Raw genomic sequence first — 288,358 nt, 5'->3', positions numbered from 1 at the left:
AGGACGTACTAGAGGACAGGACTCACGCTGAGGGTCACAATGCGTGTTTATGCCCTCGTCGCACTCAAGAATAGGCGGGGCCTCAGGGTGAATGCTGGTTTCTCCTACACTGAACGTTGGACAACATGCCAACCACAAGGTTTCTTGCCATGGGTAAGGAAGAGTTCTGATTTCTGCATCACAGTCACCCCTGGGCAGTGATTGGAGATAAGGTCTAGGTTCTGAAGCCTGAAAACTGAGGTAGGGAGGAGATGATGACCTAAGGCCATGGCGGGTCTGATGTGCTCAGGATGTGGTCAGCTGTCTGGGTGTTGGTCACGAGGTTCGGCCTCAGGTTGTCAGACAGTGCATTGGTGCCCATGTTAGACTATTTATTTTGGGTGCATTCGGGTGCTGTGTAGGTTCTTATTTGAAGAACTCTTCAGGATATGAGAATGAGCGAGTCTGAGGCGCGTGCTCAGGCTTTTGTCTCTGGATTTTGTATCAGCGATGGCCGTGGAATGTTGGGGAGGCCTCATGGGCCATGGATGAATCTTGCTCTCTGTGGACTTGGCCCGATCCCAATTGTTTTTCGTCAATCTGTGGGATGGGAGGACTCCGTTTAGGTTTGTTACCTCAGGTGTCCCACCAAAAGAGGAATTGCAAAGCAGAGCCCTGGGGAAGAGTGAAGGGACAACCCGAACTATGGTTAAAAATTGGGGCCCAGGGGTTTGGCAAGCCCAATATGCTGTCTCTCTATCCAGCCACTGAGAGGCCTTACCTGAGGACTGGGCTCAGGCTGAGGTTCACAATGTGTGTTTGTGACCGATGTGGCCCGCAAGCATGGGCGGGGCCTCATAGGCCACACTGGTTTCATGTACACTGAACTTTGGACAGCATGCCAACCACAAGGTTTCTTGCCATGGGGAAAGAGTTCTGATTTCTGCATCATTTTCAAACCCGGGCCGTGATTGGAGATAAGGTCTAGGTTCTGAAGCCTGAAAACCGAGGTTGAGAAGTGATGAGGACCTAAGACCATGTCGGGTCCGATGTGCTCAGTGTGCGGCCAGCTGTCTGGGTGGGGCCAGGAGGTCCAGGCTCAGGCTGTGTCAGAAAGGGCATTAGTGCCCAGGTCAGTCAATATATTTGGGGTGCAGCCAAATGGCGTGCAGGTTGATCCTCATTTGTGGTTTCTGTGTAGACCCAAGGGCAATGTTTTTCTTCTGGGGGGCAGGCAGAGTGCTGCATTGTAGTTCTGGATTGCCAAACTGGAGGTCTTGTGGGCCAGTAGTCTGAGGACGGAAGTCTGAGAACCCAGCTTTGCCTAGGTTTCTGGGTGAGGATATGGCAGGCACAATCTACAGACCTGAATCGAGATCTCGAGCATCTGAAGTCAGGGCGAGGATCAGACAATCGCTCAGGTTGGACATTTTGATGGCCCCTTCTTGAAGGGGGGGTGGATCACGAGGCCAAGGGGGTTTTCCCACGATGGGAGTTGTGAGAAGCTCCCAACTGCAAAGATTCTTCTGCAGGACAATTGAGAACTGTTGGTTGGTTCCAGGACAACGATTCCGAGCAGGGTTCTAAGGATGGATGGCTGGGTAGGCCACCTCGCATTCCAATTGTCTCCAAGCATCAAGACAGATTAGATCTGCTGGATCTGGGGGAGCAACCGAGGAGGCTGAGTTGAAATGGACTCTCCCGTGGATGTGTCCTAATATGATTTTGTGTCTATGGAGACCTTGGAATGAAGCGGTGGCACTGGGGCCCTGAAGGGTTCTGCTAAAGAGAGGCTTTCACACAGCTCCATCATGCAAGTTTCCCATGTGTACATGACATTTGTTCGGATGGGTGAGTCAAGAAACAGCCATATGCTGTTATTGAAATCCAGGCCTCTGAGGAGAGATTCCTGGAAGCCAAACCAATGGATCCGATAGGTGCCTAAGGGCCTGTTCATTCCTTTTTACCTCTGGGGACATCAGTCTACGGGTCTGAGTGCCGGTAGGTGCTCAGATGGGCCCAGATTACCCCTGTTTGTCCTGGGAAGCCACAAATATTGGGATGGCTTCAGGGAATTTGGAGGTTTATCCTATTAGTAGGGTTGTGGCCATTGGAATGGGCACACACAATTCCCTTGGAGAGGGCAAGCACAGTCGTCAGGTTTGTATCCAGGGGCCTGAGCCTGTAGGGTGTGTAGGCCAGGACTCTTTGGACAGTTGTCTGAAAACACAAAATCGGCTTATGTTTCGGCTCATAGTTATGGCATGACTGATCTACAGACCATGAGGAGAACACTTCGGGATATGAAAAAATGGCGAGCGTGAGGCTCTTGCTCAAGTTTTTCTCTCTGGATATCATGTCACTCATGATCGTGAAATTTCCGGGTGACTTCATGGGAAATGGACGAATCTTACTCTCTGAGGGTTTGGCCCTGTCCAAAGAGTTTGGGTTCATTCTGTGGGATGGAAGAAGTCCGTTGTTCTGTTGTTGTTGATTTGTTTGGTTTTGTTTTTCAACCTCAGGTGTACCTCCAAATTTGGGATTCCAGACTAGAGCCCTGTGGAGGGGCGACGGGACAACTAGAAATCTGGTAAAAAATTGGGGACTAGGGACATGTCAAGCCCATAATGACATCTAATGGTCCAGCCACTGAGAAGACGTACTAGAGGACAGGACTCACGCTGAGGGTCACAATGCGTGTTTATGCTCTCGTCGCATCAAGAATGGGCGGGGCCTCACGGTGAATGCTGGTTTCTCCTACACTGAACGTTGGACAAATGCCAACCACAAGGTTTCTTGCCCTAGGTAAGGAAGAGTTCTGATTTCTGCATCACATTCACCCCTGGGCAGTGATTGGAGATAAGGTCTAGGTTCTGAAGCCTGAAAAACGAGGTTGAGAAGAGATGACGACCTAAGGCCCTGGCGGGTCCGATGTGCTCAGGGTCCGGCCAGCTGTCTGGGTGGGGCCAGGAGGTCCAGGCTCTGGCTGTGTCAGTAAGGGCATTAGTGCCCAGCTCAGCCTATATATTTGGGGTACAGCCGAATGGCGTGCTGGTTGATCCTCATTTGGAGTGTCTGGGTAGCCCCAGAGGGCAATGTTTTTCTTCTGGAGGGCAGGCAGAGTGCTGCATTGTAGTTCTGGATTGCCAAACTGGAGGGCTTGTGGGCCAGTAGTCTGAGGACGGAAGTCTAAGAACCCAAGCTAGGCCTAGGTTTCTCGGTGAGAATATGGCAGGCACAATCTACAGACCTGAATCGAGATCTCGTGCATCTGAAGTCAGGGCGAGGATCAGACGATCGCTCAGTTTGGACATTCTGACCCTGATGGCCCCTTCTTGAAGGGGGGGGTGGATCACGAGGCCATGGGGGTTTTCCCACGATGGGAGTTGTAGAAGCTCCCAACTGCAAAGATTCTTCTGCAGGACAATTGAGACCTGTTGGTTGGCTCCAGGACAACGATTCCGAGCAGGGTTCTAAGGAAGGATGGCTGGGTAGCCCACCTCGCATTCCAATTGTCTCCAAGCAACAAGACAGGTTAGATCTGCTGGATCTGGGGGAGCAACCGAGGAGGCTGAGTTGAAATGGACTCTCCCGTGGATGTGTCCTAATATGATTTTTTGTCTATGGATACCTTGGAATGAAGCGGTGGTACTGGGGCCCTGAAGGGTTCTGCTAAAGAGAGGCTTTCACACAGCTCCATCGTGCAAGTTTCCCATGTATAGATGAGATTTGTTCTGATGGGTGAGTCAAGAAACATCCATATGCTGTTATTGAAATCCAAGCCTCTGAGGAGAGATGCTTGGAACCAAAGCAATGGATCCGATAGGTGCCTAGGGGCCTGTTCGTTCCTTTTTACGTCTGGGGACATCAGTCTACGGGTCTGAGTGCCGGTAGGTGCTCAGATGGGCCCAGATTGCCCCTGTTTCTCCTGGGAAGCCACAAATATTGGGATGGCCTCAGGGACTTTGGAGGTTTATCCTATTAATAGGGTTGTGGCCATTGGAATGGGCACACACAATTCCCTTCGAGAAGGCAAGGACAGTCGTCAGGTTTGGCTCCCGGGCCCTGAGCCTGCAGGGTGTGTAGGACAGGGCTGTTTCGACAGTTGTCTGAAAACACAAACTCGGCTTATGTTTCGGGTCATAGGTATGGCAGGACTGATCTACAGACCATGAGGAGAACTCTTCGGGATATGAAAAAAGGGCGAGTGTGAGGCTCTTGCTCAAGTCTTTGTCTGTGAATATCGTGTCACACATGGTCCTGAAATTTTCGGGTGACTTCATGGGAAATGGACGAGTCTTACTCTCTGGGGGTTTGGCCCCGTCCAAAGCGTTTGGGGTCATTCTGTGGGATGGAAGAAGTCTGTTGTTCTGTTGTTGTTGATTTGTTTTGTTTTGTTGTTCAACCTCAGGTGTCCCACCAAATGAGGGATTCCAGAGTAGAGCCCTGGGGACGGGCGACTGGACAACCAGAAATCTGGTTAAAAATTGGGGACTAGGGTCATGTCAAGCCCATTATGACATCTAATGGTCCAGCCACTGAGAGGACGTACTAGAGGACAGGACTCACGCTGAGGGTCACAATGCGTGTTTATGCCCTCGTCGCACTCAAGAATAGGCGGGGCCTCAGGGTGAATGCTGGTTTCTCCTACACTGAACGTTGGACAACATGCCAACCACAAGGTTTCTTGCCATGGGTAAGGAAGAGTTCTGATTTCTGCATCACAGTCACCCCTGGGCAGTGATTGGAGATAAGGTCTAGGTTCTGAAGCCTGAAAACTGAGGTAGGGAGGAGATGATGACCTAAGGCCATGGCGGGTCTGATGTGCTCAGGATGTGGTCAGCTGTCTGGGTGTTGGTCACGAGGTTCGGCCTCAGGTTGTCAGACAGTGCATTGGTGCCCAGGTTAGACTATTTATTTTGGGTGCATTCGGGTGCTGTGTAGGTTCTTATTTGAAGAACTCTTCAGGATATGAGAATGAGCGAGTCTGAGGCGCGTGCTCAGGCTTTTGTCTCTGGATTTTGTATCACCGATGGCCGTGCAATGTTGGGGAGGCCTCATGGGCCATGGATGAATCTTGCTCTCTGTGGACTTGGCCCGATCCCAATTGTTTTTCGTCAATCTGTGGGATGGGAGGACTCCGTTTAGGTTTGTTACCTCAGGTGTCCCACCAAAAGAGGAATTGCAAAGCAGAGCCCTGGGGAAGAGCGAAGGGACAACCCGAACTATGGTTAAAAATTGGGGCCCAGGGGTTTGGCAAGCCCAATATGCTGTCTCTCTATCCAGCCACTGAGAGGCCTTACCTGAGGACTGGGCTCAGGCTGAGGTTCACAATGTGTGTTTGTGACCGATGTGGCCCGCAAGCATGGGCGGGGCCTCATGGGCCACACTGGTTTCATGTACACTGAACTTTGGACAGCATGCCAACCACAAGGTTTCTTGCCATGGGGAAAGAGTTCTGATTTCTGCATCATTTTCAAACCCGGGCCGTGATTGGAGATAAGGTCTAGGTTCTGAAGCCTGAAAACCGAGGTTGAGAAGTGATGAGGACCTAAGACCATGTCGGGTCCGATGTGCTCAGTGTGCGGCCAGCTGTCTGGGTGGGGCCAGGAGGTCCAGGCTCAGGCTGTGTCAGAAAGGGCATTAGTGCCCAGGTCTGTCAATATATTTGGGGTGCAGCCAAATGGCGTGCAGGTTGATCCTCATTTGGGGTTTCTGTGTAGACCCAAGGGCAATGTTTTTCTTCTGGAGGGCAGGCAGAGTGCTGCATTGTAGTTCTGGATTGCCAAACTGGAGGGATTGTGGGCCAGTAGTCTGAGGACGGAAGTCTGAGAACCCAGCTTTGCCTAGGTTTCTGGGTGAGGATATGGCAGGCACAATCTACAGACCTGAATCGAGATCTCGAGCATCTGAAGTCAGGGCGAGGATCAGACAATCGCTCAGGTTGGACATTCTGATGGCCCCTTCTTGAAGGGGGGGTGGATCACGAGGCCAAGGGGGTTTTCCCACGATGGAGTTGTGAGAAGCTCCCAACTGCAAAGATTCTTCTGCAGGACAATTGAGAACTGTTGGTTGGTTCCAGGACAACGATTCCGAGCAGGGTTCTAAGGATGGATGGCTGGGTAGGCCACCTCGCATTCCAATTGTCTCCAAGCATCAAGACAGATTAGATCTGCTGTATCTGGGGGAGCAACCGAGGAGGCTGAGTTGAAATGGACTCTCCCGTGGATGTGTCCTAATATGATTTTGTGTCTATGGAGACCTTGGAATGAAGCGGTGGCACTGGGGCCCTGAAGGGTTCTCCTAAAGAGAGGCTTTCACACAGCTCCATCGTGCAAGTTTCCCATGTGTACATGACATTTGTTCGGATGGGTGAGTCAAGAAACAGCCATATGCTGTTATTGAAATACAGGCCTCTGAGGAGAGATGCCTGGAATCCAAAGCAATGGATCCGTTAGGTGCCTAAGGGCGTGTTCATTCCTTTTTACCTCTGGGGACATCAGTCTACGGGTCTGAGTGCCGGTACGTGCTCAGATGGGCCCAGATTGCCCCTATTTGTCCTGGGAAGACACAAATATTGGGATGGCCTCGGGGACTTTGGAGGTTTCTCTTATTAATAGGATTGTGGCCATTGGAATGGGCACACACAATTCCCTTGGAGAGGGCAAGCACAGTCGTCAGGTTTGGCCACAGGGGCCTGAGACTGTAGGGTGGGTAGGCCAGGGCTGTTTGAACAGTTGTCTGAAAACACAAACTCGGCTTCTGTTTCAGGTCATAGGTATGGCAGGAGTGATCTACAGACCATGAGGAAAATACTTCGCGATATGAAAAAAGAGCGAGTGTGAGGCTCGTGCTCAAGTTTTTGTCTCTGGATATCGTGTCACTCATGGTCGTGAAATTTCTGGGGGCCTCATGGGAAATGGACGAGTCTTACACTCTGGGGTTTTGGCCCCGACCAAAGAGTTTGGGGTCATTCTGCGGGATGGAAGAAGTCTGTTGTACTGTTGCTGTTGATTTGTTTTGTTTTGTTTTTCAACCTCAGGTGTCCCATCAAATGAGGGATTCCAGAGTAGAGCCCTGGGAGGGGCGACTGGACAACCAGATATCTGGTTAAAAATTGGGGCCTAGAGACATGTCAAGCCCATTATGACATCTAATGGTCCAGCCACTGAGAGGACGTACTAGAGGATAGGACTCATGCTGAGGGGCACAATGCGTGTTTATGCCCTCGTCGCACTCAAGAATGGGCGGGGCCTCAGGGTGAATGCTGGTTTCTCCTACACTGAACGTTGGACAACATGCCAACCAGAAGGTTTCTTGCCATGGGTAAGGAAGAGTTCTGATTTCTGCATCAAGGTCACCGCTGGGCAGTGATTGGAGATAAGGTCTAGGTTCTGAAGCCTGAAATCTGAGGTAGGGAAGAGATGATGACCTAAGGCCATGGCGGGTCTGATGTGCTCAGTGTGCGGTCAGCTGTCTGGGTGTTGGTCACGAGGTCCGGGCTCAGGTTGTCAGACAGTGCATTAGTGCCCAGGTTAGACTATATATTTTGGGTGCATTCGAGTGCCGTGTAGGTTCATATCTGAAGAACTCTTCATGATATGAAGAATGAAAGAGTCTGAGGCGCGTGCTCAGGCTTTTGTCTCTGGATTTTGTATCAGCGATGGCCGTGCAATGTTGGGGATGCCTCATGGGCCATGGACGAATCTTGCTCTCTGTGGACTTGGCCCGATCCCAATTGTTTTTCGTCAATGTGTAGGATGGGAGGACTCCTTTCAGGTTTGTTACCTTAGGAGTCCCACCAAAAGAGGAATTCCAAAACAGAGCCCTTGGGAAGAGTGAAGGGACAACCCGAACTATGGTTAAAAATTGGGGCCTAGGGTCATGGCAAGCCCAATATGCTATCTCTCCATCCAGACACTGAGAGGCCTTACCTGAGGACTGGGCTCAAGCTGAGGGTCACAATGTGTGTTTGTGACCAATGTGGCCCGCAAGAATGGGCGGGGCCTCATGGGTCACACTGGTTTCAAGTACACCTAACCTTGTACAACATGCCAACCACAAGGTTTCTTGCCATGGGGAAAGAGTGCTGATTTCTGCATCTTTTTCAAACCCGGGCCATGATTGGAGATAAGGTCTAGGTTCTGAAGCCTGAAAACCGAGGTTGAGAAGAGATGACGACCTAAGGCCATGGCTTGTCCCATGTGCTCAGTGTGCGGCCAGCTGTCTGGGTGGGGCCAGGAGGTCCAGGCTCAGGCTGTGTCAGAAAGGGCATTAGTAACCCAGGCCTGCCTATATATTTGGGGTACAGCCGAATGGCGTGCAGGTTGATCCTCATTTGGGGTTTCTGGCTAGCTCCAGGGGCAATGTTTTTCTTCTGGACGGCAGGCAGAGTGCTGCATTGTATTTCTGGATTGCCAAACTGGAGGGCTTGTGGGCCAGTAGTCTGAGGACGGACGTCTGAGAACCCAAGGTAGGCCTACCTTTCTGGGTGATATATGGCAGGCACAATTTAAAGACCTGAATCGAGATCTCGTGTATTTGAAGTCAGGGCGAGAATCACGATCGCTCAGGTTTGACAAACTGTCCCTGATGGACTCTTCTAAGGGGGGGTTGATCACGAGGCCATGGGTGTTTTCTCACAATGGGAGTTGTGAGAAGCTACCAACTGCAAAGATTCTTCTGCAGGACAATTGAGACCTGTTGGTTGGCTCCAGGACAACGATTCCGAGCAGGGTTCTAAGGTTGGATGGCTGGGTAGCCGACCTCGAATTCCAATTGTCTCCAAGCAACAAGACAGGTTAGATCTGCTGGATCTGGGGGAGCAACCGAGGAGGCTGAGTTGAAATGGACTCTCCCGTGGATGTGTCCTAATATGATTTTGTGTCTATGGAGACCTTGGAATGAAGCGGTGGCACTGGGGCCCTGAAGGGTTCTGCTAAAGAGAGGCTTTCACACAGCTCCATCGTGCAAGTTTCCCATGTGTACATGACATTTGTTCGGATGGGTGAGTCAAGAAACAGCCATATGCTGTTATTGAAATACAGGCCTCTGAGGAGAGATGCCTGGAACCAAAGCAATGGATCCGGTAGGTGTCTAGGGGCCTGTTCGTTCCTTTTTACCTCTGGGGACATCAGTCTACGGGTCTGAGTGCCGGTAGGTGCTCAGATGGGCCCAGATTGCCCCTGTTTGTCCTGGGAAGCCACAAATATTGGGATGGCCTCAGGGACTTTGGTGGTTGATCCTATTAATAGAGTTGTGGCCATTGGAATGGGCACACTCAAATCCCTTGGAGAGGGCAAGCATAGTCGTCAGGTTTGGCTCCAGGGGCCTGAGCCTGTAGGGTGGGTAGGACAGGGCTGTTTGGACAGTTGTCTGAAAACACAAACTCGGCTTATGTTTCAGGTCATAGGTATGGCAGGACTGATCTACAGACCACGAGGAGAACAGTTCGGGATTTGAAAAAAGGGCGCGTGTGAGGCTCTTGCTCAAGTTTTTGTCTCTGGATATCGTGTCACTCATGGTCGTGAAATTTCCGGGTAACTTCATGGGAAATGGACGAGTCTTACTCTCTAAGGTTTAGCCCCGTCCAAAGAGTTTGGGGTCATTCTGTGGTATGGAAGAAGTCCGTTGTACTGTTGCTGTTGATTTGTTTTGTTTTGTTTTTCAACCTCAGGTGTCCCACCAAATGAGGGATTCCAGAGTAGAGCCCTGGGGAGGGGCGACTGGACAACCAGAAATCTGGTTAAAAATTGGGGCCTAGCGACATGTCAAGCCCATTATGACATCTAATGGTCCAGCCACTGAGAGGACGTACTAGTGGACAGGACTCACGCTGAGGGTCACAATGCGTGTTTATGCCATAATCGCTCTCAAGAATTGGCGGGGCCTCAGGGTGAATGCTGGTTTCTCCTACACTGAACGTTGGACAATATGCCACCCACAAGGTTTCTTGCCATGGGTAAGGAAGAGTTCTGATTTCTGCATCACAGTCACCGCTGGGCAGTGATTGGAGATAAGGTCTAGGTTCTGAAGCCTGAAAAGTGAGGTAGGGAGGAGATGATGACCTAAGGTCATGGCGGGTCTGATGTGCTCAGTGTGCGGTCAGCTGTCTGTGTGTTGGTCACGAGGTCTGGGCTCAGTTGTCAGACAGTGCATTAGTGCCCAGATTAGACTATATATTTTGGGTGCATTTGAGTGCCTTGCAGGTTCTGATCTGAAGAACTCTTCAGGATCTGAAGAATGAGCGAGTCTGAGGCACGTGCTCAGGCTTTTGTCTCTGGATTTTTATCAGCGATGGCTTTGGAATGTTGGGGTGGCCTATGGGCCATGGACGAATCTTGCTCTCTGTGGATTTGGCCCGATCCCAATTGTTTTCGTCAATCTGTGGAATGGGAGGACTCCTTTCAGGTTTGTTACCTCAGGTTTCCCACCAAAAGTGGAATTCCAAAGCAGAGCCCTGGGGAAGAGTGAAGGGACAACCCGAACTATGGTTAAAAATTGGGGCCTAGGGGCATGGCAAGCCGAATATGCTGTCTCTCCATCCAGCCACTGAGAGGCCTTACCTGAGGACTGGGCTCAGGCTGAGGGTTACAATGTGTGTTGGTGATCAATGTGGCCCACAAGCATGGGCGGGGCCCCACGGACCAAACTGGTTTAAACTACACCGACCTACGTGGACAAAATGCCGACCACTGGGTTTCTTGCCATGGGGAAATAGTACTGATTTCTGCATCATTTTCAAACCCGGGCCGTGATTGGAGATAAGGTCTAGGTTCTGAAGCCTGAAAACCGAGGTTGAGAAGAGATGATGACCCTAAGGCCATGGCGGGTCCCGATGTGCTCAGGGTCCGGCCAGCTGTCTGGGTGGGGCCAGGAGGTCCAGGCTCTGGCTGTGTCAGTAAGGGCATTAGTGCCCAGGTCAGCCTATATATTTGGGGGTACAGCCGAATGGCGTGCTGGTTGATCCTCATTTGGAGTGTCTGGGTAGCCCCAGAGGGCAATGTTTTTCTTCTGGAGGGCAGGCAGAGTGCTGCATTGTAGTTCTGGATTGCCAAACTGGAGGGCTTGTGGGCCAGTAGTCTGAGGACGGAAGTCTAAGAACCCAAGCTAGGCCTAGGTTTCTCGGTGAGAATATGGCAGGCACAATCTACAGACCTGAATCGAGATCTCGTGCATCTGAAGTCAGGGCGAGGATCAGACGTTCGTTCAGTTTGGACATTCTGACCCTGATGGCCCCTTCTTGAAGGGGGGGGTGGATCACGAGGCCATGGGGGTTTTCCCACGATGGGAGTTGTAGAAGCTCCCAACTGCAAAGATTCTTCTGCAGGACAATTGAGACCTGTTGGTTGGCTCCAGGACAACGATTCCGAGCAGGGTTCTAAGGAAGGATGGCTGGGTAGCCCACCTCGCATTCCAATTGTCTCCAAGCAACAAGACAGGTTAGATCTGCTGGATCTGGGGGAGCAACCGAGGAGGCTGAGTTGAAATGGACTCTCCCGTGGATGTGTCCTAATATGATTTTGTGTCTATGGATACCTTGGAATGAAGCGGTGGTACTGGGGCCCTGAAGGGTTCTCCTAAAGAGAGGCTTTCACACAGCTCCATCGTGCAAGTTTCCCATGTATAGATGAGATTTGTTCTGATGGGTGAGTCAAGAAACATCCATATGCTGTTATTGAAATCCAAGCCTCTGAGGAGAGATGCTTGGAACCAAAGCAATGGATCCGATAGGTGCCTAGGGGCCTGTTCGTTCCTTTTTACGTCTGGGGACATCAGTCTACGGGTCTGAGTGCCAGTAGGTGCTCAGATGGGCCCAGATTGCCCCTGTTTGTCCTGGGAAGCCACAAATATTGGGATGGCCTCAGGGACTTTGGAGGTTTTATCCTTTTAATAGGGTTGTGGCCATTGGAATGGGCACACACAATTCCCTTCGAGAGGGCAAGCACAGTCGTCAGGTTTGGCTCCAGGGGCCTGAGCCTGTAGGGTGTGTAGGACAGGGCTGTTTCGACAGTTGTCTGAAAACACAAACTCGGCTTATGTTTCGGGTCATAGGTATGGCAGGACTGATCTACAGACCATGAGGACAAACTTCGGGATATGAAAAAATGGCCAGTGTGAGGCTCTTGCACAAGTTTTTGTCTCTGGATATCGAGTCACTTATGGTTGTGAAATTTCCGGGTGACTTCATGGGAAATGGACGAGTCTTACTCTCTGGGGGTTTGGCCCCGTCCAAAGAGTTTGGGGTCATTCTGTGGGATGGAAGAAGTCCATTGTTCTGTTGTTGTTGATTTGTTTTGTTTTGTTTTTCAACCACAGGTGTCCCACCAAATGAGGGATTCCAGAGTAGAGCCCTGCGGAGGGGCGACTGGACAACCAGAAATCTGGTTAAAAATTGGGGCCTAGGGACATGTCAATCCCATTATGACATCTAATGGTCGAGCCACTGAGAGGACGTACTAGAGGATATGACTCACGCTGAGGGTCACAAATCGTGTTTATGCCCTCGTCGCACTCAAGAATGGGCGGGGCCTCACGGTGAATGCTGGTTTCTCCTACACTGAACGTTGGACTACATGCCAATCACAAGGTTTCTTGCCAAGGGTAAGGAAGAGATCTGATTTCTGCATCACAGTCACCGCTGGGCAGTGATTGGAGAAAAGGTCTAGGTTCTGAAGCCTGAAAACTGAGGTAGGGAAGAGATGATGACCTAAGGCCATGGCGGGTCTGATATGCTCAGTGTGCGGTCTGCTGTCTTGGTGTTGGTCACGAGGTAAGGGCTCAGGTTGTCAGACAGTGCATTAGTGCCCAGGTTAGAGACTATATATTTTGGGTTCCTTCGAGTGCCGTGTAGGTTCTTATCTGAAGAACTCTTCAGGATATGAAGAATGAGCGAGTCTGAGGTGCGTGCTCAGGCTTTTGTCTCTGGATTTTGTATCAGCGATGGCCGTGGAATGTTGGGGAGGCCTCATGGTCCATGGACGAATCTTGCTCTCTGTGTACTTGGCCCGATCCCAATTGTTTTTCGTCAATCTGTGGGATGGGAGGACTCCTTTCAGGTTTGTTACCTCAGGTGTCCCACCAAAAGAGGAATTGAAAAGCAGAGCCCAGGGGAAGAGTGAAGGGACAACCCGAACTATGGTTAAAAATTGGGGCCTAGGGGCATGGCAAGCCCAATATATGCTGTCTCTCCATTCAGCCCATGAGAGGCCTTACCTGAGGACTGGGCTCAGGCTGAAGGTCACTGTCGCTCTCGACCCGACCCGCAAGAAAGACCCGCAGACGAGGTGAGTGGCACGCTTCTTTTATTAGTAATACTAATGGCGGCCGCGCCGCACCAATCACTTACAGCACTATATATGCACGCGCGCGTAAAACCCCTTTCACCCAATCAGAATGCCACGCACGCAGCGTCCTCGTGCACTCTTATGTAACCATAGAGGACTCTATTGTTCTCTAGCGGTGATCATGCGTTTTTCTCTTGGCTCCTGGTGCTGCTTATGCGTCAGCCAGGAGCGCTCCCACATCCTCCTAAACCAATCATTCTCATTTCCTCAATCTACAGGCACTTCTGTCTGTGTGACTCCTTGCATCTGCTGAATGGCTCTCCACATCTCCCCCTTTTTTATTATATATATGGCAGGGATCGTGCCTGTCTTAGGTTGCCAATCGTCAGCACACATGCTTACCCGTCATCGGGTACTCCCCCTAGCCGAGGAGCCCCTGTCTTAGGTTGCTATGGTGAGGGATCAGTTTTACCCGTCTTTGACTACCGATCCAGCATACTAAGCCATAATTTGAGGGGGAGGTGTTAGCCTCCAGAGCCATCATGGCTTAGACCCAAGCTCGCTGCTGTAGCCTTTGTTGCCATACAATTCTGCAGATGCATTTTAGAAGGAGTATTTGAGCCGGAATCATCAAGGCTCTTATGCCTGCCCAGTTTTTGAGGAATGAGACTAATTGTCATAACGTACTAATCCAATCGCTGACGGAGCCAAGAGATACTCGAGTGGCGTTTAAGGCCGCTCTCTGAGCTTACCGTGGTTGATTAGCTGATGGTTACGTATGATGGCTCTTAACTTATAAACTTCTGCGAGTATAATTTTAACCGCACAAGGCAAAAGGCACATGAAAAGAACAATTACCACTAGCACTCCTATAATTGTTCCTACAACATACCATGCATGCGTCAGGGAAGGGAAGTGAGAAAACAAGGAGCTTACAAAGTTTTCAGCAAGCTGAGCAACAGTTAACTTGGCATGAGGAGCTTCTTCGATATCTAATATTTCTTGATGTAATTGCAACAGATCAAGGGATAGATTAGAGTTAGACCATACCCCCTCGAGATGGCGTTGTACTCGGTCCCACGAAGTCTCAGAGGCATTATATTTTTTAGAGGTTACGCAAATCCAGTGATAATCGCTATGACTCCGGATCCTGGTGTGCAATTTTAAGCTCTGAATTTCCTCCCCTAGAAATCTAACAGTATCATATAGTGCATTTAACCGGGTTTCAATCCTTTTATCTATATCTTTCTGAATTCCCAGCATGGCAGAAGTGTTATGTGCGAGCTGGTCCACAGTATCAGCAGTATGCACAGCCTGAGCAAGGGACACAGACGCTGTGGTAGCTGTTGCAATTAGGGTGATTAAGGAGACTATCCCGAGTAACAACAATCCTAGCTCTCGTCGGGGTCGGCTTAGGGCAGCCTGCACACGCTCCCACAACTCTAAGCCGGGGTTAGAATACCATGGTTTGGAGATATTAACTGGGATCATAATAAATGGGGGCTGTTTTACCACTAATAATCCATCGCCTGGCAGCACTCCTCGAATACAATTGGTTAGGGTACAGTTATAACAAGAGAAATGATAAGTGGCTTTTTTCCTTCTTTACTGTAAGGTTTCCTACAACTAGCATGAATGGATGGGGCACGCAGGCTTGGGGGTATCTGAGTATTTGTCCAATATTCTCATATCCAAATATGGTCTTAGTGTTACTGGTTTGCGAGACAAGGAGGGTGGCGCCTCCAAAGGCGGCAATAAGTTTTCCCAAATCTCAGTCTGCACCGGATAGCCACGTTGAGGAGTGAGAATTGGGGGTATTTTCGGATGGCATTCAGGACATCCGGAAAAGATATTATAGGCCCCCAATCCCAAAGCTCAAATCTATCCTCTAGTGAGTACTTAGTAGCCTTTTGTCCTAGGCAGAGCCTCCAGGGTACTCCAATCCCCTTAGCTATACTTAAGTTAGCTGCACAAAGTGGAATATCCCGTGGGGCTATACCAGAAGTCACTATGGTGCTATAGGTAGGTGTCAAGGCCAGCTATACTCACATCACTATAACCAGATCGCGGGGAAAACACTTAAAAAGCAGCGTGGTATTGTGCGCTTCATCGCAAAGCATATGGGATATACATCAGAATAGCCCTTGTAAGATATGGCAGCCTGCTGTGGCCGGAGATGAACAGAAGAGGTAGGGCCTAGCAAGACAGTATCATTAACATATACAGGAATAGAAAACTCACATCCCAAACCCACGGCTGTAACAGGGGTGGATCGGGGACATATGCCCAATATAATGAGCCCTGGGCTGCCAACAACTTCCCCGGTTGCATAAAAAAATAAGCGTGTCAGTAGCAACACATGGTTCGGGTGTGAGAAGGTCTATGCTGAGCCATTTGAAGAAGGGCCTGAAGCTGGGCAGTCTCTTACATCTCGGCCACAGTTGGACTGGCTCCGCCTTCATGGGAAAGGGCTGAAGGAACAGGGCGTCGTCGCTATCATCATCCTCACCAGCAACCAGACCTCCACAGGTTCCACGGCCACCAGCCAGGTGAGGCGTTCCGGCACCCAGGGGAGCAGGCGCATCCAGTGGGGTAAACAAAAGGGGAACCTCGGTGCCACCAAGCACCGGTCCAGGTCCCTTCCATAAGCATTGCATCAAATCATTTCAATACCACTGCTGCATTCTGTTGGGCCCCAATGAAAGAGAGCCGAAGTGCCCCCTCCTTTCCTTACGTGCCCCCCACAATAGAAGGTGACCTAGGGGTGAGGTCAAGTCCATGTTGTACAATAATAGGCATGGGAACTTTGGGGGCGCTTGGTCGCAAGGGTAAAATCGCCAGTTCTGCGTTCCACAACAAGCCGATTCCCATGTTTGAGGATTATATGGGTATGCCTGGGACGGGGCCCGAGGACCCCCTCATTGAGCAGGCAGAAGTCCCAGAAGGGCATTGTCTGCTTAAATGCCTGTGTGTTTTTTTGTGTAGTAGGCAGGGGATGCGCTAGTTTCCTAGCTTCAGCAGGAATTACTACTCGATCATCATTACTTGGCTCACCTGTATTGGGGAAAAAAACACAAGTGTGGAATTCCCAGGGGCGCACTAGTTTCACCTTATGTGTGTAAGCTGTTTTTGTTATGCGAAGATCTTCACTCACCATAAACCCATGGGGGCAGGTGACAGCATATCCGCGTGTATTTTGTGCCTGTTTGTCAAGGCAAAGCATGGTCGTTATAAAATAGCCCTTGGTTCAGATGCGGCCCAAATGATGGGTTGCACCGATATGAACCAAGCCGGAGGGGATCCCTAGCAAGACAGTTCATTTAACAAACATGAATAGCTCAGCATCCCAACCCCAAGGCAACTGTTGCACTAGGGGGTTATCAGACATCATTTTGAATATAATGAGCCCTGGGCTGCCTCCAACCCGGCAATTCAAAAAAAGCCCTATAACAGCAAACATGAGTTCCTGGCCTTTGAGACAATTGGCTCTTGCTGAGCCAATTTGAAGAAGGGCCTGAAGGGTGGGAAAAGTCCTTGTGCTCGCCACACGTTGGACTGGGCTCCGCCTTCATGGGAACAGGTGCAGGACAGTCGCTTCGCGTTATCAATCATCACACCCCAATTTCTCCCAGGTTCAAAGGGCCACCAGCCTGGTGTCCGGCCTTCCCCACTGCATCCCTCATGGAGCAGGCCAGGTCGCATGCATCCTGTGGGAAAAAATAACAGGGAACCTCGGTGCCACCGAAGCACCGGGTCAGGTCCCTTCCATAAGCCAGTAAGAAAGGACCATTTTCCATGTTTTTTTTGACTGCTGCATTTTCTGTTGTTGGCCCCAATGACGTTCCGCGGTTTTTGGCCGAAGTGCCGTCCTTGTCAACCGTGAGAAAATTTTAAAATAAAGGTGACCAGATTGGTGAGGTCATTGGGTGTACGATATACTCTCTCTCCAATTCCCCCCATTTTTAGTATTTTTTGCAAGGTAGTTTTATTAAAGGTCAGGTGCGCGCGTTCCACAATGCCCTGGCCTCGAGGATTATATGGTATGCCTGTAACATGCTGGATATTGTTAGCAGGCCATGAAGCTGCGAAAGCCTGCAGAAAGTGTAAGCAGGGGCATTGTCTGTTTTTTTCAAGTGCTTTGGCACTCCCCAGCAGGCAAAGCTGCACCGGCAATGGGACATCACATTTTTTTGACATTTTCCCCTCGCAAGGGGGTCGCGCTAAACAATCCCCGAGCAAGTGTCTACACTTAAATGGACGTATCTTTGTTGTCCGAAGGAAGGAACATGTGTTACATCCATTTGCCATAGGTGGTTAGGTAAGAGCCCTTTGGGATTTACCCCCTAGGGAGGGCATAGGCAAATGTGTTACACAATTACCACAAGACTTCACGATGTCTCGTGCATCAGCTCTTGAGATGTTAAAAACGCATATATTTAAAGTTTGGGCATTGACATGCCACCTTTTATGATAGGTTCTCGCCGTTCTCTCTCGCGTCTTCCAAGGCGCTACAGACATGAAAGCGTGCGGCCGTGTCAGCTATTCGGTTTCCCTTAGCCATAGGCCCTGGGAGGTCCCGAGTGTGCTCTGAGATGTCCGATATAAAAAGGGGGCACCATGAGAGAGAATGAGGTCTTGCAATTCAATCAGCAGGGAGGAAAAAATTTCTGATTGACTGGCTGAGATAATGGCAGTCTCAACAGATCTGGTAGCTACAACTGCATATTTACTGTCTGAAATAATATTGATAGGCTGATTTTGAAACCTTTGTAAAACACACATAATTACCAACAATTCAGTTCTTTGAGCTGAGGTTGATGGCACAACAACCGGAACTACCTCTCCTTCCACCACGTAGGCACCAGTTCCAGATTTGCTACCATCTGTAAACACCGTGAGGGCATCAAACAATGGCTCTAATCGGCAGGATTTAGGCCATATGAGGGGTGTATTTTTGTAAAATCCAATTAGGGGGTGTGAGGGATAATGATTATCAAATGTGACAGGATAAGCGATCGTCAAAATGGCCCAATCATCATTTTCATGTGTTAGAATGTTCGCTTGGGTTTTGTCATAAGGGACTATACACGCATCGGGCAGTCTCCCGAGGACCTGTATGCTAGCTTTGAATATTTTGCTTGCTATCATAGCTACAGCTGTAGCATACGGGGTGATGACACGGCTAAGATTATGGGGCAGGTAAATCCATAACAGGGGTCCTCCCTGCCGTAGTGCTCCTGTGGGTGATCCAGGGGATGGGATAACTACGGCATTTATAGGCTTTTCCAGGTCACATCTATCTGCTGCAGTTAAGGCTAGTCTGCTTTCAACCAACTGTAATGATCTAATGGCAGCTGGGGTAAGAGTTCTTGGGGAGTCTAATTTAGAATCTCCAGGCAGGATATCAAATAAGGGTTTCAATTCTGCTGTAGTGATTTTTATATATGGTCGGATCCAATTAATGTCTCCTAGAAGTTTCTGGAAGTCATTCAATGTGTGCAGGTGATCCCTACGGATCTGGACCAATTGAGGTTTTACTGTTGCGTTAGAGAGCTGCATACCAAGGTATTTCTGTAGGTTACCTGCGTGGATCTTTTCAGGGGATATAGTTAGTCCCCACTCTGCCAATTGCTTCTGTAGGAAGGTTAGAGCCGAGGGCAGAGACCTCTCATCTGGCCCACAGATCAGGATGTCATCCATATAGTGATAACAAAGTAGGGTTGGAAATGCTTTTCGAAAAGGTTCCAATGCTCGACTCACATACAACTGACATAAGGTGGGGCTATTAGCCATCCCTTGAGGGAGTACTCTCCATTCATATCTTAGATCTGGCTCAGCATGATTAATGGATGGCAGAGTAAAGGCAAAGCGCTCCATATCCACAGGGTGTAAAGGAATGGAGAAGAAACAGTCTTTGATATCTATTATGATAGAGGGCCAATTTTTGGGTAACGCTGTCATGACTGGGAGCCCCAACTGAAGGGGTCCCATGACCTGCATTTGACCATTAATTTGTCGCAGGTCATGTAACAATCGCCATTTGCCTGATTTCTTTTTTATCACAAATATGGGAGTATTCCACGGGGACGTGGATTCTTGAATGTGTCCTGCTTTGAGTTGCTCTTGGACTAATTCTCTTGCCGCTCGTACCTTGTCTTTTGTTAAAGGCCACTGAGGCACCCAGCGCGGCTCCTGTTGTTTCCAAGTTATTCGAATTGCCTCAGTGGCCGCTAGGAAAAACCCTGACCTCCCATGGAAGGGGGATCGGGATCTCCCTGGCCCTTGGCTCCAAGGCCCTGGCCAGGCTTATATCCCATGTTCCTCATTATGGTTTGGGAGGCCCCACTATACAGTTTTTCAGTAGTAAGTCTAATATCCATCTGCTCCAGCACATCGCATCGCCACAGAGAAACGGGGGTGGCACAAACATACGGTTGGAAAATGCCTTTATGACCCTCCTCATCTTCCCAATCTAAGGATGCGGCACTAATATCTGGGCTGGTAGCTACCCCCCTAATCCTCGGAGGGTTTGATTAGCCTTAATCAGGGCCCAGGCCTTTGGCCAATCTAGATGATTTATAATACTTTTGTCTGCTCCTGTATCTAGGAGCCCCCAGAATGGTCTTCCTCTGATCCTTAATTTAAGCATGGGCCTCTCTTTCATGCCCATGGTAAGGCACGCGAGGGAAGATCCTGTGGATCCTAGGCCACCTTTCCTCGCGGGCCTGTGGATGGATATTTTTCGTGATGGCGGGGCAAAATTAAGAGCTGTGCGACCCTATCCCCTGGATTTATAATGTTAATACTCCTCGGAGATGAAATCAGAATTTTAACCTCCCCTTCAAAATCGGGATCAATGACTCCCAGGTGGACCTGAAGTACCCGCATAGTGGAGGAGCTCCTACCAAGGAGGAGCCCCACCGTTCCTTTTGGAGGCCCTCCATGCAGGTCAGATGGCACGGCCTGCACTCCCATTTCAGGTGTTAGGACCATTCGGGTGGTGGCACAGACGTCAAGTCCGGCGGAACCTGTTGTGGCTCTCCTGGGCCCTGCGTGGATTGACTCCCCTGATCGGAGGGTGGGAAAACCCATCGCGGCTTGGTAGGTAGGGACATTGCCACCCCGTACATTTGATTCGGGCCCCGGGGGGTGGGGCCCCTGCCTCCCGTTTTTTGAATTCCCCCAGTTGTTAGGAGGCAACGGGTTCCCCTCAGTGTCCTCCATGGAGCGACATTCATGTGCCCAGTGATTTCCCTTCCTACATCGCGGGCAACGCCGAGGCCTTAAGCCTTCTGGCGGTACTTTTGGGTGCGCTCTTCCTGCCTGGGTTCCACGCTGCAGGCAATTCCTCTTAACGTGTCCTTCCTGGCCACATTGAAAGCATCCTTTGGGGCGGACTACTTCCTGGCCGTACATGGCTTGTGTGAATGCCGCTGCCATAACCTGTCCCTGAATTATAGGCCCCGTTATATCTCTACAGACTTTGATGTAGGCTGATAAGTCCTTTGATCTCCAGGGTCTGATAGCCTCTCTACACCATTTATTGGCATTCTCATAGGCTAACTGCTTGATAAGTGGCATTGCTGTATCAACATCCCCGAACATTCTACCTGTGGTCTGTATCAACCTGTCCACAAAATCAGCATAGGGCTCGTTAGGCCCTTGCAATACTTTGGATAATTGGCCTTGCAAGTCTCCTGCCCCTCTCAAAGTCTTCCAAGCCTTGAGGGCTGCCGTAGCTACCTGTTGATACACCGCAGGGGGGTATGTACTGTGCACATGGGCCCCAAGGTATGGCCCCGTGCCCGTCAGCATTTCCAAACTCCATTGTGGGTTACCTGCAGCCGCATTTCTCCGAGCTGTGTCCTGACAATTGTCCTGATTTTGGATTTTTCATTCTAGATATTGTCCTCCACTTAATACCGCTCTGGTCAAGTTAGCCCAATCCTCAGGAGCGAGGTAAAGTGTTCCCAGCGACTCCACAAGGGAGACAGTGAAAGCTGCCTTGGGTCCATAGGCGCTGACTGCCTCCTTAAGCTGCTTTACCAACTTGAAAGCTAGTGGCTGGTGGTACCTCTGCTGATTCTGATCTTCTAACACTGGAAAAAAAGCCTTTTCCTGGGCCAAGGACCTCTCTCCAATTTTCCGCGGTACAGCCCGAACAATAGCACGTCTTGGCGCAGCTGGGCCTATAAGGCGGGGGCCACTCAAGGGGTGGCGCCATGGGCCTAGAATGCGGAAGCGGTGTAACTTCCGTTTTTAATTTGGACTGCGCCACAACTGCGGGCTTCCGCCCCTGTTTTCAGCTGCGCCATTACTTCTCCCTGCACTCTTAATTCTCCTAATGCCTTTTGCAATTCCGCCTTCTTTTCCTCAAGTTGCTGCCTCACGGTCTCCAAGTCTGTCTGGAGACCGGGAGATTCCCTTTTCTTGTTATTTGCCTCTATTTTTCCTAGCTCCTGTAACTCGCGTTCGGACATCCCTTCTGAGCTTTCGCTTTCGGATTCAGAATCTCGGGAGGAGCCCTTACGGGACTCTTCCTTCATTTGCTCAAAGACTTTGCCCCCCTGTCGTACAGCTCGCTGCAAGGGCCCTCGGGGGGATTGCAAACATACCTTCACCAAGGACCACACAGCTAGAGTCCCCGGGGATGTAGAGGGGCAGCGTTTTAAGTCCTCACCCAGGTTTTCCCACTGTGGCACATTTAGGAGCCCTTCTTCAATAAACCAGGGGGCAATCTCTTCTACTTCTTTCAAAAAGGCCCTCGCTGTTTTGGCCTTTAAGAGGGTACCGTTCGTCTTGAGGACATCTTTAAAGGAGTCCTCCAAGCGAGAAAGATCGTTCCCCATTCCGAGGAAACTTTACCTTATCGTCCCCGTAGAACTTCACAAACACCCTAAAGTCTTATCGTCTATGGGGAACTTCTTATCGTCCCTGAAGAACTTCATAAACAGCCTTACGTCCGATCGTCTTCAGGGAACTTCCCTGTCAATAGACAGAAATAGGTGCACTCTTTACCTTATCGTTGCTCTTATCTCGATCCTCGTTCTGTGTCTGGAGATAGGGATGCCGGGTTTCGGCACCAGTTATCGCTCTCGGCCCGCAAAAATGACCCGCAGACGAGGTGAGTGGCAAGCTTATTTTATGAGTAATGGCGGCCGCGCCGCACCAAGCACTTACAGCAGTATTTATTCACGAAGTTCACCCGTTCTCGCCTCCCTATTTGGCCAATCATAACGCCGTGCACGCAGTGTCCTTGTGGACCCTTATGTAACCATACAGGACTCTATTGTTCTCTAGCGGTGATCATGCGTTTATCTCTTGGCTCCTGGTGCTGTGTGCGTCAGCCACGAGCGCACCCACATCCTCCTAAACCAATCATTCTCAGTTCCTCAATCGTCAGGCACTCCCGTCTACGTGACTCCTTGCATCTGCTGGATGGCTCTCCACAGGACCCGACATGGCCTTAGGTCGTCATCTCTTTTCAACCTCGGTTTTCAGGCTTCAGAACCTAGACCTTATCTCCAATTAAGGCCCGGGTTTGAAAATGATGCAGAAATCAGAACTCTTTCCCCATGGCAAGAAACCTTGTGGTTGGCATGGTTTCCAAGGTTCAGTGTAGTTGAAACAAGTGTGGGCCCATGAGGACCCGCCCAAGCTTGCGGGCAACATTGGTCACAGACACACATTGTGACCCTCAGCCTGAGCCCAGTCCTCAGGTAAGGCCTCTCAGTGGCTGGATGGAGAGACAGCATATTGGGCTTGCCATGCCCCCAGTCCCCAATTTTTAACCATAGTTCGTTTTGTCCCTTCACTCTTACCCAGGGCTCTGCTTTGGAATTCCTCTTTTACTGGGACACCTGAGGTAATAAACCTGAAAGGAGTCGTCGCATCCCAAGATTGACGAAAAACAATTGGGATCGGGCCAAGTCCACAGAGACCAAGATTCGTCCATGGCCCATCAGGCTTTCAGGCTTCCCCAACATTCCACGGCCATCGCTGTTACAAAAACCAGAGACAAAAGCCTGAGCACACGCCTCATACTCGCTCATTCTTCATATCCTGAAGAGTTCTTCAGATAAGAACCTACACGGCACTCCAATGCACCCAAAATATATAGTCTAACCTGGGCACTAATGCAATATCTGACAACCTGAGCCCAGACCTCGTGACCAACACCCAGACAGCTGACCGCACACTGAGCACAACAGACCCGACAAGGCCTTAGGTCATCATCTCTTCCCTACCTCAGTTTTCAGGCTTCAGAACCTAGACCTTATCTCCAATCACTGCCCAGGGGTGACTGTGATGCAGAAATCAGAACTCTTCCTTACCCATGGCAAGAAACCTTGTGGTTGGCATGTTATCCAACGTTCAGTGTAGGAGAAACCAGCATTCACCCTGAGGCCCCGCCCATTCTTGAGTGCGACGAGGGCATAAACACGCATTGTGACCCTCAGCGTGACTCCTGTCCTCTAGTACGTCCTCTCAGTGACTGGACCATTAGATTTCATAATGGGCTTGACATGTCCCTAGGCCCCAATTTTTAACCAGATTTCTGGTTGTCCAGTCGCCCCTACCCAGGGCTCTACTCCGGAATCCCTCATTTGGTGGGACACCTGAGGTTGAAAAACAAAACAAAACAAATCAACAACAACAGAACAACGGACTTCTTCCATCCCACAGAATGACCCCAAACTCTTTGGACGGGGCCAAAACCCCAGAGAGTAAGACTCGTCCATTTCCCATTAAGTCACCCGGAAATTTCACGATCATGAGTGACACGATATCTAGAGACAAAAACTTGATCAAGAGCCTCACACTCGCCCTTTTTTCAAATCCCTAAGTGTTCTCCTCATGTCTGTAGATCAGTCCTGCCATACATATGACTCGAAACATAAGCCGAGTTTGTGTTTTTCAGACAACTGTCCAAACAGCCCTGGCCTACAACCCTACAGGCTCAGGCCCCTGGAGCCAAACCTAACGACTGTGCTTGCCCTCTCCAAGGGAATTGTGTGAGCCCATTCCAATGGCCACAACCCTATTATTAGGATAAACCTCCAAAGTCCCTGAGGCCATCCCAATATTTGTGGCTTCCCAGTACAAACAGGGGCAATCTGGGCCCATCTGAGCACCTACCGGCACTCAGACCCTTAGACTGATGTCCCCAGAGTTAAAAAGGAAAGAATAGGCCCCTAGGCATCTATCAGATCCATTGCTTTGGTTTCCAGGCATCTCTCCTCAGAGGCCTGGATTTCAATAACAGCATATGGCTGTTTCTTGACTCACCCATCAGAACAAATCTCATCTACACATGGGAAACTTGCACGATGGAGCTGTGTGAAAGCCCCTCTTTAGTAGAACCCGTCAGGGCCCCAGTGCCACCGCTTCATTCCAAGGTATCCATAGACACAAAATCATATTAGAACACATCCACGGGAGAGTCCATTTCAACTCATCCTCCTCGGTTGCTTCCCCAGATCCAGCAGATCTAACCTGTAATGTTGCTTGGAGACAATTGGAATGCGAGGTGGGCTACCCAGCCATCCATCCTTAGAACCCTGCTCGGAATCGATGTCCTGGAGCCAACCAACAGGTCTCAATTGTCCTGCAGAAGAATCTTTGCAGTTGGGAGCTTCTCACAACTCCCATTGGGAGAAGCCCCATGGCCTCGTGTTCCCCCCCCCCCCCCATTCAGGAACATTCCACGGCCAACGCTGATTCAAAATCCAGAGACAAAAGCCTGAGCACACGCCTCAGACTCGCTCATTCTTCATATCCTGAGGAGTTCTTAAGATAAGAACCTACACGGCACTCGAATGCACCCAAAATATACACTATAACCTGGGCACTAATGCACTGTCTGACAACCTGAGCCCGGACCTGGAGACCAACACCCAGACAGCTGACCGCACACTGAGCACATCAGACCAGCCATGGCCTTAGGTCATCATCTCTTCCCTACCTCAGTTTTCAGGCTTCAGAACCTAGACCTTATCTCCAATCACTGCCCAGTGGTGACTGTGTTGTAGAAATCAGAACTCCCATGATGGCCCCTTTTTGAAGGGGGGGTGGATCACGAGGCCATGGGTGTTTTCCCACGATGGGAGTTGTGAGAAGCTCCCAACTGCAAAGATTCTTCTGCAGGACAATTGAGACCCTTTGGTTGCTCCAGGACAACGATTCTGAGCAGGGTTCTCAGGATGGATGGCTGGGTAGCCCACCTCGCATTCCAATTGTCTCCAAGAAACAAGACAGGTTAGATCTGCTGGATCTGGGGGAGCAATCGAGGAGGCTGAATTGAAATGGACTCTCCCGTGGATGTGTCCTAATATGATTTTGTGTCTATGGAGACCTTGGAATGAAGCAGTGGCACTGGGGCCCTGAAGGGTTCTCCTAAAGAGAGGCTTACACACAGCTCCATCGTGCAAGTTTCCCATGTGTAGATGAGATTTGTTCTGATGGGTGAGTGAAGAACAGCCATATGCTGTTATTGAAATCCAGGCCTCTGAGGACAGATGCCTCGAAATCAAAGCAATGGATCCGATAGGTGCCTAGGGGCCTGTTCGTTCCTTTTTAGCTCTGGGGACATCAGTCTACGGGTCTGAGTGCCGGTATGTGCTCACATGGGCCAAAATTGCCCCTGTTTGTCCTGGGAAGCCACAAATATTGGGATGGCTTCAGGGAATTTGGAGGTTTATCCTATTAATAGGGTTGTGGCCATTGGAATGGGCACACACAATTCCCTTGGAGAGGGCAAGCACAGTCGTCAGGTTTGGCTCCAGGGGCCTGAGCCTGTGGGGTGTGTAGGCCAGGGCTGTTTGGACAGTTGTCTGAAAACACAACCTCGGCTTATGTTTGGGGTCATAGGTATGGCAGGACTGATCTACAGACCATGAGGAGAACTCTTCGGGATATGAAAAAAGGGCGAGTGTGAGGCTCTTGCTCAACTTTCTGTCTCTGGATATCGTGTCACTCATGGTCGTGAAATTTCCGGGTGACTTCATGGGAAATGGACGAGTCTTACTCTCTAGGAGTTTGGCCCCGTCCAAAGAGTTTGGGGTCGTTCTGTGGGATGGAAGAAGTCCGTTGTTCTGTTGTTGTTGATTTGTTTTGTTTTGTTTTTTTTCACCCTCAGGTTTCCCACCAAATGAGTGATTCCTGAGTAGAGCCCTGGGTAGGGGGACTGAACAACCAGAAATCTGGATATAAAATTGGGGCCTAGGGACATGTCAAGCCCATTATGACATCTAATGGTCGAGCCACTTAGAGGACGTACTAGAGGACAGGACTCACGCTCCGGGTCAAAATGCGTGTTTATGCCCTAGTCGCACTCAAGAATGGGCAGGGCCTCAGGGTGAATGCTGGTTTCTCCTACACTGAACGTTGGACAACATGCCGACCACAAGGTTTCTTGCCTTGAGTAAGGAAGAGTTCTGATTTCTGTATCACAGTCACCCCTGGGCAGTGATTGGAGATAAGGTCTAGGTTCTGAAGCCTGAAAACTGAGGTAGGGAAGAGATGATGATATTACGCCATGGCGGGTCTGATGTGCTCAGTGTGCGGTCAGCTGTCTGGGTGTTGGTCACGAGGTCCGGGCTCAGGTTGTCAGACAGTGCATTAGTGCCCAGGTTAGACTATATATTTCGGGTGCATTCGAGTGCCGTGTAGGTTCTTATCTGAAGAACTCCTCAGGATATTAAAAATGAGCCCAGTCTGAGGCGCGTGCTCAGCCTTTTGTCCTTGGATTTCGTATCAGCGATGGCCGTGGAATGTTGGGAAGGCCTCATGGGCCGTGGACGAATCTTGCTCTCTGTGGACTTGGCCCGATCCCAATTGTTTTTCGTCAATCTGTGGGATGGGAGGACTCCTTTCAGGTTTGTTACCTCAGGTGTCCCACCAAAAGAGGAATTCCAAAGCAGAGCCCTGGGGAAGAGTGAAGGGACAACCCGAACTATGGTTAAAAATGGGGGCCTAGGGGCATGGAAAGCCCAATATGCTGTCTCTCCATCCAGCCAATGAGATGCCTTACCTGAGGACTGGGCTCAGGCTGAGGGTCACAATGTGTGTTTGTGAACAATGTGGGCCGCAAGCATGTGTGGGGCCTCTTGGGCCACACTGGTTTCAACGACACTGAACCTTGGACAACATGCCAACCACAAGGTTTCTTGCCATGGGGAAAGAGTTCTGATTTCTGCACATTTTCAAACCCGGGCCGTGATTGGAGATAAGGTCTAAGTTCTGAAGCCTGAAAATCGAGGTTGAGAAGAGATGACCACCTAAGGCCATGGTGGGTCCGATGTGCTCATTGTGCGGTCAGCTGCCTGGGTGGGGCCAGGAAGTACAGGCTCAGGCCGTGTCAGAAAGAGCATTAGGTCCCAGGTCAGCCTATATATTTGGGGTACAGCCGAATGCCGTGCAGGTTCATCCTCATTTGTGGTTTCTGGGTAGCCCAGAGGGCAATGTTTTTTTCTGGAAGGCAGGCAGAGTGCTGCATTGTAGTTCTGGATTGCCAAACTGGAGGGCTTGTGGGCCAGAAGTCTGAGGACGGAAATCCGAGGACCCAAGCTAGGCCTAGGTTTCTGGGTGAGGATATGGCAGGCACAGTCTACAGACCTGATCGAGATATCGTGCATCTGCAGTCAGGGCGAGGAACAGACGATCGCTCAGGTTTGAAATTCTGTCGCTGATGGCCCCTACTTGAAGGGGGGGGGGGGTGGATCACGAGGCCATGAGTGTTTTCCCACGATGGAGGTTGTGAGAAGCTTCCAACTGCAAAGATGGTTCTTCAGAACAATTGAGACCTGTTGGTTGGCTCCATGACAACGAATCCGAGCAGGGTTTAAGGATGGATTGCTGGGTAGCCCCACCTCGCATTCCAATTGTCTCCAAGCAACAAGTCAGGTTAGATCTGCTGGATCTGAGGGAGCAACCGAGGAGGCTGAGTTGAAATGGACACTCTGATGGGTGAGACAAGAAACAGCCATAAGCTGTTATTGAAATCTAGGGCTCTGAGGAGAGATGCCTGGAAACCAAAGCAATGGAACCGATAGGTGCCTAGGGGCCTGTTCGTTCCTTTTTACCTCTGGGGACATCAGTCTACGGGTCTCAGTGCCGGTATGTGCTCAGATGAGCCCAGATTACCCCATTTGTCCTGGGAAGCCACAAATATTGGGATGGCCTCAGGGACTTTGGAGGTTTATACTCTTAGGTGGGTTGTGGCCATTGGAATGGGCAGATACAATTCCCTTTGAGAGGGCAATCACATTCGTCAGGTTTGGCTCTAGGGGCCTGAGACTGTAGGGTGTGTAGGCCAGGGCTGTTTGGACAGTTGCCTGAAAACACAAACTCGGCTTATGTTTCGGGTCATAGGTATGGCAGGACTGATCTACAGACCATGAGGAGAACTCTTCGGGATATGAAAAAAGGGTGAGTGTGAGGCACTGCTCAACTTTTGTCTCTGGATATCGTGTCAATCATGGTCGTGAAATTTCCGGGTGACTTCAGGGGAAATGGGTGAGTCTTACTCTCTGGGGGTTTGGCCCCGTCCAAAGAGTTTGGAGTCATTCTGTGGGATGGAAGAAGTCCGTTGCTCTGTTGTTGATTTGTTTTGTTTTGTTTTTCAAACTCAGGTGTCCCACAAAATGAGGGATTCCAGAGTAGAGCCCTGGGGAGGGGCGACTGGACAACCAGTAATCTGGTTAAAAATTGGGGCCTAGGGACATGTGAAGCCCATTATGACATCTAATGGTCCAGCCACTGAGAGGACGTACTAGAGGACAGGACTCACGCTGAGGGACACAATGCGTGTTTATGCCCTCGTCGCACTAAAAATGGGCGGGGCCTAAGGGTGAATGCTGGTTTCTCCTACACTGAACGTTGGACAGCATGCCAACCACAAGGTTTCTTGCCATGGGTAAGGAAGAGTTCTGATTTCTGCATCACAGTCACCGCTGGGCAGTGATTGGAGATAGGGTCTAGGTTCTGAAGCCTGAAAACTGAGGTAGGGAAGAGATGATGACCTAAGGCCATGGCGGGTCTGATGTGCTCAGTGTGCGGTCAGCTGTCTGGGTGTTGGTCACGAGGTCCGGGCTCAGGTTGTCAGACAGTGCATTAGTGCCCAGGTTAGACTATATATATTGGGTGCATTCGAGTGCCGTGTAGGTTCTTATCTGAAGAACTCTTCAGGATATGAAGAATGAGCGAGTCTGAGTCGCGTGATCAGGCTTTTGTCTCTGGATTTTGTATCAGCGATGGCCGTGGAATGTTGGAGAGGCCTCTAGGGCCATGGACGAATCTTGCTCTCTGTGGACTTGGCCCGATCCCAATTGTTTTTCGTCAATCTGTGGGATGGGAGGATTCCTTTCAGGTTTGTTTCCTCAGGTGTCTCACCAAAGAGGAATTCCAAAGCAGAGCTTTGGGGAAGAGTGAAGGGACAACCCGAACTATGGTTAAAAATTGGGCCCTAGGGGCATGGCAAGCCCAATATGCTGTCTCTCCATCCAGCCGCTGAGAGGCCTTACCTGAGGACTGGGCTCAGGCTGACGGTCACAATGTGTTTTTGTGACCAATGTGTGCCGCAAGCATGGGCGGGTCCTCAGGGGGGCACACTGGTTTCAAGTACACTGACCCTTGGACAACATGCCAACCACAAGATTTCTTGCCATGGGGAAAGAGTTCTGATGTCTGCATCATTTTCAAACCCGGGGGCCGTGATTGGGGATAAGGTCTAGGTTCTGAAGCCTGTAAACCGAGGTTGAGAAGAGATGACGACCTAAGGCCATGGCGGGTCCGATGTGCTCAGTGTGCGGCCAGCTGTCTGGTTGGGGCCAGGATGTCCAGGCTCAGGCTGTGTCAGAAAGGGCATTAGTGCCCAGGGCAGCCTATATATTTGGGGTAGAGCCGAATTGCGTGCAGGTTGATCTTCATTTGGGGATTCTGGGTAGCCCCAGAGGGCAATGTTTTTCTTCTGGAGGGCAGGCAGAATGCTGCATTGTAGTTCTGGATTGCCAAACTGGAGGGCTTGTGGGCCAGTAGTCTGATGACGGTAGTATGAGAACCCAAGCTAGGCCTAGGTTTCTGGGTGAGGATTTGGCAGGCACAATCTACAGACCTGAATCGAGGTCTCGTGCATCTGAAGTCAGGGCGAGGATCAGATGATCGCTCAGGTTGGACATTCTGTCCCTGATGGCCCCTTCTTGAAGGGGCGGTGGATCATGTGGCCATGGGGGTTTTCCCACGATGGGACTTGTGAGAAGCTGCCAACTGCAAAGATTCTTCTGCACGACAATTGAGACCTGTTAATTGGCTCCAGGCCAACGATTCCGAGCAGGCTTCTAAGGCTGGATGGCTGGGTAGCCCACTTCGCATTCCAATTGTCTCCAAGCAACAAGAGAGGTTAGACCTGCTGGATCTGGGGGAGCAAAAGTGGAGGCTTAGTTTTAATGGACTCTCCCGTGGTTGTGTCCTAATATGATTTTGTGTCTATGGAGACCTTGGAATGAAGCGGTGGCACTGTGGCCCTGAAGGGTTCTCCTAAACAGAGGCTTTCACACAGCTCCAACGTGCAAGTTTCCCATGTGTACATGAGATTTTTTCTGATGGGTGAGTCAAGAAACAGCCATATGCTGGTTTTGAAATCCAAACCTCTGAGGAGAGATGCCTGCAAACCAAAGCAATGGATCCGAAAGCTGCCTAGGTGCCTGTTCACTCCTTATTACCTCTGGGGACATCAGTCTACGGGACTGAGTGCAGGTAGGTGCTCAGATGGCTTCAGATTGCCCTGTTTGTCCTGGGAAGCCACAACTATTGGGATGGCCTCAGGAATTTTGGAGGTTTATCTTATTAGTAGGGTTGTGGCCATTGGAATGACATATACAAATCCCATGGAGAGGGCAAGCACAGTCGTCAGGTTTGGCCTCAGGGGCCTGAGCCTGTAGGGCGTGTAGGCCAGTGCTGTTGGGACAGTTGTCTGAAAACACAAACTCGGCTTATGTTTCGGGTCATAGGTATGGCAGGACTGATCTAAAGACCATTAGGAGAACTCTTTGGGATATGAAAAATGGGCGAGTGTGTGGCTCTTGCTCAAGTTTTTGTCTCTAAATATCATGTCACTCATGGTCCTGAAATTTCCGGGTGACTTCATGGGAAATGGACGAGTCTACTCTCTAGGGGTTTGGCCCCGTCCAAGGATTTTGGCCTCACTCTCTGTGGGATGGAAGAAGTCCGTTTTTTTGTTGTTGTTGATTTGTTTTGTTTTGGTTTTCAACCTCAGATGTCCCACTAAATGAGGGATTCCAGAGTAGAGCCCTGGGTAGGGGCGACGGACAACCAGAAATCTGGATAAATTTGGGGCCTAGGGACATGTCAAGCCCATTATGACATCTAGTGGTCCAGCCACTGAGAGGACGTACTAGAGGACAGGAATCATGCTGAGGTTCACAATGCGTTTTTATGCCCTCGTCGCACACAAGAATGGGCGGGGCCTCAGTGTGAATACTGGTTTCTCCTACACTGAATGTAGGACAACATGGCAACCAAAAGGTTTCTTGCCATGGGTAAGCTGGAGTCTGATTTCTGCATCACAGTCACCCCTGGGCAGTGATTGGAGATATGGTCTAGGTTCTGAAGCCTGAAAACTGAGGTAGGGCAGAGATGATGACCTTAGGCCATGGCGGGTCTGATGTGCTCAGTGTGCGGTCAGCTGTTGGGTGTTTATCAGGAGGTTCTGGCTCACGTTGTGTCAGACAGTGCATTACTGCCCAGTTTAGACTCTATAATTTGGGTACATACGAGTGCCTTGTAGGTTTATTCTCATTTCAGCTGCCTGGGCAGCTCATTAGGCAATATATTTTTTCTAGAGGGCAGGCAGAGTGCTGGATGCCTGGGAAGCCCGCCTCGCATTCCAATTGTCTCCTAGCGACTAGACAGTTTAGATCTGATGGCTCTGCGGGAGCAACCAGGGAGGCTGAGTTGAAATGGACTTTCCTGAGGATGGGTCTAATGTGTGTTTGTGTCCATGAGGGCCTTGGAATGTTGCGGTGGCACCCGGGACCCTGAAGTATTCTCCTCAGCTTTTGACATAGCTCCCATGCACAAGTTTCCTTGAGGAGACGAGTTTGGTTCTGATGGGTGCCTCAGGAAAACCCCAATGCTTGTATTGGAACCCAGGGTTTTGAGGAGGACATGCCTGTAAACCAAAGCAATGGATCCGATTTTGGCCTAGGGTCCTGTCTGGTTCCATCTTCTTCTCTGGGGACATCCATCTAGGGTATAAGTGGAGGTAGATGCTCAGCTGGTGTCAGACTGACCTTTTTTGTCCCTGGCGACCTAAACTATTGGGATGGCCTCAGGGACTTTGGAGGGTTCTCCTAATTTGTACGATTTTGGACAATGGAATGGGCAGAATTCCCATGGATTGGGTAGGCACAGTCCTAATGTGTGGCTCCAGGGTCCCCAGCCTGGATGGTGTGTGGCCCAGGACTTTGAGGACAGAAGTCTGAAAACACAAACTCAGCTTATGTTTGGGGACGTAGGTATGGCAGGCCCGATCTACAAACCATGAGAAGACATCTTCAGGATATGAAGATAGTGCGAGTCTGAGGTGCTTGCTCAGGCTTTTGTCTCTGGATTTTGTTTCCGCGATGGCCGAGGAATATCGAGGGGGCCTCATGGGCCATGGACGAATCTTCCTCTCTGTGGATTTGGCCCAATCCCAATTGTTTTTCGTCAATCTGTTGGATGGAGTACTCCTTTCAGGGTTGTTACATCAGGTGTCCCACCAAAAGCGGAATTCCAAAGCAGAACCCTGCGGAAGAGTGTAGGGACAACCCGAACTATGGTTAAAAATTGGGGGCCTAAAATAATTCTAAAATTTATATGAACCAGAAAAGACCTCGAATAGCCAAAGGGATATTGAAAAAGAAAGCCAACGTTGGTGGCATCACAATTCCGGACTTCAAGCTCTACTACAAAGCTGTCATCATCAAGACAGCATGGTACTGGCACAAAAAACAGACACATAGATCAATGGAACAGAATAGAGAGCCCAGAAATAGACCCTCAAATCTATGGTCAACTAATCTTCGACAAAGCAGGAAAGAATGTCCAATGGAAAAAAAGACAGCCTTTTCAATAAATGGTGCTGGGAAAATTGGACAGCCACATGCAGAAAAATGAAATTGGACCATTCCCTTACACCACACACAAAAATAGACTCAAAATGGATGGATGAAGGACCTCAATGTACGAAAGGAATCCATCAAAATCCTTGAGGAGAACACGGGCAGCAACCTCTTCGACCTCTGCCGCAGCAACATCTTCCTAGGAACAACACAAAAAGGCAAGGGAAGCAAGGGAAAAAAATGAACTACTGGGATTTCATCAAGATCAAAAGCTTTTGCACAGCAAAGGAAAGAGTTTAACAAAATCAAAAGACAACTGACAGAATGGGAGAAGATATTTGCAAACGACATATCAGATAAAGGACTAGTGTCCAGAATCTATAAAGAACTTAGCAAACTCAACACCCAAAGAACAAATAATCCAATCAAGAAATGGGCAGAAGACATGAACAGACATTTCTGCAAAGAAGACATCCAGATGGCGAACAGACACATGAAAAAGTGCTCCATATCACTCGGCATCAGGGAAATACAAATCAAAACCACAATGAGATATCACCTCACACCAGTCAGAATGGCTAAAATCAACAAGTCAGGAAATGACAGATGCTGGCGAGGATGCGGAGAAAGGGGGAACCCTCCTACACTGTTGGTGGGAATGCAAGCTGGTGCAGCCACTCTGGAAAACAGCATGGAGGTTCCTCAAAATGTTGAAAATAGAACTGCCCTATGACCCAGCAATTGCACTATTGGGTATTTTTACCCTAAAGATACAAATGTAGTGATCCAAAGGGACACATGCACCCGAATAATAATAGCAGCAATGTCCACAATAGCCAAACTATGGAAAGAACCTAGATGTCCATCAACAGATGAATGGATCAAGAAGATGTGGTATATATACACAATGGAATACTATGCAGCCATCAAAAGAAATGAAATCTTGCCATTTGCAACAACATGGATGGAACTAGAGCGTATCATGCTTAGCGAAATAAGTCAAGCAGAGAAAGACAACTATCATATGATCTCCCTGATATGAGGAAGTGGTGATGCAACATGGAGGCTTAAGTGGGTAGAAGAAGAATAATGAAACAAGATGGGATTGGGAGGGAGACAAACCATAATTGACTCTTAATCTCACAAAACAAACTGAGGGTTGCCGGGGGGGGGGGGTTTGGGAGAAGGGGGTGGGATTATGGACATTGGGGAGGGTATGTGCTTTGGTGAGTGCTGTGAAGTGTGTAAACCTGGTGATTCACAGACCTGTACCCCTGGGGATAAAAATATATGTTTATAAAAAATAAAAAATTAAAAAAAAAAAAATTGGGGCCTATGGGCATGGCAAGCCCAATATGCTGTCTCTTCATCCAGCCACTGAGAGGCCTTACCTGAGGACTGGGCTAAGGCTGAGGGTCACAATGTGAGTTTGCCACCTATGTGGCCCGCGAGCAATGGCGAGGCTTCATCGGACAAACAGGTCTCCACTACACTGAACGTTGGACAACAAGCCAACCACAAGGTTCTTGCATTTGGGCAGGAGTTCTGATTGCTGCATCATTTTTCAAAACTGGGCAGTGATTGGAGTGATGGAGATAAGGTCTAGGATCTGAATCCTGAATACCTAGGTTAGGAAGAGATAACGACCTAAGGCAATGGCTGGTCCGATGTACTCAGTGAGCGGCAAGCTGTCTGGCTGGGGCCAGGAGGTCCAGGCTCAGGCTCTGTCAGAAAGGGCATTATTGCCCAGGTCAGCCTATATATTTTGGGTACAGCCAAGTGGCGTGCAGGTTGATCTTCATTTGGGGTTTCTGGGTAGCGCCAGAGGGCAATGTTTTTCTTTTGGAGCGCAAGCAGTGTGCTGCATTGTAATTCTAGATTGCCAAACTGGAGGGCTTGTGGGCCATTAGTCTGAGGACGGAAGTCTGAGGATACAAGCTAGGCTTAGGTTTCTGGGTGAGGACATGGCAGGCACAATATACAGACCTGAACCGAGATCTCGTGCATCTGAAGTCAGGGTGAGGATCAGACGATCGCTCAGGTTGGACCTTATGTCCCTGAAGGCCACTTCATGAAGGGGGGGGGGGGATCACGAGGCCATGCCATGGGTGTTTTTTCTCACGATGGGAGTTGTGAGAAGCTCCCAACTTCAAAGATTCTTCTGCAGGACAATTGAGACCTGTTGGTAAGCTCCAGGCTAACGATTCCGAGCAGGGTTCTAAGGATCGATGGCTGGGTAGCCCACCTCGCATTCCAATTGTCTCCTAGCAACAAGACAAGTTAGATCTGCTGGATCTCGCGGAGCAACCGAATACGCTCAGTTGAAATGGACTCTCCTGTAGATGGGTCCTAATGTGTTTTTGTGTCTATGGATACCTTGGAATGACGCGGTGGCACTGGGGCCATTAAGGGTTCTCCTAAACAGAGGCTTTGACATCACTCCCACGTGCAAGTTTCCCATGTGTAGATGAGATTTGTTCTGGTGGGTGAGTCAAGAAACAGCCATATGCTGGTACTGAAATCCAGGCCTCTGAATAGAGATGCCTGGAAACTAAAGCAATGGATCCGATTAGTGCCTAGGGGCCTGTTCGTTCCTTTTTACCTCTGGGGATATCAGTCTACAAGTCTGAGTGCAGGTACGTTCTCAGATGGGCTCAGATTGCTCCTGTTTGTCCTGGGAAGCCACCACTATTGGGATGGCCTCAGGGACTTTGGAGGTTTATCCTATTAGTAGCATTGTGGCCATTGGATTGGGCACACAGAATTCCCTTGGAGAGGGCAAGTACAGTCCTCAGCTTGGCTCCAGGGGCCTAAGCCTGTAGGCTGTGTAGGCCAGGGCTGTTTGGACAGTTGTCTGAAAACACAAAAACTCGGATTTTGTTTCGGGTCATAGGTATGGCAGGTCTGATCTACAGACCATGAGGAGAACTCTTTGGGATATGAAAAAAGGGTGAGTGTGAGGCTCTTGCTCAAGTATTAATCTCTGGATATCATGCCATTCATGGTCATGAAATTTCCGGGTGACTTCATGGGAAATGGACGAGACTTACTCCCTGGGGGTTTGGCCCAATCCAAAGAGTTTGGGGTCATTCTGTGGGACGGAAGAAGTCCGTTTTTTTTTTGTTGTTGTTGTTTTGTTTTGTTTTGTTTTTTTTCAAACTCAGGGGTCCCACCAAATGAGGGAATCCAGAGTAGAGCCCTGGGGAGGGGCGATTGGACAACCAGAAATCTGGTTAAAATTGGGGTCCTAGGGACAGCTAGACTTCAGTTTCAGGGCGAGGGCACGGCATGTACCCCCTGAAGATCTGAAGCAATATCTCATGCATCTGAAGTCAGAGCGAGTATCAGACGTTGGCTCAGCTTGGATTTTCTGTTCATGACGGCCCCTTCATAAAGGGAGCCGAATCTCGAGGCCGTGTAGGTTTTTCCCACTTTGGGAGTAGTGGGATGACCCCTCCAAGGATTCCTTCTGCGGGAGAATTGAGACCTGTTGGACAGCTCCAGGACATCCCATATGGATGAGTCCAGACCAAAGTTCGAGGATGGATGCCTAGGAAGCCCGCCTCGCATTCCAATTGTCTCGTAGCGACAAGACAGTTTAGATCTGATGGCTCTGCGGAAGGAACCGAGGTGGCTGAGTTGAAATGGACTTTCCTGAGGATGGGTCTAATGAGTGTTTGTGTCCATGAGGGCCTTGGAATGGGGCTTTGGCACCGGGACCCTGAAGTATTCTCCTAAGCTTTTGACATAGCTCACATGCACAAGTTTCCTTGTGGAGACGAGGTTTGTTCTGATGGGTGCCTCAGGAAAACCCCAATGCTGGTATTGAAATTCAGGGTTTTGAGGAGACATGCCTGTAAACCAAAGCAATGGATCCGATTTTGGCCTAGGTCCTGTCTGGTTCCATCTTCTTCTCTGGGGACATCCATCTAGGGTATGAGTGGAAGTAGATGCTCAGCTGGTGTCAGACGGACCTTTTTTGTCCCGGGCGACCTATACTATTGGGATTGCCTCAGGGACTTTGGAGGGTTCTCCTAATTTGTACGATTTTGGACAATGGAATGGGCAGAATTCCCATGGATTGGGTAGGCACAGTCCTAATGTGTGGCTCCAGGGTCCCCAGCCAGGAGGGTATGTGGCCCAGGACTTTGAGGACAGAAGTCTGAAAACACAAACTCAGCTTATGTTTGGGGACATAGGTATGTCAGGCCCGATCTACAAACCATGAGAAGACATCTTCAGGATATGAAGATAGTGCGAGTCTGAGGCGCTTGCTTAGGCTTTTGTCTCTGGATTTGTATCAGCGATGGCCGTGGAATGTCGAGGAGGCCTCATGGGCCATGGACGAATCTTGCTCTCTGTGGATTTGGCCCCGATCCCAATTGTTTTTCGTCAATCTGTTGGATGGAGTACTCCTTTCAGGGTTGTTACATCAGGTGTCCCACCAAAAGAGGAATTCCAAAGCAGAGCCCTGGGGAAGAGTGAAGGGACAACACGAACTATGGTTAAAAATTGGGGCCTAGGGGCATGGCAAGCCCAATATGCTGTCTCTTCATCCAGCCACTGAGAGGCCTTACCTGAGGACTGGGCTAAGGCTGAGGGTCACAATGTGTGTTTGCTACCTATCTGGACCGCGAGCAATGGCGGGGCCTCACGGGACACACTGGTTTCCACTACACTGAACGTTGGACAACATGCCAACCACAAGTTTTCCTGCCATCGGGAAGGAGTTCTGATTTCTGCATCATTTGCAAACCTGGGCAGTGATTGGAGATAAGGTCTAGGTTCTGAAGCCTGAAAACTGAGGTTGGGAAGGGATAACGACCTAAGGCCATGGGAGGTCTGAAGTTCTCAGTTTGTAGCCAGCTGTCTGGGTGGGCCTAGGAGGTCCAGGCTCAGGCTGTGTCAGAAAGGGCATTATTGCCCAGGTCATCCTATATATTTTGGGTATAGCGAAGTGTCGTGCAGGTTGATCTTCATTTGGGGTTTCTAGGTAGCCCCAGAGGGCAATGTATTTCTTCTGCAGGGCAGGTAGAGTGCTGAATTGTAGTTCTGGATTGCCAAACTGGAGGGCTTGTGAGCCAGTAGTCTGTGGACAGAAGTCTGAGGACACAAGCAAGCCTTAGGTTTCTGGGTGAGGACATGGCAGGCACAATATACAGACCTGAACCGAGATCTCGTGCATCTTAAGTCAGGGTGAGGATCAGACGATCGCTCAGGTTGGACATTATGTCCCTGATGGCCCCTTTATGAAGAGGGGGGATCATGTGGCCATGGGGGTTCTCACACGATGGGAGTTCTGAGAAGATCCCAACTGCAAAGATTCTTCTGCAGGACAATTGAGACCTGTTGGTTGGCTCCAGGCCAACGATTCCGAGCAGGGTTTTAAGGATGGAAGGCGGGGTAGGCCACCTCACATGCCAATTGTCTCCTAGCAACAAGACAAGTTAGATCTTCTGGATCTCGCGGAGCAACCGAATACGCTCAGTTGAAATGGACTCTCCTGTGGATGGGTCCTAATGTGTTTTTGTGTCTATGGAGACCTTGTAATGGGGCAGTGGCACACAGGCCCTGAAGAATTCTCCTAACTGGAGGTTTTGAGACATCTTCAAAGGATAATTTTCCCATGTGGAGTAGAGATTTGTTCTGATTGCTGCCTCATGAAATCCCCATATGCTAATATTGGAAACCAGGCCTCTGAGGAGAGATACCTGTAACCGAAAGCAGTGAATCTGATTCAGGCCTAGGGGCCTGTCTGATTCAATCTTCTTCTCTGGGGACATCCATCTACGCTGAGTAGAGGTAGATGCTCAGCTGGTTTCAGATGACCCTTGTTTGTCCTGGGCGGCCTACATTATTGGGATGTCCTTGGGGACACTGGAGGTTTTTCCTAATTTGTACGGTTGTGGACAATGGAATGGGCAAAATTCCTGTGGTATGGACAGGCACAGTCCTGATGTGTGGCTCCAGGGACCCCAGCCTGAAGGGTCTGTGGGCCAGGAATGTGGGGACAGAAGTCTGAAAACACAAACTCGGCTTAGGTTTGGGATGTAGGTATGGCAGGCCCGATCTACAGACCGTGAGGAGAACTCTTCGGGATACGACAAAAGAGCGAGTGTGAGGCGCTTGCTCAGACTTTTGTCTCTGGATTTGTTGTCAACGATGGCTGTGGAATCTCAGGGAGGCCTCATGGGCCATGGACGAGACTTCCTCTCTGTGAATTTGGTCCAATACCAATTGTTTTGGGTCAATCTGAAGGATGGGAGGAGTCCTTTTAGTTTTGTTACCTCAGGTGTCCCACCAAAAGAGGGATTCCAAAGCAGAGCTCTGGGGAGGGATGAATGGACAACCCGAACAATCCAATTGGGGTGAGGTCGAGAACTGAGCAGGTTGATCCTCATTTGGGGTTTATGGAGATCCCCATAGAGCAACGTTTTTTCTTCTGGAGGGCCAGCATAGGGCTGCATTTTGGTTCCAGAATTCCAAGTCTTGAGGACATGTTTGCCAGGAGTGTGAGGAAGGAAGTATGAAAACACAAGGTAGCACGAGGTTTGGGCACACTGTGCAGAGGCTGAATCGAGATCTCCTGCATCTGAGGTCAGGGCGAGTATCAGATGTTGTCTCAAGCTGGAGTTTGTGTCCATGACGGCCCCTTCCTGAAGGGGGTGGGGGCGTCATGAGGCCAGGGAGGTTTCCCTACGCTGGGAGTTGTGAGCTGCTCCAAACTTGAAAGTTTCCTTCTTCAGGACAGTCGAGTACTATTGGATGGTTCCAGGATGCCCCATACAGAAAGACTCGAGAGCAGGGGCCTAAGCATGGATGCCGAGAAACGCCAACTCACCTTCCCATTGCCTGGTTGAGACAAGGCATGCTCAATCTGTGGGCTCTTGGGTGAGCTACCCAGAAGGCTGAGTTTAAATGGACTTTCAGGAGGATGAGTCATAATGTGGGTTGGTGGCCATGGAGACCTTGGAATATGGCAGTAGCTAAGGGACATTGTAGGATTCTTCAACCCGAAGGGTTTGACACAACTCCAACAAGGAAGCTTTCCATGTGGAGATGAGAGGTGTTCTGTCTGGTGCCTCAGGATAGCCCCATATGCAGGTCTTCGAACCCAGGCCTCTGAGGAGTGATACCTGGACACCAAAGCAAGAGTTCATAATAGGGCCTAGGGGCCTGCCTGGTTCAATCTTCTGTCTCTGCGGATATCAGTCTGTGTGTCTGCATGGAGGTAGTAGTTGCTCAGCTGGTGTCATAATGCCCCTGTTTTTCCAGTGCGGCTTGCGGTCGTGGGATGTCCTTGGGGACCTTGAGGTTTCTACTATTTTGTAGAGTTGTGGCCAATGGAACGGGCAGTTTCTTAGGAGAGAGCAGGCACAGTTCTGTGGTGTGACAACAGAGACCCCAGCCTGGAGGCGGTGTGGGCCACGGCTGTGCAGACAGACATCCAAAAACCCAAACTCAGCTCAGGTTTGGGGCCGAGGTTATGGCAGGCCTGATCTACAGTCCGTGAGGGGAGCTCCTCTGGATATGAAAGAAGGGTGAGAGGGAGGCAGTCGCTCAGTCTTTTGTCTCTGGATATTTTGTCCACAATGGCCGTTTAATGTAGGAGTTGCCTCATGGGTCGTAGTAGTCTCCCTCTCTGGTAGTTTGTCCAGCCCCCAAGAGTTTGGGGTCATTCTGTGGGAAGGGAAGAGTCCTGTTTTCTGCTTCATGTGTCCCCCCAGTAGAGGAATTCTGGAGCATAGCAGTGGGTACTGACAACTGGAATACTCGCTCTATTGGTAAGCCTGGGGGCCTATGGATATGACAAGCCCCATATGCAGGATCTTGGTCCAGCCATTGAGAGGCATTACTTTAATACGGGACTCACGCTACAGGTCACAATGCATGTCTGTGCCCTAGGCGGCCCTCAAGCACTGGCAGGGCCTTTCCGACAATGCAGGTTTTCCCACATTGAACGTTGGACAACATGCCAACCACAAGGTTTCTGGCCATGGGGAAGGAGGAATTCTAATTTCTGCATCACGTTCACACGTGGGCAGTGATTGGAGATAAGGTCTCGGTTCTGAAGCCTGAAAACCGAGGTTGGGAAGAGATGACGAACTACAGCCATAGCGGGTCCCTTGTGTCCAGGTTGGAGCCAGCTGTCTAGGTGTCGTTTGGGATGTCTTGTCTCAGGCTGTGCCAGACAGGGCATTAGAATTCAGGGTAGGCTGTATATTGCTTTACAGTCGAGTGGCATGCATTAGATAATCATTTGGGGTTTCTTATTAGCAGCATAGGGCAAAGTTTTTCTTCTGTAGGGCAGGCAGAGTGCTGCATTGTGGCTTTGGAATTCCCAAACTGGAGGGCTTGTGGGCCAGGAGAGTGAGGACGGAAGTCTGAGAACACAAGCTAGGCTTAGTTTTCGGGGAATGGATATGGCAGGCACACTCTGGAGAGCTGAATTGAGATCTCATGAGTCTGAAGTCAGGTCGAGGATCAGACTTTGGCTCAGGTTGGAGTTTCTGTCCATGTTGGCCCCTTCATGAAGGGGGGGGGGCATTATGAGGCCATGGGGGTTTTCCCACTATTAGAGTTGTGAGATGCTCCAAACCGCAAGGATTCCTTCTGTGGGACAATTAAGATTTGTTGGATGGCTCCAGGACGTCTCCTAAGGTATTTTTCCAGAACAGGGTTCTAAGTATGGATGCCTGGGCAGACAGCCTCAATTCCAATTGTCTCCTAGCAACAAGAAACGTTTGATCTGCTGGCTTGGGGTAGCTTCAGAGGGGTCTGAGTGGGAATGGACTTTCGTGAGGATGGTCTTAAATGAGTTGAAATGGACTTTCCTGAGGATGGTCTTAATGTTGGTTTGAGTCCATTGAGACCTTGGTATGGGGCAGTGGCACCAGGGCCCTGAAGGATTCTCCTAACCAGAGGTGATAACAAAGCTCCAATGAGCAAGTTTTCCATGGGGAGACGAGATTTGTTCTTATTGGTGCCTCAGGAAACCACCATTTGCTGGTATTGGAAATGAGGCCTCTGAGGAGAGATGCCTGGAAACCAAAGCAATGGATCTGATTAGGGCCTAGGGGCCTGTCCGGTTCAATTTTCTTCTCTGGGGGGACATCTTTTGTCTGAGTGGAGGTAGTTGCTCAGCTGGTTTGAGATCACACCTGTTTGTCCTGGGCGGCCTACACTATTGGGATGGCCTCGGTAACTTTGGAGGTTTTTCCTAATTTGCAAGGTTGTGGCCAATGGAATGGGAAGAATTCTCTTGAAAGGGAAGCACAGTCCTGAGGTGTGGCTCCAGGGACCCAAGTGTGGAGCGTGTGTGGTCCAGGGCTATTTGGACAAAAGTCTGAAAACACAAACTCCACTTAGGTTTGGGTCTGTAGGTATGGTCGGCCCGATATATAGACCGTGAGGAGAACTCTTTGGGATATGAACAAAGGGCGAAAGTGAGGTGCTTGCTCATGCTTATTTTTTCTGGGTATGTGTCACCGATTGCCATGGAATGTCCGGGTGTCCTCATGGGCCATCGATGAGGCTCCCTTTCAGGGGATTTGACCCAATCCCAAGAGTTTGGGGTCATTCTGTGGGAAGGGAGGAGGCCTTTCTGTTTTTTTTTTTTTTTTTTTTTTTTTTTTTTTTTTTTTTTTTTTAACCAGTTGGACCACCAAAAGAGGGATTCCACAGCAGAGTCCTGGGGAGGGGCGACTGGACAACCAGAACTCTGGTTAACATTGGGACCTAAGAACATGGCAAGCCCCATATGTGGGCTCTTGGTCCAGACACTGAGAGGCCTTCCTTGAGCATAGGGCTCACATTGAGTTTCACAATGTGTTTTTGTGCCCCAAGGAGCCCCTCAAGTCAGGACGTGGCCTAATGTACCATGCTGGTTTCTCCTACACTGAACGTTGCACAATATGGCAACCACAAGTTTTCTGGCCATGGGGAAGAAGGAGTTCTAATTTCTGCAACACTTTCACTCCTGGACTGTGACTGGATTTAAGGTCTAGGTTCTGAAGCCTGAAAACTGATGTTGGGAAGAGAAGAAGACCTAAGGCCATGGTGTGACTGATGTGCTCAGTGTTCGGCCAGCTGTTGAGTGTGGGTTGGGAGGTGCAGGCTCAGGCTGTGGCACACAGGGAATTAGTTCCCAGGCTAGACTGTATCATTGGCGTGCAGTCGAGTTTCGTGCAGGTTGGTACTCATTTGTGGTTACTGGGTAGCCCCAGAGGGCAACGTTTTTCTTCTGGAAGGAAGACACAGTGCCACATAGTGGCTCCAGAATTCCCAAACTGGAAGGCTTGTGGGCCAGGAGTGTGAGGAAAAAATTCTGAGAACACAAGCCAGACTTAGATTTCGGGGTGAGGGGACGGCAGGAATCCTCTGCAGAGATGATTCGAGATCCCGTGTACCTGAAGACAGAGCTAGGATCAGACGTTGGCTCAGGTCTGAGTTTCTGTCCATGACGGCCCCTTCATGAAGGGGAGGGTGTCACGAGACCATGGAGGTTTTCCCACGATGGGAATTGTGAGATGCTCCAAACCGCAATGATTCCTTCCGTGGTACAGTCGAGACTTGCTGGATGGGCTCCAGGACATCCCATAAGGAAGCTATCCAGAGCAGGGTTCTAAGGATGGATGCCTGGGCAGCCTGCCTCCCATTCCAGGTGTCTCATAGCGCCAAGGCAAGTTCGATCTGCTGGATCTAGGGGAGTAACCGAGGCGGGTGTGTGTTGAAATGGGTGAGTTGAGGATGGGTCATAATGTGCATTTGTGTCCATGGAGACCTTGGAATGGGGTGCTTGATTGATCCGGGGCCTTGAGGGATGATCACAACCGGAGGTTTTGATGGAACTCTAAAGAGTACGTTTCCTATGTAGAAATGAGAATTGTTTTGATGAGTGCCTAAGGAATCTCCCATATGCTGGTATTGGAAACCAGGCCTCTGAGGAGAGATGCCTGGACACAAAAGCAATGGATATGATTAGGGCCTAGGTGACTGTCCGGTTCAATCTCTTTCCTGGGGATACGTGTCTATGGATCTGAGGGGAGGTAGTTGCTCGGCTTGTGTCAGATCGCCCCTGTTTGTCCTGGGCAGCCTATAACATTGGAAATGGCCTCGGGATTTTGGAGTTTCTCCTAATCTATAGGGTTGTGGCCAATGGAATGGGCAGAAATCCCCTGGAGAGGGCAGGCACAGTTCTGAGTTTGGCTCTAGGGGCCCAGCCTTGAGGGTGTGTGGGCCAGGCCTGTGGGGACAGAAGTCTGAAAACACAAAAACCAATTAGGATTGGGGACATAGGTATGGCACGCCCAATCTACAGACCGTGATAACACTTCGGGATATGAAAAAGGGTGAGTTTGAGGTGCTTGCTCAGGTTTTGTCTCTGGATTTGTGTCAACAATGTGGGTCGAATGCTGGCGTGGCCTCATGGGTTGTGGACGGCTTTCCTTCTCTGAGGATTGGACCCAATCCCAAGAGTTTGGGTACATTCTGTGGGATGGGAGGTGTCCTTTCTGTTTTTTTTATTTTATTTTATGTACCTCATGTGTGCCAATAAAAGAGGGATTCCCGAGCAGAGTCCTTGGTAGGGACAAACTGGATAACCCCACCTCTGTTTAAGTTTGGGGGGCCTAGGGGCATGGCAAGTCCAATATGTGGGCTCTTGATTCAGACACTGAGAGGTCTTCCTTGAGGACAGGGCTCATGCTGAGGGTCACAATGCCTATTTGTGCCCAACAAGGCCCTCAAGCACGGGAAGGGCCTCATGGGCCACGCTGGATTCTCCTACACTGAATGTTGGAGAATATGCCAACCACAAGGTTTCCGGCCATGGCGAAGGAAGAGTTGTGATTTCTGCATCACGTTCACCCCTGGACAGTGATTGGAGTTTAGGTCTAGGTTCTGAAACCCGAAAACCGAGGTTGGGAAGAGATGAAGACCTAAGGACCTGATGGGTACAATGAGCTCAGTGTGTGGCTAGCTGTTGAGCGTAGGTCTGGAGGTGTGGGCTCATGCTGTGTCAGACAGGGCATTAGACAGGGTAGACTGTATATTTGGGGTGCAGTCGAGTGGCGTTCAGTTGATCCTCATTCGGGTTTCTAGGTAGCTCCATAAGGCAACGTTTTTCTTCTGGAGGGCAGGCAGAGTGCTGCATTGTGGCGCCAGTATTGCCAAATTGTAGGGCTTTTGGGCCAGGGGTGTGAGGACGGTAGTCTGAGAACACAAGCTAGGCTTAGTTTTTGGGGGTGAGGGCACAGAAGGCACACTCTGTAGAGCTGCATCAAGATCTCATGCACCTGAAGCCAGGGCGAATATCAGACGTTTGCTCAGGTTGGAGTTTCTGTCCATGATGGCCCCTTTATAAAGTGGAGCGTCTCAAGAGGCCATGAAGATTTTCCCACAATGGGAGTTGTGAGATGCACCAGACTGCAAAGATCCTCCTTCTGTGGGACACTTGAGACCTGTTGGATGGCTCTAGGATGTCCCATATGGAACGACTCCAGAGTAGGGATCTAAGGATGGATGCCTGGGCAGCCCGCCTCCCATTCTAGTTGTCTCCTAGCAACAAGGCAGGTTTGATCTGCAGGCCCTGGGGGAGAAACCAAGGGGGATGAGTTTGACATGGACTCTACCGAGGATAGGTCATAATGTGGGTTTAAGTCCATGGAGACCTTGGAATGGGGCGCTTGATCCGGGGCCCTGAAAGATTCTCCTAAACAGAGGTTTTTATAGAGCTCCAAAGAGTACATTTCCTATGTGGAGACGAGATTTTTCTATGAGTGCCTCAGTAATCCCCCATATGCTGGTATTGGTAACCAGGCCTCTGAGGAGAGATGCCTGGAAACAAAAGCAATGGATCTGATTAGGGCCTAAGTGCCTGTCCAGTTCAATCTTATTCTATGGGGATATCTGTCTCTGGGTCTGAGTGGAGGTAGTTTCCTAACTTGTGAAAGATCATCCATGTTTGTCCTGGCCAGCCAACACTATTGGGATGGCCTCGGGGAGTTTGGAGGTTTCTCCTAATCTATAGGGTTGTGGCCAATGGAAATGGCAGAATTCCCCTGGAGAGGGAAGCCACAGTCCTCAGGTGTGGCTCCAGGTGCCCCAGCTTGGATGGTGTGTGGGCCAGGACTGTGGGGACAGAAGTCTGAAAACACAAACTCAGCTTAGGTTTCGGATGTATGTATGAAGGCTCGATCTACAGACCGTGAGAATTTTCCGGGCTATGAACAAAGAGCGAGTATGTGGCATTTGCTCAGGCTTTTGTCTCTGGATTTTGTGCCTACGGTGGCCGTGGAATGTCGGGGTGTCCTCAAGGGCCATGGACAAGTCTTTCCCTGGTGATTTGGCCTGATCCCAAGTGGTTGGGTTCATTCTGTGGATGGGAAGAGTCCTTTCTGTATTTTTTTTTTTTTTTTTTTTTTACCTCAGGTGTCCCACCAAAGAGGGATTCCAGAGCAGTGCCCTGAGTAGGGGTGACTAGATATCTCTAACTCTGGTTGAGATTGGGGGACTAGGGGCTTGGCAAGCCCCATATGTGGGCTGTTGTTCCAGTCACTAAGAGGCTTTACATGAGGATAGGGCTCACGCTGAGGGTAACAATGTGTGTTTTTGTGCAAATTCTAGCCCTCAGGGATAGGTGGGGCCTCATAGTCCATGCTGCTTTCTCCTACAATGAACGTTGGACAACATGCAAACCACAAGGTTTCTTGCCATGGCGAAGGAGAAGTTCTGATTCTTGTATCACGTTCACTCCTGAGCAGTGAGAGGAGATAACGTCTAGGTTCTGAAGGTGTAAACTGAGGTTGGGTAGAGATGATGGCCGAAAGCCATTGTGGGTTTGATATGCTCAGTGTACGGCCAGCTGTCTGGGTGTTGGACTGGAGGTCTGCCTTCAGGCTGTGTCAGACAGGGCTTTAGTGCACAGGCTAGATTGTATAATTGGGGTATGGTCGAGTGGCATGCTGTTTGTTACTCATTTGGCGTTTCTGGTTAGCCCTATAGGGCAACATTTTTCTTCTGGAGGGCAGGCAGAGTGCTGCATTGTGTCTCCAGAATTGCCAAACTGGAGGGGTGAGGCCAGGATTGTGAAGACGGAAGTCTGAGAACACAAGTTAGGCTTAGGTTTCGGGGCGAGGGCACAGCAGGCACACTCTCAAGTGCTGAATCGAGATCTCGTGCTTCTGAATTCAGGGCGCGGATCAGACTTTGGCTTAGGATGGAGTTTCTGTCCATGATGGCCCATTTACGAAGGTGTGGGGCATCATGAGGAAATGGAGGTTTTCTCACAGTGGGATTGTGTGATGCTTCAAAGCACAAGGATTCATTCTGCGAGACAGTCAAGACAGGTTGGTTGGATTCAAGACGTCCCATAAAGAAATTCTCCAGAGCAGGGTTCTAAGGATGGATGCCTGGGCAGCCCACCTCGCATTCCAACTGTCTCCTAGTGACAAGGCAGGTTTGATCTGCTGGCTCTGGGTGAGCAGCCGAGGGGGCTGATTTGAAATGGACTCTCCTGAGGATGGATCATAATGTAAGTTTGTGTCCTTGGAGACCTTGGAATTGGGCCATGGTGCCAGCGCCCTGAAGGATCCTCCTAACCTGACGTATTGACACAGCTCCAATGAGCAAGTTTCTCATGTGGAGATGAGATCTGTTCTGATTGTTTCCTTAGGAAACCCCCATATTCTGATATTGGAAACCAGGCCTCTGAGGAGAGATACATAGAAACCAAAGCAATGGATCAGAAGTTGGCTCAGGTTGGAGTTTCTGTCCATGATGTCCCCTTTATAAAGGGGAGCATCTCATGAGGCCATGTAGGTTTTCCCACTATAGGAGTTGTGAGATGCTCCAATCTGCAAGGATTCCTTCTGCAGGACAGTCAAGACCTGTTGGAGGGTCCCAGGACATCCCATATGGAACGGCGCCAGAGCAGGATTCCAACGATGGATGCCTAGAGAGTCTGCTTTGCATTCCAGTTGTCTCCTAGCGACAAGGCAGGTGTGATATTCTGGCTCTGGGGGAGTAATCAACGGGGCTGAGTTGAAATGTACTCTCCTGCCGAAATATCATAATGCGGGTTTGTGTCCACGGAGACCTTGGAATAGGGCGGTGGCTCTGGTTACCTGAAGGTTTCTCCTAACTGGAGGCTTTTACAGAGCTCCAAAGGATAAGTTTCCCATGTGGAGATAAGATTTGTTCTGATTGGTATCTCTGGAATCCCCCATATGCTGGTATTGGAAAACAGGCCTCTGAGGAGAGATGCTTAGAAACAAAAGCAATGGAACCAATTACGTTCTAGGGGCCTGTCCAGTTTAATACCGTTCTCTTGGGATATCTGTCTACGGGTGAGTTGAGGTCGTTGCTCAGCTTGTGACAGATCACCCCTCTTTGTACTGGGCGGCCTACACTATTGGAATGGCCTCTGGGACTTTGGAGGTTTCTCCTAATCTGTAGGGTTGTGGCCAATGGAATGGGAAGAATTTCCTTGGAGAGGGCAGGCACAGTCCTGAGGTGTGGCTCCAGGGGCCTCAGCCTGGAGGGTGTGTGGGACAGGGATGGCCTGATCCCAAGTGATTGGGGTCATTCTGTGGGTGGGAGGAATCCTTTCTGTGTTTACTTACCTCAAATGTCCCACCAAAGAGGGATTCCAGAGCAGAGCCCTGAGTAGGGGTGACTAGATGTCTCTACCTCTGGTTAAGATTGGGTGACTTGGGGCATGGCAGGCCCCATATGCGGGATCATGGTCCAGCCACTGAGAGGCTTTACATGAGGACAGGGCTCAAACTGAGGGTCCCAATGTGTGTTTGTGCCCACCGCAGCTCCTAATCATGGGCAGGGCCTCAGGGACCCTACACTACCCTCAGGGGCCCTACTACTACTCCTGCAGGCCCTACAGGGGTCCTACACTGAACTTTGGATAAGATGCCAAACACAAGATTCTGGCGAGAGGGAAGGAGGAGTTATGGTTTCTGCATCACGTTCACCCATGGGAAATGAGTAGAGATAAGGTCTAGGTTTCTGTAGCCTGAAAACCAGGTTGGAAAGAGATGGCAACCTAAGGCCATGGCGGTTCAGATGTTCTCAGTGTACGGCAAGCTGTCTGGGTGTCGGTTGGGAATTCAGGCCTCAGGTTGTGTCAGACAGGGCATTAGTGCACAGGCTAGACTATATAATTGGTGTACAGTTGAGTGGCATGCAGGTTTATCCTCATTTGAGGTTTCTGGGTAGACCCATAGGGAAACGTTTTTCTTCTAGAGGGCAGGCAGAGTGCAGCACTGTGACATCGGAAATCCCAAAATGGAGGGCGTGTGGTCCAGGAGAGTGAGGACGGAAGTCTGAGAACACTAGCTATGCTTAGGTTTTGGGGTGAGGGCACAGCAGGTACACTCTGAAGAGCTTAATCAAGATTCGTGCATCTGAAGTCAAGGTGAAGAACAGCCGTTGGGTCAGGTTGCAGTTTCTTTCCATGATCCGCCTTCATGAAGATTGGGGGCATCATGTGACCTTGGAAGCTTTCCATGATATGAGTTGTGAGGTGGTCCATGCACAAGGACTCCTGTGAGACAGTCGAGACCTGTTGGATGGCTCAAGGATGTCCCATAAGGAACGATGCAAGAGCAGGATTCTAAGAGTTCTAAGGATCTCTAAGGAGAGATGCCTGGAAACCAAAGCAATGGATCCGAAAGGTGCCTATGGGCCTGTTCGTTCCTTTTTACCTCTGTGGACATCACTCTATGGGTCTGAGTGCCGGTAGGTGCTCAGATGGGCCCAGATTGCCCCTGTTTGTCCTGGGAAGCCCCAAATATACGGATGGCCTCAGGGACTTTGGAGGTTTATCCTATTAGTAGGGTTGTGGCCATTGGAATGGGCACATACAATTCCCTTGGAGAGGGCAAGCACAGACTTCACGAGGTCCGGTCTCAGGTTGTCAGACAGTGCATTAGTGCCGAGGTTAGACTATATATTTTGGGTGCCTGCGAGTGACGTGTAGGTTCTTATCTGAAGAACTCTTCAGGATATGAAGAATGAGCGAGTCTGAGGCGCGTGCTCAGGCTTTTGTCTCTGGATTTTGTATCAGCGATGGCCGTGGAATGTTGGGGAGGCCTCATGGGCCATGGACAAATCTTGCTCTCTGTGGACTTGGCCCGATCCCAATTGTTTTTCGTCAATCTGTGGGATGGGAGGACTCCTTTTAGGTTTGTTACCTCAGGTGTCCGACCAAAAGAGGAATTCCAAATGAGAGCCCTGGGGAAGAGTGAAGGGACAACCCGAACTATAGTTAAAAATTGGGGCCTAGGGGGATGGCAAGCCCAATATGCTGTCTCTCCATCCAGCCACTGAGAGGCCTTACCTGAGGACTGGGCTCAGGCTGAGGGTCACAATGTGTGTTTGTGACCAATGTGGCTCGCAAGCATGGGCGGGGCCTCATGGGCCACACTTGTTTCAAGTACACTGAAACTTGGACAACATGCCTACCACAAGGTTTCTTGCCCTGGGGAAAGAGTTCTGATGTCTGCATCATTTTCAAACCCGGGCCGTGATTGGAGATAATGTCTAGGTTCTGAAGCCTGAAACCCGAGATTGAGAAGAGATGAAGTCCTAAGGCCATGGCAGGTCATATGAGCTCAGTGTGCGGCCAGCTGTCTGGGTGGGGCCAGGAGGTCCAGACTCAGGCTGTCTCAGAAAGGGCATTAGTGCCCAGGTCAGCCTTTATATTTGGGGTACAGCCGAATGGCGTGCAGGTTGAATCTCATTTGGGGTTTCTGGGTAGCCCCAGACGGCAATGTTTTTCTTCTGGAGGGCAGGCAGAGTGCTGCACTGTAGTTCTGGATTGCCAAACTGGAGGGCTTGTGGGCCAGTAGTCTGAGGACGGAAGTCTGAGAACCCAAGCTAGGCCTAGGTTTCTGGGTGAGACCTGAATCTAGATACCGTGCATCTGAAGTCAGGGCGAGGATCAGACGATCGCTCAGGTTGGACATTCTGTCCCTGATGGCCCCTTCTTGAAGGGGGGCGTGGATCACGAGGCCATGCGGGTTTTCCCACGATGGGAGTTGTGAGAAGCTCCCAACTGCAAAGATTCTTCTGCAGGACAATTGAGACCTGTTGGTTGGGTCCAGGACAACGATTCCGAGCAGGCTTCTAAGGATGGATGGCTGGGTAGCCCACCTCGCATTCCAATTGTCTGCAAGCAACAAGACAGGTTAGATCTGCTGGATCTGGGGGAGCAACCGAGGAGGATGAGTTGAAATGGACTCTCCCGTGGATGTGTCCTAATATGATTTTGTGTCTATGGAGACCTTGTAATGAAGCGGTGGCACTGGGGCCCTGAAGGGTTCTCCTAAAGAGAGGCTTTCACACAGCTCCATCGTGCAAGTTTCCCATGTTAGATGAGATTTGTTCTGATGGGTGAGTCAAGAAACAGCCATATGCTGTTATTGAAATCCATTCCTCTGAGGAGAGATGCCTGGAAACCAAAGCAATGGATCGGATATGTGCCTAGGGCCCTGTTCGTTCCTTTTTACCTATGGGGACATCAGTCCAAGGGTTTGAGTGCAGGTAGGTGCTCAGATGGGCCCAGATTGCCCCTGTTTGTCCTGGGAAGCCACAAATATTGGGATGGCCTCAGGGACTTTGGAGGTTTATCCTCTTAGTTGGGTTGTGGCCATTGGAATGGGCACACACAATTCCCTTGGAGAGGGCAAGCACAGTCGTCAGGTATGGCTCCAGGGGCATGAGCCTGTAGGGTGTGTAGGCCAGGGCTGTTTAGACAGTTGTTTGAAAACACAAACTCGGCTTATGTTTCGGGTCATAGGTATGGCAGGACTGATCTACAGACCATGAGGAGAACTCTTCGGGATATGAAAATAGGGCGAGTGTGAGGCTCTTGCTCAAGTTTTTATCTCTGGTTATCGTGTCACTCATGGTCGTGAAATTTCCGGGTGACTTCATGGGAAATGGACGAGTCTTACTCTCTGGGGGTTTGGCCCCGTCCAAAGAGTTTGGGGTCATTCTGTGGGATGGAAAAAGTCCGTTGTTCTGTTGTTATTGATTCGTTTTGTTTTGTTTTTCAACCTCAAGTGTCCCAGTTAATGAGGGATTCCAGAGTAGAGCCCTGGGAGGGACGACTGGACAACCAGAAATCTGGTTAAAAATTGGGGCCTAGGGACATGTCAAGCCCATTATGACATCTAATGGTCCAGCCACTGAGAGGACGTACTAGAGGACAGGACTCACACTGAGGGACACAATGCGTGTTTATGCCCTCTTCGCAATCAAGAATGGGCGGGGCGTCAGGGTGAAAGCTGGTTTCTTTCCTACACTGAACGTTGGACAACATGCCAACCACATGGTTTCTTGCCTTGGGTAAGGAAGAGTTCTGATTTCTACATCATAGTCACCCCTGGGCAGTGATTGGAGATAAGGTCTAGGTTTTAAAGACTGAAAACTGAGGTAGGTAAGAGATGATGACCTAAGACATGGCGGGTCTGATGTGCTCAGTGTGCGGTCAGCTGTCTGGGTGTTGGTCACGAGGTCCAGGCTCAGGTTGTCAGACAGTGCATTAGTGCCCAGGTTAGACTATATATTTTGGGTGCCTTCGAGTGACGTGTAGGTTCTTATCTGAAGAACTCTTCAGGATATGAAGAATGAGCGAGTCTGAGGCGCGTGCTCAGGCTTTGGTCTCTGGATTTTGTATCAGCGATGGCCGTGGAATGTTGGGGAGGCCTCATGGGCCATGGATGAATCTTGCTCTCTGTGGACTTGGCCCGATCCCAATCGTTTTTCGTTAATCTGTGGGATGGGAGGACTCCTTTTAGGTTTGTTACCTCAGGTGTCCGACCAAAAGAGGAATTCCAAATCAGAGCCCTGGGGAAGAGTGAAGGGACAACCCGAACTATGGTTAAAAATTGGGGCCTAGGGGCATGGCAAGCCCAATATGCTGTCTCTCCATCCAGCCACTGAGAGGCCTTACCTGAGGACTGGGCTCAGGCTGAGGGTCACAATGTGTGTTTGTGACCAATGTGGCCCGCAAGCATGGGCGGGGCCTCATGGGCCACACTTTTCTCAAGTACACTGAACCTTGGACAACATGCCAACCACAAGGTTTCTTGCCATGGGGAAAGAGTTCTGATGTCTGCATCATTTTCAAACCCGGGCCGTGATTGGAGATAATGTCTAGGTTCTGAAGCCTGAAACCCGAGATTGAGAAGAGATGAAGTCCTAAGGCCATGGCAGGTCATATGAGCTCAGTGTTTGGCCAGCTGTCTGGGTGGAGCCAGGAGGTCCAGACTCAGGCTGTCTCAGAAAGGGCATTAGTGCCCAGGTCAGCCTATATATTTGGGGTACAGCCGAATGGCGTGCAGGTTGAATCTCATTTGGGGTTTCTGGGTAGCCCCAGACGGCAATGTTTTTCTTCTGGAGGGCAGGCAGAGTGCTGCACTGTAGTTCTGGATTGCCAAACTGGAGGGCTTGTGGGCCAGTAGTCTGAGGACGGAAGTCTGAGAACCCAAGCTAGGCCTAGGTTTCTGGGTGAGACCTGAATCTAGATACCATGCATCTGAAGTCAGGGCGAGGATCAGACGATCGCTCAGGTTGGACATTCTGTCCCTGATGGCCCCTTCTTGAAGGGGGCGTGGATCACGAGGCCATGCGGGTTTTCCCACGATGGGAGTTGTGAGAAGCTCCCAACTGCAAAGATTCTTCTGCAGGAGAATTGAGACCTGTTGGTTGGGTCCAGGACAACGATTCCGAGCAGGCTTCTAAGGATGGATGGCTGGGTAGCCCACCTCGCATTCCAATTGTCTGCAAGCAACAAGACAGGTTAGATCTGCTGGATCTGGTGGAGCAACCGAGGAGGATGAGTTGAAATGGACTCTCCCGTGGATGTGTCCTAATATGATTTTGTGTCTATGGAGTCCTTGTAATGAAGCGGTGGCACTGGGGCCCTGAAGGGTTCTCCTAAAGAGAGGCTTTCACACAGCTCCATCGTGCAAGTTTCCCATGTGTAGATGAGATTTGTTCTGATGGGTGAGTCAAGAAACAGCCATATGCTGTTATTGAAATCCATTCCTCTGAGGAGAGATGCCTGGAAACCAAAGCATTGGAAGCCTTAGCTGAGGACTGGGTACTGGCTGAGGGTCACAATGTGTGTTTGTGACCAATGTGTCCCGCAAGCATGGGCGGGGCCTCTTGGGCCACACTGGTTTCAACTGCACTGATTCTTGGACAACATCCCAACCACAATGTTTCTTGCCATGGGGAAAGAGTTCTGATCTGTATTATTTTCAAACCCGGGCCGTGATTGGAGATAAGGTCTAGGTTCTGAAGCCTGAAAACCGAGGTTGTGAAGAGATGACGACCCTAAGGCCATGGCGGGTCCGATGTGCTCAGTGTGCGGCCAGCTGTCTGGGTGGGGCCAGGAGGTCCAGGCTCAGGCTGCGTCAGAAAGGGCATTAGTGCCCAGGTCAGCCTATATATTTGGGGTACAGCCGAATGGCGTGCAGGTTGATCCTCATTTGGGGTTTCTGGGTAGCCCCAGAGGGCAATGTTTTTCTTCTGGAGGGCAGGTTGAGTGCTGCATTGTAGTTCTAAATTGCCAAATTGGAGGGCGTGTTGGCCAGTAGTCTGAGTACGGATGTCTGAGACCCAAGCTAGGCCTAGTTATCTGGGTGAGGATTTGGCAGGCACAATCTACAGTCCTGAATCTAGATCTCGTGCATCTGAAGTCAGGGCGAGGATCAGACGATCGCTCAGGTTGGACATTCTGTCCCTGAGGGCCCCTTCTTGAGGGGGGGGATCACGAGGCCATGGGGATTTTCCAACGATGGGAGTTGTGAGAAGGTCCCAATTGCAAAGATTCTTCTGCAGGACAATTGAGACCTGTTGGTTGGCTCCAGGACAACGATTCCGAGCAGGGTTCTAAGGATGGAGGGCTGGGTATCGCACCTCGCATTCCAATGTCTCCAAGCAACAAGACAGTTCAGATCTGCTGGATCTGGGGGAGCAACCAAGGAGGCTGAGTTGAAATGGACTCTCCCTTGCATGTGACCTAATATGATTTTGTGTCTATGGAGACCTTGGAATGAAGCAGTGGCACTGGGGCCCTGAAGGGTTCTCCTAAATAGAGGCTTTCACACAGCTCAATCGTGCAAGTTTCCCATGTGTAGATGAGATTTGTTCTGATGTGTGAGTCAAGAAGCAGCCATATGCTGTAATTGAAATCCAGGCATCTGAGGAGAGATGCTTTGCAACCAAAGCAATGGAATCGATAGGTGCCTAGGGCCCTGTTCGTTCCTTATTACCTCTGGGGATATCAGTCCAAGGGTTTGAGTGCAGGTAGGTGCTCAGATAGGCTCAAATATTGCGATGGCCTCAGGAATTTTGGAGGTTTAGCCTCTTAGTAGGTTTGTGGCCATTGGAATGGGCACATACAATTCCCTTGGAGAGGGCAAACACAGTCTTCAGGTTTGGCCTCAGGGGACTGAGCCTGTAGGATGTGTAGGCCAGAGCTGTTGGGACTGTTGTCTGAAAACACAAACTCGGCTTATGTTTCAGGTCATAGGTATGGCAGGACTGATCTAAAGACCATGAGGAGAACACTTTGGGATATGAAAAATGGGCGAGTGTGAGGCTCTTGCTCACGTTTTTGTCTCTAGATATTGTGTCACTCATGGTCGTGAAATTTCCGGATAACTTCATGGGAAATGGACGAGTCTTACTCTCTGGGGGTGTGGCCTCGTCCAAGGATTTTGGGGGGGTCACACTGTGGGATGGAAGAAGTCCGTTTTTTTTTTTGTTGTTGTTGATTTGTTTTGTTTTGTTTTTCAACCTCAGGTGTCCCACCAAATGAGGGTTTCCAGAGTAGAGCCCGGGGGAGCTGTGACTGGACAACCAGAAACCTGTTTAAAAATTGGGGCCTAGGGACATGTCAAGCCCATTATGACATCTAATGGTCCAGCCACTGAGAGGATTTACTAGAGGTCAGGAATCACGCTGAGGGTCACAATGCGTGTTTATGCCCTTGTCGCACTCAAGAATGCGCGTGACCTCAGGGTGAATGCTGGTTTCTCCTACACTGAACGTAGGACAACATGGCAACCACAAGGTTTCTTGCCTTGGGTAAGCAGGAGTTCTGATTTCTGCATCACAGTCACCCCTTGGCAGTGATTGGACATAAGGTCTAGGTTCTGAAGCCTGAAAACTGACGTAGGGCAGAGATGATGACCTAAGGCCATGGCGGGTCTGGTGTGCTCAGAGTGCGGTCAGCTGTCTGGGTGTTGCTCAGGAGGTCCCCCGGCACAGTTTGTGTCAGACAGTGCATTAGTGCCCAGGTTAGACTATATAATTTGGGTACATTCGAGTGCCGTGTAGGTTTATTCTCATTTAATGTGCCTGGGCAGCTCATTAGGCAATATATTTTTACTAGAGGGCAGGCAGAGTGCTGCAATGATGGTCTGGAATTGCCACTCTTGTAGGCTTCGGGGCCAGGAGTGTGAGGATGGAAGTCTGAGAACACAAGCTACACTTGGGTTTCAGGGCAAGCGCACAGCATGTACCTCCTGAAGATCTGAAGCAATATCTCATGCATCTGAAGTCAGAGCGAGGATCAGACGTTGGCTCAGCTTGGATTTTCTGTTCATGACGGCCCCTTCATGAAGGGAGCGGATTCTCGAGAGCGTGGAGGTTTTCCCACGTTGGGAGTGGTGGGATGCCCCCTCCAAGGATTCCTTCTGCGGGACAATTGAGTTCTGTTGGACGTTGCCAGGACAATCCATATGGATGAGTCCAGACCAACGTTCGAGGATGGATGCCTGGAAAGCCCGCCTCGCATTCCAATTGTCTCCTAGTGACAAGACAGTTTAGATCTGCTGGCTCTGCGGGAGCAACCAGGGTGGCTGAGTTGAAATGGACTTTCCTGAGGATGGGTCTAATGTGTGTTTGTGTCCATGAGGGCCTTGGAATGTTGCGGTGGCACCGGGACCCTGAAGTATTCTCCTCAGCTTTTGACATAGCTCCCATGCACAAGTTTCCTTGTGGAGACGTGTTTGGTTCTGATGGGTGCCTCAGGAAAACCCCAATGCTGGTATTGGAATCCAGGGTTTTGAGGAGACATGCCTGTAAACCAAATCAATGGATTCGATTTTGGCCTAGGGTCCTGTCTGGTTCAATCTTCTTCTCTGGGGACATCCATCTAGGGTATGAGTGGAGGTAGATGCTCAGCTGGTGTCAGACTGCCCTTTTTTGTCCCGGGCGACCTATACTATTGGGATGGCCTCAGGGACTTTGGAGGGTTCTCCTAATTTGTACGAATTTGGACAATGGAATGGGCAGAATTCCCATGGATTAGGTAGGCACAGTCCTAATGTGTGGCTCCAGGGTCCCCAGCCTGGAGGGTATGTGGCCCAGGACTTTGAGGACAGAAGTCTGAAAACACAAACTCAGCTTATGTTTGGGGACGTAGGTATGGCAGGCCCGATCTACAAACCATGAGAAGACATCTTCAGGATATGAAGAAAGTGCGAGTCTGAGGCACTTGCTCAGACTTTTGTCTCTGGATTTTGTATCAGCGATGGCCGTGGAATGTTGGGGAGGCCTCATGGGCCATGGACGATTCTTGCTCTCCGTGGATTTGGCCCGATCCCAATTGTTTTTCGTCAATCTGTGGGATTCGAGGACTCCTTTCAGGTTTGTTACCTCAGGTGTCCCACCAAAAGAGGAATTCCAAAGCAGAGCCCTGGGGAAGAGTGAAGGGACAACACGAACTATGGTTAATAATTGGGGCCTAGGGGCATGGCAAGCCCAATATGCTGTCTCTCAATCCAGCCACTCAGAGGCCTTACCTGAGGACTGGGCTAGGGTGAGGGTCACAATGTGTGTTTGTGACGAATGTGGCCCGCAAGCATGGGTGGGGCCTCATGGGCCACACTGGTTTCAACGACACTGAACCTTGGACAACATGTCAACCACAAGGTTTCTTGCCATGGGGAAAGAGTTCTGATTTCTGCATCATTTTCAAACCCGGGCTTTGATTGGAGATAATGTCTAGGTTCTGAAGCCTGAGAACCGAGGTTGAGAAGAGATGACGACGTAAGGCCATGGCGGGTTCGATGTGCTCAGTGTGCGGCCAGCTGTCTGGGTGGGGCCCGGAGGTCCAGGATCAGGCTGTGTCAGAAAGGGCATTAGTGCCCAGGTCAGCCTATATATTTGGGGTACAGCCGAATGGCGTGCAGGTTGATCCTCATTGGGGGTTTCTGGGTAGCCGCAGAGGGCAATGTTTTTCTTCTGCAAGTCAGGCAGAGTGCTGCAATGTAGTTCTGGATTGCTAAACCGGAGGGCTTGTGGGCCAGTAGTCTGAGGACGAAAGTCTGAGAACCCATTCTAGGCCTAGGTTTATGGTTGAGGATATGGCAGGCACAATCTACAGACCTGAATCGAGATCTCGTGCATCTGAAGTCACAGCGAGGATCAGAGTTCACTCAGGTTGGACATTCTGTCCCTGATGGCCCCTTCTTGAAGGGGGGGGTGGATCACGAGGCCAAGGGGGTTTTCCCACGATGGGAGTTGTGAGAAGCTGCCAACTGCAAGATTCTTCTACAGGACAATTGAGACCTGTTGGTTGGCTCCAGGACAACGATTCTGAGCAGGGTTCTAAGGATGGATGGCTGGGTAGCCAACCTCGCATTCCAATTGTCTCCAAGCAAGAAAACATGTTAGATCTGCTGGTTCTGGGGGAGCAACCGAGGAGGCTGAGTTGAAATGGACTCTCCCGTGTATGTGTCCTAATATGATTTTGTGTGTGGAGACATTGAAATGAAGCGGTGGCACTGGGGCCCTGAAGGGTTCTCCTAAAGAGAGGCTTTCACAGAGCTCCATCGTGCAATTTTCCCCATGTGTAGATGAGAATTGTTCTGATGGGTGAGTCAAGAAACAGCCATATGCTGTTATTGATAGCCAGGCCTCTGAGGAGAGATGCCTGGAAACCAAAGCAATGGATGCGATCGATGCCTAGGGGCCTGTTCGTTCCTTTTTACCTCTGGGCACATCAGTCTAAGGGTCTGAGGGCAAGTAGGTGCTCAGATGGGCCCATATTGCCCCATTTGTCCTGGGAAGCCGCAATATTGGGATGGCCTCAAGGACTTTGGAGGTTTATACTCTTAGGAGGGTTGTGGCCATTGGAATGGGCACATACAATTCCCTTGGAGAGGGCAATCACAGTCGTCAGGTTTGGCTCCAGGGGCATGAGCCTGTAGGGTGTGTAGGCCAGGGCTGTTTGGACAGTTGTCTGAAAAAAAAAACTCGCTTATGTTTCGGGTCATAGGTATGGCAGGACTGATCTACAGACCATGAGGAGAACACTTCGGGATATGAAAAAAGGGCGAGTGTAGGGGAGGAGTCAAGATGGTGGAGAAGTAGCAAGCTGAGACTGCTTCAGCCAGCTGGAGATCAGATAGATACCTTATCTAAAGATTGCAAACACCTGAAAATCCATCGGCAGTTCGAAGAGAAGAAAACAGCAATTCTGGAAACAGAAAAACAACCACTTTCTGAAAGGTAGGACTGGTGGAGAAGTGAATCCAAAGCGACGGGAAGATAGATAGACCCCCGGGGGGAGGGGCGGCTCCCGGCAAGCGGCGGAGCAACCGTGCACAAAATCAGGACTTTTAAAAGTCTGTTCCGCTGAGGGACATCGCTCCAGAGGCTAAACCGGGGCAAAGCCCACGCGCGGGTCAGCGTGGCCTCAGGTCCCGCAGGGTCACAGAAGGATCGGGGGTGTCTGAGTGTCGCAGAGCTTGCGGGTATTGGAACGGGAAAGCCGGCTACAGAGACAGAGCCGACAGTAAGCTCACAGCTCCGTGTTACCTTGAACCGGTCGTAGGCTCGGTGAGCTCGGAGCGCGGCCGGAGGTCAGGCAGACGGGAGTAACTGGGCGCGGTTCTCTGAGCGCGCACTGAGGAGTGCGGCCCTGGGCTCTCGGCTCCTCCGGGCCGGAGACCAGGAGGCCGCCATTTGTATTCCCGTCCTCTGGAACTCTATGGAAAGCGCTTAGGGAACAAAAGCTCCTGAAAGCAAACCCGAGCGGATTACTCACCCCGGCCCCGGGTAAGGGCGGTGTAATTCTGCCTGGGGCAAAGACACTTGAGAATCACTACAACAGGCCCCTCCCCCAGAAGATCAACAAGAAATCCAGCCAAGACCAAGTTCACCTATCAGGATTGCGGTTTCAATACCAAGGAGAGCAGCAGAATTCCAGAGGAGGAGAAAGCCAAGCACGGAACTCATGGCTTTTTTCCTGTGATTTTTTTTAGTCTTGCAGTTAATTTAATTTTTTCTTTTTCATTTTTTTTTTCTTTCTCGCCTTGGGTAAAATTTTTTTTTAACTGTTACCTTTTTCTTTTTTAACGATTTTATACTAGTTTATCTAATATATATATTTTTTCTTTTTTACATTTTTCTTAGGTGTATTCTTTTTTTAAAAAATTCTTTTCTTTTCTTTTCTTTTTTTTTCTTTTCTTTTTGTTTTTTTTTTTTCTTTCTTCCTTTATGAACCTCTTTTTATCCCCTTTCTCCCCACTCACGATTTTGGATCTCTTCTAATTTGGTTAAAGCATATTTTCCTGGGGTTGTTGCCACCCTTTTAGTATTTTACTTGCCCCTTCACTTACTCTTATCTGGACAAAATGACAAGACGTAAAAATTCAACACAAAAAAAAAGAACAAGAGGCAGTACCGAAGGCTAGGGACCTAATCAATACAGACATCGGTAATATGTCAGATCTAGAGTTCAGAATGACAATTCTCAAGGTTCTAGCCGGGCTCGAAAAAGGCATGGAAGATATTAGAGAAACCCTCTCGAGAGATATAAAAGCCCTTTCTGGAGAAATAAAAGAACTAAAATCTAACCAAGGTGAAATCAAAAAAGCTATTAATGAGGTGCAATCAAAAATGGAGGCTCTAACTGCTAGGATAAATGAGGCAGAAGAAAGAATTAGTGATATAGAAGACCAAATGACAGAGAATAAAGAAGCTGAGCAAAAGAGGGACAAACAGCTACTGGACCACGAGGGGAGAATTCGAGAGATAAGTGACACCATAAGACGAAACAACATTAGAATAATTGGGATTCCAGAAGAAGAAGAAAGTGAGAGGGGAGCAGAAGGTATCCTGGAGAGAATTATTGGGGAGAATTTCCCCAATATGGCAAAGGGAACGAGCATCAAAATTCAGGAGGTTCAGAGAATGCCCCTCAAAATCAATAAGAATAGGCCCACACCCCCCGTCACCTAATAGTAAAATTTACAAGTCTCAATGACAAAGAGAAAATCCTGAAAGCAGCCCGGGAAAAGAAGTCTGTAACATACAATGGTAAAAATATTAGATTGGCAGCTGACTTATCCACAGAGACCTGGCAGGCCAGAAAGAGCTGGCATGATATTTTCAGAGCCCTAAACGAGAAAAACATGCAGCCAAGAATACTATATCCAGCTAGGCTATCATTGAAAATAGAAGGAGAGATTAAAAGCTTCCAGGACAAACAACAACTGAAAGAATTTGCAAATACCAAACCAGCTCTACAGGAAATATTGAAAGGGGTCCTCTAAGCAAAGAGAGAGCCTACAAGTGGTAGATCAGAAAGGAACAGAGACCATATACAGTAACAGTCACCTTACAGGCAATACAATGGCACTAAATTCATATCTCTCAATAGTTACCCTGAATGTGAATGGGCTAAATGCCCCTGTCAAAAGACACAGGGTATCAGAATGGATAAAAAAACAAAACCCATCTATATGTTGCCTCCAAGAAACACATTTTAAGCCCGAAGACACCTCCAGATTTAAAGTGAGGGGGTGGAAAAGAATTTACCATGCTAATGGACATCAGAAGAAAGCAGGAGTGGCAATCCTTATATCAGATCAATTAGATTTTAAGCCAAAGACTATAATAAGAGATGAGGAAGGACACTATATCATACTCAAAGGGTCTGTCCAACAAGAAGAATTAACAATTTTAAATATCTATGCCCCCAATGTGGGAGCAGCCAACTATATAAACCAATTAATAACAAAATCAAAGAAACACATCAACAATAATACAATAATAGTAGGGGACTTTAACACTCCCCTCACTGAAATGGACAGGTCATCCAAGCAAAAGATCAGCAAGGAAATAAAGGCCTTAAACGACACACTGGACCAGATGGACATCACTGATATATTCAGAATATTTCACCCCAAAGCAACAGAATACACATTCTTCTCGAGTGCACATGGAACATTCTCCAGAATAGATCACATCCTCGGTCCTAAATCAGGACTCAACCGGTATCAAAAGATTGGGATCATTCCCTGCATATTTTCAGACCACAATGCTCTAAAGCTAGAACTCAACCACAAAAGGAAGTTTGGAAAGAACCCAAATACATGGAGCCTAAACAGTATCCTTCTAAAGAATGAATGGGTCAACCGGGAAATTAAAGAAGAATTGAAAAAAATCATGGAAACAAATGATAATGAAAATACAACGGTTCAAAATCTGTGGGACACAACAAAGGCAGTCCTGAGAGGAAAATATATAGCGCTACAAGCCTTTCTCAAGAAACAAGAAAGGTCTCAGGTACACAACCTAACCCTACACCTAAAGGAGCTGGAGAAAGAACAAGAAAGAAACCCTAAGCCCAGCAGGAGAAGAGAAATCATAAAGATCAGAGCAGAAATCAATGAAATAGAAACCAAAAAAACCAATAGAACAAATCAACGAAACTAGGAGCTGGTTCTTTGAAAGAATTAATAAAATTGATAAACCCCTGGCCCGACTTATCAAAAAGAAAAGAGAAAGGACCCAAATAAATAAAATCATGAATGAAAGAGGAGAGATCACAACTAACACCAAAGAAATACAAACTATTATAAGAACATACTATGAGCAACTCTACGGCAATAAATTTGACAATCTGGAAGAAATGGATGCATTCCTAGAAACATATAAACTACCACAACTGAGCCAGGAAGAAATAGAAAGCCTGAACAGACCCATAACCAGTAAGGAGATTGAAACAGTCATTAAAAATCTCCAAACAAACAAAAGCCCAGGGCCAGACGGCTTCCCTGGGGAATTCTACCAAACATTTTAAAGAAGAACTAATTCCTATTCTCCTGAAACTGTTCCAAAAAATAGAAATGGAAGGAAAACTACCAAACTCATTTTATGAGGCCAGCATCACCTTGATCCCAAAACCAGACAAGGATCCCACCAAAAAAGAGAGCTATAGACCGATATCCTTGATGAACACAGATGCGAAAATACTCAACAAAATACTAGCCAATAGGATTCAACAGTACATTAAAAGGATTATTCACCACGACCAAGTGGGATTTATTCCAGGGCTGCAAGGTTGGTTCAACATCCGCAAATCAGTCAATGTGATACAACACATCAATAAAAGAAAGAACAAGAACCATATGATACTCTCAATAGATGCTGAAAAAGCATTTGACAAAGTACAACATCCCTTCCTGATCAAAACTCTTCAAAGTGTAGGGATAGAGGGCACATACCTCAATATCATCAAAGCCATCTATGAAAAACCCACCACAAATATCATTCTCAATGGAGAAAAACTGAAAGCTTTTCCGCTAAGGTCAGGAACACGGCAGGGATGTCCATTATCACCACTGCTATTCAACATCGTACTAGAGGTCCTAGCCTCAGCAATCAGACAACAAAAGGAAATTAAAGGCATCCAAATCGGCAAAGAAGAAGTCGAATTATCACTCTTCGCAGATGATATGATACTATATGTGGAAAACCCAAAAGACTCCACTCCAAAACTGCTAGAACTTATACAGGAATTCAGTAAAGTGTCAGGATATAAAATCAATGCACAGAAATCAGTTGCATTTCTCTACACCAACAGCAAGACAGAAGAAAGAGATATTAAGGAGTCAATCCCATTTACAATTGCATCCAAAACCATAAGATACCTAGGAATAAACCTAACCAAAGAGACACAGAATCTATACTCAGAAAACTATAAAGTACTCATGAAAGAAATTGAGGAAGACACAAAGAAATGGAAAAATGTTCCATGCTCCTGGATTGGAAGAATAAATATTGTGAAAATGTCTATGCTACCTAAAGCAATCTACACATTTAATGCAATTCCTATCAAAGTACCATCCATCTTTTTCAAAGAAATGGAACAAATAATGCTAAAATTTATATGGAACCAGAAAAGACCTCGAATAGCCAAAGGGATATTGAAAAAGAAAGCCAACGTTGGTGGCATCACAATTCCGGACTTCAGGCTCTATTACAAAGCTGTCATCATCAAGACAGCATGGTACTGGCACAAAAACAGACACATAGATCAATGGAACAGAATAGAGAGCCCAGAAATAGACCCTCAAATCTATGGTCAACTAATCTTCGACAAAGCAGGAAAGAATGTCCAATGGAAAAAAGACAGCCTTTTCAATAAATGGTGCTGGGAAAATTGGACAGCCACATGCAGAAAAATGAAATTGGACCATTCCCTTACACCACACACAAAAATAGACTCAAAATGGATGAAGGACCTCAATGTACGAAAGGAATCCATCAAAATCCTTGAGCAGAACACGGGCAGCAACCTCTTCGACCTCTGCCGCAGCAACATCTTCCTAGGAACAACGCAAAAGGCAAGGGAAGCAAGGGAAAAAATGAACTACTGGGATTTCATCAAGATCAAAAGCTTTTGCACAGCAAAGGAAAGAGTTAACAAAATCAAAAGACAACTGACAGAATGGGAGAAGATATTTGCAAACGACATATCAGATAAAGTACTAGTGTCCAGAATCTATAAAGAACTTAGCAAACTCAACACCCAAAGAACAAATAATCCAATCAAGAAATGGGCAGAGGACATGAACAGACATTTCTGCAAAGAAGACATCCAGATGGCGAACAGACACATGAAAAAGTGCTCCATATCACTCGGCATCAGGGAAATACAAATCAAAACCACAATGAGATATCACCTCACACCAGTCAGAATGGCTAAAATCAACAAGTCAGGAAATGACAGATGCTGGCGAGGATGCGGAGAAAGGGGAACCCTCCTACACTGTTGGTGGGGAATGCAAGCTGGTGCAGCCACTCTGGAAAACAGCATGGAGGTTCCTCAAAATGTTGAAAATAGAACTGCCCTATGACCCAGCAATTGCACTATTGGGTATTTACCCTAAAGATACAAATGTAGTGATCCAAAGGGGCACATGCACCCGAATGTTTATAGCAGCAATGTCCACAATAGCCAAACTATGGAAAGAACCTAGATGTCCATCAACAGATGAATGGATCAAGAAGATGTGGTATATATACACAATGGAATACTATGCAGCCATCAAAAGAAATGAAATCTTGCCATTTGCAACAACGTGGATGGAACTAGAGCGTATCATGCTTAGCGAAATAAGACAAGCAGAGAAAGTCAACTATCATATGATCTCCCTGATATGAGGAAGTGGTGATACAACATGGAGGCTTAAGTGGGTAGAAGAAGAATAAATGAAACAAGATGGGATTGGGAGGGAGAAAAAACCATAAGTGACTCTTAATCTCACAAAACAAAAACTGAGGGTTGCTGGGGGGAGGGGATTTGGGAGAAGGGGGTGGGATTATGGACATTGGGGAGGGTATGTGATTTGGTGAGTGCTGTGAAGTGTGTAAACCTGGTGATTCACAGACCTGTACCCCTGGGGATAAAAATATATGTTTATCAAAATAAAAAATTAAAAAAAAAAAAGAATGCTGCATTGTAGTTCTGCATTGCCAAAAACTGGAGGGCTTGTGGGCCAGTAGTCTGAGGACGGAAGTCTGAGAACCCAAGCTAGGCTGAGTTTTCTGGGTGAGGATATGGCAGGCACAATCTACAGACCTGAATCGAGATCTCGTGCATGTGAAGTCAGGGCGAGGAACATTCGATCGCTCAGGTTGGACATTCGGTCCCTGATGGCCCCTTCTTGAAGGGGGGGTGGATCTCGAGGCATTGGGGGTTTTTCCCACGATGGGAGTTGTGAGAAGCTCCCAACTGCAAAGATTCTTCTACAGGACAATTGAGACCTGTTGGTTGGCTCCAGGACAACGATTCCGAGCAGGGTTCTAAGGATGGATGGCTGGGTAGTCCACCTCACATTCCAATTGTCTCCAAGCAACAAGACATGTTAGATCTGCTGGATCTGGGGGAGCAACCGTGGAGGCTGAGTTGAAATGGACTATACCGTGGATGTGCCTGATATGATTTTGTGTCTATGGAGACCTTGGAATGAAGCGGTGGCACTGGGGCCCTGAAGGTTTCTCCTAAAGAGAGGCTTTCACACAGCTCCATCGTACAAGTTTCCCATGTGTAGATGAGATTTGTTCTGATGGGTGAGTCAAGAAACAGCCATATGCTGTTATTGAAAGCCAGGCCTCTGAGGAGAGATGCCTGGAAACCAAAGCAATGGATCTGATAGGTGCCTAGGGGCCTGTACGTACCTTTTTACCTCTGGGGTCATCAGTCTACGGGTCTGAGTGCCCGAAGGTGCTCAGATGTGGCCAGATTGCCCCTGTTTGTCCAGGGAAGCCACAAGTATTGGGATGGCCTCAGGGACTTTGGAGGTTTATCCCCTAGTACGGTTGTGGCCATTGGAATGGGCACATACAATTCCCTTTGAGAGGGCAAGCACAGTCGTCAGGTTTGGCTCCAGGGGCCTGAGCATGTAGGGTGTGTAGGGCAGGGCTGTTTGGACAGTTGTCTGAAAACACAAACTCGTCTTATGTTTTGGGTCATAGGTATGGCAGCACTGATCTACAGACCATGAGGAGAACTCTTCGGGATATGAAAAAAGGGCGAATGTGAGGCTCTTGCTCAAGTTTTTGTCTCTGGATATCGTGTCACTCATGATCGTGAAATATTCGAGTGACTTCATGGGAAATGGACGAATCTTACTCTCTGTGGGTTTGGCCCCGTCCAAAGAGTTTGGGGTCATTCTGTGGGATAGAAGAAGTCCGTTGGTCTGTTGTTGTTGATTTGTTTGTTTTGTTTTTCAACCTCAGGTGTCCCACCAAATGAGGGATTCCAGAGTCGAGCCCTGGGGAGGGGCGACTGGACAACTAGAAATCTGGTTAAAAATTGGGGCCTAGGGACATGTCAAGCCCATTATGACATTTAATGGTCCAGCCACTGAGAGGACGTACTAGAGGACAGGACTCACACTGAGGGTCACAATGCGTGCTTATGCCCTCGTTGCGCTCAAGAATGGGCGGGGCCTCAGGGTGAATGCTGGTTTTTCCTACACTGAACATTGGACAACATGCCAACCACAAGGTTTCTTGCCATGGGTAAGGAAGAGTTCTGAGTTCTGCATCACAGTCACCCCTGCACAGTGATTGGAGATAATGTCTAGGTTCTGAAGCCTGAAAACGTAGTTAGGGAAGAAATGATGACCTAAGACCATCGCGGGTCTGATGAGCTCAATGTGCAGTCAGCTGTCTGGGTGTTGGTCACGAGGTCCGGGCTCAGGTTTTCAGACAGTGCATTAGTGCCAAGGTTAGACTATATATTTTGGGTGCATTCGAGTGCCGTGTAAGTTCTTATCTGAAGAACTCTTCAGGATATGAAGAATGCGCGAGTCTGAGGCGCGTGCTGAGGCTTTTGTCTCTGGATTTTGTATCAGCGATGGCCGTGAAATGTTGGGGAGGCCTCATGGGCCATGGACTAATCTTGCTCTCGGTGGACTTGGCCCGATCCCAAATGTTTTCCGTCAACCTGTGAGATTGGAGGACTCCTTTCAGGTTTGTTACATCAGGTGTCCCACCAAAAGAGGAATTCCAAGGCAGAGCCCTGGGGAAGAGTGAACGGACAACCCGAACTATGGTTAAAAATTGGGGCCTAGGGGCATGACAAGCCCAATATGCTGTCTCTCCATCCAGCCATTGAGAGGCCTTACTTGAGGACTGGGCTCAGGCTGATTGTCACAATGTGAGTTTGTGACCAATGTGGCCCGCAAGCATGGGCGGGGCCTCATGGGCCACACTGGTTTCAACTACACTGAACCTTGGAGAACATGCCACCACAAGGTTTCTTGCCATGGGGAAAGAGTTCTGATTTCTGCATCATTTTCAAATCAGGGCCGTGATTAGAGATAAGTTCTAGGTTCAGAAGCCTGAAAACCGAGGTTGAGAAGAGATGACGACCTCAGGCCATGGCGAGTCCGATGTGCTCAGTGTGTGGCCAGCAGTCTGGGTGGGGCCAGGAAGTCCAGGTTCAGGCTGTCTCAGAAAGGGCATTAGTGCCCAGGTCAGCCTATATATTTGGGGTACAGCCGAATGGCGTGCAGGTTTATACTCATTTTGGCGTTCTGGGTAGCCCCAGAGGGCAATGTTTTTCTTCTGGAGGGCAAGCTGAGTGCTGCATTGTAGTTCTGGATTGCCAAAAAGGAGGGCTTGTGGGCCAGTAGTCGGAGGACGGAAGTCTGAGAACCCAAGCTAGGCCTAGGTTTCTGGGTGAGGATATGGCAGGCACAATCTACAGACCTGATGATCGAGATATCGTGCATCTAATGTCAGGCCGAGGATCCGACGATCGCTCTCGTGGGGCATTCTGTCCCTGATGGCCCCTTCTTGAAGGGGGGGTGGATCTCGAGGCCTTGGGGGTTTTCCCACGATGGGAGTTGTGAGAAGCTCCCAACTGCAAAGATTCTTCTGCAGGACAATTGAGACCTTTTGGTTGGCTCCAGGATAACGATTCCGAGCAGGGTTCTAAGGATGATGGCTGGGTAGCCCACCTCGCAGTCCAATTGTTTCCAAGCAACAAGACAGGTTAGATCTGCTGGATCTGGGGGAGCAACCGAGGAGCCTGAGTTGAAATGGACTCTCCCGTGGATGTGTCCTAATATGATTTTGTGTCTATGGAGACCTTGGATGAAGCGGTGGCACTGGGGCCCTGAAGGGTTCTCCGAAAGAGCGGCTTTCACACAGCTCCATCGTGCAAGTTTCCCATGTGTAGATGAGATTTGTTCTTATGGGTGAGTCAAGAAACAGCCATATGCTTTTATTGAAATCCAGGCCTCTGAGGAGAGATGCCTGGAAACCAAAGCAATGGATCCGTTAGGTGCCTAGTCCTGTACGTTCCTTTTTACCTCTGGGGACGTCAGTCTACTGGTCTGAGAGCCGATAGGTCCTCAGATGGGCCCAGATTGCCCCTGTTTGTCCTGGGAAGCCACAAATATTGGGATGGCCGCAGGGACTTTGGAGGTTTATCCTATTAGTTGGGTTGTGGCCATTGGAAAGGGCACATACAATTCCCTTGGAGAGGGCAAGCACAGTCGTCAGGTTTGGCTCCAGGGGCATGAGCCTGTAGGGTGTGTAGGCCAGGGCTGTTTGGACAGTTGTCTGAAAATAATACTCGGCTTATGTTTCGGGTCATAGGTGTGGCACACTGATCAACAGACCATGAGGAGAACTCTTCGGGATAAGAAAAAAGGGCGAGTGTGAGGCGTTGCTCAAGTTTTTGTCTCTGGATATCGTATCACTCATGGTCGTGAAATTTCCGGGTGAATTCATGGGAAATGGTGAGTCTTACTCTCACGGGGTTTGACCCGTCCAAGAGTTTGGGGTCATTCTGTGGGATGGAAGAAGTCCATTGTTCGGTTGTTGTTGATTTCTTTTGTTTTGTTTTTCAACCTCAGGGGTCCCACCAAATGAGGGATTCCAGAGTAGAGCCCTGGGGAGGGGCGACTGGACAACCAGAATTCTGGTTAAAAATTGGGGCCTATGGACATGTCCAGCCCATTATGATATCTAATGGTCCAGCCACTGAGAGGACGTACTAGAGGACAGGACTCTCGCTGAGGGTCACAATGCGTGTTTATGCCCTCGTCGCACTCAAGAATGGGCGGGGCTTCAGGGTGAAATCTGGTTTCTCCTTCACTAAACGTTGGACAACATGCCAACCACAAGGTTTCTTGCCATGGGTAAGGAAGAGTTCTGATTTCTGCATCACAGTGACTCTTGGGCAGTGATTGGAGATAAGGTCTGAGTTCTGAAGCCTGAAAACTGAGGTAGGGACGAGATATGACAAAATGCCATGGCGGGTCTGATGTGCTCAGTGTGCGGTCAGCTGTCTGGGTGTTGGTCACGAGGTCCGGGCTCAGGTTGTCAGAGAGTGCATCAGTGCCCAGGTTAGACTATATATTTTGGGTGCCTTCGAGTTCCGTGTAGGTTCTTATATGAAGAACTCTTCAGGATATGAAGAATGAGCGAGTCTGAGGCGCGTGCTCAGGCTTTTGTCTCTGGATTTTGTATCAGCGATGGCCGTGGAATGTTGGGGAGGCCTCATGGGCCATGGACGAATCTTGCTCTCTGTGGTTTGGCCCGATCCCATTTGTTTTTCATCAATCTGCGGGATGGGAGGACTCCTTTCAGGTTTGTTACCTCAGGTGTCCCACCAAAAGAGGAATTCCAAAGCAGAGCCCTGGTGAAGAGTGTAGGGACAACACGAACTATGGTTAAAAATTTGGGGCCTAGGGGCATGGCAAGCCCAATATGCTGTCTCTCCATTCAGCCAATCAGAGGCCTTACCTGAGGACTGCGCTCAGGCTGAGGGTCACAATGTGTGTTTTTGTGACGAATGTGGCTCGCAAGCATGGGCGGACCCTCATGGGCCACACTGGTTTCAACGACACTGAACCTTGGACAACATGCCAACCACAAGGTTTCTTGCCATGGGGAAAGAGTTCTGATTTCTGCATCATTTTCAAACCCGGGCTTTGATTGGAGATAAGGTCTAGGTTCTGAAGCCTGAAAACCGAGGTTGAGAAGAGATGACGACCTAAGGCCATGGCGGGTCCGATGTGCTCAGTGTGCGGCCAGCTGTCTGGGTGGGGCCCGGAGGTCCAGGATCAGGCTGTGTTAGAAAGGGCATTAGTGCCCAGGTCAGCCTATATATTTGGGGTACAGCCGAATGGCGTGCAGGTTGATACTCATTTTGGCGTTCTGGGTAGCCCCAGAGGGCAATGTTTTTCTTCTGGAGGGCAGGCTGAGTGCTGCATTGTAGTTCTGGATTGCCAAACTGGAGGGCTTGTGGGCCAGTAGTCTGAGGACGGAAGTCTGAGAACCCAAGCCAGGCCTAGGATTCTGGGTGAGGATATGGCAGGCACAATCTACAGACCTGAATCGAGATATCATGCATCTCATGTCAGGCCGAGGATCAGACGATCGCTCTCGTGGGGTATTCTGTCCCTGATGGCCCCTTCTTGAAGGGGGGGGTGGATCACGAGGCCAAGGCGGTTTTCCCACGATGGGAGTTGTGAGAAGCTGCCAACTGCAAGATTCTTCTACAGGACAATTGAGACCTCTTGGTTGGCTCCAGGACAATGATTCAGAGCAGGGTTCTAAGGATGGATGGCTGGGAAGCCTACCTCCCATTCCAATTGTCTCCAAGCAAGAAAACAGGTTAGATCTGCTGGATCTGGGGGAGCAACCGAGGAGGCTGAGTTGAAATGGACTCTCCCGTGTATGTGTCCTAATATGATTTTGTGTGTGGAGACCTTGGAATGAAGCAGTGGCACTGGGGCCCTGAAGGGTTCTCCTAAAGAGAGGCTTTCACAGAGCTCCATCGTGCAATTTTCCCATGTGTAAATGAGATTTGTTCTGATGGGTGAGTCAAGAAACAGACATTTGCTGTTATTGAAAGCCAGGCCTCTGAGGAGAGATGCCTGGAAACCAAAGCAATGGATGCGATAGGTGCCTAGGGGCCTGTTCATTCCTTTTTACCTCTGGGCACATCAGTCTAAGGGTCTGAGGGCAAGTAGGTGCTCAGATGGGCCCAGAATGCCCCATTTGTCCTGGGAAGCCGCAATATTGGGATGGCCTCAAGGACTTTGGAGGTTTATACTCTTAGGAGGGTTGTGGCCATTGGAATGGGCACATACAATTCCCTTGGAGAGGGCAATCACAGTCGTCAGGTTTGGCTCCAGGGGCATGAGCCTGTAGGGTGTGTAGGCCAGGGCTGTTTGGAAAGTTGTCTGAAAACACAAACTCGTCTTAAGTTTTGGGTCATAGGTATGGCAGGACTGATCTACAGACCATGAGGAGAACACTTTGGGATATGAAAAAAGGGCGAGTGTGAGGCTCTTGCTCACGTCTTTGTCTGTGAATATCGTGTCACACATGGTCGTGAAATTTCCGGGTAACTTCATGTTAAATGGACGAGTCTTACTCTCTGGGGGGATGGCCCCATCCAAAGAGTTTGGGGTCATTCTGTGGGATGGAAAATGTCCGTGTTCTGTTGTTGTTGATTTTTTTTGTTCTGTTTTTCAACCTCAGGTGTCCCACCAAATGAGGGATTCCAGAGTAGGGCCCTTGGGAGGGGCGAATGGACAACCAGAAATCTGGTTAAATATTGGGGCATAGGGACATGTCAAGTCCATTATGACATCTAATGATCCAGCCACTGAGAGGACGTTCTAGAGGACAGGACTCACGCTGAGGGTCACAATGCATGTTTATGCCCTCGTTGCACTCTACCATGGGCGGGGCTTCAGGGTGAATGCTGGTTTCTCCTACACTGAACGTTGGACAACATACCAACCACAAGGTTTCTTGCCATGGGTAAGGAAGAGTTCTGATTTCTGCATCACAGTCACCCCTGGGCAGTGATTGGAGATAAGGTCTAGGTTCTGAAGCCTGAAAACTGAGGTAGGGAAGAGATGATGTCCTAAGGCTATGGCGGGTCTGATGAGCTCAGTGTGCGGTCAGCTGTCTGGGTGTTGGTCACGATGTCCGGGCTCAGGTTGTCAGACAGTGCATTAGTGCCCAGTTAGACTATATATTTTGGGTGCATTCGAGTGCCGTGTAAGTTCTTATCTGAAGAACTCTTCAGGATATGAAGAATGCGCGAGTCTGAAGCACGGGCTCAGGCTTTTGTCTCTGGATTTTGTATCAGAGATGGCCGTGGAATGTTGTGGAGGCCTCACGGGCCATGGACGAATCTTGCTCTCTGTGGACTTGGCCCGATCCCAATTGTTTTTTTCGTCATTCTGTGGGATGGGAGGACTCCTTTCAGGTTTGTTACCTCAGGTGTCCCACCAAAAGAGGAATTCCAAAGCAGAGCCCTGTGGAAGAATGAAGGGACAAACCGAACTATGTTTAAAACTTGCGGCCTAGGGGCATGGCAAGCCCAACATGCTTTCTCTCCATCCAGCCACTGAGAGGCCTTACATGAGTACTGGGCTCAGTCTGAGGATCACAATGTATGTTTGTGACCAATGTGGCCCGCAAGCATGGGCGGGGCCTCATGGGCCACACTGCTTTCAACTACACTGAACTTTGGACAACATGCCAACCACAAGATTTCTTGTCATGGGGAAAGAGTTCTGATTCCTGCATCATTTTCAAACCCGGGGCGGTGATTGGAGATAAGGTCTAGGTTCTGAAGCCTGAAACCGAGGTTTGGAAGAGATGACGAACTAAGGCCATGACGGGTCCGATGTGCTCCGTGTGCGGCCAGCTGTCTGGGTGGGGCCTGGAGTTCCAGTCTCAGGCTGTATCAGAAAGGGCATTAGTGCCCAGGTCAGCCTGTATATTTGAGGTACAGGCAAAAGGCATGCAGGTTGATCCTCATTTGTGGTTTCTGGGTAGCCCCAGAGTGCTATGTTTTTTTTCTTCTGGAGGTCACGCAGAATGCTGCATTGTAGTTCTGGATTGCCAAACTGGAGGGCTTGTGGGCCAGTAGTCTGAGGACGGAAGTCTGAGAACCCATGCTAGGCCTAGGTTTCTGGGTGAGGATATGGCAGGCACAATCTACAGACCTGATTCGAGATCTCGTGCATCTAATGTCAGGCCGAGGATCAGACGATCGCTCTCATGGGGCATTCGGTCCCTGATATCCCCTTCTTGAAGGGGGGGGGGATCACGAGGCCTTGGGGGTTTTCCCACGATGGGAGTTGTGAGAAGCTCCCAACTGCAAAGTTTCTTCTGCAGGAAAATTAGGACCTGTTGGTTGGCTTCAGGAAACGATTCCGAGCAGGGTTCTAAGGATGGATGGCTTCGTAGTCCACCTCGCATTCCAATTGTCTCCAGGCAACAAGAGAGGTTTGATCTGCTGGATCTCGTGGAACAACTGAAGAGGCTGAGTTGAAATGGACTCTCCCGTGGATGTGTCCTAATATGATTTTGTGTCTATGGAGACCTTGGAATGAAGCAGTGGCACAGGGGCTCTGAATTGTTCTCCTAAAGAGAGGCTTTCACACAGCTCCATCGTGCAAGTTTCCCATGTGTAGATGAGATTAGTTCTGATGGATAAGACAATAAACAGCCATATGCTGTTATTGAAATCCAGGCCTCTGAGGAGAGATGCCTGGAAACCAAAGCAATGGATCGGATAGGTGCCGAGGGGCCTGTTCGTTCCTTTTTACCTCTGGGGACATCAGTCTACAGGTCTGAGTGCCGGTAGGTGCTCAGATGGGCCCAGATTGCCCCTGTTTGTCCTGGGAAGCCACAAATATATTGGGATGGCCTCAGGGATTTGGAGGTTTATCCTCTTCGTAGGGTTGTGGCCATTGTAATGGGCACATACAATTCCCTTGGAGAGGGCAAGCACAGTCGTCAGGTTTGGCTCCTGGAGCCTGAGCCTGTAGGGTGGGTAGGCCAGGGCAGTTTGGACAGTTGTCTGAAAACACAAACTCGGCTTATGTTTCGCGTCATAATTATGGCAGGACTGATCTACAGACCATGAGGAGAACTCTTCGGGATATGAAAAAAGGGCGAGTGTGAGGCTCTTGCTCAAGTTTTTGTCTCTGGATATCGTGTCACTCATGGTCGTGAAATTTCCCGGTGACTTCATGGGAAATGGACGAGTCTTACTCTCAGGGGGTTTGACCCCTTCCAAAGAGTTTTGGGTCATTATGTGGGAAGGAAGAAATCCCTTGTTCTGTTGTTGTTGATTTGTTTTGGGTTTTTTTTGAACCTCAGGTGTCCCACAAAATGAGGGATTCCAAAGTAGAGCCCTGGGGAGGGGCGACTGGACAACCAGAAATCTGGTTAAAAATTGGGGCCTAGGAACATCTCCAGCCCATTATGACATCTAATGGGCCAGCCCCTGAGTGGACATACTAGTGGACAGGACTCATGCTGAGGGTCACAATGCGTGTTTATGTCCTCGTCGCAATCAAAAATGGGCGGGGCCTCAGGGTGAAGGCTGGTTTCTCTTACACTGAACGTTGGACAACATGCCAACCACAAGGTTTCTTGACATGGATAAGGAAGAGTTCTGATTTCTGCATCACATTCACCCCTGGGCAGTGATTGGAGATAAGGTCTAGGTTCTGAAGCCTGAAAACTGAGGTAGGGAAGAGATGATGACCTAAGGCTATGGCAGTTCTGATGTGTTCAGTGTGCGGTCAGCTGTCTGGGTGTTGGTCATGAGGTCTGGCCTCAGGTTGTCAGACAGAGCATTAGTGCCCAGGTTAGACTATATATTTTGGGTGCTTTCGAGTGCCGTGTAGGTTCTCATCTGAAGAACTCTTCAGGATATGAAGAATAATCGAGTCTGAGGCGAGTGCTTAGGCTTTTATCTCTGGATTTTGATTCAGCGATGGCCGTGGAATGTTGGGGAGGCCTCATGGGCCATGGACGAATCTTGCTCTCTGTGGATTTGGCCCGATCCCAATTGTTTTCCAGCAATCTGTGGGATGGGAGGACGCCTTTCATGTTTGTTACCCCAGGTGTCCCACCAAAAGAGGAATTCCAAAGCAGAGACCTGGGGAAGAGTGAAGGGAAAACCCGAACTATGGTTAAAAATTGGGGCCTAGGGGCATGGCGAGCCCAAAATGCTGTCTCTCCATCCAGCCACTGAGAGGCCTTACCTGAGGACTGGGCTCAGGCTGGGGGTCACAATGTGTGTTTGTGACCAATGTGGCCCGCAAGAATGGGCGGGGCCTCATCTGCCACACTGGTTTCATCTACACTGAAACTTGGACAACATGCCAACCACAAGGTTACTTGCCATGGGGAAAGAGTTCGGATTTCTGCATCATTTTCCTCACCCAGAAACCTAGGCCTAGCTTGGGTTCTCAGACTTCCGTCCTCAGACTACTGGCCCAGAAGCCCTTCAGTTTGGCAATATAGAAATGCAATGCAGCACTCTGCCTACCGTCCAGAAGAAAAACATTGCCCTCTGGGGCTACCCAGAAACCCCCAATGAGGATCAACCTGCTGCACCCCAAATATATAGGCTGACTTGGGCACTAATGCCCATTCTGACAAGGCTGAGCCTGGACTTCCTGGTCCCACCCAGACAGCTGGCCGCACACTGAGCACATCGGATCCGCCATGGCCTTAGGTCGTCATCTCTTCTCAACTTCGGTTTTCAGGCTTCAGAAACTAGACCTTATCTCCAATCACTGCCCAGGGGTGACTGTGATGAAGAAATCAGAACTCTTCCTTACCCATGGCAAGAAACCTTGTGGTTGGCATGTTGTCCAACGTTCAGTGTAGGAGAAACCAGCATTCACCCTGAGGCCCCGCCCATTCTTGTGTGCGACGAGGGCATAAACACGCATTGTGACCCTCAGCGTGAGTCCTGACATTCTAGTACGTCCTCTCAGTGGCTGGACCATTTGATGTCATAATGGGCTTGACATGTCCCTAGGCCCCAATTTTTAACCAGATTTCTGGTTGTCCAGTCGCCCCTCCCCAGGGCTCTACTCTGGAATCCCTCATCGGTGGGACACCTGAGGTTGAAAAAAAAAAAAAAACAAAACAGAACAACGGATTTCTTCAATCCCATAGAATGACCCCAAACTCTTTGGACGAAGCCAAACCCCCAGAGAGTAAGACTCGTCCTTTTCCCATGAAGTCTCCCGGAAATTTCAAGACCATGAGTGACACGATGTCCAGAGAGAAAAAACATGAGCAAGAGCCTCACACTCGCCCTTTTTTATATCCCGAGGAGTTCCTCTCATCGTCTGTAGATCCGTCCTGCCATACCTATGACCGGAAACATAAGCCTAGTTTGTGTTTCCAGACAACTGTCCAAACAGCCGTGGCCTAAACACCCCCTACAGGCTCAGGGCCCTGGAGCCAAACCTGACGACTGTGCTTGCCCTCTCCAAGGGAATTGTATGTGCCCATTCCAATGGCCACAACCCTACGAAGAGGATAAACCTCCAAAGTCCCTGAGGCCATCCCAATATTTGTGGCTTCCCAGGACAAACAGGGGCAATCTGGGCCCATCTGAGCACCTACCTGCACTCAGACCCGTAGACTGATGTCCCCAGACGTAAAAAGGAAGGAACAGGCTCCTCTCTGTAATGGGGTGCCTGGATACGTGGATTCTAATTCCGTTGGGCCCTGTCGTCAGGGAAGTGAGGTCACCATTGAATGGGGGCTCCTTACCAAACTTTCTGCTCCCACCAGAGCACCCTGAGCGTGCCCATCCCCTAGCTGCTCAAGGCTCACCCACCACTCCATGCCCTGTTCATCCAGTGACCCCCACACAGCCAATCCCAGCCCCTGGGAGTCCTGGATGCAACTATTGTCCCCGCTTCTGGGAACAGAGATGGGTTCAGACCGAGTTAAGGTTAGGGTTAGGGTTAGGGTTAGGGTTAGTGTTAGCGAGAGACTTAGGGTTAGGGTTAGGGTGAGACATCGTTGGGGTCAGGGTTAGTGTTAGGGTTAGGGTAGGGGTCAGGGTTAGGGTTAGGTTCATGGTTAGGTTAAGGGTCAGGCTCACAATAGGGTCAGGGTTACCATTACTGTCAGAGTCAGGGTCAGGGTCAGTGTCAGGTTTACGGTCAGGATCAGGTATTGGTTTTAAGTCCACATTCGGGTCAGGGACAGGGTTATGTAGTGGTCATTGTTAGGGTCATGGTTAGGTTTAGGGTCAGGGCCAGGGTCAGGTTTAGGATCAGGGTCCCTAATCGCAATTTTCAGGGTTAGGTTTAGGGTCAGTGTCTGGTATAGGCAAAGTTCAGGGTTAGGGTTAGGATCATAGTCAGCTATAGGGTCAGGGTTATTGTTAAAGTTCAGCGTTAGTGTTAGGGTTAGCGTTTAGCGTTAGGTTGATGGTTAGGGTTAGAACTTGTTAGGGTCAGGGTCCGTGGTAGGTTAGGGGTTAGTGTTAGGGTTAGTTTCAGCAATAGGATTCGGGGTAGGGCCCGCGTTAGTGTCAGGGTCAGGGTTACATTTACGGTTAGAGTAGGGTAGGCTAACAGCCAGGCTCAGGTTTAGTGTTCAGGTCAGGGTCGGGATCACTATTAGGCTCAGGGTTAGGTTTATGATCATGGCCTGGGTCAGGGTCAGGGTGAAGTTTTAGTTTAGAGCCAGTGTCAGGTTTAGGGTCAGGATCAGGTATTGGTTCAAAGTCCACATTTGGGTTAGGGACAAGTTTATGTAGTGGTCAGTGTTAGTGTCATGGTTAGGTTTAGGGTCAGGGCCAGGGTCAGGTTTAGGGTCAGAGTCTGGTAGAGGCAAAGTTCAGGGTTAGGGTTATGATCATAGTCAGTTATAAGGTAAGGGTTATTGTTAAAGTTTAGGTTTAGTGTTAGGGTTAGAGTTAGTTTTGAGCGTTAGGGTTAGATTGGTTAGGGTCAGGATCCGCGGTAGGGTTAGAGTATAGTGTCAGGGTTAGGTTCAGCGATAGGATCGGCGGAGGACCCGTGGTACTGTCAGGGTTAGGGTTACGTTTAGGGGTAGAGTTAGGGTCAGGCTCACATTCAGTCTCAGGGTTAGTGTTAGGTTTGGATCAGGGTCACTGTTAGGGTCAGGGTTAGGTTGATGGTCATGGCCTGGGTCAGGGTCAGGGTGAAGTTTGGGCCAGTGTCAGGTTTAGCGTCAGGATCAGGTATTGGTTAAAGTCCACATTTGGGTCAGGGACAGGGTTATGTAGTGGTCAGTGTTAAGGTCATGGTTAGGATTAGGGTCAGGGTCAGGGTCAGGTGAAGGTCAGGGCCAGGGTCAGGTTTAGGTTCAGTCTTTGCTTTATGTTCGGTTCAGGTTCACAGTTAGATTTAGGGGAAAAGTTTGGGATGGGGTTAGGGTTAGAGTTAGAAGTAGTGTTATCGTGTGGGTTAGGGTTAGACAGGGTAAGGTCAGGGTGAGGGTTTGGTTTAGGGTAGGGGTTAGTGGTTAGGGTCAGGGTCAGTGTTCGGTTTGGGTACAGGGTCCATATTAGGGTCAGTGTTAGGGTTACCTTTAGGTTTAGGTTTAGGGTCAGGCACACAGTCAGGGTCAGGGTTAGGGTTAGGGTCAGGGTTAGGTCAGCGTCAGGATTAGGATTAGGGTCAGGTCAGGGTCCTGTTTAGGGATGAGTCATAGTTAGGTTATCTCAGACTTAGGTTTAGGTTCAGGGTCCGGATCAGGGTCAGCATCAGGCTTAGGTTTAGGTTTAGGGTTCAGGTCAGGATCACGGTCAGGGTTAGGGTCAGGGTCAGGGTCAGGGCTCGGGTTAGGGTTTGGGGCAGGCTCACAGTGTCAGGGTCACGGTCAGTGGTTACTGTTAGGGTTCTCCCCGCTCCTGGTTCATTGTCCCCTCCCTTTAGGTTCTCAGGAAAAACCCTGGGCAGAAGGCTGTAGACCCCACACCCGATCCCACTTAGCCAGCATTACACTGGGATGTAAACATGACCTGCCCACCAGGCATCTAACCCCTCATCATCCTGCTCCTGCTTGGGACATCTTCACCCACGATGGCATGGCCAGGTCCTCTTTACACACAGAGCCACAGACACCCAGAGGCACACACACACACACACACACACACACACAAAAACACACACACACACACACACACATGGGGAGGAGACTTAGAGCTATACCGCTCAATTAAAAGGTGTGGGACTCTCTGACTCTGAGCTCCCTGGTGTCACCTTTTGATTTTATTTGCCAAAGGGCCTGAGGCGTTGGGGAAGCCTGATATGACCTGCCAGTGAGGGGACGTGTATGGTGGGTGAGCTCTCTTCTCCCTGCATCCTCAGGGCTTCAGTACAACAGAAGAACATGTCACTTCCTTTAGGATGTGCCTAGAAATGAGCTGGGCAGGGGGGTTTTCTCTGTAATGGGGTGCCTGGATACGTGGATTCTAATTCCGTTGGGCCCTGTCGTCAGGGAAGTGAGGTCACCATTGAATGGGGGCTCCTTACCAAACTTTCTGCTCCCACCAGAGCACCCTGAGCGTGCCCATCCCCTAGCTGCTCAAGGCTCACCCACCACTCCATGCCCTGTTCATCCAGTGACCCCCACACAGCCAATCCCAGCCCCTGGGAGTCCTGGATGCAACTATTGTCCCCGCTTCTGGGAACAGAGATGGGTTCAGACCGAGTTAAGGTTAGGGTTAGGGTTAGGGTTAGGGTTAGTGTTAGCGAGAGACTTAGGGTTAGGGTTAGGGTGAGACATCGTTGGGGTCAGGGTTAGTGTTAGGGTTAGGGTAGGGGTCAGGGTTAGGGTTAGGTTCATGGTTAGGTTAAGGGTCAGGCTCACAATAGGGTCAGGGTTACCATTACTGTCAGAGTCAGGGTCAGGGTCAGTGTCAGGTTTACGGTCAGGATCAGGTATTGGTTTTAAGTCCACATTCGGGTCAGGGACAGGGTTATGTAGTGGTCATTGTTAGGGTCATGGTTAGGTTTAGGGTCAGGGCCAGGGTCAGGTTTAGGATCAGGGTCCCTAATCGCAATTTTCAGGGTTAGGTTTAGGGTCAGTGTCTGGTATAGGCAAAGTTCAGGGTTAGGGTTAGGATCATAGTCAGCTATAGGGTCAGGGTTATTGTTAAAGTTCAGCGTTAGTGTTAGGGTTAGCGTTAGGTTGATGGTTAGGGTTAGAACTTGTTAGGGTCAGGGTCCGTGGTAGGTTAGGGGTTAGTGTTAGGGTTAGTTTCAGCAATAGGATTCGGGGTAGGGCCCGCGTTAGTGTCAGGGTCAGGGTTACATTTACGGTTAGAGTAGGGTAGGCTAACAGCCAGGCTCAGGTTTAGTGTTCAGGTCAGGGTCGGGATCACTATTAGGCTCAGGGTTAGGTTTATGATCATGGCCTGGGTCAGGGTCAGGGTGAAGTTTAGAGCCAGTGTCAGGTTTAGGGTCAGGATCAGGTATTGGTTCAAAGTCCACATTTGGGTTAGGGACAAGTTTATGTAGTGGTCAGTGTTAGTGTCATGGTTAGGTTTAGGGTCAGGGCCAGGGTCAGGTTTAGGGTCAGGGTCTGGTAGAGGCAAAGTTCAGGGTTAGGGTTATGATCATAGTCAGTTATAAGGTAAGGGTTATTGTTAAAGTTTAGGTTTAGTGTTAGGGTTAGAGTTAGTTTGAGCGTTAGGGTTAGATTGGTTAGGGTCAGGATCCGCGGTAGGTTTAGAGTATAGTGTCAGGGTTAGGTTCAGCGATAGGATCGGCGGAGGACCCGTGGTACTGTCAGGGTTAGGGTTACGTTTAGGGGTAGAGTTAGGGTCAGGCTCACATTCAGTCTCAGGGTTAGTGTTAGGTTTGGATCAGGGTCACTGTTAGGGTCAGGGTTAGGTTGATGGTCATGGCCTGGGTCAGGGTCAGGGTGAAGTTTGGGCCAGTGTCAGGTTTAGCGTCAGGATCAGGTATTGGTTAAAGTCCACATTTGGGTCAGGGACAGGGTTTATGTAGTGGTCAGTGTTAAGGTCATGGTTAGGATTAGGGTCAGGGTCAGGGTCAGGTGAAGGTCAGGGCCAGGGTCAGGTTTAGGTTCAGTCTTTGCTTTATGTTCGGTTCAGGTTCACAGTTAGATTTAGGGGAAAAGTTTGGGATGGGGTTAGGGTTAGAGTTAGAAGTAGTGTTATCGTGTGGGTTAGGGTTAGACAGGGTAAGGTCAGGGTGAGGGTTTGGTTTTAGGGTAGGGGTTAGTGTTAGGGTCAGGGTCAGTGTTCGGTTTGGGTACAGGGTCCATATTAGGGTCAGTGTTAGGGTTACCTTTAGGTTTAGGTTTAGGGTCAGGCACACAGTCAGGGTCAGGGTTAGGGTTAGGGTCAGGGTTAGGTCAGCGTCAGGATTAGGATTAGGGTCAGGTCAGGGTCCTGTTTAGGGATGAGTCATAGTTAGGTTATCTCAGACTTAGGTTTAGGTTCAGGGTCCGGATCAGGGTCAGCATCAGGCTTAGGTTTAGGTTTAGGGTTCAGGTCAGGATCACGGTCAGGGTTAGGGTCAGGGTCAGGGTCAGGGTCAGGGCTCGGGTTAGGGTTTGGGGCAGGCTCACAGTGTCAGGGTCACGGTCAGTGGTTACTGTTAGGGTTCTCCCCGCTCCTGGTTCATTGTCCCCTCCCTTTAGGTTCTCAGGAAAAACCCTGGGCAGAAGGCTGTAGACCCCACACCCGATCCCACTTAGCCAGCATTACACTGGGATGTAAACATGACCTGCCCACCAGGCATCTAACCCCTCATCATCCTGCTCCTGCTTGGGACATCTTCACCCACGATGGCATGGCCAGGTCCTCTTTACACACAGAGCCACAGACACCCAGAGGCACACACACACACACACACACACACACACACACACACACACACACACACACACACACATGGGGAGGAGACTTAGAGCTATACCGCTCAATTAAAAGGTGTGGGACTCTCTGACTCTGAGCTCCCTGGTGTCACCTTTTGATTTTATTTGCCAAAGGGCCTGAGGCGTTGGGGAAGCCTGATATGACCTGCCAGTGAGGGGACGTGTATGGTGGGTGAGCTCTCTTCTCCCTGCATCCTCAGGGCTTCAGTACAACAGAAGAACATGTCACTTCCTTTAGGATGTGCCTAGAAATGAGCTGGGCAGGGGGGTTTTCTCTGTAATGGGGTGCCTGGATACGTGGATTCTAATTCCGTTGGGCCCTGTCGTCAGGGAAGTGAGGTCACCATTGAATGGGGGCTCCTTACCAAACTTTCTGCTCCTCCCACCAGAGCACCCTGAGCGTGCCCATCCCCTAGCTGCTCAAGGCTCACCCCCACCACTCCATGCCCTGTTCATCCAGTGACCCCCACACAGCCAATCCCAGCCCCTGGGAGTCCTGGATGCAACTATTGTCCCCGCTTCTGGGGGAACAGAGATGGGTTCAGACCGAGTTAAGGTTAGGGTTAGGGTTAGGGGGTTAGGGTTAGTGTTAGCGAGAGACTTAGGGTTAGGGTTAGGGTGAGACATCGTTGGGGTCAGGGTTAGTGTTAGGGTTAGGGTAGGGGTCAGGGTTAGGGTTAGGTTCATGGTTAGGTTAAGGGTCAGGCTCACAATAGGGTCAGGGTTACCATTACTGTCAGAGTCAGGGTCAGGGTCAGTGTCAGGTTTACGGTCAGGATCAGGTATTGGTTTTAAGTCCACATTCGGGTCAGGGACAGGGTTATGTAGTGGTCATTGTTAGGGTCATGGTTAGGTTTAGGGTCAGGGCCAGGGTCAGGTTTAGGATCAGGGTCCCTAATCGCAATTTTCAGGGTTAGGTTTAGGGTCAGTGTCTGGTATAGGCAAAGTTCAGGGTTAGGGTTAGGATCATAGTCAGCTATAGGGTCAGGGTTATTGTTAAAGTTCAGCGTTAGTGTTAGGGTTAGCGTTAGGTTGATGGTTAGGGTTAGAACTTGTTAGGGTCAGGGTCCGTGGTAGGTTAGGGGTTAGTGTTAGGGTTAGTTTCAGCAATAGGATTCGGGGTAGGGCCCGCGTTAGTGTCAGGGTCAGGGTTACATTTACGGTTAGAGTAGGGTAGGCTAACAGCCAGGCTCAGGTTTAGTGTTCAGGTCAGGGTCGGGATCACTATTAGGCTCAGGGTTAGGTTTATGATCATGGCCTGGGGGTCAGGGTCAAGGGTGAAGTTTAGAGCCAGTGTCAGGTTTAGGGTCAGGATCAGGTATTGGTTCAAAGTCCACATTTGGGTTAGGGACAAGTTTATGTAGTGGTCAGTGTTAGTGTCATGGTTAGGTTTAGGGTCAGGGCCAGGGTCAGGTTTAGGGTCAGGGTCTGGTAGAGGCAAAGTTCAGGGTTAGGGTTATGATCATAGTCAGTTATAAGGTAAGGGTTATTGTTAAAGTTTAGGTTTAGTGTTAGGGTTAGAGTTAGTTTGAGCGTTAGGGTTAGATTGGTTAGGGTCAGGATCCGCGGTAGGGTTAGAGTATAGTGTCAGGGTTAGGTTCAGCGATAGGATCGGCGGAGGACCCGTGGTACTGTCAGGGTTAGGGTTACGTTTAGGGGTAGAGTTAGGGTCAGGCTCACATTCAGTCTCAGGGTTAGTGTTAGGTTTGGATCAGGGTCACTGTTAGGGTCAGGGTTAGGTTGATGGTCATGGCCTGGGTCAGGGTCAGGGTGAAGTTTGGGCCAGTGTCAGGTTTAGCGTCAGGATCAGGTATTGGTTAAAGTCCACATTTGGGTCAGGGACAGGGTTATGTAGTGGTCAGTGTTAAGGTCATGGTTAGGATTAGGGTCAGGGTCAGGGTCAGGTGAAGGTCAGGGCCAGGGTCAGGTTTAGGTTCAGTCTTTGCTTTATGTTCGGTTCAGGTTCACAGTTAGATTTAGGGGAAAAGTTTGGGATGGGGTTAGGGTTAGAGTTAGAAGTAGTGTTATCGTGTGGGTTAGGGTTAGACAGGGTAAGGTCAGGGTGAGGGTTTGGTTTAGGGTAGGGGTTAGTGTTAGGGTCAGGGTCAGTGTTCGGTTTGGGTACAGGGTCCATATTAGGGTCAGTGTTAGGGTTACCTTTAGGTTTAGGTTTAGGGTCAGGCACACAGTCAGGGTCAGGGTTAGGGTTAGGGTCAGGGTTAGGTCAGCGTCAGGATTAGGATTAGGGTCAGGTCAGGGTCCTGTTTAGGGATGAGTCATAGTTAGGTTATCTCAGACTTAGGTTTAGGTTCAGGGTCCGGATCAGGGTCAGCATCAGGCTTAGGTTTAGGTTTAGGGTTCAGGTCAGGATCACGGTCAGGGTTAGGGTCAGGGTCAGGGTCAGGGCTCGGGTTAGGGTTTGGGGCAGGCTCACAGTGTCAGGGTCACGGTCAGTGGTTACTGTTAGGGTTCTCCCCGCTCCTGGTTCATTGTCCCCTCCCTTTAGGTTCTCAGGAAAAACCCTGGGCAGAAGGCTGTAGACCCCACACCCGATCCCACTTAGCCAGCATTACACTGGGATGTAAACATGACCTGCCCACCAGGCATCTAACCCCTCATCATCCTGCTCCTGCTTGGGACATCTTCACCCACGATGGCATGGCCAGGTCCTCTTTACACACAGAGCCACAGACACCCAGAGGCACACACACACACACACACACACACACACACACACACACACACACACACACACATGGGGAGGAGACTTAGAGCTATACCGCTCAATTAAAAGGTGTGGGACTCTCTGACTCTGAGCTCCCTGGTGTCACCTTTTGATTTTATTTGCCAAAGGGCCTGAGGCGTTGGGGAAGCCTGATATGACCTGCCAGTGAGGGGACGTGTATGGTGGGTGAGCTCTCTTCTCCCTGCATCCTCAGGGCTTCAGTACAACAGAAGAACATGTCACTTCCTTTAGGATGTGCCTAGAAATGAGCTGGGCAGGGGGGTTTTCTCTGTAATGGGGTGCCTGGATACGTGGATTCTAATTCCGTTGGGCCCTGTCGTCAGGGAAGTGAGGTCACCATTGAATGGGGGCTCCTTACCAAACTTTCTGCTCCCACCAGAGCACCCTGAGCGTGCCCATCCCCTAGCTGCTCAAGGCTCACCCACCACTCCATGCCCTGTTCATCCAGTGACCCCCCCACACAGCCAATCCCAGCCCCTGGGAGTCCTGGATGCAACTATTGTCCCCGCTTCTGGGAACAGAGATGGGTTCAGACCGAGTTAAGGTTAGGGTTAGGGTTAGGGTTAGGGTTAGTGTTAGCGAGAGACTTAGGGTTAGGGTTAGGGTGAGACATCGTTGGGGTCAGGGTTAGTGTTAGGGTTAGGGTAGGGGTCAGGGTTAGGGTTAGGTTCATGGTTAGGTTAAGGGTCAGGCTCACAATAGGGTCAGGGTTACCATTACTGTCAGAGTCAGGGTCAGGGTCAGTGTCAGGTTTACGGTCAGGATCAGGTATTGGTTTTAAGTCCACATTCGGGTCAGGGACAGGGTTATGTAGTGGTCATTGTTAGGGTCATGGTTAGGTTTAGGGTCAGGGCCAGGGTCAGGTTTAGGATCAGGGTCCCTAATCGCAATTTTCAGGGTTAGGTTTAGGGTCAGTGTCTGGTATAGGCAAAGTTCAGGGTTAGGGTTAGGATCATAGTCAGCTATAGGGTCAGGGTTATTGTTAAAGTTCAGCGTTAGTGTTAGGGTTAGCGTTAGGTTGATGGTTAGGGTTAGAACTTGTTAGGGTCAGGGTCCGTGGTAGGTTAGGGGTTAGTGTTAGGGTTAGTTTCAGCAATAGGATTCGGGGTAGGGCCCGCGTTAGTGTCAGGGTCAGGGTTACATTTACGGTTAGAGTAGGGTAGGCTAACAGCCAGGCTCAGGTTTAGTGTTCAGGTCAGGGTCGGGATCACTATTAGGCTCAGGGTTAGGTTTATGATCATGGCCTGGGTCAGGGTCAGGGTGAAGTTTAGAGCCAGTGTCAGGTTTAGGGTCAGGATCAGGTATTGGTTCAAAGTCCACATTTGGGTTAGGGACAAGTTTATGTAGTGGTCAGTGTTAGTGTCATGGTTAGGTTTAGGGTCAGGGCCAGGGTCAGGTTTAGGGTCAGGGTCTGGTAGAGGCAAAGTTCAGGGTTAGGGTTATGATCATAGTCAGTTATAAGGTAAGGGTTATTGTTAAAGTTTAGGTTTAGTGTTAGGGTTAGAGTTAGTTTGAGCGTTAGGGTTAGATTGGTTAGGGTCAGGATCCGCGGTAGGGTTAGAGTATAGTGTCAGGGTTAGGTTCAGCGATAGGATCGGCGGAGGACCCGTGGTACTGTCAGGGTTAGGGTTACGTTTAGGGGTAGAGTTAGGGTCAGGCTCACATTCAGTCTCAGGGTTAGTGTTAGGTTTGGATCAGGGTCACTGTTAGGGTCAGGGTTAGGTTGATGGTCATGGCCTGGGTCAGGGTCAGGGTGAAGTTTGGGCCAGTGTCAGGTTTAGCGTCAGGATCAGGTATTGGTTAAAGTCCACATTTGGGTCAGGGACAGGGTTATGTAGTGGTCAGTGTTAAGGTCATGGTTAGGATTAGGGTCAGGGTCAGGGTCAGGTGAAGGTCAGGGCCAGGGTCAGGTTTAGGTTCAGTCTTTGCTTTATGTTCGGTTCAGGTTCACAGTTAGATTTAGGGGAAAAGTTTGGGATGGGGTTAGGGTTAGAGTTAGAAGTAGTGTTATCGTGTGGGTTAGGGTTAGACAGGGTAAGGTCAGGGTGAGGGTTTGGTTTAGGGTAGGGGTTAGTGTTAGGGTCAGGGTCAGTGTTCGGTTTGGGTACAGGGTCCATATTAGGGTCAGTGTTAGGGTTACCTTTAGGTTTAGGTTTAGGGTCAGGCACACAGTCAGGGTCAGGGTTAGGGTTAGGGTCAGGGTTAGGTCAGCGTCAGGATTAGGATTAGGGTCAGGTCAGGGTCCTGTTTAGGGATGAGTCATAGTTAGGTTATCTCAGACTTAGGTTTAGGTTCAGGGTCCGGATCAGGGTCAGCAGCATCAGGCTTAGGTTTAGGTTTAGGGTTCAGGTCAGGATCACGGTCAGGGTTAGGGTCAGGGTCAGGGTCAGGGCTCGGGTTAGGGTTTGGGGCAGGCTCACAGTGTCAGGGTCACGGTCAGTGGTTACTGTTAGGGTTCTCCCCGCTCCTGGTTCATTGTCCCCTCCCTTTAGGTTCTCAGGAAAAACCCTGGGCAGAAGGCTGTAGACCCCACACCCGATCCCACTTAGCCAGCATTACACTGGGATGTAAACATGACCTGCCCACCAGGCATCTAACCCCTCATCATCCTGCTCCTGCTTGGGACATCTTCACCCACGATGGCATGGCCAGGTCCTCTTTACACACAGAGCCACAGACACCCAGAGGCACACACACACACACACACACACACACACACACACACACACACACACACACACACATGGGGAGGAGACTTAGAGCTATACCGCTCAATTAAAAGGTGTGGGACTCTCTGACTCTGAGCTCCCTGGTGTCACCTTTTGATTTTATTTGCCAAAGGGCCTGAGGCGTTGGGGAAGCCTGATATGACCTGCCAGTGAGGGGACGTGTATGGTGGGTGAGCTCTCTTCTCCCTGCATCCTCAGGGCTTCAGTACAACAGAAGAACATGTCACTTCCTTTAGGATGTGCCTAGAAATGAGCTGGGCAGGGGGGTTTTCTCTGTAATGGGGTGCCTGGATACGTGGATTCTAATTCCGTTGGGCCCTGTCGTCAGGGAAGTGAGGTCACCATTGAATGGGGGCTCCTTACCAAACTTTCTGCTCCCACCAGAGCACCCTGAGCGTGCCCATCCCCTAGCTGCTCAAGGCTCACCCACCACTCCATGCCCTGTTCATCCAGTGACCCCCACACAGCCAATCCCAGCCCCTGGGAGTCCTGGATGCAACTATTGTCCCCGCTTCTGGGAACAGAGATGGGTTCAGACCGAGTTAAGGTTAGGGTTAGGGTTAGGGTTAGGGTTAGGGTGTTAGCGAGAGACTTAGGGTTAGGGTTAGGGTGAGACATCGTTGGGGTCAGGGTTAGTGTTAGGGTTAGGGTAGGGGTCAGGGTTAGGGTTAGGTTCATGGTTAGGTTAAGGGTCAGGCTCACAATAGGGTCAGGGTTACCATTACTGTCAGAGTCAGGGTCAGGGTCAGTGTCAGGTTTACGGTCAGGATCAGGTATTGGTTTTAAGTCCACATTCGGGTCAGGGACAGGGTTATGTAGTGGTCATTGTTAGGGTCATGGTTAGGTTTAGGGTCAGGGCCAGGGTCAGGTTTAGGATCAGGGTCCCTAATCGCAATTTTCAGGGTTAGGTTTAGGGTCAGTGTCTGGTATAGGCAAAGTTCAGGGTTAGGGTTAGGATCATAGTCAGCTATAGGGTCAGGGTTATTGTTAAAGTTCAGCGTTAGTGTTAGGGTTAGCGTTAGGTTGATGGTTAGGGTTAGAACTTGTTAGGGTCAGGGTCCGTGGTAGGTTAGGGGTTAGTGTTAGGGTTAGGGTTAGTTTCAGCAATAGGATTCGGGGTAGGGCCCGCGTTAGTGTCAGGGTCAGGGTTACATTTACGGTTAGAGTAGGGTAGGCTAACAGCCAGGCTCAGGTTTAGTGTTCAGGTCAGGGTCGGGATCACTATTAGGCTCAGGGTTAGGTTTATGATCATGGCCTGGGTCAGGGTCAGGGTGAAGTTTAGAGCCAGTGTCAGGTTTAGGGTCAGGATCAGGTATTGGTTCAAAGTCCACATTTGGGTTAGGGACAAGTTTATGTAGTGGTCAGTGTTAGTGTCATGGTTAGGTTTAGGGTCAGGGCCAGGGTCAGGTTTAGGGTCAGGGTCTGGTAGAGGCAAAGTTCAGGGTTAGGGTTATGATCATAGTCAGTTATAAGGTAAGGGTTATTGTTAAAGTTTAGGTTTAGTGTTAGGGTTAGAGTTAGTTTGAGCGTTAGGGTTAGATTGGTTAGGGTCAGGATCCGCGGTAGGGTTAGAGTATAGTGTCAGGGTTAGGTTCAGCGATAGGATCGGCGGAGGACCCGTGGTACTGTCAGGGTTAGGGTTACGTTTAGGGGTAGAGTTAGGGTCAGGCTCACATTCAGTCTCAGGGTTAGTGTTAGGTTTGGATCAGGGTCACTGTTAGGGTCAGGGTTAGGTTGATGGTCATGGCCTGGGTCAGGGTCAGGGTGAAGTTTGGGCCAGTGTCAGGTTTAGCGTCAGGATCAGGTATTGGTTAAAGTCCACATTTGGGTCAGGGACAGGGTTATGTAGTGGTCAGTGTTAAGGTCATGGTTAGGATTAGGGTCAGGGTCAGGGTCAGGTGAAGGTCAGGGCCAGGGTCAGGTTTAGGTTCAGTCTTTGCTTTATGTTCGGTTCAGGTTCACAGTTAGATTTAGGGGAAAAGTTTGGGATGGGGTTAGGGTTAGAGTTAGAAGTAGTGTTATCGTGTGGGTTAGGGTTAGACAGGGTAAGGTCAGGGTGAGGGTTTGGTTTAGGGTAGGGGTTAGTGTTAGGGTCAGGGTCAGTGTTCGGTTTGGGTACAGGGTCCATATTAGGGTCAGTGTTAGGGTTACCTTTAGGTTTAGGTTTAGGGTCAGGCACACAGTCAGGGTCAGGGTTAGGGTTAGGGTCAGGGTTAGGTCAGCGTCAGGATTAGGATTAGGGTCAGGTCAGGGTCCTGTTTAGGGATGAGTCATAGTTAGGTTATCTCAGACTTAGGTTTAGGTTCAGGGTCCGGATCAGGGTCAGCATCAGGCTTAGGTTTAGGTTTAGGGTTCAGGTCAGGATCACGGTCAGGGTTAGGGTCAGGGTCAGGGTCAGGGCTCGGGTTAGGGTTTGGGGCAGGCTCACAGTGTCAGGGTCACGGTCAGTGGTTACTGTTAGGGTTCTCCCCGCTCCTGGTTCATTGTCCCCTCCCTTTAGGTTCTCAGGAAAAACCCTGGGCAGAAGGCTGTAGACCCCACACCCGATCCCACTTAGCCAGCATTACACTGGGATGTAAACATGACCTGCCCACCAGGCATCTAACCCCTCATCATCCTGCTCCTGCTTGGGACATCTTCACCCACGATGGCATGGCCAGGTCCTCTTTACACACAGAGCCACAGACACCCACAGACACACACACACACACACACACACACACACACACACACACACACACACACACACATGGGGAGGAGACTTAGAGCTATACCGCTCAATTAAAAGGTGTGGGACTCTCTGACTCTGAGCTCCCTGGTGTCACCTTTTGATTTTATTTGCCAAAGGGCCTGAGGCGTTGGGGAAGCCTGATATGACCTGCCAGTGAGGGGACGTGTATGGTGGGTGAGCTCTCTTCTCCCTGCATCCTCAGGGCTTCAGTACAACAGAAGAACATGTCACTTCCTTTAGGATGTGCCTAGAAATGAGCTGGGCAGGGGGGTTTTCTCTGTAATGGGGTGCCTGGATACGTGGATTCTAATTCCGTTGGGCCCTGTCGTCAGGGAAGTGAGGTCACCATTGAATGGGGGCTCCTTACCAAACTTTCTGCTCCCACCAGAGCACCCTGAGCGTGCCCATCCCCTAGCTGCTCAAGGCTCACCCACCACTCCATGCCCTGTTCATCCAGTGACCCCCACACAGCCAATCCCAGCCCCTGGGAGTCCTGGATGCAACTATTGTCCCCGCTTCTGGGAACAGAGATGGGTTCAGACCGAGTTAAGGTTAGGGTTAGGGTTAGGGGGTTAGGGTTAGTGTTAGCGAGAGACTTAGGGTTAGGGTTAGGGTGAGACATCGTTGGGGTCAGGGTTAGTGTTAGGGTTAGGGTAGGGGTCAGGGTTAGGGTTAGGTTCATGGTTAGGTTAAGGGTCAGGCTCACAATAGGGTCAGGGTTACCATTACTGTCAGAGTCAGGGTCAGGGTCAGTGTCAGGTTTACGGTCAGGATCAGGTATTGGTTTTAAGTCCACATTCGGGTCAGGGACAGGGTTATGTAGTGGTCATTGTTAGGGTCATGGTTAGGTTTAGGGTCAGGGCCAGGGTCAGGTTTAGGATCAGGGTCCCTAATCGCAATTTTCAGGGTTAGGTTTAGGGTCAGTGTCTGGTATAGGCAAAGTTCAGGGTTAGGGTTAGGATCATAGTCAGCTATAGGGTCAGGGTTATTGTTAAAGTTCAGCGTTAGTGTTAGGGTTAGCGTTAGGTTGATGGTTAGGGTTAGAACTTGTTAGGGTCAGGGTCCGTGGTAGGTTAGGGGTTAGTGTTAGGGTTAGTTTCAGCAATAGGATTCGGGGTAGGGCCCGCGTTAGTGTCAGGGTCAGGGTTACATTTACGGTTAGAGTAGGGTAGGCTAACAGCCAGGCTCAGGTTTAGTGTTCAGGTCAGGGTCGGGATCACTATTAGGCTCAGGGTTAGGTTTATGATCATGGCCTGGGTCAGGGTCAGGGTGAAGTTTAGAGCCAGTGTCAGGTTTAGGGTCAGGATCAGGTATTGGTTCAAAGTCCACATTTGGGTTAGGGACAAGTTTATGTAGTGGTCAGTGTTAGTGTCATGGTTAGGTTTAGGGTCAGGGCCAGGGTCAGGTTTAGGGTCAGGGTCTGGTAGAGGCAAAGTTCAGGGTTAGGGTTATGATCATAGTCAGTTATAAGGTAAGGGTTATTGTTAAAGTTTAGGTTTAGTGTTAGGGTTAGAGTTAGTTTGAGCGTTAGGGTTAGATTGGTTAGGGTCAGGATCCGCGGTAGGGTTAGAGTATAGTGTCAGGGTTAGGTTCAGCGATAGGATCGGCGGAGGACCCGTGGTACTGTCAGGGTTAGGGTTACGTTTAGGGGTAGAGTTAGGGTCAGGCTCACATTCAGTCTCAGGGTTAGTGTTAGGTTTGGATCAGGGTCACTGTTAGGGTCAGGGTTAGGTTGATGGTCATGGCCTGGGTCAGGGTCAGGGTGAAGTTTGGGCCAGTGTCAGGTTTAGCGTCAGGATCAGGTATTGGTTAAAGTCCACATTTGGGTCAGGGACAGGGTTATGTGGTCAGTGTTAAGGTCATGGTTAGGATTAGGGTCAGGGTCAGGGTCAGGTGAAGGTCAGGGCCAGGGTCAGGTTTAGGTTCAGTCTTTGCTTTATGTTCGGTTCAGGTTCACAGTTAGATTTAGGGGAAAAGTTTGGGATGGGGTTAGGGTTAGAGTTAGAAGTAGTGTTATCGTGTGGGTTAGGGTTAGACAGGGTAAGGTCAGGGTGAGGGTTTAGTTTAGGGTAGGGGTTAGTGGTAGGGTCAGGGTCAGAGTTCGGTTTGGGTACAGGGTCCATATTAGGGTCAGTGTTAGGGTTACTTTTAGGTTTAGGTTTAGGGTCAGGCACACAGTCAGGGTCAGGGTTAGGGTTAGGGTCAGGGTTAGGTCAGCGTCAGGATTAGGATTAGGGTCAGGTCAGGGTCCTGTTTAGGGATGAGTCATAGTTAGGTTATCTCAGACTTAGGTTTAGGTTCAGGGTCCGGATCAGGGTCAGCATCAGGCTTAGGTTTAGGTTTAGGGTTCAGGTCAGGATCACGGTCAGGGTTAGGGTCAGGGTCAGGGTCAGGGCTCGGGTTAGGGTTTGGGGCAGGCTCACAGTGTCAGGGTCACGGTCAGTGGTTACTGTTAGGGTTCTCCCCGCTCCTGGTTCATTGTCCCCTCCCTTTAGGTTCTCAGGAAAAACCCTGGGCAGAAGGCTGTAGACCCCACACCCGATCCCACTTAGCCAGCATTACACTGGGATGTAAACATGACCTGCCCACCAGGCATCTAACCCCTCATCATCCTGCTCCTGCTTGGGACATCTTCACCCACGATGGCATGGCCAGGTCCTCTTTACACACAGAGCCACAGACACCCAGAGGCACACACACACACACACACACACACACACACACACACACACACACACACACACACACACACACATGGGGAGGAGACTTAGAGCTATACCGCTCAATTAAAAGGTGTGGGACTCTCTGACTCTGAGCTCCCTGGTGTCACCTTTTGATTTTATATTTGCCAAAGGGCCTGAGGCGTTGGGGGGGAAGCCTGATATGACCTGCCAGTGAGGGGACGTGTATGGTGGGGTGAGCTCTCTTCTCCCTGCATCCTCAGGGCTTCAGTACAACAGAAGAACATGTCACTTCCTTTAGGATGTGCCTAGAAATGAGCTGGGCAGGGGGGTTTTCTCTGTAATGGGGTGCCTGGATACGTGGATTCTAATTCCGTTGGGCCCTGTCGTCAGGGAAGTGAGGTCACCATTGAATGGGGGCTCCTTACCAAACTTTCTGCTCCCACCAGAGCACCCTGAGCGTGCCCATCCCCTAGCTGCTCAAGGCTCACCCACCACTCCATGCCCTGTTCATCCAGTGACCCCCACACAGCCAATCCCAGCCCCTGGGAGTCCTGGATGCAACTATTGTCCCCGCTTCTGGGAACAGAGATGGGTTCAGACCGAGTTAAGGTTAGGGTTAGGGTTAGGGTTAGGGTTAGTGTTAGCGAGAGACTTAGGGTTAGGGTTAGGGTTAGGGTGAGACATCGTTGGGGTCAGGGTTAGTGTTAGGGTTAGGGTAGGGGTCAGGGTTAGGGTTAGGTTCATGGTTAGGTTAAGGGTCAGGCTCACAATAGGGTCAGGGTTACCATTACTGTCAGAGTCAGGGTCAGGGTCAGTGTCAGGTTTACGGTCAGGATCAGGTATTGGTTTTAAGTCCACATTCGGGTCAGGGACAGGGTTATGTAGTGGTCATTGTTAGGGTCATGGTTAGGTTTAGGGTCAGGGCCAGGGTCAGGTTTAGGATCAGGGTCCCTAATCGCAATTTTCAGGGTTAGGTTTAGGGTCAGTGTCTGGTATAGGCAAAGTTCAGGGTTAGGGTTAGGATCATAGTCAGCTATAGGGTCAGGGTTATTGTTAAAGTTCAGCGTTAGTGTTAGGGTTAGCGTTAGGTTGATGGTTAGGGTTAGAACTTGTTAGGGTCAGGGTCCGTGGTAGGTTAGGGGTTAGTGTTAGGGTTAGTTTCATCAATAGGATTCGGGGTAGGGCCCGCGTTAGTGTCAGGGTCAGGGTTACATTTACGGTTAGAGTAGGGTAGGCTAACAGCCAGGCTCAGGTTTAGTGTTCAGGTCAGGGTCGGGATCACTATTAGGCTCAGGGTTAGGTTTATGATCATGGCCTGGGTCAGGGTCAGGGTGAAGTTTAGAGCCAGTGTCAGGTTTAGGGTCAGGATCAGGTATTGGTTCAAAGTCCACATTTGGGTTAGGGACAAGTTTATGTAGTGGTCAGTGTTAGTGTCATGGTTAGGTTTAGGGTCAGGGCCAGGGTCAGGTTTAGGGTCAGGGTCTGGTAGAGGCAAAGTTCAGGGTTAGGGTTATGATCATAGTCAGTTATAAGGTAAGGGTTATTGTTAAAGTTTAGGTTTAGTGTTAGGGTTAGAGTTAGTTTGAGCGTTAGGGTTAGATTGGTTAGGGTCAGGATCCGCGGTAGGGTTAGAGTATAGTGTCAGGGTTAGGTTCAGCGATAGGATCGGCGGAGGACCCGTGGTACTGTCAGGGTTAGGGTTACGTTTAGGGGTAGAGTTAGGGTCAGGCTCACATTCAGTCTCAGGGTTAGTGTTAGGTTTGGATCAGGGTCACTGTTAGGGTCAGGGTTAGGTTGATGGTCATGGCCTGGGTCAGGGTCAGGGTGAAGTTTGGGCCAGTGTCAGGTTTAGCGTCAGGATCAGGTATTGGTTAAAGTCCACATTTGGGTCAGGGACAGGGTTATGTAGTGGTCAGTGTTAAGGTCATGGTTAGGATTAGGGTCAGGGTCAGGGTCAGGTGAAGGTCAGGGCCAGGGTCAGGTTTAGGTTTAGGTTCAGTCTTTGCTTTATGTTCGGTTCAGGTTCACAGTTAGATTTAGGGGAAAAGTTTGGGATGGGGTTAGGGTTTAGAGTTAGAAGTAGTGTTATCGTGTGGGTTAGGGTTAGACAGGGTAAGGTCAGGGTGAGGGTTTGGTTTAGGGTAGGGGTTAGTGTTAGGGTCAGGGTCAGTGTTCGGTTTGGGTACAGGGTCCATATTAGGGTCAGTGTTAGGGTTACCTTTAGGTTTAGGTTTAGGGTCAGGCACACAGTCAGGGTCAGGGTTAGGGTTAGGGTCAGGGTTAGGTCAGCGTCAGGATTAGGATTAGGGTCAGGTCAGGGTCCTGTTTAGGGATGAGTCATAGTTAGGTTATCTCAGACTTAGGTTTAGGTTCAGGGTCCGGATCAGGGTCAGCATCAGGCTTAGGTTTAGGTTTAGGGTTCAGGTCAGGATCACGGTCAGGGTCAGGGTTAGGGTCAGGGTCAGGGTCAGGGCTCGGGTTAGGGTTTGGGGCAGGCTCACAGTGTCAGGGTCACGGTCAGTGGTTACTGTTAGGGTTCTCCCCGCTCCTGGTTCATTGTCCCCTCCCTTTAGGTTCTCAGGAAAAACCCTGGGCAGAAGGCTGTAGACCCCACACCCGATCCCACTTAGCCAGCATTACACTGGGATGTAAACATGACCTGCCCACCAGGCATCTAACCCCTCATCATCCTGCTCCTGCTTGGGACATCTTCACCCACGATGGCATGGCCAGGTCCTCTTTACACACAGAGCCACAGACACCCAGAGGCACACACACACACACACACACACACACACACACACACACACACACACACACACACACACACACATGGGGAGGAGACTTAGAGCTATACCGCTCAATTAAAAGGTGTGGGACTCTCTGACTCTGAGCTCCCTGGTGTCACCTTTTGATTTTATTTGCCAAAGGGCCTGAGGCGTTGGGGAAGCCTGATATGACCTGCCAGTGAGGGGACGTGTATGGTGGGTGAGCTCTCTTCTCCCTGCATCCTCAGGGCTTCAGTACAACAGAAGAACATGTCACTCACTTCCTTTAGGATGTGCCTAGAAATGAGCTGGGCAGGGGGGTTCTCTCTGTAATGGGGTGCCTGGATACGTGGATTCTAATTCCGTTGGGCCCTGTCGTCAGGGAAGTGAGGTCACCATTGAATGGGGGCTCCTTACCAAACTTTCTGCTCCCACCAGAGCACCCTGAGCGTGCCCATCCCCTAGCTGCTCAAGGCTCACCCACCACTCCATGCCCTGTTCATCCAGTGACCCCCACACAGCCAATCCCAGCCCCTGGGAGTCCTGGATGCAACTATTGTCCCCGCTTCTGGGAACAGAGATGGGTTCAGACCGAGTTAAGGTTAGGGTTAGGGTTAGGGTTAGGGTTAGGGTTAGTGTTAGCGAGAGACTTAGGGTTAGGGTTAGGGTGAGACATCGTTGGGGTCAGGGTTAGTGTTAGGGTTAGGGTAGGGGTCAGGGTTAGGGTTAGGTTCATGGTTAGGTTAAGGGTCAGGCTCACAATAGGGTCAGGGTTACCATTACTGTCAGAGTCAGGGTCAGGGTCAGTGTCAGGTTTACGGTCAGGATCAGGTATTGGTTTTAAGTCCACATTCGGGTCAGGGACAGGGTTATGTAGTGGTCATTGTTAGGGTCATGGTTAGGTTTAGGGTCAGGGCCAGGGTCAGGTTTAGGATCAGGGTCCCTAATCGCAATTTTCAGGGTTAGGTTTAGGGTCAGTGTCTGGTATAGGCAAAGTTCAGGGTTAGGGTTAGGATCATAGTCAGCTATAGGGTCAGGGTTATTGTTAAAGTTCAGCGTTAGTGTTAGGGTTAGCGTTAGGTTGATGGTTAGGGTTAGAACTTGTTAGGGTCAGGGTCCGTGGTAGGTTAGGGGTTAGTGTTAGGGTTAGTTTCAGCAATAGGATTCGGGGTAGGGCCCGCGTTAGTGTCAGGGTCAGGGTTACATTTACGGTTAGAGTAGGGTAGGCTAACAGCCAGGCTCAGGTTTAGTGTTCAGGTCAGGGTCGGGATCACTATTAGGCTCAGGGTTAGGTTTATGATCATGGCCTGGGTCAGGGTCAGGGTGAAGTTTAGAGCCAGTGTCAGGTTTAGGGTCAGGATCAGGTATTGGTTCAAAGTCCACATTTGGGTTAGGGACAAGTTTATGTAGTGGTCAGTGTTAGTGTCATGGTTAGGTTTAGGGTCAGGGCCAGGGTCAGGTTTAGGGTCAGGGTCTGGTAGAGGCAAAGTTCAGGGTTAGGGTTATGATCATAGTCAGTTATAAGGTAAGGGTTATTGTTAAAGTTTAGGTTTAGTGTTAGGGTTAGAGTTTAGTTTGAGCGTTAGGGTTAGATTGGTTAGGGTCAGGATCCGCGGTAGGGTTAGAGTATAGTGTCAGGGTTAGGTTCAGCGATAGGATCGGCGGAGGACCCGTGGTACTGTCAGGGTTAGGGTTACGTTTAGGGGTAGAGTTAGGGTCAGGCTCACATTCAGTCTCAGGGTTAGTGTTAGGTTTTGGATCAGGGTCACTGTTAGGGTCAGGGTTAGGTTGATGGTCATGGCCTGGGTCAGGGTCAGGGTGAAGTTTGGGCCAGTGTCAGGTTTAGCGTCAGGATCAGGTATTGGTTAAAGTCCACATTTGGGTCAGGGACAGGGTTATGTAGTGGTCAGTGTTAAGGTCATGGTTAGGATTAGGGTCAGGGTCAGGGTCAGGTGAAGGTCAGGGCCAGGGTCAGGTTTAGGTTCAGTCTTTGCTTTATGTTCGGTTCAGGTTCACAGTTAGATTTAGGGGAAAAGTTTGGGATGGGGTTAGGGTTAGAGTTAGAAGTAGTGTTATCGTGTGGGTTAGGGTTAGACAGGGTAAGGTCAGGGTGAGGGTTTGGTTTAGGGTAGGGGTTAGTGTTAGGGTCAGGGTCAGTGTTCGGTTTGGGTACAGGGTCCATATTAGGGTCAGTGTTAGGGTTACCTTTAGGTTTAGGTTTAGGGTCAGGCACACAGTCAGGGTCAGGGTTAGGGTTAGGGTCAGGGTTAGGTCAGCGTCAGGATTAGGATTAGGGTCAGGTCAGGGTCCTGTTTAGGGATGAGTCATAGTTAGGTTATCTCAGACTTAGGTTTAGGTTCAGGGTCCGGATCAGGGTCAGCATCAGGCTTAGGTTTAGGTTTAGGGTTCAGGTCAGGATCACGGTCAGGGTTAGGGTCAGGGTCAGGGTCAGGGCTCGGGTTAGGGTTTTGGGGCAGGCTCACAGTGTCAGGGTCACGGTCAGTGGTTACTGTTAGGGTTCTCCCCGCTCCTGGTTCATTGTCCCCTCCCTTTAGGTTCTCAGGAAAAACCCTGGGCAGAAGGCTGTAGACCCCACACCCGATCCCACTTAGCCAGCATTACACTGGGATGTAAACATGACCTGCCCACCAGGCATCTAACCCCTCATCATCCTGCTCCTGCTTGGGACATCTTCACCCACGATGGCATGGCCAGGTCCTCTTTACACACAGAGCCACAGACACCCAGAGGCACACACACACACACACACACACACACACACACACACACACACACACACACACACACACATGGGGAGGAGACTTAGAGCTATACCGCTCAATTAAAAGGTGTGGGACTCTCTGACTCTGAGCTCCCTGGTGTCACCTTTTGATTTTATTTGCCAAAGGGCCTGAGGCGTTGGGGAAGCCTGATATGACCTGCCAGTGAGGGGACGTGTATGGTGGGTGAGCTCTCTTCTCCCTGCATCCTCAGGGCTTCAGTACAACAGAAGAACATGTCACTTCCTTTAGGATGTGCCTAGAAATGAGCTGGGCAGGGGGGTTTTCTCTGTAATGGGGTGCCTGGATACGTGGATTCTAATTCCGTTGGGCCCTGTCGTCAGGGAAGTGAGGTCACCATTGAATGGGGGCTCCTTACCAAACTTTCTGCTCCCACCAGAGCACCCTGAGCGTGCCCATCCCCTAGCTGCTCAAGGCTCACCCACCACTCCATGCCCTGTTCATCCAGTGACCCCCACACAGCCAATCCCAGCCCCTGGGAGTCCTGGATGCAACTATTGTCCCCGCTTCTGGGAACAGAGATGGGTTCAGACCGAGTTAAGGTTAGGGTTAGGGTTAGGGTTAGGGTTAGTGTTAGCGAGAGACTTAGGGTTAGGGTTAGGGTGAGACATCGTTGGGGTCAGGGTTAGTGTTAGGGTTAGGGTAGGGGTCAGGGTTAGGGTTAGGTTCATGGTTAGGTTAAGGGTCAGGCTCACAATAGGGTCAGGGTTACCATTACTGTCAGAGTCAGGGTCAGGGTCAGTGTCAGGTTTACGGTCAGGATCAGGTATTGGTTTTAAGTCCACATTCGGGTCAGGGACAGGGTTATGTAGTGGTCATTGTTAGGGTCATGGTTAGGTTTAGGGTCAGGGCCAGGGTCAGGTTTAGGATCAGGGTCCCTAATCGCAATTTTCAGGGTTAGGTTTAGGGTCAGTGTCTGGTATAGGCAAAGTTCAGGGTTAGGGTTAGGATCATAGTCAGCTATAGGGTCAGGGTTATTGTTAAAGTTCAGCGTTAGTGTTAGGGTTAGCGTTAGGTTGATGGTTAGGGTTAGAACTTGTTAGGGTCAGGGTCCGTGGTAGGTTAGGGGTTAGTGTTAGGGTTAGGGTTAGTTTCAGCAATAGGATTCGGGGTAGGGCCCGCGTTAGTGTCAGGGTCAGGGTTACATTTACGGTTAGAGTAGGGTAGGCTAACAGCCAGGCTCAGGTTTAGTGTTCAGGTCAGGGTCGGGATCACTATTAGGCTCAGGGTTAGGTTTATGATCATGGCCTGGGTCAGGGTCAGGGTGAAGTTTAGAGCCAGTGTCAGGTTTAGGGTCAGGATCAGGTATTGGTTCAAAGTCCACATTTGGGTTAGGGACAAGTTTATGTAGTGGTCAGTGTTAGTGTCATGGTTAGGTTTAGGGTCAGGGCCAGGGTCAGGTTTAGGGTCAGGGTCTGGTAGAGGCAAAGTTCAGGGTTAGGGTTATGATCATAGTCAGTTATAAGGTAAGGGTTATTGTTAAAGTTTAGGTTTAGTGTTAGGGTTAGAGTTAGTTTTTAGAGCGTTAGGGTTAGATTGGTTAGGGTCAGGATCCGCGGTAGGGTTAGAGTATAGTGTCAGGGTTATTCAGCGATAGGATCGGCGGAGGACCCGTGGTACTGTCAGGGTTAGGGTTACGTTTAGGGGTAGAGTTAGGGTCAGGCTCACATTCAGTCTCAGGGTTAGTGTTAGGTTTGGATCAGGGTCACTGTTAGGGTCAGGGTTAGGTTGATGGTCATGGCCTGGGTCAGGGTCAGGGTGAAGTTTGGGCCAGTGTCAGGTTTAGCGTCAGGATCAGGTATTGGTTAAAGTCCACATTTGGGTCAGGGACAGGGTTATGTAGTGGTCAGTGTTAAGGTCATGGTTAGGATTAGGGTCAGGGTCAGGGTCAGGTGAAGGTCAGGGCCAGGGTCAGGTTTAGGTTCAGTCTTTGCTTTATGTTCGGTTCAGGTTCACAGTTAGATTTAGGGGAAAAGTTTGGGATGGGGTTAGGGTTAGAGTTAGAAGTAGTGTTATCGTGTGGGTTAGGGTTAGACAGGGTAAGGTCAGGGTGAGGGTTTGGTTTAGGGTAGGGGTTAGTGTTAGGGTCAGGGTCAGTGTTCGGTTTGGGTACAGGGTCCATATTAGGGTCAGTGTTAGGGTTACCTTTAGGTTTAGGTTTAGGGTCAGGCACACAGTCAGGGTCAGGGTTAGGGTTAGGGTCAGGGTTAGGTCAGCGTCAGGATTAGGATTAGGGTCAGGTCAGGGTCCTGTTTAGGGATGAGTCATAGTTAGGTTATCTCAGACTTAGGTTTAGGTTCAGGGTCCGGATCAGGGTCAGCATCAGGCTTAGGTTTAGGTTTAGGGTTCAGGTCAGGATCACGGTCAGGGTTAGGGTCAGGGTCAGGGTCAGGGGGCTCGGGTTAGGGTTTGGGGCAGGCTCACAGTGTCAGGGTCACGGTCAGTGGTTACTGTTAGGGTTCTCCCCGCTCCTGGTTCATTGTCCCCTCCCTTTAGGTTCTCAGGAAAAACCCTGGGCAGAAGGCTGTAGACCCCACACCCGATCCCACTTAGCCAGCATTACACTGGGATGTAAACATGACCCCTGCCCACCAGGCATCTAACCCCTCATCATCCTGCTCCTGCTTGGGACATCTTCACCCACGATGGCATGGCCAGGTCCTCTTTACACACAGAGCCACAGACACCCAGAGGCACACACACACACACACACACACACACACACACACACACACACACACACACACACACACACACATGGGGAGGAGACTTAGAGCTATACCGCTCAATTAAAAGGTGTGGGACTCTCTGACTCTGAGCTCCCTGGTGTCACCTTTTGATTTTATTTGCCAAAGGGCCTGAGGCGTTGGGGAAGCCTGATATGACCTGCCAGTGAGGGGACGTGTATGGTGGGTGAGCTCTCTTCTCCCTGCATCCTCAGGGCTTCAGTACAACAGAAGAACATGTCACTTCCTTTAGGATGTGCCTAGAAATGAGCTGGGCAGGGGGGTTTTCTCTGTAATGGGGTGCCTGGATACGTGGATTCTAATTCCGTTGGGCCCTGTCGTCAGGGAAGTGAGGTCACCATTGAATGGGGGCTCCTTACCAAACTTTCTGCTCCCACCAGAGCACCCTGAGCGTGCCCATCCCCTAGCTGCTCAAGGCTCACCCACCACTCCATGCCCTGTTCATCCAGTGACCCCCACACAGCCAATCCCAGCCCCTGGGAGTCCTGGATGCAACTATTGTCCCCGCTTCTGGGAACAGAGATGGGTTCAGACCGAGTTAAGGTTAGGGTTAGGGTTAGGGTTAGGGTTAGTGTTAGCGAGAGAGACTTAGGGTTAGGGTTAGGGTGAGAGACATCGTTGGGGTCAGGGTTAGTGTTAGGGTTAGGGTAGGGGTCAGGGTTAGGGTTAGGTTCATGGTTAGGTTAAGGGTCAGGCTCACAATAGGGTCAGGGTTACCATTACTGTCAGAGTCAGGGTCAGGGTCAGTGTCAGGTTTACGGTCAGGATCAGGTATTGGTTTTAAGTCCACATTCGGGTCAGGGACAGGGTTATGTAGTGGTCATTGTTAGGGTCATGGTTAGGTTTAGGGTCAGGGCCAGGGTCAGGTTTAGGATCAGGGTCCCTAATCGCAATTTTCAGGGTTAGGTTTAGGGTCAGTGTCTGGTATAGGCAAAGTTCAGGGTTAGGGTTAGGATCATAGTCAGCTATAGGGTCAGGGTTATTGTTAAAGTTCAGCGTTAGTGTTAGGGTTAGCGTTAGGTTGATGGTTAGGGTTAGAACTTGTTAGGGTCAGGGTCCGTGGTAGGTTAGGGGTTAGTGTTAGGGTTAGTTTCAGCAATAGGATTCGGGGTAGGGCCCGCGTTAGTGTCAGGGTCAGGGTTACATTTACGGTTAGAGTAGGGTAGGCTAACAGCCAGGCTCAGGTTTAGTGTTCAGGTCAGGGTCGGGATCACTATTAGGCTCAGGGTTAGGTTTATGATCATGGCCTGGGTCAGGGTCAGGGTGAAGTTTAGAGCCAGTGTCAGGTTTAGGGTCAGGATCAGGTATTGGTTCAAAGTCCACATTTGGGTTAGGGACAAGTTTATGTAGTGGTCAGTGTTAGTGTCATGGTTAGGTTTAGGGTCAGGGCCAGGGTCAGGTTTAGGGTCAGGGTCTGGTAGAGGCAAAGTTCAGGGTTAGGGTTATGATCATAGTCAGTTATAAGGTAAGGGTTATTGTTAAAGTTTAGGTTTAGTGTTAGGGTTAGAGTTAGTTTGAGCGTTAGGGTTAGATTGGTTAGGGTCAGGATCCGCGGTAGGGTTAGAGTATAGTGTCAGGGTTAGGTTCAGCGATAGGATCGGCGGAGGACCCGTGGTACTGTCAGGGTTAGGGTTACGTTTAGGGGTAGAGTTAGGGTCAGGCTCACATTCAGTCTCAGGGTTAGTGTTAGGTTTGGATCAGGGTCACTGTTAGGGTCAGGGTTAGGTTGATGGTCATGGCCTGGGTCAGGGTCAGGGTGAAGTTTGGGCCAGTGTCAGGTTTAGCGTCAGGATCAGGTATTGGTTAAAGTCCACATTTGGGTCAGGGACAGGGTTATGTAGTGGTCAGTGTTAAGGTCATGGTTAGGATTAGGGTCAGGGTCAGGGTCAGGTGAAGGTCAGGGCCAGGGTCAGGTTTAGGTTCAGTCTTTGCTTTATGTTCGGTTCAGGTTCACAGTTAGATTTAGGGGAAAAGTTTGGGATGGGGTTAGGGTTAGAGTTAGAAGTAGTGTTATCGTGTGGGTTAGGGTTAGACAGGGTAAGGTCAGGGTGAGGGTTTGGTTTAGGGTAGGGGTTAGTGTTAGGGTCAGGGTCAGTGTTCGGTTTGGGGGTACAGGGTCCATATTAGGGTCAGTGTTAGGGTTACCTTTAGGTTTAGGTTTAGGGTCAGGCACACAGTCAGGGTCAGGGTTAGGGTTAGGGTCAGGGTTAGGTCAGCGTCAGGATTAGGATTAGGGTCAGGTCAGGGTCCTGTTTAGGGATGAGTCATAGTTAGGTTATCTCAGACTTAGGTTTAGGTTCAGGGTCCGGATCAGGGTCAGCATCAGGCTTAGGTTTAGGTTTAGGGTTCAGGTCAGGATCACGGTCAGGGTTAGGGTCAGGGTCAGGGTCAGGGCTCGGGTTAGGGTTTGGGGCAGGCTCACAGTGTCAGGGTCACGGTCAGTGGTTACTGTTAGGGTTCTCCCCGCTCCTGGTTCATTGTCCCCTCCCTTTAGGTTCTCAGGAAAAACCCTGGGCAGAAGGCTGTAGACCCCACACCCGATCCCACTTAGCCAGCATTACACTGGGATGTAAACATGACCTGCCCACCAGGCATCTAACCCCTCATCATCCTGCTCCTGCTTGGGACATCTTCACCCACGATGGCATGGCCAGGTCCTCTTTACACACAGAGCCACAGACACCCAGAGGCACACACACACACACACACACACACACACACACACACACACACACACACACACACACACACATGGGAGGAGACTTAGAGCTATACCGCTCAATTAAAAGGTGTGGGACTCTCTGACTCTGAGCTCCCTGGTGTCACCTTTTGATTTTATTTGCCAAAGGGCCTGAGGCGTTGGGGAAGCCTGATATGACCTGCCAGTGAGGGGGACGTGTATGGTGGGTGAGCTCTCTTCTCCCTGCATCCTCAGGGCTTCAGTACAACAGAAGAACATGTCACTTCCTTTAGGATGTGCCTAGAAATGAGCTGGGCAGGGGGGTTTTCTCTGTAATGGGGTGCCTGGATACGTGGATTCTAATTCCGTTGGGCCCTGTCGTCAGGGAAGTGAGGTCACCATTGAATGGGGGCTCCTTACCAAACTTTCTGCTCCCACCAGAGCACCCTGAGCGTGCCCATCCCCTAGCTGCTCAAGGCTCACCCACCACTCCATGCCCTGTTCATCCAGTGACCCCCCACACAGCCAATCCCAGCCCCTGGGAGTCCTGGATGCAACTATTGTCCCCGCTTCTGGGAACAGAGATGGGTTCAGACCGAGTTAAGGTTAGGGTTAGGGTTAGGGTTAGGGTTAGGGTTAGTGTTAGAGCGAGAGACTTAGGGTTAGGGTTAGGGTGAGACATCGTTGGGGTCAGGGTTAGTGTTAGGGTTAGGGTAGGGGTCAGGGTTAGGGTTAGGTTCATGGTTAGGTTAAGGGTCAGGCTCACAATAGGGTCAGGGTTACCATTACTGTCAGAGTCAGGGTCAGGGTCAGTGTCAGGTTTACGGTCAGGATCAGGTATTGGTTTTAAGTCCACATTCGGGTCAGGGACAGGGTTATGTAGTGGTCATTGTTAGGGTCATGGTTAGGTTTAGGGTCAGGGCCAGGGTCAGGTTTAGGATCAGGGTCCCTAATCGCAATTTTCAGGGTTAGGTTTAGGGTCAGTGTCTGGTATAGGCAAAGTTCAGGGTTAGGGTTAGGATCATAGTCAGCTATAGGGTCAGGGTTATTGTTAAAGTTCAGCGTTAGTGTTAGGGTTAGCGTTAGGTTGATGGTTAGGGTTAGAACTTGTTAGGGTCAGGGTCCGTGGTAGGTTAGGGGTTAGTGTTAGGGTTAGTTTCAGCAATAGGATTCGGGGTAGGGCCCGCGTTAGTGTCAGGGTCAGGGTTACATTTACGGTTAGAGTAGGGTAGGCTAACAGCCAGGCTCAGGTTTAGTGTTCAGGTCAGGGTCGGGATCACTATTAGGCTCAGGGTTAGGTTTATGATCATGGCCTGGGTCAGGGTCAGGGTGAAGTTTAGAGCCAGTGTCAGGTTTAGGGTCAGGATCAGGTATTGGTTCAAAGTCCACATTTGGGTTAGGGACAAGTTTATGTAGTGGTCAGTGTTAGTGTCATGGTTAGGTTTAGGGTCAGGGCCAGGGTCAGGTTTAGGGTCAGGGTCTGGTAGAGGCAAAGTTCAGGGTTAGGGTTATGATCATAGTCAGTTATAAGGTAAGGGTTATTGTTAAAGTTTAGGTTTAGTGTTAGGGTTAGAGTTAGTTTTGAGCGTTAGGGTTAGATTGGTTAGGGTCAGGATCCGCGGTAGGGTTAGAGAGTATAGTGTCAGGGTTAGGTTCAGCGATAGGATCGGCGGAGGACCCGTGGTACTGTCAGGGTTAGGGTTACGTTTAGGGGTAGAGTTAGGGTCAGGCTCACATTCAGTCTCAGGGTTAGTGTTAGGTTTGGATCAGGGTCACTGTTAGGGTCAGGGTTAGGTTGATGGTCATGGCCTGGGTCAGGGTCAGGGTGAAGTTTGGGCCAGTGTCAGGTTTAGCGTCAGGATCAGGTATTGGTTAAAGTCCACATTTGGGTCAGGGACAGGGTTATGTAGTGGTCAGTGTTAAGGTCATGGTTAGGATTAGGGTCAGGGTCAGGGTCAGGTGAAGGTCAGGGCCAGGGTCAGGTTTAGGTTCAGTCTTTGCTTTATGTTCGGTTCAGGTTCACAGTTAGATTTAGGGGAAAAGTTTGGGATGGGGTTAGGGTTAGAGTTAGAAGTAGTGTTATCGTGTGGGTTAGGGTTAGACAGGGTAAGGTCAGGGTGAGGGTTTGGTTTTAGGGTAGGGGTTAGTGTTAGGGTCAGGGTCAGTGTTCGGTTTGGGTACAGGGTCCATATTAGGGTCAGTGTTAGGGTTACCTTTAGGTTTAGGTTTAGGGTCAGGCACACAGTCAGGGTCAGGGTTAGGGTTAGGGTCAGGGTTAGGTCAGCGTCAGGATTAGGATTAGGGTCAGGTCAGGGTCCTGTTTAGGGATGAGTCATAGTTAGGTTATCTCAGACTTAGGTTTAGGTTCAGGGTCCGGATCAGGGTCAGCATCAGGCTTAGGTTTAGGTTTAGGGTTCAGGTCAGGATCACGGTCAGGGTTAGGGTCAGGGTCAGGGTCAGGGCTCGGGTTAGGGTTTGGGGCAGGCTCACAGTGTCAGGGTCACGGTCAGTGGTTACTGTTAGGGTTCTCCCCGCTCCTGGTTCATTGTCCCCTCCCTTTAGGTTCTCAGGAAAAACCCTGGGCAGAAGGCTGTAGACCCCACACCCGATCCCACTTAGCCAGCAGCATTACACTGGGATGTAAACATGACCTGCCCACCAGGCATCTAACCCCTCATCATCCTGCTCCTGCTTGGGACATCTTCACCCACGATGGCATGGCCAGGTCCTCTTTACACACAGAGCCACAGACACCCAGAGGCACACACACACACACACACACACACACACACACACACACACACACACACACACACACACATGGGGAGGAGACTTAGAGCTATACCGCTCAATTAAAAGGTGTGGGACTCTCTGACTCTGAGCTCCCTGGTGTCACCTTTTGATTTTATTTGCCAAAGGGCCTGAGGCGTTGGGGAAGCCTGATATGACCTGCCAGTGAGGGGACGTGTATGGTGGGTGAGCTCTCTTCTCCCTGCATCCTCAGGGCTTCAGTACAACAGAAGAACATGTCACTTCCTTTAGGATGTGCCTAGAAATGAGCTGGGCAGGGGGGTTTTCTCTGTAATGGGGTGCCTGGATACGTGGATTCTAATTCCGTTGGGCCCTGTCGTCAGGGAAGTGAGGTCACCATTGAATGGGGGCTCCTTACCAAACTTTCTGCTCCCACCAGAGCACCCTGAGCGTGCCCATCCCCTAGCTGCTCAAGGCTCACCCACCACTCCATGCCCTGTTCATCCAGTGACCCCCACACAGCCAATCCCAGCCCCTGGGAGTCCTGGATGCAACTATTGTCCCCGCTTCTGGGAACAGAGATGGGTTCAGACCGAGTTAAGGTTAGGGGGTTAGGGTTAGGGTTAGGGTTAGTGTTAGCGAGAGACTTAGGGTTAGGGTTAGGGTGAGACATCGTTGGGGTCAGGGTTAGTGTTAGGGTTAGGGTAGGGGTCAGGGTTAGGGTTAGGTTCATGGTTAGGTTAGGTTAGGGTCAGGCTCACAATAGGGTCAGGGTTACCATTACTGTCAGAGTCAGGGTCAGGGTCAGTGTCAGGTTTACGGTCAGGATCAGGTATTGGTTTTAAGTCCACATTCGGGTCAGGGACAGGGTTATGTAGTGGTCATTGTTAGGGTCATGGTTAGGTTTAGGGTCAGGGCCAGGGTCAGGTTTAGGATCAGGGTCCCTAATCGCAATTTTCAGGGTTAGGTTTAGGGTCAGTGTCTGGTATAGGCAAAGTTCAGGGTTAGGGTTAGGATCATAGTCAGCTATAGGGTCAGGGTTATTGTTAAAGTTCAGCGTTAGTGTTAGGGTTAGCGTTAGGTTGATGGTTAGGGTTAGAACTTGTTAGGGTCAGGGTCCGTGGTAGGTTAGGGGTTAGTGTTAGGGTTAGTTTCAGCAATAGGATTCGGGGTAGGGCCCGCGTTAGTGTCAGGGTCAGGGTTACATTTACGGTTAGAGTAGGGTAGGCTAACAGCCAGGCTCAGGTTTAGTGTTCAGGTCAGGGTCGGGATCACTATTAGGCTCAGGGTTAGGTTTATGATCATGGCCTGGGTCAGGGTCAGGGTGAAGTTTAGAGCCAGTGTCAGGTTTAGGGTCAGGATCAGGTATTGGTTCAAAGTCCACATTTGGGTTAGGGACAAGTTTATGTAGTGGTCAGTGTTAGTGTCATGGTTAGGTTTAGGGTCAGGGCCAGGGTCAGGTTTAGGGTCAGGGTCTGGTAGAGGCAAAGTTCAGGGTTAGGGTTATGATCATAGTCAGTTATAAGGTAAGGGTTATTGTTAAAGTTTAGGTTTAGTGTTAGGGTTAGAGTTAGTTTGAGCGTTAGGGTTAGATTGGTTAGGGTCAGGATCCGCGGTAGGGTTAGAGTATAGTGTCAGGGTTAGGTTCAGCGATAGGATCGGCGGAGGACCCGTGGTACTGTCAGGGTTAGGGTTACGTTTAGGGGTAGAGTTAGGGTCAGGCTCACATTCAGTCTCAGGGTTAGTGTTAGGTTTGGATCAGGGTCACTGTTAGGGTCAGGGTTAGGTTGATGGTCATGGCCTGGGTCAGGGTCAGGGTGAAGTTTGGGCCAGTGTCAGGTTTAGCGTCAGGATCAGGTATTGGTTAAAGTCCACATTTGGGTCAGGGACAGGGTTATGTAGTGGTCAGTGTTAAGGTCATGGTTAGGATTAGGGTCAGGGTCAGGGTCAGGTGAAGGTCAGGGCCAGGGTCAGGTTTAGGTTCAGTCTTTGCTTTATGTTCGGTTCAGGTTCACAGTTAGATTTAGGGGAAAAGTTTGGGATGGGGTTAGGGTTAGAGTTAGAAGTAGTGTTATCGTGTGGGTTAGGGTTAGACAGGGTAAGGTCAGGGTGAGGGTTTGGTTTAGGGTAGGGGTTAGTGTTAGGGTCAGGGTCAGTGTTCGGTTTGGGTACAGGGTCCATATTAGGGTCAGTGTTAGGGTTACCTTTAGGTTTAGGTTTAGGGTCAGGCACACAGTCAGGGTCAGGGTTAGGGTTAGGGTCAGGGTTAGGTCAGCGTCAGGATTAGGATTAGGGTCAGGTCAGGGTCCTGTTTAGGGATGAGTCATAGTTAGGTTATCTCAGACTTAGGTTTAGGTTCAGGGTCCGGATCAGGGTCAGCATCAGGCTTAGGTTTAGGTTTAGGGTTCAGGTCAGGATCACGGTCAGGGTTAGGGTCAGGGTCAGGGGGTCAGGGCTCGGGTTAGGGTTTGGGGCAGGCTCACAGTGTCAGGGTCACGGTCAGTGGTTACTGTTAGGGTTCTCCCCGCTCCTGGTTCATTGTCCCCTCCCTTTAGGTTCTCAGGAAAAACCCTGGGCAGAAGGCTGTAGACCCCACACCCGATCCCACTTAGCCAGCATTACACTGGGATGTAAACATGACCTGCCCACCAGGCATCTAACCCCTCATCATCCTGCTCCTGCTTGGGACATCTTCACCCACGATGGCATGGCCAGGTCCTCTTTACACACAGAGCCACAGACACCCAGAGGCACACACACACACACACACACACACACACACACACACACACACACACACACACACACACACACATGGGAGGAGACTTAGAGCTATACCGCTCAATTAAAAGGTGTGGGACTCTCTGACTCTGAGCTCCCTGGTGTCACCTTTTGATTTTATTTGCCAAAGGGCCTGAGGCGTTGGGGAAGCCTGATATGACCTGCCAGTGAGGGGACGTGTATGGTGGGTGAGCTCTCTTCTCCCTGCATCCTCAGGGCTTCAGTACAACAGAAGAACATGTCACTTCCTTTAGGATGTGCCTAGAAATGAGCTGGGCAGGGGGGTTTTTTCTCTGTAATGGGGTGCCTGGATACGTGGATTCTAATTCCGTTGGGCCCTGTCGTCAGGGAAGTGAGGTCACCATTGAATGGGGGCTCCTTACCAAACTTTCTGCTCCCACCAGAGCACCCTGAGCGTGCCCATCCCCTAGCTGCTCAAGGCTCACCCACCACTCCATGCCCTGTTCATCCAGTGACCCCCACACAGCCAATCCCAGCCCCTGGGAGTCCTGGATGCAACTATTGTCCCCGCTTCTGGGAACAGAGATGGGTTCAGACCGAGTTAAGGTTAGGGTTAGGGTTAGGGTTAGGGTTAGGGTTAGTGTTAGCGAGAGACTTAGGGTTAGGGTTAGGGTGAGACATCGTTGGGGTCAGGGTTAGTGTTAGGGTTAGGGTAGGGGTCAGGGTTAGGGTTAGGTTCATGGTTAGGTTAAGGGTCAGGCTCACAATAGGGTCAGGGTTACCATTACTGTCAGAGTCAGGGTCAGGGTCAGTGTCAGGTTTACGGTCAGGATCAGGTATTGGTTTTAAGTCCACATTCGGGTCAGGGACAGGGTTATGTAGTGGTCATTGTTAGGGTCATGGTTAGGTTTAGGGTCAGGGCCAGGGTCAGGTTTAGGATCAGGGTCCCTAATCGCAATTTTCAGGGTTAGGTTTAGGGTCAGTGTCTGGTATAGGCAAAGTTCAGGGTTAGGGTTAGGATCATAGTCAGCTATAGGGTCAGGGTTATTGTTAAAGTTCAGCGTTAGTGTTAGGGTTAGCGTTAGGTTGATGGTTAGGGTTAGAACTTGTTAGGGTCAGGGTCCGTGGTAGGTTAGGGGTTAGTGTTAGGGTTAGTTTCAGCAATAGGATTCGGGGTAGGGCCCGCGTTAGTGTCAGGGTCAGGGTTACATTTACGGTTAGAGTAGGGTAGGCTAACAGCCAGGCTCAGGTTTAGTGTTCAGGTCAGGGTCGGGATCACTATTAGGCTCAGGGTTAGGTTTATGATCATGGCCTGGGTCAGGGTCAGGGTGAAGTTTAGAGCCAGTGTCAGGTTTAGGGTCAGGATCAGGTATTGGTTCAAAGTCCACATTTGGGTTAGGGACAAGTTTATGTAGTGGTCAGTGTTAGTGTCATGGTTAGGTTTAGGGTCAGGGCCAGGGTCAGGTTTAGGGTCAGGGTCTGGTAGAGGCAAAGTTCAGGGTTAGGGTTATGATCATAGTCAGTTATAAGGTAAGGGTTATTGTTAAAGTTTAGGTTTAGTGTTAGGGTTAGAGTTAGTTTGAGCGTTAGGGTTAGATTGGTTAGGGTCAGGATCCGCGGTAGGGTTAGAGTAGATAGTGTCAGGGTTAGGTTCAGCGATAGGATCGGCGGAGGACCCGTGGTACTGTCAGGGTTAGGGTTACGTTTAGGGGTAGAGTTAGGGTCAGGGCTCACATTCAGTCTCAGGGTTAGTGTTAGGTTTGGATCAGGGTCACTGTTAGGGTCAGGGTTAGGTTGATGGTCATGGCCTGGGTCAGGGTCAGGGTGAAGTTTGGGCCAGTGTCAGGTTTAGCGTCAGGATCAGGTATTGGTTAAAGTCCACATTTGGGTCAGGGACAGGGTTATGTAGTGGTCAGTGTTAAGGTCATGGTTAGGATTAGGGTCAGGGTCAGGGTCAGGTGAAGGTCAGGGCCAGGGTCAGGTTTAGGTTCAGTCTTTGCTTTATGTTCGGTTCAGGTTCACAGTTAGATTTAGGGGAAAAGTTTGGGATGGGGTTAGGGTTAGAGTTAGAAGTAGTGTTATCGTGTGGGTTAGGGTTAGACAGGGTAAGGTCAGGGTGAGGGTTTGGTTTAGGGTAGGGGTTAGTGTTAGGGTCAGGGTCAGTGTTCGGTTTGGGTACAGGGTCCATATTAGGGTCAGTGTTAGGGTTACCTTTAGGTTTAGGTTTAGGGTCAGGCACACAGTCAGGGTCAGGGTTAGGGTTAGGGTCAGGGTTAGGTCAGCGTCAGGATTAGGATTAGGGTCAGGTCAGGGTCCTGTTTAGGGATGAGTCATAGTTAGGTTATCTCAGACTTAGGTTTAGGTTCAGGGTCCGGATCAGGGTCAGCATCAGGCTTAGGTTTAGGTTTAGGGTTCAGGTCAGGATCACGGTCAGGGTTAGGGTCAGGGTCAGGGTCAGGGCTCGGGTTAGGGTTTGGGGCAGGCTCACAGTGTCAGGGTCACGGTCAGTGGTTACTGTTAGGGTTCTCCCCGCTCCTGGTTCATTGTCCCCTCCCTTTAGGTTCTCAGGAAAAACCCTGGGCAGAAGGCTGTAGACCCCACACCCGATCCCACTTAGCCAGCATTACACTGGGATGTAAACATGACCTGCCCACCAGGCATCTAACCCCTCATCATCCTGCTCCTGCTTGGGACATCTTCACCCACGATGGCATGGCCAGGTCCTCTTTACACACAGAGCCACAGACACCCAGAGGCACACACACACACACACACACACACACACACACACACACACACACACACACACACACACATGGGGAGGAGACTTAGAGCTATACCGCTCAATTAAAAGGTGTGGGACTCTCTGACTCTGAGCTCCCTGGTGTCACCTTTTGATTTTATTTGCCAAAGGGCCTGAGGCGTTGGGGAAGCCTGATATGACCTGCCAGTGAGGGGACGTGTATGGTGGGTGAGCTCTCTTCTCCCTGCATCCTCAGGGCTTCAGTACAACAGAAGAACATGTCACTTCCTTTAGGATGTGCCTAGAAATGAGCTGGGCAGGGGGGTTTTCTCTGTAATGGGGTGCCTGGATACGTGGATTCTAATTCCGTTGGGCCCTGTCGTCAGGGAAGTGAGGTCACCATTGAATGGGGGCTCCTTACCAAACTTTCTGCTCCCACCAGAGCACCCTGAGCGTGCCCATCCCCTAGCTGCTCAAGGCTCACCCACCACTCCATGCCCTGTTCATCCAGTGACCCCCACACAGCCAATCCCAGCCCCTGGGAGTCCTGGATGCAACTATTGTCCCCGCTTCTGGGAACAGAGATGGGTTCAGACCGAGTTAAGGTTAGGGTTAGGGTTAGGGTTAGGGTTAGTTAGTGTTAGCGAGAGACTTAGGGTTAGGGTTAGGGTGAGACATCGTTGGGGTCAGGGTTAGTGTTAGGGTTAGGGTAGGGGTCAGGGTTAGGGTTAGGTTCATGGTTAGGTTAAGGGTCAGGCTCACAATAGGGTCAGGGTTACCATTACTGTCAGAGTCAGGGTCAGGGTCAGTGTCAGGTTTACGGTCAGGATCAGGTATTGGTTTTAAGTCCACATTCGGGTCAGGGACAGGGTTATGTAGTGGTCATTGTTAGGGTCATGGTTAGGTTTAGGGTCAGGGCCAGGGTCAGGTTTAGGATCAGGGTCCCTAATCGCAATTTTCAGGGTTAGGTTTAGGGTCAGTGTCTGGTATAGGCAAAGTTCAGGGTTAGGGTTAGGATCATAGTCAGCTATAGGGTCAGGGTTATTGTTAAAGTTCAGCGTTAGTGTTAGGGTTAGCGTTAGGTTGATGGTTAGGGTTAGAACTTGTTAGGGTCAGGGTCCGTGGTAGGTTAGGGGTTAGTGTTAGGGTTAGTTTCAGCAATAGGATTCGGGGTAGGGCCCGCGTTAGTGTCAGGGTCAGGGTTACATTTACGGTTAGAGTAGGGTAGGCTAACAGCCAGGCTCAGGTTTAGTGTTCAGGTCAGGGTCGGGATCACTATTAGGCTCAGGGTTAGGTTTATGATCATGGCCTGGGTCAGGGTCAGGGTGAAGTTTAGAGCCAGTGTCAGGTTTAGGGTCAGGATCAGGTATTGGTTCAAAGTCCACATTTGGGTTAGGGACAAGTTTATGTAGTGGTCAGTGTTAGTGTCATGGTTAGGTTTAGGGTCAGGGCCAGGGTCAGGTTTAGGGTCAGGGTCTGGTAGAGGCAAAGTTCAGGGTTAGGGTTATGATCATAGTCAGTTATAAGGTAAGGGTTATTGTTAAAGTTTAGGTTTAGTGTTAGGGTTAGAGTTAGTTTGAGCGTTAGGGTTAGATTGGTTAGGGTCAGGATCCGCGGTAGGGTTAGAGTATAGTGTCAGGGTTAGGTTCAGCGATAGGATCGGCGGAGGACCCGTGGTACTGTCAGGGTTAGGGTTACGTTTAGGGGTAGAGTTAGGGTCAGGCTCACATTCAGTCTCAGGGTTAGTGTTAGGTTTGGATCAGGGTCACTGTTAGGGTCAGGGTTAGGTTGATGGTCATGGCCTGGGTCAGGGTCAGGGTGAAGTTTGGGCCAGTGTCAGGTTTAGCGTCAGGATCAGGTATTGGTTAAAGTCCACATTTGGGTCAGGGACAGGGTTATGTAGTGGTCAGTGTTAAGGTCATGGTTAGGATTAGGGTCAGGGTCAGGGTCAGGTGAAGGTCAGGGCCAGGGTCAGGTTTAGGTTCAGTCTTTGCTTTATGTTCGGTTCAGGTTCACAGTTAGATTTAGGGGAAAAGTTTGGGATGGGGTTAGGGTTAGAGTTAGAAGTAGTGTTATCGTGTGGGTTAGGGTTAGACAGGGTAAGGTCAGGGTGAGGGTTTGGTTTAGGGTAGGGGTTAGTGTTAGGGTCAGGGTCAGTGTTCGGTTTGGGTACAGGGTCCATATTAGGGTCAGTGTTAGGGTTACCTTTAGGTTTAGGTTTAGGGTCAGGCACACAGTCAGGGTCAGGGTTAGGGTTAGGGTCAGGGTTAGGTCAGCGTCAGGATTAGGATTAGGGTCAGGTCAGGGTCCTGTTTAGGGATGAGTCATAGTTAGGTTATCTCAGACTTAGGTTTAGGTTCAGGGTCCGGATCAGGGTCAGCATCAGGCTTAGGTTTAGGTTTAGGGTTCAGGTCAGGATCACGGTCAGGGTTAGGGTCAGGGTCAGGGTCAGGGCTCGGGTTAGGGTTTGGGGCAGGCTCACAGTGTCAGGGTCACGGTCAGTGGTTACTGTTAGGGTTCTCCCCGCTCCTGGTTCATTGTCCCCTCCCTTTAGGTTCTCAGGAAAAACCCTGGGCAGAAGGCTGTAGACCCCACACCCGATCCCACTTAGCCAGCATTACACTGGGATGTAAACATGACCTGCCCACCAGGCATCTAACCCCTCATCATCCTGCTCCTGCTTGGGACATCTTCACCCACGATGGCATGGCCAGGTCCTCTTTACACACAGAGCCACAGACACCCAGAGGCACACACACACACACACACACACACACACACACACACACACACACACACACACACACACACATGGGGAGGAGACTTAGAGCTATACCGCTCAATTAAAAGGTGTGGGACTCTCTGACTCTGAGCTCCCTGGTGGTGTCACCTTTTGATTTTATTTGCCAAAGGGCCTGAGGCGTTGGGGAAGCCTGATATGACCTGCCAGTGAGGGGACGTGTATGGTGGGTGAGCTCTCTTCTCCCTGCATCCTCAGGGCTTCAGTACAACAGAAGAACATGTCACTTCCTTTAGGATGTGCCTAGAAATGAGCTGGGCAGGGGGGTTTTCTCTGTAATGGGGTGCCTGGATACGTGGATTCTAATTCCGTTGGGCCCTGTCGTCAGGGAAGTGAGGTCACCATTGAATGGGGGCTCCTTACCAAACTTTCTGCTCCCACCAGAGCACCCTGAGCGTGCCCATCCCCTAGCTGCTCAAGGCTCACCCACCACTCCATGCCCTGTTCATCCAGTGACCCCCACACAGCCAATCCCAGCCCCTGGGAGTCCTGGATGCAACTATTGTCCCCGCTTCTGGGAACAGAGATGGGTTCAGACCGAGTTAAGGTTAGGGTTAGGGTTAGGGTTAGGGTTAGGGTTAGTGTTAGCGAGAGACTTAGGGTTAGGGTTAGGGTGAGACATCGTTGGGGTCAGGGTTAGTGTTAGGGTTAGGGTAGGGGTCAGGGTTAGGGTTAGGTTCATGGTTAGGTTAAGGGTCAGGCTCACAATAGGGTCAGGGTTACCATTACTGTCAGAGTCAGGGTCAGGGTCAGTGTCAGGTTTACGGTCAGGATCAGGTATTGGTTTTAAGTCCACATTCGGGTCAGGGACAGGGTTATGTAGTGGTCATTGTTAGGGTCATGGTTAGGTTTAGGGTCAGGGCCAGGGTCAGGTTTAGGATCAGGGTCCCTAATCGCAATTTTCAGGGTTAGGTTTAGGGTCAGTGTCTGGTATAGGCAAAGTTCAGGGTTAGGGTTAGGATCATAGTCAGCTATAGGGTCAGGGTTATTGTTAAAGTTCAGCGTTAGTGTTAGGGTTAGCGTTAGGTTGATGGTTATGGTTAGGGTTAGAACTTGTTAGGGTCAGGGTCCGTGGTAGGTTAGGGGTTAGTGTTAGGGTTAGTTTCAGCAATAGGATTCGGGGTAGGGCCCGCGTTAGTGTCAGGGTCAGGGTTACATTTACGGTTAGAGTAGGGTAGGCTAACAGCCAGGCTCAGGTTTAGTGTTCAGGTCAGGGTCGGGATCACTATTAGGCTCAGGGTTAGGTTTATGATCATGGCCTGGGTCAGGGTCAGGGTGAAGTTTAGAGCCAGTGTCAGGTTTAGGGTCAGGATCAGGTATTGGTTCAAAGTCCACATTTGGGTTAGGGACAAGTTTATGTAGTGGTCAGTGTTAGTGTCATGGTTAGGTTTAGGGTCAGGGCCAGGGTCAGGTTTAGGGTCAGGGTCTGGTAGAGGCAAAGTTCAGGGTTAGGGTTATGATCATAGTCAGTTATAAGGTAAGGGTTATTGTTAAAGTTTAGGTTTAGTGTTAGGGTTAGAGTTAGTTTTAGCGTTAGGGTTAGATTGGTTAGGGTCAGGATCCGCGGTAGGGTTAGAGAGTATAGTGTCAGGGTTAGGTTCAGCGATAGGATCGGCGGAGGACCCGTGGTACTGTCAGGGTTAGGGTTACGTTTAGGGGTAGAGTTAGGGTCAGGCTCACATTCAGTCTCAGGGTTAGTGTTAGGTTTGGATCAGGGTCACTGTTAGGGTCAGGGTTAGGTTGATGGTCATGGCCTGGGTCAGGGTCAGGGTGAAGTTTGGGCCAGTGTCAGGTTTAGCGTCAGGATCAGGTATTGGTTAAAGTCCACATTTGGGTCAGGGACAGGGTTATGTAGTGGTCAGTGTTAAGGTCATGGTTAGGATTAGGGTCAGGGTCAGGGTCAGGTGAAGGTCAGGGCCAGGGTCAGGTTTAGGTTCAGTCTTTGCTTTATGTTCGGTTCAGGTTCACAGTTAGATTTAGGGGAAAAGTTTGGGATGGGGTTAGGGTTAGAGTTAGAAGTAGTGTTATCGTGTGGGTTAGGGTTAGACAGGGTAAGGTCAGGGTGAGGGTTTTGGTTTAGGGTAGGGGTTAGTGTTAGGGTCAGGGTCAGTGTTCGGTTTGGGTACAGGGTCCATATTAGGGTCAGTGTTAGGGTTACCTTTAGGTTTAGGTTTAGGGTCAGGCACACAGTCAGGGTCAGGGTTAGGGTTAGGGTCAGGGTTAGGTCAGCGTCAGGATTAGGATTAGGGTCAGGTCAGGGTCCTGTTTAGGGATGAGTCATAGTTAGGTTATCTCAGACTTAGGTTTAGGTTCAGGGTCCGGATCAGGGTCAGCATCAGGCTTAGGTTTAGGTTTAGGGTTCAGGTCAGGATCACGGTCAGGGTTAGGGTCAGGGTCAGGGTCAGGGCTCGGGTTAGGGTTTGGGGCAGGCTCACAGTGTCAGGGTCACGGTCAGTGGTTACTGTTAGGGTTCTCCCCGCTCCTGGTTCATTGTCCCCTCCCTTTAGGTTCTCAGGAAAAACCCTGGGCAGAAGGCTGTAGACCCCACACCCGATCCCACTTAGCCAGCATTACCTTGGGATGTAAACATGACCTGCCCACCAGGCATCTAACCCCTCATCATCCTGCTCCTGCTTGGGACATCTTCACCCACGATGGCATGGCCAGGTCCTCTTTACACACAGAGCCACAGACACCCAGAGGCACACACACACACACACACACACACACACACACACACACACACACACACACACACACACACATGGGGAGGAGACTTAGAGCTATACCGCTCAATTAAAAGGTGTGGGACTCTCTGACTCTGAGCTCCCTGGTGTCACCTTTTGATTTTATTTGCCAAAGGGCCTGAGGCGTTGGGGAAGCCTGATATGACCTGCCAGTGAGGGGACGTGTATGGTGGGTGAGCTCTCTTCTCCCTGCATCCTCAGGGCTTCAGTACAACAGAAGAACATGTCACTTCCTTTAGGATGTGCCTAGAAATGAGCTGGGCAGGGGGGTTTTCTCTGTAATGGGGTGCCTGGATACGTGGATTCTAATTCCGTTGGGCCCTGTCGTCAGGGAAGTGAGGTCACCATTGAATGGGGGCTCCTTACCAAACTTTCTGCTCCCACCAGAGCACCCTGAGCGTGCCCATCCCCTAGCTGCTCAAGGCTCACCCACCACTCCATGCCCTGTTCATCCAGTGACCCCCACACAGCCAATCCCAGCCCCTGGGAGTCCTGGATGCAACTATTGTCCCCGCTTCTGGGAACAGAGATGGGTTCAGACCGAGTTAAGGTTAGGGTTAGGGTTAGGGTTAGGGTTAGTTAGCGAGCGAGAGACTTAGGGTTAGGGTTAGGGTGAGACACATCGTTGGGGTCAGGGTTAGTGTTAGGGTTAGGGTAGGGGTCAGGGTTAGGGTTAGGTTCATGGTTAGGTTAAGGGTCAGGCTCACAATAGGGTCAGGGTTACCATTACTGTCAGAGTCAGGGTCAGGGTCAGTGTCAGGTTTACGGTCAGGATCAGGTATTGGTTTTAAGTCCACATTCGGGTCAGGGACAGGGTTATGTAGTGGTCATTGTTAGGGTCATGGTTAGGTTTAGGGTCAGGGCCAGGGTCAGGTTTAGGATCAGGGTCCCTAATCGCAATTTTCAGGGTTAGGTTTAGGGTCAGTGTCTGGTATAGGCAAAGTTCAGGGTTAGGGTTAGGATCATAGTCAGCTATAGGGTCAGGGTTATTGTTAAAGTTCAGCGTTAGTGTTAGGGTTAGCGTTAGGTTGATGGTTAGGGTTAGAACTTGTTAGGGTCAGGGTCCGTGGTAGGTTAGGGGTTAGTGTTAGGGTTAGTTTCAGCAATAGGATTCGGGGTAGGGCCCGCGTTAGTGTCAGGGTCAGGGTTACATTTACGGTTAGAGTAGGGTAGGCTAACAGCCAGGCTCAGGTTTAGTGTTCAGGTCAGGGTCGGGATCACTATTAGGCTCAGGGTTAGGTTTATGATCATGGCCTGGGTCAGGGTCAGGGTGAAGTTTAGAGCCAGTGTCAGGTTTAGGGTCAGGATCAGGTATTGGTTCAAAGTCCACATTTGGGTTAGGGACAAGTTTATGTAGTGGTCAGTGTTAGTGTCATGGTTAGGTTTAGGGTCAGGGCCAGGGTCAGGTTTAGGGTCAGGGTCTGGTAGAGGCAAAGTTCAGGGTTAGGGTTATGATCATAGTCAGTTATAAGGTAAGGGTTATTGTTAAAGTTTAGGTTTAGTGTTAGGGTTAGAGTTAGTTTGAGCGTTAGGGTTAGATTGGTTAGGGTCAGGATCCGCGGTAGGGTTAGAGTATAGTGTCAGGGTTAGGTTCAGCGATAGGATCGGCGGAGGACCCGTGGTACTGTCAGGGTTAGGGTTACGTTTAGGGGTAGAGTTAGGGTCAGGCTCACATTCAGTCTCAGGGTTAGTGTTAGGTTTGGATCAGGGTCACTGTTAGGGTCAGGGTTAGGTTGATGGTCATGGCCTGGGTCAGGGTCAGGGTGAAGTTTGGGCCAGTGTCAGGTTTAGCGTCAGGATCAGGTATTGGTTAAAGTCCACATTTGGGTCAGGGACACAGGGTTATGTAGTGGTCAGTGTTAAGGTCATGGTTAGGATTAGGGTCAGGGTCAGGGTCAGGTGAAGGTCAGGGCCAGGGTCAGGTTTAGGTTCAGTCTTTGCTTTATGTTCGGTTCAGGTTCACAGTTAGATTTAGGGGAAAAGTTTGGGATGGGGTTAGGGTTAGAGTTAGAAGTAGTGTTATCGTGTGGGTTAGGGTTAGACAGGGTAAGGTCAGGGTGAGGGTTTGGTTTAGGGTAGGGGTTAGTGTTAGGGTCAGGGTCAGTGTTCGGTTTGGGTACAGGGTCCATATTAGGGTCAGTGTTAGGGTTACCTTTAGGTTTAGGTTTAGGGTCAGGCACACAGTCAGGGTCAGGGTTAGGGTTAGGGTCAGGGTTAGGTCAGCGTCAGGATTAGGATTAGGGTCAGGTCAGGGTCCTGTTTAGGGATGAGTCATAGTTAGGTTATCTCAGACTTAGGTTTAGGTTCAGGGTCCGGATCAGGGTCAGCATCAGGCTTAGGTTTAGGTTTAGGGTTCAGGTCAGGATCACGGTCAGGGTTAGGGTCAGGGTCAGGGTCAGGGCTCGGGTTAGGGTTTGGGGCAGGCTCACAGTGTCAGGGTCACGGTCAGTGGTTACTGTTAGGGTTCTCCCCGCTCCTGGTTCATTGTCCCCTCCCTTTAGGTTCTCAGGAAAAACCCTGGGCAGAAGGCTGTAGACCCCACACCCGATCCCACTTAGCCAGCATTACACTGGGATGTAAACATGACCTGCCCACCAGGCATCTAACCCCTCATCATCCTGCTCCTGCTTGGGACATCTTCACCCACGATGGCATGGCCAGGTCCTCTTTACACACAGAGCCACAGACACCCAGAGGCACACACACACACACACACACACACACACACACACACACACACACACACACACACACATGGGGAGGAGACTTAGAGCTATACCGCCGCTCAATTAAAAGGTGTGGGACTCTCTGACTCTGAGCTCCCTGGTGTCACCTTTTGATTTTATTTGCCAAAGGGCCTGAGGCGTTGGGGAAGCCTGATATGACCTGCCAGTGAGGGGACGTGTATGGTGGGTGAGCTCTCTTCTCCCTGCATCCTCAGGGCTTCAGTACAACAGAAGAACATGTCACTTCCTTCCTTTAGGATGTGCCTAGAAATGAGCTGGGCAGGGGGGTTTTCTCTGTAATGGGGTGCCTGGATACGTGGATTCTAATTCCGTTGGGCCCTGTCGTCAGGGAAGTGAGGTCACCATTGAATGGGGGCTCCTTACCAAACTTTCTGCTCCCACCAGAGCACCCTGAGCGTGCCCATCCCCTAGCTGCTCAAGGCTCACCCACCACTCCATGCCCTGTTCATCCAGTGACCCCCACACAGCCAATCCCAGCCCCTGGGAGTCCTGGATGCAACTATTGTCCCCGCTTCTGGGAACAGAGATGGGTTCAGACCGAGTTAAGGTTAGGGTTAGGGTTAGGGTTAGGGTTAGTGTTAGCGAGAGACTTAGGGTTAGGGTTAGGGTGAGACATCGTTGGGGTCAGGGTTAGTGTTAGGGTTAGGGTAGGGGTCAGGGTTAGGGTTAGGTTCATGGTTAGGTTAAGGGTCAGGCTCACAATAGGGTCAGGGTTACCATTACTGTCAGAGTCAGGGTCAGGGTCAGTGTCAGGTTTACGGTCAGGATCAGGTATTGGTTTTAAGTCCACATTCGGGTCAGGGACAGGGTTATGTAGTGGTCATTGTTAGGGTCATGGTTAGGTTTAGGGTCAGGGCCAGGGTCAGGTTTAGGATCAGGGTCCCTAATCGCAATTTTCAGGGTTAGGTTTAGGGTCAGTGTCTGGTATAGGCAAAGTTCAGGGTTAGGGTTAGGATCATAGTCAGCTATAGGGTCAGGGTTATTGTTAAAGTTCAGCGTTAGTGTTAGGGTTAGCGTTAGGTTGATGGTTAGGGTTAGAACTTGTTAGGGTCAGGGTCCGTGGTAGGTTAGGGGTTAGTGTTAGGGTTAGTTTCAGCAATAGGATTCGGGGTAGGGCCCGCGTTAGTGTCAGGGTCAGGGTTACATTTACGGTTAGAGTAGGGTAGGCTAACAGCCAGGCTCAGGTTTAGTGTTCAGGTCAGGGTCGGGATCACTATTAGGCTCAGGGTTAGGTTTATGATCATGGCCTGGGTCAGGGTCAGGGTGAAGTTTAGAGCCAGTGTCAGGTTTAGGGTCAGGATCAGGTATTGGTTCAAAGTCCACATTTGGGTTAGGGACAAGTTTATGTAGTGGTCAGTGTTAGTGTCATGGTTAGGTTTAGGGTCAGGGCCAGGGTCAGGTTTAGGGTCAGGGTCTGGTAGAGGCAAAGTTCAGGGTTAGGGTTATGATCATAGTCAGTTATAAGGTAAGGGTTATTGTTAAAGTTTAGGTTTAGTGTTAGGGTTAGAGTTAGTTTGAGCGTTAGGGTTAGATTGGTTAGGGTCAGGATCCGCGGTAGGGTTAGAGTATAGTGTCAGGGTTAGGTTCAGCGATAGGATCGGCGGAGGACCCGTGGTACTGTCAGGGTTAGGGTTACGTTTAGGGGTAGAGTTAGGGTCAGGCTCACATTCAGTCTCAGGGTTAGTGTTAGGTTTGGATCAGGGTCACTGTTAGGGTCAGGGTTAGGTTGATGGTCATGGCCTGGGTCAGGGTCAGGGTGAAGTTTGGGCCAGTGTCAGGTTTAGCGTCAGGATCAGGTATTGGTTAAAGTCCACATTTGGGTCAGGGACAGGGTTATGTAGTGGTCAGTGTTAAGGTCATGGTTAGGATTAGGGTCAGGGTCAGGGTCAGGTGAAGGTCAGGGCCAGGGTCAGGTTTAGGTTCAGTCTTTGCTTTATGTTCGGTTCAGGTTCACAGTTAGATTTAGGGGAAAAGTTTGGGATGGGGTTAGGGTTAGAGTTAGAAGTAGTGTTATCGTGTGGGTTAGGGTTAGACAGGGTAAGGTCAGGGTGAGGGTTTGGTTTAGGGTAGGGGTTAGTGTTAGGGGTCAGGGTCAGTGTTCGGTTTGGGTACAGGGTCCATATTAGGGTCAGTGTTAGGGTTACCTTTAGGTTTAGGTTTAGGGTCAGGCACACAGTCAGGGTCAGGGTTAGGGTTAGGGTCAGGGTTAGGTCAGCGTCAGGATTAGGATTAGGGTCAGGTCAGGGTCCTGTTTAGGGATGAGTCATAGTTAGGTTATCTCAGACTTAGGTTTAGGTTCAGGGTCCGGATCAGGGTCAGCATCAGGCTTAGGTTTAGGTTTAGGGTTCAGGTCAGGATCACGGTCAGGGTTAGGGTCAGGGTCAGGGTCAGGGCTCGGGTTAGGGTTTGGGGCAGGCTCACAGTGTCAGGGTCACGGTCAGTGGTTACTGTTAGGGTTCTCCCCGCTCCTGGTTCATTGTCCCCTCCCTTTAGGTTCTCAGGAAAAACCCTGGGCAGAAGGCTGTAGACCCCACACCCGATCCCACTTAGCCAGCATTACACTGGGATGTAAACATGACCTGCCCACCAGGCATCTAACCCCTCATCATCCTGCTCCTGCTTGGGACATCTTCACCCACGATGGCATGGCCAGGTCCTCTTTACACACAGAGCCACAGACACCCAGAGGCACACACACACACACACACACACACACACACACACACACACACACACACACACACACACATGGGGAGGAGACTTAGAGCTATACCGCTCAATTAAAAGGTGTGGGACTCTCTGACTCTGAGCTCCCTGGTGTCACCTTTTGATTTTATTTGCCAAAGGGCCTGAGGCGTTGGGGAAGCCTGATATGACCTGCCAGTGAGGGGACGTGTATGGTGGGTGAGCTCTCTTCTCCCTGCATCCTCAGGGCTTCAGTACAACAGAAGAACATGTCACTTCCTTTAGGATGTGCCTAGAAATGAGCTGGGCAGGGGGGTTTTCTCTGTAATGGGGTGCCTGGATACGTGGATTCTAATTCCGTTGGGCCCTGTCGTCAGGGAAGTGAGGTCACCATTGAATGGGGGCTCCTTACCAAACTTTCTGCTCCCACCAGAGCACCCTGAGCGTGCCCATCCCCTAGCTGCTCAAGGCTCACCCACCACTCCATGCCCTGTTCATCCAGTGACCCCCACACAGCCAATCCCAGCCCCTGGGAGTCCTGGATGCAACTATTGTCCCCGCTTCTGGGAACAGAGATGGGTTCAGACCGAGTTAAGGTTAGGGTTAGGGTTAGGGTTAGGGTTAGTGTTAGCGAGAGACTTAGGGTTAGGGTTAGGGTGAGACATCGTTGGGGTCAGGGTTAGTGTTAGGGGGTTAGGGTAGGGGTCAGGGTTAGGGTTAGGTTCATGGTTAGGTTAAGGGTCAGGCTCACAATAGGGTCAGGGTTACCATTACTGTCAGAGTCAGGGTCAGGGTCAGTGTCAGGTTTACGGTCAGGATCAGGTATTGGTTTTAAGTCCACATTCGGGTCAGGGACAGGGTTATGTAGTGGTCATTGTTAGGGTCATGGTTAGGTTTAGGGTCAGGGGCCAGGGTCAGGTTTAGGATCAGGGTCCCTAATCGCAATTTTCAGGGTTAGGTTTAGGGTCAGTGTCTGGTATAGGCAAAGTTCAGGGTTAGGGTTAGGATCATAGTCAGCTATAGGGTCAGGGTTATTGTTAAAGTTCAGCGTTAGTGTTAGGGTTAGCGTTAGGTTGATGGTTAGGGTTAGAACTTGTTAGGGTCAGGGTCCGTGGTAGGTTAGGGGTTAGTGTTAGGGTTAGTTTCAGCAATAGGATTCGGGGTAGGGCCCGCGTTAGTGTCAGGGTCAGGGTTACATTTACGGTTAGAGTAGGGTAGGCTAACAGCCAGGCTCAGGTTTAGTGTTCAGGTCAGGGTCGGGATCACTATTAGGCTCAGGGTTAGGTTTATGATCATGGCCTGGGTCAGGGTCAGGGTGAAGTTTAGAGCCAGTGTCAGGTTTAGGGTCAGGATCAGGTATTGGTTCAAAGTCCACATTTGGGTTAGGGACAAGTTTATGTAGTGGTCAGTGTTAGTGTCATGGTTAGGTTTAGGGTCAGGGCCAGGGTCAGGTTTAGGGTCAGGGTCTGGTAGAGGCAAAGTTCAGGGTTAGGGTTATGATCATAGTCAGTTATAAGGTAAGGGTTATTGTTAAAGTTTAGGTTTAGTGTTAGGGTTAGAGTTAGTTTGAGCGTTAGGGTTAGATTGGTTAGGGTCAGGATCCGCGGTAGGGTTAGAGTATAGTGTCAGGGTTAGGTTCAGCGATAGGATCGGCGGAGGACCCGTGGTACTGTCAGGGTTAGGGTTACGTTTAGGGGTAGAGTTAGGGTCAGGCTCACATTCAGTCTCAGGGTTAGTGTTAGGTTTGGATCAGGGTCACTGTTAGGGTCAGGGTTAGGTTGATGGTCATGGCCTGGGTCAGGGTCAGGGTGAAGTTTGGGCCAGTGTCAGGTTTAGCGTCAGGATCAGGTATTGGTTAAAGTCCACATTTGGGTCAGGGACAGGGTTATGTAGTGGTCAGTGTTAAGGTCATGGTTAGGATTAGGGTCAGGGTCAGGGTCAGGTGAAGGTCAGGGCCAGGGTCAGGTTTAGGTTCAGTCTTTGCTTTATGTTCGGTTCAGGTTCACAGTTAGATTTAGGGGAAAAGTTTGGGATGGGGTTAGGGTTAGAGTTAGAAGTAGTGTTATCGTGTGGGTTAGGGTTAGACAGGGTAAGGTCAGGGTGAGGGTTTGGTTTAGGGTAGGGGTTAGTGGTAGGGTCAGGGTCAGTGTTCGGTTTGGGTACAGGGTCCATATTAGGGTCAGTGTTAGGGTTACCTTTAGGTTTAGGTTTAGGGTCAGGCACACAGTCAGGGTCAGGGTTAGGGTTAGGGTCAGGGTTAGGTCAGCGTCAGGATTAGGATTAGGGTCAGGTCAGGGTCCTGTTTAGGGATGAGTCATAGTTAGGTTATCTCAGACTTAGGTTTAGGTTCAGGGTCCGGATCAGGGTCAGCATCAGGCTTAGGTTTAGGTTTAGGGTTCAGGTCAGGATCACGGTCAGGGTTAGGGTCAGGGTCAGGGTCAGGGTCGGGCTAGGGTTAGGGGGCAGGGGCTCTCACAGTGTCAGGGTCACGGTCAGTGGTTACTGTTAGGGTTCTCCCCGCTCCTGGTTCATTGTCCCCTCCCTTTAGGTTCTCAGGAAAAAAAACCCTGGGCAGAAGGCTGTAGACCCCACACCCGATCCCACTTAGCCAGCATTACACTGGGATGTAAACATGACCTGCCCACCAGGCATCTAACCCCTCATCATCCTGCTCCTGCTTGGGACATCTTCACCCACGATGGCATGGCCAGGTCCTCTTTACACACAGAGCCACAGACACCCAGAGGCACACACACACACACACACACACACACACACACACACACACACACACACACACACACACACATGGGGAGGAGACTTAGAGCTATACCGCTCAATTAAAAGGTGTGGGACTCTCTGACTCTGAGCTCCCTGGTGTCACCTTTTGATTTTATTTGCCAAAGGGCCTGAGGCGTTGGGGAAGCCTGATATGACCTGCCAGTGAGGGGACGTGTATGGTGGGTGAGCTCTCTTCTCCCTGCATCCTCAGGGCTTCAGTACAACAGAAGAACATGTCACTTCCTTTAGGATGTGCCTAGAAATGAGCTGGGCAGGGGGGTTTTTTCTCTGTAATGGGGTGCCTGGATACGTGGATTCTAATTCCGTTGGGCCCTGTCGTCAGGGAAGTGAGGTCACCATTGAATGGGGGCTCCTTACCAAACTTTCTGCTCCCACCAGAGCACCCTGAGCGTGCCCATCCCCTAGCTGCTCAAGGCTCACCCACCACTCCATGCCCTGTTCATCCAGTGACCCCCACACAGCCAATCCCAGCCCCTGGGAGTCCTGGATGCAACTATTGTCCCCGCTTCTGGGAACAGAGATGGGTTCAGACCGAGTTAAGGTTAGGGTTAGGGTTAGGGTTAGGGTTAGGGTTAGTGTTAGCGAGAGACTTAGGGTTAGGGTTAGGGGGTGAGACATCGTTGGGGTCAGGGTTAGTGTTAGGGTTAGGGTAGGGTCAGGGTCAGGGTTAGGGTTAGGTTCATGGTTAGGTTAAGGGTCAGGCTCACAATAGGGTCAGGGTTACCATTACTGTCAGAGTCAGGGTCAGGGTCAGTGTCAGGTTTACGGTCAGGATCAGGTATTGGTTTTAAGTCCACATTCGGGTCAGGGACAGGGTTATGTAGTGGTCATTGTTAGGGTCATGGTTAGGTTTAGGGTCAGGGCCAGGGTCAGGTTTAGGATCAGGGTCCCTAATCGCAATTTTCAGGGTTAGGTTTAGGGTCAGTGTCTGGTATAGGCAAAGTTCAGGGTTAGGGTTAGGATCATAGTCAGCTATAGGGTCAGGGTTATTGTTAAAGTTCAGCGTTAGTGTTAGGGTTAGCGTTAGGTTGATGGTTAGGGTTAGAACTTGTTAGGGTCAGGGTCCGTGGTAGGTTAGGGGTTTAGTGTTAGGGTTAGTTTCAGCAATAGGATTCGGGGTAGGGCCCGCGTTAGTGTCAGGGTCAGGGTTACATTTACGGTTAGAGTAGGGTAGGCTAACAGCCAGGCTCAGGTTTAGTGTTCAGGTCAGGGTCGGGATCACTATTAGGCTCAGGGTTAGGTTTATGATCATGGCCTGGGTCAGGGTCAGGGTGAAGTTTAGAGCCAGTGTCAGGTTTAGGGTCAGGATCAGGTATTGGTTCAAAGTCCACATTTGGGTTAGGGACAAGTTTATGTAGTGGTCAGTGTTAGTGTCATGGTTAGGTTTAGGGTCAGGGCCAGGGTCAGGTTTAGGGTCAGGGTCTGGTAGAGGCAAAGTTCAGGGTTAGGGTTATGATCATAGTCAGTTATAAGGTAAGGGTTATTGTTAAAGTTTAGGTTTAGTGTTAGGGTTAGAGTTAGTTTGAGCGTTAGGGTTAGATTGGTTAGGGTCAGGATCCGCGGTAGGGTTAGAGTATAGTGTCAGGGTTAGGTTCAGCGATAGGATCGGCGGCGGAGGACCCGTGGTACTGTCAGGGTTAGGGTTACGTTTAGGGGTAGAGTTAGGGTCAGGCTCACATTCAGTCTCAGGGTTAGTGTTAGGTTTGGATCAGGGTCACTGTTAGGGTCAGGGTTAGGTTGATGGTCATGGCCTGGGTCAGGGTCAGGGTGAAGTTTGGGCCAGTGTCAGGTTTAGCGTCAGGATCAGGTATTGGTTAAAGTCCACATTTGGGTCAGGGACAGGGTTATGTAGTGGTCAGTGTTAAGGTCATGGTTAGGATTAGGGTCAGGGTCAGGGTCAGGTGAAGGTCAGGGCCAGGGTCAGGTTTAGGTTCAGTCTTTGCTTTATGTTCGGTTCAGGTTCACAGTTAGATTTAGGGGAAAAGTTTGGGATGGGGTTAGGGTTAGAGTTAGAAGTAGTGTTATCGTGTGGGTTAGGGTTAGACAGGGTAAGGTCAGGGTGAGGGTTTGGTTTAGGGTAGGGGTTAGTGGTAGGGTCAGGGTCAGTGTTCGGTTTGGGTACAGGGTCCATATTAGGGTCAGTGTTAGGGTTACCTTTAGGTTTAGGTTTAGGGTCAGGCACACAGTCACGGACAGGGTTCAGTTAGGGTCAGGGTTAGTTCAAGGTCAGTATTAGGTTTAGGGTCAGGGTCAGGGTCACGGTTAGGGATGAGTCATAGCTAGGTTATTCCAGAGTTAGTTTTTAGGTCCAGGATCCGTACAAGGTCAGTGTCAGGCTCAGGTTCAGATTAAGGGTTCAGGTCGGGATCACGGTCAGTTTTAGCGTCAGGGTCAGGGTCAGGGTTCGGGTTAGGGTTTGGGGCAGGCTCAGAGTCAGTGTCAGGGTCACGGTTAGTGGTTACTTTTAGGGTTCGCCCCGTTCCTGGGTCATGGACTCATGACTTGCCCACCAGGCATCTAACCCATCATCAGCCTGATCCTGCTTGTGGCATCTCCATCCACGATGGCATGGCCATTTCCTCTTTACATACAGACATAGAAACCCAGTGGCAAAAAAACACTCACACATGCACACAGAGAGAGAGACAGGGGGAGGAGACCTAGGGCTACACCAGTCGAATAGAAGGTGTGGGACTCTCTGTCTCTGAGCCCCCTGGTGTCAGGTTTTGATTTCATTAGGCAAAGGGCCTGAGTCGTTGGGGAAACCTGATATGACCTGACAGGGAGGGGACGTGTCTGGTGGGCGAGCTCTCTTCTCCCTGCATCCTCTCAGCTTCAGTACAGAAGAAGAACGTGTCGCTTCCTTTAGGATATGCCTAGAAATGAGCTGGGCAGGGGTGTTTTCTCTGTAATGGGGTGCCTGGATACGTGGGTTCCAATTCCGTTTGGCTCTGTCGTCAGGGAAGTGAGGTCACCACTGCCTGGGGGCCCCTTACCGAACTTCCTGCTCGACCAGAGCTCCCTGAGCTACCGGTCCCCAAGCTGCTCAAGGCTCACACTCCACTCAACGCAGTGCCCATCCAGTGACCCCCATACAGCCTCCCCCCCTACCCCCTGGGAAGCCCTGGGTGCAGCTGTTGTCCCCGCTGGAGGGAGCAAGGCTGGGCTTAGATTAGGTTTAGTGTTAGGGTTAGGGTTAAGAAAGACTTAGGGTCAGGGTTAGGGTTAGACGTCGTTGAGGTCAGGGTTAGCGTAAGGCTTAGGGTAGGGGTCAGGGTTAGGGTTAGTTTCATGGTTAGGTTTAGGGTCAGGCTCACAGTAGGGTCACGGTTAGTGTTACGGTCACAGTCAGGGACAGGATCAATGTTAGGATGAAGTTTAGGTTTAGGGTCAGGTTCAGGGTCATGGTCAGATTTAGGGTCAGGTTCAAGTTTTGGTGTGGGGGCAAGGTTCATGTCAGCGTCAGGGTTAGGTTTGGGACAGGTTTAGTGTCAGGGTTAGGGTCAGGGTCAGGATTAGGTTTACGGTTATGGTAAGGGTCAGCTTTATGTTATGTTTAGGTTCTGTTTTATGAGTACGTTCAGGATCAGTGTTAGCTTTAGGGTTACGATTCTGTTCAGGATCACGGATTGGGTCAGAGTTAGGTTCACAGTCAGGGTTAGGGTCAGTGTTAAGGTCAAGGACAGGGTCAGGTTTAAGGTTAAGGTCTGACATAGGCAATGTTCAGAGTTAGGGTTATGATCAGGGTCAGGGAGAGGGTCAGGATTATTGTTAAAGTGGGGTTAGAGTTAGGATTAGAGGTAGTTTGAGGGTTGGGGTTAGACCGGGTTAGGGTCAGTGTCAGGGATAATGTTAGGGGTTAATTTTAGGGTTAGGCTCAGCGTTAGGTTTCGGGTCAGGGCCCGTGTTAGTGTCAGGGTCAGGGTTACGTTTAGGGTTAGAGTTAGGTTCAGGCTCACATTCAGTGTCAGGGTTAGTGTTAGGGTCAGGTTTAGATCAGCATCAGGGTTAGGATTAGGGTCAGGGTCTGGGTCATGGTTAGGTATTAGTCATATTTACGGTAATGTCAGAGTTAGGTTTAGGTTCAGGGTCCACATCAGGGTCCTTGCCAGGCTTAGGTTTTGTTTTGCGTTCAGGTAAGGATCACAGTCATGGTCAGGGTCAGAGTTAGGGTCAGGGCTTGGGTTAGGGTTGGGGGAGGGCTCACAGTCAGTGTCAGGGTCAGGGTTAGTGGTTACTGTTAGGGTTAGCCCTGCTCCTGAGTCATGGACCCAGCCATTCAGGGTCTCAGGATAAACCCTGGGCAGAAGGGTGTAGACCCTAAAACTGATCCCACTTAAGCAGCCTTAAACTGGGGGGTGAACATGACTTACCCACCAGACATCTAACCCCATATCAGCCTCATCCTGCTTGGGGCATCTCCATCCACGATGGCATGGCCAGGTCCTCTTTACACATAGACACAGAAACCCAGTGGCACACACACACACACACACACACACACACAAACACACAGAGACGGGGAGGAGACCTAGGGCTACACGGGTCGATTAGAAGGTGTGGGACTCTCTGACTCTGAGCCCCCTCATGTCTCCTTTTGATTTAATTAGCCAAAGGCCTGAGGCGTTGGGGAAACCTGATATGACCTGCCAGGGAGGGGACTTGTCTGGCCGGCGAGCTCTCTTTTCCCTGAATCCTCTCGGCTTCAGTACAGCAGAAGAACATGTCGCTTCCTTTAGGATGTGCCTAGAAATGAGCTGGGCAGGGGGCTTTCTCTGTAATAGGGTGCCTGGATACGTGGGTTCCAATTCCTTTGGGCTCTGTCGTCAGGGAAGTGAGGTCACGACTGCCTGGGGGCTCCTTACCGAACTTCCTGCTGCACCAGAGCTCCCTGAGCTGCCGGTCCCCATGCTGCTCAAGGCTCACACTCCACTCAATAGAATGCCCATCCAGTGACCCCCATATAGCCTCCTCCCAGAACCTGGGAGGCCTGGGTGCAGGGGTTGTCACTGCTGGAGGGAACAGAGCTGGGTTTAAACAAGGTTAGTGTTAGGGTTAGGGTTAAGAAAGACTTAGGGTCAGGCTTAGGGTTAGACATCGTTGAGGTCAGGGTTAGCGTAAGGCTTAGGGTAGGGGTCAGGGTTATGGTTAGGTTCATGGTTCTGAAGCCTGAAAACTTAGGGTAAGGTCTAGGCTCTAGCCTGAAAACTGAGGTAGGGAAGAGATGATGACCTAAGGCCATGGCGGGTCTGATGTGCTCAGTGTGCGGTCAGCTGTCTGGGTGTTGGTCACGAGGTACGGGCTCAGGTTGTCAGATAGTGAATTAGTGCCCAGGTTAGACTATATATTTTGGGTGCATTCGAGTGCGTGTAGGTTCTTATCTCAAGAAATCTTCAGGATATGAAGAATGAGCGAGTCTGAGGCGCGTGCTCAGTCTTTTTTGTCTCTGGATTTTGTATCAGCGAAGACCGTGGAATGTTGGGGAGGCCTCATGGGCCATGGACGAATCTTGCTCTCTGTGGATTTGGCCCGATCCCAATTGTTTTTCGTCAATCTGTGGGATGGGAGGACTCCTTTCAGGTTTGTTACCTCAGGTGTCCCAACAAAAGAGGAATTCCAAGCAGCCCTGGGGAAGACTGAAGGGACAACCCGAACTACGGTTAAAAAATTGGGGCCTAGGGGCATGGCAAGCCCAATATGCTGTCTCTCCATCCAGCCACTGAGAGGCCTTACCTGAGGACTGGGCTCAGGCTGAGGGTCACAATGTGTGTTTGTGACCAATGTGGCCCGCAAGCATGGGCGGGGCCTCATGGGCCACACTGTTTTCAACTACACTGAACCTTGTACAACATGCCAACCACAAGGTTTCTTGCCATGGGGAAAGAGTTCTCATTTCTGCATCATTTTCAAACCCGGGCCGTGATTGGAGATAAGGTCTTGGTTCTGAAGCCTGAAAACCGAAGTTGAGAAGAGATGACGTCCTAAGGCCATGGCGGGTCCGATGTGATCAGTGTGTGGCCAGCTCTCTGGGTGGGGCCAGGAAGTCCAGGCTCAGGCTGTGTCAGAAAGGGCATTAGTGCCCAGGTCAGCCTATATATTTGGGGTACAGCCAAATGGCGTGCAGGTTGATCCTCATTGGGGGTTTCTGGGTAGCCCAAGAGGGCAATGTTTTTCTTCTGGAGGGCAGGCAGAGTGCTGCATTCTAGTCTGGATTGCCAAACTGGAGGGCTTGTGGGCCAGTAGTCTGAGGACGGAAGTCTGAGACCCCAAGCTAGAACTAGGATTCTGGGTGAGGGTATGTCAGGCACAATCAACAGACCTCAATGGATATCTCGTGCATCTGAAGTCCGGGCGAAGATCAGACTATCGCTCAGGTTGGACATTTTGGCCCTGATGGCGCCTTCTTGAAGGGGGGGTGGATCACGAGGCCATGGGGGTTTTCCCACGATGGGAGTTGTGAGAAGCTCCCAACTGCAAAGATTCTTCTGCAGGACAATTGAGACCAGTTGGTTGGCTCCAGGACAATGATTCCAAGCAGGGTTCTACGGATGGATGCCTGGGTAGCCCACCTCGCATTCCAATTGTCTCCACACAACAAGACAGGTTAGATCTGCTGATTCTGGGAGAGCAACCGAGGAGGCTGAGTTGAAATGGACTCTCCCGTAGATGTGTCCTTATATGATTTTGCATCTATGGAGACCTTGGAATGAAGCGGTGGGCTGGGGCCCTGAAGGGTTCTCCTAAAGAGAGGCTTTCACACAGCTCCATCGTGCACATTTCCCATGTGTAGATGAGATTTGTTCTGATGGGTGAGTCAAGAAACAGCCATATGCTGTTATTGAAATCCAGGCCTCTGAGGAGAAATGCCTGGAAACCAAAGCAATGGATCCGAAAAGTGCCTAGGGGCCTGTTCGTTCCTTTTGACCTCTGGGGACTTGAGTCTACGGGTCTGAGTGCTGGTAGGTGCTTAGATGGGCCCAGATTGCCCCTGTTTGTCCTGGGAAGCGACAACTATTGGGATGGCCTCAGGGACTTTGGAGGTTTATCCGATTAGTAGGGTTGTGGCCATTTGAATGGGCACATACAATTCCCTTGGAGAGGGCAAGCACAGTCCTCAGGTTTTGCTCCAGGGGCCTGAGCCTGTAGGGTGTGGAGGCCAGAGCTGTTTGGACAGTTGTCTGAAAACACAAACTCGGCTTATGTTTCGGGTCATAGGTATGGCAGGACTGATCTACATAAAAATGAGGAGAACTCTTTGGGATATGAAAAAAGGGCGAGTGTGAGGCTCTTGCTCAATTTTTTGTCTTTGGATATCGTGTCACTTATGGTCGTGAAATTTCCGGGTGTCTTCATGGGAATTGGACGAGTCTTACTCTCTGGGGGTTTGGCCCCGTCCAAAGAGTTTGGGGTCATTCTGTGAGATGGAAGAGGTCCGTTTTGTTTTTGTTATTGATTTGTTTTGTTTTGTTTATCAACCTCAGGTGTCCCACCAAATGAGGGATTCCAGAGTAGAGCCCTGGGGAGGGGCGACTGGACGACCAGTAATCTGGTCAAAAATTGGGGCCTAGGTACATGTCAAGCCCATGATGATATCTAATGGTCCAGCCACTGAGAGCACTTCCTGCAGGACAGGACTCACGGTGGGGGTCACAATGCATGTTTATGCCCCCGTCGCACTCAAGAATGGGCGGGGCCTCAGGGTGAATGCTGGTTACTCCTACACTGAACGATGGAAAACATGCAAACCACAAGGTTTCTTGGCATGGGTAGGAAGAGTTCTGATTTCTGCATCACAGTCACCCCTGGGCAGTGATTGGAGATAAGGTCTAGGTTCTGAAGCCTGAAAACTGAGGTAGGAAATAGATGGTGACCTAAGGCCATGGCGGGTCTGATGTGCTCAGTGTGCGGTCAGCTGTCTGGTGTTGGTCAGGAAGTCAGGGCTCAGGTTGTGTCAGACAGTGCATTAGTGCCCAGGTTAGACTATGTAATTTGGGTACATTCGAGTGCCGTGTAGGTTTTCTTCCTTTAAGCTGCCTGGGCAGCTCATTAGGCAATATATTTTTTCTAGAGGGCAGGCAGAGTGCTTCATTTTTGGTCCAGAATTGAGAAACCTAAGGGCTTCGGGGCCAGGAGTGTGAGGACGGAAGTCTGAGAATACAAGCTAGACTTCGGTTTCAGGGTGAGGGCACGGCAGGTACCCCCTGCAGATCTGAACCAATATCTCATGCATCTGATGTCAGGGCGAGGATCAGACGTTGGCTCAGGTTGGAGTTTCTTTGCCTGACGGCCCCTTCATGAAAGGAGCGGAATCTCGAGGCCCTGGAGGTTTTCCCATGTTGGGAGTTGTGGGAAGCCCCCTTCAAGGATTCCTTCTGCTGGACAATTGAGACCTGTTGGACAGCTCCAGGACATCCCATATGGAATGACTCCAGAGCACCGTTTGAGGATGGATGCTTGGGAAGCCCGCCTCGCATTCCAATTGTCTCCTAGCAACAAGACAGTTTAGATCTGATGGATCTGCGGGAGCAACCGGGGTAGCTGAGTTGAAATGGACTTTCCTGAGGATGGGTCCTAATGTGTGTTTGTGTCCATGAGGGCCTTGGAATGGGGCGGTGGCACCGGGACCCTGAAGTATTCTCCTAAGCTTTTAACATAGCTCTCATGAACACGTTTCCTAGTGGAGACGAGATTTGTTTTTATGGTGCCTCAAGAAAACCCCTATGATGGTATTGGAATCCAGGCTTTTGAGGAGACATGCCTGTAAACCAACGCAAAGGATCCGATAATGGCCTAGGGTCCTGTCTGGTTCAATCTTCTTCTCTGTGGACATCCATCTATGGTATGAGTGGAGGTAGATGCTCAGTTGGTGTCAGACCGCCCTTTTTTGTCCCGGGCGACCTACACTATTGGGATGGCCTCCGGGGCTTTGGAGGGTTCTCCTAATTTGTGCTATTTTGGACAAAGGAATGGGCAGAATTCCCATGGATTGGGTAGGCACTGTCCTTATGTGTGGCTCCATGGTCCCCCGCCTGGAGGGTGTGTGCCCAGGACTTTGTGGACAGAAGTCTGAAAAAAAACACTCAGATTAGGTTTGGGGGCGTAGGTATGGCACGCCCGATCTACAAACCATGGGAAGAATTCTTCAGGATATGAAGAATGAGCGAGTCTGAGGCGCTTGCTCAGGCTTTTGTCTCTGGATTTTGTATCAGCGATGGCCCTGGAATGTTGGGTAGGCCTCATGGGCCATGGACGAATCTTCCCTCTCTGTGGATTTGGCCCGATCCCTATTGTTTTTCGTCAATCTGTGGGATGGTAGGACTCCTTTCAGGTTTGTTACCTCAGGTGTCCCACCGGAAGAGGAATTCCAAAGCAGAGCCCTGGGGAAGAGTGAAGGGACAAACCGAAGTATGGTTAAAAATTGGGTCTTCGGGGTATGGCAAGCCCAATATGCTGTCTCTTCATCCAACCACTGAGAGGCCTGACCTGAGGACTGGGCTCAGGCTGAGGGTCACAATGTGTGTTTGTGACCATGTGGCCCGCAAGCATGGGCGGGGCCTCATGGGCCACACTGGTTTCAATGACACTGAACGTTGGACAACATGCCAACCACAAGGTTTCTTGCCATGGGGAAAGAATTCTGATTTCTGCATCATTTTCAAACCCGGGCAGTGATTGGAGATAAGGTCTAGGTTCTGAAGCCTGAAAACCGAAGTTGAGAAGAGATGACGACCTAGGGTCATGGCGGGTCCGATGTGCTCAATGTGCGGCAAGCTGTCTGGGTGGGGCCAGGTGGTCCAGGCTCAGGCTGTGTCAGAAGAGCATTAGTGCCCAGGTCAGCCTATACATTTGTGGTAAAGCCGAATGGCGTGCAGGATTATCCTCATTTGGGGTTTCTGTGTAGCCCCAGAGGGCAATGTTTTTCGTCTGGAGGGCAGGCAGAGTGCTGCATTGTAGTTCTGGATTGCCAAACTGGAGGGCTTGTGGGCCCGTAGGCAGAGGACGGAATTCTGAGAACCGAAGGTAGGCCTAGGTTTCTGGGTGAGGTTATGGCAAGCACAATCTACAGACCTGAATCGAGACCTCGTGCATCTAAAGTCAGGGCGAGGATCAGACGATCGCTCAGTTTGGACGTTCTGTCCCTGATGGCCCCTTCTTGAAGGGGTGGGTGGATCACGAGGCCTTGGGGGTTTTCCCATGATGGGAGATGTGAGAAGCTCCCAACTGCAAAGATTCTTCTGCAGGACAATTGAGACATGTTGGTTGGCTCCAGGCCAACGATTCCGAGCAGGGTTCTAAGGATGGATGGCGGGGTAGCCCACCTTGCATTGCAATTGTCTCCAAGCAACAAGACAGGATAGATCTGCTGGATATCGGGGAGCACCCGAGGAGGCTGAGTTGAAATGGACTCTCCCTGGATGTGTCCTAATATGTCTTTGTGTCTATGGAGACTTTGGAATGAAGTGGCGGCACTGGAGCCCTGAATGGTTCTCCTAAACAGAGGCTTTGACACAGCTCCAATGTGCAAGTTTCCCATGTGTACATGAGATTTGTTCTGACGGTGAGTCAAGAAACAGCCATATGCTGGTATTCAAATCCAGGCCTCTGAGGAGAAATGCCTGGAAAACAAAGCAAGGGATCCGAATAGTGCCTAGGGGCCTGTTCGTTCCTTTTTACTTCTGGGGACATCAGTCTACGGGTCTGAGTGCATGTAGGTGCTCAGATGGGCTCAGATTGCCCCTGTTTGTCCTGGGAAGCCACAACTATTGGGATGGCCTCAGGGACTTTGGAGGTTTATACTCTTAGTAGGGTTTTGGCCATTGGAATGGGCACATACAATTCCCTTGGAGAGGGCAAGCACAGTCCTCAGGTTTTGCTCCAGTGGCCTGAGCCTGTAGGGTGTGTAGGCCAGAGCTGCTTGGACAGTTGTCTGAAAACACAAACTCGGCTTATGTTCGGGTCATAGGTATGGCAGGAATGATCTACAGACCATGAGGAGAACTCTTTGGGATATGAAAAAAGGGCGAGTGTGAGGCTCTTGCTCAAGTTTTTGTCTCTGGATATCGTGTCACTCATGGTCGTGAAATTTCCGGGTGACTTCATGGGAATTGGACGAGTCTTACTCTCTGGGGGTTTGGCCCCGTCCAAAGAGTTTGGGGTCATTGTGTGGGATGGAAGAGGTCCGTTTTGTTGTTGTTCTTGATTTGTTTTTTTTTGTTTTTCAACCTCAGGTGGCCCACCAAATGAGGGATTCCAGAGTAGAGCCCTGGGGATTGGTGACTGGACAACCAGAAATCTGGTCAAAAATTGGGGCCTAGGGACATGTCAAGCCCATGATGACATCTAAGGGTCCAGCCACCGAGAGGACTTACTAGAGGACAGGACTCACTCTGAGGGTCACAATGCGTGTTTATGCCCCGGTCGCACTCAAGAATGGGCGGGGCCTCAGGGTGAATGCTGGTTTCTCCTACACTGAACGTTGGACAACATGCAAACCACAAGGTTTCTTGGCATGGGTAAGGAAGAGTTCTGATTTCTGCATCACAGTCACCCCTGGGCAGTGATTAGAGATAAGGTCTAGGTTCTGAAGCCTGAAAACTGAGGTAGGGAAGAGATGATGACCTAAGGCCATGGCGGGTCTGATGTGCTCAGTGTGCGGTCAGCTGTCTGGGTGTTGGTCAGGAAGTCCGGGCTCAAGTTGTGTCAGACAGTGCATTAGTGCCCAGGTTAGACTATATATTTTGGGTACGTTCGAGTGCCGTGTAGGTTTTTCCTCCTTTAAGCTGCCTGGGCAGCTCATTAAGCAATATATTTTTTCTAGAGGGCAGGCAGAGTGCTTCATTGTCGGTCCGGAATTGACAAAAATGAGGGATTCGGGGCCAGGAGTGTGAGGACGGAAGTCTGAGATCAAAAGCTAGACTTCGGTTTCATGGTGAGGGCATGGCAGGTACCCCCTGCAGATCTGAAAGAATATCTCATGCATCTGATGACAGGGCGAGGATCAGACGTTGGCTCAGTTTGGAGTATCTGTGCCTGATGGCCCCTTCATGAAAGGAGCGGAATCTCGAGGCCCTGGAGGTTTTCCCACGTTGGGAGTTGTGGGAAAGCCCCCTTCAAGGATTCCTTCTGCGGGACAATTGAGACCTGTTGGACAGCTCCAGGACATCCCATATGGAATTACTCCAGAGCACCGTTCGAGGATGGATGACTGGGAATCCCGCCTCGCATTCCAATTGTCTCCTAGCAACAAGATAGTTTAGATCTGATGGATCTGCGGGAGCAACCAGGGTGGCTGAGTTGAAATGGACTTTCCTGAGGATGGGTCCTAATGTGTGTTTGTGTCCATGAGGGCCTTGGAATGGGGCAGTGGCACCTGGACCCTGAAGTGTTCTCCTAAGCTTCTGGCATAACTCCCATGCACACGTTTCCTTGTGGAGACGAGATTTGTTTTATGGTGCCTCAAGAAAACCCCTATGCTGGTATGGGAATCCAGGCTTTTGAGGAGACATGCCTGTAAACCTACGCAAAGGATCCGATATAGGCCTAGGGTCCTGTCTGGTTCAATCTTCTCCTATGGGGACACACATCTATGGTATGAGTGGAGGTAGATGCTCAGCTGGTGTCAGACCGCCCTTCTTTGTCCCGGGCGACCTACACCATTGGGATGGCCTCCGGGGCTTTGGAGGTTCTCTTAATTTGTACGATTTTGGACAATGGAATGGGCAGAATTCCCAGGATTGTGTAGGCACAGTCCTAATATGTGGCTCCAGGGACCCAGCCTGGAGGGTGTGTGGGCCCAGGAGTTTGAGGACAGAAGTCTGAAAACACAAAAACAGCTTAGGTTTGGGGACGTAGGTATGGCACGCCCGATCTACAAACCATGGGAAGAACTCTTCAGGATATGAAGAATGAGCGAGTCTGAGGCGCTTGCTCAGGCTTTTGTCTCTGGATTTTGTATCAGCAATGGCCCTGGAATGATGGGTAGGCCTCATGGGCCATGGCCGAATCTCACTCTCGGTGGATTTGGCCCGATCCCAATTGTTTTTCGTCAATCTGCGGGATGGGAGGACTCCTTTCAGGTTTGTTACCTCAGGTGTCCCACCAAAAGAGGAATTCCAAAGCAGAGCCCTGGGGAAGAGTGAAGGGACAACCCGAACTATGGTTAAAAATTGGGGCCTAGGGGCATGGCAAGCCCTATATGCTGTCTCTTCATCCAGCCACTGAGAGGCCTTACCTGAGGACTGGGCTCAGGCTGAGGGTCACAATGTGTGTTTGTGACCAATGTGGCCCGCAAGCAAGGGCGGGGCCTCATGGGCCACACTGGATTCAAGTACACTGAACGTTGGACAACATGCCAACCCTAACCCTCACCCATCTGAGCACCTACCTGCACTCAGACCCGTAGACTGATGTCCCCAGAGGTAAAAAGGAACGAACAGGCCCCTAGGCAACTATCGGATCCATTGCTTTGGTTTCCAGGCATCTCCCCTCAGAAGCCTGGATTTCAATAACAGCATTAGGCTGTTTCTTGACTCACCCATCAGAACAAATCTCATCTACACACGGGAAACTTGCACGATGGAGCTTTGTGAAAGCCTCCCTTTAGGAGAACCCTACAGGGCCCCATTGCCACCGCTTCATTCCAAGGTCTCCATAGACACAAAATCATATAAGGACACATCCACGGGAGAGTCCATTTCAACTCTGCCTCCTCGGTTGGTCCCCCAGATCCAGCAGATCTAACCTGTCTTGTTGCTTGGAGACAATTGGAATGCGAGGTGGGCTACCCAGCCATCCATCCTTAGAACCCTGCGTGGAATCCTTGTCCTGGAGCCTACCAACAGGTCTCAATTGTCCTGCAGAAAAATGTTTACGCTTGGGAGCTTCTCACAACTCCCATCGTGGAAAACAACCATGGCCTCGTGATCCACACCCCCCTTCAAGAAGGGGCCATCAGGGACAGAATGTCCAACCTGAGCGATCGTCTGATCTCGCCCTGACTTCAGATGCACGATATCTCAATTCAGGTCTGTAGATTGTGCCTGCCATATCCTCACCCAGAAACCTAGGCCTAGCTTTGTTTCTCAGACTTCCATTCTCAGACTACTGGCCGACAAGCCCTCCAGTTTGGCAGTCCAGAACTACAATGAAGCACTCTGCCTGCCCTCCAGAAGAAAAACATTGCCCTCTGTGGCTACCCAGAAACCCCAATTGAGGATCCACCTGCACGCTATTCGGCTGTACCCCAAATATATAGGCTGACCTGGGCACTAATGCCCTTTCTGACACAGCCTAAGCCTGGACCTCCTGGCCTCACGCAGACAGCTGGCCTCACACTGAGCACATCCGACCCACCTTGGCCTTAGATCGTCATCTCTTCTCAACCTCGGTTTTCAGGCTTGAACCTAGACCTTATCACCAATCACGGCCCGGGATTGAAAATGATGCAGAATTCAGACCTCTTTCCCCATGGCAAGAAACCTTGTGGTTGGCATGTTGTCCAAGTTTCAGTGTCGTTGAAACCAGTGTGGCCCAAGAGGCCCCGCCAATGCTTGCGAGCCACATTGGTCACAAACACACATTGTGACCCTCAGCCTGAGCCCAGTCCTCAGGTAAGGCCTCTCAGTGGCTGGATGGAGAGACAGCCTATTGGGCTTGCCATGCCCCTAGGCCCCAATTTTTAAGCAAAGTTCGGGTTGTCCCTTCACTCTTCCCCAGGGCTCTGCTTTGGAATTCCTCTTTTGGTGGGACACATTAGGTAACAAACCTGAAAGGAGTCCTCCCATCCCACAGATTGACGAAAAAAAAAAAAAAAGGGATCGGGCCAAATCCACAGAGAGCAAGATTCGTCCATGGCCCATGAGGCCTCCCCAACATTCCACGGCCATCGCTGATCCAAAATCCAGAGACAAAAGACTGAGCACGCGCCTCAGACTCGCTCATTCTTCATATACTGAAGAGTTCTTCAGATAAGAACCTACGCGGCACTCGAAGGCACCCAAAATATATAGTGCAGTGTCTGTCAACCTGAGCCCTGACCTCGTAACCAACACCCAGACAGCTGACCTCACACTGAATACAGCAGACCCGCCATGGCCTTAGGTCATCATCTCTTCCCCAACCTCAGTTTTCAGGCTTCAGAACCTAGACCTTATCTCCAATCACTGCCCAGGGGTGACTGTGTAGCAGAAATCAGAACACTTCCTTACCCATGGCAAGAAACCTTGTGGTTGGCATGTTGTCCAACGTACAGTGTAGGAGAAACAAGCATTCACCCTGAGGCCCCGCCCATTCTTGAGTGCGACGAGGGTATAAACACGCATTGTGACCCTCAGCGTGAGTGCTGACCTCTAGTACATCCTCTCAGTGGCTGGACCATTACATGTCATAATGGGCTTGACATACCCTATGCCCCCAATTTTTAACCAGATTTCTGGTTGTTCCAGTCGCCCCTCCCCAGCGCTCTACTCTGGAATCCCTCATTTGGTGGGACACCTGAGGTTGAAAAGCAAAACAAAACAAATCAAATCAACAACAACAGAACAACGGATTTCTTCCATCCCACAGAATGACCCCAAACTCTTTGGACGAGGCCAAACCCCCAGAGAGTAAGACTCGTCCATTTCCCATGAAGTCACCCAGAAATTTCACGACCATGAGTGACATATATCCAGAGACAAAAAAATGAGCAAGAGCCTCACACTCGCCCTTTTTTCATATCCCAAAGAGTTCTCCTCATGGTCTGTAGATTAGTCCTGCCATACCTATGAACCGGAACATAAGCCGAGTTTGTGTTTTCAGACAACTGTCCAAACAGCCTGGCCTACACACTCTAAAGGTTCAGGCCCCTGGAGCCAAACCTGACGACTGTGCTTGCCCTCTCCAAGGGAATTGTATGAGCCCACTCCAATGGCCACAACCCTACTAATAGGATAAACCTCCAAAGTTCCTGAGGCCATCCCAATATTTGTGGCTTCCCAGGACAAACAGGGGCAATCTGGGCCCATCTGAACACCGACCGGCAGTCAGAACCGTAGACTGATGTCCCCAGAGGTAAAAAGGAACGAACAGGCCCCTAGGCACCTATCGGATCCATTGCTTTGGTTTCCAGGCAACTCTCTCCTCAGAGGCCTGGATTTCAATAAGAGCATATGGCTTTTTCTTGACACACCCATCAGAACAAATCTCATCTACACATGGGAAACTTGCACGATGGAGCTGTGTGAAAGCCTCTCTTTAGGAGAACCCTTCAGGGCCCAAGTGCCACCGCTTCATTCCAAGGTCTCCATAGACACAAAATCATATTACCACTCATCCACGGGAGAGTCCATTTCAACTCAGCCTCCTCGGTTGCTCCCTCAGATCCAGCAGATCTAACCTGTCTTGTTGCTTGGAGACAATAGGAATGCGAGGTTGGCTACCCAGCCATCCATCCTTAGATCCCTGCTTGGAATCCTTGTCCTGGAGCCTACCAACAGGTCTCAATTGTCCTGCAGAAGAATCTTTGCACTTGGGAGCTTCTCACACCTCCCATCTTGGGAAAACCCCCATGGCCTCTTGATCCACCCCCCCTTCCAGAAGGGGCCATCAGGGACAGAATGTCCAACCTGAGCGATGGTCTGATCCTCGCCCTGACTTCAGATGCCCGAGATCTCGATTCAGTTCTGTAGATTGTGCCTGCCATATACTCACCCTGAAACCTAGGCCTAGCTTGGGTTCTCAGACTTCCGTCCTCAGACTACTGGCCCACAAGCCCTCCAGTTTGGCAATCCAGAACTACAATGCAGCACTCTGCCTGCCCTCCAGAAGAAAAACATTGCCCTCTGGGGCTACCCAGAAACCCCCAATGAGGATCAACCTGCACGCCATTCGGGTGTACCCCAAAAATATAGGCTGAACTGGGCACTAATGACCTTTCTGACAAAGCCTGAGCCTGGACCACCGGGCCCCACCCAGACAGCTGGCCGCACACTGAGCACATCGGACCTGCCATGGCCTTAGTTCGTCATCTCTTCTCAACCTCGGTTTTCAGGCTTCAGAACCTAGACCTTATCTCCAATCACGGCTCGGGTTTAAAAATGATGCAGAAATCAGATCTCTTTCTCCATGGCAAGAAACCTTGTGGTTGGCATGTTGTCCAAGGTTCAGTGTCGTTGAAACCAGTGTGGACCATGAGGGCCCGCCCATGCTTGCGGGCCACATTGGTCACAAACACACATTGTGACCCTCAGCCTGAGCCCAGTCCTCAGGTAAGGCCTCTCAGTGGCTGGATGGAGAGACAGCTTATTGGCTTACCATGCCCTTAGGCCCCAATTTTTAACCATAGTTCGGGTTGTCCCTTCACTCTTCCCCAGGCCTCTGCTTTGGAATTCCTCTTTTCGTGGGACCCCTGAGGTAACAAACCTGAAGGGAGTCCTCCCTTCCCACAGATTGAAGAAATACAATTGGGATCGGGCAAAATCCACAGAGTGCAAGATTCGTCCATGGCCCATGAGGCCTCCCCAACATTCCACGGCCATCGCTGATACAAATCCAGAGACAAAAGCGTGAGCACGCACCTCAGACTCGCTCATTCTTCATATCCTGAAGAGTTCTTCAGATAAGAACCTACACGGCACTCGAATGCACCCAAAATATATAGTCTAACCTGGGCACTAATGCACTGTCTGACAACCTGAGCCTGGACCTCGTGACCAACACCCTGACAGCTGACCGCACACTGAGCACATCAGACCCGCCATGGCTTTAGGTCATCATCTCTTCCCTACCTCAGTTTTCAGGCTTAAGAACCTAGACCTTATCTCTAATCACTGACCAGGGATGACTGTGATGAAGAAATCAGAACTCTTCCTTACCGATGGCAAGAAACCTTGTGGTTGGCATGTTGTCCAGCGTTCAGTGTAGGAGAAACGAGCATTCACCCTGAGGCCCCGCCCATTCTTGAGTGCGACGAGGACATAAAAACGCATTGTGACCCTCAGCGTGAGTGCTGTCCTCTAGTACGTCCTCTCAGTGGCTGGACCATTAGATGTCATAATGGGCTTGACATGTCCCTAGGCCCCAATTTTTAACCAGATTTCTGGTTGTCCAGTCGCCCCTCCCCAGGGCTCTACACTGGAATACCACATTTGGTGGGACACCTGAGGTTGAAAAACAAAACAAAACACATCAACAACAACAGAACAACGGACTTCTTCCATCCCACAGAATGACCCCAAACTCTTTGGATGGGGCCAAAGCACCAGAGAGTAAGACTCGTCCATTTCCCATGAAGTCACGCGGAAATTTCACGACCATGAGTGACACGATATCCAGAGACAAAAAATTGAGCAAGAGCCTCACATTCGCCCATTTTTCATATCCTGAAGAGTTCTCCTCATGGTCTGTAGATCAGTCCTGCCATACCTATGACCCGAAACATAAGGGGAGTTTGTGTTTTCAGACAGCTGTCCAAACAGCCCTGGCCTACACACCATACAGGTTCAGGGCCCTGGAGCCAAACCTGACGACTGTGCTTGCCCTCTCCAAGGGAATTGTATGTGCCCACTCCAATGGCCACAACCCTACTAATAGGATAAACCTCCAAAGTTCCTGAGGCCATCCCAATATTTTTGGGCTTCCCAGGACAAACAGGGGCAATCTGGGCCCATCTGAGCACCTACTGGCACTCAGACCCGTAGACTGATGTCCCCAGAGGTAAAAAGGAACGAACAGGCCGCTAGGCACCTAACAGAACCAAGGTTTGGCTTCCAGGCATCTCTCCTCAGAGGCCTGCATTTCAATAACAGCATATGCCTGTTTCTTGACTCACCCATCAGAACAAATCTCATCTACACATGGGAAACTTCCACGATGGAGCTGTGTGCAAGCCACTCTTTAGGAGAACCCTTCAGGGCCCCAGTGCCACCGCTTCATTCCAAGGTCTCCATAGACACAAAATCATATTAGGACACATCCACGGGAGAGTCCATTTCAACTCAGTCTCCTCGGATGCTCCCCCAGATACAGCAGATCTAACCTGTCTTGTTGCTTGGAGACAATTGGAATGCGAGGTGGGCTACACTGCCATCCATCCTTAGAACCCTGCTAGGAAATGTGTCCCTGGAGCCAACCAACAGGTCTTAATTGTCCTGCAGAAGATTCTTTGCAGTTGGGAGCTTCTCACAACTCCCATCGTGGGAAAACCCCAATGGCCTCGTGATCCATCCCCCTTCAGAAAGGGGCCATCAGGGACAGAATGTCCAACCTGAGCGATCTTCTGATCCTCTCCCTGACTTCAGATGCACGAGATCTCGATTCAGGTCTGTAGATTGTGCCTGCCATATCCTCACCCAGAAAAACGAGGCCTAGCTTGGGTTCTCAGAGTTCCGTCCTCAGACTACTGGCCCACAAGCTCTCCAGTTTGGCAATCCAGAACTACAATGCAGCACTCTGCCTGCCCTCCAGAAGAAAAACATTTCCCTCTGAGGCTAACCCGAAACCCCCAATGAGGATCAACCTGCACGGCATTTGGCTCTACCCCAAATATATAGGCTGACCTGGGCACTAATGCCCTTTCTGACACAGCCTGAGCCTGGACCTCCTTGCCCCACCCAGACAGCTAGCCGCACACTGGCACATCGGACCCGCCATGGCCTTAGGTCGTCATCTCTTCTCAACCTTGATTTTCAGGCTTAAGAACCTAGACCTTATCTCCAATCCCTGCCAAGGTATGAAAATGATGCAGAAATCAGAACTCTTTCCCCATGGCAAGAAATCTTGTTGTTGGCATGTTGTCCAAGGTTCAGTGTCGTTAAAAACCAGTGTGGCCCATGAAGACCCACCCATGCTTGCGGGCTACATTGGTCATAAACACACATTGTGACCCTCAGCCTGAGCCCAGTACTCAGGTAAGGCCTCTCAGTGGCTGGATGGAGAGACAGCATATTGGCCTTGCCATGCCCCTAGGCCCCTATTTTTAACCATAGTTCGGGTTGTCCCTTCCCTCTTCCGCAGGGCTCTGCTTTGGAATTCCTCTTTTGGTGGGACACCTGAGGTACCAAACCTGAAAGGAGTCCTCCCATCACACAGATTGACGAAAAACAATTGGGATCGGGCAAATCCACAGAGAGCAAGATTCGTCCATGGCCCATGAGGCCTCCCCAATATTCCACGGCCATCCCTGATACACAATCCAGGGACAAAAGCCTGAGCACGCACCTCAGACTCGCTCATTCTTCATATCCTGAAGAGTTCTTCAGATAAGAACCTACACGGCACTCGAAGGCACCCAAAAAAATGTATAGTCTAACCTGGGCCCTAATGCACTGTCTGACAACCTGAGCCCGGACCTCCTGACCAACACCCGGACAGCTGACCGCACACTGAGCACATCAGACCCGCCAAGACCAAGATCTCTTCCCTACCTCAGTTTTCAGGTTTCAGAACCTTGACCTTATCTGCAATCACTGCCCAGGGGTGACTTTGATGCAGAAATCAGAACTCTTCCTTACCGATGGCAAGAAACATTGTGGTTGGCATGTTGTCCAACGTTCAGTGTAGGAGAAACCAGCATTCACCCTGAGGCCCCGCCCCCATTCTTGAGTGCGCCGAGGGTATAAACACGCATTTCGTCGTCCCTCAGTGTGAGTCCTGTCCTCTAGTACGTCCTCTCAGTGGCTGGACCATTAGATGTCATCATGGGCTTGACATGTCCCTAGGCCCCAATTTTTAACCAGATTTCTGGTTGTCCAGTCGCCCCTCCCCAGGGCTCTACTCTGGAATCCCTCATTTGGTGGGAAACCTGAGGTTGAAAAACAGAACAAAACAAACCAACAACAACAGAACAACGGACTTCTTCCATCCCACAGAGTGACCCCAAACTCTTTGGACGGGGCCAAACCCCCAAATAAAGACTCGTCCATTTCCCATGAAGTCACCCGGAAATTTCACGACCATGAGTGACACGGTATCAAGAGACAAAAACTTGAGCAAAAGCCTCACACTCGCCCTTTTTTCGTATCCCGAAGAGTTCTCCTCATGGTCTGTAGATCAGTCCTGCCATACCTATGACCCGAAACATAAGCCGAGTTTGTGTTTTCAGACCACTGTCCCAACAGCCCTGGCCTACACACCCTACAGGCTCAGGCCCCTGGAGCCAAACCTGACGACTGTGCTTGCCCTCTCCATGGGAATTGTATGTGCCCATTCCAATGGCCACAACCCTACTAAGAGGATAAAACTCCAAAATTCCTAAGGCCATCCCAATAGTTGTGGCTTCCCAGGACAAACAGGGGCAATCTGAGCCCATCTGAGCACCTACCTGCACTCAGACCCGTAGTCTGATAACCCCAGAGGTAATAAGGAACAAACAGGCCCTAGGCACCTATCGGATCCATTGCTTTGGTTTCGAGGCATCTCTCCTCAGAGGCCTGCATTTCAATAACAGCATATGGCTGTTTCTTGACTCACCATCAGAACAAAGCTCATCTACACATGGGAAACTTGCACGATGGAGCTGTGTGAAAGCCTCTCTTTAGGAGAACCCTTCAGGGCCCCAGTGCCACCGCTTCATTCCAAGGTCTCCATAGACACAAAATCATATTAGGACACATCCACGGGAGAGTCCATTTCAACTCAGCCTCCTAGGTTGCTCCCCCAGATCCAGCAGATCTGACCTGTCTTGATGCTTGGAGGCAATTGGAATGCGAGGTAGGCTACCCAGCCATCCATCCTTAGAACCCTGCTCGGAATCGTTGTCCTGGAGCCAACCAACAGGTCTCAATTGTCCTGCAGAAGAATCTTTGCAGCTGGGAGCTTCTCCCAACTCCCATCGTGGGAAAATCCCCATGGCCACGCGATCCACCCCCCCCTTCAAGAAGGGTACATCAGGGACAGAATGTCCAACTTGAGCGATCGTCTGATTCTCGCCCTGACTTCAGAAGCACGAGATCTCGATTCAGGTCTGTAGATTATGCCTGCCATATCCTCACCCAGGAACCTAGGCCTATCTTGGGTTCTCACACTTCTGTTCTCAGACTACTGGCCCACAAGCCCTCCAGTTTGGCAATCCAGAACTGCAATGTAGCACTCTGCCTGCCCTCCAGAAGAAAAAAACATTGCCCTCCGGGGCTACCCAGAAACCCCTAATGAGGATCAACCTGAATGCCATTCGGCTGTACCCCAAATATATAGGCTGACCTGGGCACTAATGCCCTTTCTGACACAGTCTGAGCCTGGACCTCCGGGCCCCACCCAGACAGCTGGCCGCACACTGAGCATATCGGACCCGTCGTGGCCTTAGGTCGTCATCTCTTCTCAACCTCGGTTTTCAGGCTTCGGAACCTAGACCTTATCTCCAATCACGGCCCGGGTTTGAAAATGAAGCAGAAATCAGAACTCTTTCCCCATGGCAAGAAACCTTGTGGTTGGCATGTTGTCCAAGGTTCAGTGTAGTTGAAACCAGTGTGGCCCATGAGGCCCCGCCCATGCTTGCGGGCCACATTGGTCACAAACACACATTGTGACCTTCAGCCTGAGCCCAGTCCTCATGTAAGGCCTCTCAGTGGCTGGATGGAGAGACAGCATATTGGGCTTGCCATGCCCCTAGGCCCCAATTTTTAACCGTAGTTCGGGTTGTCCCTTCACTCTTCCCCAGGGCTCTGCTTTGGAATTCCTCTTTTGGTGGGACACCTGAGGTAACAAACCTGAAAGGAGTCCTCCCATCCCACAGATTGACGAAAAGCAATTGGGATCGGCCAAATCCACAGAGATCAAGATGCTTCCATGGCCCATGAGGCCTCCCCAACATTCCACGGCCATCGCTGATACAAAATCCAAAGACAAAAGCCTGAGCATGCGCCTCACACTCGCTCATTCTTCATATCCTGAAGATTTCTTGAGATAAGAACCTACACGCACTCGAATGCACCCAAAATATATAGTCTAACCTGGGCACTAATGCACACTCTGACAACCTGAGCCCGGACCTGTTGACTAACACCCAGACAGCTGACCGCACACTGAGCGCATCAGACCCGCCATGGCCTTAGGTCATCATCTCTTCCCTACCTCAGTTTTCAGGCTTCAGAACCTAGACCTTATCTCCAATCACTGCCCAGGGGTGACTTTGATGCAGAAATCAGAACTCTTCCTTAACCTTGGCAAGAAACCTTGTGGTTGGCATGTTGTCCAACGTTCAGTGTAGGAGAAACCAGCATTCACCCTGAGGCCCCGCCCTTTCTTGAGTGCGAAGAGGGCATAAACACGCATTGTGACCCTCAGCGTGAGTCCTATAGTCAGTCCTCTAGTAAGTCCTCTCAGTGGCTGGACCATTAGATGTCATAATGTGCTTTACATGTCCCTAGGCCTCAATTTTTAACCAGATTTCTGGTTGTCCAGTCGCCCCTCCCTAGGGCTCTACTCTGGAATCCCTCATTTGGTGGGACACCTGAGGTTGAAAAACAAACAAAACAAATCAACAACAACAGAACAACGGACTTCTTCCATCCCACAGAACGACCCCAAACTCTTTGGACGGGGCCAAACCCCCATAGAGTAAGACTCGTCCATTTCCCATGAAGTCACCCGGAAAATTTCACGACCATGAATGTTACGATATCCAGAGACTACTAAAATTTGAGCAAGAGCCTCACACTCGCCCTTTTTTCATATCTCGAAGAGTTCTCCTCATGGTCTGTATATCAGAACTGCCATACCTATGACCCGAAACATAAGGTGAGTTTTGTGTTTTCAGACATCTGTCCAAACAGCCCTGGCCTACAACCCCTACAGGCTCAGGCCCCTGGAGCCAAACCTGAGGACTGTGCTTGCCCTCTCCAAGGGAATTGTATGTGCCCATTCCAATGGCCACAACCCTACTAATAGGATAATCCTCCAAAGTCCCTGCGGCCATCCAAATATTTGTGGCATCCCCGGACAAACAGGGGCAATCTGGGCCATCTGAGCACCTACCGGCACTCAGACCCGGAGACTGATTTCCCCAGAGGTAAAAAGGAACGAACAGGCCCCTAGACACCTATCGGATCCATTGCTTTGGTTTCCAGGCATCTCTCCTCAGAGGCCTGGATTTCAATAACAGCATATGGCTGTTTCTTGACTCACCCATCAGAAACAAATCTCATCCACACATGGGAAACTTACACGATGGAGCTGTGTGAATTCCTCTCTTTAGGAGAAACCTTCAGGGCCCCAGTGCCACCGCTTTATTCCAAGTTCTCCATAGACACAAAATCATATTAGGACACATCCACGGGAGAGTCCATTTCAACTCAGCCTCCTCGGTTACTCTCCCAGATCCGGCAGATCTAACCTGTCTTGTTGCGTGGAGACAATTGGAATGCGAGGTGGCCTACCCAGCCATCCATCCTTAGAACCCTGCTCGGAATCGTTGTCCTGGATCCAAACAACAGGTCTCAATTGTCCTGCAGAAGAATCTTTGCAGATGTGATCTTCGCAGAACTCCCATCTTGGGAAAAACCCCATGGCCTCGTGATCCACGCCCCCCCCCTTCAAGAAGGGGCCATCAGTGACAGAATGTCCTACCTGAGCGATCGTCTATCCTCGCCCTGACTTCAGATGCACGATATTTCGTTTCAGGTCTGTAGATTGTGCCTGCCATATCCTCACCCAGAAACCTAGGCCTAGCTTGGGTTCTCAGACTTCCGTCCTCAGACTCCTGGACCACAAGCCTTCCAGTTTGGCAATCCAGAACTACAATGCAGCACTCTGCCTGTCCTCCGGAAGGAAAACATTGCCCTCTCGGGCTACCAAGAAACCCCAAATGAGGATCAACATGAACACCATTCTGCTGTACCCCAAATATATACGCTGACCTGGGCACTAATGCCCTTTCTGACACAGCCTGAGCCTGGACCTCCAGGCCCCACCCCAGACTGCTGGCCTCACAATGAGCACATCGGACCCGCCATGGCCTTAGGTCGTCATCACTTCTCAACCTCGGTTTTCAGGCTTCAGAACCTAGACATTATCTCCAATCACGGCCCGGGTTTGAAAATGATGCAGAAATCAGAACTCTTTCCCCGTGGCAAGAAACCTTGTGGTTGGCATGTTGTCCAAGGTTCAGTGTATTTGAAACCAGTGCGGCCCATGAGGCCCCCCCCCCATGCTTGTGGGTCACATTGGTCACAAACACACATTGTGACCTTCAGCCTGAGCCCAGTCCTCAGGTAAGGCCTCTCGGTGCCTGGATGGAGAGACAGCATATTGGGCTTGCCATGCCCCTAGGCCCCAATTTTTAACCATTGTTCGGGTTGACCCTTCACTCTTCCCCTGGGCTCTGCTTTGGAATTCCTCTTTTGGTGGGACTTCTGAGGTAACAAACCTGAAAGAAGTCCTCCCATCCCACAGAATGAAGAAAAGCAATTGGGATTGGGCCATATCCACAGAGAGCATGATTCGTCCATGGCCCATGAGGCCTCCCCAACATTCCACGGCCATCGCTGATACAAAATCCGGAGACAAAAGCCTGAGCATGTGCCTCAGACTCGCTCATTCTTCATATCCTGAAGAGTTCTTCAGATAAGAACCGACACGGCACTCGAATGCACCCCAAAAATATAGTCTAACCTGGGCACTAATGCACTCTCTGACAACCTGAGCCCGGACCTCGTGTCCAACACCCAGACAGCTGACCGCACACTGAGCTCATCAGACCCGACATGGCCTTAGGTCATAATCTCTTCCCTACCTCAGTTTTCAGGCTTCAGAACCTAGACCTTATGTCCAATCACGGCCCAGGGGTGACTGTGATGCAGAAATCAGAACTCTTCCTTACCCATGGCAAGAAACCTTGTGGTTGGCATGTTGTCCAACGTTCAGTGTAGGAGAAACCAGCATTCACACTGAGGCCCCGCCCATTCTTGAGTGCGACGAGGGCATAAACACGCATTGTGTCTCTCAGCGTGAGTCCTGTCCAGTAGTACTTCCTCTCAGTGGCTGGACCATTAGTTGTCATAATGGGCTTGACATGTCCCTAGACCAGAATTTTTAACCAGATTTCTGTTTGTCCAGTCGCCCCTCCCCAGGGCTCTACTCTGGAATCCCTTATTTGGTGGGACACCTGAGGTTGAAAAACAAAACAAAACAAATCAACAACAACAGAACAACGGACTTCTTCCATCCCACAGAATGACCACAAACTCTTTGGACGGGGCCAAACCCCCAGAGAGTAAGACTCGTCCATTTCCCATGAAGTTACCCGGAAATTTCACGACCATGAGTGACACGATATCCAGAGACAAAAACTTGAGCAAGAGCCTCACACTCGCCCTTTTTCATATCCCGAAGAGTTCTCCTCATGGTCTGTAGATGAGTCAGTCCTGCCATACCTATGACCCGAAACATAAACCGAGTTTGTGTTTTCAGACAACTGTCCAACCAGCCCTGGCCTACACACCCTACAGGCAAAGCCCCTAGAGCCAAACCTGACGACTGTTCTTGCCCTATCCAAGGGAATTTTATGTGCCCATTCCAAAGGCCACCACCCTACTAATAGGATAAACCTCCGAAGTCCCTGAGGCCATCCAAATATTTGTGGCATCCCAGGACAAACAGGGGCAATCTGGGCCCTTCTGAGCACCTACCTGCACCTAGAACCAAAGACTGATGTCCCCAGTGGTAAAAAGGAACCATCAGGCCCCTAGGCACCTATCGGATCCATTGCTTTTGTTTCCAGGCATCTCTCCTCAGAGGCCTGGATTTCAATAACAGCATATGGCTGTTTCTTGACTCACCCATCAGAACAAATCTCATCCACACATGGGAAACACGCATGATGGAGCTGTGTGAATGCCTCTCTTTAGGAGAACACTTCAGGGCCCCAGTGCCACCGCTTCATTCCAAGGTCTCCATAGACATAAAATCATATTAGATCACATCCACGGGAGAGTCCATTTCAACTCAGCCTCCTCGGTTGCTCTGCCAGATCCAGCAGATCTAACCTGTCTTGTTGCGTGGAGACAATTGTAATGCGAGGTGGCCTACCCAGCCATCCATCCTTAGAACCCTGCTCAGAATCGTTGTCCTGGATCCAAACAACTGGTCTCAATTGTCCTGCGGAAGAATCTTTCCATTTAGGAGCTTCTCAGAACTCCCATCCTGGGAAAACCCCCATGGCCTCGTGATCCACCCCCCCCTTCAAGAAGGGGCCATCAGGGACAGAATGGCCAACCTGAGCGATCGTCTGATCCTCGCCCTGGCTTCAGATGCACGAGATCTCGATTCAGGTCTGTAGATGTGCCTGCCATATCATCACCAAGAAACCTATGCCTAGCTTTGGTACTCAGACTTCCGTCCTCAGACTACTGGCCCACAAGCCCTCCAGTTTGGCAATCCAGAACTACAATGCAGCACTCTGCCTGCCCTCCAGAAGAAAAACATTGCCCTCTGGGGCTACCCAGAAACCCCAAACGAGGATCAACCTGCACGCCATTCGGCTGTACCCCAAATACATAGGCTGACCTGGGCACTAATGCCCTTTCTGACACAGCCTGAGCCTGGACCTCCTGGCCCCACCCAGACAGCTGGCCTCTCACTGAGCACATCATGGAAAGAGACTCCAACCTGACCCAACGGCTGATATTCGCCTTGACTTCAGATGCACGAGATCTTGATTAAGCTCTTCAGATTGTACCTGCTGTGCCCTCACCCCAAAACCTAAGCATAGCTAGTATTCTCAGACTTCTGTCCTCACTCTCCTGGACCACACTCCCTCCATTTTGCGATTTCTGATGAATCAGTGCTGCACTCTGCCTGCCCTCTAGAAGAAAAACGTTGCCCTATGGGTCTACCCAGAAACCTCAAATGAGGATAAACCTGCATGCCACTCAACTGTACACCAATTATATCGTCTAGCCTGTGCACTAAAGCCCTGTCTGACACAACCTGAGGCCTGAATTCCCAACCGACACCCTGACAGCTTGCCGTACGCTGAGAACATCTCAACCACCATGGCCTTAGGTTGCCATCTCTTTCCAACCTGGTTTTCAGGCTACAGAAACCTAGACCTTATCTCTACTCATTTCCCATGGGTGAACGTGATGCAGAAATCATAACTCCTCCTTCCCTCTCGCCAGAATCTTGTGGTTGGCATCTTATACAAAGTTCAGTGTAGGACCCCTGTAGGGCCTACAGGAGTAGGAGTAGGGCCCCTGAGGGTAGTGTAGGGTCCCTGAGGCCCTGCCCATGCTTAAGAGCTGCGGTGGGCACAAACACACATTGGGACCCTCAGTTTAAACCCTGTCCTCAAGTAAAGCCTCTCAGTGGCTGGACCATGAGCCCGCATATGGGGCCTGCCATGCCCCAAGTCACCCAATCTTAACCAGAGGTAGAGACATCTAGTCACCCCTACTCAGGGCTCTGCTCTGGAATCCCTCTTTGGTGGGACATTTGAGGTAAGTAAACACAGAAAGGATTCCTCCAACCCACAGAATGACCCCAATCACTTGGGATCAGGACATCCCCAGAGAGAAAGACTCCTCCATGGCCCATGAGGCCAGCCCGACATTCCACGGCCACTATTGACACAAAATCCAGAGACATAAGCCTCACCCTTAGGTCATAGCCCAAAAAATTCTCCTCATAGTCTGTAGATCGGGCCTGCCATACCTACGTCCCCAAACCGTGTTTTCAGACTTCTATCCTGACATCCCTGTCCCACACAACCTCCAGTCTGAGGCCCCTGGAGCCACACCTCAGGACTGAGCCTGCCCTCTCCAAGGAAATTCTTACCATTGCATTGGCCACAACCCTACAGATTAGGAGAAACCTCCAAAGTCCCAGAGGCCATTCCAATAGTGTAGGCCGCCCAGTACAAAGAGGGGTGATCTGTCACAAGCTGAGGAACGACCTCAACTCACCCGTAGACAGATATCCCAAGAGAAATGTATTAAACTGGACAGGCCCCTAGAACGTAATTGGTTCCATTGCTTTTGTTTCTAAGCATCTCTCCTCAGAGGCCTGTTTTCCAATACCAGCATATGGGGGATTCCAGAGATACCAATCAGAGCAAATCTTGTCTCCACATGGGAAACTTATCCTTTGGAGCTCTGTAAAAACCTCCAGTTAGGAGAAACCTTCAGGTAACCGGAGCCACCGCCCTATTCCAAGGGCTCCATGGACACAAACCCGCATTATGACCATTCGGCAGGAGAGTACATTTCAACTCAGCCCCGTTGATTACTCCCCCAGAGCCAGAATATCAAACCTGCCTTGTTGCTAGGAGACAACTTGAATGCAAAGCAGACTCTCTAGGCATCCATCGTTGGAATCCTGCTCTGGCGCCGTTCCATATGGGATGTCCTGGGAGCCTTCCAACAGGTCTTGACTGTCCTGCAGAAGGAATCCTTGCAGATTGGAGCATCTCACAACTCCTATCGTGGGAAAACCTACATGGCCTCATGAGATGCTCCCCTTTATAAAGCGGCCATCATGGACAGAAACTCCAACCTGAGCCAAATTCTGACCCATTGCTTTGGTTTCTATGTATCTCTCCTCAGAGGCCTGGTTTCCAATATCAGAATATGGGGGTTTCCTAAGGAAACAATCAGAACAGATCTCATCTCCACATGAGAAACTTGCTCTTTGGAGCTGTGTCAATACCTCAGGTTAGGAGGATCCTTCAGGGCGCTGGCACCATGGCCCAATTCCAAGGTCTCCAAGGACACAAACTTACATTATGATCCATCCTCAGGAGGGTCCATTTCAAATCAGCCCCCTCGGCTGCTCACCCAGAGCCAGCAGATCAAACCTGCCCTTGTCACTAGGAGACAGTTGGAATGAGAGGTGGGCTGCCCAGGCATCCATCCTTAGAACCCTGCTCTGGAGAATTTCTTTATGGGACGTCTTGAATCCAACAAACCTGTCTTGACTGTCTCGCAGAATGAATCCTTGCGGTTTGAAGCATCACACACAATCCCACTGTGAGAAAACCTCCATTTCCTCATGATGCCCCACACCTTCATAAATGGGCCATCATGGACAGAAACTCCATCCTAAGCCAAAGTCTGATCCGCGCCCTGAATTCAGAAACACGAGATCTCGATTCAGCACTTGAGAGTGTGCCTGCTGTGCCCTCGCCCCGAAACCTAAGCCTCACTTGTGTTCTCAGACTTCCGTCTTCACAATCCTGGCCACACCCCTCCAGTTTGGCAATTCTGGAGACACAATGCAGCACACTGCCTGCCCTTCAGAAGAAAAATGTTGCCCTATAGGGCTAACCAGAAACGCCAAATGAGTAACAACCTGCATGCCACTCGACCATACCCCAATTATACAATCTAGCCTGTTCACTAAAGCCCTGTCTGACACGGCCTGAAGGCAGACCTCCAGTCCAACACCCAGACAGCTGGCCGTACACTGAGCATATCAAACCCACAATGGCTTTCGGCCATCGTCTCTACCCAACCTCAGTTTTCACCTTCAGAACCTAGAACTTATCTCCACTCACTGCTCAGGAGTGAACGTGATACAAGAATCAGAACTTCTCCTTCGCCATGGCAAGAAACCTTGTGGTTGGCATGTTGTCCAACGTTCATTGTAGGAGAAAGCAGCATGGACTATGAGGCCCCACCTATCCCTGAGGGCAACAATTTGCACAAACACACATTGTGACCATCAGCGTGAGACCTATCCTCATGTAAAGCCTCTTAGTTACTGGAACTACAGCCCACATATGGGGCTTGCCACGCCCCTAGTCCCCCAATCTCAACCAGAGTTAGAGATGTCTAGTCACCCCTACTCAGGGCACTGCTCTGGAATCCCTCTTTGGTGGGACACCTGAGGTAAAAAAAAAAAAATACAGAAAGGACTCTTCCCATCCACAGAATGATCCCAACCACTTGGGATCAGGCCAAATCACCAGAGAAAGACTTGTCCATGGCCCTTGAGGACACCCCGACCTTCCACGGCCACCGTAGGCACAAAATCCAGAGCCAAAAGCCTGAGCAAACGCCACATACTCGCCCTTTGTTCATAGCCCAGAAAATTCTCACGGTCTGTAGATCGAGCCTTCATACATACATCCCCAAACCTAAGCTGAGTTTGTGTTTTCAGACTTCTGTCCCCACAGTCCTGGCCCACACACCATCCAAGCTGGGGCCCCTGGAGCCACACCTGAGGACTGTGGCTTCCCTCTCCATGGGAATTCTGCCATTTCCATTGGCCACAACCCTATAGATTAGGAGAAACCTCCAAACTCCCGGAGGCCATCCCAATAGCGTTGGCTGCCCTGGACAAACAGGGATGATCTTTCACAAGTTAGGAAACTACCTCCACTCAGACCCAGACACAGATATCCCCATAGAATAAGATTGAACTGGACAGGCACTTAGGCCCTAATCAGATCCATTGCTTTTGTTTCCAGGCATCTCTCCTCAGAGGCCTGGTTACCAATACCAGCATATGGGGGATTACTGAGGCACTCATAGAAAAATCTCGTCTCCACATAGGAAATGTACTCTTTGGAGCTCTATAAAAACCTCTGTTTAGGAGAATCTTTCAGGGTCCCGGATCAAGCACCCCATTCCAAGATCTCCATGGACTTAAACCCACATTATGATCTATCCTCGGTAGAGTCCATGTCAACTCATCCCCCTTGGTTTCTCCCCCAGGGCTTGCAGATCAAACCTGCCTTGTTGCTAGGAGACAACTAGAATGGGAGGCGGGCTGCCCAGGCATCCATCCTTAGAACACTACTCTGGAGTCGTTCCATATGGGACATCCTAGAGCCATCCAACAGGTCTCAAGTGTCCCACAGAAGGAATCTTTGCAGTCTGGTGCATCTCACAACTCCCATTGTGGGAAAATCTTCATGGCCTCTTGAGACGCTCCACTTTATAAAGGGGCCATCATGGACAGAAACTCCAACCTGAGCAAACGTCTGATATTCGCCCTGGCTTCAGGTGCATGAGATCTTGATTCAGCTCTGCAGAGTGTGCCTTCTGTGCCCTCACCCCAAAAACTAAGCCAAGCTTGTGTTCTCAGACTACCGCCCTCACACCCCTGGCCCAATAGCCCTACAGTTTGGCAATACTGGGGCCACAATGCAGCACTCTGCCTGCCCTCCAGAAGAAAAACGTTGCCTTATGGAGCTACCTAGAAACCCGAATGAGGATCAACTGAACACCACTCGACTGCACCCCAAATATACAGTCTACTCTGTCTAATGCCCTGTCTGACACAGCATGAGCCCACACCTCCAGACCTACGCTCAACAGCTAGCCACACACTGAGTTCATTGTACCCATCAGGTCCTTAGGTCTTCATCTCTTCCCAACCTCGATTTTCGGGTTTCAGAACCTAGACCTAAACTCCAATCACTGTCCAGGGGTGAACGTGATGCAGAAATCACAACTCTTCCTTCGCCATGACCGGAAACCTTGTGGTTGGCATAATCTCCAACGTTCAGTGTACGAGAATCCAGCGTGGCCCATGAGGCCCTTCCCATGCTTGAGGGCCTTGTTGGGCACAAATAGGCATTGTGACCCTCAGCATGAGCCCTGTCCACAAGGAAGACCTTTCAGTGTCTGAATCAAGAGCCCACATATTGGACTTGACATGCCCCTAGGCCCCCAAACTTAAACAGAGGTGGGGTTATCCAGTTGTCCCTCCCAAGGACTCTGCTCTGGAATCCCTCTTTTATTGACACACATGAGGTACATAAAATAAAATAAAAAACAGAAAGGACTCCTCCCATCCCACAGAATGTACCTAAACTCTTGGGATTGTGTCAAATCCTCAGAGAAGGAAAGCCGTCCACAACCCATGAGGCCACGCCAGCTTTCGACCCACATTGTTGACACAAATCCAGAGTCAAAACCTGAGCAAGCACCTCAAACTCACCCTTTTTCATATCCCGAAGTGTTATCACGGTCTGTAGATTGGGCGTGCCATAACTATGTCCCCAATCCTAAGTGCAGTTTGTATTTTCAGACTTTTGTCCAAATATCCCTGGACCCCACACGCTCCACACTTGGGTCCCTGGAGCCACACCTCAGGACTGTGCTTCCCTTTCAAGAGAATTCTTCCCATTCCATTGGCCACAACCTTGCAAATTAGGAAAAACCTCCAAAGTTACCGAGGCCATCCCATAAGTGTAGGCCGCCCAGGACAAAGAGGTGTGATCTCAAACCAGCTGAGCAACTACCTCCACTCAGACAAAAGATGTCCCCAGAGAAGAATATTGAACCGGACAGGCCCCTAGGCCCTAATCAGATCCATTGCTTTGGTTTCCAGGCATCTCTCCTCAGAGGCCTCATTTCCAATACCAGCAAATGGTGGTTTCCTGAGGCACCAATAAGAACAAATCTCGTCTCCCCATGGAAAACTTGCTCATTGGAGCTTTGTTATAACCTCTGGTTAGGAGAATCCTTCAGGGCCCTGGTGCCACTGCCCCATACCAAGGTCTCAATGGACTCAAACCAACATTAAGACCATCCTCAGGAAAGTCCATTTCAACTCATTTAAGACCATCCTCAGGAAAGTCCATTCCAACTCAGCCCCCACTGATGCTACCCCAAGCCAGCAGATCAAACGTTTCTTGTTGCTAGGAGACAATTGGAATTGAGGCTGTCTGCCCAGGCATCCATACTTAGAACCCAGTTCGGGAAAAATACCTTATGAGACGTCCTGGAGCCATCCAACAAATCTTAATTGTCCCACAGAAGGAATCCTTGCGGTTTGGAGCATCTCACAACTCTAATAGTGGGAAAACCCCCATGGCCTCATAATGCCCCCCCCCTTCATGAAGGGGCCAACATGGACAGAAACTCCAACCAGAGCCAAAGTCTGATCCTCGACCTGACTTCAGACTCATGAGTTCTCAATTCAGCTCTGCTGAGTGTGCCTTCCATTTCCATTCCCCGAAACCTAAGCCTAGCTTGTGTTCTCAGACTTCCGTCCTCACTCTCCTGGCCCACAAGCCCTCCAGTTTGGGAATTCCGAAGCCACAATGCAGCACTCTGCCTGCCCTCCAGAAGAAAAACTTTGCCCTATGCTGCTAATAAGAAACCCCAAATGATTATCTAATGCATGCCACTCGACTGTAAAGCAATTATACAGCCTACCCTGAATAGTAATGCCCTGTCTGGCACAGCCTGAGACAAGACATCCCAAACGACACCTAGACAGCTGGCTCCAACCTGGACACAAGGGACCTGCTATGGCTGTAGTTCGTCATCTCTTCCCAACCTCGGTTTGCAGGCTTCAGAACCTAGACCTTATCTCCAATCACTGCCCAGGGGTGAACGTGATGCAGAAATTAGAATTCCTCCTTCCCCATGGCCAGAAACCTTGTGGTTGGCATGTTGTCCAACGTTCAATGTGGGAAAACCTGAATTGTCGGAAAGGCTCCGCCAGTGCTTGAGGGCCGCCTAGGGCACAGACATGCATTGTGACCTGTAGCATGAGTCCCGTATTAAAGTAACGCCTCTCAGGGACTGGACCAAGATCCTGCATATGGGGCTTGTCATATCCATAGGCCCCCAGGCTTAACCAGAGAGCGAGTATTCCAGTTGTCAGTACCCACTGCTATGCTCCAGAATCCCTCTACTGGGGGGACACATGAAGCAGAAAACAGGACTCTTCCCATCCCAGAGAATGACCCCAAACTCTTGGGGGCTGGACAAACTACCAGAGAGGGAGACTTCTACGACCCATGAGGCAACTCCTACATTAAACGGCCATTGTGGACAAAATATCCAGAGACAAAAGACTGAGCGACTGCCTCCCTCTCACCCTTCTTTCATATCCAGAGGAGCTCCCCTCACGGACTGTAATCAGGCCTGCCATAACCTCGGCCCCAAACCTGAGCTGAGTTTGGGTTTTTGGATGTCTGTCTGCACAGCCGTGGCCCACACCGCCTCCAGGCTGGGGTCTCTGGAGCCACACCACAGAACTGTGCCTGCTCTCTCCTAAGAAACTGCCCGTTCCATTGGCCACAACTCTACAAAATAGTAGAAACCTCAAGGTCCCCAAGGACATCCCACTACCGCAAGCCGCACTGGACAAACAGGGGCATTATGACACCAGCTGAGCAACTACTACCTCCATGCAGACACACAGACTGATATCCGCAGAGACAGAAGATTGAACCAGACAGGCCCCTAGGCCCGATTATGAACTCTGGCTTTGGTGTCCAGGTATCACTCCTCAGAGGCCTGGGTTCGAAGACCAGCATATGGGGCTATCCGGAGGCACCAGACAGAACACCTCTCATCTCCGCATGGAAAGCTTCCTTGTTGGAGTTGTGTCAAACCCTTCGGGTTGGAGAATCCTGCAGAGTCCCTTAGCTACTGCCACATTCCAAGGTCTCCATGGCCACCAACCCACATTATGACTCATCCTCAGGAAAGTCCATTTAAACTCAGATTTCTGGGTAGCTCACCCAAGAGCCCGCAGATTGAGCGTGCCTTGTCTCGACCAGGCAATGGGAAGGTGAGTTGGCGTTTCTCGGCATCCATGCTTAGGCCCCTGCTCTCGAGTCTTTCTCTATGGGGCATCCTGGAACCATCCAATAGTACTCGACTGTCCTGAAGAAGGAAACTTTGAAGTTTGGAGCAGCTCACAACTCCCAGCGTAGGGAAACCTCCCTGGCCTCATGACGCCCCCACCCCCTTCAGGAAGGGGCCGTCACGGACACAAACTCCAGCTTGAGGCAACAACTGATATTCGCCCTGACCTCAGATGCAGGAGATCTCGATTCAGCCTCTGCACAGTGGGCCCAAACCTCGTGCTTCCTTGTGTTTTCAGAATTCCTTCCTCACACTTCTGGCAAACATGTCCTCAAGACTTGGAATTCTGGAACCAAAATGCAGCCCTATGCTGGCCCTCCAGAAGAAAAACGTTGCTCTATGGGGATCTCCATGAACCCCAAATGAGGATCAACCTGCTCGGTTCTAGACCTCACCCCAATTGGATTGTTCGGGTTGTCCATTCATCCCTCCCCAGAGCTCTGCTTTGGAATCCCTCTTTTGGTGGGACACCTGAGGTAACAAAACTAAAAGGACTCCTCCCTTCCTTCAGATTGACCCAAAACAATTGGGATTGGACCAAATTCACAGAGAGGAAGTCTCGTCCATGGCCCATGAGGCCTCCCCGAGATTCCACAGCCATCGTTGACAACAAATCCAGAGACAAAAGTCTGAGCAAGCGCCTCACACTCGCTCTTTTGTCGTATCCCGAAGAGTTCTGCTCACGGTCTGTAGATCGGGCCTGCCATACCTACTTCCCAAACCTAAGCCGAGTTTGTGTTTTCAGACTTCTGTCCCCACATTCCTGGCCCACAGACCCTTCAGGCTGGGGCCCCTGGAGCCACACATCAGGACTGTGCCTGTCCATACCACGGGAATTCTGCCCATTCCATTGTCCACATACGTACAAATTAGGAAAAACCTCCAGTGTCCCCAAGGACATCCCAATAATGTAGGCCGCCCAGGACAAACAAGGGTCATCTGAAACCAGCTGAGCCCCTACCTCTACTCAGCGTAGATGGATGTCCCCAGAGAAGAAGATTGAATCAGACAGGCCCCTAGGCCTGAATCAGATTCATTGCTTTCGGTTACAGGTATCTCTCCTCAGAGGCCTGGTTTCCAATATTAGCATATGGGGATTTCATGAGGCAGCAATCAGAACAAATCTCTTCTCCACATGGGAAAATTATCCTTTGAAGATGTCTCAAAACATCCAGTTAGGAGAATCCTTCAGGGCCTGTGTGCCACTGCCCCATTACAAGGTCTCCATAGACACAAAAACACATTAGGACCCATCCGCAGGAGAGTCCATTTCAACTGAGTGTATTCGGTTGCTCCTCGAGATCCAGCAGATCTAACATGTCTTGTTGCTAGGAGACAATTGGACTGTGAGGTGGCCTACCACGCCATCCATCCTTAAAACCTTCCTCCGAATCCTTGGCCTGGAGCCAACCAACAGGTCTCAATTGTCCTGCAGAAGAATCTTTGCAGTTGGGAGCTTCTCAGAACTCGCATCGTGAGAGAACGCCCATGGCCACATGATCCCCCCCCCCCTTCATAAAGGGGCCATCAGGAACACAAGGTCCTACCTGAAATATCGTCTGATCCTCACCCTGACTTCAGATACATGAGATCTCGGTTCAGGTCTGTAGATTGTGCCTGCCATGTCCTCACCTAGAAACCTAAGCCTTGCTTGTGTCCTCAGACTTCTGTACACAGACTACTGGCTCACAAGCCCTCCAGTTTGGCAATCCAGAACTACAATGCAGCACTCTACCTGCCCTGCAGAAGAAATACATTGCCCTCTGGGGCTACCTAGAAACCACAAATGAAGATCAACCTGCACGACACTTCGCTATACCCAAAATATATAGGATGACATGGGCAATAATGCCCTTTCTGACACAGCCTGAGCCTGGACCTCCTAGGCCCACCCAGACAGCTGGCTACAAACTGAGAACTTCGGACCCCCCATGGCTTTAGGTCGTTATCCCTTCCCAACCTCAGTTTTCAGGCTTCAGAACCTAGACCTTATCTCCAATCACTGCCCAGGTTTGAAAATGATGCAGAAATCAGAACTCCTTCCCGATGGCAGGAAAACTTGCGGTTGGCTTGTTGTCCAACGTTCAGTGTAGTTGAAACCAGTGTGTCCCCTGAGGCTCCGCCATTCCTCGTGGTCCAGATAGGTAGCAAACACACATTGTGACCCTCAGCCTTAGCCCAGTCCTCAGGTAAGGCCTCTCAGTGGCTGGATGAAGAGACAGCATATTGGGCTTGCGAAGCCCTTAGGCCCCAATTTTTAACCATAGTTCGGTTTGTCCCTTCACTCTTCCCCAGGGCTCTGCTTTGGAATTCCTCTTTTGGTGGGACACCTGATGTAACAACCCTGAAAGGAGTCCTCCATCCAACAGATTGACGAAAAAAAATTGGGATCGGGCCAAATCCACAGAGAGGAAGATTCGTCCATGGCCCATGAGGCCTCCTCGACATTCCACGGCCATCGCTGATACAAAATCCAGAGACAAAAGCCTAAGCAAGCGCCTCAGACTCGTCCTATCTTCATATCCTGAAGATGTCTTCTCATGGTTTGTAGATCGGGCCTGCCATACCTACGTCCCCAAACATAAGCTGAGTTGTGTTTTCAGACTTCTGTCCTCAAAGTCCTGGGCCACACACCATCCAGGCTCGGGACCCTGGAGCCACACATTAGGACTGTGCCTACCCAATTCATGGGAATTCTGCCCATTCCATTGTCCAAAATCGTTCAAATTAGGAGAACCCTCCAAAGTCCCTGAGGCCATCCCAATAGTATAGGTCGCCCGGGAAAAAAAAGGGCAGTCTGACACCAGCTGAGCATCTACCTCCACTCATACCCTAGATGGATGTCCCCAGAGAAGAAGATTGAACCAGACAGGACCCTAGGCCAAAATCGGATCCATTGCTTTGGTTTACAGGCATGTCTCCTCAAAACCCTGGATTCCAATACCAGCATTGGGGTTTTCCTGAGGCACCCATCAGAACAAACCTCGTCACCACAAGGAAACTTGTGCATGGGAGCTATGTCAAAAGCTGAGGAGAATACTTCAGGGTCCCGGTGCCACCGCCCCATTCCAAGGCCCTCATGGACACAAACACACATTAGACCCATCCTCAGGAAAGTCCATTTCAACTCAGCCACCCCGGTTGCTCCCGCAGAGCCATCAGATCTAAACTGTCTTGTCGCTAGGAGACAATTGGAATGCGAGGCGGGCTTCCCAGGCATCCATCCTCGAACGTTGGTCTGGACTCATCCATATGGGATGTCCTGGAGCTGTCCAACAGGTCTCAATTGTCCCGCAGAAGGAATCCTTGGAGGGGGCATCCCACCACTCCCAACGTGGGAAAACCTCCACGCTCTCGAGAATCCGCTGCCTTTATGAAGGGGCCGTCATGAACAGAAAATCCAAGCTGAGCCAACGTCTGATCCTCGCTGTGACTTCAGATGCATGAGATATTGCTTCAGATCTTCAGGGGGTACATGCCGTGCCCTCGCCCTGAAACCCAAGTCTAGCTGTCCCTAGGACCTAATTGTAACCAGATTTCTCGTTCTAATCACCCCCCCCAGGGCTCTACTCTGGAATCCCTCATTTGGTGGGACACCTGAGTTTGAAAAACAAAACAAAACAAAAAACAACAACAACAAAAAAAACGGACTCTTCCGTCCCACAGAATGACCCCAAACTCTTTGGATTGGGCCAAACCCCCAGGGAGTAAGACTCGTCCATTTACCATGAAGTCACCCGGAAATTTCATGACCATGAATGGCATGATATCCAGAGATAAATACTTGAGCAAGAGCCTCACACTCGCCTTTTTTTCATATCCCGAAGAGTTCTCCTCATGGTCTGTATATCAGTCCTGCCATACCTATGACCCGAAACATAAGCCGAGTTTCTGTTTTCGGACAACTATCCAAGAGCCCTGGCCTACACAGCCTACATGCTTAGGCCCCTGGAGCCAAGCTGAGGAATGTATTGCCCACTCCAAGGGAAATCTGTGTGCCCATTCCAATGGACACAACGCTACTAATAGGATAAATCTCCAAAGTCCCTGAGGCCATCCCAATAGTGGTGGCTTCCCAGGACAAACAGGAACTATCTGAGCCCATCTGAGACCTACCTGCACTCAGACTTGTAGATTGATATCCCCAGAGGTAAAAAGGAACGAAAAGGCCCCTAGGCCCTAATCGGATCCATTGCTTTGGTTTCAAGGCATCTCTCCTCAGAGGCCTGGATTTCAGTACCAGCATATGGCTGTTTCTTGACTCACCCACCAGAACAAATCTCATCTACATATGGGAAACTTGCACGTGGGAGTGATGTCAAAGCCTCTGTTTAGGAGAACCCTTCATGTCCCCAGTCCCACCGCGTCTTTCCAAGGTATCCATAGACATAAAAACACATTAGGACCCATCCACAGGAGAGTCTATTTCAACTCAGCGTGTTCGGTTGCTCCGCGAGATCCCGGAGATCTAACTTGTCTTGTTGCTAGGAGACAATTGGAATGCGAGGTGGGCTACCCAGCCATCCATCCTTAGAACCATGCTCGGAATCGTTAGCCTAGAGCCAACCAACAGGTCTCAATTCTCCTGCAGAAGAATATTTGAAGTTGGGAGCTTCTCACAACTCCCATCGTGAGAAAACACCCATGGCCTCGTGATCCCCCCCACCTTCATGAAGTGGCCCTCAGGGACATAAGGTCCAAACTGAGCGATCGTCTGATCCTCACCATGACTTCAGATGCACGAGATCTCGGTTCAGATCTGTAGATTGTGCCTGCCATGTCCTCACCCAGAAACCTAAGCCTAGCTTGTGTCCTCAGACTTCCATCCTCAGAGTAATGGCCCACAAGCCCTCCAGTTTCGCAATTCAGAATTATAATGCAGCACTCTGCCTGCCCTCCAAAAGAAAAACATAGCCTTCTGGGGCTACCCAGAATACCCAAATGAAGATCAACCTGCACGCCACTTGGCTGTACCCAAAATATATAGGCTGACCTGGGCAATAATGCCCTTTCTGACAGAGGCTGAGCCTGGACCTCCTGGCCCCACCCATACAGCTGGCTGCTCACTGAGCACATGGGACCAGCCATTGCCTTAGGTAGTTATCTCTTGCCAGCCTCGGTTTTCAGGATTTAGAACCTAGACCTTATCTCCAATCACTGCCCATGTTTGAAAATGATGCAGAAATCAGAACTCTTTCCCGATGGTAAGAAACCTTGTGGTAGGCTTGTTGTATAATGTTCAGTGTAGTGGATACCAGTGTGTCCAATGAGGCCCCGCCATTGATCGCGGGCCACATAGGTGGCAAACACACATTTTGACCCTCAGCCTTAGCCCAGTCCTCAGATAAGACCTTCAGTGGCTGGAAGAAGAGACAGCATATTGGGCTTGCCATGCCCCTAGGCCCCAATTTTTAACCATAGTTCGGGTTGTCCCTTCACTCTTCCCCAGGGCTCTGCTTTGGAACTCCTCTTTTGGTGGGACACCTGATGTAACAACCCTGAAAGGAGTACTCCATCCAACAGTTTGACGAAAAACAATTGGGATTGGGCCAAATCCACAGAGAGCAAGATTCCTCCATGGCCCATGAGGCCTCCTCCACATTCCACGGCCATCGCTGAAACAAACTCCAGAGACAAAAGCCTGAGCAAGCGCCTCAGACTTGCACTATCTTCATATCCTGAAGATGTCTTCTCATTGTTTGTAGATCAGGCCTGCCATACCTACGTCCCCAAACATAAGCTGAGTTTGTGTTTTCAGACTTCTGTCCTCAAAGTCCTGGGCCACACACCATCCAGGCTGGGGACCCTGGAGCCACACATTAGGACTGTGCCTACCCAATCCATGGGAATTCTGCCCATTCCATTGTCCAAAATCGTTCAAATTAGGAGAACCCTCCAAAGTCCCTGAGGCCAACCCAATAGTATAGGTCGCCCGGGACAAAAAAAAAAGTCAGTCTGTCACCAGCTGAGCATCTTCCTCCACTCATACCCTAGATGGATGTCCCCAGAGAAGAAGATTGAACCAGACAGGACCCTAGGCCAAAATCGGATCCATTGCTTTGTTTTACAGGCATGTCTCCTCAAAACTCTGGATTCCAATACAAGCATTGGGGTTTTCCTGAGGCACCCATCAGAACAAACATCGTCTCCACTAGGAAACTTGTGCATGGGAGCTATGTCAAAAGCTGAGGAGAATACTTCAGGATCTCGGTGCCACCGCCCCATTCCAAGGCCCTCATGGACACAAACACACATTAGACCCATCCTCAGGAAAGTCCATTTCAACTCAGCCACCCCGGTTGCTCCCGCAGAGCCATCAGATCTAAACTGTCTTGTCGCTAGGAGACAATTGGAATGCGAGGCGGGCTTCCAAGGCATCCATCCTCGAACTTTGGTCTAGACTCATCCATATGGGATGTTCTGGAGCTGTCCAGCAGGTCTCAATTGTCCCGCAGAAGGAATCCTTGGAGGGGGCCTTCCACCACTCCAAACGTGGGAAAAACTACACGGCCTCGAGATTCAGCTCCCTTCATGAAGGGGCCGTCAAGAATAGAAAATCCAAGCTGAGCCAACGTCTGATCCTCGCTCTGACTTCAGATGCATGAGATATTGCTTCAGATCTTCAGGAGGTACATGCCGTGCCCTCGCCCTGAATCCCAAGTCTAGCTGGTGTTCTCAGACTTCCGTCCTCACACTCTTGGCCCCGAAGCCCACACGTTTGGCAATTCCGGACCATCATTGCAGCACTCTGCCTGCCCTCGAGAAACAAAATATTGCCCAATGAGCTGCCCGGGACATTAAATGAGAATAAACCTACATGGCACTCAAATGTACCCAAATTATATAGTCTAACCTGGGCAGTAATGCACTGTCTGACATACCATGAGCCGGGACCTCCTGAGCAACACCCAGACAGCTGACCGCACCCTGAGCCCATAAGACCCACCGTGGCCTTAGGTCATCATCTCTTCCCTACCTCAGTTTTCAGGCTTCAGAACCTAGACCTTATCTCCAATCACTGCACAGCGGTGACTGTGATGCAGAAATCAGAACTCTTCCTTACCCATGGCAAGAAACATTATGGTTGGCATATTGTCCAAAGTTCAGTGTAGGGGAAACCAGGATTCACCCTGAGGCCCCGCCCATTATTGAGTGCGACGAGGGCATAAACACGCATTGTGACACTCAGCGTGAGTCCTGTCCTCTAGTACGTCCTCTCAGTGGATAGACCATTATATGCCATAATTGCTTGACATGTCCCTAGGCCCCAAATTTAAACCAGATTTCTGGTGTCCAATCGCCCCTCCCCAGGGATCTACTCTGGAATCCCTCATTTGTTGGGACAACTGAGTTTGAAAAACAAAACAAAACAACAACAACAAAAAAAAAAAAACGGACTTCTTCCATCCCACAGAATGACCCCAAACTCTTTGGACGGAGCCAAACCCCCAGAGAGTAGGAGTCGTCCTTTTCCCATGAATTCACCCGGATATTTCATGACCATGAATAGCACAATATCCAGAGATAAAAACTTGAGCAAGAGCCTCACACTCGCCTTTTTTTCATTACCCGAAGAGTTCTCCTCATGGTCTGTAGATCAGTCCTGCCATACCTATGACCCGAAACATAATCCGAGTTTGTGTTTTAAGACAACTGTCCAAACAGCCCACGCCTACACACCCAACAGGCTCAGGCCCCTGGAGCCAACCTGAGGACTGTACTTGCCCTCTCCAAGGGAATTGTGTGTGCCCATTCCAATGGCCACAGCCCTACTAATAGGATAAACCTCCAAAGTCCCTGAGGCCATCCCAATATTGGTGGCTTCCCAGGACAAACAGGAGCAATCTGAGCCCATCTGAGAACCTACCTGCACTCAGATTCGTAGACTGATATCCCCAGAGGTAAAAAGGAACGAACAAGCCCCTTGGCCCTAATCGGATCCATCGGATCCATTGCTTTGGTTTCCAGGCATTTTCCTCAGATGCCTGGAGTTCAGTACCAGCATATGGCTGTTTCTTGACTCACCCATCAGAAAAAAACTCATCTACACATGGGAAACTTGCACGTGGGAGGTGTGTCAAAGCCTCATTTTAGGAGAACTTTTCAGGGCCCCAGTGCCACCGCTTCATTCAAGATCTCCATAGACACAAAATCATATTAGGACACATGAACGGGAGAGTCCAATTCAACTCAGCATATTCGGTTGCTCCGTGAGATCCAGCAGATCTAACTTGTCTTGTTGCTAGGAGACAATTGGAATGCGAGGTGGTCTACCCCGCCATCCATCCTTAGAACCCTGCTCAGAATCATTGGCCTGGAGCCAACCAACAAGTCTCAATTTTCCTGCAGAAGAATCATTGCAATTGGGATTCTCACAACTCCCATAGTGAGAAACCCCCATGGCCTCGTCATACCCCCCCTTCATGAAGGGGCCATCAGGGACCTAAGGTCCAACCTGAGAAATAGTCTGATCCTCAACCTGACTTCAGATGCACCAGATCTCGATTCAGGTCTGTATATTGTGCCTGCCATGTCCTCACCCAGAAACCTAAGCCTAGCTTGTGTCCTCAGACTTCTGTACACAGACTACTGGCTCACAAGGCCTCCAGTTTGGCAATGCAGAACTACATTGCAGCACTCTAACTGCCCTGCAGAAGAAATACATTGCCCTCAGGGGCCACCCAGAAACCCCAAATGAAAATCAACCTGCACGCCTCTTGGCTGTACCCAACATATATAGGCTGACCTGAGCAATAATGCCCTTTCTGACAGAGCCTGAGCCTGGACCTCCTGGCCCCACCCAGACAGCTTGCCGCTCACTGAGCACATAGGACCAGCCATTGCCTTAGGTCGTTATCTCTTCCTAGCCTCGGTTTTCAGGATTCAGATCCTAGACCTTATTTCCAATCACTCCCCCCCAGGTTTGAAAATGATGCAGAATTCAGAACTCCTTCCCAATGGCAAGAACCTTGTGGTTGGCTTGTTGTCCAACGTTCAGTGTAGTGGAAACCTGTTTGTCCGCATGAGGCCGCCATTGCTCGCGGGCCACATAGGTGGCAAACTCACATTGTGACCCACAGCCTTAGCCCAGTCCACAGGTAAGGGCTCTCAGTGGCTGGATGAAGAGACAGCATATTGGGCTTGCCATGCCCCTAGGCCCCAATTTTTAACAATAGTTCGGGTTGTCCCTTCACTCTTCCCCAGGGCTCTTATTTGGAATTCCTCTTTTGGTGGGACACCTGATGTAACAACCCTGAAAGGAGTCCTCTATCCAACAGATTGAAGAAAAACAATTGGGATCGGCCCAAATCCACAGAGAGGAAGATTCGTCCATGGCCCATGAGGCATCCTAGAGTACTCCATCCAACAGATTGACGAAAAACAATTGGGATTGGGACAAATCCTCAGAGAGCAAGATTCGTCCATGGCCCATGAGGCCTCCTCGACATTCCACGGCCATCGCTGAAACAAAAATCCAGAGACAAAAGACTGAGCAAGCGCCTCAGACTCGCACTATCTTCATATCCTGAAGATGTCTTCTCATGGATTGTAGATCGGGCCTGCCATACCTTCGTCCCCAAACATAAGCTGAGTTTGTGTTTTCAGGCTTCTGTCTTCAAATTCCTGGGCCACACACCATCCAGGCTAGGGACCCTGGAGCCATACATTAGGACTGGGCCTACCCAATCCATGGGAATTCTGCCCATTCCATTACCAAAATCGTACAAATTAGGAGAACCCTCCAAAGTCCCTGAGGCCATTCCAATAGTATAGGTCGCCCGGGACAAAAAAGGGCAGTCTGACACCAGCTGAGCATCTACCTCCACTCATACCCTAGATGGATGTCCCCAGAGAAGAAGATTGAACCAGACAGGACCCTAGGCCAAAATCGGATCCATTGCTTTGGTTTACAGGCATGTCTCCTCAAAACCCTGGATTCCAATACCAGCATTGGGGTTTTCCTGAGGCACCCATCAGAACCAAACTCATCTCCACAAGGAAACGTGTGCATGGGAGCTATGTCAAAAGCTGAGGAGAATACTTCAGGGTCCCGGTGCCACCGCCCCATTTAAAGGCCCTCATGGACACAAACACTCATTAGACCCATCCTCAGGAAAGTCCATTTCAACTCAGCCACCCCGGTTGCACCCGCAGAGCCATCAAATCTAAACTCTCTTGTCGCTAGGAGACAATTGGAATGCGAGGCGGGCTTCCCAGGCATCCATCTTTGAACGTTGGTCTGGACTCATCCATATGGGATGTCCTGGAGCTGTCCAACAGGTCTCAATTGTCCCGCAGAAGGAATCCTTCGAGGGGGCATCCCACCACTCCCAACGTGGGAAAACCTCCACGCTCTCGAGAATCCGCTCCCTTCATGAAGGGGCCGTCATGAACAGAAAATCCAAGCTGAGCCAACGTCTGATACTCGCTCTGACTTCAGATGCATGAGATATGGCTTCAGATCTTCAGGGGGTACATGCCGTGCCCTCGCCCTGAAACCCAAGTCTAGCTTGTGTTCTCAGACTTCCATCCCCACACTCCTGGCCCCGAAGCCCACAAGTTTGGCCATTCCAGACCATCATTGCAGCACTCTGCCTGCCCTCTAGAAAAAATATATTGCCTAATGAGCTGTCCGGGCACATTAAATGAGAATAAACTTACACGGTACTCGAAAGTACCCAAATAATATAGTCTAACCTGGGCAGTAATGCACTGTCTGACACAACTTGAGCCGGGACCTCCTGAACAACACCCAGACAGCTGACCGCACACTGAGCACATCATCCCGCCATGGCCTTAGGTCATCATCTCTGCCCTACCTCAATTTTCAGGATTCAGAACCTAGACTTTAACTCCAATCACTGCCCAGGGGTGACTGTGATGCAGAAATCAGAACTCCTGCTTACCCATGGCAAGAAACCTTGTGGTTGGCATGTTGTCCTACGTTCAGTGTAGGAGAAACCAGTATTAACCCTGAGGTCACGCCCATTCTTGCGTGCAACGAGGGCATAAACACGCATTGTGACCCTCAGTGTGATTCCTGACCTCTAGTAAATCCTCTCAGTGGCTGGACCATTAGATGTCATATTGGGCTTGACATGTCCCTAGGCCCCAATTTTTAACCAGATTTCTGGTTGTCCAGTCACCACTCCCCAGGGCTCTACTCTGGAATCCCTCATTTGGTGGGTCACCTGAGGTTGAAAAACAAAACAAAACAAATCAACCACAACAACAACGGACTTCTTCCATCCCACAGAATGACCCCAAACTCTTTGGACGGTGCCAAACCCCCAGAGAGTAAGACTCGTCCATTTCCCATGAAGTCATCCGGAAATTTCACGACCATCAGTGACACGATATCCAGAGACAAAAAATTGAGCAAGAGCCTCACACTCTCCCTTTTTTCATATCCCAAAGAGTTCTCCTCATGGTCTGTAGATCAGTCCTGCCATACCTATGACCCGAAACATAAGCCGAGTTTGTGTTTTCAGACAACTGTCCAAACAGCCCTGACCTACAAACCCAACAGGCTCAGGCCCCTGGAGCCGAACCTGACGACTGTGCTTGCCCTCTCCAAGGGAATTGTCTGTGCCCATTCCAATGGCCGCAACCCTACTAATAGGATAAACCTCCAAAGTCCCTGAGGCCACCCAATATTTATGGCTTCCCAGGAAAAACTGGGGCATTCTTGGCCCATCTGCGCACCTACCTGCACTCCTCAGAGGAATGGATTTCAATAACAGCATATGGCAGTTTCTTGACTCACCCATCAGAACAAATCTCATCTACACATGGGAAACTTGCACGATGGAGCTGTGTGAAAGCCTCTCTTTAGGAGAACCCTTCAGGGCCCCAGTGCCACCGCTTCATTCCAAGGTCTCCATAGACACAAAATCATATTAGGACACATCCACGAGAGAGTCCATTTCAACGCAGCCTCCTCGGTTGATCCCCCAGATCCAGCAGATATAACCTGTCTTGTTGCTTGGAGACAATTGGAATGCGAGGTGGGCTACACTGCCATCCATCCTTAGAACGCTGCTCGGAATCATTGTCCTGGAGCCAACCAACAGGTCTCAATTGTCCTGCAGAAGAATCTTTGCATTGGGAGCTTCTCACAACTCCCATCGTGGGAAAACACCCATGGCCTTGTGATCCACCCCCCCCTTCTGGAAGGGGCCATCACGGACAGAATGTCCAACCTGTGCGATTGTCTGATCTTCGCCCTGACTTCAGATGCACGAGATCTCGATCAGGTCTCACCCAGAACCCTAGGCCTAGCTTGGGTTCTCAGACTTCCGTCTTCACACTACTGGCCCACAAGCCCTCCAGTTTGGCAATCCAGAACTACAATGCAGCACTCGGCCTGTTTTACAGAAGAAAAACATGGCCGTCTGGGGCTAACCAGAAACCCCAAATGAGGATCAACCTGCACGCCATTCGGCTGTACCCCAAATATATAGGCTGACCTGGGCACTAATGCCCTTTCTGAGACAGCCTCAGTCTGGACCTCCTGGCCCCACCCAGAGAGCTAGCCGCACACTGAGCACATCAGACACGCCATGGCCGTAGGTCATCATCTCTAACCTACCTCAGTTTTCAGGCTTCAAAACCTAGACCTTATCTCCAATCACTGCCCCGGGGTGACTATGAGGCAGAAGTCAGAACTCTTCCTTACCCAAGGCAAGAAACCATGTGGTTGGCATGTTGTCCAACGTTCAGTGTAGGAGAAACCAGCATTCACCCTGATGCCCCGCCCATTCTTGAGTGCTACGAGGGCATAAACACGTATTGTGACCCTCAGTGTGAGTCCTGTCCTCTAGTACGTCCTCTCAGTGTCTGGACCATTAGATGTCATAATGGGCTTGACATGTCCCTAGGCCCCAATTTTTAACCAGATTTCTGGTTGTCCAGTCGCCATCCCAGGGCTCTACTCTGGAATCCCTCATTTGCTGGGACACCTGAGGATGAAAAAAAAAAAAAAAAAAAAAAAAAAAAATCAACAACAACAGAACTACGGACTTCTTCAATCCAATAGAATGGACCCAAACTCTTTGGACGGGGCCAATCCCCCAGAGAGTAAGACTCTCCATTTCCCATGATGTCACCCGGAAATTTCACGACCAAGAGTGACACGATATCCAGAGATAAAAACTTGAGCAAGAGACTCACACTTCCCCTATTTTCATATCCCGAAGAGTTCTCCTCATGGTCTGTAGATCAGTCCTGCCATACCTATGACCCGAAACATAAGCCGAGTTTGTGTTTTCAGACAACTGTCCAAATAGCCCTGGCCTACACACCCTATAGGCTCAGGCCCCTGGAGCCAAACGTGACGACTGTGCTTGCCCTCTCCAAGGGAATTGTGTGTGCCCATTCCAATGGCCACAACCCAACTAAGAGGATAAACCTCCAAAGTCCCTGAGGTAAACCCAATATTTGTGGCTTCCCAGGAAAAACAGGAGCAATCTGGGCCATCTGAGCACCTACCGGCACTCAGACCCGTAGACTGATGTCCCCAGAAGTAAAAAGGAACGAACAGGCCCCTAGGCACATATCCGGTCCATTGCTTTGGTTTCCAGGCATCTCTCCTCAGAGGAATGGATTTCAATAACAGCATATGGCTGTTTCCTGACTCACCCATCAGAACAAATCTCATCTACACATGGGAAACTTGCACGATGGAGCTGTGTGAAAGCCTCTCTTTAGGAGAACCCTTTAAGGCCCCAGGGCCACCGCTTCATTCCAAGGTTTCAATAGACAATAATCATATTAGGATATATCCACGGGAGAGTCCATTTCAACTCAGCCTCCTCGGTTGCTCCACCAGATGCAACAGATCTTACCTGTCTTGTTGCTTGCAGACAATTGGAATGTGAGGTTGGCTACCCAGCCATCCATCCTTAGAACCCTTCTCAGAATCGTTGTCCTGGAGCCAAACAACAATCTCAATTATCCTGCAGAAGAATCTTTGCAGTTGGGAGCTTCTCACAACTCCCATCGTGGGAAAACCCCCATGGCCTCTTGATCCACGCCCCCCTTAAAGAAGGGGCCATGAGGTAACGAATGTCCAACCTGAGCGATCGTCTGATCCTCGCCCTACTTCAGATGCACGAGATCTCGATTCAGGTCTCACCCAGAAACCTAGGCCTAGTTTGGGTTCTCAGACTTCCGTCCTCAGACTACTTGCCCACAAGCCCTCCAGTTTGGAAATCGAGAACTACAATGCAGCACTCTGCCTGCCCTCCAGAAGAAAAACATTGCCGTCTGGGGCTACCCAGAAACCCAAATTGAGATTCAACCTGCATGCCATTAGGCTGTACCACAAATATATAGGCTGACCTGAGCACTAATGCCCTTTCAGAGACAGCCTGATTCTGGACCTCCTGGCCTCACCCAGACAGTTGGCCGCACACTGAGCTCATATGACCTGCCATGGCCTTAGGTCGTGATCTCTTCTCAATCTCGGTCTTCAGGCTTCAGAACCTAGACATTATCTCCAATCACGGCCCGGGTTTGACAATGATGCAGATATCAGAACTCTTTCCCCATGGCAAGAATCCTTGTGGTTGGCATGTTGTCCAAGGTTCAGTGTAGTTGAAACCAGTGTGGCCCATGAGGCCCCGCCCATGCTTGCGGGCCATATTGGTCACAAACCCACATTGTGACCCCTCAGCCTGAGCCCAGTCCTCAGGTAAGGCCTCTCAGTGGCTGGATGGAGAGACAGCATATTGGGCTTGCCATGCCACTAGCCCCCAATTTTTAACCATAGTTCGGGTTGTCCCTTCACTCTTCCCCAGGGCTCTGCTTTGGAATTCCTCTTTTGGTGGGACCCCTAGGTAACAAACCTAAAAGAGACCTCCCATCCCACAGATTGACGAAAAACAAATGGTATTGAGCCAAATCCACAGAGAGCAAGATTCGTCCATGGCCCATGAGGCCTCCCCAACATTCCACGGCCATCGCTGTTACAAAATCCAGAGATAAAAGCCTTAGTTCGTGCTTCAGACTCGCTCATTCTTCATATCCTGAAGAGTTCTTTAGATAAGAACCTACACGGCACTCTAAGGCACCCAAAATATATAGTCTAACCTGGGCACAAATGCACTGTCTTACAACCTGAGCCTGGACCTCGTGACCAACACCCAGACAGCTGTCCGCACACTGAGCATATCAGACCCGCCATGGCCTTAGGTCATCATCTCTTCCCTACCTCTGTTATCAGGCTTCAGAACCTAGACCTTATCTCCAATCACTGCCCAGGGGTGACTGTGATGCAGAAATCAGAACTCTTCCTTACGCATGGCAAGAAACCTTGTGGTTGGCATGTTGTCCATCATTCAGTGTAGGAGAAACCGCAATTCACCATGAGACCACGCCCATTCTTGAGTGCGACGAGGACATAAACACACATTGTGACCCTCAGCGTGAGTCCTGTCCTCTAGTACGTCCTCTCAGTGGCTGGACCACTAGATGTCATAATGGGCTTGACATGTCCCTAGGCCCCAATTTTTAACCAGATTTCTGGTTGTCCAGTCGCCCGTCCCCAGGGCTCTACTGGAATCCCTCATTTGGTGGGACACCTGAGGTTGAAAAACAAAACAAAACAAATCAATAACAACAGAGCAACAAGCTTCTTCCAATCCACAGAATGACCCCAAACTCTTTGGACGGGGCCAAACCCCCAGAGAATAAGACTCGTCCATTTCCCATGAAGTCACCCGGAAATTTCACGACCATGAGTGACACGATATCCAGAGACAAAAACTTGAGCATAGCCTCACACTAGCCCTTTTTTCATATCCCGAAGAGTTCTCCTCATGGTCTGTAGATCAGTCCTGCCATACCTATGACCCGAAACAGAAGCCGAGTTTGTGTTTTCAGACAACTGTCCAAACAGCCCTGGCCAACACACACTACAGGCTCAGGTCCCTGGAGCCAAACCTGACGACAGTGCTTTCCCTCTACAAGGGAATTGTATGTGCCCACTCCAAAGGCCACAACCCTACTAATAGGATAAAACTCCAAAGTCCCTGAGGCCATCCCAATATATTTGGCTTCCCAGGACAAATGGGGCAATCTGGGCCCATCTGAGCACCTACCGGCACTCACACCCGTAGACTGATATCCCCAGAGGTAAAAAGGAACGAACAGGCGCCTAGGCACCTATCGGAACCATTGCTTTTGTTTCCAGGCATCTCTCCTCAGAGGCCTGCATTTCAATAACAGCATATGGCTGTTTCTTGACTCACCCATCAGAACAAATCTCATCTACACATGGGAAACTTGCACGATGGAGCTATGTGAAATCTTCTCTTTAGGAGAACCCTTCAGGGCCCCAGTGCCACCGCTTCATTCCAAGGTCTCCATAGACACAAAATCATATTAGGACACATCCACAGGAGAGTCCATTTCAACTCAGCCTCCTCGGGTGCTCGCCCAGATCCAACAGATCTAAATTGTCTTGTTGTTTGGAGACAATTGGAATGCGAGGTGGGCTACCCAGCCATCCATCCTTAGAACCCTGCTCAGAATCGTTGTCCTTTTGCCAACCAACAGGTCTCAATTTTCCTGCAGAAGAATCTTTGCAGTAGGGAGCTTCTCACAACTCCCATCGTGGGAAAACCTTATCTCCAATCACGGCCCGGGTTTGAAAATGAGGCAGAAATCAGAACTCTTTCGCCATGGCAAGAAACCTTGTGGTTGGCATGTTGCCCAAGGTTCCGTGTACTTGAAACCAGTGTGGCTCATGAGGCCCCGCCCATGCTTGTGGGCCACATTGGTCACAAACACACATTGTGAACATCAGCCTGAGCCCAGTCCTCAGGTAAGGCCTCTCAGTGGCTGGATGGAGAGTCAGCATATTGGGCTTGCCATGCCCCTAGGCCCCAATTTTTAACCATAGTTCGTGTTGTCCCTTCACTCTTCCCCAGGGCTCTGCTTTGGAATTCCTCTTTTGGTGGGACACCTGAGGTAACAAACCTGAAAGGGGTCCTGCCATCCCACAGATTGACGGAAAACAATTGGGATGGGGCCAAGTCCACAGAGAGCAAGATTCATCCATCAAAATGAAGCCTCCCCAACATTCCACGGCCATCGCTGATACAAAATCGAGAGACAAAAGCCTGAGCATGCGCCTCAGACTCGCTCATTCTTCATATCCTGAAGAGTTCTTCAGATCAGAACCTACACGGCACTCGAATGCACCCAAAATATATAGTCTAACCTGGGCACTAATGCACTGTCTGACAACCTGAGCCCGGACCACGTGACCAACACCCAGACAGCTGACCGTACACTGAGCACATCAGACCCGCCATGGCCTTAGGTCATCATCTCTTCCCTCCCTCAGTTTTCAGGCTTCTGAACCTAGACCTTAACTCCAATCACTGCACAGGGATGACTGTGATGCAGAAATCAGAATTCTTCCTTACCCATGGCAAGAAACCTTCTGGTGGGCATGTTGTCCAACGTTCAGTGTAGGAGAAACCAGAATTCACCAAGAGGCACCGCCCATTCTTGAGTGCGACGAGGGCATAAACACGCATTGTGACCCTCAGCGTGAGTCCTCTCCTCTTGTACGTCCACTCAGTGGCTGGACCATTAGATGTCATCATGGGCTTGACATGTCCCTACGCCCCAATTATTAACCAGGTTTCTGGTTGTCCAGTCGCCCCGCCCAGGGCTATACTCTGGAATCCCTCATTTGGTGGGACACCTGAGGTTGAAAAACAAAACAAAACAAATCAACAACAACAGAACAACGGACTTCTTCCATCCCACAGAATGACCCCAAACTCTTTGGATGGGGCCAAACGCCCAGAGAGTAAGACTCGTACATTTCCAATGAAGTCACCCGGAAATTTCACGAACATGAGTGACACGATATCCAGAGACAAAACCTTAAACAGAGCCTCACACTCGCCCTTTTTTCATATCCCGAAGAGTTCTCCTCATGGTCTGTAGATCAGTCCTGCCATACATATGACCCTAAACATAAGCAGAGTTTGTGTTTTCAGACAACTGTCCAAACAGCCCTGGCCTACACACCCTAGAGGCTCAGGCCGCTAGAGCCAAACCTGAGGACTGTGCTTGCCCACTCCAAGGGAACTGTGTGTGCCCATTCTAATGGCCACAACCCTACTAATAGGATAAACCACCAAAGTCCCTGAGGCCATCCCAATATTTGTGGCTTCCCAGGACAAACAGGGGCAATCTGGGTCCATCTTAGCAGCTACCGGCACTCAGACCCGTAGACTGATATCTACAGAGGTAAAAAGGAAAAAACAGGCCCCTTTGCACCTATCAGATCCATTGCTATGGTTTCCAGGCATCTCTCCTCAGAGGCCTGCATTTCTATAACAGCATATGGCTGTTTCTTGACTCACCCATCAGAACAAATCTCATCTACACATGGGAAACTTGCACGATGGAGCTGTGTGAAAGCCTCTCTTTAGGAGAACCCTTCAGGGCCCCAGTGCCAACGCTTCATTCCAAGGTCTCCATAGACACAAAAACATATTAGGACACATCCACGGGAGGTCCATTTCAACTCAGCCTCCTCGGTTGCTCCCCCAGATCCAGCAGATATAACCTGTCTTGTTGCTTGGAGACAATTGGAATGCGAGGTGGGCTACACTGCCATCCATCCTTAGAACCCTGCTCGGAATCGTTGTCCTGGAGCCAACCAACAGGTCTCCATTGTCCTGCAGAAGAATCTTTGCAGTTGGGAGCTTCTCACAACTCCCATCGTGGGAAAACCCCCATGGCCTCGTGATCCACCCCCCCTTCAAGAAAGGGCCATCAGGGACAGAATGTCCAACCTGAGCCATGTGTGATCTTCGCCCTGACTTCAGATGCTCGAGATCTATATTCAGGACTCACCCAGAAACCTAGGCCTAGCTTGGGTCAGTCTTCCTTCCTCAGACTACTGGCCCACAAGCCCTCCAGTTTGGCAATCCAGAACTACAATGCAGCACTCTGCCTGCCCTCCAGAGAAAAACATTGCCCTCTGGGGCTACCCAGAAACCCCAAATGAGGATCAACCTGCACGCCATTCGGTTGTACCCCAAATATATAGGCTGTCCTGTGCACTAATGCCCTTTCTAGGACAGCCTGAGTCTGGACCTCCTGGACCCACTCAGACAGCTGGCCGCACACCGAGTTCATCGGACCCGCCATGGCCTTAGGTCATCATTCTTCTCAAACTCAGTTTTCAGGCTTCAGAACCTAGACCTTATCTCCAATCAGGGCCCGGGTTTGAAAATGATGCAGAAATCAGAACTCTTTCCCCATGGCAAGAAACCTTGTGGTTGGCATGTTGTCCAAGGTTCAGTGTATTGAAACCAGTGTGGCCCATGAGGCCCCGCCCATGCTTGCGGGCCACATTGGTCACAAACACACATTGTGACCCTCAGCCTGAGCCCAGCCTCAGGTAAGGCCTCTCAGGGGCTGGATGGAGAGACAGCATATTGGGCTTGCCATGCCCCTAGGCCCCAATTTTTAACCGTAGTTCGGGTTGTCCCTTCACTCTTCCCCAGGGCTCTGCTTTGGAATTCCTCTATTGGTGGGACACCTGAGGCAACAAACCTGAAAGGAGTCCTCCCATCCCACAGATTGACGAAAAACAATTGGGATCGGGCCATATCCACAGAGTGCAAGATTCGTACATGGCCCATGAGGCCTCCCCAACATTCCATGGCCATCGCTGATACAAAATCCAGAGACAAAAGCCTGAGCACGCACCTCAGACTCGCTCATTCTTCATATCCTGAAGAGTCCTTCAGATAAGTACCTACACGGCTTTCGAAGGCACCCAAAATATATAGTCTAACCTGGGCACTAATACACTGTCTGACAACCTGAACCCGGACCTCGTGACCAACACCCAGACAGCTGACCGCACACTGAGCACATCAGACCCGCCATGGCCTTAGGTCATCATCTCTTCCCTACTTCAGTTTTCAGGCTTCAGAACCTAGACCTTATCTCCAATCACTGCCCAGCGGTGACTGTGATGAGGAAATCAGAACTCTTCCTTACCCATGGCAAGAAACCTTGTGGTTGGCATGTTGTCCAACGTTCAGTGTAGGAGAAACCAGTATTCACCCTGAGGCCCCGCCTATAGTTGAGTGCTACGAGGGCATAAACACACACTGTGACCCTAGCGTGAGTCCTGTCCTCTAGTACGTCCTCTCAGTGGCTGGACCATTATGTGTCATAATGGGCTAGACATGTCCCACAGAATGACCCACTCTCTTTGAACGGGGCCAAACACCCAGAGAGTAAGACTCGTCCATTTCCCATGAAGTCACCCGGAAATTTCACGACCATGAGTGACACGATATCCAGAGACAAAAACTTGAGCAAGAGCCTCACACTCGCCCTTTTTTCATATCCCGAAGAATTCTCCTCATCGTCTAGAGATCAGTCGTCCCATACCTATGACCCGAAACATAAGCCGAGTTTGTGTTTTCAGACAACTGTCCAAACAACCCTGGCCTACACACCCTACAGGCTCAGACCCTGGAGCCCAACCTGACGACTGTGCTTGCCCTCTCCAAGGGAATTGTATGTGCCCATTCCAATGGCCACAATCCTACTAAGAGGATAAACCTCCAAAGTCCCTGAGGCCATCCCAATATTTGTGGCGTCCCAGGAGAAACAGGGGCAATCTGGGCCCATCTGAGCACCTACCGGCACTCAGACCCGTAGACTGATGTCCAAGAGGTAAAAAGGAACGAACAGGCCCCTAGGCACCTATCGGATCCATTGCTTTGGTTTCTAGGGATCTCTCCTCAGAGGCCTGGATTTCAATAACAGCATATGGCTGTTTCTTGACACTCCAATCAGAACAAATCTCATCTACACATGGGAATTTGCACGAAGGTGCTGTGAGAAACCCTCTCATTAGGGGGACCCTTCAAGGCCCCAGTGCCACTGCTTCATTCCAAGGTCTCCATAGACACAAAATCATACTTGGACACATCCACGGAGGAGTCCATTTCAACTCAGCCTCCTCGGTTGCTCCCCCAGATCAGGCAGATCTAACCTGTCTTGTTGCTTGGAGAAAATTGGAATGCGAGGTGGCCTACTTAGGCATCCATCCTTAGAACCCCGCTCGGAATCGTTGTCCTGGAGTCACCAACAGGTCTCAATTGTCCTGCAGAAGAATCTTTGCAGTTGGGAGCTTCTCACAACTCCCATCGTGGGAAAACCCCCATGGCCTCGTGATCTATCCCCCCTTCAAGAAGGGGCCATCAGGGACAGAATTTCCAACCTGAGGGATCGTCTGATCCTCGCCCTGACTTCAGATGCACGAGATCTTGATTCAGGCCTGTAGATTGTGCCTGCCATCCTCACCCAGAATCCTAGGCCTCTCTTGGTTTCTCAGACTTCCGACCTCAGACTACTGGCCCACAAGCCCTCCAGTTTGGCAATCCAGAACTACAATGCAGCACTCAGCCTGTCCTCCAGAAGAATAACATTGCCCTCTGGGGCTACCCAGAAACCACAAATGAGGATGAACCTGCACGCCATTTGGCTGTACCCCAAATATATAGGCACCTGGGCACTAATGCCCTTACTGACACAGCTGAGCCTGGACCTCCTGGTCCCACCCAGACAGCTGGCCGCACACTGAGCACATCGGACCCGCCATGGCCTTAGGTGGTCATCTCTTCTCAACCTCGGTTTTCAGGCTTCAGAACCTAGACCTTATCTCCAATCACGGCCCAGGTTTGAAAATGATGCAGAAATCAGAACTCTTTCCCCATGGCAAGAAAACTTGTGGTTGGCATGTTGTCCAAGGCTCAATGTTGTTGAAACCAGTGTGGCCCATGAGGCCTCGCCCATGCTTGCGGGCCACATTGGTCACAAACAAACATTGTGACCCTCAGCCTGAGTCCAATCCTCAGGTAAGGCCTCTCAGTGGCTGGATGGAGAGACAGCATATTGGGCTTGCCATGCCCCTAGGCCCAAATTTTTAACCATAGGTCGGGTTGTCCCTTCACTCTTCCCCAGGGCTCTGCTTTGGAATTCCTCTTTTGGTGGGACACCTGAGTTAACAAACCTGAAAGGAGTCCTCCCATCCCACAGATTGACGAAAAACAATTGGGATCGGTCCAAATCCACAGAGAGCAAGATTCGTCCATGGCCCATGAGGCCTCCCCAATATTCCACGGCCATCGCTGATACAAAATCCAGAGACAAAAGCCTGAGCACGCGCCTCAGACTAGCTCATTCTTCATATCCTGAAGAGTTCTTCAGATAAGAAGCTACACTGCACTCGAATGCACCAAAAATATATACTATAACCTGGGCACTAATGCACTGTCTGAGAACCTGAGCCCGGACCTGGTGACCAACACCCAGAGAGCTGACTGCACACTGAGCACAACAGACCCGCCATGGCCTTAGGTCATCATATCTACCCTACCTCAGTTTTCAGGCTTCAGAACCTAGACCTTATCTCCAATCACTGCCCAGGGGTTACTGTGATGCAGAAATCAGAACTCCCATGATGGCCCCTTCTTGAAGGGGGGGTCGAACACGAGGCCATGGGTGTTTTTCCACGATGGGAGTGTGAGAAGCTCCCAACTGCAAAGATTCTTCTGCAGGTCAATTGAGACCTGTTGTTTGGCTCCAGGACAACAATCCCGAGCAGGGTTCTAAGGATGGATGGCTGGGTAGCCCACCTCGCATTCCAATTGTCTCCATGCAGCAAGACAGGTTAGATCTGCTGGATCTGGGGGAGCAACCGAAGAGGCTGAGTTGAAATGGACTCTCCCGTGGATGTGTCCTAATATGATTTTGTGTCTATGGAGACCTTGGAATGAAGCGGTGGCACTGGGTCCCTGAAGGGGTCTCCTAAAGAGAGGCTTACACACAGCTGCATTGTGCAAGTTTACCATGTGTAGATGAGATTTGTACTGATGGGTGAGTGAAGAAACAGCCATATGCTGTTATTGAATTCCAGGCCTCTGAGAAGAGATGCCTCGAAACCAAAGCACTGGATCCGTTAGCTGCCTAGGGGCCTGTTCGTTCCTTTTTACCTCTGGGGACATCAGTCTACGGGTCTGAGTGCCGGTAGGTGCTCAGATGGGCCCAGATTGCCCCTGTTTGTCCTGGGAAGCCCCAAATTGGGATGGCCTCAGGGCCTTTTGAGGTTTATACCATTAATAGGGTTGTGGCCATTGGAATGGGCACACACAATTCCCTTGGAGAGGGCAAGCACAGTCGTCAGGATTGGTTCCAGGGGACTGAGCCTGTAGGGTGTGTAGGCCAGGGCTGTTAGGACAGTTGTTGAAAACACAAACTCGGCTTATGTTTCGCGTCATAGGTTTGGCAGGACTGATCTACAGACTATGAGGAGAATCTTCGGGATATGAAAAAAGGTCGTTTGTGAGGCTCTTGATCAAGATTCTGACTCTGGATATCATGTCACTCATGGTCGTGAAATTTCCGGGTGACTTCATGGTAAATGGAGGAGTCTTACTCTCTGGGGATTTGGCCCCGTCCAAAGAGTTTGGGGTCATTCTGTGGGATGGAAGAAGTCCGTTGTTCTGTTGCTGTTGATTTGTTTTGTTTTGTTTTATAAACTCAGGTGTCCCACCAAATGAGGGATTCCAGAGTAGAGCCCTGGGGAGGGGCGACAGGACAACCAGAAATCTGGTTAATAATTGGGGCCTAGGGACATGTCAAGCCCATTATGACATCTAATGTTCCAGCCACTGAGAGGATGTACTAGAGGACAGGACTCACGCTGAGGGTCACAATGCGTGTTTATGCCCTCGTCTCACTCAAGAATGGGCAGGGCCTCAGGGTGAATGCTGGTTTCTCCTATACTGAACGTTGGACAACATGCCAACCACAAGGTTTCTTGCCATGGGGAAAGAGTTCTGATTTCTGCATCATTTTCAAACTCGGGCGGTGATTGGAGATAAGGTCTAGGTTCTGAAGCCTGAAAACCCAGGTTGAGAAGAGATGACGTCCTAAGGCCATGGCGGGTCCGATGTGAGCAGTGTGCGGCCAGCTGTCTGGGTGGGGCCAGGAGGTCTAGGCGCAGGCTGTGTCAGAAAGGGCATTAGTGCCCAGGTCAGCCTATATATTTGGGGTACAGCTGAATGGCGTGCAGGTTGATCCTCATTTGGGGTTTCTGGGTAGCCCCAAAGAGCAATGTTTTTCTTCTGGAGGGTTAGGCAGAGTGCTGCATTGTAGTCTGGATTGCCAAACTGAAGGGCTTGTGGGCCAGTAGTCTGAGGACGGAATCTGAGAACGCATGCTAGGCCTAGGATTCTGGGTGAGGATATGGCAGGCACAATCTACAGACCTGAATCGAGATCTCGTGCGTCTAAAGACAGGGCGAGGATCAGACGATCGCTCAGGTTGGACATTCTGTTCCTGATGGCCCCTTCTTGAAGGGGGGTGAATCACGAGGCCATGGGGGTTTTCCCACGATGGGAGTTTTGAGAAGCTCCCAACTGCAAAGATTCTTCTGCATGACAATTGTGACCTGTTGGTTGGCTCCAGGACAACAATTCTGAGCAGGGTTCTAAGGATGGATGGCTGGGTAGGCCACCTCGCATTCCAATTGTCTCCAAGCAACAAGACAGGTTAGATCTGCTGGATCTGGGGGAGCAACCGAAGAGGCTGAGTTGAAATGGACGCGCCGGTGGAGGTGTCCTAATATGATTTGGTGTCTATGGAGACCTTGGAATGAAGCGGTGGCACTGGGGCCCTGAAGGGTTCTCTTAAAGAGGGGCTTTCACACAGCTCCATAGTGCAAGTTTCGCATGTGTAGATGAAATTTGTTCTGATGGGTGTGTCAAGAAACAGGCATATGCTGTTATTGACATCCAGGCCTCTGAGGAGAGATGCCTGGAAGACAAACCAATGGATCCGATAGGTGCCTAGGGGCCTGTTCGTTCCTTATTACCTCTGGGGACATCAGTCTACAGGTGTGAGCGCCGATAGGTGCTCAGATGGGCCCAGATTGCCCCTGTTTGTCCTGGGAAGCCACAAATATTGGGATGGCCTCAGGGACTTTGGAGGTTTGTCCTATTAGTATGGCTGTGGCCTTCGGAATGGGCACAAACAATTCCCTTGGAGAGGGCAAGCACAGTCGTCAGGTTTGGCTCCAGGGGCCTGAGCCTGTAGGGTGTGTAGGCCAGGGCTGTTTGGACAGTTGTCTGAAAACACAAACTCGGCTTATGTTTCGGGTCATAGGTATGGCAGGACTGATCTACAGACCATGAGGAGAACTCTTCGGGATATGAAAGAAGGGCGAGTGTGAGGCTCTTGCTCATGTTTTTGTCTCTGGATATCGTGTCACTCATGGTCGTGAAATTTCCGGGTGACTTCATGGGAAATGGACGAGTCTTACTCTCTGGGGTTTTGGCCCCGTCTAAAGATTTTGATGTCATTCTGTGGGATGGAAGAAGTCCGTTGTTCTGTTGTGGTTGATTTGTTTTGTTTTGTTTTTCAACCTCAGGTGTCCCACCAAATGAGAGATTCCTGAGAAGACACCTGGGGAGGGGCGACTGGACAACCAGAAATCTGGTTAAAAATTGGGGCCTAGGGACATGTCAAGCCCATTATGACATCTAATGGTCCAACCAATGAGAGGACGTAATAGAGGACAGGACTCACGCTGAGGGTCACAATGCGTGTTTATGCCCTCGTCGCACTCACGAATGGGCGTGGCCTCAGGCTGAATGCTGGTTTCTCGTACACTGAACATTGGACAACATGCCAACCACAAGGTTTCTTGCCATTGGGAAAGAGTTCTGATGTCTGCATCATTTTCAAACCCGGGCCGTGATTGGAGATAAGGTCTAGGTTCTGAAGCCTGAAAACCCAGGTTGAGAAGAGATGACGTCCTAAGGCCATGGCGGGTCCGATGTGAGCAGTGTGCGGCCAGCTGTCTGGGTGGGGCCAGGAGGTCTAGGCTCAGGCTGTGTCAGAAAGGGCATTAGTGCCCAGGTCAGCCTATATATTTGGGGTACAGCTGAATGGCATGCAGTTTGATCCACATTTGGGGTTTCTGGGTAGCCCCAAAGGGCAATGTTTTTCTTCTGGAGGGCAGGAGGAGTGCTGCATTGTAGTCTGGATTGTCAAACTGGAGGGCTTGTGGGCCAGTAGTCTGAGGACGGAATCTGAGAACGCATGCTAGGCCTAGGATTCTGGGTGAGGATATGGCAGGCACAATCTACAGACCTGAATCGAGATCTCGTGCATCTGTAGTCAGGGCGAGGATCAGACGATCGCTCAGTTTGGACATTCTGGCCCTGATGGCCCCTTCTTGAAGGGGGGGTGGATCACGAGGCCATGGGGGTTTTCCCACGATGGGAGTTGTGAGAAGCTCCCAACTGCAAAGATTCTTCTGCAGGACAATTGAGACCTGTTGGTTGGCTCCAGGACGACGATTCCGAACAGGGTTCTAAGGATGGATGGCTGGGTAGCCCACCTCTCATTCCAATTGTCTCCACGCAACAAGACAGGTTAGATCTACTGGATCTGGGGGAGCAACCCAGGAGGCTGACTTGAAATGGACTCTCCCGTGGATGTGTCTAATATGATTTTGCATCTATGTAGACCTTGGAATGAAGCAGTTGCACTGGGGCCCTGAAGGGTTCTCCTAAAGAGAGGCTTTCACACAGCTCCATCGTGCAAGTTTCCCATGTGTAGATGAGATTTGTTCTGATGGGTGAGTCAAGAAACACCCATATGCTGTTCTGATTGGGTGCATTCGAGTGTCGTGTAGCTTCTTATCTTAAGAACTCTTCAGGATATGAAGAATGAGCGAGTCTGAGGCATGTGCTCAGGCTTTTGTCTCTGGATTTTATATCAGCGAAGGCCGTGGAATGTTGGGGAGGCCTCAAGGGTCATGGAAGAATCTTTTCTCTGTGGATTAGGCCCGATTCCAATTGTTTTTAGTCAATCTGTGGGATGGGAGTACTCCTTTCATGTTTGTTACCTTAGGTGTGCCACCAAAAGAGGAATTCCAAAGCAGAGCCCTGGGTAAGAGTGAAGGGACAACCCGAACTATGGTTAAAAATTGGGGCCTAGGGGCATGGCAAGCCCAATATGCTGTCAATCCATCCAGCCACTTAGGCCTTATCTGAGGACTGGGCTCAGGCTGAGGGTCACATTGTGTGTTTGAACCAATGTGGCCCGCAAGCATGGGCGGGACCTCATGGGCCACACTGGTTTCAACTACACTGAAACTTGGACAACATGCCAACCACAACGTTTCTTGCCATGGGGAAAGAGTTCTGATTTCTGCATCATTTTCAAACCCTGGCAGTGATTGGAGATAAGGTCTAAGTTCTGAAGCCTGAAAACCGAGGTTGAGAAGAGATGACGTCCTAAGCCATGGCGGGTCCGATATGCTCAGTGTGCGGCCAGCTGTCTGGGTGGGGCCAGGAGGTCCAGGCTCCGGCTGTGTCAGAAAGGGCATTAGTGCCCAGGTCAGCCTATATATTGGGGTACAGCCGAATGCCGTGCAGGTTGATCCTCATTGGGGGTTTCTGGGTAGCCCCAGAGGGCAATGTTTTTCCTCTGGAGGGCAGGCAGAGTGCTGCATTGTAGTTCTATATTGCCAAACTTGAGAGCTTCTGGGCCAGTATTCTGTGGACGGAAGTCTGAGAACCCAAGCTAGGCCTAGCTATTTGAGTGAGGATATGGCAGGCACAATCTACAGACCTGATCGAGATCTCGTCCGTCTAAAGACAGGGCGAGGATCAGATGATCGCTCAGGTTGGACATTCTGTTCCTGATGGCCCCTTCTTGAAGGGGGGTGAATCACGAGGCCATGGGGGTTTTCCCACGATGGGAGTTGTGAGAAGCTCCCAACTGCAAAGATTCTTCTGCAGGATATTGTGACCTGTTGGTTGGCTCCAGGACAACGATTCCGAGCAGGGTTCTAAGGATGGATGTCTGGGTGCCCACCTCGCATTCCAATTGTCTCCAAGCAACAAGACAGGTTAGATCTGCTGGATCTGGGGGAGCAACCGAGGAGGCTGAGTTGAAATGGACGCGCCGGTGGAGGTGTCCTAATATGATTTTGCGTCTACTGAGACCTTGGAATGTAGCGGTGGCACTGGGGCCATATAGGGTTCTCCTAAAGAGAGGCTTTCACACAGCACCATCGTGCAAGTTTCCCATGTGTAGATGAGATTTGTTCTGATGGGTGAGTCAAGAGACAGCCATATGCTGTTATTGAAATCCAGGCCTCTGAGGAGAGATGCCAGGGCCAAACCAATGGATCCGATAGGTGCCTAGGGGCCTGTTCGTTCCTTTTTACCTCTGGGGACATCAGTCTACGGGTCTGAGTGCCGGTAGGTGCTCAGATGAGCCCAGATTGCCCATGTTTGTCCTGGGAAGCCAAAATATTGGGATGGCCTCAGGGAATTTGGAGGTTTATCCTATTAGTAGGGTTGTGGCCATTGGAATGGGCACACACAATTCCCTTGGAGAGGGCAAGCACAGTCGTCAGTTTTGTCTCCAGGGGCCTGAGCCTGTAGGGTGTGTAGGCCACGGCTGTTTGGACAGTTGTCTGAAAACACAAACTCGGCTTATGTTTCTGGTCATAGGCATGGCAGGACTGATCTACAGACCAGGAGGAGAACTCTTCGGGAAATGAAAAAAGGGCGAGTGTGAGGCTCTTGCTCAAGTTTTTGTCGCTGGATATCGTGTCACTCATGGTTGTGAAAGTTCCGGATGACTTCATGGGAAATGGACGAGTCTTATTCTCTGGGGGTTTGGCCCCGTCCAAAGAGTTTGGCTTCATTCTGTGGGATGGAAGAAGTCCGTTGTTCTGTTGTGTTGATTTGTTTTGTTTTGTTTTTCAACCTCAAGTGTCCCCCCAAATGAGGGATTCCAGAGTAGAGCCCTGGGGAGTTGTGACTGGACAACCAGAAATCTGGTTAAAAATTGGGGCCTAGGGACATGTCAAGCCCATTATGACATCTAATGGTCCAGCCACTGAGAGGATTTACTAGAGGTCAGGAATCACGCTGAGGGTCACAATGCGTGTTTATGCCCTCATTGCACTCAAGAATGGGCCTGACCTCAGGGTGAATACTGGTTTCTCCTACACTGAATGTAGGACAACATGCCAACCACAAGTTTTCTGCCATGGGTAAGCAGGAGTTCTGATTTCTGCATCACAGTCACCCCTGGGCAGTGATTGGAGATAAGGTCTAGGTTCTGAAGCCTGAAAAATGAGGTAGGGCAGAGATGATGACCTAAGGCCATGGCGGGTCTCATGTCTTCAGTGTGCGGTCAGCTGTCTGGGTGTTGCTCAGGAGGTCCCGGCTCAGGTTGTGTCAGACAGTGCATTACTGCCCAGGTTAGACTATATAATTTGGGTACTTTCGAGTACCGTGTAGGTATATTCTCATTTAATGTCCAGGACAGCTCATTAGGCAATATATTTTTTCTAGAGGGCAGGCAGAGTGCTGCAATGATGGACCGGAATTGCCAAACTTGTGGGCTTCGGGGCCAGGAGTGTGAGGATGGAAGTCTGAGAACACAAGCTAGACTTGGGTTTCCGGGCGAGGGCACGGCAGGTACCCCCTGAAGATCTGAAGCAATATCTCATGCTTCTGAAGTCAGAGCGAGGATCAGACGTTGGCTCAGCTTGGATTTTCTGTTCATGACGGCCCCTTCATGAAGGGAGCGGATTCTCCAGAGTGTGGAGGTTTTCCCACGTTGGGAGTGGTGGGATGCCCCCTCGAAGGATTCCTTCTGCGGGACAATTGAGACCTGTTGGACAGCTCCAGGACATCCCATATGGATGAGTCCAGACCAACGTTCGAGGATGGATGCCTGGGAAGCCCGCCTCACATTCCAATTGTCTCCTAGCAACAAGAGAGTTTAGATCTGATGGCTCTGCGGGTGCAACCGGGGTGGCTGAGTTGAAATGGACTTTCCTGAGGATGGGTCTAATGAGTGTTTGTGTCCATGAGGGCCTTTAAATGGGGCGGTGGCACCGGGACCCTGAAGTATTCTCCTCAGCATTTGACATAGCTCCCATGCACACGTTTCCTTATGGAGACGAGGTTTGTTCTGATGGGTGCCTCAGGAAAACCCCAATGCTGGTATTGAAAACTAGTGTTTTGAGGAGACATGCCTGTAAACCAAAGCAATGGATCTGATTTTGGCCTAGGGTCCTTTCTGGTTCAATCTTCTTCTCTGGGGACATCCTTCTAGGGTATGAGTAGAGGTAGATGCACAGCTGGTGTCAGACTGACCTTTTTTGTCCCGGGCGACCTATACTATTGGGATGGCCTCAGGGACTTTGGAGGGTTCTCCTAATTTGTACGATTTTGGACAATGGAATGGGCAGAATTCCCAGGGATTGGGTAGGCACAGTCCTAATGTGTGGCTCCAGGGTCCCCCCAGCCTGGATGGTGTGTGGCCCAGGACTTTGAGGACAGAAGTCTGAAAACACAAACTCAGCTTATGTTTGGGGACGAAGGTATGGCAGGCCCGATCTACAAACCATGAGAAGACATCTTTAGGATATGAAGATAGTGCGAGTCTGAGACGCTTGCTCAGGCTTTTGTCTCTGGATTTTGTATCAGCGATGGCCGTGGAATGTCGAGGAGGCCTCATGGGCCATGGACGAATCTTGCTCTCTGTGGATTAGCCCGATCCCAATTGTTTTTCGTCAATCTGTTGGATGCAGTACTCCTTTCAGTGTTGTTACCTCAGGTGTCCCACCAAAAGCGGAATTCCAAAGTAGAGCCCTGGGGAAGAGTGAAGGGATAACCCGAACTATGGTTAAAAATTGGGGCCTAGGGGCATGGCAAGCTCAATATGCTGTCTCTTCATTGAGCCACTGAGAGGCCTTACCTGAGGACTGGGCTAAGGCTAAGGTCACAATGTGAGTTTGCCACCTATGTGGCCCACGAGCAATGGTGGGGTCTCATCGGACACACAGGTTTCCAGGCAATGGCTGGACCGATGTGTTCAGTGAGCGGCCAGCTGTATGGGTGAGCCAGGAGGTCTAGGCTCAGCCTCTGTCAGAAAGGGCATTATTGCCCAGGTCAGCCTATATATTTTGGGTACAGCCAAGTGGCGTGCAGGTTGATCTTCATTTGGGGTTTCTGGGTAGCCCCAGAAGGCAATGTTTTTCTTTTGGAGGGCAGGCAGAGTGCTGCATTATAATTGTGGATTGCCAAACTGGAGGGCTTATGGGCATTTGTCTGAGGATGGAAGTCTGAAGACACAAGCTAGGCTTACGTTTCTGGTGAGGACATGGCAGGCACAATCTACAGACCTGAACTGAGATCTCGTGCATCTGAAGTCAGGGTGAGGATCAGACGATCACTCAGGTTGACCTTATGTCCCTGAGGGCCCCTTCATGAGGGGGGGGTATCACGAGGCCATTGGTGTTTTCTCACGATGGTAGTTGTGAGATGCTCCCAACTTCAAAGATTCTTCTGCAGGACAAATGAGACCTATTGGTTAGCTCCATGCCAACGATTCTGAGCAGGGTTTTAAGGATCGATGGCGGGGTTGGCCACCTCGCATTCCAATTGTCTCCTAGCAACAAGACAAATTAGATCTGCTGGATCTCGCGGAGGAACCGAATACACTCAGTTGAAATGGACTCTCCTGTGGATGGGTCCTAATGTGTTTTTGTGTCTGTGGAGACCTTGGAATGAAGCGGTGGCACTGGGCCCATGAAGGGTTCTCCTAAAAAGAGGCTTTGACACAGCTCCCACGTGCAAGTTTCCCATGTGTAGATGAGATTTGTACTGAAGTGTGAATCAAGAAACAGCCATATGCTGGTATTGAAATCCAGGCCTCTGAGGAGAGATGCCTGGAAACCAAAGCAATGGATCCGAATAGTGCCTAGGGGCCTGTTCGTTCCTTTTTACCTCTGGGGACACCAGTCTACGGGTCTGAGTGCGGGTAGGTTTCGGATGGGCTCAGATTACTCCTGTTTGTCCTGGGAAGCCACCACTATTGGGATGGCCTCAGGGACTTTGTAGGTTTATCCTATTAGTAGGGTTGTGGCCATTGGAATGGGCACACAGAATTCCCTTGGAGAGGGCAAGTACAGTCCTCAGATTGGCTCCAGGGGCTTGAACCAGTAGGGTGTTTTGGCCAGGGCTGTTTGGACAGTTGTCTGAAAACACAAACTCGGCTTATGTTTCGGGTCATAGGTATGGCAGGACGGATCTACAGACCTTGAGGAGAACTCTTCAGGATATGAAAAAAGGGCGAGTGTGAGGCTCTTGCTCAAGTTTTTGTCTCTGGATATCGTGTCAATCATGGTCGTGAAATTTCCGGGTGACTTCATGGGAAATGGATGAGTCTTATTCTCTGGGGTTTGGCCTTGTCCAAAGAGTTTGAGGTCATTCTGTGGGATGGAAGAAGTCCGTTTTTGTTGTTGTTGTTGTTTTGTTTTGTTTTGTTTTTTTAACCTCAGGTATCCTACCAAATGAGGATTCCAGAGTAAAGCCCTGGGGAGGGGCGACTGGACAACCAGAAATCTGGTTAAAATTGGGGCCTAGGGACATGTCAAGCCCATTATGACATCTAATGGTCCAGCCACTGTGAGGACTTACTAGAGGACAGGACTCACGCTGAGTGTCACAATGCGTGTTTATGTTCTCGTCGCACTCAAGAATGGGCGGGGCCTCAGGGTGAATGCTGGTTTCTCCTACACTGATCGTTGGACAACTTTCCAACCACAAGGCTTCTTGCCTTGGGTAAGGAGGAGTTCTGATTTCTGCATCACATTCAACCCTTGTCAGGGCTTGGAGTTAAGGTCTAAGTTCTGAAGCCTGAATAGTTAGGTTGGGAAGAGATAACGAGCTAAGACCATGGCAGGTGTGATGTTCTCAGTGTGCGGTCAGCTGTCTCGGTTTTGGTCAGGAGGTCCGGGCTCACTCTGTATCAGACAGTGTATTAGTGGCCAGGTTAGACTATCTAATTTGGGTACATTCGAGTGCCGTGTATGTCTATCCTCATTTGGGTTATGTGAGAAACTCCATAGGTCAAAGTTTTTCTTCTGGAAGGCAGGGAGAATGCTTCATTTTGTGTCCCGAATTTCCAAATGTGAGGGCTTGGGGGCCAGGAGTGTGAGGACGGAAGTCTGAGAACACAAGCTAGTCATAGGTTTCAGGGCGAGCGCAAAGAAAGCACACTCTGCAGAGCTGCATCGAGATCTCGTGCATCTGAATTCAGGGTGAAGATCAGACGTTGGTTTAGGTTGGAGTTCCTGTCCTTGATTTCCCCTTCATAAATCGGGGGGCATCGCTAAGCCATCTAGATTTTCCCAGGTTGGGAGTTGTGAGAAGCTCCAAAACTCAAGGATTCCTTCTGCTGGACATTTGAGACATGTTGGATGGCTCCAGGACATCCCATACGGAACGACGCCAGAGCAGAGCTCTAAGGATGGATGGTTGGGCAGCCCGCCTCGTATTCCAATTCTCTCCTAGTCAAGAAAGGTTCAGTGTGCTCGCTCTGGGGGAGCAACCAAGGGAGCTGAGTTGAAATGGAATTTCCTGCGGATGGGTTCTAATGTGGATTTCTGTCCATGGAGACCTTGTAATGTGGCAGTGGCACACAGGCCCTGAAGGATTCTCCTAACTGGAGGTTTTGAGAAATCTTCAAAGGATAATTTTCCCATGTGGAGAAGATATTTGTTCTGATTGCTGCCTCATGAAATCCCCATATGCTAATATTGGAAACCAGGCCTCTGAGGAGAGATACCTGTAACCAAAAGCAATGAATCTGATTCAGGCCTAGGGGCCTGTCTGATTCAATCTTCTTCTCTGGGGACATCCATCTACGCTGAGTAGAGGTAGATGCGCAGCTGGTTTCAGATGACCCTTGTTTGTCCTGGGCGTCCTACATTATTGGGATGTCCTTGGGGACTCTGGAGGTTTTTCCTAATTTGTACGAATGTGGACAATGGAATGGGCAGAATTCCCGTGGTATGGACAGGCACAGTCCTGATGTGTGGCTCCAGGGGCCCCAGCCTGAAGGGTCTGTGGGCCAGGAATGTGGGGACAGAAGTCTGAAAACACAAACTCGGCTTAGGTTTGGGAAGTAGGTATGGCAGGCCCGATCTACAGACCGTGAGGAGAACTCTTCGGGATACGACAAAAGAGCGAGTGTGAGGAGCTTGCTCAGACTTTTGTCTCTGGATTTGTTGTCAACGATGGCTGTGGAATCTCGGGGAGGCCTCATGGGCCATGGACGAGACTTCCTCTCTGTGAATTTGGTCCAATCCCAATTGTTTGGGGTCAATCTGAAGGATGGGAGGAGTCCTTTTAGTTTTGTTACCTCAGGTGTCCCACCAAAAGAGGGATTCCAAAGCAGAGCTCTGGGGAGGGATGAATGGACAATCCGAACCATCCAATTGGGGTGAGATCGAGAACCGAGCAGGTTGATCCACATTAGGGGTTTATGGAGATCCCATAGAGAGCAACGTTTTTCTTCTGGAGGGCCAGCATACGGCTGCATTTTGGTTCCAGAATTCCAAGTCTTGAGGACATGTTTGCCAGGAGTGTGAGGAAGGAAGTCTGAAAATACAAGCTAGCACGAGGTTTGGGCCTACTGTGCAGAGGCTGAATTGAGATCTCCTGCATCTGAGGTCAGGGCGAGTATCAGATGTTGCCTCAAGCTGGAGTTTGTGTCCATGACGGCCCCTTCCTGAAGGGGGTGGGGTCGTCATGAGGCCAGGGAGGTTTCCCTACGCTGGGAGTTGTGAGCTGCTCCAAACTTCAAAGTTTCCTTCTTCAGGACAGTCGAGTACTATTGGATGGTTCCAGGATGCCCCATACAGAAAGACTCGAGAGCAGGGGCCTAAGAATGGATGCCGAGAAACGCCAACTCACCTTCCCATTGCCTGGTCGAGACAGGGCACGCTCAATCTGCGGGCTCTTGGGTGAGCTACCCAGAAGGCTGAGTTTAAATGGACTTTCCTGCGGATGAATCATAATGTGGGTTGGTGGCCATGGAGACCTTGGAATGTGGCAGTAGCTAAGGGACTCTGCAGGATTCTCCAACCCGAAGGGTTTGACACAACTCCAACAAGGAAGCTTTCCATGCGGAGATGAGAGGTGTTCTGTCTGGTGCCTCAGGATAGCCCCATATGCTGGTCTTCGAACCCAGGCCTCTGAGGAGTGATACCTGGACACCAAAGCAGGAGTTCATAATAGGGCCTAGGGGCCTGTCTGGTTCAATCTTCTGTCTCTGCGGATATTAGTCTGTGTGTCTGCATGGAGGTAGTAGTTGCTCAGCTGGTATCATAATGCCCCTGTTTGTCCAGTGCGGCTTGCGGTAGTGGGATGTCCTTGGGGACCTTGAGGTTTCTACTATTTTGTAGAGTTGTGGCCAATGGAACGGGCAGTTTCTTAGGAGAGAGCAGGCACAGTTCTGTGGTGTGGCTCCAGAGACCCCAGCCTGGAGGCGGTGTGGGCCACGGCTGTGCAGACAGACATCCAAAAACACAAACTCAGCTCAGGTTTGGGGCCGAGGTTATGGCAGGCCTGATCTACAGTCCGTGAGGGGAGCTCCTCTGGATATGAAAGAAGGGTGAGAGGGAGGCAGTCGCTCAGTCTTTTGTCTCTGGATATTTTGTCCACAATGGCCGTTTAATGTAGGAGTTGCCTCATGGGTCGTAGAAGTCTCCCTCTCTGGTAGTTTGTCCAGCCCCCAAGAGTTTGGGGTCATTCTGTGGGAAGGGAAGAGTCCTGTTTTCTGCTTCATGTGTCCCCCCAGTAGAGGGATTCTGGAGCATAGCAGTGGGTACTGACAACTGGAATACTCGCTCTCTGGTTAAGCCTGGGGGCCTATGGATATGATATGCCCCATATGCAGGATCTTGGTCCAGCCACTGAGAGGCGTTACTTTAATACGGGACTCACGCTACAGGTCACAATGCATGTCTGTGCCCTAGGCGGCCCTCAAGCACTGGCAGGGCCTTTCCGACAATGCAGGTTTTCCCACATTGAACGTTGGACAACATGCCAACCACAAGGTTTCTGGGCATGGGGAAGGAGGAATTCTAATTTCTGCATCACGTTCACCCCTGGGCAGTGATTGGAGATAAGGTCTCGGTTCTGAAGCCTGAAAACCGAGGTTGGGAAGAGATGACGATCTACAGCCATAGCGGGTCCCTTTTGTCCAGGTTGGAGCCAGCTGTCTAGGTGTCGTTTGGGATGTCTTGTCTCAGGCTGTGCCAGACAGGGCATTCGTATTCAGGGTAGGCTGTATAATTGCTTTACAGTCGAGTGGCATGCATTAGATAATCATTTGGGGTTTCTTTATTAGCAGCATAGGGCAAAGTTTTTCTTCTGGAGGGCAGGCAGAGTGCTGCATTGTGGCTTCGGAATTCCCAAACTGGAGGGCTTGTGGGCCAGGAGAGTGAGGACGGAAGTCTGAGAACACAAGCTAGGCTTAGGTTTCGGGGAATGGACATGGCAGGCACACTCTGCAGAGCTGAATTGAGATCTCATGAGTCTGAAGTCAGGTCGAGGATCAGACTTTGGCTCAGGTTGGAGTTTCTGTCCATGTTGGCCCCTTCATGAAGGGGGGGGGGGGGCATTATGAGGCCATGGGGGTTTTCCCACTATTAGAGTTGTGAGATGCTCCAGACCGCAAGGATTCCTTCTGTGGGACAATTAAGATTTGTTGGATGGCTCCAGGACGTCTCCTAAGGTATTTTTCCAGAACAGGGTTCTAAGTATGGATGCCTGGGCAGACAGCCTCAATTCCAATTGTCTCCTAGCAACAAGAAACGTTTGATCTGCTGGCTTGGGGTAGCATCAGAGGGGGATGAGTTTAAATGGAATTTCCTGAGGATGGTCTTAAATGAATTGACATGGACTTTCCTGAGGATGGTCTTAATGTTGGTTTGAGTCCATTGAGACCTTGGTAAGGGGCAGTGGCACCGGGACCCTGAAGGATTCTCCTAACCAGAGGTTATAACAAAGCTCCAATGAGCAAGTTTTCCATGGGGAGACGAGATTTGTTCTTATTGGTGCCTCAGGAAACCACCATTTGCTGGTATTGGAAATGAGGCCTCTGAGGAGAGATGCCTGGAAACCAAAGCAATGGATCTGATTAGGGCCTAGGGGCCTGTCCGGTTCAATATTCTTCTCTGGGGACATCTTTTGTCTGAGTGGAGGTAGTTGCTCAGCTGGTTTGAGATCACACCTGTTTGTCCTGGGCGGCCTACGCCTACACTATTGGGATGGCCTCAGTAACTTTGGAGGTTTTTCCTAATTTGCAAGGTTGTGGCCAATGGAATGGGAAGAATTCTCTTGAAAGGGAAGCACAGTCCTGAGGTGTGGCTCCAGGGACCCAAGTGTGGAGCGTGTGTGGTCCAGGGCTATTTGGACAAAAGTCTGAAAACACAAACTCCACTTAGGTTTGGGTCTGTAGGTATGGCCGGCCCGATATATAGACCGTGAGGAGAACTCTTCGGGATATGAACAAAGGGCGAAAGTGAGGTGCTTGCTCATGCTTATTTTTTTTTCTGTATATGTGTCACCGATTGCCATGGAATGTCCGGGGGTCCTCATGGGCCATGGATGAGGCTCCCTTTCTGGGGATTTGACCCAATCCCAAGAGCTTGGGGTCATTCTGTGGCAAGGGAGGAGGCCTTTCTGTTTTTTTTTTTTTTTTTTTTTTTTTTTTTTTTTTTTTTTTACCTCAGGTGGACCACCAAAAGAGGGATTCCACAGCAGAGTCCTGGGGAGGGGCGACTGGACAACCAAAACTCTGGTTAACATTGGGACCTAAGAACATGGCAAGCCCCATATGTGGGCTCTTGGTCCAGACACTGAGAGGCCTTCCTTGAGCATAGGGCTCACATTGATTTTCACAATGTGTTTTTGTGCCCAAGGAGCCCCTCAAGTCAGGGCGTGGCCTAATGTACCAGGCTGGTTTCTCCTACACTGAACGTTGCACAATATGGCAACCACAAGTTTTCTGGCCATGGGGAAGAAGGAGTTCTAATTTCTGCAACACTTTCACTCCTGGACTGTGATTGGATTTAAGGTCTAGGTTCTGAAGCCTGAAAACTGAGGTTGGGAAGAGAAGAAGACCTAAGGCCATGGTGTGTTTGATGTACTCAGTGTTCGGCCAGCTGTTGAGTGTGGGTTGGGAGGTGCAGGCTCAGGCTGTGGCAGACAGGGAATTAGTGCCCAGGCTAGACTGTATCATTGGAGTGCAGTCGAGTTTCGTGCAGGTTGGTACTCATTTGTGGTTACTGGGTAGCCCCAGAGGGCAACGTTTTTCTTCTGGAAGGAAGACACAGTGCCACATAGTGGCTCCAGAATTCCAAAACTGGAAGGCTTGTGGGCCAGGAGTGTGAGGAAAAAATTCTGAGAACACAAGCCAGACTTAGATTTCGGGGTGAGGGCACGGCAGGAACCCTCTGCAGAGATGATTCGAGATCCCGTGTACCTGAAGACAGAGCTAGGATCAGACGTTGGCTCAGGTTGGAGTTTCTGTCCTTGACGGCGCCTTCATGAAGGGGAGGGTGTCACGAGGCCATGGAGGTTTTCCCACGATGGGAATTGTGAGATGCTCCAAACCGCAATGATTCCTTCCGTGGGACACTCGAGACCTGCTGGATGGCTCCAAGACATCCCATAAGGAAGTTATCCAGAGCAGGGTTCTAAGGATGGATGCCTGGGCAGCCTGCCTCCCATTCCAGGTGTCTCATAGCGCCAAGGCAAGTTCGATCTGCTGGATCTAGGTGAGTAACTGAGGCGGGTGTGCTGAAATGGGTGAGTTGAGGATGGGTCATAATGTGCATTTGTGTCCATGGAGACCTTGGAATGGGGTGCTTGATCCGGGGCCTTGAGGGATGTTCATAACCGGAGGTTTTGATGGAGCTCTAAAGAGTACGTTTCCTATGTAGAAATGAGAATTGTTTTGATGAGTGCCTAAGGAATCTCCCATATGCTGGTATTGGAAACCAGGCCTCTGAGGAGAGATGCCTGGAAACAAAAGCAATGGATATGATTAGGGCCTAGGTGCCTGTCCGGTTCAATCTCTTTCCTGGGGATACGTGTCTATGGATCTGAGGGGAGGTAGTTGCTCGGCTTGTGTCAGATCGCCCCTGTTTGTCCTGGGCAGCCTATAATATTGGGAATGGCCTCGGGACTTTGGAGTTTCTCCTAATCTATAGGGTTGTGGCCAATGGAATGAGCAGAAATCCCCTGGAGAGGGCAGGCACAGTTCTGAGTTTGGCTCTAGGGGCCCAGCCTTGAGGGTGTGTGGGCCAGGCCTGTGGGGACAGAAGTCTGAAAACACAAACTCCGCTTAGGATTGGGGACATAGGTATGGCACGCCCAATCTACAGACCGTGATAACACTTCGGGATATGAAAAAGGGTGAGTTTGAGGTGCTTGCTCAGGTTTTGTCTCTGGATTTGTGTCAACAATGCGGGTCGAATGCGGGCGGGGCCTCATGGGTTGTGGACGGCTTTCCTTCTCTGAGGATTTGACCCAATCCCAAGAGTTTAGGTACATTCTGTGGGATGGGAGGAGTCCTTTCTGTTTTTTATTTTATTTTATATACCTCATGTGTGCCAATAAAAGAGGGATTCCAGAGCAGAGTCCTTGGTAGGGACAACTGGATAACCCCAACTCTGTTTAAGTTTGGGGGCCTAGGGGCATGGCAAGTCCAATATGTGGGCTCTTGATTCAGACACTGAGAGGTCTTCCTTGAGGACAGGGCTCATGCTGAGGTTCACAATGCCTATTTGTGCCCAACAAGGCCCTCAAGCATGGGAAGGGCCTCATGGGCCAAGCTGGATTCTCCTACACTGAACATTGGAGAATATGCCAACCACAAGGTTTCCGGCCATGGCGAAGGAAGAGTTGTGATTTCTGCATCACGTTCACCCCTGGACAGTGATTGGATTTTAGGTCTAGGTTCTGAAACCCGAAAACCGAGGTTGGGAAGAGATGAAGACCTAAGGACCTGATGGGTAAAATGAGCTCAGTGTGTGGCTAGCTGTTGAGCGTAGGTCTGGAGGTGTGGGCTCATGCTGTGTCAGACAGCATGGGGTGCAGTCGAGTGGCGTTCAGTTGATCCTCATTCGGGTTTCTAGGTAGCTCCATAAGGCAACGTTTTTCTTCTGGAGGGCAGGCAGAGTGCTGCATTGTGGCCCCAGTATTGCCAAACTGTAGGGCTTTTGGGCCAGGGGTGTGAGGACGGTAGTCTGAGAACACAAGCTAGCCTTAGTTTTTGGGGTGAGGGCACAGCAGGCACACTCTGCAGACCTGAATCAAGATCGCATGCACCTGAAGCCAGGGCGAATATCAGACGTTTGCTCAGGTTGGAGTTTCTGTCCATGATGGCCCCTTTATAAAGTGGAGCGTCTCAAGAGGCCATGAAGATTTTCCCACAATGGGAGTTGTGAGATGCACCAGACTGCAAAGATTCCTTCTGTGGGACACTTGAGACCTGTTGGATGGCTCTAGGATGTCCCATATGGAACGACTCCAGAGTAGGGTTCTAAGGATGGATGCCTGGGCAGCCCGCCTCCCATTCTAGTTGTCTCCTAGCAACAAGGCAGGTTTGATCTGCAAGCCCTGGAGGAGAAACCAAGGGGGATGAGTTGACATGGACTCTACCGAGGACAGATCATAATGTGGGTTTAAGTCCATGGAGACCTTGGAATGGGGCGCTTGATCCGGGGCCCTGAAAGATTCTCCTAAACAGAGGTTTTTATAGAGCTCCAAAGAGTACATTTCCTATGTGGAGACGAGATTTTTCTATGAGTGCATCAGTAATCCCCCATATGCTGGTATTGGTAACCAGGCCTCTGAGGAGAGATGCCTGGAAACAAAAGCAATGGATCTGATTAGGGCCTAAGTGCCTGTCCAGTTCAATCTTATTCTATGGGGATATCTGTCTCTGGGTCTGAGTGGAGGTAGTTTCCTAACTTGTGAAAGATCATCCCTGTTTGTCCTGGGCAGCCAACACTATTGGGATGGCCTCGGGGAGTTTGGAGGTTTCTCCTAATCTATAGGGTTGTGGCCAATGGAAATGGCAGAATTCCCCTGGAGAGGGAAGCCACAGTCCTCAGGTGTGACGCCAGGGGTCCCAACTTGGATGCTGTGTGGGCCATGACTGAGGGGATAGAAGTCTGAAAACACAAACTCAGCTTAGGTTTGGGGATGTATGTATGAAGGCTGGATCTACAGACCGTGAGAATTTTCCGGGCTATGAACAAAGGGCGAGTATGTGGCGTTTGCTCAGGCTTTTGTCTCTGGGTTTTGTGCCTAAGGTGGCCGTGGAAGGTCGGGGTGTCCTCAAGGGCCATGGACAAGTCTTTCTCTGGTGATTTCGCCTGATCCCAAGTGGTTGGGATCATTCTGTGGATGGGAAGAGTCCTTTCTGTATTTTTTTTTTTTTTACCTCAGGTGTCCCACCAAAGAGGGATTCCAGAGCAGAGCCCTGAGTAGGGGTGACTAGACATCTGTAACTCTGGTTGAGATTGGGGGACTAGGGGCTTGGCAAGCCCCATATGTGGGCTGTTGTTCCAGTCACTAAGAGGCTTTACATGAGGATAGGGCTCACGCTGAGGGTCACAATGTGTGTTTGTGCAAATTGTAGACCTAAGGGATAGGTGGGGCCTCATAGTCCATGCTGCTTTCTCCTACAATGAACGTTGGACAACATGCCAACCACATGGTTTCTTGCCATGGAGAAGGAGAAGTTCTGATTCTTGTATCACGTTCACTCCTGAGCAGTGAATGGAGATAAGGTCTAGGTTCTGAAGGTGAAAACTGAGGTTGGGTAGAGATGATGGCCGAAAGCCATTGTGGGTTTGATATGCTCAGTGTACGGCCAGCTGTCTGGGTGTTGGACTGGAGGTCTGCCTTCAGGCTGTGTCAGACAGGGCTTTAGTACACAGGCTAGATTGTATAATTGGGGTGTGGTCGAGTGGCATGCAGGTTGTTACTCATTTGGCGTTTCTGGTTAGCCCTATAGGGCAACATTTTTCTTCTGGAGGGCAGGCAGAGTGCTGCATTGTGACTCCAGAATTGCCAAACTGGAGGGGTGTGGTCAGGATTGTGAAGATGGAAGTCTGAGAACACAAGTTAGGCTTAGGTTTCGGGGCGAGGGCACAGCAGGCACACTCTCAAGTGCTGAATCGAGATCTCGTGCTTCAGAATTCAGGGCGCGGATCAGACTTTGGCTTAGGATGGAGTTTCTGTCCATGATGGCCCATTTATGAAGGTGTGGGGCATCATGAGGAAATGGAGGTTTTCTCACAGTGGGATTGTGTGATGCTTCAAACCACAAGGATTCATTCTGCGAGATGGTCAAGACAGGTTGGTTGGATTCAAGACGTCCCATAAAGAAATTCTCCAGAGCAGGGTTCTAAGGATGGATGCCTGGGCAGCCCACCTCGCATTCCAACTGTTTCCTAGTGACAAGGCAAGTTTGATCTGCTGGCTCTGGGTGAGCAGCCAAGGGGGCTGATTTGAAATGGACTCTCCTGAGGATGGATCATAATGTAAGTTTGTGTCCTTGGAGACCTTGGAATTGGGCCATGGTGCCAGCGCCCTGAAGGATCCTCCTAACCTGAGGTATTGACACAGCTCCAAAGAGCAATTTTCTCATGTGGAGATGAGATCTGTTCTGATTGTTTCCTTAGGAAACCCCCATATTCTGATATTGGAATCCAGGCCTCTGAGGAGAGATACATAGTAACCAAAGCAATGGATCAGAAGTTGGCTCAGGTTGCAGTTTCTGTCCATGATGGCCCCTTTATAAAGGGGAGCATCTCATGAGGCCATGTAGGTTTTCCCACGATAGGAGTTGTGAGATGCTCCAATCTGCAAGGATTCCTTCTGCAGGACAGTCAAGACCTGTTGGAAGGCTCCCAGGTCATTCCATATGGAACGGCGTCAGAGCAGGATTCCAACGATGGATGCCTAGAGAGTCTGCTTTGCATTCAAGTTGTCTCCTAGCGACAAGGCAGGTTTGATATTCTGGCTCTGGGGGAGTAATCAACGGGGCTGAGTTGCAATGTACTCTCCTGCCGAATGGTCATAATGCGGGTTTGTGTCCATGGAGACCTTGGAATAGGGCGGTGGCTCCGGTTACCTGAAGGTTTCTCCTAACTGGAGGTTTTTACAGAGCTCCAAAGTAAAAGTTTCCCATGTGGAGACAAGAGTTGTTCTGATTGGTATCTCTGGAATCCCCCATATGCTGATATTGGAAAACAGGCCTCTGAGGAGAGATGCTTAGAAACAACAGCAATGGAACCAATTACGTTCTAGGGGCCTGTCCAGTTTAATACCTTTCTCTTGGGATATCTGTCTACGGGTGAGTTGAGGTCGTTGCTCAGCTTGTGACAGATCACCCCTCTTTATACTGGGCGGCCTACACTATTGGAATGGCCTCTGGGACTTTGGAGGTTTCTCCTAATCTGTAGGGTTGTGGCCAATGGAATGGGAAGAATTTCCTTGGAGAGGGCAGGCACAGTCCTGAGGTGTGGCTCCAGGGGCCTCAGCCTGGAGGGTGTGTGGGACAGGGATGTCAGGATAGAAGTCTGAAAACACGGTGTGGGGACGTAGGTATGGAAGGCCCGATCTACAGACTATGAGGAGAATTTTTTGGGCTATGACCTAAGGGTGAGGCTTATGTCTCTGGATTTTGTGTCAATAGTGGCCGTGGAATGTCGGGCTGGCCTCATGGGCCATGGAGGAGTCTTTCTCTCTGGGGATGGCCTGATCCCAAGTGATTGGGGTCATTCTGTGGGTGGGAGGAATCCTTTCTGTGTTTACTTACCTCAAAGGTCCCACCAAAGAGGGATTCCAGAGCAGAGCCCTGAGTAGGGGTGACTAGATGTCTCTACCTCTGGTTAAGATTGGGTGACTTGGGGCATGGCAGGCCCCATATGCGGGCTCATGGTCCAGCCACTGAGAGGCTTTACTTGAGGACAGGGTTCAAACTGAGGGTCCCAATGTGTGTTTGTGCCCACCGCAGCTCTTAAGCATGGGCAGGGCCTCAGGGACCTTACACTACCCTCAGGGGCCCTACTACTACTCCTGTAGGCCCTACAGGGGTCCTACACTGAACTTTGGATAAGATGCCAACCACAAGATTCTGGCGAGAGGGAAGGAGGAGTTATGATTTCTGCATCACGTTCACCCATGGGAAATGAGTAGAGATAAGATCTAGGTTTCTGTAGCCTGAAAACCAGGTTGGAAAGAGATGGCAACCTAAGGCCATGGCGGTTCAGATGTTCTCAGTGTACGGCAAGCTGTCTGGGTGTCGGTTGGGAATTCAGGCCTCAGGTTGTGTCAGACAGGGCATTAGTGCACAGGCTAGACAATATAATTGGTGTACAGTTGAGTGGCATGCAGGTTTATCCTCATTTGAGGTTTCTGGGTAGACCCATAGGGCAACGTTTTTCTTCTAGAGGGCAGGCAGAGTGCAGCACTTTGTCATCGGAAATCCCAAAATGGAGGGCGTGTGGTCCAGGAGAGTTCGGACGGAAGTCTGAGAACACTAGCTATGCTTAGGTTTTGGGGTGAGGGCACAGAAGGTACACTCTGAAGAGCTTAATCAAGATCTCGTGCATCTAAAGTCAAGGCGAAGATCAGCCGTTGGCTAAGGTTGCAGTTTCTTTCCATGTACCGCCTTCATGAAGATTGGGGGCATCATGTGACCTTGGAAGCTTTCCATGATATGAGTTGTGAGGTGGTCCATGCATAAGGACTCCTGTGGGACAGTGGAGACCTGTTGGATGGCTCAAGGATGTCCCATAAGGAACGACGCAAGAGCAGGGTTCTAAGGGTTCTATGGATCTCTAAGGAGAGATGCCTGGAAACCAAAGCAATGGATCCGATAGGTGCCTATGGGCCTGTTCATTCCTTTTTACCTCTGGGGACATCAGTCTACGGGTCTGAGTGCCGGTAGGTGCTCAGATGGGCCCAGATTGCCCCTGTTTGTCCTGGGAAGCCCCAAATATTGGGATGGCATCAGGGGCTATGGAGGTTTATCCTATTAGTAGGGTTGTGGCCATCGGAATGGGCACATAGAATTCCTTTGGAGAGGGCAAGCACATTCGTCATGTTTGGCTCCAGGGGCCTGAGCCTGTAGGGTGTGTAGGCCAGGGCTGTTTGGACAGTTGTCTGAAAACACAAACTCGGCTTGTGTTTCGGGTCATAGGTATGGCAGGACTGATCTACAGACCATGAGGAGAACTCTTCGGGATATGAAAAAAGGGCGAGTGTGAGGCTCTTGCTCAAGTTTTTGTCTCTGGATATCGTGTCACTCATGGTCGTGAAATTTCCGGGTGACTTCATGGGAAATGGACGAGTCTTACTCCCTGGGGGTGTGGCCCCGTTCAAAGAGTTGGGGGCATTCTGAGGGAAGGAAGAAGTCCGTTGTTCTGTTGTTGTTGATTTGTTTTTTTGTTTTGTTTTTCAACCTCAGGTGTCCCACCAAATGAGGGATTCCAGAGTAGAGCCCTGGGGAGGGGCGACTGGACAACCAGGAATCTGGTTAAAAATTGGAGCCTAGGGACATGTCAAGCCCGTTATGACATCTAATGGTCCAGTCAATGAGAGAACGTACTAGAGGACAGGACTCACGCTGAGGTTCACAATGCGTGTTTATGCCCTCGTCGCACTCAAGAATGGGCGGGGCCTCAGGGTGAATGCTGGTTTCTCCTATACTGAACTTTGGACAACATGCCAACCACAAGGTTTCTTGCCATGGGTAAGGAAGAGTTCTGTTTTCTGCATCACACAGTCACCCCTGGGCAGTGATTGGAGATAAAGTCTAGGTTCTGAAGCCTGAAAACTGAGGTAGGGAAGAGATGATGACCTAATGCTATGGCGGGTCTGATGTGCTCAGTGTGCGGTCAGCTGTCTGGGTGTTGGTCACGAGGTCCGGGCTCAGGTTGTCAGACAGTGCATTAGTGCCCAGGTTAGACTATATATTTTGGGTGCCTTCGAGTGACGTGTAGGTTCTTATCTGAAGAACTCTTCAGGATATGAAGAATGAGCGAGTCTGAGGCGTGTGCTCAGGCTTTTGTCTCTGGATTTTATATCAGCGATGGCCGTGGAATGTTGCGGAGGCCTCATGGGCCATGAATGAATCTTGTTCTCCGTGGACTTGGCCCGATCCCCATTGTTTTTTTTTCGTCAATCTGTCGGATGGGAGGACTCCTTTCAGGTTTGTTAACTCAGGTGTACCACGAAAAGAGGAATTCCAAAGCAGAGCCCTTTGGAAGAGTGAAGGGACAACCCGAACTATGGTTAAAAATTGGGGCTTAGGGGCATCGCAAGCCAAATATGCTGCCTCTCCATCCAGCCACTGAGAGGCCTTACCTGAGGACTGGGCTCAGGCTGAGGGTCACAATGTGTGTTTTTGACCAATGTGGCCCACAAGCATGGGCGGGGCCTCATGGGCCACACTGGTTTCAACGACACTGAACCTTGGAAAATATGCCAATCACAAGGTTTCTTGCCCTAGGGATAGAGTTCTGATTTCTGCATCATTTTCAAACCCGGGCCGTGATTGGAGATAAGGTCTAGGTTTTGACGCCTGAAAATCGAGTTTGAGAATTGATGAGGACCTAAGGCCATGGCGGGTCCGATGTGCTCTGTGTGCGGCCAGCTGTCTGGGTGGGGCCAGGAGGTCCATGCTCAGGCTATGTCAGAAAGGGCATTAGTGCCCAGGTCAGCCTATATATTTGGGTACAGCCCGAATTGCATGAAGGTTGATCCTCATTGAGGGTCTAGGTATCCCGAGAGGGCAATATTTTTCTTCTGGAGGGCAGGCAGAGTGCTGCATTGTAGTTCTGGATTGCCAAACTGGAGGGCTTGTGGGACAGTAGTCTGAGGACGGAAGTCTGAGAACCCAAGCTAGGCCAGGATTTCTGGGTGAGGATATGGCAGGCACAATCTACAAACCTGAATCGAGATCTCGTGCATCTGAAATCAGGGCGAGGATCAGACGATCGCTCAGGTAGGACTTTCTGTCCCTGATGGCCCCTTCTTGAAGGGGGTTGGATCAAGAGGCCATGGGCGTTTTCCCACGATGGGAGTTGTGAGAAGCTCCCAACTGCAAAGATTCTTCTGCAGGACAATTGAGACCTGTTGGTTGGCTCCAAGACAACGAATCCGAGCAGGGTTCTAGGGATGGATGGCTGGGTAGCCCACCTCGCATTCCAATTGTCTCCAAGCAACAAGACAGGTTAGATCTGCTGGATTTGGGGGAGCACCCGAGGAGGCTGAGTTGAAATGGACTCTCCAGTGGATGTTTCCTGATATGATTTTGTGTCTATGGAGACCTTGGAATGAAGTGGTGGCACTGGGACCCTGAAGGGTTCTCCTATAGAGAGGCTTTCACATAGCTACATCGTGCAAGGTCCCATGTGTAGACGAGATTTGTTCTGATGGGTGAGTTAAGAAACAGCCATATGCTGTTATTGAAATCCAGGCCTCTGAAGAGAGATGCCTGGAAACCACAGCAATGGATCCGATAGGTGCCTAGGGGCCTGTTCGTTCCTTTTTACCCTCTGGGGACATCAGTCTTCGGGTCTGAGTGCCGGTAGGTGCTCAGATGGGCCCAGATTGCCCCTGTTTTGTCCTGGGAAGTCACAAATATTGGGATGGCCTCAGGGACTTTGGAGGATTAACCTCTTAGTAGGGTTGTGGCCATTGGAATGGGCACATAAAATTCCCTTGGAGAAGGCAAGCACAGTCGTCAGGTTTGGCTCCAGGGTCCTGAGCCTGTAGGGTATGTAGGCCAGGGATGTGTGGAGAGTTGTTTGAAAACACAAATTCGTCTTATGTTTCAGGTCATAGGTATGGCAGTACTTATCTACAGACCATGAGGAAATCACTTTGGGATATGAAAAATGGGCGAGTGTGAGGCTCTTGCTCACGTTTTTCTCTCTAGATATTGTGTCACTCATGGTCGTGAAATTTCCGGGTGACTTCATGGGAAATGGACGAGTCTTACTCTCTGGGGGTTTGGCCCCGTCCAACGAGTTTGGGGTCATTCTGTGGGATGGAAGAAGTCCGTTGTTCTGTTGTTATTGATTTGTTTTGTTTGGTTTTTCAACCTCAGGTGTCCCACCAAATGAGGGATTCCAGAGTAGAGCCCTGGGGAGGGGCGACTGGACAACCAGGAATCTGGTTAAAAATTGGAGCCTAGGGACATGTCAAGCCCGTTATGACATCTAATGGTCCAGTCAATGAGAGAACGTACTAGAGGACAGGACTCACGCTGAGGTTCACAATGCGTGTTTATGCCCTCGTCACACTCAAGAATGGGCGGGGCCTCAGGGTGAATGCTGGTTTCTCCTATACTGAACTTTGGACAACATGCCAACCACAAGGTTTCTTGCCATGGGTAAGGAAGAGTTCTGTTTTCTGCATCACAGTCACCCCTGGGCAGTGATTGGAGATAAAGTCTAGGTTCTGAAGCCTGAAAACTGAGGTAGGGAAGAGATGATGACCTAATGCTATGGCGGGTCTGATGTGCTCAGTGTGCGGTCAGCTGTCTGGGTGTTGGTCACGAGGTCCGGGCTCAGGTTGTCAGACAGTGCATTAGTGCCCAGGTTAGACTATATATTTTGGGTGCCTTCGAGTGACGTGTAGGTTCTTATCTGAAGAACTCTTCAGGATATGAAGAATGAGCGAGTCTGAGGCGTGTGCTCAGGCTTTTGTCTCTGGATTTTATATCAGCGATGGCCGTGGAATGTTGCGGAGGCCTCATGGGCCATGAATGAATCTTGTTCTCCGTGGACTTGGCCCGATCCCCATTGTTTTTCGTCAATCTGTCGGATGGGAGGACTCCTTTCAGGTTTGTTAACTCAGGTGTACCACGAAAAGAGGAATTCCAAAGCAGAGCCCTTTGGAAGAGTGAAGGGACAACCCGAACTATGGTTAAAAATTGGGGCTTAGGGGCATCGCAAGCCAAATATGCTGCCTCTCCATCCAGCCACTGAGAGGCCTTACCTGAGGACTGGGCTCAGGCTGAGGGTCACAATGTGTGTTTTTGACCAATGTGGCCCACAAGCATGGGCGGGGCCTCATGGGCCACACTGGTTTCAACGACACTGAACCTTGGAAAATATGCCAATCACAAGGTTTCTTGCCCTAGGGATAGAGTTCTGATTTCTGCATCATTTTCAAACCCGGGCCCGTGATTGGAGATAAGGTCTAGGTTTTGACGCCTGAAAATCGAGTTTGAGAATTGATGAGGACCTAAGGCCATGGCGGGTCCGATGTGCTCTGTGTGCGGCCAGCTGTCTGGGTGGGGCCAGGAGGTCCATGCTCAGGCTATGTCAGAAAGGGCATTAGTGCCCAGGTCAGCCTATATATTTGGGTACAGCCGAATTGCATGAAGGTTGATCCTCATTGAGGGTCTAGGTATCCCCAGAGGGCAATATTTTTCTTCTGGAGGGCAGGCAGAGTGCTGCATTGTAGTTCTGGATTGCCAAACTGGAGGGCTTGTGGGACAGTAGTCTGAGGACGGAAGTCTGAGAACCCAAGCTAGGCCAGGATTTCTGGGTGAGGATATGGCAGGCACAATCTACAAACCTGAATCGAGATCTCGTGCATCTGAAATCAGGGCGAGGATCAGACGATCGCTCAGGTAGGACTTTCTGTCCCTGATGGCCCCTTCTTGAAGGGGGTTGGATCAAGAGGCCATGGGCGTTTTCCCACGATGGGAGTTGTGAGAAGCTCCCAACTGCAAAGATTCTTCTGCAGGACAATTGAGACCAGTTGGTTGGCTCCAAGACAACGAATCCGAGCAGGGTTCTAGGGATGGATGGCTGGGTAGCCCACCTCGCATTCCAATTGTCTCCAAGCAACAAGACAGGTTAGATCTGCTGGATTTGGGGGAGCACCCGAGGAGGCTGAGTTGAAATGGACTCTCCAGTGGATGTTTCCTGATATGATTTTGTGTGTCTATGGAGACCTTGGAATGAAGTGGTGGCACTGGGACCCTGAAGGGTTCTCCTATAGAGAGGCTTTCACATAGCTACATCGTGCAAGGTCCCATGTGTAGACGAGATTTGTTCTGATGGGTGAGTTAAGAAACAGCCATATGCTGTTATTGAAATCCAGGCCTCTGAAGAGAGATGCCTGGAAACCACAGCAATGGATCCGATAGGTGCCTAGGGGCCTGTTCGTTCCTTTTTACCTCTGGGGACATCAGTCTTCGGGTCTGAGTGCCGGTAGGTGCTCAGATGGGCCCAGATTGCCCCTGTTTGTCCTGGGAAGTCACAAATATTGGGATGGCCTCAGGGACTTTGGAGGATTAACCTCTTAGTAGGGTTGTGGCCATTGGAATGGGCACATAAAATTCCCTTGGAGAAGGCAAGCACAGTCGTCAGGTTTGGCTCCAGGGTCCTGAGCCTGTAGGGTATGTAGGCCAGGGATGTGTGGAGAGTTGTTTGAAAACACAAATTCGTCTTATGTTTCAGGTCATAGGTATGGCAGTACTTATCTACAGACCATGAGGAAATCACTTTGGGATATGAAAAATGGGCGAGTGTGAGGCTCTTGCTCACGTTTTTCTCTCTAGATATTGTGTCACTCATGGTCGTGAAATTTCCAGGTGACTTCATGGGAAATGGACGAGTCTTACTCTCTGGGGGTTTGGCCCCGTCCAACGAGTTTGGGGTCATCCTGTGGGATGGAAGAAGTCCGTTGTTCTGTTGTTATTGATTTGTTTTGTTTGGTTTTTCAACCTCATGTGTACCACCAAATGAGGGATTCCAGAGTAGAGCCCTGGGGAGGGGCGACTGGACAACCAGAAATCTGGTTAAAAATTGGGGCCTAGAGACATGTCAAGCCCATTATGACATCAAATGGTCCAGGCACTGAGAGGACTTAATAGAGGTCAGGACTCACGCTGAGGGTCAAAATGCGTGTTTATAACCTCTTCGCACTCAAGAATGGGCGGGGCCTCAGGGTGAATGCTGGTTTCTCCTACACTGAACGTTGGACAACATGCCAACCACAAGGTTCCTTGCCATGGGTAAGGAAGAGTTCTGAATTCTGCATCACAGTTACACCTGGGCAGTGATTGGAGATAATGTCTAGGTTCTGAAGCCTGAAAACTGAGGTAGGGAAGAGATGATGACCTAAGGCCATGGCGGTTCTGATGTGCTCAGTGTGCGGTCAGCTGTCTGGGTATTGGTCACGATGTCCGGGCTCAGGTTGTCAGACAGTGCATTAGTGCCCAGGTTAGACTATATATTTTGGGTGCCTTCAAGTGCCGTGTAGGTTCTTATCTGAAGAACTCTTCATGATATGAAGAATGAGCGAGTCTGAGGCGCGTGCTCAGGCTTTTGTCTCTGGATTTTGTATCAGCGATGGCCCTGGAATGTTGGGGAGGCCTCAAGAGCCATGGATGAATCTTGCTCTCTGTGGATTTGGCTCGATCCCAATTGTTTTTCATCAATCTGTGGGATGGGAGGACTCCTTTCCGGTTTGTTACCTCAGGTGTCCCACCAAAAGAGGAATTCCAAAGCAGAGCCCTGGGGAAGAGTGAAGGGACAACCCGAACTATGGTTAAAAATTGGGGCCTAGGGGCATGGCAAGCCCAATATGCTGTATCTCCATCCAGCCACTGAGAGGCCGTACGTGAGGACTGGGCTCAGGCTGAGGGTCACAATGTGTGTTTGTGACCAATGTAGCCCGCAAGCATGGGCGGGGCCTCATCGCCACACTGGTTTCAACGACACTGAACCTTGTACAACATGCCAACCACAAGGTTTCTTGCCATGGGGAAAGAGTTCTGATTTCTGCATCATTTTCAAACCCGGGCCGTGATTGGGGATAACGTCTAGGTTCGGAAGCCTGAAAACCGAGGTTGAGAAGAGATGACTACCTAAGGCCATGGCGGATCCGATGTGTTCAGTGTGCGGCCAGCTGTCTGGGTGTGGCCAGGAGGTCCAGGCTCAGGCTGTTCCAGAAAGGGCATTAGTGCCCAGGTCAGCCTATATATTTGGGGTACAGCCGAATGGCGTGCAGGTTGATCCTCATTTGGGGTTTCTGGGTAGCCAGGAAGTCAATGTTTTTCTTCTGGAGGGCAGGCAGAGGGCTGCATTGTAGTTCTGCATTGCCATACTGGAGGGATAGTGGGCCAGTAGTCTGAGGACGGAAGTCTGAGAACCTAAGCTAGGCCTAGGTTTCTGGGTGAGGATATGGCAGGCACAATCGACAGACCGACCTGAATTGAGATCTCGTGCATCTGAAGTCATGGCGATGATCAGACGATCGCTCAGTTTGGACATTCTGTCCCTGATGCCCCCTTCTTGAAGGGGGTGGGTGGATAACCAGACCATGGGGGTTTTCCCACGTTGGGAGTTCTGAGAAGATCCCAACTGCAAAGATTCTTCTGCAGGACAATTGAGACCTGTTGGTAGGCTCCAGGACAACGATTACGAGCATGATTCTAAGCATGGATGGCTGGGTAGGCCAGCTCGCATTCCAATTGTCTCCAAGCATTAAGATAGGTTAGATCTGCTGGATCTAGGGGAGAAACCGAGGAGGCTGAGTTGAAATGGACTCTACGGGTCTGAGTGCCGGTAGGCGCTCAGATGGGCTCCGATTGCCCCTGTTTGTCCTGGGAAGCCACAAATATTGGGATGGCCTCAGGAATTATGGAGGTTTATCCTCTTAGTAGGGTTGTGGCCTTTGGAATGGGCACATACAATTCCCTTGGAGAGGGCAAGCACAGTCTTCAGGTTTGCCTCAGGGGCCTGAGCCTGTAGGGTGTGTAGGCCAGGGCTGTTGGGACAGTTGTCTGAAAACAGAAACTCGGCTTATGTTTCGGGTCATAGGTATGGCAGGACTGATCTACAGACCATGCGGTGAACTCTTCGGGATATGAAAAAATGGCGAGTGTTAGGCTCTTGCTCAAGTTTTTGTCTCTGGATATCGTTTCACTCATGGTCGTGAAATTTCCGGGTGACATCATGGGAAATGGACGAGTCTTACTACCTGGGGGTTTGGCCCCGTCCAAAGAGTTTGGGGTCATTCTGTGGGACAGAAGAAGTCCGTTTTTTGTTGTTGTTGTTTTGTATAGTTTTGTTTTTCAACCTCAGGTGTCCCACCAAATGAGGGATTCCAGAATAGAGCCCTGGGGAGGGGCGATTGGACAACCAGAAATCTGGTTAAAATTGGGTCCTAGGGACAGCTAGACTTGGGTTTCAGGGCGAGGGCACGGCATGAACCCCCTGAAGATCTGAAGCAATATCTCATGCATCTGAAGTCAGAGCGAGGATCAGACGTTGGCTCAGCTTGGATTTTCTGTTCATGACGGGCCCTTCATAAAGGGAGCCGAATCTGGAGGCCGTGGAGGTTTTCCCACGTTTGGAGTGGTGGGATGCCCCCTCCTAGGATTCCTTCTGCGGGACATTTGAGACTTGTTGGACAGCTCCAGGACATCCCATATGGATGAGTGCAGACCAACGTTCAAGGATGGATGCCTGGGAAGCCCGCCTCGCATTCCAATTGTCTCCTAGCGACAAGACAGTTTAGATCTGATGGCTCTGCGGGAGCAACCGGGGTGGCTGAGTTGAAATGGACTTTCCTGAGGATGGGTCTAATGTGTGTTTGTGTCCATAAGGGCCTTGGAATGGGGCGGTGGCACCGGGACCCTGAAGTATTCTCCTAAGCTTTTGACATAGCTCCCATGCACAAGTTTCCTTGTGGAGACGAGGTTTGTTCTGATGGGTGCCTCAGGAAAACACCAATGCTGGTATTGGAATCCAAGGTTTTGAGGAGACATGGCTGTAAACCAAAGCAATGGATCCGATTTTGGCCTAGGGTCCTGTCTGGTTCAATCTTCTTCTCTGGGGACATCCATCTAGGGTATTAGTGGAGTTAGATGCTCAGCTGGTGACAGACTGACCTTTTTTGTCCCGGGCGACCAATACTATTGGGATGGCCTCAGAGACTTTGGAGGGTTCTCCTAATTTGTACGAATTTGGACAATGGAATGGGCAGAATTCCCATGGATTGGGTAGGCACAGTCCTAATGTGTGGCTCCAGGGTCCCCAGCCTGGATGGTGTGTGGCCCAGGACTTTGAGGACAGAAGTCTGAAAACACAAACTCAGCTTATGTTTTGGGACGTAGGTATGGCAGGCCCGATCTACAAACCATGAGAAGACATCTTCAGGATATGAAGATAGTCTGAGTCTGAGGCGCTTGCTCAGGCTTTTGTCTCTGGATTTTGTTTCAGAGATGGCCGTGGAATGTCGAGGAGGCCTCATAGGCCATGGACGAATCTTGCTCTCTGTGGATTTGGCCCAATCCCAATTGTTTTTCGTCAATCTGTTGGATGGAGGACTCCTTTCAGGGTTGTTATCTCAGGTGTCCCACCAAAAGAGGAGTTCCAAAGCAGAGCCCTGAGGAAGAGTGAAGGGACAACCCGAACTATTGTTAAAAATTGGGGCCTAGGGGCATGGCAAGCCCAATATGCTGTCTCTTCATCCAGCCACTTAGAGGCCTTACCTGAGGACTGGGCTAAGGCTGAGGGTCACAATGTGTGTTTGCCACCTATGTGTCTCACGAGCAATGGCGGGGCCACATTGGACACACTGGTATCCACTACACTGAACATTATACAACTAGCCTACCACAAGGTTTCTTGCCATCGGGAAAGAGTTCTGATTTCTGCATCATTTTCAAACATGGGCAGTGATTGGAGATAAGGTCTAGGTTCTAAATCCTGAAATCCGAGGCTGGGAAGAGATAACGACCTAAGGCAATGGCTGGTCCGATGTGCTCAGTGAGCGGCCAGCTGTATGGGTGGGGCCAGGAGGTCCAGGCTCAGCCTCTGTCACAAAGGGCATTATTGCCCAGGTCAGCCTATATATTTTGGGTACAGCCAAGTGGCGTGCAGGTTGATCTTCATTTGGGGTTTCAGGGTAGCCCCAGAAGGCAATGTTTTTCTTCTGGAGGTCAGGCAGAGTGCTGCATTATAATTCTGGATTGCAAAACTGGAGGGCTTGTGGGCCATTAGTCTGAGGATGGAAGTCTGAGGACACAAGCTAGGCTTAGGTTTCTGGGTGAGGACATGGCAGGCACAATCTACAGATCTGAACCGAGATCTCGTGCATCTGAAGTCATGGTGAGGATCAGAAGATCGCTCAGGTTGGACCGTAAGTCCCTGAGGGCCACTTCATGAAGGGGGGGGATCAGGAGGCCATGGGTGTTTTCTCACGATGGGAGTTGTGAGAAGCTCCCAACTTCAAAGATTCTTCTGCAGGACAATTGAGACCTGTTGGTTGGCTCCAGGCTGACGATTCCGAGCAGGGTTCTAAGGATGGATGGCTGGGTAGCCCACCTCGCATTCCAATTGTCTCCTAGCAACAAGACAAGTTAGATCTGCTGGATCTCGCAGAGCAACCGAATACGCTGAGATGAAATGGACTCTCCTGTGGATGGGTCCTAATGTGTTTTTGTCTATGGATACCTTGGAATGACATGGTGGCACGGGGGCCATGAAGGGTTCTCCTAAACAAAGGCTTTGACATCACTCCCACGTGCAAGTTTCCCATGTGTAGATGAGATTTGTTCTGGTGGGTGAGTCAAGAAACAGCCATATGCTGGTACTGAAATCCAGGCCTCTGAGGAGAGATGCCTGGAAACCAAAGCAATGGATCCGATTAGGGCCTAGGGTCCTGTTCGTTCCTTTTTACCTCTGGGGATATCAGTCTACAAGTCTGAGTGCAGGTAGGTCTCAGATGGGCTAGATTGCTTCTGTTTGTCCTGGGAAGCCACCACTATTGGGATGGCCTCAGGGACTTTGGAGGTTTATCATTTTAGTAGGGTTGTGGCCATTGGAATGGGCACATACAATTCCCTTGGAGAGGGCAAGCACAGTCGTCAGGTTTGGCTCCAGGGGCCTGAGCCCGTTGGGTGTGTAGGCCAGTGCTGTTTGGACAGTTGTCTGAAACTCAAAGTCGGCTTATGTTTCAGGACATAGGTATGGCAGGACTGATCTACAGACCATGAGGAGAACATTTCGGGATATGAAAAAAGGGCGAGTGTGAGGCTCTTATTCAAGTTTTTGTCTCTGGATATCGTGTCACTCATGGTCGTGAAATTTCCAGGTGACTTCATGGGAAATGGACGAGTCCTACTCTCTGGGGGTTTGGCCCCGTACAAAGAGTTTGGGGACATTCTGTGGGATGGAAGAAGTCCGTTGTTCTGTTGTTGATGATTTTTTTGATTTGTTTTTCAACCCCAGGTGTCCCACCAAATGAGGGATTCCAGAGTAGAGCCCTGGGGAGGGCCGAATGGACAACCAGAAATCTGGTGAAAATTGGGGCCTAGGGACTGAAGAGGTCAAGATGGCGGAGAAGTAGCAAGCTGAGACTGCTTCAGCTAGCCGGAGATCAGCTAGATAGCTTATCTAAAGATTGCAACACCTGAAAATCCATCAGCAGATCGAAGAGAAGAGGAACAGCAATTCTGGAAACAGAAAAACAACCACTTTCTGAAAGGTAGGACCGGCAGAGAAGTGAATCCAAAGCGACGGGAAGATAGACCCCGGGGGGAGGGGCCGGCTCCCAGCAAGCGGCGGAGCAACCGTGCACAAAATCAGGACTTTTAAAAGTCTGTTCCGCTGAGGGACATCGCTCCAGAGGCTAAACCGGGGCGAAGCCCAAGCGGGGTCAGCGTGGCCTCAGGTCCCGCAGGGTCACAGAAGGATCGGGGGTGTCTGAGTGTCGCAGAGCTTGCGGGTATTGGAACGGGAAAGCCGGCTACAGAGACAGAGCCGACAGTAAGCTCGCAGCTCCCTGTTACCTTGAACCGGTCGCAGGCTCGGTGAGCTCGGAGCGCGGCCGGAGGTCAGGCAGACGGGAGTAACTGGGCGCTGTTCTCTGAGGGCGCACTGAGGAGTGCGGCCCTGGGCTCTCGGCTCCTCCGGGCCGGAGACCAGGAGGCCGCCATTTGTATTCCCGTCCTCTGGAACTCTACGGAAAGCACTCAGGGAACAAAAGCTCCTGAAAGCAAACCCGAGCGGATTACTCACCCCGGCCCCGGGTAAGGGCGGTGTAATTCCGCCTGGGGCAAAGACACTTGAGAATCACTACAACAGGCCCCTCCCCCAGAAGATCAACAAGAAATCCAGCCGAGACCAAGTTCACCTACCAAGGAGTGCGGTTTCAATACCAAGGAGAGCAGCAGAATTCCAGAGGAGGAGAAAGCCAAGCACGGAACTCATGGCTTTTTTCCTGTGATTTTTTTTAGTCTTGCAGTTAATTTAATTTTTTCTTTTTCATTTTTTTTTTTCTCGCCTTCGGGTAAAATTTTTTTTTAACTGTTACCTTTTTCTTTTTTAACGATTTTTTACTAGTTTATCTAATATATATATATATATATTTTTCATTTTTCATAGGTGTTTTCTTTTTTTAAAAATTCTTTTCTTTTTTTTTCTTTTTCTTTTCTTTTTGTTTTTTTTTTTTTCTTCCTTTTTGAACCTCTTTTTATCCCCTTTCTCCCCACTCACGATTTTGGATCTCTTCTAATTTGGTTAAAGCATATTTTCCTGGGGTTGTTGCCACCCTTTTAGTATTTTACTTGCCCCTTCATTTACTCTTATCTGGACAAAATGACAAGACGTAAAAATTCAACACAAAAAAAAGAACAAGAGGCAGTACCGAAGGCTAGGGACCTAATCAATACAGACATCGGTAATTTGTCAGATCTAGAGTTCAGAATGACAATTCTCAAGGTTCTAGCCGGGCTCGAAAAAGGCATGGAAGATATTAGAGAAACCCTCTCGAGAGATATAAAAGCCCTTTCTGGAGAAATAAAAGAACTAAAATCTAACCAAGGTGAAATCAAAAAAGCTATTAATGAGGTGCAATAAAAAATGGAGGCTCTAACTGCTAGGATAAATGAGGCAGAAGAAAGAATTAGTGATATAGAAGACCAAATGACAGAGAATAAAGAAGCTGAGCAAAAGAAGGACAAACAGCTACTGGACCACGAGGGGAGAATTCGAGAGATAAGTGACACCATAAGACGAAACAACATTAGAATAATTGGGATTCCAGAAGAAGAAGAAAGTGAGAGGGGAGCAGAAGGTATACTGGAGAGAATTATTGGGGAGAATTTCCCCAATATGGCAAAGGGAACGAGCATCAAAATTCAGGAGGTTCAGAGAATGCCCCTCAAAATCAATAAGAATAGGCCCACACCCCGTCACCTAATAGTAAAATTTACAAGTCTCAATGACAAAGAGAAAATCCTGAAAGCAGCCCGGGAAAAGAAGTCTGTAACATACAATGGTAAAAATATTAGATTGGCAGCTGACTTATCCACAGAGACCTGGCAGGCCAGAAAGAGCTGGCATGATATTTTCAGAGCACTAAACGAGAAAAACATGCAGCCAAGAATACTATATCCAGCTAGGCTATCATTGAAAATAGAAGGAGAGATTAAAAGCTTCCAGGACAAACAACAACTGAAAGAATTTGCAAATACCAAACCAGCTCTACAGGAAATATTGAAAGGGGTCCTCTAAGCAAAGAGAGAGCCTACAAGTGGTAGATCAGAAAGGAACAGAGACCATATACAGTAACAGTCACCTTACAGGCAATACAATGGCACTAAATTCATATCTTTCAATAGTTACCTTGAATGTGAATGGGCTAAATGCCCCTGTCAAAAGACACAGGGTATCAGAATGGATAAAAAAACAAAACCCATCTATATGTTGCCTCCAAGAAACACATTTTAAGCCCGAAGACACCTCCAGATTTAAAGTGAGGGGTGGAAAAGAATTTACCGTGCTAATGGACATCAGAAGAAAGCAGGAGTGGCAATCCTTATATCAGATCAATTAGATTTTAAGCCAAAGACTATAATAAGAGATGAGGAAGGACACTATATCATACTCAAAGGGTCTGTCCAACAAGAAGATTTAACAATTTTAAATATCTATGCCCCCAATGTGGGAGCAGCCAACTATATAAACCAATTAATAACAAAATCAAAGAAACACATCAACAATAATACAATAATAGTAGGGGACTTTAACACTCCCCTCACTGAAATGGACAGGTCATCCAAGCAAAAGATCAGCAAGGAAATAAAGGCCTTAAATGACACACTGGACCATATGGACATCACAGATATATTCAGAATATTTCATCCCAAAGCAACAGAATACACATTCTTCTCTAGTGCACATGGAACATTCTCCAGAATAGATCACATCCTCGGTCCTAAATCAGGACTCAACCGGTATCAAAAGATTGGGATCATTCCCTGCATATTTTCAGACCACAATGCTCTAAAGCTAGAACTCAACCACAAAAGGAAGTTTGGAAAGAACCCAAATACATGGAGACTAAACAGTATCCTTCTAAAGAATGAATGGGTCAACCGGGAAATTAAAGAAGAATTGAAAAAAATCATGGAAACAAATGATAATGAAAATACAACGGTTCAAAATCTGTGGGACACAACAAAGGCAGTCCTGAGAGGAAAATATATAGCGGTACAAGCCTTTCTCAAGAAACAAGAAAGGTCTCAGGTACACAACCTAACCCTACACCTAAAGGAGCTGGAGAAAGAACAAGAAAGAAACCCTAAGCCCAGCAGGAGAAGAGAAATCATAAAGATCAGAGCAGAAATCAATGAAATAGAAACCAAAAAAACAATAGAACAAATCAACGAAACTAGGAGCTGGTTCTTTGAAAGAATTAATAAAATTGATAAACCCCTGGCCTGACTTATCAAAAAGAAAAGAGAAAGGACCCAAATAAATAAAATCATGAATGAAAGAGGAGAGATCACAACTAACACCAAAGAAATACAAACTACTATAAGAACATACTATGAGCAACTCTACGGCAATAAATTTGACAATCTGGAAGAAATGGATGCATTCCTAGAAACATATAAACTACCGCAACTGAACCAGGAAGAAATAGAAAGCCTGAACAGACCCATAACCAGTAAGGAGATTGAAACAGTCATTAAAAATCTCCAAACAAACAAAAGCCCAGGGCCAGACGGCTTCCCGGGGGAATTCTACCAAACATTTAAAGAAGAACTAATTCCTATTCTCCTGAAAACTGTTCCAAAAAATAGAAATGGAAGGAAAACTTCCAAACTCATTTTATGAGGCCAGCATCACCTTGATCCCAAAACCAGACAAGGATCCCACCAAAAAAGAGAGCTATAGACCGATATCCTTGATGAACACAGATGCGAAAATACTCAACAAAATACTAGCCAATAGGATTCAACAGTACATTAAAAAGATTATTCACCACGACCAAGTGGGATTTATTCCAGGGCTGCAAGGTTGGTTCAACATCCGCAAATCAGTCAATGTGATACAACACATCAATAAAAGAAAGAACAAGAACCATATGATACTCTCAATAGATGCTGAAAAAGCATTTGACAAAGTACAACATCCCTTCCTGATCAAAACTCTTCAAAGTGTAGGGATAGAGGGCACATACCTCAATATCATCAAAGCCATCTATGAAAAACCCACCGCAAATATCATTCTCAATGGAGTAAAACTGAAAGCATTTCCGCTAAGGTCAGGAACACGGCAGGGATGTCCATTATCACCACTGCTATTCAACATCGTACTAGAGGTCCTAGCCTCAGCAATCAGACAACAAAAGGAAATTAAAGGCATCCAAATCGGCAAAGAAGAAGTCAAATTATCACTCTTCGCAGATGATATGATACTATATGTGGAAAACCCAAAAGACTCCACTCCAAAACTGCTAGAACTTATACAGGAATTTAGTAAAGTGTCAGGATATAAAATCAATGCACAGAAATCAGTTGCATTTCTCTACACCAACAGCAAGACAGAAGAAAGAGATATTAAGGAGTCAATCCCATTTACAATTGCATCCAAAACCATAAGATACCTAGGAATAAACCTAACCAAAGAGACACAGAATCTATACTCAGAAAACTATAAAGTACTCATGAAAGAAATTGAGGAAGACACAAAGAAATGGAAAAATATTCCATGCTCCTGGATTGGAAGAATAAATATTGTGAAAATGTCTATGCTACCTAAAGCAATCTACACATTTAATGCAATTCCTATCAAAGTACCATCCATCTTTTTCAAAGAAATGGAACAAATAATTCTAAAATTTATATGGAACCAGAAAAGACCTCGAATAGCCAAAGGGATATTGAAAAAGAAAGCCAACGTTGGTGGCATCACAATTCCGGACTTCAAGCTCTATTACAAAGCTGTCATCATCAAGACAGCATGGTACTGGCATAAAAACAGACACATAGATCAATGGAACAGAATAGAGAGCCCAGAAATAGACCCTCAACACTATGGTCAACTAATCTTCGACAAAGCAGGAAAGAATGTCCAATGGAAAAAAGACAGCCTTTTCAATAAATGGTGCTGGGAAAATTGGACAGCCACATGCAGAAAAATGAAATTGGACCATTTCCTTACACCACACACAAAGATAGACTCAAAATGGATGAAGGACCTCAATGTACGAAAGAATCCATCAAAATCCTTGAGGAGAACACGGGCAGCAACCTCTTCGACCTCTGCCGCAGCAACATCTTCCTAGGAACAACGCAAAAGGCAAGGGAAGCAAGGGAAAAAATGAACTACTGGGATTTCATCAAGATCAAAAGCTTTTGCACAGCAAAGGAAACAGTTAACAAAATCAAAAGACAACTGACAGAATGGGAGAAGATATTTGCAAACGACATATCAGATAAAGGACTAGTGTCCAGAATCTATAAAGAACTTAGCAAACTCAACACCCAAAGAACAAATAATCCAATCAAGAAATGGGCAGAGGACATGAACAGACATTTCTGCAAAGAAGACATCCAGATGGCGAACAGACACATGAAAAAGTGCTCCATATCACTCGGCATCAGGGAAATACAAATCAAAACCACAATGAGATATCACCTCACACCAGTCAGAATGGCTAAAATCAACAAGTCAGGAAATGACAGATGCTGGCGAGGATGCGGAGAAAGGGGAACCCTCCTACACTGTTGGTGGGAATGCAAGCTGGTGCAGCCACTCTGGAAAACAGCATGGAGGTTCCTCAAAATGTTGAAAATAGAACTGCCCTATGACCCAGCAAATGCACTATTGGGTATTTACCCTAAAGATACAAATGTAGTGATCCAAAGGGACACATGCACCCGAATGTTTATAGCAGCAATGTCCACAATAGCCAAACTATGGAAAGAACCTAGATGTCCATCAACAGATGAATGGATCAAGAAGATGTGGTATATATACACAATGGAATACTATGCAGCCATCAAAAGAAATGAAATCTTGCCATTTGCAACAACATGGATGGAACTAGAGCGTATCATGCTTAGCGAAATAAGTCAAGCAGAGAAAGACAACTATCATATGATCTCCCTGATATGAGGAAGTGGTGATGCAACATGGAGGCTTAAGTGGGTAGAAGAAGAAGAAATGAAACAAGATGGGATTGGGAGGGAGACAAACCATAAGTGACTCTTAATCTCACAAAACAAACTGAGGGTTGCCGGGGGGAGGGGGTTTGGGAGAAGGGGGTGGGATTATGGACATTGGGGAGGGTATGTGATTTGGTGAGTGCTGTGAAGTGTGTAAACCTGGTGATTCACAGACCTGTATCCCTGGGGATAAAAATATATGTTTATAAAAAATAAAAAATTAAAAAAAAAAAAATTGGGGCCTAGGGACATGTCAAGCCCATTATGACATCTAATGGTCCAGCCACTGAGAGGAAGTACTAGAGGACAGGACTCACGCTGAGGGTCACAATGCGTGTTTTGCCCTCGTTGCACTCAAGAATGGGCGGGGCCTCAGGCTGAATGCTGGTTTCTCCTACACTGAACTTTGGACAACATGCCGACCACAAGGTTTCTTGCCATGGGTAAGGAAGAGTTCTGATTTCTGCATCACAGTCACCCCTGGGCAGTGAATGGAGATAAGGTCTAGATTCTGAAGCCTGAAAACTGAGGTAGGGAAGAGAAGATGACCTCAGGCCATAGCGGGTCTGATGTGCTCATTGTGCGGTCAGCTGTCTGGGTGTTGGTCACGAGGTCCAGGCTCAGTTTCTCAGACAATACATTAGTGCCCAGGTTAGACTATATATTTTGGGTACATTCAAGTGCCGTGTATGTTCTTATCTGAAGAACTCTTCAGGATATGAAGAATGAGCGAGTCTGCGGCGCGTGCTCAGGCTTTTGTCTCTGGATTTTGTATCAGCGATGGCCATGGAATGTTGGGGAGGCCTCATGGGCCATGGACGATTCTTGCTCTCTTTGGATTTGGCCTGATCCCAATTGTTTTTCGTCAATCTGTGGGATGGGAGGACTCCTTTCAGGTTTGTTACCTCTGGTGTCCTACCAAAATAGGAATTCCAAAGCAGAGCCCTGGGGAAGAGTGAAGGGACAACCCAAACTCTGGATAAATTTGGGGCCTAGGGGCATGGCAAGCCCAGTATGTTATCTCTCTATCCAGCCACTGAGAGGCCTTACCTGAGGACTGGGCTCAGGCTGAGGGTCACAATGTGTGTTTGTGACCAATGTGGCCTGCAAGCATGGGCGGGGCCTCATGGGCCACACTGTTTTCAACTACACTGAACCTTGGACAACTTGCCAACCACAAGGTTTCTTGCCATGGGGAAAGAGTTCTGATTTCTGCATCATTTTCAAACCCGGGCCGTGATTGGAGATAAGGTCTAGGTTCTGAAGCCTGAAAACCGAGTTTGAGAAGAGATGAAGACCTAAGGCCATGACGGGTCCGATGTGCTCAGTGTGCGGCCATCTGTCTGGGTGGGGCCAGGAGGTCCCCGCTCAGGATGTGTCAGAAAGGGCATTAGTGCCCAGATTAGCCTATATATTTCGGGTACAGCCAAATGCCGTGCAGGTTGATCCCCATTGGGGGTTTCAGGGTAGCCCCATAGGGCAATGTTTTTCTTCTGGAGGGCAGGCAGAGTGCTGCATTGTAGGTCTGAATTGCCAAATTGGAGGGCTTGTGGGCCAGTAGTCTGAGGACGGAAGTCTGAGAACCCAAGCTAGGCCTAGGTTTCTGGGTGAGGATATGGCAGGCACAATCTACAGTCCTGAATCTAAATCTCGTGCATCTGAATTCAGGGCGAGGATCAGACGATCGCTCAGGTTGGACCCTCTGTCCCTGAGGGCCCCTTCTTGAAGTGGGGGGGATCACAAGGCCATGGGGGTTTTCCGACGATGGGAGTTGTGAGAAGGTCCCAAATGCAAAGATTCTTCTGCCGGACAATTGAGACCTGTTGGTTGGCTCCAGGACAACGATTCTGAGCAGGGTTCTAAGGATGGATGGCTGGGTAGCCTACCTCGCATTCCAATTGTTTCCAAGCAACAAGACAGGTCAGATCTGCTGGATCTGCGGGAGCAACCGAGGAGGCTGAGTTAAAATGGACTCTCCCGTGGTTGTGACCTAATATGATTTTGTGTCTATGGAGACCTTGGAATGAAGCGGTGGCACTGGGGCCCTGAAGGCTTCTCCTAAAGAGAGGCTTTCACACAGCTCCATCGTGCAAGTTTCCCATGTGTAGATGAGATTTGTTCTGATGGTGAGTCAAGAAACAGCCATATGCTGTTATTGAAATCCAGGCCCCTGAGGAGAGATGCCTCGAAACCAAAGCAATGGATCCGATAGGTGCCTAGGGGCATGTTCGTTCCTTATTACCTCTGGGGATATCAGTCCAAGGGTCTGAGTGCACGTAGGTGCTCAGATGGGCTCCGATTGCCCTGTTTGTCCTGGGAAGCCACAAATATTGGGATGGCCTCAGGAATTATGGAGGTTTATCCTCTTAGTAGGGTTGTGGCCATTGGAATGGGCACATACAATTCCCTTGGAGAGGGCAAGCACAGTCTTCAGGTTTGGCCTCAGGGGCCTGAGGCTGTAGGGTGTGTAGGCCAGAGCTGTTGGGACAGTTGTCTGAAAACAGAAACACGGCTTATGTTTCGGGTCATAGGTATGGCACGACTGATCTACAGACCATGAGGTGAACTCTTCGGGATATGAAAAAAGGGCGAGTGTTAGGCTCTTGCTCAAGTATTTATCTCTGGATATCATGCCATTCGTGGTCATGAAATTTCCGGGTGACTTCATGGGAAATGGGCAAGTCTTATTACCTGGGGGTTTGGCCTAATCCAAAGAGTTTGGGGTCATTCTGTGGGACGGAAGAAGTCCGTTTATTGTTGTTGTTGATTTGTATAGTTTTGTTTTTCAAACTCAGGGGTCCCACCAAATGAGGGATTCCAGAATAGAGCCCTGGGGAGGGCCGATTGGACAACCAGAAATCTGGTTAAAATTGGGTCCTAGGGACAGCTAGACTTGGGTTTCAGGGCGAGGGCACGGCATGAACCCCCTGAAGATCTGAGGCAATATCTCATGCATCTGAAGTCAGAGCGAGGATCAGACATTGGCTCAGCTTGGATTTTCTGTTCATGACGGGCCCTTCATAAAGGGAGCCAAATCTCGAGGCCATGGAGGTTTTCCCACGTTTGGAGTGGTGGGATGCCCCCTCCTAGGATTCCTTCTGCGGGACAATTGAGACCTGTTGGACAGCTCCAGGACATCCCATATGGATGAGTGCAGACCAACGTTCAAGGATGGATGCCTGGGAAGCCCGCCTCGCATTCCAATTGTCTCCTTGCGACAAGACAGTTTAGATCTGATGGCTCTGCGGGAGCAACCGGGGTGGCTGAGTTGAAATGGACTTTCCTGAGGATGGGTCTAATGTGTGTTTGTGTCCATAAGGGCCTTGGAATGGGGCGGTGGCACCGGGACCCTGAAGTATTCTCCTAAGCTTTTGACATAGCTCCCATGCACAAGTTTCCTTGTGGAGACGAGTTTTGTTTTGATGGGTGCCTCAGGAAAACACCAATGCTGGTATAGGAATCCAGGGTTTTGAGGAGACATGCCTGTAAACCAAAGCATTGGATCCGATTTTGGCCTAGGGTCCTGTCTGGTTCAATCTTCTTCTCTGGGGACATCCATCTAGGGTATTAGTGGAGTTAGATGCTCAGCTGGTGTCAGACTGACCTTTTTTGTCCCGGGCGACCAATACTATTGGGATGGCCTCAGAGACTTTGGAGTGTTCTCCTAATTTGTACGATTTTGGACAATGGAATGGACAGAATGGACAGAATTCCCATGGATTGGGTAGGCACAGTCCTAATGTGTGGCTCCAGGGTCCCCAGAATGGATGTTTTGTGGCCCAGGACTTTGAGGACAGAAGTCTGAAAACACAAACTCAGCTTATGTTTGGGGACGTCGGTATGGCAGGCCCGATCTACAAACCATGAGAAGACATCTTCAGGATATGAAGATAGTGCGAGTCTGAGGCGCTTGCTCAGGCTTTTGTCTCTGGATTTTGTTTCAGAGATGGCCGTGGAATGTCGAGGAGGCCTCATAGGCCATGGATGAATCTTCCTCTCTGTGGATTTGGCGTGATCCCAATTGTTTTTCGTCAATCTGTTGGATGGAGGACTCCTTTCAGGGTTGTTATCTCAGGTGTCCCACCAAAAGTAGAGTTCCAAAGCAGAGCCCTAAGGAAGAGTGAAGGGACAACCCGAACTATGGTTAAAAATAGGGGCCTAGGGGCATGGCAAGCCCAGTATGCTGTCTCTTCATCCAGCCACTTAGAGGCCTTACCTGAGGACTGGGCTCAGGCTGAGGGTCACAATGTGTGTTTGCCACCTATGTGGCTCGCGAGCAATGGCGGGGCCACATTGGACACACTAGTATCCACTACACTGAACATTATACAACTAGCCTAACACAAGGTTTCTTGCCATCGGGAAAGAGTTCTGATTTCTGCATCATTTTCAAACATGGGCAGTGATTGGAAATAAGGTCTAGGTTCTAAATCCTGAAATCCGAGGCTGGGAAGAGATAACGTCCTAAGGCAATGGCTGGTCCGATGTGCTCAGTGAGCGGCCAGCTGTATGTGTGGGGCCAGGAGGTCCAGGCTCAGCCTCTGTCACAAAGGGCATTATTGCCCAGGTCAGCCTATATATTTTGGGTACAGCCAAGTGGCGTGCAGCTTGATCTTCATTTGGGGTTTCTGGGTAGCCCCAGAAGGCAATGTTTTTTTCTGGAGGTCTGGAGGTCAGGCAGAGTGCTGCATTATAATTCTGGATTGCAAAACTGGAGGGCTTGTGGGCCATTAGTGAGGATGGAAGTCTGAGGACACAAGAGGGCTTAGGTTTCTGGGTGAGGACATGGCAGGCACAATCTACAGATCTGAACCGAGATCTCGTGCATCTGAAGTCATGGTGAGGATCAGAAGATCGCTCAGGTTGGACCTTAAATCCCTGAGGGCCACTTCATGAAGAGGGGGGATCAGGAAGCCATGGGTGTTTTCTCACGATGGGAGTTGTGAGAAGCTCCCAACTTCAAAGATTCTTCTGCAGGACAATTGAGACCTGTTGGTTGGCTCCAGGCTGACGATTCCGAGCAGGGTTCTAAGGATGGATGGCTGGGTAGCCCACCTCGCATTCCAATTGTCTCCTAGCAACAAGACAAGTTAGATCTGCTGGATCTCGCAGAGCAACCGAATACGCTGAGTTGAAATGGACTCTCCTGTGCATGACTCCTAATGTGTTTTTGTCTATGGATACATTGGAATGACGCGGTGGCACGGGGGCCATGAAGGGTTCTCCTAAACAGAGGCTTTGACATCACTCCCACGTGCAAGTTTCCCATGTGTAGATGAGATTTGTTCTGGTGGGTGAGTCAAGAAACAGCCATATGCTGGTACTGAAATCCAGGCCTCTGAGGAGAGATGCCTGGAAACCAAAGCAATGGATACGCTTAGGGCCTAGGGGCCTGTTCGTTCCTTTTAAACTCTGGGGATATCATTCTAAAAGTCTGAGTGCAGGTAGGTTCTCAGATGGGCTCAGATTACTTCTGTTTGTCTTGGGAAGCCACCACTATTGGGATGGCCTCAGGGACTTTGGAGGTTTATCATTTTAGTAGGGTTGTGGCCATTGGAATGGGCACATACAATTCCCTAGGAGAGGGCAAGCACAGTCGTCAGGTTTGGCTCCAGGGGCCTGAGCCTGTGGGGTGTGTAGGCCAGGGCTGTTTGGACAGTTGTCTGAAACACAAAGTCGGCTTATGTTTCGGGACATAGGTATGGCAGGACTGATCTACAGACCATGAGGAGAACACTTCGGGATATGAAAAAAGGGCGAGTGTGAGGCTCTTGCTCAAGTTTTTGTCTCTGGATATCGTGTCACTCATGGTCGTGAAATTTCCGGGTGACTTCATGGGAAATGGACGAGTCTTATTCTCTGGAGGTTTGGCCCCGTCGAAAGAGTTTGGGGATATTTTGTGGGATGGAAGAAGTCCGTTGTTCTGTTGTTGATGATTTTTTTGTTTTGTTTTTCAACCTCAGGTGTCCCACCAAATGAGGGATTCCAGAGTAGAGCCCTGGGGAGGGCCGAATGGACAACCAGAAATCTGGTTAAAAATTGGGGCCTAGGGACATGTCAAGCCCATTATGACATCTAATGGTCCAGCCACTGAGAGGACATACTAGAAGACAGGACTCACGCTGAGGGTCACAATGCGTGTTATGCCCTCGTTGCACTCAAGAATGGGCGGGGCCTCAGGCTGAATGCTGGTTTCTCCTACACTGAACGTTGGAGAACATGCCGAACACAAGGTTTCTTGCCATGGGTAAGGAAGAGTTCTGATTTCTGCATCACAGTCACCCCTGGACAGTGAATGGAGATAAGGTCTAGATTCTGAAGCCTGAAAACTGAGGTAGGGAAGAGAAGATGACCTAAGGTCATTGCGGGTCTGATGTGCTCAGTGTGCGGTCAGCTGTCTGGGTGTGGTCACGAGGTCCGGCCTCAGGTTGTCAGACAGAGCATTAGTGCCCAGGTTAGACTATATATTTTGGGTGCATTCGAGTGCCGTGTAGGTTCTTATCTGAAGAACTCTTCAGGATATGAAGAATGAGCGAGTGAGGCGCGTGCTCAGGCTTTTGTCTCTGGATTTTGTATCAGCGATGGCCATGGAATGTTGGGGAGGCCTCATGGGCCATGGACGAATCTTGCTCTCACTGGATTTGGCCCGATCCCAATTGTTTTTCATCAATCTGTGGGATGGGAGGACTCCTTTCAGGTTTGTTAACTCAGGTGTCCCACCAAAAGAGGAATTCCAAAGCAGAGCCCTGGGGAAGATTGAAGGGACAACCCGAAATATGGTTTAAAAATTGGGGCCTAGGGGCATGGCAAGCTCAATATGCTGTCTCTCCATCTGGCCACTGAGAGGCCTTACCTGAGGACTGGGCTCAGGCTGAGGGTCACAATGTGTGTTTGTGACCAATGTGGCCCGCAAGCATCGGCGGGGCTTCATGGGCCAGACTGGTTTCAACTACACTGAACCTTGGAAAACATGCCAACCAAAAGATTTCTTGCCATTGGGAAAGAGTTCTGTTTCTGCATCATTTTCAAACCCGGGCCATGATTGGAGATAAGCTCTAGGTTCTGAAGCCTGAAAACCGAGATTGAGAAGAGATGACGACCTAAGGCCATGGCGGGTCCGATGTGCTCAGTTTGCGGCCAGCTGTCTGGGTGGGGCCAGTAGGTCCAGGCTCAGTCTGTGTCAGAAAGGGCATTAGTGCCCAGGTCAGCCTATATATTTGGGGTACAGCCTAATGGCGTGCAGGCTGATCCTCATTTGGGGTTTCTGGGTAGCCCCCGAGGGCAATGTTTTTCTTCTGGAGGGCAGGTAGAGTGCTGCATTGTAGTCTGGATTGCCAAAATGGAGAGCTTGTGGGCCAGTAGTCTGAGGACGGAAGTCTCAGAACCCAAGCTAGGCCTAGGATTCTGGGTGAATGTGTGGCAGGCACAAACTACAGACCTGAATCGAGATCTCGTGCATCTGAAGTCAGGGCGAGGATCAGACAATAGCTCACGTTGGACCTTCTGTCCCTAATGGCCCCTACTTGAAGGGGGGGTGGATCACGAGGCCATGGGTGTTATCCCACGATGGGAGTTGTGAGAGGCTCCCAACTCCAATGATTCTTCTGCAGGACAATTGAGACCTTTTGGTTGGATCCGGGACAATGATACCGAGCAGGGTTCTAAGTATTGATGACTGGGTAGCACACCTCGCATTCCAATTGTCTCTAAGCAACAAGACAGGTAAGATCTGCTAGATCTGGGGGAGCAACCGAGGAGGCTGAGTTGAAATGGACTCTCCCGTGGATGTGTCCTAATATGATTTTGTGTCTATGGAGACCTTGGAATGAAGCGGTGGCACTGCGGCCCTGAAGGATGTGTAGGCCAGGCCTTTTGGACAGTTGTCTGAAAACACAAACTCGGCTTATGTTTCGGGTCATAGGTATGGCAGGACTGATCAACAGACCATGAGGAGAACTCTTTGGGATATGAAAAAAGGGCGAGTGTGAGGCTCTTGCTCACGTTTTTGTCTCTGGATATCGTGTCACTCATGGTCGTGAAATTTCCGGGTGACTTCATGGGAAATGGACGAGTCTTACTCTCTGGGGGTTTGGCCCCGTCCAAAGAGTTTGGGGTCATTCTGTGAGATGGAAGAAGTCCGTTGTTCTGTTGTTGGTGATTCGTTTTGTTTTGTTTTTCAACCTCAGGTGTCCCACCAAATGAGGGATTCCAGAGTAGAGCCCTCGGGAGGGGCGAGTGGACAACCAGAAATCTGGTTAAAAATTGGGGCCTAGGGACATGTCAAGCCCATTATGACATCTAATCTTACAGCCACTGAGAGGACGTACTAGAGGACAGGACTCACGCTGAGGGTCACAATGCGTTTTTATGCCCTCGTCCCACTCAAGAATGGGCGGGGCCTCAGGGTGAATGCTGGTTTCTCCTACACTGAACGTTGGACAACATGCCAACCACAAGGTTTCTTGCCATGGGTAAGGAAGAGTTCTGATTTCTGCCTCACAGTCACCCCTGGGCAGTGACTGGAAATACGGTATAGGTTCTGAAGCCTGAAAACTGAGGTAGGGAAGAGATGATGACCTAAGGCCATGGCGGGTCTGATGTGCTCAGTGTGTGGTCAGCTGTCTGGGTATTGGTCACGAGTCCGGGCTCAGGTTGTCAGACAGTGCATTAGTGCCCAGGTTAGACTATATATTTTTTTGGGTGCATTCGAGTGTCGTGTACGTTCTTATCTGAAGAACTCTTCAAGATATGAAGAATGATTGAGTCTGAGGCGCGTGATCAGACTTTTGTCTCTGGATTTTGTATCAGCTATGGCCGTGGAATGTTGGGGAGGCCTCTTGGGCCATGTACGAATCTTGCTCTCTGTGGATTTGGCCCGATCCCAATTGTTTTTTGTCAATCTGTGGAATGGGAGGACTCCTTTCATGTTTGTTTACCTCAGGTGTCCCACCAAAAGAGGAATTCCAAAGCAGAGCCCTGGGGAAGAGTGAACGGACAACCCGAACTATGGTTAAAAATTGGGGCCTAAGGGCATGGCAAGCCCAATATGCTGTCTCTCCATCCAGCCACTGAGAGGCCTTACCTGAGGACTGGGTTCAGGCTGAGGGTCACAAGGTGTGTTTGATGACGACCTAAGGCCATGACGGGTCCGATGAGCTCAGTGTGCGACCAGCTGTCTGGGTGGGGCGAGGAGGACCAGGCTCAGCTGTGTCAGAAACGGCATTAGTGCCCAGGTCAGCCTATATATTTGGGGTACAGCTGAATTCCGTGCAGGTTGATCCTCATTGGGGGTATCTGGGTAAGCCCAGTGGGCAATGTTTTACTTCTGGAGGGCAGGCAGAGTGCTGCATTGTAGTCTGCATTGCCAAACTGGAGGGCTTGTGGGCCAGTAGTCTGAGGATGGAAGTCTGAGAACCCAAGCTAGGCCTAGGATTCTGGTTGAGGATATGGCAGGCACAATCTACAGACCTGAATCGATGTCTCGTGCATCTGAAGTCAGGGCGAGGATCAGACGATCGCTCAGGTTGGACATTCTGTCCCTGATGGCCCCTTCTTGAAGGGGGGATGGTTCACGAGGCCATGGGGGTTTTCCCACGATGGGAGTTGTGAGAAGCTCCCAAATGCAAAGATTCTTCTGCAGGTCAATTGAGGCCTGTTGGTTGGCTCCAGGACAACGATTCCGAGCAGGTTTCTAATGATGGATGGCTGGGTACACACCTCGCATTCCAATTGTCTCCAAGCAACAAGAAGTGTAGATCTGCTGGATCTGGGGGAGCAACCGAGGAGGCTGAGTTGAAATGGACTCTCCCGTGGATGTGTCCTAATATGATTTTGTGTCTATGGAGACCTCGGAATGAAGCGGTGGCACTGGGGCCCTGAAGGGTTCTCCTAAAGAGAGACTTTCTCACAGCTCCATCATGCAAGTTTCTCATGTGTAGATGAGATTTGTTCTGATGGGTGAGTCAAGAAAAAGCCATATGCTGTAATTGAAATCCAGGCCTCTGAGGAGAGATGCCTGGAAACCAAAGCAATGGATCCGATAGATGCGTAGGGGCCTGTCTATTCCTTTTTACCTGTGGGGACATCAGTCTACGAGTCTGAGTGCAGGTACATGCTCAGATGGGTCCAGATTGCCCCTGTTTGTCCAGGGAATCCACAAATATTGGGATGGCCTCAGGAACTTTGGAGGTTTATTCTTTAATATGGTTGTGGCCATTGGAATGGGCACATACAATTCCATTGGAGAGGGCAAGCACAGTCGTCAGGTTTGACTCCAGGGGCCTGAGCCTGTGGGGTGTGTAGGCCAGGGCTCTTTGGACAGTTGTCTGAAATCACAAACTCGGCTTATGTTTCGGGTCTTTGGTATGGCAGGACTGATCTACAGACCATGAGGAGAACACTTCGGGATATGAAAAAAGGGCGAGTGTGAGGCTCTTGCTTAAGTTTTTGTCTCTGGATATCGTGTCAGTCATGGTCGTGAAATTTCCGGGTGACTTCATGGGACATGGACGAGTCTTACACTCTGGGGTTTTGCCCCGTCCAAAGAGTTTGGGGTCATTCTGTGGGATGGAAGAAGTCCGTTGTTCTGTTGTTGAAGATTCGTTTTGTTTTGTTTTTCAACCTCAAGTGTCCCACCAAATGAGGGATTCCAGAGTAGAGCCCTCGGGAGGGGCGAGTGGACAACCAGAAATCTGGTTAAAAATTGGGGCCTAGGGACATGTCAAGCCCATTATGACATCTAATCTTCCAGCCACTGAGATGACGTACTAGAGGACAGGACTCACGCTGAGGGTCACAATGCGTTTTTATGCCCTCGTCCCACTCAAGAATGGGCGGGGCCTCAGGGTGAATGCTGGTTTCTCCTACACTGAACGTTGGACAACATGCCAACCACAAGGTTTCTTGCCATGGGTAAGGAAGAGTTCTGATTTCTGCATCACAGTCACCCCTGGGCAGTGGTTGGAGATAAGTTCAGTGTTCTGAAGCCTGAAAACTGAGGTAGGGAAGAGATGATGACCTAAGGCCATGGCGGGTCTGATGTGCTCAGTTTGCGGTCAGCTGTCTGGGTGTTGGTCACGAGGTCCGGCCTCAGGTTGTCAGACCGAGCATTAGTGCCCAGGTTAGACTATATATTTTGGGTGCATTCGAGTGCCGTGTAGGTTCTTATCTGAAGAACTCTTCAGGATATGAAGAATGAGCGAGTGAGGCGTGTGCTCAGGCTTTTGTCTCTGGATTTTGTATCAGCGTTGGCCATGGAATGTTGGGGAGGCCTCATGGGCCATGGCCGAATCTTGCTCTCTCTGGATTTGGCCCGATCCCAATTGTGTTTCGTCAATTTGTGGGATGGGAGGAATCCTTTCAGGTTTGTTAACTCAGGTGTCCCACCAAAAGAGGAATTCCAATGCAGAGCCCTGGGGAAGATTGAAGGGACAACCTGAAATATGGTTAAAAATTGGGGCCTAGGGGCATGGCAAGCTCAATATGCTGTCTCTCCATGTGGCCACTGAGAGGACTTACCTGAGGACTGGGCTCAGGCTGAGGGTCACAATGTGTGTTTGTGACCAATGTGGCCCGCAAGCATGGGCGGGGCTTCATGGGCCACACTGGTTTCAACTACACTGAACCTTGGAAAACATGCCAACCAAAAGGTTTCTTGCCATTGGGAAAGAGTTCTGTTTCTGCATCATTTTCAAACCCGGGCCATGATTGGAGATAAGCTCTAGGTTCTGAAGCCTGAAAACCGAGATTGAGAAGAGATGACATCCTAAGGCCATTGCGGGTCCGATGTGCTCAGTGTGGCGGCCAGCTGTCTGGGGGGGGCCAGGAGGTCCAGGCTCAGTCTGTGTCAGAAAGGGCATTAGTGCCCAGGTCAGCCTATATATTTGGGGTACAGCTGAATGGCGTGCAGGCTGATCCTCATCTGGGGTTTTTTCTGGGTAGCCCCCGAGGGTAATGTTTTTCTTCTGGAGGGCAGGCAGAGTGCTGCATTGTAGTCTGGATTGCCAAAATGGAGAGCTTGTGGGCCAGTAGTCTGAGGACGGAAGTCTCAGAACCCAAGCTAGGCCTAGGATTTTGGGTGAATGTGTGGCAGGCACAATCTACAGACCTGAATCGAGATCTCGTGCATCTGAAGTCAGGGCGAGGATCAGACGATCGCTCACGTTGGACATTTTGTCCCTGATGGCCCCTACTTGAAGGGGGGGTGGATCACGAGGCCATGGGTGTTTTCCCACGATGGGAGTTGTGAGAGGCTCCCAACTGCAATGATTCTTCTGCAGGACAATTGAGACCTTTTGGTTGGATCCGGGACAATGATACCGAGCAGGGTTCTAAGGATTGATGACTGGGTAGCACACCTCGCATTCCAATTGTCTCCAAGCAACCTTACAGGTAAGATCTGCTGGATCTGGGGGAGCAACCGAGGAGGCTGAGTTCAAATGGACTCTCCCGTGGATGTGTCCTAATATGATTTTGTGTCTATGGAGACCTTGGAATGAAGCGGTGGCACTGTGGGCCTGAAGGATTTGTAGGCCAACGCTGTTTGGACAGTTGTCTGAAAACACAAACTCGGCTTATGTTTCGGGTCATAGGTATGGCAGGACTGATCTACAGACCATGAGGAGAACTCTTCGGGATATGAAAATAAGGCGAGTGTGAGGCTCTTGCTCAAGTTTTATCTCTGGTTATCGTGTCACTCATGGTCCTGAAATTTCCGGGTGACTTCATGTTAAATGGACGAGTCTTACTCTCTGGGGGTTTGGCCCCGGCCAAAGAGTTTGGGGTCATTCTGTGGGATGGAAAAAGTCCGTTGTTCCGTTGTTATTGATTCGTTTTGTTTTGTTTTTCAACCTCAGGTGTCCCACCAAATGAGGGATTCCAGAGTAGAGCCCTGGGAGGGGCGACTGGACAACCAGAAATCTGGTTAAAAATTGGGGCCTAGGGACATGTCAAGCCCATTATGACATCTGAAGCCTGAAACCAGAGATTGAGAAGAGATGAAGTCCTAAGGCCATGGCAGGTTATATGAGCTCAGTGTTTGGCCAGATGTCTGGGTGGGGCCAGGAGGTCCAGACTCAGGCTGTCTCAGAAAGGGCATTAGTGCCCAAGTCAGCCTATATATTTGGGGTACAGCCGAATGGCGTGCAGGTTGAATCTCATTTGGGGTTTCTGGGTAGCCCCAGACAGCAATGTTTTTCTTCTGGAGGGCAGGCAGAGTGCTGCACTGTAGTTCTGGATTGCCAAACTGGAGGGCTTGTGGGCCAGTAGTCTGAGGACGGAAGTCTGAGAACCCAAGCTAGGCCTAGGTTTCTGGGTGAGACCTGAATCTAGATCTCGTGCATTTGAAGTCAGGGCGAGGATCAGACGATCGCTCAGGTTGGACATTCTGTCCCTGATGGCCCCTTCTTGAAGGGGGGGTGGATCACGAGGCCATGCGGGTTTTCCCACGATGGGAGTTCTGAGAAGCTCCCAACTGCAAAGATTCTTCTGCAGGACAATTGAGACCTGTTGGTTGGCTCCAGGACAACGATTCCGAGCAGGCTTCTAAGGATGGATGGCTGGGTAGCCCATCTAGCATTCCAATTGTCTGCAAGCAACAAGACAGGTTAGATCTGCTGGATCTGGGAGAGCAACCGAGGAGGCTGAGTTGAAATAGACTCTCCCGTGGAAGTGTCCTAATATGATAATATGTCTATGGAGACCTTGGAATGAAGCGGTGGCACTGGGGCCCAGAAGGGTTCTCCTAAAGAGAGGGTTTCACACAGCTCCATCGTGCAAGTTTCCCATGTGTAGATGAGATTTGTTCTGATGGGTGAGTCAAGAAACAGCCATATGCTGTTATTGAAATCCATTCCTCTGAGGAGAGATGCCTGGAAACCAAAGCAATGGATCGGATATGTGCCTAGGGGCCTGTTCGTTCCTTTTTACCTCTGGGGACATCAGTCTACGGGTCTGAGTGCCGGAAGGTGCTCAGATGGGCCCAGATTGCCCCTGTTTGTCCTGGGAAGCCACAAATATTGGGATGGCCTCAGGGACTTTGGAGGTTTATCCTCTTAGTTGGGTTGTGGCCAATGGAATGGGCACACACAATTCCCTTGGAGAGGGCAAGCACAGTCGTCAGGTTTGGCTCCAGGGGCCTGAGCCTGTAGGGTGTGTAGGCCAGGTCTGTTTGGACAGTTGTTTGAAAACACAAACTCGGCTTATGTTTCGGGTCATAGCTATGGCAGGTCTGATCTACAGACCATGAGGAGAACTCTTCGTGATATGAAAATAGGGCGAGTGTGAGGCTCTTGCTCAAGTTTTTATCTCTGGTTATCGTGTCACTCAGGGTCGTAAACTTCCGGGTGACTTCATGGGAAATGGACGAGTCTTCCTCTCTGGGGGTTTGGCCCCGTCCAAAGAGTTTGGGGTCATTCTGTGGGATGGAAGAAGTCCGTTGTTCTGTTGTTATTGATTTGTTTTGTTTTGTTTTTCAACCTCAGGTGTCCCAGCAAATGAGGGATTCCAGAGTAGAGCCCTGGGAGGGGCGACTGGACAACCAGAAATCTGGTTAAAAATTGGGGCCTAGGAATATGTCAAGCCCATTATGACATCTAATGGTCCAGTCACTGAGAGGACGTACTAGAGGACAGGACTCACACTGAGGGTCACAATGCGTGTTTATGCACTCGTCGCACTCAAGAATGGGCCGGGCGTCAGGGTGAATGCTGGTTTCTCCTACACTGAACATTGGACAACATGCCAACCACATGGTTTCTTCCCTGAGTAAGGAAGGGTTCTGATTTCTGCATCATAGTCACCCCTGGGCAGTGATTGGAGATAAGGTCTAGGTTTTGAAGACTGAAAACTGAGGTAGGTAAGAGATGATGACCTAAGGCCATGGCGGGTCTGATGTGCTCAGTGTGCGGTCAGCTGTCTGGGTGTTGGTCACGAGGTCCGGGCTCAGGTTGTCAGACAGTGCCTTAGTGCCAAGGTTAGACTATATATTTTGGGTGCCTTCGAGTGACGTATAGGTTCTAATCTTAAGAACTCTTCAGGATATGAAGAATGAGCGAGTCTGAGGCACGTGCTCAGGCTTTTGTCTGTGGATTTTGTATCAGCGATGGCCGTGGAATGTGGTGAGGCCTCATGGGCCATGGACGAATCTTGCTCTCTGTGGACTTGGCCCGATCCCAATTGTTTTTCGTCAATCTGTGGGATGGGAGGACTCCTTTTAGGTTTGTTACCTCAGGTGTCCGACCAAAAGAGGAATTCCAAATGAGAGCCCTGGGGAAGAGTGAAGGGCCAACCCGAACTATGGTTAAAAATTGGGGCCTAAGGGCATGGCAAGCCCAATATGCTGTCTCTCCAACCATCCACTGAGAGGCCTTACCTGACGACTGGGCTCAGGCTGAGGGTCACAATGTGTGTTTGTGACCAATGTGGCCCGCAAGCATGGGCGGGGCCTCATGGGCCACACTGGTTTCAAGTACACTGAACCTTGGACAACATGCCAACCACAAGGTTTCTTGCCATGGTGAAAGCGTTCTGATTTCTGCATCGTTTTCAAACCCGAGCCGTGTTTGGAGATAATGTCTAGGTTCTGAAGCCTGAAACCCGAGATTGAGAAGAGATGAAGTCCTAAGGCCATGGCAGGTCATATGAGCTCAGTGTGCGGCCAGCTGTCTGAGTGGGGCCAGGAGGACCAGACTCAGGCTGTCTCAGAAAGGGCGGTAGTGCCCAGATCAGCCAATATATTTGGGGTACAGCCGAATGGCGTGCAGGTTGAATCTCATTTGGGGTTTCTGGGTAGCCCCAGACAGCAATGTTTTTCTTCTGGAGGGCAGGCAGAGTGCTGCACTGTAGTTCTGGATTGCCAAACTGGAGGGCTTGTGGGCCAGTAGTCTGAGGACGGAAGTCTGAGAACCCAAGCTAGGCCTAGGTTTCTGGGTGAGACCTGAATCTAGATCCCGTGCATCTGAAGTCAGGGCGAGGATCAGACGATCGCTCACGTTGGACATTCTGTCCCTGATGGTCCCTTCTTGAAGGGGGGCGTCGATCACGAGGCCATGCGGGTTTTCCCACGATGGGAGTTGTGAGAAGCTCCCAACTGCAAAGATTCTTCTGCAGGACAATTGAGACCTGTTGGTTGGCTCCAGGACAACGATTCCGAGCAGGCTTCTAAGGATGGATGGCTGGGTAGCCCATCTCGCATTCCATTTGTCTGCAAGCAACAAGACAGGTTAGATCTGCTGGATCTGGGGGAGCAACCGAGGAGGCTGAGTTGAAATGGACTCTCCCGTGGATGTGTCCTAATATGATTTTGTGTCTATGGAGACCTTGGAATGAAGCGGTGGCACTGGGGCCCTGAAGGGTTCTCCTAAAGAGAGGCTTTCACACAGCTCCATCGTGCAAGTTTCCCATGTGTAGATGAGATTTGTTCTGATGGGTGAGTCAAGAAACAGCCATATGCTGTTATTGAAATCCATTCCTCTGAGGAGAGATGCCTGGAAACCAAAGCAATGGATCGGATATGTGCCTAGGGGCCTGTTCGTTCCTTTTTACCTCTGGGGACATCAGTCTACGGGTCTGAGTGCAGGTAGGTGCTCAGATGGGCCCAGATTGCCCCTGTTTGTCCTGGGAAGCCACAAATATTAGGATGGCCTCAGGGACTTTGGAGGTTTATCCTCTTAGTTGGGTTGTGGCCATTGGAATGGGGACACACAATTCCTTTGGCGAGGGCAAGCACAGTCGTCAGGTTTAGCTCCAGGGGCCTGAGCCTGTAGGGTGTGTAGGCCAGGGCTGTTTGGACAGTTGTTTGAAAACACAAACTCGACTTATCTTTCGGGTCATAGGTATGGCAGGACTGATCTACAGACCATGAGGAGAACTCTTCGGGATATGAAAATAGGGCGAGTGTGAGGCTCTTGCTCAAGTTTTTATCTCTGGTTATCGTGTCACTCATGGTCGTGAAATTTCTGGGTGACATCATGGGAAATGGACGAGTCTTACTCTCTGGGGGTTTGGCCCCGTCCAAAGAGTTTGGGGTCATTCTGTGGGATGGAAAAAGTCCGTTGTTCTGTTGATATTGATTTGTTTTGTTTTGTTTTTCAACCTCAGATGTCCCAGCAAATGAGGGATTCCAGAGTAGAGCCGTGGGAGGGGCGACTGGACAACCAGAAATCTGGTTAAAAATTGGGGCCTAGGGACATGTCAAGCCCATTATGACATCTAATGGTCCAGCCACTGAGAGGACGTACTAGAGGACAGGACTCACACTGAGGGTCACAATGCGTGTTTATTCCCTCGTCGCACTCAAGAATGGGCCGGGCATCAGGGTGAATGCTGGTTTCTCCTACACTGAACGTTGGACAACATGCCAACCACATGGTTTCTTCCCTGGGTAAGGAAGGGTTCTGATTTCTGCATCATAGTCACCCCTGGGCAGTGATTGGAGATAAGGTCTAGGTTTTGAAGACTGAAAGCTGAGGTAGGTAAGAGATGATGACCTAAGGCCATGGCGGGTGTGATGTGCTCAGTGTGCGGTCAGTGTTGGTCACGACGTCCGGGCTCAGGTTGTCAGACAGTGCATTAGTGCCCAGGTTAGACTATATATTTTGGGTGACTTCGAGTGACGTATAGGTTCTTATTTTAAGAACTCTTCAGGATATGAAGAATGAGTGAGTCTGAGGCACGTGCTCAGGCTTTTGTCTGTGGATTTTGTATCAGCGATGGCCGTGGAATGTTGGGGAGGCCTCATGGGCCATGGACGAATCTTGCTCTCTGTGGACTTGGCCCGATCCCAATTGTTTTTCGTCTATCTGTGGGATAGGAGGACTCCTTTTAGGTTTGTTACCTCAGGTGTCCGACCAAAAGAGGAATTCCAAATGAGAGCCCTGGGGAATAGTGAAGGGACAACCCGAACTATGGTTAAAAATTGGGGCCTAAGGGTATGGCAAGCCCAATATGCTGTCTCTCCATCCAGCCTATGAGAGGCCTTACCTGAGGGCTGGGCTCAGGCTGAGGGTCACAATGTGTGTTTGTGACCAATGTGGCCCGCAAGCATGGGCGGGGCCTCATGGGCCACACTGGTTTCAAGTACACTGAACCTTGGACAACATGCCAACCACAAGATTTCTTGCCATGGGGAAAGCATTCTGATTTCTGCATCATTTTCAAACCCGGGCCGTGATTGGAGATAATGTCTAGGTTCTGAAGCCTGAAACCCGAGATTGAGAAGAGATGAAGTCCTAAGGCCATGGCAGGTCATATGAGCTCACTGTGCGGCCAGCTGTCTGGGTGGGGCCAGGAGGTCCAGACTCAGGCTGTCTCAGAAAGGGCATTAGTGCCCAGGTCAGCCTATATATTTGGGGTACAGCCGAATGGCGTGCAGGTTGAATCTCATTTGGGGTTTCTGGGTAGCCCCAGACGGCAATGTCTTTCTTCTGGAGGGCAGGCAGAGTGCTGCATTGTAGTTCTGGATTGCCAAACTGGAGGGCTTGTGGGCCAGTAGTATGAGGACGGAAGTCTGAGAACCCAAGCTAGGCCTAGTTTTCTGGGTGAGACCTGAATCTAGATCTCGTGCATCTGAAGTCAGGGCGAGGATCAGACAATCGCTCAGGTTGGACATTCTGTCCCTGATGGCCCCTTCTTGAAGGGGGGCGTGGATCACGAGGCCATGCGGGTTTTCCCACGATGGGAGTTGTGAGAAGCTCCCAACTGCAAAGATTCTTCTGCAGGACAATTGAGACCTGTTGGTTGGCTCCAGGACAACGATTCCGAGCAGGCTTCTAAGGATGGATGGGTGGGTAGCCCACATCGCATTCCAATTGTCTGCAAGCAACAAGACAGTTTAGATCTGCTGGATCTGGGGGAGCAACCGAGGAGGCTGAGTTGAAATGGACTCTCCCGTGGATGTGTCCTAATATGATTTTGTGTCTATGGAGACCTTGGAATGAAGCGGTGGCACTGGGGCCCTGAAGGGTTCTCCTAAAGAGAGGGTTTCACACAGCTCCATCGTGCAAGTTTCCCATGTGTAGATGAGATTTGTTCTGATGGGTGAGTCAAGAAACAGCCATATGCTGTTATTGAAATCCATTCCTCTGAGGAGAGATGCCTGGAAACCAAAGCAATGGATCGGATATGTGCCTAGGGGCCTGTTCGCTCCTTTTTACCTCTGGGGACATCAGTCTACGGGTCTGAGTGCCGGTAGGCGCTCAGATGGGCCCAGATTGCCCCTGTTTGTCCTGGGAAGCAACAAATATTGGGATGGCCTCAGGGACTTTGGAGGTTTATCCTCTTAGTTGGGTTGTGGCCATTGGAATGGGCACACACAATTCCTTTGGCGAGGGCAAGCACAGTCGTCAGGTTTGGCTCCAGGGGCCTGAGCCTGTAGGGTGTGTAGTCCAGGGCTGTTTGGACAGTTGTTTGAAAACACAAACTCGGCTTATGTTTCGGGTCATAGGTCTGGCAGGACTGATCTACAGACCATGAGGAGAACTCTTCGGGATATGAAAATAGGGCGAGTGTGAGGCTCTTGCTCACGTTTTTATCTCTGGTTATCGTGTCACTCATGGTCGTGAAATTTGCGGGTGACTTCATGGGAAATGGACGAGTCTACTCTCTGGGGGTTTTGCCCCGTCCGAAGAGTTTGGGGTCATTCTGTGGGATGGAAAAAGTCCGTTGTTCTGTTGTTATTTATTTGTTTTGTTTTGTTTTTCAACCTCAGGTGTCCCAGCATGAGGGTTTCCAGAGTAGAGCCCTGGGAGGGGGGACTGGACAACAAGAAATCTGGTTAAAAATTGGGGCCTAGGGACATGTCAAGCCCATTATGACATCTAATGGTCCAGCCACTGAGAGGACGTACTGGAGGACAGGACTCACACTGAGGGTCACAATGCGTGTTTATGCCCTCTTCGCACTCAAGAATCGGCGGGGCGTCAGGGTGAAAGCTGGTTTCTCCTACACTGAACGATGGACAACATGCCAACCACATGGTTTCTTGCCTTGGGTAAGGAAGAGTTCTGATTTCTGCATCATAGTCACCCCTGGGCAGTGATTGGAGATAAGGTCTAGGTTTTGAAGACTGAAAACTGAGGTAGGTACGAGATGATGACCTAAGGCCGTGGCGGGTCTGATGTGCTTAGTGTGTGGTCAGCTGTCTGGGTGTTGGTCACGACGTCCGGGCTCAGGTTGTCAGACAGTGCATTAGTGCCAAGATTAGACTATATATTTTGGGTGCCTGCGAGTGACGTGTAGGTTCTTATCTGAAGAACTCTTCAGGATATGAAGAATGAGCGAGTCTGAGACGCGTGCTCAGGCTTTTGTCTCTGGATTTTGTATCAGCGATGGCCGTGGAATGTTGGGGAGGCCTCATGGGCCATGGACAAATCTTGCTCTCTGTGGACTTGGCCCGATCCCAATTGTTTTTCGTCAATCTGTGGGATGGGAGGACTCCTTTTAGGTTTGTTACCTCAGGTGTCCGACCAAAAGAGGAATTCCAAATGAGAGCCCTGGGGAAGAGTGAAGGGACAAGCCGAACTATGGTTAAAAATTGGGGCCTAGGGGCATGGCAAGCCCAATATGCTGTCTCTCCATCTAGCCACTGAGAGGCCTTACCTGATGACTGGGCTCAGGCTGAGGGTCACAATGTGTGTTTGTGACCAATGTGGCCCGCAAGCATGGGCGGGGCCTCATGGGCCACACTGGATTCAAGTACACTGAAACTTGGACAACATGCCAACCACAAGGTTTCTTGCCATGGGGAAAGCGTTCTGATTTCTGCATCATTTTCAAACCCGGGCCGTGATTGGAGATAATGTCTAGGTTCTGAAGCCTGAAACCCGAGATTGAGAAGAGATGAAGTCCTAAGGCCATGGCAGGTCATATGAGCTCAGTGTTTGGCCAGCTGTCTGGGTGGGGCCAGGAGGTCCAGACTCAGGCTGTCTCAGAAAGGTCATTAGTGCCCAGGTCAGCATATATATTTGGGGTACAGCCGAATGGCGTGCAGGTTGATCCTCATTTGGGGTTTCTGGGTAGTCACAGAGGGCAATGTTTTTCTTCTGGAGGGCAGGCTGAGTGCTGCATTGTAGTTCTAAATTGCCAAATTGGAGGGCGTGTGGGCCAGTAGTCTGAGGACGGAAGTCTGAGACCCAAGCTAGGCCTAGTTATCTGGGTGAGGATTTGGCAGGCACAATCTACAGTCCTGAATCTAGATCTCGTGCATCTGAAGTCAGGGCGAGGATCAGACGATCGCTCAGGTTGGACATTCTGTCCCTGAGGGCCCCATCTTGAGGGGGGGATCACGAGGCCATGGGGATTTTCCGACGATGGGAGTTGTGAGAAGGTCCTAATTGCAAAGATTCTTCTGCAGGACAATTGAGACTTGTTGGTTGGCTCCAGGACAATGATTCCGAGCCGGGTTCTAAGGAAGGAGGGCTGGGTAGCGTACCTCCCATTCCAATTGTCTCCAAGCAACAAGACAGTTCAGATATGCTGGATCTGGGGGAGCAACCAAGGAGACTGAGTTGAAATGGACTCTCCCTTGCATGTGACCTAATATGATTTTGTGTCTATGGAGACCTTGGAATGAAGCAGTCGCACTGGGGCCCTGAAGGGTTCTCCTAAAGAGAGGCTTTCACACAGCTCAATCGTGCAAGTTTCCCATGTGTAGATGAGATTTGTTCTGATGTGTGAGTCAAGAAGCAGCCATATGCTGTAATTGAAATCCAGGCATCTGAGGAGAGATGCTTTGCAACCAAAGCAATGGAATCGATACTTGCCTAGGGGCCTGTTCGTTCCTTATTACCTCTGGGGATATCAGTCTACGGGTCTGAGTGCAGGTAGGTGCTCAGATGGGCTCAGATTGCCCCTGTTTGTCCTGGGAAGCCACAAATATTGGGATGGCCTCAGGAATTTTGGAGGTTTATCCTCTTAGTAGGGTTGTGGCCATTGGAATGGGCACATACAATTCCCTTGGAGAGGGCAAACACAGTCTTCAGGTTTGGCCTCAGGGGACTGAGCCTCTAGGATGTGTAGGCCAGAGCTGTTGGGACTGTAGTCTGAAAACACAAACTCGGCTTATGTTTCAGGTCATAGGTATGACAGGACTGATCTAAAGACCATGAGGAGAACACTTTGGGATATGAAAAATGGGCGAGTGTGAGGCTCTTGCTCACGTTTTTGTCTCTAGATATTGTGTCACTCATGGTCGTGAAATTTCCGGGTAACTTCATGGGAAATGGACGAGTCTTACTCTCTGGGGGTGTGGCCTCGTCCAAGGATTTTGGGATCACACTGTGGGATGGAAGAAGTCCGTTTTTTTTGTTGTTGTTGATTTGTTTTGTTTTGTTTTTCAACCTCAGGTTTCCCACCAAATGAGGGTTTCCAGAGTAGAGCCCTGGGGAGCTGTGACTGGACAACCAGAAACCTGTTTAAAAATTGGGGCCTAGGGACATGTCAAGCCCATTATGACATCTAATGGTCCAGCCACTGAGAGGATTTACTAGAGGTCAGGAATCACGCTGAGGGTCACAATGCGTGTTTATGCCCTTGTCGCACACAAGAATGCGCGTGACCACATGCCAACCACAAGGTTTCTTGCCATGGGTAAGGAAGAGTTCTGATTTCTTCATCACAGTCACCCCTGGGCAGTGATTGGAGATAATGTCTAGGTTCTGAAGCCTGAAAACCGAAGTTGAGAAGAGATGACGACCTAAGGCCATGGCGGATCCGATGTGCTCAGTGTGCGGCCAGCTGTCTGGGTGGGACCAAGAAGTCCTGGCTCAGCCTTGTCAGAATGGGCATTAGTGCCCAAGTCAGCCTATATATTTGGGGTGCAGCAGGTTGATCCTCATTGGGGGTTTCTGGGTAGCCCCAGAGGGCAATGTTTTTCTTCTGGACGGTAGGCAGAGTGCTGCATTGCATTTCTATATTGGCAAGCTGGAGGGCTTCTGGGCCAGTAGTCTGAGGACGGAAGTCTGAGAACCCAAGCTAGGCCTAGGTTTCTGGGTGAGGAAAATGATGCAGAAATCCGAACTCTTTCCTCATGGCAAGTAACCTTGCAGTTGGCATGTTGTCCAAGTTTCAGTGTAGATGAAACCAGTGTGGCAGTGAGGCCCAGCCCATTCTTGCAGGCCACATTGGTCACAAACACACATTGTGACCCCCAGCCTGAGCCCAGTCCTCAGGTAAGGCCTCTCAGTGGCTGGATGGAGAGACAGCATACTGGGCTTGCCATGCCCCTAGGCCCCAATTTTTAACCATAGTTCAGGTTGTCCCTTCACTCTTCCCCAGGGCTCTCATTTGGAATTCCTCTTTTGGTCGGACACCTGAGGTAACAAACCTAAAAGGAGTCCTCCCATCCCACAGATTGACGAAAAACAATTGGGATCGGGCCAAGTCCACAGAGAGCAAGATTCGTCCATGGCCCATGAGGCCTCCCCAACATTCCACGGCCATCGCTGATACAAAATCCAGAGATAAAAGCCTAAGCACGCGCCTGAGACTCGATTATTCTTCATATCCTGAAGAGTTCTTCAGATGAGAACCTACACGGCACTCGAAAGCACCCAAAATATATAGTCTAACCTGGGCACTAATGCTCTGTCTGACAACCTGAGGCCGGACCTCGTGACAAACACCCAGACAGCTGACCGCACACTGAACACATCCGACCTGCCATAGCCTTAGGTCATCATCTCTTCCCTACCTCAGTTTTCAGGCTTCAGAACCTAGACCTTATCTCCAATCACTGCCCAGGGGTGAATGTGATGCAGAAAAAATCAGAACTCTTCCTTATCCATGTCAAGAAACCTTGTGGTTGGCATGATGTCAAACGTTCAGTGTAAGAGAAACCAGCCTTCACCTTGAGGCCCCGCTCATTCTTGAGTGCGACGAGGGCATAAACACGCATTGTGGCCCTCAGCGTGAGTCCTGTCCTCTAGTACGTCCACTCAGTGGCTGGCCCATTAGATGTCATAGCGGGCTGGAGATGTCCCTAGGCCCCAATTTTTAACCAGATTTATGGTTGTCCAGTCGCCCCTCCCCAGGTATCTACTCTGGAATCCCTCATTTTGTGGGACACCTGAGGTTCAAAAACAAAACAAAACAAATCAACAACAACAGAACAAGGGATTTCTTCCTTCCCACAGAATGACCCCAAACTCTTTGGACGGGGTCAAACCCCCAGAGAGTAAAACTCGTCCATTTCCCATGAAGTCACCCGGAAATTTCACGACCATGAGTGAGACAATATCCAGAGACAAAAACTTGAGCAAGAGCCTCACACTCGCCCTTTTTTCATATCCCGAAGAGTTCTCCTCATGTTCTGTATATCAGTCCTGCCATACCTATGACCCGAAACATAAGCCGAGTTTGTGTTTTCAGACAACTGTCCAAACTGCCCTGGCCTACACACCCTACAGGCTCAGGCCCCAGGAGCCAAACCTGACGAATGTGCTTGCCCTCTCCAAGGGAATTGTATGTGCCCATTCAATGGCCACAACCCTACTAATAGGATAAACCTCCAAATTCGCTGAGGCCATCCCAATATTTGTGGCTTCCCAGGACAAGCAGGGGCAATCTGGGCCCATCTGAGCACCTACCGGCACTCAGACCCGTAGACTGATGTCCCCAGAGGTAAAAAGGAACGAACAGGCCCCTCGGCACCTATCCGATCCATTGCTTTGGTTTCCAGGCATCTCTCCTCAGAGGCCTGGATTTCAATAACAGCATATGGCTGTTTATTGTCTCATCCATCAGAACAAATCTCATCTACACATGGGAAACTTGCACGATCGAGCTGTGTGAAAGCCTCTCTTTAGGAGAACAATTCAGAGCCCCTGTGCCACCGCTTCATTCCAAGGTCTCCATAGACACAAAATCATATTAGGACACATCCAAGGGAGAGTCCATTTCAACTCAGCCTCTTCAGTTGTTCCACGAGATCCAGCAGATCTAACCTGTCTTGTTCCTGGAGACAATTGGAATGCGAGGTGGACTACAAAGCCATTCATCCTTAGAACCCTGCTCGGAATCGTTTCCTGGAGCCAAGCAACAGGTCCTAATTTTCCTGCAGAAGAAACTTTGCAGTTGGAAGCTTCTCACAACTCCCATCGTGGGAAAACCCCCAAGGCCTCGTGATCCACCCCCCCCTTCAAGAAGGGGCCATCAGGGTCCGAATTCCCCACGAGAGCGATCATCTGATCCTCGGCCTGATTTTATATGCACGAGATCTCGAATCAGGTCTGTAGATTGTGCCTGCCATATCCTCACCCAGAAACCTAGGCCTAGCATGGGTTCTCAGACTTCCGTCCTCAGACTACTGGCCCACAAGCCCTCCAGTTTGGCAATCCAGAACTACAGTGCAGCATTCTGCGTGACCTCCAGAAGAAAAACATAGCTCTCTGTGGCTACCCAGATTCCACAAATGAGGATCAACCTGCATGCCTTTTGCCTGTACCCCAAATATATAGACTGACCTGGGCACTAATGCCCTTTCTGACACAGCCTGAGACTGGAACTCAAGGCCCCACCCAGACAGCTGGCCGCACACTGAGCACATCGGACCCGTCATGGCCTTAGTTCGTCACCTCTTCCAAACCTCGGTTTCAGGCTTCAGAACCTAGACCTTATCTCCAATCACGGCCCGGGTTTGAAAATGATGCAGGAATCAGAACTCTTTCCCCATGACAAGAAATCTTGTGGTTGGCATGTTGTCCAAAGTTCAGCGTAGTTGAAACCAGTGTGGCCCATGAGGCCCCGCCCATGCTTGCGGGCCACATTGGTCACAAACACACATTGGGACCCTCAGACTGAGCCCAGTCCTCATGTAAGGCCTCTCAGTGGCTGATTGGAGAGACAGCATGTTGGGCTTGCCATGACCCTAGCCGCAAGTTTTAAACATAGTTCGGGTTGTCCCTTCACTCTTCCACAGGGCTCTGCTTTGGAATTCCTCTTTTGGTGGGACACCTGAGGTAACAAACCTGAAAGGAGTCCTCCCATCCCACAGATTGACGTAAAACAATTGTGATCAGGCCAAGTCCACAGAGAGCAAGATTAGTCCATGGCCCATGAGGCCTCCCCAACATTCCACGGCCATCTCTGATACAAAATCCAGAGACAAAAGCCTGAGCCCGTGCTTCAGACTCGCGCATTCTTCATATCCTGAAGAGTTCTTCAGATAAGAACTTACACGGCACTCGAATGCACCCAAAATATATAGTCTAACTGGGCACTAATGCACTATCTGACAACCTGAGCCCGGACGTCGTGACCAACACCCAGACAGCTGACCGCACACTGAGCTCATCAGACCCGCCATAGCCTTAGGTCATCATCTCTTCCCTACCTCAGTTTTCAGGCTGCAGAACCTAGACCTTATCTCCAATCACTGCCCAGGGGTGACTGTGATGCAGAAATCAGAACTCTTCCTTACCCATGGCAAGAAACCTTGTGGTTGGTATGTTGTCCAACGTTCAGTGTAGGAGAAACCAGCATTCACCCTGAGGCCCCGCCCATGGTAGAGTGCAACGAGGGCATAAAAACGCATTGTGACCCTCAGCATGAGTCCTGTCCTCTAGTACGTCCTCTCAGTGGCTGGATCATTAGATGTCATAATGGGCTTGACATGTCCCTATGCCCCAATATTTAACCAGATTTCTGGTTGTCCATTCGCCCCTCCCAAGGGCCCTACTCTGGAATCCCTCATTTGGTGGGACACCTGAGGTTGAAAAAACAGAACAAAACAAATCAACAACAACAGAACACGGACTTTTTTCCATCCCACAGAATGACCCCAAACTCTTTGGATGGGGCCATCCCCCCAGAGAGTAAGACTCGTCCATTTAACATGAAGTTACCCGGAAATTTCACGACCATGTGTGACACGATATCCAGAGACAAAAAAAACTTGAGCAAGAGCCTCACATTCGCCACGCCCTTTTTTCATATCCCGAAGAGTTCTCCTCATGGTCTGTAGATCAGTGCTGCCATACCTATGACCCAAAACATAAGACGAGTTTGTGTTTTCAGACAACTGTCCAAACAGCCCTGGCTTACACACCCTACAGGCTCAGGCCCCTGGAGCCAAACCTGACGACTGTGCTTGCCCTCTCAAAGGGAATTGTATGTGTCCATTCCAATGGCCACAACCCTCCTAAGAGTATAAACCTCCAAAGTCCCTGAGGCCATCCCAATATTTGTGGCTTCCCTGGACAAACAGGGGCAATCTGGCTACATCTGAGCGACTACGGGCACTCAGACCCGTAGACTGATGACCCCAGAGGTAAAAAGGTACGTAAAGGCCCCTAGGCACATATCAGATCCATTGCTTTGGTTTCCAGGCATCTCTCCTCAGAGGCCTGGCTTTCAATAACAGCATATGGCTGTTTCTTGACTCACCCATCAGAACAAATCTCATCTACACATGGGAAACTTGTACGATGGAGCTGTGTGAAAGCCTCTCTTTAGGAGAAACCTTCAGGGCCCCAGTGCCACCGCTTCATTCCAATGTCTCCATAGACACAAAATCATATTAGGAACATCCACGGTATAGTCCATTTCAACTCAGCCTCCATGTTTGCTCCCCCAGATCCAGCAGATCTAACATGTCTTGTTGTTTGGAGACAATTGGAGTGCGAGGTGGACTACCCAGCCATCCATCCTTAGAACCCTGCTCGGAATCATTGTCCTGGAGCCAACCAACAGGTCTCAATTGTCCTGCTGAAGAATCTTTGCAGTTGGGAGCTTCTCACAACTCCCATCGTGGGAAAACCCCCCAAGGCCTCGAGATCCACCCCCCCTTCAAGAAGGGGCCATCAGGGACCGAATGTCCAACCTGAGCGATCGAATGTTCCTCGCCCTGACTTCACATGCACGAGATCTCGATTCAGGTCTGTAGATTGTGCCTGCCATATCATCACCCAGAAAACTCAGCGTAGCTTGGGTTCTCAGACTTCCGTCCTCAGACTACTGGCCCACAAGCCCTCCAGTTTGGCAATCCAGAACTACAATGCAGCATTCTTTTTTTTTTTTTTTTTTTTTTTTTTTTTTGATAAACATATATTTTTATCCCCAGGGGTACAGGTCTGTGAATCACCAGGTTTACACACTTCACAGCACTCACCAAATCACATACCCTCCCCAATGTCCATAATCCCACCCCCTTCTCCCAAACCCCCTCCCCCAGCAACCCTCAGTTTGTTTTGTGAGATTAAGAGTCACTTATGGTTTGTCTCCCTCCCAATCCCATCTTGTTTCATTTATTCTTCTTCTACCCACTTAAGCCTCCATGTTGTATCACCACTTCCTCATATCAGGGAGATCATATGATAGTTGTCTTTCTCTGCTTGTCTTATTTCGCTAAGCATGATACGCTCTAGTTCCATCCACGTTGTTGCAAATGGCATGATTTCATTTCTTTCGATGGCTGCATAGTATTCCATTGTGTATATATACCACATCTTCTTGATCCATTCATCTGGTGATGGACATCTAGGTTCTTTCCATAGTTTGGCTATTGTGGACATTGCTGCTATAAACATTCGGGTGCATGTGCCCCTTTGGATCACTAAATTTGTATCTTTTTTTTTTTTTAATTTTTTATTTTTGATAAACATATATTTTTATCCCCAGGGGTACAGGTCTGTGAATCACCAGGTTTACACACTTCACAGCACTCACCAAAGCACATACCCTCCCCAATGTCCATAATCCCACCCCCTTCTCCCAAACCCCCTCCCCCCGGCAACCCTCAGTTTGTTTTGTGAGATTAAGAGTCACTTATGGTTTGTCTCCCTCCCAATCCCATCTTGTTTCATTTATTCTTCTTCTACCCACTTAAGCCTCCATGTTGCATCACCACTTCCTCATATCAGGGAGATCATATGATAGTTGTCTTTCTCTGCTTGACTTATTTCGCAAAGCATGATATGCTCTAGTTCCATCCATGTTGTTGCAAATGGCAAGATTTCATTTCTTTTGATGGCTGCATAGTATTCCATTGTGTATATATACCACATCTTCTTGATCCATTCATCTGTTGATGGACATCTAGGTTCTTTCCATAGTTTGGCTATTGTGGACATTGCTGCTATTATTATTCGGGTGCATGTGTCCCTTTGGATCACTACATTTGTATCTTTAGGGTAAATACCCAATAGTGCAATTGCTGGGTCATAGGGCAGTTCTATTTTCAACATTTTGAGGAACCTCCATGCTGTTTTCCAGAGTGGCTGCACCAGCTTGCATTCCCACCAACAGTGTAGGAGGGTTCCCCTTTCTCCGCATCCTCGCCAGCATCTGTCATTTCCTGACTTGTTGATTTTAGCCATTCTGACTGGTGTGAGGTGATATCGCATTGTGGTTTTGATTTGTATTTCCCTGATGCCGAGTGATATGGAGCACTTTTTCATGTGTCTGTTCGCCATCTGGATGTCTTCTTTGCAGAAATGTCTGTTCATGTCCTCTGCCCATTTCTTGATTGGATTATTTGTTCTTTGGGTGTTGAGTTTGCTAAGTTCTTTATAGATTCTGGACACTAGTCCTTTATCTGATATGTCGTTTGCAAATATCTTCTCCCATTCTGTCAGTTGTCTTTTGATTTTGTTAACTGTTTCCTTTGCTGTGCAAAAGCTTTTGATCTTGATGAAATCCCAGTAGTTCATTTTTTTTCCTTGATTCCCTTGCCTTTTGCGTTGTTCCTAGGAAGATGTTGCTGCGGCAGAGGTCGAAGAGGTTGCTGCCCGTGTTCTGCTCAAGGATTTTGATGGATTCCTTTCGTACATTGAGGTCCTTCATCCATTTTGAGTCGATTTTTGTGTGTGGTGTAAGGGAATGGTCCAATTTCATTTTTCTGCATGTGGCTGTCCAATTTTCCCAGCACCATTTATTGAAAAGGCTGTCTTTTTTCCATTGGACATTCTTTCCTGCTTTGTCGAAGATTAGTTGACCATAGATTTGAGGGTCTATTTCTGGGCTCTCTATTCTGTTCCATTGATCTATGTGTCTGTTTTTGTGCCAGTACCATGCTGTCTTGATGATGACAGCTTTGTAATAGAGCCTGAAGTCCGGAATTGTGATGCCACCAACGTTGGCTTTCTTTTTCAATATCCCTTTGGCTATTCGAGGTCTTTTCTGGTTCCATATAAATTTTAGAATTATTTGTTCCATTTCTTTGAAAAAGATGGATGGTACTTTGATAGGAATTGCATTAAATGTGTAGATTGCTTTAGGTAGCATAGACATTTTCACAATATTTATTCTTCCAATCCAGGAGCATGGAACATTTTTCCATTTCTTTGTGTCTTCCTCAATTTCTTTCATGAGTACTTTATAGTTTTCTGAGTATAGATTCTGTGTCTCTTTGGTTAGGTTTATTCCTAGGTATCTTATGGTTTTGGATGCAATTGTAAATGGGATTGACTCCTTAATATCTCTTTCTTCTGTCTTGCTGTTGGTGTAGAGAAATGCAACTGATTGCTGTGCATTGATTTTATATCCTGACACTTTACTAAATTCCTGTATAAGTTCTAGCAGTTTTGGAGTGGAGTCTTTTGGGTTTTCCACATATAGTATCATATCATCTGCGAAGAGTGATAATTTGACTTCTTCTTTGCCGATTTGGATGCCTTTAATTTCCTTTTGTTGTCTGATTGCTGAGGCTAGGACCTCTAGTACGATGTTGAATAGCAGTGGTGATAATGGACATCCCTGCCGTGTTCCTGACCTTAGCGGAAAAGCTTTCAGTTTTTCTCCATTGAGAATGATATTTGCGGTGGGTTTTTCATCGATGGCTTTGATGATATTGAGGTATGTGCACTCTATCCCTACACTTTGAAGAGTTTTGATCAGGAAGGGATGTTGTACTTTGTCAAATGCTTTTTCAGCATCTATTGAGAGTATCATATGGTTCTTGTTCTTTCTTTTATTGATGTGTTGTATCACATTGACTGATTTGCGGATGTTGAACCAACCTTGCAGCCCTGGAATAAATCCCACTTGGTCGTGGTGAATAATCCTTTTAATGTACTGTTGAATCCTATTGGCTAGTATTTTGTTGAGTATTTTCGCATCTGTGTTCATCAAGGATATCGGTCTATAGCTCTCTTTTTTTGGTGGGATCCTTGTCTGGTTTTGGGATCAAGGTGATGCTGGCCTCATAAAATGAGTTTGGTAGTTTTCCTTCCATTTCTATTTTTTGGAACAGTTTCAGGAGAATAGGAATTAGTTCTTCTTTAAATGTTTGGTAGAATTCCCCAGGGAAGCCGTCTGGCCCTGGGCTTTTGTTTGTTTGGAGATTTTTAATGACTGTTTCAATCTCCTTACTGGTTATGGGTCTGTCCAGGCTTTCTATTTTTTCCTGGCTCAGTTGTGGTAGTTTATATGTTTCTAGGAATGCATCCATTTCTTCCAGATTGTCAAATTTATTGCCGTAGAGTTGCTCATAGTATGTTCTTATAATAGTTTGTATTTCTTTGGTGTTAGTTGTGATCTCTCCTCTTTCATTCATGATTTTATTTATTTGGGTCCTTTCTCTTTTCTTTTTGATAAGTCGGGCCAGGGGTTTATCAATTTTATTAATTCTTTCAAAGAACCAGCTCCTAGTTTCGTTGATTTGTTCTATTGTTTTTTTTTGGTTTCTATTTCATTGATTTCTGCTCTGATCTTTATGATTTCTCTTCTCCTGCTGGGCTTAGGGTTTCTTTCTTGTTCTTTCTCCAGCTCCTTTAGGTGTAGGGTTAGGTTGTGTACCTGAGACCTTTCTTGTTTCTTGAGAAAGGCTTGTAGCGCTATATATTTTCCTCTCAGGACTGCCTTTGTTGTGTCCCACAGATTTTGAACCGTTGTATTTTCATTATCATTTGTTTCCATGATTTTTTTCAATTCTTCTTTAATTTCCCGGTTGACCCATTCATTCTTTAGAAGGATACTGTTTAGTCTCCATGTATTTGGGTTCTTTCCAAACTTCCTTTTGTGGTTGAGTTCTAGCTTTAGAGCATTGTGGTCTGAAAATATGCAGGGAATGATCCCAATCTTTTGATACCGGTTGAGTCCTGATTTAGGACCGAGGATGTGATCTATTCTGGAGAATGTTCCATGTGCACTAGAGAAGAATGTGTATTCTGTTGCTTTGGGGTGAAATATTCTGAATATATCAGTGATGTCCATCTGGTCCAGTGTGTCGTTTAAGGCCTTTATTTCCTTGCTGATCTTTTGCTTGGATGACCTGTCCATTTCAGTGAGGGGAGTGTTAAAGTCCCCTACTATTATTGTATTATTGTTGATGTGTTTCTTTGATTTTGTTATTAATTGGTTTATATAGTTGGCTGCTCCCACATTGGGGGCATAGATATTTAAAATTGTTAAATCTTCTTGTTGGACAGACCCTTTGAGTATGATATAGTGTCCTTCCTCATCTCTTATTATAGTCTTTGGCTTAAAATCTAATTGATCTGATATAAGGATTGCCACTCTTGCTTTCTTCTGATGTCCATTAGCATGGTAAATTATTTTCCACCCCCTCACTTTAAATCTGGAGTTGTCTTCAGGCTTAAAATGTGTTTCTTGGAGGCAACATATAGATGGGTTTTGTTTTTTTATCCATTCTGATACCCTGTGTCTTTTGACAGGGGCATTTAGCCCATTCACATTCAGGGTAACTATTGAGAGATATGAATTTAGTGCCATTGTATTGCCTGTAAGGTGACTGTTACTGTATATGGTCTCTGTTCCTTTCTGATCTACCACTTGTAGGCTCTCTCTTTGCTTAGAGGACCCCTTTCATTATTTCCTGTAGAGCTGGTTTGGTATTTGCAAATTCTTTCAGTTGTTGTTTGTCCTGGAAGCTTTTAATCTCTCCTTCTATTTTCAATGATAGCCTAGCTGGATATAGTATTCTTGGCTGCATGTTTTTCTCGTTTAGTGCTCTGAAAATATCATGCCAGCTCTTTCTGGCCTGCCAGGTCTCTGTGGATAAGTCAGCTGCCAATCAAATATTTTTACCATTGTATGTTACAGACTTCTTTTCCCGGGCTGCTTTCAGGATTTTCTCTTTGTCATTGAGACTTGTAAATTTTACTATTAGGTGACGGGGTGTGGGCCTATTCTTATTGATTTTGAGGGGCATTCTCTGAACCTCCTGAATTTTGATGCTCGTTCCCTTTGCCATATTGGGGAAATTCTCCCCCCAATAATTTTCTCCAGGATACCTTCTGCTCCCCTCTCACTTTCTTCTTCTTCTGGAATCCCAATTATTCTAATGTTGTTTCGTCTTATGGTGTCACTTATCTCTCGAATTCTCCCCTCGTGGTCCAGTAGCTGTTTGTCCCTCTTTTGCTCAGCTTCTTTATTCTCTGTCATTTCGTGTTCTATATCACTAATTCTTTCTTCTGCCTCATTTATCCTAGCAGTTAGAGCCTCCATTTTTTATTGCACCTCATTAATAGCTTTTTTGATTTCACCTTGGTTAGATTTTAGTTCTTTTATTTCTCCAGAAAGGGCTTTTATATCTCTCGAGAGGGTTTCTCTAATATCTTCCATGCCTTTTTCGAGCCCGGCTAGAACCTTGAGAATTGTCATTCTGAACTCTAGATCTGACATATTACCGATGTCTGTATTGATTAGGTCCCTAGCCTTCGGTACTGCCTCTTGTTCTTTTTTTTGTGTTGAATTTTTACGTCTTGTCATTTTGTCCAGATAAGACTAAATGAAGGGGCAAGTAAAATACTAAAAGGGTGGCAACAACCCCAGGAAAGTATGCTTTAACCAAATTAGAAGAGAGATCCAAAATCGTGAGTGGGGAGAAAGGGGATAAAAAGAGGTTAAAAAAAGGAAGAAAAAAAAAAAAAAAAAAAAAAGAAAAAAAAAAAAAAAAAAAAAAAAAAAAAAGAAAAGAATTTTTTTAAAAAAGAATACACCTAAGAAAAATGTAAAAAAAGAAAAAAAAAATGTATATATTAGATAAACTAGTATAAAATCGTTAAAAAAAAAAGAAAAAGGTAAACAGTTAAAAAAAAAATTTTACTCTAGGCGAGAAAGAAAAAAAAAATGAAAAAGAAAAAATTAAATTAACTGCAAGACTAAAAAAAATCACAGGAAAAAAGCCATGAGTTCCGTGCTTGGCTTTCTCCTCCTCTGGAATTCTGCTGCTCTCCTTGGTATTGAAACCGCACTCCTTGGTAGGTGAACTTGGTCTTGGCTGGATTTCTTGTTGATCTTCTGGGGGAGGGGCCTGTTGTAGTGATTCTCAAGTGTCTTTTCCCCAGGCAGAATTACACCGCCCTTACCCAGGGCCGGGGTGAGTAATCCGCTCGGGTTTGCTTTCAGGAGCTTTTGTTCCCTGAGCGCTTTCCGTAGAGTTCCAGAGGACGGTAATACAAATGGCGGCCTCCTGGTCTCCGGCCCGGAGGAGCCGAGAGCCCAGGGCCGCACTCCTCAGTGCGCGCTCAGAGAACCGCGCCCAGTTACTCCCGTCTGCCTGACCTCCGGCCGCGCTCCGAGCTCACCGAGCCTACGACCGGTTCAAGGTAACACGGAGCTGTGAGCTTACTGTCGGCTCTGTCTCTGTAGCCGGCTTTCCCGTTCCAATACCCGCAAGCTCTGCGACACTCAGACACCCCCGATCCTTCTATGACCCTGCAGGACCTGAGTCCACGCTGACCCCGCGTGGGCTTTGCCCCGGTTTAGCCTCTTTTATCGATGTCCCTCAGCGGAACAGACTTTTAAAAGTCCTGATTTTGTGCACGGTTGCTCCGCCACTTGCCGGGAGCCGGCCCCTCCCCCCGGGGTCTATCTTCCCGTCGCTTTGGATTCACTTCTCCACCAGTCCTACCTTTCAGAAAGTGGTTGTTTTTCTGTTTCCAGAATTTCTGTTTTTCTTCTCTTCGAACTGCCGATGGATTTTCAGGTGTTTGCAATCTTTAGACAAGGTATCTAGCTGATCTCCGGCTAGCTGAAGCAGTCTCAGCTTGCTACTTCTCCACCATCTTGACTCCTCCCCTACACTCGCCCTTTTTTCATATCCCGAAGTGTTCTCCTCATGGTTTGTAGATCAGTCCTGCCATACCTATGACCCGAAACATAAGCCGAGTTTTTTTTTAAGACAACTGTCCAAACAGCCCTGGCCTACACACCCTACAGGCTCATGCCCCTGGAGCCAAACCTGACGACTGTGATTGCCCTCTCCAAGGGAATTGTATGTGCCCATTCCAATGGCCACAACCCTCCTAAGAGTATAAACCTCCAAAGTCCCTGAGGCCATCCCAATATTGCGGCTTCCCAGGACAAATGGGGCAATCTGGGCCCATCTGAGCACCTACTTGCACTCAGACCCTTAGACTGATGTGCCCAGAGGTAAAAAGTAACGAACAGGCCCTTAGGCATCTATCGCATCTATTGCTTTGGTTTCCAGGCATCTCTCCTCAGAGGCGTGTCTTTCAATAACAGCATATGGCTGTTTCTACACTCACCCATCAGAACAAATCTCATCTACACATGGGAAACTTGCACGATGGAGCTATGTGAAAGCCTCTCTTTAGGAGAACCCTTCAGGGCCCCAGTGCCACCGCTTCATTCCAAGGTCTCCAGACACAAAATCATATTAGGACACATACACTGGAGAGTCCATTTCAACTCAGCCTCCTCGGTTGCTCCCCCAGAACCAGCAGATCTAACCTGTTTTCTTGCTTGGAGACAATTGGAATGCGAGTTTGGCTACCCAGCCATCCATCCTTAGAACCCTGCTCGGAATCGTTGTCCTGGAGCCAACCAACAGGTCTAAATTGTCCTGTAGAAGAATCTAGCAGTTGGGAGCTTCTCACCACTCCCATCGTGGGAAAAACCCCTTGGCCTCATGATCCACCCCCCCTTCAAGAAGGGGCCATCAGGGACAGAATGTCCAACCTGAGTGAACTCTGATCCTCGCTGTGACTTCAGATGCACGAGATCTCGATTCAGGTCTGTAGATTGTGCCTGCCATATCCTCAACCATAAACCTAGGCCTAGCTTGGGTTCTCAGACTTCCGTCCTCAGACTACAGGCCCACAAGCCCTCCAGTTTAGCAATCCAGAACTACATTGCAGCACTCTGCCTGACCTGCAGAAGAAAAACATTGCCCTCTGCGGCTACCCAGAAACCCCCAATGAGGATCAACCTGCACGCCATTCGGCTGTACCCCAAATATATAGGCTGACCTGGGCACTAATGCCCTTTCTGACACAGCCTGATCCTGGACCTCCGGGCCCCACCCAGACAGCTGGCCGCACACTGAGCACATCGAACCCGCCATGGCCTTACGTCGTCATCTCTTCTCAACCTCGGTTCTCAGGCTTCAGAACCTAGACCTTATCTCCAATCAAAGCCCGGGTTTGAAAATGATGCAGAAATCAGAACTCTTTCCCCATGGCAAGAAACCTTGTGGTTAACATGTTGTCCAAGGTTCAGTGTCGTTGAAACCAGTGTGGCCGATGAGGCCCCACCCATGCTTGCGGGCCACATTCGTCACAAACACACATTGTGACCCTCAGACTGAGCCCAGTCCTCAGGTAAGGCCTCTGAGTGGCTGGATGGAGAGACAGCATATTGGTCTTGCCATGCCCCTAGGCCCCAATTTTTAACCATAGTTCGTGTTGTCCCTTCACTCTTCCCCAGGGCTCTGCTTTGGAATTCCTCTTTTGGTGGGACACCTGAGATAACAAACCTGATAGGAGTCCTCGAATCCCACAGATTGACGAAAAACAATTGGGATCGGGACAAATCCACGGAGAGCAAGAATCGTCCATGGCCCATGAGGCCTCCCCAACATTCCACGGCCATCGCTGATACAAAATCCAGAAACAAAAGTCTGAGCAAGTGCCTCAGACCCGCACTTTCTTCATATCCTGAAGATGTCTTCTCATGGTTTGTAGATCGGGCCTGCCATACCTACGTCCCCAAACATAAGCTGAGTTTGTGTTTTCAGACTTCTGTCCTCAAAGTCCTGGGCCACATACCCTCCAGGCTGGGGACACTGGAGCCACACTTTAGGACTGTGCCTACCTAATCCATGGGAATTCTGCCCATTCCATTGTCCAAATTCGTCCAAATTAGGAGAACCCTCAAAAGTCCCTGAGGCCATCCCAATAGTATAGGTCGCCCGGGACAAAAAAGGGCAGTCTGACACCAGCTGAGCATCTACCTCCAGTCATACCCTAGATGGATGTCCCCAGAGAAGAAGATTGAACCAGACAGGACCCTAAGCCAAAATCGAATCCATTGCTTTGGTTTACAGGCATGTCTCCTCAAAACCCTGGATTCCAATACCAGCATTGGGGTTTTCCTGAGGCACCCATCAGAACCAAACACGTCTCCATTAGGAAACTTGTGCATGGGAGCTATGTCAAAAGCTGAGGAGAATACTTCAGGGTCCCGGTGCCACCGCAACATTCCAAGGCCCTCATGGACACAAACACACATTAGACCCATCCTCAGGAAAGTCCATTTCAACTCAGCCACCCCGGTTGCTCCCGCAGAGCCATCAAATCTAAACTGTCTTGTCACTTGGAGACAATTGGAATGCGAGGCGGGCTTTCCAGGCATCCATCCTCGAACGTTGGTCTGGACTCATCCATATGGGATGTCCTGGCAACGTCCAACAGGTCTCAATTGTCCGGCAGAAGGAATCCTTGGAGGGGGCATCCCACCACTCCCAACGTGGGAAAACCTCCACGCTCTCGAGAATCCGCTCCCTTCATGAAGGGGCCGTCATGAACAGAAAATCCAAGATGAGCCAACGTCTGATCCTCGCTCTGACTTCAGATGCATGAGATATTGCTTCAGATCTTCAGGAGGTACATGCTGTGCCCTTGCCCTGAAACCCAAGTGTAGCTTGTGTTCTCAGACATCCATCCTCACACTCCTGGCCCCGAAGCCTACAAGAGTGGCAATTCCGGACCATCATTGCAGCACTCTGCCTGCCCTCTAGAAAAAATATATTGCCTAATGAGCTGCCCAGGCACATTAAATGAGAATAAACCTACACGGCACTCGAATGTACCCAAATTATATAGTCTAACCTGGGCACTAATGCACTGTCTGACACAACCTGTGCCGGGACCTCCTGAGCAACACCCAGACAGCTGACCGCACACTGAGCACATCAGACCCGCCATGGCCTTAGGTCATCATCTCTGCCCTACGTCAGTTTTCAGGCTTCAGAACCTAGACCTTATGTCCAATCACTGCCAAGGGGTGACTGTGATGCAGAAATCATAACTCCTGCTTACCCAAGGCAAGAAACCTTGCGGTTGCCATGTTGTCCTACGTTCAGTGTAGGAGAAACCAGCATTCACCCTGTGGCCCCGCCCATTCTTGTGTGCGACGAGGGCATAAACACGCATTGTGACCCTCAGCGTGAGTCCTGACGTCTAGTACGTCCTCTCAGTGGCTGGACCATTTGATGTCATAATGGGCTTGACATGTCCCTAGGCCCCAATTTTTAACCAGATTTCTGGTTGTCGAGTCGCCCCACCCCAGGGCTCTACTCTGGAATCCCTTATTCGGTGGGACACATGAGGTTGAAAAAAAAAAAACAAAACAGAACAACGGATTTCTTCTATCCCACAGAATGGCCCCAAACTCTTTGGACGAGGCCAAACCCCCAGAGAGTAAGACTCGTCCTTTTCCCATGAAGTCACCCGGAAATTTCAAGACCATGAGTGACACGATGTCCAGAGAGAAAAACATGAGCAAGAGCCTCACACTCGCCCTTTTTTATATCCCGAGGAGTTCCTCTCATCGTCTGTAGATCCGTCCTGCCATACCTATGACCGGAAACATAAGCCTATTTTGTGTTTCCAGACAACTGTCCAAACAGCCGTGGCCTAAACACCCTACAGGCTCAGGGCACTGGAGTCAAACCTGACGACTGTGCTTGCCCTCTCCAAGGGAATTGTATGTGCCCATTCCAATGGCCACAACCCTACGAAGAGGATAAACCTCCAAAGTCCCTGAGGCCATCCCAATATTTGTGGCTTCCCAGGACAAACAGGGGCAATCTGGGCCCATCTGAGCACCTACATGCACTCAGACCCGTAGACTGATGTCCCCAGAGGTAAAAAGGAAGGAACAGGCTCCTCTGCACCTATCGGATCCATTGATTTGTTTTCCAGGCATCTCGCCACAGAGGCCTGGATTTCAATAACAGTATATGGCTGTTTCTTGACTCACCCATCGAAACAAATCTCATCTACACATGGGAAACTTGCACGATGGAGCTGTGTGAAAGCCTCTCTTTAAGAGAACCCTTCAGAGCCCCAGTGCCACCGCTTCATTCCAAGGTCTCCATAGACACAAAATCATATTAGGACACATCCACTTGAGAGTCCATTTCAACTCAGCCTCCTCGGTTGCTCCCCCAGATCCAGCGGATCTAACTGTCTTGTTGATTGGAGACAATTGGAATGCGAGGTGGGCTACCCAGCCATCCATCCTTAGAACCCTGTTCGGAATCGTTGTCCTGGAGTAGACCAACAGGTCTCAATTGTCCTGCAGAATAATCTTTGCAGTTGGGAGCTTCTCACAACTCCCATCGTGGGAAAACCCCCCTGGCCTCATGATCCACCCCCCCTTCAAGAAGGGGCCATCAGGGACAGAATGCCCCACGAGAGCGATCGTCTGATCCTCGCCCTGACTTCAGATGCACGAGACATCGATTCAGGTCTGTAGATTGTGCCTGCCATATCCTCAACCAGAATCCTAGGCCTAGCTTGGGTTCTCAGACTTCCATCCTCAGACTTCTGGCCCACAAGCCCTCCAGTTTGGCAATCCAGACTACAATGCAGCACTCTGCCTGCCCTCCAGAAGTAAAACATTGCCCACTGGGCTTACCCAGACACCCCCAATGAGGATCAACCTGCACGGAATTCGGCTGTACCCCAAATATATAGGCTGACCTGGGCACTAATGCCCTTTCTGACACAGCTGAGCCTGGTCATCCTGGACCCACCCAGACAGCTGGTCGCACACTGAGCACATCGGACCCGTCATGGCCTTAGGTCGTCCTCTCTTCTCAACCTCGGTTTTCAGGCTTCAGAACCTAGACCTTATCTCCAATCATGGCCCGGGTTTGAAAATGATGCAGAAATCCGAACTCTTTCCCCATTGCAAGAAACCTTGTGGTTGGCATGTTGTCCAAGTTTCTCTGTAGTTGAAATCAGTGTGGCCCATGAGGCAACGCCCATGCTTGCGGGCCACATTGGTCACAAACACACATTGTGACCCTCAGCCTGAGCCCAGTCCTCAGGTAAGGCCTCTCAGTGGCTGGATGGAGAGACAGCATATTGGGCTTGCCATACCCTTAGGCCCCAATTTTTAACCATAGTTCGGGTTGTCCCTTCACTATTCCACAGGGCTCTGCTTAGGGATTCCTCTTTTGGTGGGACACCTGAGGTAACAACATGAAAGGAGTCCTCCCATCCCACAGATTGACGAAAAACAATTGGGATCGGGCCAAATCCACAGAGAGCAAGATTCGTTCATGGCCCATGAGGCCTCCCAAACATTCCACGGCCATAGCTGATACAAAATCCAGAGACAAAAGCCTGATCACGCGCCTCAGACTCGATCATTCTTCATATCGTGAAGAGTTCTTCAGATAAGAACGTACACGGCACTCGAATTCACCCAAAATATATAGTCTAACCTGGGCACTAATGCACTGTCTGACAACCTGAGCCCGGACGTCGTGACCAACACCCAGACAGCTGACCGCACACTGAGCACATCAGACCCTCCATGGCCTTAGGTCATCATCTCTTCCCTACCTCAGTTTTCAGGCTTCAGAATCTAGACCGTATTTCCAGTCACTGCCCAGGGGTGACTGTGATGCAGAAATCAGAACTCTTCCTTACCCATGGCAAGAAACCTTGTGGTTGGCATGTGGTCCACGTTCAGTGTAGGAGAAAGCAGCATTCACCCTGAGGCCCCGCCCATTCTTGTGTGCGACGAGGGCATAAACACGCATTCTGACCCTCAGCGTGAGTCCTCTCCTCTAATAAGTCCTCTCAGTGGTTGGATCATTAGATGTCATAATGGGCTTGACATGTCCCAAGGCCCCAATTTTTAACCAGATTTCTGGTTATCCCGTCGCCCCTCCCCAGGGCTCTACTCTGGAATCCCTCATTTGGTTTGACACCTGAGTTTGAAAATCAAAAGAAAACAAATCAACAACAACAGAGCAACGGACTTCTTCCATCCCACAGAATGACCCCAAAGTCTTTGGACGGGGCCAAACCCTCAGAGAGTAAGACTCTTCCAGTTCCCATGAAGTCACCCGGAAATTTCACGACCATGACTGACACGATATCCAGAGACAAAACTTGAGCAAGAGCCTCACACTCGCCCTTTTTTCATATCCCGAAGAGTTCTCCTCATGGTCTGTAGATCAGTCCTGCCATACCTATTACCCGAAACATAAGCCGAGTTTGTGTTTTCAGACAACATGCCAAACAGCCGTGGCCTACACATCCTAGAGGCTCAGGCCCCTTTAACCAAACCTGACGACTGTACTTGCCCTCTCCAAGGGAATTGTATGTGCCCATTCCAATGGCCACAACCCTACTAAGAGGATAAACCTCCAAAGTCCCTGAGGCCATCCCAATATTTGTGGCTTCCCAGGACAAACAGGGGCAATCTGGGCCCATCTGAGCACATACCGGCACTCAGACCCGTAGACTGATGTCCCCAGAGGTAAAAAGGAACGAACAGGCCCCTAGGCACCTATCGGATCCATTACTTTGGTTTCCAGGCATCTCTCCTAGGAGGCCTGGATTTCCGTACCAGCATATGGCTGTTTCTTGACTCACCCATCAGAACAAATCTCATCTACACATGGGGAACTTTCATGATGGAGCTGTGTGAAAGCCTCTCTTTAGGAGAACCCTTCAGGGCCCCAGTGCCACCGCTTCATTCCAAGGTCTCCATAGACACAAAATCATATTAGGACACATCCACGGGAGAGTCCATTTCAACTCAGCCTCCTCGGTTGCTCCCCCAGATCCAGCAGAACTAACCTGTCTTGTTGCTTGCAGACAATTGGAATGCGAGGTGGGCTACCCAACCATCGATACTTAGAACCCTGCTCGGAATCGTTGTCCTGGAGCCAACCAACAGGTCACAATTGTCCTATAGAAGAATCTTTGCAGCTGGGAGCTTCTCACAACTCCCATCGTGGGAAAACCCCCATGGCCTCGTGATCCACCCCCCCTTCAAGAAGGGGCGATCAGGCACAGAATGTCCAACCTGAGAGATCGTCTGATCCTCGCCCTGACTTCAGATGCACGAGATCTCGATTCAGGTCTGTAGATTTTCCTGTCATATCCTCACCCAGAAACCAAGGCCTAGCTTGGGTTCTCAGACTTCCGTCCTCAGACTACTGGCCCAGAAGCCCTCCCGTTTGGCAATATAGAAATGCAATGCAGCACTCTGCCTACCGTCCAGAAGAAAAACATTGCCCTCTGGGGCTACCCAGAAACCCCCAATGAGGATCAACCTTCTGCACCCCAAATATATAGGCTGACTTGGGCACTAATGCCCATTCTGACAAGGCTGAGCCTGGACTTCCTGGTCCCACCCAGACAGCTGGCCGCACACTGAGCACATCGGATCCGCCATGGCCTTAGGTCATCTTCTCTTCCCTACCTCAGTTTTCAGGCTTCAGAATCTACACCTTATCTCCTTTCACTGCCCAGGGGTGACTATGATGCAGAAATCAGACCTCTTCCTGACCCATGGCAAGAAACCTTGTGGTCGGCATGTTGTCCAACGTTCAGTGTAGGAGAAACCAGCATTCACCCTGAGGCCCCGCCCATTCTTGTGTGCGACGAGGGCATAAACACGCATTGTGACCCTCAGCGTGAGTCCTGACGTCTAGTACGTCCCCTCAGTGGCTGGACCATTTGATGTCATAAGGGGCTTGACATGTCCCTAGGCCCCAATTTTTAACCAGATTTCTGGTTGTCCATTCGGCCCTCCCCAGGGCTCTACTCTGGAATCCCTCATTTGGTGGGACACCTGAGGTTGAAAAACAAAACAAAAAAATCATCAACAACAGAACAACGGACTTCTTCCATCCCACAGAATGTCCCCAAACTCTTTGGACGGGGCCAAAGCCCCAGAGAGTAAGACTCGTCCATTTTCCATGAAGTCACCTGGAAATTTCACGATCATGAGTGACACGATATCCAGAGACAAAAACTTGAACAAGAGCCTCACACTCGCCCTTTTTTCATATCCCGAAATGTTCTCCTCATGGTCTGTAGATCAGTCCTGCCATACCTATGTCCCGAAACATAAGCCGACTTTGTGTTTCTGACAACTGTCCAAAAAGCCCTGGCCTACACACCCCACAGGCTCAGGCCCCTGGAGCCAAACCTGACGACTGTGCTTGCCCTCTCCAAGGGAATTGTATGTGCCCATTCCAATGGCCACAACGCTACTAAAATGATAAACCTCCAAATTCCCTGAGGCCATCCCAATAGTGGTGGCTTCCCAGGACAAACAGAAGCAATCTGAGCCCATCTGAGAACCTACCTGCACTCAGACCCTTGGACTGATTACCCCAGAGGTAAAAAGGAACGAACAGGCCCCTAGGCCCTAATCGGATCTATTGCTTTGGTTTCCAGGCATCTCTCCTCAGAGGCCTGGATTTCAGTACCAGCATATGGCTGTTTCTTGACTCACCCACCAGAACAAATCTCATCTACACATGGGAAACTTGCACGTGGGAGTGATGTCAAAGCCTCTGTTTAGGAGAACCCTTCATGGCCCCCGTGCCACCGCGTCATTCCAAGGTATCCATAGAAAAAAACATATTAGGACCCATCCAGAGGAGAGTCCATTTCAACTCAGCGTATTCGGTTGCTCTGCGAGATCCAGCAGATCTAACTTGTCTTGTTGCTAGGAGACAATTGGAATGCGAGGTGGGCTACCCAGCCATCCATCCTTAGAACCATGCTCGGAATCGTCAGCCTGGAGCCAACCAACAGGTCTCAATTGTCCTGCAGAAGAATCTTTGAAGTTGGGAGCTTCTCACAACTCCCATCGTGAGAAAACACCCATGGCCTCCTGATCCCCCCCCCCTTCATGAAGTGGCCCTCATGGACTTAAGGTCCAACCTGAGCGATCTTCTGATCCTCACCATGACTTCAGATGCACGAGATCTCGGTTCAGATCTGTAGATTGTGCCTGCCATGTCCTCACCCAGAAACCTAAGCCTAGCTTGTGTCCTCAGACTTCCATCCTCAGACTAATGGCCCACAAGCCCTCCAGTTTTGCAATCCACAATTATAATGCAGCACTCTGCCTGACATCCAGAAGAAAAACATTGCCTTCTGGGGCTACCCAGAAACCCCAAATGAAGATCAACCTGCACGCCACTTGGCTGTACCCAAAATATATAGGCTGACCTGGGCAATAATGCCCTTTGTGACAGAGGCTGAGCCTGGACCTCCTGGCCCCACCCATACAGCTGGCCGCTCACTGAGCACATCGGACCAGCCATTGCCTTAGGTCGTTATCTCTTCCCAGCCTCGGATTTCAGGATTTAGAACCTAGACCTTATCTCCAATCACTGCCCATGTTTGAAAATGATGCAGAAATCAGAACTCTTTCCCGATGGCAAGAAACCTTGTGGTAGGCTAGTTGTATAATGTTCAGTGTAGTGGATACCAGTGTGTCCAATGTGGCCCCGCCATTGCTCGCGCGAGCCACATAGGTGGCAAACACACATTGTGACCCTCAGCCTTAGCCCAGTCCTCAGGTAAGGCCTCTAAGTGGCTGGATGAAGAGACAGCATATTGGGCTTGCCATGCCCCTAGGCCCCAATTTTTAACCATAGTTCGGGTTGTCCCTTCACTCTTCCCCAGGGCTCTGCTTTGGAACTCCTCTTTTGGTGGGACACCTGAGATAACAACCCTGAAAGGAGTCCTCCATCCAACAGATTGACGAAAAACAATAGGGATCGCGCCAAATCCACAGAGAGCAAGATTCGTCCATGGCCTATGAGGCCTCCTCGACATTCCACGGCCATCTCTGAAACAAAATCCAGAGACAAAAGCCTGAACAAGCGCCTCAGACTCGCACTGTCTTCATATCCTGAAGATGTCTTCTCATGGTTTGTACATCAGGCCTGCCATACCTACGTCCCCAAACATAAGCTGAGTTTGTGTTTTCAGACTTCTGTCCTCAAAGTCCTGGGCCACACACCATCCAGGCTGGGGACCCTGGAGCCACACATTAGGACTGTGCCTACCCAATCCATGGGAATTCTGCCCATTCCATTGTCCAAAATCGTACAAATTAGGAGAACCCTCCAAAGTCTCTGAGGCCATCCCAATAGTATTGGTCGCCCGGGACAAAAAAAGGTCAGTCTGCCAACAGCTGAGCATCTAACTCCACTAATACCCTAGATGGATGTCCCCAGAGAAGAAGATTGAACCAGACAGGACCCTAGGCCAAAATCGGATCCATTGCTTTGGTTTACAGGCATGTCACCTCAAAATCCTGGATTCCAATACCAGCATTGGTGTTTTCCTGAGGCACCCATCAGAACAAACCTCGTCTCCACAAGGAAACTTGTGCATGGGAGCTATGTCAAAAGCTTAGGAGAATACTTCAGGGTCCCGGTGCCACCGCCGCATTCCAAGGCCCTCATGGACAAAAACACACATTAGACCCATCCTCAGGAAAGTCCATTTCAACTCAGCCACCCCGGTTGCTCCCGCAGAGCCATCAGATCTAAACTGTCTTGTCGCTAGGAGACAATTGGAATGCGAGGCGGGCTTCCCAGGCATCCATCCTTGAACGTTGGTCTGCACTCATCCATATGGGATGTCCTGGAGCTGTCCAACAGGTTTCAATTGTCCCACAGAAGGAATCCAAGAGGGGGCATCCCACCACTCCAACCGTGGGAAAACCTCCACGCCCTCGAGATTCGGCTCCCTTTATGAGGGGCCCGTCATGAACAGAAAATCCAAGCTGAGCCAACGTCTGATCCTCGCTCTGACTTCAGATGCATGAGATATTGCTTCAGATCTTCAGGGGGTTCATGCCGTGCCCTCGCCCTGAAACCCAAGTCTAGCTGTCCCTAGGACCCAATTTTAACCAGATTTCTGGTTGTCCAATCGCCCCTCCCCAGGGCTCTATTCTGGAATCCTTCATTTGGTGGGACCCCTGAGTTTGAAAAACAAAACTATACAAAACTACAACAACAAAAAACGGACTTCTTCCGTCCCACAGAATGACCCCAAACTCTTTGGATTAGGCCAAACCCCCAGGTAGTAAGACTCGCCCATTTCCCATGAAGTCACCCGGAAATTTCATGACCATGAATGGCATGATATCCAGAGATAAATACTTGAGCAAGAGCCTAACACTCGCCCTTTTTTCATATCCCGAAGTGTTCTCCTCATGGTCTGTAGATCAGTCCTGCCATACCTATGACCCGAAACATAAGCCGTGTTTCTGTTTTCAGACAACTGTCCCAACAGTTCTGGCCTACACACCCTACAGGCTCAGGCCCCTGAGGCCAAACCTGAAGACTGTGCTTGCCCTCTCCAAGGGAATTGTATGTGCCCATTCCAATGGCCACAACCTACTAAGAGGATAAACCTCCATAATTCCTGAGGCCATGCCAATATTTGTGGCTTCCCAGGACAAACAGGGGATATCTGAGCCCATCTGAGCACCTACCTGCACTCAGACCCTTGGACTGATATCCCCAGAGGTAATAAGGAACGAACAGGCCCCTAGGCACCTATCGGATCCATTGCTTTGGTTTCGAGGCATCTCTCCTCAGGGGCCTGGATTTCAATAACAGCATATGGCTGTTCCTTGACCACCATCACAACAAATCTCATCTACACATGGGAAACTTGCACGATGGAGCTGTGTGAAAGCCTCTCTTTAGGAGAACCCTTCAGGGCCGCAGTGCCACCGCTTCATTCCAAGGTCTCCATAGACACAAAATCATATTAGGTCACAACCACAGGAGACTCCATTTTAAACTCAGCATCCTCGGTTGCTCCCCCAGATCCAGCAGATCTGACCTGTCTTGTTGCTTGGAAACAATTGGAATGCGAGGTAGGCTACCCAGCCATCCATCCTTAGAACCCTGCTCGGAATCGTTGTCCTGGAGCCAACCAACAGGTCTCAATTGTCCGGTCAAAGAATCTTTGCATTTGGGATCTTCTCACAACTCCCATCGCCGGAAAACCCCCATGGCCTCGTGATCCCCCCCCTTCAAGAAGGGGCCCTCAGGGACAGAGGGTCCAACCTGAGCAATCGTCTGATCCTCGCCCTGACTTCAGATGCACGAGATCTAGATTCAGGACTGTAGATTGTGCCTGCCATATCCTCACCCAGAAACCTAGGCCTAGCTTGGGTTCTCAGACTTCCGTCCTCAGACTACTGGCCCACAAGCCCTCCAATTTGGCAATTCAGACCTACAATGCAGCACTCTGCCTGCCATCCAGAAGAAAAACATTGCCCTCTGGGGCTAACCAGAAACCCCAAAGGAGGATCAACCTGCACGCCATTGAGCTGTACCACAAATATATAGGCTGACCTGGTCACTAATGCCCTTTCTGACACAGCCTGAGCCTGGACCTCTTGGCCCCACCCAGACAGCTGGCCGCACACTGAGCACATAGGACCATCCATTGCCTTAGGTTATTATCTATTCCCAACCTCGGTTTTCAGGATTCAGATCCTAGACCTTATCTCCAATCACTGCCCAGGTTTGAAAATGATGCAGAAATCAGAACTCCTATCCAATGGCAAGAACCTTGTGGTTGGCTTGTTGTCCAACGTTCAGTGTAGTGGAAACCTGTTTGTCCGATGAGGCCCCGCCATTGCTCGCGGGCCACATAGGTATCAAAGTCACATTGTGACCCACAGCCTTAGCCCAGTCCTCAGGTAAGGCCTCTAAGTGGCTGGATGAAGAGACAGCATATTGGGCTTGCCATACCCATAGGCCCCAATTTTTAACCATAGTACGGGTTGTCCCTTCATTCTTCCCCAGGGCTCTGCTTTGGAATTCCTCTTTTGGTGGGACACCTGATGTAACAACCCTGAAAGGAGTCCTCCATCCAACAGATTGACGAAAAACAATTGGGATCGGGCCAAATCCACAGAGAGGAAGATTCTCCATGGCCCATGAGGCCTCCTCGACATTCCACGGCCATCGCTGAAACAAAATCCAGAGACGAAAGTCTGAGAAAGCTCCTCAACTCGCACTTTCTTCATATCCTGAAGATGTCTTCTCATGGTTTGTAGATCGGGCCTGCCATACCTACGTCTCCAAACATAAGCTGAGTTTGTGTTTTCAGACTTCTGTCCTCAAAGTCCTGGGCCACACACCATCCAGGCTGGGGACCCTGGAGCCACACATTAGGACTGTGCCTACACAATCCATGGGAATTCTGCCCATTCCATTGTCCAAAATCGTACAAATTAGGAGAAACCTCCAAAGGCCCTGAGGCCATCCCAATAGTATAAGTCTCCCGGGACAAAAAACTGTCAGACTGACACCAGCTGATCATCTACCTCCACTCATACCCTAGATGGATATCCCCAGAGAAGAAGATTGAACCAGACAGGACCCTAGGCCAAAATCGGATCCATTGCTTTGGTTTATAGGCATGTCTCCTCAAAACCCTGGTTTCCAATACCAGCATTGGGGTTTTCCTGAGGCACCCATCAGAACCAAACTCGTCTCCACAAGGAAACTTGTGCATGGGAGCTATGTCAAAAGCTGAGGAGAATACTTCAGGGTCCCGGTGCCACCGCCCCCATTTTAAAAGGCCCACATGGACACAAACACACATTAGACCCATCCTCAGGAAAGTCCATTTCAACTCAGCCACCCCGGTTGCTCCCGCAGAGCCATTAGATCTAAACTCTCTTGTCGCTAGGAGACAATTGGAATGCGAGGCGGGCTTCCCAGGCATCCATCCTCGAACGTTGGTCTGGACTCATCCATATGGGATGTCCTGGCAACGTCCAACAGGTCTCAATTGTCCCGCAGAAGGAATCCTTGGAGGGGGCATCCCACCACTCCCAACGTGGTAAAACCTCCATGCTCTCGAGAATCTGCTCCCTTTATGAAGGGGCCGTCATGAACGGAAAATCCAAGCTGAGCCAACGTCTGATCCTCGCTCTGACTTCAGAAGCATGAGATATTGCTTCAGATCTTCCGGGGGTACATGCCGTGCCCTCGCCCTGAAAACCAAGTCTAGCTTGTGTTCTCAGACTTCCATCCTGACACTCCTGGCCCCGAAGCCTACAAGTTTGGCAATTCCGGACCATCATTGCAGCACTCTGCCTGCACTCTAGAAGAAATATATTGACTACTGAGCTGCCCAGGCATATTAAATGAGAATAAACCTACACGGCACTCGAATGTACCCAAATTATATAGTCTAACCTGGGCAGTAATGCACTGTCTGACACAACCTGAGCCGGGACCTCCTGAGCAACACCCAGACAGCTGACCGCACACTGAGCACATCAGACCCGCCATGGCCTTAGGTCATCATCTCTTCCCTACCTCAGTTTTCAGGCTTCAGAACCTAGAACTTAACTCCAGTCACTGCCCAGGGGTGACTGTGATGCAGAAATCAGAACTCCTGCTTACCCAAGGCAAGAAACCTTGTGGTTGCCATGTTTACCTACGTTCAGTGTAGGAGAAACCAGCATTCACCCTGAGGCCCCGCCCATTCTTGAGTGCGACGAGGGCATAAACACGCATCGTGAACCTCAGCGTGATTCCTGACGTCTAGTAAATACTCTTAGTGGCTGGACCATTAGATGTGATAATGGGCTTGACATGTCCCTAGGCCCCAGTTTTTAACCAGATTTCTGGTTGTCCAGTCACAACTCCCAAGGGCTCTACTCTGGAAACCCTCATTTGGTGGGACACCTGAGGTTGAAAAACAAAACAAAACAAATCAACAACAACAAAAAAAACGGACTTTTTCCATCCCACAGAGTGACCCGGAACTCCTTGGACGGGGCCAAACCCCAGAGAGTAAGACTCGTCCATTTCCCATTAGGTCACCCGGAAATTTCACGACCAAGGAGGCACAATATATAGAGACGAAAACGTGAGCAAGAGCCTCATACTCGCCCATTTTTCATGTCCCAAAGTGTTCTCCACATGGTCTGTAGATCAGTCCTGCCATACCTATGACCTGAAACACAAGCCGAGTTTGTGTTTTCAGACAACTGTCCCAACAGCTCTGGCCTACACACCCTACAGGCTCAGGCCCCTGAGGCCAAACCTGAAGACTGTGCTTGCCCTCTCCAAGGGAATTGTATGTGCCCATTCCAAAGGCCACAACCCTACTAAGAGGATAAAACTCCAAAATTCCTGAGGCCATCCTAATAGTGGTGGTTTCCCAGGACAAACAGGGGCAATCTGAGCCCATCTGAGCACCTACATGCACTCAGACCCGTAGACTAATGTCCCCAGAGGTAAAAAGGAAAGAACAGGCCCCTAGGCACCTATCGGATCCATTTCTTTGGTTTCCAGGCATCTCTCCTCAGAGGCCTGGATTTCAATAACAGCATATGGCTGTTTCTTGAGTCACCATCAGAACAAATCTCATCTACACATGGGAAACTTGCACGATGGAGCTGTGTGAAAGCCTCTCTTTAAGAGAACCCTTCAGAGCCCCAGTGCCACCGCTTCATTCCAAGGTCTCCATAGACACAAAATCATATTAGGACACATCCACGTGAGAGTCCATTTCAACTCAGCCTCCTCGGTTGCTCCCCCAGATCCAGCGGATCTAACTGTCTTGTTGATTGGAGACAATTGGAATGCGAGGTGGGCTACCCAGCCATCCATCCTTAGAACCCTGTTCGGAATCGTTGTCCTGGAGTAGACCAACAGGTCTCAATTGTCCTGCAGAATAATCTTTGCAGTTGGGAGCTTCTCACAACTCCCATCGTGGGAAAACCCCCCTGGCCTCATGATCCACCCCCCCTTCAAGAAGGGGCCATCAGGGACAGAATGCCCCACGAGAGCGATCGTCTGATCCTCGCCCTGACTTCAGATGCACGAGACATCGATTCAGGTCTGTAGATTGTGCCTGCCATATCCTCAACCAGAATCCTAGGCCTAGCTTGGGTTCTCAGACTTCCATCCTCAGACTTCTGGCCCACAAGCCCTCCAGTTTGGCAATCCAGACTACAATGCAGCACTCTGCCTGCCCTCCAGAAGTAAAACATTGCCCACTGGGCTTACCCAGACACCCCCCCCCAATGAGGATCAACCTGCACGGAATTCGGCTGTACCCCAAATATATAGGCTGACCTGGGCACTAATGCCCTTTCTGACACAGCTGAGCCTGGTCATCCTGGACCCACCCAGACAGCTGGTCGCACACTGAGCACATCGGACCCGTCATGGCCTTAGGTCGTCATCTCTTCTCAACCTCGGTTTTCAGGCTTCAGAACCTAGACCTTATCTCCAATCATGGCCCGGGTTTGAAAATGATGCAGAAATCCGAACTCTTTCCCCATTGCAAGAAACCTTGTGGTTGGCATGTTGTCCAAGTTTCTCTGTAGTTGAAATCAGTGTGGCCCATGAGGCAACGCCCATGCTTGCGGGCCACATTGGTCACAAACACACATTGTGACCCTCAGCCTGAGCCCAGTCCTCAGGTAAGGCCTCTCAGTGGCTGGATGGAGAGACAGCATATTGGGCTTGCCATACCCTTAGGCCCCAATTTTTAACCATAGTTCGGGTTGTCCCTTCACTATTCCACAGGGCTCTGCTTAGGGATTCCTCTTTTGGTGGGACACCTGAGGTAACAACATGAAAGGAGTCCTCCCATCCCACAGATTGACGAAAAACAATTGGGATCGGGCCAAATCCACAGAGAGCAAGATTCGTTCATGGCCCATGAGGCCTCCCAAACATTCCACGGCCATAGCTGATACAAAATCCAGAGACAAAAGCCTGATCACGCGCCTCAGACTCGATCATTCTTCATATCGTGAAGAGTTCTTCAGATAAGAACGTACACGGCACTCGAATTCACCCAAAATATATAGTCTAACCTGGGCACTAATGCACTGTCTGACAACCTGAGCCCGGACGTCGTGACCAACACCCAGACAGCTGACCGCACACTGAGCACATCAGACCCTCCATGGCCTTAGGTCATCATCTCTTCCCTACCTCAGTTTTCAGGCTTCAGAATCTAGACCGTATTTCCAGTCACTGCCCAGGGGTGACTGTGATGCAGAAATCAGAACTCTTCCTTACCCATGGCAAGAAACCTTGTGGTTGGCATGTGGTCCACGTTCAGTGTAGGAGAAAGCAGCATTCACCCTGAGGCCCCGCCCCATTCTTGTGTGCGACGAGGGCATAAACACGCATTCTGACCCTCAGCGTGAGTCCTCTCCTCTAATAAGTCCTCTCAGTGGTTGGATCATTAGATGTCATAATGGGCTTGACATGTCCCAAGGCCCCAATTTTTAACCAGATTTCTGGTTATCCCGTCGCCCCTCCCCAGGGCTCTACTCTGGAATCCCTCATTTGGTTTGACACCTGAGTTTGAAAATCAAAAGAAAACAAATCAACAACAACAACAGAGCAACGGACTTCTTCCATCCCACAGAATGACCCCAAAGTCTTTGGACGGGGCCAAACCCTCAGAGAGTAAGACTCTTCCAGTTCCCATGAAGTCACCCGGAAATTTCACGACCATGACTGACACGATATCCAGAGACAAAAACTTGAGCAAGAGCCTCACACTCGCCCTTTTTTCATATCCCGAAGAGTTCTCCTCATGGTCTGTAGATCAGTCCTGCCATACCTATTACCCGAAACATAAGCCGAGTTTGTGTTTTCAGACAACATGCCAAACAGCCGTGGCCTACACATCCTAGAGGCTCAGGCCCCTTTAACCAAACCTGACGACTGTACTTGCCCTCTCCAAGGGAATTGTATGTGCCCATTCCAATGGCCACAACCCTACTAAGAGGATAAACCTCCAAAGTCCCTGAGGCCATCCCAATATTTGTGGCTTCCCAGGACAAACAGGGGCAATCTGGGCCCATCTGAACACATACCGGCACTCAGACCCGTAGACTGATGTCCCCAGAGGTAAAAAGGAACGAACAGGCCCCTAGGCACCTATCGGATCCATTACTTTGGTTTCCAGGCATCTCTCCTAGGAGGCCTGGATTTCCGTACCAGCATATGGCTGTTTCTTGACTCACCCATCAGAACAAATCTCATCTACACATGGGGAACTTTCATGATGGAGCTGTGTGAAAGCCTCTCTTTAGGAGAACCCTTCAGGGCCCCAGTGCCACCGCTTCATTCCAAGGTCTCCATAGACACAAAATCATATTAGGACACATCCACGGGAGAGTCCATTTCAACTCAGCCTCCTCGGTTGCTCCCCCCAGATCCAGCAGAACTAACCTGTCTTGTTGCTTGCAGACAATTGGAATGCGAGGTGGGCTACCCAACCATCGATACTTAGAACCCTGCTCGGAATCGTTGTCCTGGAGCCAACCAACAGGTCACAATTGTCCTATAGAAGAATCTTTGCAGCTGGGAGCTTCTCACAACTCCCATCGTGGGAAAACCCCCATGGCCTCGTGATCCACCCCCCCCCTCAAGAAGGGGCGATCAGGCACAGAATGTCCAACCTGAGAGATCGTCTGATCCTCGCCCTGACTTCAGATGCACGAGATCTCGATTCAGGTCTGTAGATTTTCCTGTCATATCCTCACCCAGAAACCAAGGCCTAGCTTGGGTTCTCAGACTTCCGTCCTCAGACTACTGGCCCAGAAGCCCTCCCGTTTGGCAATATAGAAATGCAATGCAGCACTCTGCCTACCGTCCAGAAGAAAAACATTGCCCTCTGGGGCTACCCAGAAACCCCCAATGAGGATCAACCTTCTGCACCCCAAATATATAGGCTGACTTGGGCACTAATGCCCATTCTGACAAGGCTGAGCCTGGACTTCCTGGTCCCACCCAGACAGCTGGCCGCACACTGAGCACATCGGATCCGCCATGGCCTTAGGTCATCTTCTCTTCCCTACCTCAGTTTTCAGGCTTCAGAATCTACACCTTATCTCCTTTCACTGCCCAGGGGTGACTATGATGCAGAAATCAGACCTCTTCCTGACCCATGGCAAGAAACCTTGTGGTCGGCATGTTGTCCAACGTTCAGTGTAGGAGAAACCAGCATTCACCCTGAGGCCCCGCCCATTCTTGTGTGCGACGAGGGCATAAACACGCATTGTGACCCTCAGCGTGAGTCCTGACGTCTAGTACGTCCCCTCAGTGGCTGGACCATTTGATGTCATAAGGGGCTTGACATGTCCCTAGGCCCCAATTTTTAACCAGATTTCTGGTTGTCCATTCGGCCCTCCCCAGGGCTCTACTCTGGAATCCCTCATTTAGTGGGACACCTGAGGTTGAAAAACAAAACAAAAAAAAAATCATCAACAACAGAACAACGGACTTCTTCCATCCCACAGAATGTCCCCAAACTCTTTGGACGGGGCCAAAGCCCCAGAGAGTAAGACTCGTCCATTTTCCATGAAGTCACCTGGAAATTTCACGATCATGAGTGACACGATATCCAGAGACAAAAACTTGAACAAGAGCCTCACACTCGCCCTTTTTTTTTCATATCCCGAAATGTTCTCCTCATGGTCTGTAGATCAGTCCTGCCATACCTATGTCCCGAAACATAAGCCGACTTTGTGTTTCTGACAACTGTCCAAAAAGCCCTGGCCTACACACCCCCCCACAGGCTCAGGCCCCTGGAGCCAAACCTGACGACTGTGCTTGCCCTCTCCAAGGGAATTGTATGTGCCCATTCCAATGGCCACAACGCTACTAAAATGATAAACCTCCAAATTCCCTGAGGCCATCCCAATAGTGGTGGCTTCCCAGGACAAACAGAAGCAATCTGAGCCCATCTGAGAACCTACCTGCACTCAGACCCTTGGACTGATTACCCCAGAGGTAAAAAGGAACGAACAGGCCCCTAGGCCCTAATCGGATCTATTGCTTTGGTTTCCAGGCATCTCTCCTCAGAGGCCTGGATTTCAGTACCAGCATATGGCTGTTTCTTGACTCACCCACCAGAACAAATCTCATCTACACATGGGAAACTTGCACGTGGGAGTGATGTCAAAGCCTCTGTTTAGGAGAACCCTTCATGGCCCCCGTGCCACCGCGTCATTCCAAGGTATCCATAGAAAAAAACATATTAGGACCCATCCAGAGGAGAGTCCATTTCAACTCAGCGTATTCGGTTGCTCTGCGAGATCCAGCAGATCTAACTTGTCTTGTTGCTAGGAGACAATTGGAATGCGAGGTGGGCTACCCAGCAGCCATCCATCCTTAGAACCATGCTCGGAATCGTCAGCCTGGAGCCAACCAACAGGTCTCAATTGTCCTGCAGAAGAATCTTTGAAGTTGGGAGCTTCTCACAACTCCCATCGTGAGAAAACACCCATGGCCTCCTGATCCCCCCCCCCTTCATGAAGTGGCCCTCATGGACTTAAGGTCCAACCTGAGCGATCTTCTGATCCTCACCATGACTTCAGATGCACGAGATCTCGGTTCAGATCTGTAGATTGTGCCTGCCATGTCCTCACCCAGAAACCTAAGCCTAGCTTGTGTCCTCAGACTTCCATCCTCAGACTAATGGCCCACAAGCCCTCCAGTTTTGCAATCCACAATTATAATGCAGCACTCTGCCTGACATCCAGAAGAAAAAAACATTGCCTTCTGGGGCTACCCAGAAACCCCAAATGAAGATCAACCTGCACGCCACTTGGCTGTACCCAAAATATATAGGCTGACCTGGGCAATAATGCCCTTTGTGACAGAGGCTGAGCCTGGACCTCCTGGCCCCACCCATACAGCTGGCCGCTCACTGAGCACATCGGACCAGCCATTGCCTTAGGTCGTTATCTCTTCCCAGCCTCGGATTTCAGGATTTAGAACCTAGACCTTATCTCCAATCACTGCCCATGTTTGAAAATGATGCAGAAATCAGAACTCTTTCCCGATGGCAAGAAACCTTGTGGTAGGCTAGTTGTATAATGTTCAGTGTAGTGGATACCAGTGTGTCCAATGTGGCCCCGCCATTGCTCGCGAGCCACATAGGTGGCAAACACACATTGTGACCCTCAGCCTTAGCCCAGTCCTCAGGTAAGGCCTCTAAGTGGCTGGATGAAGAGACAGCATATTGGGCTTGCCATGCCCCTAGGCCCCAATTTTTAACCATAGTTCGGGTTGTCCCTTCACTCTTCCCCAGGGCTCTGCTTTGGAACTCCTCTTTTGGTGGGGGACACCTGAGATAACAACCCTGAAAGGAGTCCTCCATCCAACAGATTGACGAAAAACAATAGGGATCGCGCCAAATCCACAGAGAGCAAGATTCGTCCATGGCCTATGAGGCCTCCTCGACATTCCACGGCCATCTCTGAAACAAAATCCAGAGACAAAAGCCTGAACAAGCGCCTCAGACTCGCACTGTCTTCATATCCTGAAGATGTCTTCTCATGGTTTGTACATCAGGCCTGCCATACCTACGTCCCCAAACATAAGCTGAGTTTGTGTTTTCAGACTTCTGTCCTCAAAGTCCTGGGCCACACACCATCCAGGCTGGGGACCCTGGAGCCACACATTAGGACTGTGCCTACCCAATCCATGGGAATTCTGCCCATTCCATTGTCCAAAATCGTACAAATTAGGAGAACCCTCCAAAGTCTCTGAGGCCATCCCAATAGTATTGGTCGCCCGGGACAAAAAAGGTCAGTCTGCCAACAGCTGAGCATCTAACTCCACTAATACCCTAGATGGATGTCCCCAGAGAAGAAGATTGAACCAGACAGGACCCTAGGCCAAAATCGGATCCATTGCTTTGGTTTACAGGCATGTCACCTCAAAATCCTGGATTCCAATACCAGCATTGGTGTTTTCCTGAGGCACCCATCAGAAAACAAACCTCGTCTCCACAAGGAAAAACTTGTGCATGGGAGCTATGTCAAAAGCTTAGGAGAATACTTCAGGGTCCCGGTGCCACCGCCGCATTCCAAGGCCCTCATGGACAAAAACACACATTAGACCCATCCTCAGGAAAGTCCATTTCAACTCAGCCACCCCGGTTGCTCCCGCAGAGCCATCAGATCTAAACTGTCTTGTCGCTAGGAGACAATTGGAATGCGAGGCGGGCTTCCCAGGCATCCATCCTTGAACGTTGGTCTGCACTCATCCATATGGGATGTCCTGGAGCTGTCCAACAGGTTTCAATTGTCCCACAGAAGGAATCCAAGAGGGGGCATCCCACCACTCCAACCGTGGGAAAACCTCCACGGCCTCGAGATTCGGCTCCCTTTATGAGGGGCCCGTCATGAACAGAAAATCCAAGCTGAGCCAACGTCTGATCCTCGCTCTGACTTCAGATGCATGAGATATTGCTTCAGATCTTCAGGGGGTTCATGCCGTGCCCTCGCCCTGAAACCCAAGTCTAGCTGTCCCTAGGACCCAATTTTAACCAGATTTCTGGTTGTCCAATCGCCCCTCCCCAGGGCTCTATTCTGGAATCCTTCATTTGGTGGGACCCCTGAGTTTGAAAAACAAAACTATACAAAACTACAACAACAAAAAAACGGACTTCTTCCGTCCCACAGAATGACCCCAAACTCTTTGGATTAGGCCAAACCCCCAGGTAGTAAGACTCGCCCATTTCCCATGAAGTCACCCGGAAATTTCATGACCATGAATGGCATGATATCCAGAGATAAATACTTGAGCAAGAGCCTAACACTCGCCCTTTTTTCATATCCCGAAGTGTTCTCCTCATGGTCTGTAGATCAGTCCTGCCATACCTATGACCCGAAACATAAGCCGTGTTTCTGTTTTCAGACAACTGTCCCAACAGTTCTGGCCTACACACCCTACAGGCTCAGGCCCCTGAGGCCAAACCTGAAGACTGTGCTTGCCCTCTCCAAGGGAATTGTATGTGCCCATTCCAATGGCCACAACCTACTAAGAGGATAAACCTCCATAATTCCTGAGGCCATGCCAATATTTGTGGCTTCCCAGGACAAACAGGGGATATCTGAGCCCATCTGAGCACCTACCTGCACTCAGACCCTTGGACTGATATCCCCAGAGGTAATAAGGAACGAACAGGCCCCTAGGCACCTATCGGATCCATTGCTTTGGTTTCGAGGCATCTCTCCTCAGGGGCCTGGATTTCAATAACAGCATATGGCTGTTCCTTGACCACCATCACAACAAATCTCATCTACACATGGGAAACTTGCACGATGGAGCTGTGTGAAAGCCTCTCTTTAGGAGAACCCTTCAGGGCCGCAGTGCCACCGCTTCATTCCAAGGTCTCCATAGACACAAAATCATATTAGGTCACAACCACAGGAGACTCCATTTTAACTCAGCATCCTCGGTTGCTCCCCCAGATCCAGCAGATCTGACCTGTCTTGTTGCTTGGAAACAATTGGAATGCGAGGTAGGCTACCCAGCCATCCATCCTTAGAACCCTGCTCGGAATCGTTGTCCTGGAGCCAACCAACAGGTCTCAATTGTCCGGTCAAAGAATCTTTGCATTTGGGATCTTCTCACAACTCCCATCGCCGGAAAAACCCCCATGGCCTCGTGATCCCCCCCCTTCAAGAAGGGGCCCTCAGGGACAGAGGGTCCAACCTGAGCAATCGTCTGATCCTCGCCCTGACTTCAGATGCACGAGATCTAGATTCAGGACTGTAGATTGTGCCTGCCATATCCTCACCCAGAAACCTAGGCCTAGCTTGGGTTCTCAGACTTCCGTCCTCAGACTACTGGCCCACAAGCCCTCCAATTTGGCAATTCAGACCTACAATGCAGCACTCTGCCTGCCATCCAGAAGAAAAACATTGCCCTCTGGGGCTAACCAGAAACCCCAAAGGAGGATCAACCTGCACGCCATTGAGCTGTACCACAAATATATAGGCTGACCTGGTCACTAATGCCCTTTCTGACACAGCCTGAGCCTGGACCTCTTGGCCCCACCCAGACAGCTGGCCGCACACTGAGCACATAGGACCATCCATTGCCTTAGGTTATTATCTATTCCCAACCTCGGTTTTCAGGATTCAGATCCTAGACCTTATCTCCAATCACTGCCCAGGTTTGAAAATGATGCAGAAATCAGAACTCCTATCCAATGGCAAGAACCTTGTGGTTGGCTTGTTGTCCAACGTTCAGTGTAGTGGAAACCTGTTTGTCCGATGAGGCCCCGCCATTGCTCGCGGGCCACATAGGTATCAAAGTCACATTGTGACCCACAGCCTTAGCCCAGTCCTCAGGTAAGGCCTCTAAGTGGCTGGATGAAGAGACAGCATATTGGGCTTGCCATACCCATAGGCCCCAATTTTTAACCATAGTACGGGTTGTCCCTTCATTCTTCCCCAGGGCTCTGCTTTGGAATTCCTCTTTTGGTGGGACACCTGATGTAACAACCCTGAAAGGAGTCCTCCATCCAACAGATTGACGAAAAACAATTGGGATCGGGCCAAATCCACAGAGAGGAAGATTCTCCATGGCCCATGAGGCCTCCTCGACATTCCACGGCCATCGCTGAAAACAAAATCCAGAGACGAAAGTCTGAGAAAGCTCCTCAACTCGCACTTTCTTCATATCCTGAAGATGTCTTCTCATGGTTTGTAGATCGGGCCTGCCATACCTACGTCTCCAAACATAAGCTGAGTTTGTGTTTTCAGACTTCTGTCCTCAAAGTCCTGGGCCACACACCATCCAGGCTGGGGACCCTGGAGCCACACATTAGGACTGTGCCTACACAATCCATGGGAATTCTGCCCATTCCATTGTCCAAAATCGTACAAATTAGGAGAAACCTCCAAAGGCCCTGAGGCCATCCCAATAGTATAAGTCTCCCCCGGACAAAAACTGGTCAGACTGACACCAGCTGATCATCTACCTCCACTCATACCCTAGATGGATATCCCCAGAGAAGAAGATTGAACCAGACAGGACCCTAGGCCAAAATCGGATCCATTGCTTTGGTTTATAGGCATGTCTCCTCAAAACCCTGGTTTCCAATACCAGCATTGGGGTTTTCCTGAGGCACCCATCAGAACCAAACTCGTCTCCACAAGGAAACTTGTGCATGGGAGCTATGTCAAAAGCTGAGGAGAATACTTCAGGGTCCCGGTGCCACCGCCCCATTTAAAGGCCCACATGGACACAAACACACATTAGACCCATCCTCAGGAAAGTCCATTTCAACTCAGCCACCCCGGTTGCTCCCGCAGAGCCATTAGATCTAAACTCTCTTGTCGCTAGGAGACAATTGGAATGCGAGGCGGGCTTCCCAGGCATCCATCCTCGAACGTTGGTCTGGACTCATCCATATGGGATGTCCTGGCAACGTCCAACAGGTCTCAATTGTCCCGCAGAAGGAATCCTTGGAGGGGGGCATCCCACCACTCCCAACGTGGTAAAAACCTCCATGCTCTCGAGAATCTGCTCCCTTTATGAAGGGGCCGTCATGAACGGAAAATCCAAGCTGAGCCAACGTCTGATCCTCGCTCTGACTTCAGAAGCATGAGATATTGCTTCAGATCTTCCGGGGGTACATGCCGTGCCCTCGCCCTGAAAACCAAGTCTAGCTTGTGTTCTCAGACTTCCATCCTGACACTCCTGGCCCCGAAGCCTACAAGTTTGGCAATTCCGGACCATCATTGCAGCACTCTGCCTGCACTCTAGAAGAAATATATTGACTACTGAGCTGCCCAGGCATATTAAATGAGAATAAACCTACACGGCACTCGAATGTACCCAAATTATATAGTCTAACCTGGAGCAGCAGTAATGCACTGTCTGACACAACCTGAGCCGGGACCTCCTGAGCAACACCCAGACAGCTGACCGCACACTGAGCACATCAGACCCGCCATGGCCTTAGGTCATCATCTCTTCCCTACCTCAGTTTTCAGGCTTCAGAACCTAGAACTTAACTCCAGTCACTGCCCAGGGGTGACTGTGATGCAGAAATCAGAACTCCTGCTTACCCAAGGCAAGAAACCTTGTGGTTGCCATGTTTACCTACGTTCAGTGTAGGAGAAACCAGCATTCACCCTGAGGCCCCGCCCATTCTTGAGTGCGACGAGGGCATAAACACGCATCGTGAACCTCAGCGTGATTCCTGACGTCTAGTAAATACTCTTAGTGGCTGGACCATTAGATGTGATAATGGGCTTGACATGTCCCTAGGCCCCAGTTTTTAACCAGATTTCTGGTTGTCCAGTCACAACTCCCAAGGGCTCTACTCTGGAAACCCTCATTTGGTGGGACACCTGAGGTTGAAAAACAAAAACAAAAAACAAATCAACAACAACAAAAAAAAAACGGACTTTTTCCATCCCACAGAGTGACCCGGAACTCCTTGGACGGGGCCAAACCCCAGAGAGTAAGACTCGTCCATTTCCCATTAGGTCACCCGGAAATTTCACGACCAAGGAGGCACAATATATAGAGACGAAAACGTGAGCAAGAGCCTCATACTCGCCCATTTTTCATGTCCCAAAATGTTCTCCACATGGTCTGTAGATCAGTCCTGCCATACCTATGACCTGAAACACAAGCCGAGTTTGTGTTTTCAGACAACTGTCCCAACAGCTCTGGCCTACACACCCTACAGGCTCAGGCCCCTGAGGCCAAACCTGAAGACTGTGCTTGCCCTCTCCAAGGGAATTGTATGTGCCCATTCCAAAGGCCACAACCCTACTAAGAGGATAAAACTCCAAAATTCCTGAGGCCATCCTAATAGTGGTGGTTTCCCAGGACAAACAGGGGCAATCTGAGCCCATCTGAGCACCTACATGCACTCAGACCCGTAGACTAATGTCCCCAGAGGTAAAAAGGAAAGAACAGGCCCCTAGGCACCTATCGGATCCATTTCTTTGGTTTCGAGGCATCTCTCCTCAGAGGCCTGGATTTCAATAACAGCATATGGCTGTTTCTTGAGTCACCATCAGAACAAATCTCATCTACACATGGGAAACTTGCACGATGGAGCTGTGTGAAAGCCTCTCTTTAGGAGAACCCTTCAGGGCCCCAGTGCCACCGGTTCAATCCAAGGTGTCCATAGACACAAAATCATATTAGGACACATCCACGGGAGAGTCCATCTCAACTCATGCTCCTCAGTTGCTCCTCCAGATCTAGCAGATCTGACCTGTCTTGTTGCTTGGAGACAATTGAAATGCGAGTTGGGCTACCCAGCCATCCATCCTTAGAACCCTGCTCGGAATCGTTGTCCTGGAGCCAACCAACAGGTCTCAATTGTCTTGCAGAAGAATCTTTGCAATTGGGACCTTCTCACAACTCCCATCGTTGGAAAACCCCCATGGCATCGTGATCCCCCCCCCTTCAAGAAGGGGCCATCAGGTACAGAATGTCCAACCTGAGCGATCGTCTGATCCTCGCCCTGACTTCAGATGCACGGGATCTAGATTCAGGACTGTAGATTGTGCCTGCCATATCCTCACCCAGAAACCTAGGCCTAGCTTGGTTTCTCAGACTTCAATCCTCAGACTACTGGCCCACAAGCCCTCCAATTTGGCAATTCAGAACTACAATGCAGGACTCTGCCTGCCCTCCAGAAGAAAAACATTGCCCTCTCAGGCTACCCAGAAACCACAAATGAGGATCAACCTGCACGCCATTCGGCTGTACCCCACATATATAGGCTGAACTGGACACTAATGCCCTTTCTGACGCAGCCTGAGCCTGGACCTCCTGGCCCCACCCAGACACCTGGCCGCACACTGAGCACAACGGACCCGACATGGCCTTAGGTCGTCATCTCTTCTCAATCTCGGGTTTCAGGCTTCAGAACCTAGACCTTATCTCCAATCACGGCCTGGGTTTGAAAATGATGCAGAAATCAGAACTCTTTCCCCATGGCAAGAAACCTTGTGGTTGGCATGTTGTCCAAGGTTCAGTGTACTTGAAACAGTGTGGGCCATGAGGCCCCGCCCATGCTTGTGGGCCCCATTGGTCACAAACACACATTGTGACCCTCAGCCTGAGCCCAGTCCTCAGGTAAGGCCTCTCAGTGGCTGGATGGAGAGACAGCATATTGGGCTTGTCATGCCCCTAGGCCCCAATTTTTAACCATAGTTAGGGTTGTCCCTTCACTCTTCCCCAGGGCTCTGCTTTGGAATTCACTATTGGTGGGACCCCTGAGGTAACAAACCAGAATGGAGTCCTCCCATCCCACATATTGACGAAAAACAATTGGGATCGGGCCAAGTCCACAGAGAGCAAGATTCGTCCATGGCCCATGAGGCCTCCCTCACATTCCACGACCATCTCTGTTACAAAATCCAGAGACAAAAGCCTGAGCACGTGCCTCAGACTCGCTGATTCTTCATATCCTAAGAGTTCTTCAGATAAGAACCTACACGGCACTCGAATGCACCCAAAATATATAGTCTAAC

This window comes from Mustela putorius, unplaced genomic scaffold, assembly GCF_011764305.1.
Source record: "Mustela putorius furo isolate JIRA1106 unplaced genomic scaffold, ASM1176430v1.1 tig00003957_pilon_pilon_pilon, whole genome shotgun sequence".
Lineage (NCBI taxonomy): Eukaryota > Metazoa > Chordata > Mammalia > Carnivora > Mustelidae > Mustela > Mustela putorius.
Note: the sequence above shows the minus strand (reverse complement) of the source record.